Below are 288,358 nucleotides of genomic sequence, written 5' to 3'. Positions count from 1 at the left end.
TCCCGCCAACGATAACGGCGAATCCGCCACGGAGACCGCCGTTATTGTGTACCGGACCGCGCACACTAAAGATCGATACCTCGGTTGTGGCAGCAGCTGCTGCCGTTACCGAGATATCAATCTTTAAAAATAGGACGTACATCGTCGTGCGCAGGTCTGGAAGTGGTTAAAGCCTTTTTCAATATGATTCTACAAGCTTGGCACACCTATTTTTGGACAGTTTCTCCCATTCTTCTTTGCAGGACCTCTCAAGCTCCATCAGGTTGGAATGTTGGTGCACAGCCATTTTCAGATCTCTCCAGAGATGTTCAATCGGTTTAAAGTCTGGCCTCTGGCTGGGCCACTCAAGGACATTCAGAGTTGTCCTGTAGCCACTTATTTGTTGTCTGTGTGCTTGGTTTCGTTGTCCTGTGGGAAGATGAACGTTCACCTCAGTCTGAGGTCAAGATTGCTCTGCAGCAGGTTTTCATCAAGGATGTCTCTGTACATTGCATTCATATTTCCCTTGATCCTGACTTGACTCCCAGTTCCCGCCGCTGAAAAACATCCCCACAGCATGATGCTGCCACCACCGTGCTTCACTGTAGGGATGCTATTGGCCAAGTGATGAGTGGTGCCTGGTTTCCTCCAGACATGACGCTTGGCATTCAGGCCAAAAAATTCAGTCCTTGTTTCTTCCGACTAGAGAATCGTTTCTCGTGGTCTGAGAGTCCTTCAGGTGTCTTTTGGCAAACTGCAGGCAGGCTATCATGTGCCTATTACTGAGGAGTGGCTTCTGTCTGGCCACTCTACCATACAGGCCTGATTGGAGTGCTGCAGAGATGGTTGTTCTTCTGGAAGGTTCTCCTCTCTCCACAGAGAAATGCTGGAGCGCTGTCAGAGTGACCATCGGCTTCTTGGTCACCTCCCTGACCAAGGTCCTTCTCCCCCGATTGCTCAGTTTGGCCGGGCGGCCTGCTCTAGAAGAAGTCTTGGTGGTTACTAACTTCCATTTACGGATGATGGAGGCCACTGTGCTCATTGGGACCTTCAATGCTGCAGAAATGTTTCTGTACCCTTTGCCAGATCTGTGCCTCAATACAATCCTGTCTCTGAGGTCTACAGACAATTTCTTGGACTTCATGGCTTGGTTTGTGCTCTGACTTGCACTGTTAACTGACCTAGTATAGACAGGTGTGTGCCTTACCAAATCAAGTTCAATCAACTGAATTTACCACAGGTGGACTCCCAAGTTGTAGAAACATCTAAAGCCAGGGGTCTTCAAACTCTGGTTCTCCAGTTGTTCAGGAACTACAATTCCCATCATGCCTAGTCATGTCTGTAAATGTCAGAGTTTTACTTTGTATGGGGCATGTAGTTCCGCAACAGCTGGAGGGCCATAGTTTGGAGATCCCTAATCTAAAGAATGATTAGTGGAAACAGGAAGCTCAATTTTGAGTGTCATGGCAAAGGCTGTGTGAATACTTATGTACATGCAATATTTTTTTTTAATAAGTTTGCAAAGAAACGTATTTTGTGTTGTTGTTATGGGGTATTGTTTTGTAGAATTTTGTGGAAAATAATGAATTTAATCCATTTTGTAATAAGGCTGTAATATAACAAAATGTGGAATAAGTGAAGCACTGTGAATATTTTATGGATGTACTGTGCATACATTGAGTTGCATGGTTTAGTGTAGATGTAGTTACAGACATAGAGCAGGATAATAATTTATACAAATGTTTCCATTGTTTATTTCTGTACTTGCATGTCAAACAGATTACATCTTTTCATTATTTGTATTGATTGAGTTTTATGCTGTATTTTATAAAATGTGCAGACCATAACTGATATGGAGACTTTTTGAGGAAAAAAAGAAAAAAAAATGCTGTTTTTTTACCTTTTTTATAGGTTGCAAAATATCCACTTAAGCCCCGGACCATTTTGCAGCTAAATGCCCAGGCCAGGTTTTGCGATTCGGCACTGCGTCGCTTTAACAGACAATTGCGCGGTCGTGCGACGTGGCTCCCAAACAAAATTGGCGTATTGTTTTCCCCACAAATAGAGCTTTCTTTTGGTGGTATTTGATCACCTCTGCGGTTTTTATTTTTTGCGCTATAAACAAAAATAGAGCGACAATTTTGAAAAAAATGCAATATTTTTTACTTTTTGCTATAATAAATATCCCCCAAAAACATATATAAAATGTTTTTTTTTCCTCAGTTTAGGCCGATACGTACTCTTCTACCTATTTTTGGTAAAAAAAAAAAATCGCAATAAGCGTTTATCGATTGGTTTGCGCAAAATTTATAGCGTTTACAAAATAGGGGATAGTTTTATTGCATTTTTATTAATTTTTTTTTTTTTTTACTACTATTGGCAGCGATCAGCGATTTTTTTCGTGACTGCGACATTATGGCGGACACTTCGGACAATTTTGACACATTTTTGGGACCATTGTCATTTTCACAGCAAAAAATGCATTTAAATTGCATTGTTTATTGTGAAAATGACAGTTGCAGTTTGGGAGTTAACCACAGGGGGCGCTGTAGGGGTTAGTGTTCACTTAGTGTGTGTTTACAACTGTAGGGGGGTGTGGCTGTAGGACTGACGTCATCGATCGAGTCTCCCTTATAAAAGGGATCACTCTATCGATACGCCGCCACAGTGAAGCACGGGAAAGCCGTGTTTACATACGGCTCTCCCCGTGCTTCAGCCTCGGGGAGCGTTCGCGACGGAGCGGCTATAAACGAATAGCCGCGCCGTCGTCCCGGATCGCTCCCCGAGGGAACCCGCCCGCCGCACGCAGCGGGGGGGGGGGACCCCCCACCCGCTAGAAGGCAAGGACGTATATATACGTCCATCTGCCTGTCCGTGCCATTCTGCGGACGTAAATAGTCGTGCGGCGGGCGTTAAGGGGATATAAAACACAACAAAGGAGATGCACAAATCGCTTGTTTGTGTTAGAATTTTAATACATGTTCCATGGTAGGCTTTAACCGCTTCTGGGCCGACATAAAGCATAATGTTGCTGGCGAGGAACCTCTTGTTGATCCAAGTGATCGCGGCCATGTGATCTGTCAGCGGCTGCGTCCACCGGACACAGACGATCACTGTACTGGCCCGCTGCTGGTACCATGGGACCACTGTAACCAATCACAGCAGGGCACATGACAGCTGTATACAATAGATGGAATCCATTGTATAAAATTGTTTTGCTAGCTGTGATTGGTCAGTGTGATCATGTGGTAAACTGGGCCAGTCACAGCCCATCCATGTGATTTGGCTCTGACCAATCACAGCTAATCACAACAAAAGAAACTGAACAAATCAATTTAATTCAGTAAAATGTTTGCATATAGCAATGTGATGCACTGCTATATGCAAACATAATGTGTAACAAAAAATAAATACTGATCTCTTCCCCTGAGTAGTACAATGTTACTATGTTTTATTTTAGTTTTTCGTACTGTGACCAGTTAGTGTCCCTGACCTGTTATATGATGACACTGCACTGGTAACAGTATGTAAAAAAATAAAACAAAACCCTTTTTTTCATTTCTAAATGTTCCTAATTTTTTTTAACCACTTAAGACACCCGGACCATTAGGCAGCTAAAGGACCCGGCCACTTTTTGCGATTCGGCACTGCGTCGCTTTAACTGACAATTGCGCGGTCGTGCGACGTGGCGCCCAAACAAAATTGGCGTCCTTTTTTTCCCACAAATAGAGCTTTCTTTTGGTGGTATTTGATCACCTCTGCGGTTTTTATTTTTTGCGCTATAAACAAAAATAGAGCCACAATTTTGAAAAAAAATCTATATTTTTTACTATAATAAATACCCCCAAAAAAGATATAAAAAAAAATATTTTTTCCTTAATTTAGGCCGATACGTATTCTTCTACCTATTTTTGGTTTTAAAAAAACGCAATAAGCGTTTATCTATTGGTTTGCGCAAAATTTATAGCGTTTACAAAATAGGGGATAGTTTTATGGCATTTTTATTATTATTATTTATTTATTTTTTTACTACTAATGGCGGCGATCAGCGAATTTTTTTTTTCATGACTGCGGCATTATGGCAGACACATCGAAAAATGTTGACACATTTTTGGGACCAAAAAGTGCTATAAAAATGCATTGTTTACTGTGAAAATGACAATTACAGTTTAGGAATTAACCACTAGGGGGCGCTGTAGGGGATATGTGTGACCTCATATGTGTTTCTAACTGTAGGGGGGGTGGGGCTGGACGTGTGACGTCACTGATCGCCTTTCCCTATATCCGGGAACAGACGATCAGTGACATTGCCACTGTGAAGAATGGGAATAGGTGTGTTTACACACACCTCTCCCTGTTCTTCAGCTCCTGTGACCGATCGCGGGACACCGGCGGCGATCGGGTCCCGCAGGCACGGTCACGGAGCTTCGGTCGCGGGCGACCCACGGCTGGGCACTTAGAGGACGTACAGGTACGCCAACGTAAATGTGCAGGAGGCGGTCCTTAAGTGGTTAATTTTCCAAAATCTTATGACAAAAAAATGACTTGCCATGCCTTTTACTAAATACCTTGGACTGTCTACTTTGCAAAAAGGGGTTAGTTGGGGGGATATCTGTACTGTCCTGACATTTTTGGGCCTCAAGAAATAAGATATGCCGTCAGTACATCAGGATTGATCAATTTTCAGATATATACCATAGTTTGTGGACTTTCCTACAGACTAAATAATATACACTGATTTGTGGGGGGGGGGGGGGGGGTTTCACCAGAGAAACGTGGCAGTAAACATTCTGGCCTAAAATTATGAAGATCAATTATTTGCAAAATGTTATAACTGAAGCAAAGAAGCATTTTTTGTTATTTTTTTTTTTAGCAAAAAATAAAAACCCAGTGGTGATTAAATACCACCAAAAGAAAGCTCTATTTGTGAAAACAAAATGATAAAAATGTAGTTTGGGTACAGTATTGCGTGACCGCGCAATTGTCATTCAAAGTACAACAGCTGAAAATTGGCCTGGGCAGGAAGGGGGTAAAAGTGCCTGGTATTGAGTTGGTAACCTACTGTGGTTATTAGAATTGTCATGTAAGTTCACAGAATACAACATGTAGTAGTTGGCCACATTGATCTGGACTGTTGGGAACACACTCCAGCAGTTTTCTGCACATAGCTCTGCATCCCAATGTAACTGGGAAAGCCACCCAGATGAATAGGGAAACAAGTTCAGTATAACTAGAACCTGCCTTGAAAAAGTATTTACACCCCTTGAAATGTTCCATTCTTTGTCTTGTTGCAACCAAAAATGTAAATGTATTTTTTTTGGGATTTTATGTGATATACCAACACAAAGTGGCACATAATTGTGAAGTGGAAGGAAAGTGATGAATGGTTTTCATTTTTTTTTTTACAAATAAATCTCTGAAAAGTGTGATGTGCATTTGTTTTCCGCCCCCCTGAGTCAATACTTTGTAGAAGCATCTTTCTCTGCAATTACAGCTGCAAGTCTTTTTGGGCATATCTCTACCAGCTTTGCACATTTGGAGAGTGACATTTTTGCCCATTCTTCTTTGCAAAATATCTCAAGCTCTCAGCAATTTTCAAGTCTTGCCACAGATTCTCAACTGGATTTAGAATGGCATAGTCAAAGTCTAGACCTAACACATGAGTATGCTTTGATCTAAACCAGGGGTCTCCAAACTACGGCCCGCGGGCCACATCCGGCCCGCCAGGCCATTTCTTCCGGCCCGCAGCTTGAATCCTATCCACCTGTTAGCTGTGGAACCTGCGCTGCATATTCGCCCCAGGCAATAGGCAGCGCAGGTCCCGCAATCCCTTCCGGCGTCTCACTGTGTTGTTGGCTGCTGGGACCACGGCATCCCAGCAGCCAATGAGGTGTAGTGCAGACCCGTAGCCGCCTCCCTGCTCCCGCCTCCCGCCTCGCTGTTAACCAGTAACGAGTGTGTAATACAAGCGGGGCGGGAGTCGGGAGGTGCAGCAGGTCTGCAAAGCCAGTGATGGAGACGCGCTGGACACATGCAAGGAGGGGGGCTGATACACTTGTGTGGGGGTGGGTTAAATGGCTCTGATGGGGACACAAATGTGGGGGGGGGGGCTGAATCTTATGGGGACACAAATGTGGGGGGGGGGGGGGTTGATAACTCTTATAGGGACACAAATATGTGGGGGCTGATGACTCTGATGGGGACACTCTGGGGGGGGGGGGGGTTGTAGACTGATGGGGACACACATTTTGGGGGGCTGATGAGACTCTGATAGGGACACAAATGTGGGGGGGGGGGCTGATGACTCTGATGGGGACATACATGTGGGGGGGGGGTGATGACTCTGATGGGGACACAAATATCTGTGGGGTCTGATGGGGACACAAATGTGGGGGTGCTGGTGGCTCTTATGGGGACACAAACATGTGAGGAGGGGGTCTGATGGCTCTAATGGTGACACAAATATGCGGAAGGGGAGGTGATGGCTCTGAAGGGGACACAAATATGCAGGTGGGGGTGGGCTGTGATGGGGACACAAATGTGCAGGGAGACTCGGATGAATGATGGGGGGGCTCTAATGGGGACACCAATTTGTGGGGATAGCCTGATGAGTGATGGGGACACAGATGGATGGGGACACAGATGATGGGGACAAAGATGAATGGGAAGACTGATGGGGACACAGATGGATGGGGAAACAGACTGATGGGGACACAGATGGATGGGGACACAGATGGGGAGACTGATGGGGACACAGATGGATGGGGACACAGATGGGTGGGGACACAGATGTATGAGGACACAGATGGATGGGGACACAGATGGATGGGGACACAGATGGATGGGGACACAGATGGATGGGGACACAGATGGATGGGGACACAGATGGATGGGGACACAGATGGATGGGGACACAGATGAATGGGGACACAGATGAATGGGGACACAGATGAATGGGGACACAGATGAATGGGGACACAGATGAATGGGGACACAGATGAATGGGGAGACTGATGGGGACACAGATGGATGGGGACACAGATGATGGGGACACAGATGAATGGGGACACAGATGGGGACACAGATGGGGACACAGATGGGGACACAGATGGGGACACTGATGGATGGGGACACTGATGGATGGGGACACAGATGGATGGGGACACAGATGATGGGGACACAGATGAATGGGGAGACTGATGGGGACACAGATGAATGGGGACACAGATGAATGGGGAGACTGATGGGGACACAGATGAATGGGGACACAGATGAATGGGGAGACTGATGGGGACACAGATGGATGGGGAGACTGATGGGGACACAGATGGATGGGGAGACTGATGGGGACACAGATGGATGGGGAGACTGATGGGGACACAGATTAATGGGGAGACTGATGGGGACACAGATGGATGGGGACACAGATGGATGGGGACACAGATGATGGGGACACAGATGAATGGGGAGACTGATGGGGACACAGATGGGGACACAGATGGGGAGACTGATGGGGACACAGATGGATGGGGACACAGATGGATGGGGACACAGATGATGGGGACACAGATGATGGGGACACAGATGAATGGGGAGACTGATGGGGACACAGATGATGGGGACACAGATGAATGGGGAGACTGATGGGGACACAGATGGGGACACAGATGGGGAGACTGATGGGGACACAGATGGATGGGGACACAGATGGATGGGGACACAGATGATGGGGACACAGATGAATGGGGAGACTGATGGGGACACAGATGATGGGGACACAGATGAATGGGGAGATGGATGGGGAGACTGATGGGGACACAGATGGATGGGGAGACTGATGGGGACACAGATGGATGGGGACACAGATGGGGAGGATGATGGGGACACAGATGAATGGGGAGACTGATGGGGACACAGATTAATGGGAACACAGATGATGGGGACACAGATGAATGGGGAGACTGATGGGGACACAGATGGATGGGGACACAGATGGATGGTGACACAGATGAATGGGGACATGAATGGGGACACAGATGGATGGGGACACAGATGGATGGGGACACAGATGGATGGGGACACAGATGGATGGGGACACAGATGGATGGGGACACAGATGGATGGGGACACAGATGGGTGGGGACACAGATGGGTGGGGACACAGATGGATGGGGACACAGATGGGGAGACTGATGGGGACACAGATGGATGGGGACACAGATGGATGGGGACACAGATGGATGGGGACACAGATGAATGGGGAGACTGATGGGGACACAGATGGATGGGGAGACTGATGGGGACACAGATGGATGGGGACACAGATGGATGGGGACACAGATGAATGGGGAGACTGATGGGGACACAGATGGGTGGGGACACAGATGGGGAGACTGATGGGGACACAGATGGATGGGGACACAGATGATGGGGACACAGATGAATGGGGAGACTGATGGGGACACAGATGGATGGGGACACAGATGGGGAGACTGATGGGGACACAGATGGATGGGGACACAGATGATGGGGACACAGATGAATGGGGAGACTGATGGGGACACAGATGGGTGGGGACACAGATGGGGAGACTGATGGGGACACAGATGGATGGGGACACAGATGGATGGGGACACAGATGGATGGGGACACAGATGGATGGGGACACAGATGAATGGGGAGACTGATGGGGACACAGATGGATGGGGACACAGATGATGGGGACACAGATGAATGGGGAGATGGATGGGGACACAGATGGGGAGACTGATGGGGACACAGATGGGTGGGGACACAGATGGGGAGACTGATGGGGACACAGATGGATGGGGACACAGATGATGGGGACACAGATGGATGGGGACACAGATGGATGGGGACACAGATGATGGGGACACAGATGAATGGGGAGACTGATGGGGACACAGATGGATGGGGACACAGATGATGGGGACACAGATGAATGGGGATACAGATGAATGGGGAGATGGATGGGGACACAGATGGGGTGACTGATGGGGACACAGATGGATGGGGACACAGATGGGGACACAGATGATGGGGACACAGATGAATGGGGATACAGATGAATGGGGAGATGGATGGGGACACAGATGGGGAGACTGATGGGGACACAGATGGATGGGGACACAGATGGGGAGACTGATGGGGACACAGATGATGGGGACACAGATGGGTGGGGACACAGATGGGTGGGGACACAGATGTACTGATGGGGACACAGATGGATGGGGACACAGATGGGGAGACTGATGGGGACACAGATGATGGGGACACAGATGAATGGGGATACAGATGAATGGGGAGATGGATGGGGACACAGATGGGGAGACTGATGGGGACACAGATGGATGGGGACACAGATGGGGAGACTGATGGGGACACAGATGGATGGGGACACAGATGGGTGGGGACACAGATGGGTGGGGACACAGATGTATGGGGACACAGATGTATGGGGACACAGATGATGGGGACACAGATGAATGGGGAGACTGATGGGGACACAGATGGATGGGGACACAGATGGATGGGGACACAGATGGATGGGGACACAGATGAATGGGGAGACTGATGGGGACACAGATGTATGGGGACACAGATGATGGGGACACAGATGAATGGGGAGACTGATGGGGACACAGATGTATGGGGACACAGATGTATGGGGACATGGGTGTAAAGCCTCATGCACGCTGGAAGTTTAGCCCTGCTGCATGATGCTCCAGCGTTTAGGTGCCAGCAAAGAATATAGGAGCACCATCCAGTCCTGCTGTCAGCAGTAAGTCAAATTCTATTCTATTCTTGTTCTACTGTGGATTTATTTATAAATAATTTTTCCGGCCCGCGAATATGTGTAAAATATAGAATGTGGCCCTCGAAGTAAAAAGTTTGGAGACCCCTGATCTAAACCATTTCATTGTAGCTCTATGTTTAGGGTCATTGTCCTGCTGTAAGGTATACATCCCTTCCAGTCTCTAAAGTCTTTTGCAGACGCTAACAGGTTTTCTTCTAAGATTGCCCTGTATTTGGCTAAATCCATCTTCCCATCAACTCTAACCAGCTTCCCTGTCCCGGCTGAAGAAAATCATACCCTCAACCTGATGCTGCCACCACCATGTTTCACGGTGGGGATGGTGTGTTCAGGGTGATGTGCAGTGTTTTCAGCCACACGTGGCGTATTTGCTTTTAGGCCAAAAAGTTCAATTTTAGTCTCATCTGACCAGAGTACCTTCTTTCACATGTTTGGTGTCCCCCACATTGCTTCTCGCAAACTGCAAACAGCACTTCTTATGGCTTTCTTTCAACAATTGCTTTCTTGTTGCCACTCTTTCATAAAGGCCAGATTTGTGGAGAGCACAACTAATAGTTGTCCTGTGGACAGATTCTCTCTCCTGAGCTGTGGATCTCTGCAGCTCCTCCAGAGTTACCATGGGCCTCTTGGCTGCTCTGATTAATGCTCTCTTTGCCCAGACTGCCAGTTTAGGTGGATGGACATGTCTTGGTAGGTTTGCAGTTGTGCCATACTCTTCGGATGATGGATTGAACAGTGCTCTGTGAGATGTTTGAAGCTTGGAATATTTTTTTTTTTATAACCTAACCCTGCTTTAAACTTCTCCACCACTTTATCCCTGACCTGTCTGGTGTGTTCCTTGGCCTTCATAATGAGGTTTGTTCACTAAGTTTCTCTAAGGCTGGGTTCACACTACGGTTTTCCCGTCCGTCAGCCGCATACGATTTCAGTATTGAAAACGTACGGGCCCGGACGGGAAAACGTATAGATAGAGAATGCATTGCAAATCGTATGCACTCAGATGCATCCGGGTGCGTACGATTTGCTGGCAAAACGTTTTTTTAAACGTCCGCAAAACCGTGTTCAACCACGGTTTTGCGGTCGTTTTTAAAACAGTATGGCAAACGCATACGTTTTCCTTTAACATTAATGTTAATGGAAAACGCACATGTGTGCGGTTCCATACGTTCCCGTCCGTTTCAGCCGCATACGGTTTTCCATATAAATCGTATGCGGCTGACGGACGGGAAAACTGTAGTGTGAACCCAGCCTAACAAATCTCTTTGCAGAACAGCTGTATTTATACTGAGATTAAATTACACAAATGTGGACTCTATTTACTAATTGGGTGACTTCTGAAGGCAACTGGTTCCCCTAGATTTTAGTTAGGGGGCTGAATACAAATGCATTTCACAATTATGTGCCACTTTGTGTTGGTCTATCACATAAAATCCCAATAAAATATATTTACGTTTTGGTTGCAATATGACAAAATGTGGAACTTTTTAAGGGGTATGAATACTTTTTCAAGGCACTGTATGTGACTAACTACTACTAGCTATACAACTACCTGGACAAGTGAAAACTTTCACAGATACAACAATAGTAAATACCAGTAAATTGCACTTTTTTGGCCTCCCTGTTGAAATGTGGAATTTCATCTCTTTGTGTTACAGAGCAACATTCAGCAAGTCTTCCAGAAGATTCACATGTTATTAAAAGAAGAATTCATTAGTGAGGATTTACAGATCATTGCTTGTCCTTCAATGGAGCAGGTACAGTGGTTTTCATGCAGGGACAGTACAACATGTTCTGGATATTTAAAGTAATACTAAGCACACGCTGTTTACTTTACATTGTCCCTCCTACCTTTGTATATGGCTTCAGACCGGCTTCTGTCAAACAGTCCTGCTGGTAAACCAACATTCGATCAGCACCTGAGTGTATTGTGGGGGGTGGGAATCACACATCTTTATGTTCATGCTGGGATCTGTCCGTTTTTCTTTTCATTCAACCCACTGAGTGAATGAAAAAGCAATTGAATGTGTATACCTAGCTTAACTACTTGCCGACCAGCCGCCGTCATTCTACGGCGGCAGGTCGGCTCTCCTGGGCGAGAGCCCGTAATATAACGTCGGCTCTTTGAGCGGCCACTAGGGGCGCGTGCGCGCCGCCGGAGGCTCGCTCCCGCGCCCCCCGCTCGCTCCCGACTCCCGTGCGTGTGCCCGGCGGGCTCGATCGCCGCCGGGCACCCGCGATTGCTCGTTACAGAGCGGGGACCGGGAGCTGTGTGTGTAAACACACAGCTCTCGGTCCTGTCAGCGGGGGAAATGCTGATCTGTTCATACAATGTATGAACAGAGGATCAGTGTTTCCCCTAGTGAGGCCACCCCCCCCCCCCCACAGTAAGAACACACCCAGGGACATACTTAACCTCTTCCCCGCCCCCTAGTGTTAACCCCTTCACTGCCAGTGGCATTTTTATAGTAATCCAATGCATTTTTATAGCACTGATCGCTATAAAAATGCCAATAGTCCCAAAAATGTGTCCGAAGTGTCCGCCATAATGTCGCAGTAACGAAAAAAAATCGCTGATCACCGCCATTAGTAGTAAAAAAAATATAATCATAAAAATGCCATAAAAATACCTCCTATTTTTGTAAACGCTATAACTTTTGCGCAAACCAATCAATAAACGCTTATTGCGATTTTTTTTTTAACGAAAAATATGTAGAAGAATATGTATCGGCCTAAACTGAGGAAAAAATGTTTTTTTATATATTTTTGGGGGATATTTATTACAGCAAAAAGTAAAAAATATTATTTTTTTCAAAATTGTCGCTCTATTTTTGTTTATAGCGCAAAAAATAAAAACCGCAGAGGTGATCAAATACCACCAAAAGAAAGCTCTATTTGTGGGGAAAAAAGGATGTCAATTTTGTTTGGGAGCCACGTCGCTCGACCGCGCAATTGTCAGTTAAAGCGGCGCAGTCCCGAATCGCAAAAAGTGCTCTGGTCTTTGGGCAGCAATATGGTCCGGGGGTTAAGTGGTTAAGGGTGAATGCGTGTGATTATGCCTGCATTCATAAAACACCCGAAAAACACTTCACTGGCTACACCTCAATTATTATGAATGAGCTGGGCTGCATTGTGCGTAGCACAGCGGCGCATAACCGAGAACAGATCTAGAGAGCCGACTTCTGTTACACAGTGCCTTGAAAAAGTATTCATACCCCTTGAAATTTTCCACATTTTGTCATGTGGCAACCAAAAATGCAAATGTATTTTATTGGGATTTTATGTGATAGACCAACACAAAGTGGCACATAATTGTGTAGTGGAAGGAAAACGATGAATGGTTTTCAACTTTCTGAAAAGTGTGGTGTTCATTTGTATTCAGCCCCCTTTACTCTGATACCCCGAACTAAAATCTAGTGGAACCAATTGCCTTCAGAAGTCATCTGTGTCTCATTTAACCACTTAAGGACCGCCTCATGTAAATATACGTCAGCAGAATGGCACGGACAGGCACATGCACGTACCTGTACGTCCTCTGCTTGACGTGGGTCGGGGGTCCGATCGGGACCCCCCCCCCCCCCCGGTACATGCGGCGGTCGGTAAGCCTCGGGGAGCGATCCGGGACGACGACGCGGCTATTCGTTTATAGCCGCCCCGTGGCGATCGCTCCCCGGAGTTGAAAAACAGGGAGAGCCGTATGTAAACACAGCTTCCCCGTGCTTCATTATGGCGGCGCATCGATCGAGTGATCCCTTTTATTAGGGAGACTCGATCGATGATGTCAGTCCTACAGCCACACCCCCTACAGTTGTAAACACACACAAAGTGAACCCTAAATATTACAGCGCCCCCTGTGTTTAACACCCAAACTGCAACTGTCATTTTCACAATAAAGAATGCAATTTAAATGCATTTTTTGCTGTGAAAATTACAATGGTCCCAAAAATGTGTCAAAATTGTCCGAAGTGTCCGCCATAATGTCGCAGTCACGAAAAAAATCGCTGATTGCCGCCATTAGTAGTAAAAAAATAAAAATGCAATAAAACTATCCCCTATTTTGTAAACGCTATAAATTTTGCGCAAACCAACCGATAAACGATTATTGCGTTTTTTTTTTTTTTACCAAAAATAGGTAGAAGAATACGTATCGGCCTAAACTGAGGGAAAAAAAATGTTATATGTTTTTGGGGGATATTTATTATAGCAAAAAGTTAAAAATATTGAATTTTTTTCAAAATTGTCGCTTTATTTTTGTTTATAGCGCAAAAAATAAAAACCGCAGAGGTGATCAAATACCACCAAAAGAAAGCTCTATTTGTGGGGAAAAAAGGACGCCAATTTTGTTTGGGAGCCACGTCGCACGACCGCGCAATTGTCTGTTAAAGCGACGCAGTCCCGAACTGTAAAAACCCCTTGAGTCTTTAGGCAGCATATTGGTCCGGGGCTTAAGTGGTTAATCTAATTATAAATACAGCTGTTCTGTGAAGCCCTCAAGGTATTTTAAAGAACTTCAATGAACAAACGGCATCATGAAGGCCAAGGAACACGCCAGACAGGTCAGAGATAAAATTGTGGAGAAGTTTAAAGCAGGGTTGGGTTATAAAAAGAAAAAAATATCCCAAGCTTTGAACATCTCACAGAGCACTGTTCAATCCATCATTGGAAAACGGAAAGAAATTTATGTTGAGCAGTAGAAAACTACATGGCTGGGTAAAGAAAAGAACAATCCTCTGTTCTCAATAGAGCTTCTTTCTGCAAATGTGCACATAGACAGTTGAAGCAGAGATATGAATGACCGTTGTAGACGGGACATTGTTTGGTTTCCCTTTCTCGTAGCTTTTGTAAGTCACCCCTCAGGTTAATGGATGCAGTTGAATGGATGCGTGTTCTTGGGTGGTGAACGTAAGATTTATAATTGGCAATTTAGGAGTCAATGGACCAATTATTATACCAACTCCAAAATTCAAATTTTTGCATTCTTACATCTTCAATAATGTCTTCCTTGAGATAAACTTTACTGTTTTGTGTCTGCACACCATCCACTGCACACATCTGAAGGAGAATGGTTCAGTGTTACCATAGCAACCTACAGCTTTCTATCCATACACAGAGAAACTACCACAACAGCATCTTCTTATGAATGCCTCCTGGATTTATAAAAGAGATGTGTGCACTCATGCATGCAATGCATTAGCCCATATAAAATGTACACTATGTATGAGAGCATAAATAAAATAAATGTGCACACACAACACTTTTGAAAGTATAAACACATTATGGGTTTACTGGGGAAAAAAAAACTGTTGCGTTTGTATTGAACTTGCATCAGTGATTTACTAATCCCTCCTTTTTCATTTTAGGTAAATCTGTTGCTGTCAATGTCAAAATAGCAGAAGATTGCTAAACTTTCCCCCTGCATCTGGGAGTTCCAGGGAGGAATAAGGTGGGAATACAGAACTGATACTCTGCAGCATACCGCAGGCCATTGCGTAGATGTATAAGGAGAGAGATGAGCCTGCATACCACCAAAGCCGTTTTCCACTCCCTGGAAAGCTTTTTTTCGGTCTTGTTGGAATTGTGTTCTTGAAAGACAACTTTCTGTCACAACTGACGTTTCAAATGTCCAATCTGCACACAACCTCATGTTGCATATTTAGGATGATCCGTAGCCCATTCTCTTGGCTTAGAGGTCCCTTTCAATGAGAAGTATCAGGCTGCATATTCACTTGAAGGAATTGTTGACCATTATTGACAATAACTGGTTTATAGAAGCTTATTTATGAAGAGTAAAATGCACTAGAAACTCTGGATCCCGAGCAGATGATATGTACATTTAGTTGGGGAGGTTAGGAATTTGAGATTTAAATTATTTGAGTCGCTGTGTAATGTTTCAGTGGTAAAGAGCTTGCAGTCTGAACTGCATGTATTTGCCAGCTGTCAGCATTTGAAATCTAGTAAGGTTGAGCTGCATTGAGCCAGAGAAATTGTCACTTCACCAATGCAGGGCAATGCCTGTATGAAGCCAGAAACTGAAAGGTCTTCTATTTTATAGTGTATGTCCTGTATAAAAGGTACTGGGGAATTCATTTAACACTTTTCTGATGGTATGGCCCTTTTAGAATGGCCTCCGTCAGATTAAAAAATGCTTGCGCCAGTTTTGGTAGCTTTATCGAAATGTGCAGCAGATTCGGGTAGTTCCTAATAGCACCACTTCCACAAAGTGTGCCCTATGGCTGCACTGAATAAAAATAAATACATGGCTCCAGTTCATAGAGAACGGAACTGGAGGTTTCATTATCCATAAAACTCTTTATGAATTCCCCTGCTAGAGATGGCACTATAGATTAGAGAATAACATCACTCTTCCTCCCTGACATCAGTCATTACAGTAGAAATCGGCAGACTTTGGGCCCGTGTGTACAGCTGCCTGTCCGACTAAAGCTGGTCGTGAGAATGAGCATGCTTGAATTCCAGCAGTTGACCGCCATCCGATCAGAGTTGACCGATGTGTTCTGGTGGATGGGTGGTCACCCTGTCAAAGCCCAATAGCACAGCAGAGCAGATCACTGTACTAACATTGTTTGTGTTATTACAGTGATATGTCAGGTTTATTTTTTTTCAGCCTGCTTGGTGTGTACCAGGTTTAACAGTTGAGATAAGATATTGGCTACACAGGGAGGGCATTGTTCTTGAGGTGTTGGGCGACTCATTTACCTTATTGTGAGAAGAAGCAGTAAAGCAGACGCACTGTGATGCAAAGCAAGAAACCAAGCCTGCATATGTCCTAAGCATTCGGTGTAAATATTAACTAGCTTAATAATTTTATTTACATTAATCTGACTTCTTTTCTCATGTATAACTAAAAAAGAAAATGCACAACATTCTCTTTAACTGAAGATTAACAAGGGCATACATGGATTAACTTGTACACATGAGATTTTCTACCTTTTGAATGCGATAGATCCTGGGTGCTCAACCTGTTGCCCTCCATCTATTGCAGAACTATAAGTCCCATGAGGCATTGTAAGGCTGATACAAGCATGACTCGCAGAGGCATGATGGGAATTGTAGTTTCTCAACAGGTTGAACACCCATGCCATACATGGTAAATGGTTATTAAGCTCAGTAGCAGTTTGGTGTGAGGTAATCTTTGTATTTAAGATCAATGCAAACAGTTGTCAATAATCCAGATATACACACATTGGACATGGCGCTATGTGCGGCCTTCTGTACCCTGAGCAATGCACTGATTACCATCTGAACAGATTTTTACCTAGCTTCTCTTGGGACACAGGCGCCTTCAGCATTTGGTTGGATACAACATATCTGGTATATAGTGAATGCAGATTTATATGGTATGGTAAAATGTCTGATATGATGATTGGATCTACTTGTGTACATGCTCATTGCTAATGTTTGAATTGAGACATTATGGACTGGCTTGTGCAGCCATATCTCATATCTAGCAGGCAGATTTATATTTGTATGTTTAGATTAAGCTGGCCATAGATTGAATCTCGGCCAGTTCTGCATGGATATCCAAGGTTCAATCAGTCTATGGGCAGGCTGGTTGTACTGAAGTCGATCCATCGGGCGACTTCGGTAAAACCAGCCTGTTGGATTTTTTGCGTGTGATCAGTGCCAGTGGCTTTAACAGCCAGCAGTGATCATTGTGGTGGTCCGGCAGAGAAGGGCTTCCTAGCATCAGAACACAATAGTGCTTCGGGAGGGCTTCCCCCATCAACACTGACTGTGTTGATGGGGTAATCAAGCAATTTTCTTGCCATCCAACCCTGGTGGAAGAAAAGATAATTGTATAATCTAGGGCTTTCCTTGGACCGTATAAATGAATATTGACACAGAATAATTGTTCATGCTGCTTACAATATCAAGTCAAGTTTTTTTCATTAGGACATTTTATCTAGGTCATGGTGAATTGTTCATGCTGATGCAATAGTTGTGTGCATACACTCCTTTAGAGCACAATTATTTTCTAATTGGGTGCAACAAACAGTTAAAAACCATTTATCCTACAGTTGGCTATAGGTCATATGTCTGTCTCCTGAACAATCTTTTGAGCAACTTTAACAGAGACTTGCAAGCAAATAGCATTAGCGATAGGATGAGCGGGCATATGGATGTGAGCTTAACGATTGCCTACACATGCAAATGGTACCATCCAATCTATATATTGTGCAGCGAACAGAGTATGTAGTCTGCTGGAGCTGCTAAACTGGGAATATCTCTTTTCCGTTTAGCATAGCTCAGTGCATTATAGGCGAGACTTGTCTAGGGAGCATGGAGATAAGTGTAATGCATTTACAGTGAGTGCAGAAAACCAATATATAACACAAGGGGTCCCTGGAGATTTTGCCACTCAGATTATTGAAGTACATTTTAATTAAGACTGCAGAATAGTGTGACTTTTTTTTCCAGTTAGTGCGTTAACCAAGAATGTCACAAGGAAAATGGCATAAGCATTACCATAAAACTGCAGTTTGCCAAAATGACCTTTAACTAGAAATATCTTACCAGATGAACATATTATTCATCTTACAATTACATTTGTGATTAAATTCTATCTGGAATTCATCCCTTCTTGTGTTACCTGGATAAAACAAGTTGTTTGCAGATGTTCTAATATACCATCATGGAAAGTATATACTGTATTTTGTCGCATTTTTAAGATGCTGCTTCTAAAACCAGTATTTTAAATTTGTCATTAACGGCAGTTGTAGTCATTGATTATGGGGGCCTCACACATAAATCCCAATTACCATGGGAGTCAATTTGAAGTTCCATCTTATAATTTTGTTATTTATAAAATCACCCACTGCTCTTTCTTCACTGGAGATTGCAGTGTTTGTGACTGGCATTTACTTGGTCTAGCAACCCAAGCAAAACCTAATGCCCCGTACACACGATTAGAATTTCCGATGGAAAAAGCCAGACAGACTTTTTCCATTCGAAATTTTCGACCATGTGTATGCCCCATCGGAGTAATTCCATCGGAATGTTCTATTTTACTCCGATGGAATTCCGATGTGAATTAGGTCGGACAAAGGTCCGATTGTGTGTACGGGGCATAACAGTAATTTCTCAACATCCGCCAAGTCAATGAAAGCAGCCCTGATTTATTATCTTCTCTAGGCTGTCTGAAACCCATAGCAACCAATCAGACTAGAGCAGAAAAACGACGTTGGTTGGCTTTTTAGCTGATATGGTTACAGCACATTACATATTGAACTCTTCCTTTATTAAATGAAGACCACTGTGCTATGCACTGGTTGCTCGGAAAGATTCTGATGCAGTAGATATCAAAATAATTTGGCATTCAGAGGGTAGATGTCACAAAATGTTAAGTTATTTTACGGGGCTATGCATCCATTGTAGTTGGAAAAAAAAACATGGGGCGTCACTGGTGGAACCTTCAAACTGTCCACAGTGACTCTTTGAGGGGTACGAAATGTCTGAAAAGGTTCAAGTACTATTGGGAAATGGGAGTGGCTCATTTTCTAAGCAGTATGAAAGGTGGTGGCCTGCCAGACACTTGAGGTGAGGAGTTCCCACTTGTAAAAGTACTTTGTATATATCTCTATGAAACACTAAATGTTTTCTCTCAGAAAAATCAGATTTCACTATTCTTATGCTCAGTGATCTTTAATCATGTATTTCTTGTGAGGAGTTTTTGTGAATGAAGATCTTTAGTCCATAAAGGTCGTGCACTTTGGGTCCTTTTCCTCTGGCATTGCTCTATTAATTTTAGTGTTTTTTTTTTTAGTTTTTTTTTTTTTTTTGCTAGTTGAACAAAGCTCAGCTGAAAGTAAAGGTGGTCAGATATGACAAGGTTACAATCATCAGATCTACGACCACCTTCATACCCCACTAGATACTCTTGGCCAACAGATCTCTGGGTCAAGCTTCATTTTCTAGGTTGGATACATTTGGCCAAGTGACATTTTCTCTTAACATAGTTTGGCACCCTGATTGTATTATAAACATACATGCGTAGGTAATCCAAGTGTGCCTGTTTATATCATGTAAAAAAAAAAATCTTCTTGAGGTCAGATCATCCCTAGGTATTCAACCATCCTCTCGTGTCTGTGGCCAGCTTTAGGTTTCTTGAGATATATGTGCAATTTCTCAGGCATGGTAGGAGGCTCAAGTCTTCCTGTATTGGGTTGAATAGTGTGCATGCTGCTCATCACCTAGAATAAAAGGATAGGTAAATACTGTGTCGCCACCAATAATACCTGGAAATAGGTGCTTGGTTAATGAGAGGGTAGATTTTGGGCTTTTGTAAAGCCTTTGTTGCAGATAAAACGGCGTCTTTGAAGATCTAGTAAATATGCAGCTGTCCTGGCATTATTTTAGATATATCTGAAATACTTTTTTACAGTAACAGCAGATGGGCATGTCTGAAATAAGCTAGGCAGTGTTTGGAGAAGACGCAATATGCACTATTAATGAACTCTTCTAGGATTGACAGTGTCACAGACTGCAGATAGAGCAGAAAATGGCCAGCACCTTGGCATAATCCTTAGTGTGTGTGCAGCATAAATGATTCCTGTTTTTGTTATTTGACCGAGCCTCCAGTTGTAATATTGTACCCAGTGCCTTGTATTATATGTATATTTACCTTCTTTTATAATGTGTTTTTTTCATAACTTAAACAGATTACTGTACATATATAAATTGTTTTAATGCCATGTACAGGAAAATTGTAGTTATATTGAGAGATATTTAAAATTGGGGAACAGTATTTCTTTTTGTCATTTGTAAAGCACACTGAGAAACAAAAAAGTAATGCTATGAAATGTAACAAATTGTTCCTCTGTGTACAGTTTAATAGGGATTAGATAAAAATGTAAATACAAATCCATATATTTAAATTGGCTGAAATAACTTTGTTTTAGTAACTTTTTAAATAAAGAGTTTGGCTCCTATGTTAAGTCAGCATGTTTTTGTTCTGCATTATGGCGTTATTGCTGGATAATACAGTTGCACCACTTGCTGCACACAAATCTTGAACGCAAACTAGAGCAGTTTGCATGCTAATCTTGTCTTCCATTCACACGTCATTCTCACAATCATTGAGATTGCTAATATTAAGACCTGTGTTCATAGCAGCCAATCGCACTTCAGCTATTCCTTACCTAATGCATCTTAGAAAATGAAAGGGAGATTCTCACTGCTTGTTATATTCCGGGGGTGTAACTAGAGCCTTCTTCCAGTGCAAGAAGCCATGAAGGGCTCCCCTGACCTCTAGTCCTGGGGCACTTCCCACTGATCCTGGGCTCCTTTGCAACCATCACAGGTCCTTTTATTATGGTTCTGCATTGGGACCCCTTCCTGCGGGTTTGGATAGGGTAGCCAGCCACCTTTTCTTCAAGCCAAACCCGAAGACTTTAGAGGCTCACGGCAATTTTTTTTGTAGAGTATATACTATACTTATATTTTGTTATAGGAAATATAGAGTAGAGGGGTGGGACTTTATAGGTGCAATTAGTACAAGGACATACCAAATTGAATAAAATCGCAATTTATTAAAGTTACAAGGGTAAATAAAAACAATATTATACAATACATGAACATAATATTGTTTTTATGTACCCTTGTAACTTTAATAATGGTTGGTGTTTGGCTGAAGCCATTATCAATCAACTATGTTTTTAAATCATAATGGCAACAGAAAATTACCCAAATTACCCTGATCAAAAGTTTACATACCCTGGTGATTTTGGTCAACCCCACAAGTTGACACACAGGGGTTTAAATGGCTATTCAGGCTGGATTAACACATGTGTGGTGCGAATTCCAGCTCTGTTTTCTCTGCAAAGCGAAAAAAACAGCTGTTCAGCAGTTCCTCTCCATTGTAGGTGAGGACCAGCTGAGCAGGGAGAGGGGAGGTGTAGTAAAGAGGGTGGATAGAATGCCTGTTCACAACGGAACACATCTGCGAATCAGATGCGTTCCTATAGAAGAATATGTGCCTTCAATTTGCACCGCACTGCCTAGAAAATGCACACGTTTGAGTGCGAATGCAACGCATATATGTGAACCAGATGCATTCAAACTAATAGATTTTAAAGTGTTATCAGAATTGGATACGGTGTAAGCCGCATCCAATTCGCATAGATGTGAACCCAGCCTCATCTGTGATCTGTTTGCTTGTAATTAGTGTGTGTGTGTGTGTGTGTGTGTGTGTGTGTGTGTGTGTGTGTATATAAAAGGGTCAATGAGTTTCTGGACTCCTGACAGACCCTTGCATCTTTCATCCAGTGCTGCACTGACGTTTCTGTATTCTGAGTCATGGGGAAAGCAAAATAATTGTCAAAGGATCTGCGGGAAAAGGTAGTTGAACTGTATAAAACAGGAAAGGGATCTAAAAAGATATCCAAGGAATTGAGAATGCCAATCAGCAGTGTTCAAACTCTAATCATGACACAACCATCAACCCATCCCACCATGCCAGGGTGCTAGGTCTAATCCTGAAATCTGAACTCTACTTTTAGCCCTACATCCAATCACTTTCCAAAGTTTGCTGCCTCAACATCCGCAACATTTCCAAAATATGCCCCTTCCTAACCAATGACTGCAAAGCTCTTAATCCACTCTAATTTACTCACTCCATCTCTCGCCTCAACTACTGCAACTCGCTCCACATTGCCCTACCTTTACATAGGTTACCTCCCCCCCTTCGGTCCATCATAAATGCTGCTGCCAGACTCATCTATCTTTCCAACCGTTCAGCATCTGCCACCACTCTTTGCCAATCCCTCCATTGGCTGCCACTGTCTTAATTTTAAATAAATTCAAAATGCTAACCACTTACAAAGCCATCCAAAACTCAGCCCCCAACTACATAACCAACCTCATCTCAAAATACCAAACAAACCGTTCTTTGTTCCTTCCAAGACCATTTGCTTTCTTAACCCAAGCCTCTCCCTTCCTATGGAATTTCCTACCCCAATCTGTCCGACTATCTCTTACTCTGTCCACTTTTTTAGATCTCTGAAAACTTTTTTTTTTAGAGAAGGCTATCCAGCCTTCACCTAACAACTGTACTTTTATTTTTTCCATTCCATCAGCTTATTCCCCACAGTTATAACCTTTTGTATCACTTGTTGGAAAGTGCCAGGCAACAGCCCCAACACCATTGTGTGGGAGTGAAGTTAATGACCAGCATTGATTTATTGCAGTGAGGAACATGAGAGATAAGTTCACTCCACCGATTGACCCTGATATGATCAAGGGGTGAATCCGACACTGCGATCTTAAATAGGGTTAGACTTTGTTAGCAAGTTTTTTTCTTGTTGACATTTTATTATGGACATTTTCATTGAGAGAAAGTATACAAACATTCAGATGGGATATTTTTATTGCGTATGTAGGTAAAGGCAAAATTATATGCAAAAATATGAACATAAACAATAAAGAACAAAAATAACTGGACGACAAAAAAGACTGGACCAGAGGAGCTCTGCTAGTCTCTGAGAGATGCCAAATATGCCTCCAGTCCACCCGAACACCCCTGATGGGAACAAGCTGAACAGGTGGGGGCATATCTGTCAGGTTTCACTACAACTTTGTCCAAAAATTTAGGATGTAAGAGGCATGTTTGTACGGAAATAAATGAAAACCCTCGTAAATCAATTGCCTAAGGGAACAATCGTATGAACAATCTCTCCCTCGATAAGGGTGAGTCAAGGAAAAAGGGTTTATAGGGGTGTACCACTACCCATCCTTATGTATCATACCAGAATGTTCAAGTAACGATCGATAACGTGAGGTAAATTGCTAAGTGTTCAACCCCAATAACAGGTTATAACTTGGAAGCTGAAAGGATATTCCAAATGGAGGAGGTCTTTGTTTTACATTGTTGGCAAGTTTTATTCAAAATTACATTACAATTTTTAGGACAGACTGGTTTATCCATTTCAGTTCACTTTTGTATTTGTCATAATTGGATTTTCCGACAACAAATTATGGCTAGCATGCTTTAAAATTTTCCGACAACAAATGTGTGTTGTTGGATTATCCGATCGTGTGTACAGAAGTCCTTCGAGAAAAAAATCCAAAGTACAAACACGCATGTTCGGAAGCAATGCTAACCATAACACAACATTAGCAGACGTTGCCCAACGGGTGGCGCTAAAGAGCTGAAAAATCAAGTTCTGTGTATATGGGACCGACAATTCTTTGCCATTTGTATACAAGACAAGTTCATGGCCACCGCCTTTCGGACAAAAGTCCTGCGCTTTTGTCTGTGAAAAATCGGATCGTGTGTCTGAGGCTTAACCTGCATACTTCTACAATCTGTGAGTGCCAACAAGGGTTTTGCCACCAAGTACTAAGTCATGTTTTGCAAAGGGGTCAAATACTTATTTCACTCATTAAAATGCAAATCAATTGATAACTTTTTTGCAATTGTTTTTTTTCTGGATTTTTTTGGTTGTTATTCTGTCTCTCAGTGTTAAAATAAACCTACAATTAAAATTTTAGACTGATCATTTCTTTGTGAATGCGCAAGTGTACAAAATCGGCTGGGGATCAAATACTTTTTTCGGAAGAAGGTGGAAGTTCTGTATATAAAACAATGAGATTTGGTAATGGTGACTTTGCCCTAATAATTCATTTGAACGAAGTGCGAGTTTTACTGATGGGTGCACTTTACATGTTCTTACATCGTTGTGCAGTTTATCAGAAGCCATTCAAATAGTTTATTGATTTTTAAATATCGCCAGTTTCATGAGATCACCACAAGTCCATTTCTGCCTCTTTACTGTTATATTTCTATACTGCATTTAGCTTTTACTATCCAGATGTTTGAATGCAAATTTACATTTATATTAAGTAGTTTAGCAATAGGTCCATGTAAGCTCATTAAAACCTTGCACTGTTACCATCTGTAGATTTCCCTGGACTTATTTTTCTTGTAGATACCATGGAGATGCCTAGCACTCGCATCTGATTTACAGTGATAAACTATACCACCAAGAATTACAAGAAATCGCAGCAACATTAAATGCCAGAACTGCTAAAATATTGTTTAAATTTAAATGTTTATTGCTTTTGTTTTTAGCTTTTGCTCCAGTGACATACACCATACTGTTTCTCAACTGGTGCTTTTTTTTAAAAGGTTTGTTTTTTATTTTCTAAATAGGTTCATTTAAGCTAGTGCATTGTTGGTTCACTAAACTTTTCCTTCCATTTCCCTTCTAAATGTTTTTTTTCTTTGTCTGAATTTCTCACTTTCTGTTCCTCTTCAGTAAGCTGTTCTGGCTGGCTGACCACCGCTCGGATGATGGGGGCAAGTTTACTGAGGAGAAACAGGAAGTGAGAAATTCAGACAAAGAAAAAAAACATTTAGAAGGGAAATCGAAGGAAAGGGTAAGTGAACCAACAATGCATTAGCTTAAATGAGCCTATTTAGAAAATAAAAAACAAACCTTTACAACCCCTTTAATTAGGGCTGTTACTGATCCAAATTTTTGTGTTTGATTAATCGATATTTTTTTTTTAAATCGATTAATCAACTAATTTCGATTAATTATAACGCACATACAGATCCAACTACTTTTAGCTGATCTCCTTGCAGGCGGATTCCCAGTGCAGCTACCAACCACTGGAAAATGGATAGCAGGATACAAAAAACACACAAAGGCAGCGCTCGATGGGAACAGAATTAAAACTTTTATAGTCTTCAAGTAGGTAACATAATAAATATTGCACTGGAGATAAAATCGATGCAGCTACATAAACTGTAAAAATGGTGCGAGTAATACCAAACGGTAGCAAAATCAGTCATAAAAACATGTAGCTAAGTATGATACTGGTATAAAAATGTGTACAATGATACCACTGCTGAATCCAGATGAGGAGAGGTTAACATCAGTCCGTTGGCATGTAGATGTCCCATGAAGGGAACTATCGCAACTCCCAGTGGATGGTTGTAGAATCCCAGGTTGATAGAGGGAAGTGTAACAGCCCTTGCGTGTGGCAGATAGTAAGGTCCCGCCGGCATGCAGATATGAAGGCACAGCAAAGGAGCCCTTCAGATGGACACGGCAAGCCCCGCCGGTGTCCGTGATGTCACCGGATCTCCGATGGAACTCCCTGAAGGCCCGGAAGCCGGCGGAAAGGTGAGTACCAATCAAAAAAAATTTTGATCGATCAAAAAAATTTAAGATTAATCGATGAATTAATAGTTCATTTCCACAGCCCTACCTGTAATCCTTGTTCTCTTCCCAAGTTTGCTCTCTATCTTGTCTCCCTGATATGGGAATGAAAATTTTCATTTAAGTAGGGACTGTTCACTAAAGCCAGCCATAGAGCCGTCCCTGCCGGGAGAACACGCAGTGATTATTGCTAGCAGCTAAAGCCCCTGACCATAATCAAATGAGAAATCCGACAGGCTCATTGTACCGATTGATCAATCAACTTGGGTACAATCGGCCTGCCCATACATGGTTCGAATCTCGGCTGGTCCCTGCTGAATCGGCCGGCATTCGAATTGTCTATGGGCCAGTTTTAAGTAAATGTTCACTGAGCTTAGTAAAGAAGGTGATTACAATAATATTCAAGAAAGAAAAAGGGATCTTTTCTAGCACATGATTGGATAATTGACATCAGGAAGATAAAAACAAGTCTATGTTGCCACCATCCCTAGTTTTATATAACACACAATTGTTTAACCTCTGACATGGGACTTTAAAGGCAACAAATCAAATTAATTAAAGGTTAAAATATAACTTTTTTTTTTTTTTTTTTAAAGGAATCCCAAAAGGATTTCTATAGATAAAATATATCAGAATATCATCCAAAACATACAAAAAGTGTTAAGAGCGGTATATATAGGTGGGTTAACACCATTACATATGCATCAGTAAACATGGTGGTATTCCCAGTTGCTGGTTTCACAACCCCTGCATTCATATAACTTTGACTTCAAGGTTTATTCAGCCAATGGGTCTCCAACACATTTTTTTTCCCCCACAACATTCTCTTCCTCAGGGACATGATACCTCTCTGTAGAGTACACATAATGATTTAAAATTGTATTTGTGAAGTACACGTTCTTTATTATGTTTCTTTGTACACAGACGTCCCCCTGTTACACTTTTGGGTCTGCTATCTCCTGGGTGAGGCCCTTAGATAAAAAGTGTAGGGGTTAAATTCTATCATGGGTTTCCCTCTTACCTTTTATCCTTGGCTACAAAGACTTGTTTATTTTGCCCTGTGTTTCATCTTAAAGCAGTGTTCCACCCAAAAATGGAACTTCCGCTTTTCGGAACCCCCCCCCCCTCCGGTGTCACATTTGGCTCCTTTCAGGTGGGAGGGGGGTGCAGATACCTGTATAATACAGGTATTTGTCACTTCACTTCCCATCCCCCCCACTGCCTTCTGGAAAAGACACTGGTCCCAGGAGATGGCGGGGACCACTGGGAACGTGCCGCACTACTCGTGCATGCATAGTAGGGAACCGGGCAGTGAAGCCACAAGGCTTCACTTCCTGACTCTCTCACAGAGGATGGCGGCAGGGACAGCAGAGAGACGAGCGATTGCTCGTCTTCTGCTGCCGACATCATGGGCGCGCTGGACAGGTAAGCGTCCATTTATTAAAAGTCAGCAGCTGCAGTATTTGTAGCTGCTGGCTTTTAATTTTTTTTTTTTTCACGGGACCTCCGATTTAAGTACACAGGATGAGATAGGTATTATTTATTTTCCAACAATAAGGAGTACATGTTTGGATGACCTATTTCCTTTATAATAAGGGGAAGATCCCATATTCATTATCATTATCAAATCATAAAATACACTTATTAGAATGCATTGCATTATATATGAGATAAAAAATAATTTGCACTAAACGTTTCCATCAGACGGTTTCCTTTAGCTGTCTGGCTGCTATGCTATTCTTGAATTTATAAGTTTCTTTATAACGTTTCACAATTACTTAAGTAGCACTCTTCAGCCTAAAAATATCATTCATCATTATATTAAACAATGATTTAACCCTTCAAAAAGTGTCCGGCACACAGTCCCAAATGTTTGAACAACTGTGGACACCAATGAATACCAAGTTTGGCAATCCATGGCGATGCCCTCCCTACTTAGCTTGTCTGATGCAGGAGAGCATGAGTACCATGTGCCAGCGGCACTCATTTGGTTGGTTACCTTTAAAGTCCCATGTCAGAGGTAAACGATTGTGTGTTATGGCAAAGCTTAAGCTGGCCATGGGCCAATCAAAATTCATCTTGTATAGCAGTGTGTGGCTGTCTCAGACATGCTGGAAAACTTTTGTTGGCTGCAGTTACTGATCAGCGTAATCTGACAGCGGTGGGTCCCGCTGTCAGAATGCAATGCCCTGGTGGAGTGGAGGGGGGATTCCTCCGTCGTCCTCCTTTGTGTGGATGGAGGAATATTTGTTTTGTTTTTTTGTATCTATGTCCAACTTTACCCTTTGTAATAACATTTCCTTTTGGTAATTAAACCTTATAATCATTTTTTTTTTTTTTTAAATACAGCTACCCAAAATACCTATTTTGACCTAGTATCAGCCTCTTGTGTACTGCATGTACATGTGCTGACAAGGAACATACTGACAAGGGGAGTGAGCAGTGGGATGAGCTTATCAGTTTGCTGCTGCTCCTCTCCCTTGCCGCTGTCTGACTACAGGCTGTTACAATGAAAAGTCAGGGCACCAGCCAGACTTTGTGATTTGGCATGAATGTTTTAATCACGGGACTGCATAAAAAAATAACACATACTTAGGAGCAAGTACAATAGCTTCTAAATATACCTTTTAACTATGTATTTAGTAGAGCTGCATGATTCTGGCTAAAATGAATCACAATTTTTTTTTGCTTAGACGATAGATCACGATTCTCTCACAATTCTCGCGGCGTAACATCATCTTTAATTCACATTATTAAAACCCAAAAAAATAGGGCTAACTTCACGGTTTCGTTTTTTTTTTTTTTATTCATTGAAGTGTATTTTTGCATTTGAAAGACCGCTGGGCAAATAAAGTGTGACATAAAATATTGCTGCAATTTCCATTTTATTCCCTAGGGTCTCTGCTAAAATATATATAATGTTTGGGGGTTCCAAGTAATTTTCTAGCAAAAAAAATTATTTTAACTTAAAGGGGTTGTAAAGGTAAAAAATGTTTTCCCTAAACAGCTTCCTTTACCTTAGTGCAGTCCTCCTTCACTTACCTCATCCTTAGATTTTGTTTTTAAATGTCCTTATTTCTTCTGAAAAACCTCACTTCCTGTTCTTCTGTCTGTAACTCCACACAGTAATATAAGGCTTTCTCCCTGGTGTGGAGAAAGCCTCTCGAGGGGGTGAGTGGGCGAGCAGGAGTGAAGTGTTGCATTACTGTGTGTAGTTACTGCACTAAGGTAAAGGAAGCTATTTAGGGGAATTTTTTTTTACCTTTACAACCCCTTTAAGAAATAAGTGTCAGAAAAAGATTTGGACTTTAAGTGGTAAAACTTCCTGCATTTACACACAGAAGTTTGATCTAAGAAGGAAGCGTTAGTTACAATGTTTCATGTTGTTAAAAACTTGGCAGACTGCCAGGGATTTTTTCTTTACACACACAGAAGTTTATCCCTTTGATCTAAGAAGGGCAGAGGCGACTCTAAGCTTTGTGAGGCCTTAAAGTGGTTGTAAAGGATTTTTTTTTCCCTAAATAGCTTCCTTTACCTTAGTGCACCCTTCCATTTTGCTCCTCCTCCTCCTCCTCCTTCACTTACCTCCTCCTCCTCCTCCTCCTCCTTCACTTACCTCATCCTTCCATTTTGCTTTTAACCACTTGAGCCCCGGGTCATTGTAAAATGATGGCTTCACGGTGGCTCTGAAAATCCAACAGGACGTCATATGACGTCCTGGATTCCTCCGGCCCCCGAGATGCCGATGCGCGTGCCTGGCGGTCGCGATGTCCGCCAGGTACCCGCGATCGGTAATGACAGAGCAGGGACGTGGAGCTCTGTGTGTAAACACAGAGCTCCACGTCCTGTCAGGGGAGAGAGGAGACCGATCTGTGTCCCTTGTACATAGGGACACAGCATCGGTCACCTCCCCCAGTCACCCCCCTCCCCCCACAGTTAGAACACCAATACAGGTACACAGTTAACCCCTTCAATGCCAGTCACATTTATACAGTAATTGGTGCATATTTATACCACCGATCGCTGTATAAATGTGAATGGCGCCAAAAATGTGTCAAAAGTGTCCGATACGTCCGCCATAATGTCGCAGTCCCAATAAAAAGATCGCAGATCGCCGCCATTACTAGTAAAAAAAGAAAAAGAAAAAAAATAATAATAATAATTCTGTCCCATATTTTGTAAGCGCTTATTGCGATTTCTTTATCGTACATCACGGGACACAGAGCGGCATTCATTACTATATGGGTTATATGGAGTACCTTCAGGTGTAGACACTGGCAATCTCAAACAGGAAATGCCCCTCCCTATATAACCCCCTCCCATAGGAGGAGTACCTCAGTTTTTCCGCCAGTGTCTTAGGTGTTAGTCATGGTTTAGCTTGCCTCCACATCCTTGGGATTAGGTGAGCTAACCGGTTCTGTCCAAAAAAGCCTCAGCGCTAAAGTGGTCAGTAACCGGACCCCAAACCCTTGGGGTATAGCCCATAATGCTTTTCTTTTTAGAGAGCTGGACCCTGGGCCCAGAACTTAGAAACCTTTGGGTGCCTAATGTTTCTGTTGCCAGAGTGCTATATGGGCCCAGGACAGTGGATCCTTCATAGGAACCCAGGGCCTGAAGGTCTAGACATCCCCACCGAGATGGGGGAAGATTGGGCCTCTTGCTTGGCAAAGTCCTGCGGCATGGAGCAGGTAAGTGAGGGGAAAACTTGCGGAACTTGGTTCTTAGCAGGTTTTTTCTGGGGGGTCACAGGGGACATGCCTAAAGTTATGCACTGCATCTGGCAAACTAGTCACATATCATAAAGATAGGATGGCTCTATATGTATTATTCCCCATAAGATGTGACCTCCCTTGTAGTGTTGGAAAAGCATTGAGTGGGGCCTGTGTTATATAAAAATATATGTGTGTGTCAGAGAGCTGTGCTTACCTGCAAGCCTCCAGGCGATGCTCCATTCAGTCTTCCTCCTCACGGCCTGCAAAGCAGGCAAAACGCTGACCTCCTCATGGCTGCAGTTTGCTGGAGCAGAGAGGTCCCTTCTTCCCAACCCCACCCCCCCCCTGTCGGGAGGGGCATTTCCTGTTTGAGATTGCTGGGGGGGAAGGGCGGGTCAGTGGCTTAAGGAAGGGGCGGCCCTTCCTTGTTTGTTCCATATAGCTCATTCAATACTTTGGAACTGAGGAGGAAAGACCAGAACGGCAAGCACGGGGCGCCGAGGACACACAGTGGCCAGAAAGAATATTGCAGTCTTCAGAAAGACTGTTTTCAAGCCTAGGAATAGGCTGTTTCTTTTCCATCTCATAGTTTTTCTTGCAATACTACTCAGGGGGACAGAATGTTTTTTTTTCTTTCCTAGATTTGAAAAAAAAAAAAAAAAAAAAAGATTTTTTTTTGAAAAAAAAAAAAAAAAAGAGAAGTGTCATCTAGGGGAGAGGAAGCATTTTTTATCCCCCAAACAGGTGTTTGGGCATTTAACTATTTATAAGTCCCAGGTACCAATAAGTAGCAGGTGTACCTCGGTATTGTACCATGGCATCAAAAAACAAGGGTACAAGAGGTGGGGATTCCCCCAGAGAGTCTGAGGTCTCGGACAATGCTATGCCGCTGCTTTCCCCACAGGGAGCCTTGGGGCCATCGGGATCTGGGGCTGGAGCTGACGCGGGTCAGTCCAACCCTAAGATGGTCACGGAGGAGGTATTACTCACCTCTTTAAAAGAGATGCAGAAAAGCATGGGTAAAATGATAGCCGCAGCTATGCGGGGCAGTAAGCGGAATAGATCTCCGTCGCCCGAGCGCGGACCCTCAGAAGAGGAGGTCCTTTCCTCAGGGGAATTGGACGACCTCTTGGACAAGGACCAAGTAGGTTCAGGGATCGAAGATCCGGATACAGAGGAGTCTGGGGCAGTCTCCCTGAGGGAGAGCTGGTGGATTCAAGGATTGTCGGACTTGGTCCATAGGGCATTCAACTTGCCAGTACCAGATCTCCAGGTATCGACGGTTTCAGCTTTGGGTTCACTGAGGGCGCCTCAAAGCAATGCTGTGTTTCCGATCCATCCTCTATTAGAGGGAGTTTTGTTCCAAGATTGGAACAAGCCAGATAAGATCTTCTTACCACCTAAGAAGTTCTCTGTCCTATATCCTATGGAAGAAAAATTTTCCAAAAGATGGGCTACTCCTGCAGTGGACGCAGCCATCTCATGTGTTAACAAATCGTTAACATGCCCTGTAGAAAACATACAGGTGTTCAAGGATCCAGTTGATAAGCGCTTGGAAGCACTACTTAAGAACTCCTTCACTACTGCAGGGGCAGTAGTACAGCCAGCTGTGGCTGCGATTGGGGTCGCTCAAGCATTATCGGATCAATTTAAGCAGATGCTTAAACTTATTCCTGCCCAGCAGGCAGAAGAATTTTCGGATGTCCCTAAGGCCATATGTTTTACGGTAGACGCAATCAAGGATTCTATCCAGCAAGCGTCACGTTTATCGTTATCCCTTATCCATATGAGAAGACTCTTATGGTTAAAAAGCTGGGAGGCTGAGCCCCCATGCAAGAAGCTCCTGGTAGGGTTCCCCTTCCATGGAGGACGACTCTTCGGAGAAGACCTAGATAAATACATTCAGACCATTTCAAACGGCAAGAGTACTCTCTTGCCAACTAAGAAGAAGGTTCAGGGGCCTGCGTTTAAACGACAGTATTCCCCTGGGCAGGGGCCCTCTAATGCCAAGCAGTATCGACGGCCTCCTGCAAAAGCAAACTTCGGCTTCAACAGCAAATCACAAGGACAGGCTGTTAGAGGCAAAAGGCAGTGGTTTCGCAAACCAGCAAAACCAGGCCCCAAGCCAACCTTATGAAGGGGCGCCCCCACCCACGAAGGTGGGGGGAAGGCTGCGACTCTTTTCAGAGATTTGGGAAGCCAGCATTCCCGACGAGTGGGTACGGTCTTCCGTGGCCACAGGCTACAAATTAGATTTCCTAAGGTTTCCTCCTCCTCATTTCCAGGAGTCGAGGATTCCAAACGATCCGCCTCGGATTCCGGCCAGCCTGGAACAGGGGCTGGGTTTCTACTCCAACCTATTCATCATCCCCAATGGAGATGTCAGGCCAATTTTGGACCTAAAGATGGTAAATGCATATCTAAAGATCCGCTCATTTCGGATGGAATCCGTGCGGTCAGCAGCTGCCACACTCCAGAAGGACGACTTCATGGCGTCCATAGACATAAAGGATGCCTACCTTCATGTTCCAATTTATCAGCCACATCAAAGATATCTACGCTTCATGGTGGCTTCGCGTCACTTCCAATTCGTGGCGCTTCCCTTCGGGTTGGCTACGGCCCCCCGGGTGTTCACGAAGGTCCTAGCTCCGATCCTAGCCAAGCTAAGGATCCAAGGGGTCACGATCCTAGCATACCTGGACGACCTCCTAGTCATAGACCACTCGTCTCCCGGCTTGGAGCGAGCAGTGGCCCTCACGGTCCAATACCTCGAGAGGTTCGGCTGGGTCCTAAATCGAGAAAAGTCAGCTTTCCAGCCCACAAGGCAGTTGGAATATCTCGGCATGAGATTAGACACAGAACAACAAGGAGTGTTCCTACCTCTGAGGAAGGTAAAAGCCATCAAGGAATTAATCCTACTGGTTCTAAGCAAGAAAGAACCGACTATTCGCCTATGTATGAGGTTACTAGGCAAGATGGTGGCCACATTCGAGGCGGTACCATACGCCCAGAGCCACACTCGCATCCTACAGGCAGCCATCCTGTCAGCATGGAGCAGAAGGCCACAGGCCTTGGATATCCCGTTGCCGCTCTCATCAAGAGTCCGACAAAGTCTGTGTTGGTGGTTAGACCCTCAGAATCTACTGAAAGGGAAGTCTTTCAGCCCAGTGGCTTGGAAGATAGTGACCACAGACGCCAGCCTGACGGGCTGGGGAGCAATTTTGGATGGTTGCACTCGCCAAGGTACTTGGGCAAAGCCAGAGAAGCAGTTGCCCATCAACATCTTGGAGCTCAGAGCTGCTCGACTAGCCCTCAGGGCTTGGACGTCAAAATTGCAGGGGTTCCCGGTGAGAATTCAATCAGACAATGCCACGGCCGTGGCATACATAAATCACCAAGGGGGAACCAGGAGTCAAGCCGCTCAGAGAGAGGTGAGCTTGATTCTCCTATGGGCAGAGGCTCATGTGCCCTGCATATCGGCAATATTCATTCCAGGAGTGGACAACTTTCAGGCGGACTTCTTAAGCCGCCAGACTCTATGGCCGGGGGAATGGTCTCTGCATCCACAAGTCTTTCAAGCACTCTGCCAAAGATGGGGAGTGCCGGACGTGGATATCAGGGCATCGAGACTCAACAAGAAACTAGACAGGTTCATATCCCGCTCAAGGGATCCGATGGCCTGCGGAACCGATGCGTTGGTTTGCCCTTGGCATCAGTTCAAACTTCTTTATGCGTTTCCCCCGCTCCAGTTACTACCCCGCCTGCTGCGCAGGATCCGGGTGGAGCACATACCAGTCATCCTGGTAGCTCCAGCATGGCCCAGAAGGGCATGGTACTCACTAATCTTAAGGATGGTAGTGGGAGACCCTTGGACTCTTCCTCTACGGCCAGACCTGCTATCGCAAGGTCCGATCCTCCACCCTGCCTTACGGCATCTAAATTTGACGGCCTGGAAGCTGAATCCCTGATTCTCAGGGGTAGAGGTCTGTCTCAGAAAGTAATCTCTACCCTAATCAGAGCCAGGAAACCGGTCTCTAGGGTGATTTATTACAGGGTCTGGAAGGCCTATGTAGGCTGGTGTGAGTCCAAGCGATGGCTTTCTCGCAAATTTACCATCGATAGAGTATTACGTTTTCTCCAGCTAGGAGTGGATAAAGGATTGGCATTAAGCACAATCAAAGGACAGATTTCTGCTCTGTCAGTGTGGTTTCAGCGGCCGCTGGCCACCCACTCGCTGGTTAAGACCTTCCTTCAAGGGGTCTTACGTATTAGACCTCCAGTTAAATCCCCGCTTTGTCCGTGGGATTTAAATCTTGTTCTGTCAAGTTTACAGAAACAACCGTTTGAGCCGTTGGCTGATATTCCTTTGGTTCTACTGACAAGGAAGTTAGTATTTTTGGTTGCCATAGTTTCCGCAAGAAGAGTTTCGGAGCTGGCAGCCTTATCCTGTAAGGAACCATATCTTGTTTTTCATAAGGACAGGGTCGTTCTCCGCCCTCATCCTTCCTTCCTTCCGAAGGTCATATCCAGTTTTCATTTGAACCAGGATTTGGTATTACCATCCTTCTTCCCTAAACCTACTTCCAGAAAGGAAGGGTTGCTGCATACCTTGGATATCGTCAGGGCCATGAAGGCCTATCTTAAAGCTACAAAGAAGATCCGGAAAACAGATGTGCTGTTCATTCTACCGGATGGGCCCAAGAAGGGGCAGGCAGCTGCAAAGTCCACCATTTCTAGGTGGATTAAGCAATTAATCACTCAGGCCTACGGCTTGAAAGGGTTGCCTCCTCCAGTATCATTAAAGGCTCATTCTACTAGAGCCATGGGCGCCTCCTGGGCAGCACACCACCAGATCTCTATGGCTCAAGTTTGCAAGGCGGCAACCTGGTCTTCTGTCCACACGTTTACAAAATTCTACAAGTTGGACGTAAGAAGGAATACTGATACTGCCTTCGGGCAGGCAGTGCTGCAGGCTGCAGTTTGAGACCCTCGGATTCCGGGGGCTCCTCTTTTTTGAGTTAAATTTAAAATTTAAAAATTATTTTTCTCAACTAAGTTGGATTTATTATGATTTGAGTATATCTCTAAATTAAATCCTTTTGTCTTGGAGATGTTCTCCCTCCCCTCATTGTAAGCATTGCTTTGGGACATCCCATATAGTAATGAATGCCGCTCTGTGTCCCGTGATGTACGATAAAGAAAAAGAGATTTTTAATACAGCTTACCTGTAAAATCTTTTTCTTGGAGTACATCACGGGACACAGAGCTCCCACCCCTCTTTTTTGAGGACCATTTTGGGAGGCATACTGCTTGCTACAAAACTGAGGTACTCCTCCTATGGGAGGGGGTTATATAGGGAGGGGCATTTCCTGTTTGAGATTGCCAGTGTCTACACCTGAAGGTACTCCATATAACCCATATAGTAATGAATGCCGCTCTGTGTCCCGTGATGTACTCCAAGAAAAAGATTTTACAGGTAAGCTGTATTAAAAATCTCTTTTTTTTTTTTACCAAAAATATGTAGAAGAATACGTATCGACCTAAACTGAGAAAATTTAAAAAAAAAAAATAATAATTGGGCTATTTATTATAGCAACAAGTAAAAAATATTGATTTTTTTTTCAAAATTGTTGCTTTTTTTGTTTATAGCGCAAAAAATAAAAACCGCAGAGGTGATCAAATACCACCAAAAGAAAGCTCTATTTGTGGGGGAAAAAAGGGCGTCAAAAAAAGGGCGCCCACTAACACACAGCTCCTTTCTCTATCTGAAAAGTAGAGAGTGTCCTGACACTCCTGCTTGCCCCCTCCCCCCTCAAGAGGCTTTCTCCACACCAGGGAGAAAGCCTCGCATTACGGTGTGTAGATACAGACAGTAGAACAGGAAGTGAGGATTTCTCAGAAGAAATAATGACATTTAAAAGCAAAATCGAAGGATGAGGTGATTAGGAATCATTACTTAATTGATGATAAACTCAGGGGTAAACATTTCTGCCGGATGAATGCAATCTATGAACAGAATAAAAACAGACCACATGCTCACCTTCCAATGTTTCAACGGCCAAGAGAATGGCTGCCGTATGAGCAGCTGCCTTTATTTTTAGCATACAAGCACAAAATGCATTTTCATTGGTTCACAATTAAACAGAAACACCCACCAATCCTCAATACCACCCACTGATTACTCCCATTCAGTCTCTTTTTACACTATTCAAAGTTCCTCTGAGTGTGTAGAAGGGGAAGTCAAAGTCCATATTTGGGCATGCTGCCCACATCATCCAGTGTAGAAAAAAGTTCATTCAGCTCTGCACATTTTCCTTCCAAGCGGTCTGAGTGAGAAGGAGGGGGATGGGAAGGCTTTTCCTGTTACAACTGAGGAATCCAGGAGGGAGGGTTACATCTGTTTTTAATAACATATCTTTGTATGGTCAACCTTAAGTTCCAAGATGTACTTATAACTTTAAAACACCTATCTCTTCATTTCATTCCTGATATGACAAAATCTTCATCAAGGAAAATAAGCAGTACACTAAAGAAATATTACCGAAATACACTTTAATATTTCTAATCATAACATAAAATTTTCATTTTAGTTTCACGTCTATCACAGCCCCCCCTTGAAATGAATATTTTATCAGTTCATTCTCTTTGTTATTTCTTAACAGACAAGGACGGTAATGGAGGACATGGTCAATATAACAAAACATTATCATAACCAATATAAACAGAAACAAAATTGTTATACCTATTTGAGTACAAATGTGTTATCACCCAAAATATTGTCCGCAGGTGACATTCTAAATGCCCCCGCTTGTTCACCTAATATCCTGTATAAGGCCATAATTTTATACAAAGTCATTTGTGAAGTGGCCTCTAGGTGTTCAGTAATATACTGGAATGCATCCTTGTTTATAGTTAACAAACCTCTATTGACCATAGCAACCAGAATTTATCCAATCTACATTTACATTACTAAGTTAAATTTCATAAAAGCATCCGTTCCCACCAAATTACTATATTTCCCTTCATTAGCATTTTAATTTTATATTGGGCTCTGTCCTAAGTATTTTATTTCCTAAAGAAACTTTATTTATTACACTAGTTTTCAGGACTGATCATGCAGCATGAATATTCTTGTCGCATGTCTGTTTAAACAAACATAGCAGCCTTCAGCATAAACGAACATACAGAAGTTTCATTGTTCCCCTACATGGATCCAAATATAAGAGATCAATTATCCTTCCATTAATACATTCGTCAATCTGAAGCCTAGAAAGTGACATTTTAATCCATAAATCATCATCTGCATCATCTATCCATTGTATTTTTATTTTTAAACTATTTTAACTGACTTTCTTAAGCTATGCAGATTAACACCATTATCATTCTCTTTAAAATGACACCCTCAAAGTAAGGTATTCTTCAAACCAAATGGTTCAAAAACCCACAGTTTAGTAACATATGAGAGAAAGAAAGAATGAGAGAGAAAGAAAGAAAGAAAGAGCAAAAGAAAGAGAGAGAGAGAGAGAGAGAAAAAGAAAGAAAGGAAAAGAAAGAGAAAAATAATACTTTATTAATAAGGGCTTTCTTTCAGATCTTCTAATGATTGTGTACAAATTACCTTTTATTATTAAAGAAAGATTTACCCTCATAATACGCTTCCATAGTTTACTTAACATAAACTCTGATATTTAATTATTTTTCCCTTCAAACTAGGCAAAGTTGAGGATGTTTACACTGTGTGTCTGATTTCAACGCTAGCACTGATACAGTGTGTCAGACCATGTAATCTGATCTCCAGCATCTTCTTAGGGAAAATCACTTAAACAAGCTCTTAAGAGGAAACATCTGTTCCCCCCCCCATGCTTGGAGCAGATTGTACAAGTTTTAGACCATATACAATCCAATCGAATTGCATCGTTTTTCTCATTTTTAACTCTTTTTCAAAAATTTTAAAACATATTTGGTTTGTACATCTGCCAAAAATCATGTACATCACATTATGCAACGACATTTCCCAACTATAATAACGAAAAAAAGATCGCTTAGAGGACAAATCTCATGAAATCCACTGACCAGTCCCTGCGCATGAACCGACCATTGTTTTCTTTCGATAATGTCACTCATAATTACTCACAATCTATATTTTATCAGAAATGTCATTTTATAATAACTTTTAACACTTGTTTATTTTTTAATTTTATTTTTACAATTTTTATAATAATATTTTTTTATAAAGTTTTTAGATTGAACATAACTTTCGTACTTTAATATTTTTCCTGGGGAACCTTATAATAAACCAAACCCAAGTTTAGAATCTGTTGTAAACATTGCTCAAACCTCAACTTATTAATTCTTACAACCAGATCTGTAGGATTTCAGTTAAACATAAAATACCATGTTGTTTACCATTTACTGAATTGTATACAATTCTTCACACAATCTCAATCAACAATTTTCCCATTAAACCTTTGTTCTAATCCCATGCATGTTTTGACATGTCATAATACATTTTCAGTTGTTTGGGTAAACATATTCATAAACATTTACAGGCAGAATTAAACTTAATTATCTCATTAGAGAACTTCTTTACACTCTGACATTATTTAACTAATTACCCCATGTAACCGGCACCCCCCTTTGAGATATTCCAACCCACAAACCCCAGTGGTCACAATCCCATGTATTTGAAACAAGATATATAATTTCATTCAGATTTGGGCGGCACAATCCATAATATCACTCATCTTCCAGAGAATATTTTCGAAGGAACCTCTTAATCATCACCCAGGGGATATTGGTAATTATCGGTACCTACATCAGGAATGCGAGAAAAAAAACTCGTACACGAATATTAGTTACCTATTTTCAAAAGCGGTCACATAATCATAGCTCATAACAATCTAATCTAGAGACTGTCTCAAACAAGATTTCAGAAAGGGATAATGTATTGAATGCTCCCCCCTTGGGGCCACTTACCCACTTAACCCTGAGGATGGCATGGCACAGCATGTGGAATAAAACCATTTAAATGTACTATGTAAAATGTTCTACTGTTCCAATGTGATACCCAGAATCTCCTCATCCCTCATTTGTGACTTGTGAACACAGCTTCTGTAGTCATGAACGCCAGGATTTACACACTCTCTCTACCGCTTTTGGGCACCCCATGAGGTCAAGGCATTGAGGTCGGAGCACACAGGACAGCATATGAGTGGATTCTACCTTCAGGTAGGTCTGCCACTCCCATCTACATCATTCTCCTCCCTTACGTGTCTGTCCAGCGAAGTGGCATTGTAGTTACCCCCCCCTGGACAGACTAAGGAGGGCATGAAGAAGAAGGCCCGTGGGCCGGAGGGCACAGAATCCAGTATGGGCAGCGGGCAGGAGGCGACACCATCTGCGTTCAGAATGAGGCAAAGCCTTCAGCAGGGAAGAGCATCCGGGCAGGCCCATGCTTCCTCCAGCCGGGCATACAGTTGGGCAGAACGTGAGGGGAAAGAAGGGGCACGGCCTCAAGCAGTCGGGCGGGGCCCATGCTTCCAGCAGGCATCGTGGGCAGAACATGAGGGAAACGAAAAGACAATAACAGGCCCTGGGTATCACATTACAACAACCAAACTGGCAAAAAGCCCTCTATGTATCAAGTCAAAATACAGTGCATGGCATCGTCAGTGTAAGTGTAAGTGGGCAACCCAGATGGGACAGGTCCCCACAGAACACGCATTCAATCTATCCGATTAAAAGGATAAAAAAACGGGACGAAATAATTCACCTAAATTAATTCTCTGTAGAAGATTTTAACTGTAAAATAAAGACTTAACAATTGCTTATTATGTGCATCAAATGTCTGTTCCATATTTTTTAAACCTCAGGAGAAATATCCCATTATTTACTGATTACCGTTTATTAATTGCGACAAAGCAACTGAAATCGTAGACTCTAACGGACATAGACAGTGCAATATCCCAAGTCAACCTTTTGTTAAAAAAAAACTCTGTGTTACAAAAAAAACTGTCTCCTAGGTTGTCGTCCTTGGGGGGGGGGAGAGAGGGGGGCTATCCTCCAACTTGCAAATGTGGCAGAGCTCACGGCGGGCAGGATGCGGGGGTCCGGACCTCCCACATTCCTCACACACCCAGTTCTATCCCCCCACCAGGGAGGGGGCAGGAGTATATATTATATCAGGGAGGCATCCCAGAAGTATATAAAAAAAAACCAGCAAAAATAACAATAAGCCCCATTGTACACATAGATTCGGATATAAAAATAGTCTGCGTTATCCCAAAAACCTCAAAGTTCTGTGAATCAAAAAGATACATCAGCAGCTGCTGAGAACACCAGACCCATGTGTTTTTTTTTTTTTTTTAAACAAAAAACTATTTTACTATGTTTTTCTGAAATCAATAAAGGCAAGTTACCGTTATCTATCAAAGAAACAAACACAAAAAACTGTCAGCTACACTCTCGGCTGTTATCACACAGCCAGCTTACTCTGCAAATGAGGGGGGGAGGGTAGGGGCCATGACTGCCTGCGTTACTCCAGCAGAGAAATCTGAAACTCCAAAAAAAAAAAAGTCTGCTGATAGAACTCCACACAGCCTGGAGAGGGGAGGGGGGGGGAAGGGAAAAAGGTAAACAAATTGGCTGCAGAGCGTGTGTGCTCGTCTCCCATTTAAAGTGGGCTGCTAACAGCCCTCAGAACAAGAATGCATGTAAAAAAAAACGCACGGACAGACAATAAAACAACACAAAACACACAAAATACACGGCTCTTTCAGCCCCTAATTCTTAACCCCTAACCCCAAAAATGTAACCCCAATTTAGCTTAATCCCATAAAGTTTAACCACTAACCCCAAAAATGTAAAACCCTCAGTGCCCCCCCAAAAGAAGGCAAAACGAACCCCAATCTTCTAATTTCGACTAGAGAGATTTGGTACACATATGGCACAAGCCATATGCATAGCAAACCCATAAAGATCCAACTTCCTTAGTGGCTATCTTTATTCCGTTTTGACTAAAGAGATTTGGTACACATATGGCACAAGCCATATGTATAGCAAACCCATAAAGATCCAACTTCCTTAGTGGCTATCTTTATTCCGTTTCGACTACCCAAGCCACCACCTTGAACTAACTTCAGTCAAGGAAAAACTCAGTCCGCTCGTCTTAGCGACTATCGAACCCCCAAATCCTCTTCTTTCAGACCAGACATATTGACATGTGCATACTACCTCACTTAGCCCGGGACAGACATGCACACATAAACATCTCCACCCCAAGACACGCTTACCATGCGTCACCGGCTCAGGACCCCTGAAAGAAAAATACTGTCCGCCACCGCCTACAGACATAGACCCCTGAAACAGTCACATTCAAACTAACACAACACTGAAACATAAAAACACAGATATCAAAGACATAAAACAGACACAAACGTCAAACCGGCAGAAAAAGAACGATGGGTTAAATATTTTTGCTCAAGAAATCTTTTCCCCCCATCTTTGATTGGGTAAGGCGCAGCACGACCAAAAGAATGAAGTGCGTCTGCACGGAAGTAGATCGCTGCAAAAAAAAACGCAGCCATGGAGGTGATCAGTCACCATCCGTACAGACGTACCCCACCACATCCCGGGGTGCTGCATCTTCCCAATAGAGCAAAACAAACGTTGGGCGGCCAACTGATTAGGAATCATTACTTAATTGATGATAAACTCAGGGGTAAACATTTCTGCCGGATGAATGCAATCTATGAACAGAATAAAAACAGACCACATGCTCACCTTCCAATGTTTCAACGGCCAAGAGAATGGCTGCCGTATGAGCAGCTGCCTTTATTTTTAGCATACAAGCACAAAATGCATTTTCATTGGTTCACAATTAAACAGAAACACCCACCAATCCTCAATACCACCCACTGATTACTCCCATTCAGTCTCTTTTTACACTATTCAAAGTTCCTCTGAGTGTGTAGAAGGGGAAGTCAAAGTCCATATTTGGGCATGCTGCCCACATCATCCAGTGTAGAAAAAAGTTCATTCAGCTCTGCACATTTTCCTTCCAAGCGGTCTGAGTGAGAAGGAGTGGGATGGGAAGGCTTTTCCTGTTACAACTGAGGAATCCAGGAGGGAGGGTTACATCTGTTTTTAATAACATATCTTTGTATGGTCAACCTTAGGTTCCAAGATGTAATTATAACTTTAAAACACATATCTCTTCATTTCATTCCTGATATGACAAAATCTTCATCAAGGAAAATAAGCAGTACACTAAAGAAATATTACCGAAATACACTTCAATATTTCTAATCATAACATAAAATTTTCATTTTAGTTTCACGTCTATCACAGCGGTAAGTGAAGGAGGACTGCACTAAGGTAAAGGAAGCTATTTAGGGAAAACATTTTTTTCCTTTACAACCCCTTTTAAGCAAAACTTAGACATGGAGGCCCCAAAATTCAAGCAAATAAAAATGGCTGCAGAAAGATGCACGGATCTAGCACACAGTGATTGAGCAGAGGCAAATTAGGTGGCCGCGGGGCCCCATGTGAGTGCAAGGCCTTAGGCGACCGCCTAATTTTCCTAATTAAAGAGCCACCTCTGAAGAAGGGAGATCACGTTTTTTTTAACGATTAATAGCTCTAGTGTTTAGCTGCTTGCCTGGATCTCCCCTTTAAAGTTAATCGTTTGGCTTAGTACACAACAGACAATACAATTAGCTAAATTCCAAGTTGATGTTGCTTATGAATTGTGGTAAGATAAGTGTTTACCATGACAATTATGAGAATGATCACTCGGTGAACTTTAAAGCAATGATGAAATGTGATTGGAAATACAAAACTAAGCAATCTGTTTCCTGTTTGGTTATTGCGTTCTACATTCCATTGCCTTTTCGTCTGCCTTTCTTGGTTTCTAGCACATTACATTCAGTTTTCAGCAATGGCGTCCTGTGAGGCTTTTTCTTCACTGTGGTCACATTTTGTTGTATTGATTGATTTTTTTGCTTTTCAACAGAATCTGACAGTTTGTTAGCAAGTCCAGTAATATAGTCAAGTGACTTCTGCAGCTGCTTTACATACTCTTGCATTGTCTTTATAGTGCTATGGGAACTGTGTGCGATCCTTAATAAGTCTCTGATGTTATTCAAAAGAATGCTGATTTGAAGATGTTTTGAACAGAGGTAGCACTTGGCGTCAGCAGTCCTTGACATCAGCTGGGAGAGACTGTCAGGGTCTTTTAACTGCAAGAGGAAGAATAAAAACACAATGGCAATGTATGTGAAACTGTAGCGGCTGGAAATGTTCTTGAATTGTTGGTTTTATATATCCATCTCAGCTTATCAGCCATAAGGGCCCATTCCCACTATGGCAGCACATTAGCATGCATATTGTTAAAGCAGTCTGTTTATTTGAATAGGATGGCTATTCACAATAATGGACCAAAAATTGCACCTGCAGCATTTTTGTTAATGCAATGCAATGCACAGTATTGTGTTATTGTGCATTGTAGTGCACTGCAAAGCATATATATATGTTGTTGAAGTGCATTGTGCACCATTCATATTAATAACTCTGTCATAGTTAAAGATAACAATACATACAACCTAGGCATTTTTTTGGGGCAATATTTTCTTGCAAAAGTTATTTTTAATGTAATCTTTAGACAAAAATAATAATAAAAAAATATGTTTATGAGACAGTACAGGACGCAGGCATAGATTCATAGATCATGGGTTATGTGCCGCTGCTTCTAGGTGTTTGGACATTGACAAAATCTTAGCTGGGGTTCACCCCTAGTGTCCCCATAGAACTCAGTGAAGTGCCAGTTTTTTTGCTAGTGTCTTTAAAGTGTTACTAAACCCACAAAAGTAAAATCAGTCTGTATATGCAGTTATACTCACTGTGGAACCTAAGGGGTTAATCCTCTGCATTGTGTAAAAAGGCTGTTTGATTCTGTCTTCTCTGATCCTCCCCTTCCTCCATGGTCCCCGATCTATCTCCTGATAGTACAGAGTTTTGGGGGCACTCTGCACATGCTCAGTATGGTGTGTATTACTGGAGAGTATTTTTCTCTTTTTTTGGGAGGGTGCATGTGATTGCCACAGGGCAGATCAACACTGTCCAGACAGTGGGGTCAGGGGTCATTCAGCCTCATAGCACAGTCAGAGGTGAATGAAAACTCCTCCCACAAATGATAACCAGACACTGATAGAAGTCACAATACTGCTGATGAGAAAATTTATTTAGCAGTTTTTATTTAATAAAATATTTTCATTTCCATGGTCTGTGTACTGTGGGAGACCAGATATAGTGAATGCAGGGTCCTGGGTTTAGTAACACTTTAAGTGATGGACACCTTCTCCATTTGTATAAAATTTTGGTACGATCTTTTTACCAGATTTAAGTACTTCCTTCAATGAACACTTCTAATACCGTGTTTCCCCGAAAATAAGACCTAGCATTATTTTGCAGGAGAGCTGCAATATAAGCCCTACCCCTAATATAAGCCCTAGTTTAAAATCTTGTAAAATCCAATAATCCGCTCTATTTCTGGAGTATATAATGTACAATGTGTGCGTTTCTGTAATATAATTGTGCCAAATACCTTCGGTACGCCCCCCCCCCCTGCAGTGCTCAGAGTGGGGAAGAGAGCTCCGGCGGGTCACAGAAGTACTGAGTGGCGCTATAACAAAAGGTATTTGGCACATTTATATGACCGAAACACACACATTGTTCAATATATACTACTGTAATATAGTGGATTATTGGATATTACAAGTAGTTCACACTGGGGGATTCCTGACAGGGAGGGAGGGGGTAGGCGGGGGGTGGAAGACAGCACATTAGATGGCAAGACCTAGCCCGAAAATAAGCCCTACTGTGTCTTTTGTTGCCAAAATTCATATAAGACCCAGGCTTATTTTCGGAGAAACACAGTAACTGTTTACTTACGGCCTTTCAAGTTTCTCTCAAGTTACAAGTGGTTCCCTCGGTTCGGAGCAAGGTCTAACACTGTCACTGCACAGACCCCAAAACTACAGCTCCCTTACAGGCACACTGCATGCGACTTGTTTGATTAAGACGGAATTCACAGCCACCATGTCTGACCTCCAAGCTTGATGCGACCTCGGCTCCCCCAACAGAATTGCCACTGTGACACAAACCAAATGTGACACAAACCAAATAGCATGTGGATTTTCTGCCAGACGCCTTGAAATTCCTCTCTTCCACCATTTAAGGAAGTTCTTTTATTTACCCTCTTGCCATATGCTGGTTACTGTTGATTTATTGATCAAAGCAATGTGCAATGTTAGTGCGAATGCAGACACACAGGGAGATTTACTAAAACTGGTGCACACAGAATCCATTGAAGCTGTGCATAATAACCAATCCGCTTCTATGTCTTTCACATGTGCGGACCGTTTTTTATCATCAGTTGATCCGTTTTTCATCAGTTGTCATCCATTTTTCATCCGTTTATATCCGTTTTTCATCTGTTTTTCATCCGTTTTTTCATCCGTTTTTTTTTTTGTTAGAACTTTATTTTTATTACATATTTTGATGAAAAACGGATGTTAGCGGATCGGATGTTAAACGGATCGTTCGCTAACATCCGTTTTTCATCCGTTCCGTTTTTTTGACGGAAGAAAAATAGGGTTTTCTTCCGTTCAAAAAAACGGAGCTTAACGGAGACGGATGTTAACGGACGTTGGCGGATGCTCATCCGCTAATGTACGCTATCCCATTGGAAAGCACTGCAGTCCGTAAACGGACGTATGAAAAAACGGACGAACGGTCCACACGTGTGAAAGGACCCTTATTGTCAAAGCTTAATTGAACAAGCTGAAGATAGAGGCTGATTGGCTACGATTGACAGCTGCACCAGGTTCTGTGTGCACCGGTTTTAGTGAATCCCCCCTACAGTGTTCTGGTCTGTGCACCTGCTTCTGTGTGCCTGTCCTATTTTGACACGTGGCTGTGGCTGTGTCCGTGCACCCTCGTTCGCATCCGATTCCATTAAGCTTATTGTTAAAGCTTTAATTGAACAAGGTGTAGTTAGAGGCTGATTTGCTACAATTCACAGCCTGCATGCAGCTCGGGGTGGATGCAGGCATTAAATCAAAAATGAATATATGGTGCTGTACTCCAAAATAAAGTGCTAACATGAACAGTAAAGTGCTAAGTGTATGAGGTCATGAACATACAAATATGTGTGCAAATAATCATAAATTTCATACATAAGATAACTGCATAAAAAATATAAAACAATCCACTGTGCAAGAAAAATATACAAAATTCATACATTAAACTTCATTCTGTGAATCTACATATAATAAAGTGCAAATATTGAAAAACTTAAAATTTATTTAAAGTTCGAAAGTGAATAGTGTTTTCAGAGAAAAGTGCTGGTGATTCAGGTGCTAAGTTTAATGATGAGGTACCCTAATGAAGTCACGTGATCGTGACGACACGTGTTGGAATACAAGGACACCGGACGTGAAGTTTTTCCGCGAGCTTGCGCCTTGTTTTTGTTTTACCTAGTTTTTACTGTATGAATTTTGTATATTTTTCTTGCACTGTAAATTTTTAATATTTTTTTATGCAGTAATTTTATGTATGAAATTTATGATTATTTGCACACATATTTGTATGTTCATACATAAGATAACTGCATAAAAAATATAAAACAATCCACTGTGCAAGAAAAATATACAAAATTCATACATTAAACTTCATTCTGTGAATCTACATATAATAAAGTGCAAATATTGAAAAACTTAAAATTTATTTAAAGTTCGAAAGTGAATAGTGTTTTCAGAGAAAAGTGCTGGTGATTCAGGTGCTAAGTTTAATGATGAGGTACCCTAATGAAGTCACGTGATCGTGACGACACGTGTTGGAATACAAGGACACCGGACGTGAAGTTTTTCCGCGAGCTTGCGCCTTGTTTTTGTTTTACCTAGTTTTTACTGTATGAATTTTGTATATTTTTCTTGCACTGTAAATTTTTAATATTTTTTTATGCAGTAATTTTATGTATGAAATTTATAATTATTTGCACACATATTTGTATGTTCATGACCTCATACAGTTAGCACTTTACTGGTCATGATAGCACTTTATTTTTGAGTGCAGCACCATATATTGGTTTATTTTATCATTTTTGGGTGGCGTTTGTCCCGGTCGGTGTTTGCTGCAACCAAATATTACATACTGTTTAGCTCAGGTAGCGAGGGAATATCCATTGTTTTATTCATAAAAAAAATGCCCATGTAAGTCAAGTCAGGTGTCAGCGCCTGTCTGAATGAGGCCTTATTAAATGGTTGGCCAAATTTGGAGAGGTTATCCCTCTTGATAGATTTGAAGCCTTGTTTTTCTATAGACACTGGCCCAGATTCAGGTAGATCCGCGCAATATTTGCGTGGGCAAAGGGCAAAGATTTTTCTCTGCGCCCACGCAAATATTTCGATTTGCCCGCGATTCACGGAGCAGTAGCTCCGTAAATTGCGCGGGCGCTATGCTAATTAGCCCTGCGTAAGGGCGCCTAATGTAAATGATCCCACCGGGGGCGGGAATCATTTAAATTAGGCGCGCTCCCGCGCCGAGCGAACAGCGCATGCTCCGTCGGGAAACTTTCCCGACGTGCATTGCGGCAAATGACGTCGCAAGGACGTCATTTGCTTCTAAGTGAACGTGAATGGCGTCCATCGCCATTCACGAATCACTTACGTAAACGACGTGAAATTTAAATTTCACGAGCGGGAAGGGCGGCTATACTTTAGCATTGGCTGCTCCTACTGTGAGAAGGAGCAGCCTTACGCTAAAGTCGCCGTACGGAAACTCCGTACCTTGCGTGCGCAGGGCCCGCGCAACTTTTGTGAATCGGTGGTAGTATGCAATTTGCATACTATACGCCGATCACAATGGCCGCGCCCCCTAGCGGCCAACGCAAGAATGCAGCCTGAGATATGAAGGCATAAGGAGGCTTATGTCTGTCATATCCTAGGCTGCAGTCCGCGTAGCGATGTTCCTGAATCAGGGGCATTCGCTACGCGGGAGCAAAACAGCTATTGCGCCGCGCAACCTATGGTTGCGCGGGCGCAATAGCTTCTTGAAACTGGGCCACAGAATTTAGCAATACATAGCTGTCCTAATAGTGGACCAGGCCATTCTTGTGCCTAATGCTGACACTACCATCTCTATTGAGGGTACACATCCTTTAAAGACTCGGTGGATAAGCACTTGGAGACTCTTTTAAAAACCTCCTTTGCTAACAAGACTGCTGTCACTTTAGCGATTTCACAAACTATAGCTAACTGGGGTGGAGAAATTCAGAGCTCAGATGGGGAGATTGCGATACTAATGTCAGATCGTGGGTACAGCGGCTCCGCCCGGAATTGTCAGTTTTTTTTTCCATTCAACCTGCTGGCTTGAATGGAAAAAAAAACGATTACCCGGCTTGAAGTGGAAGTTCATGCAAAATCTAAAATTTCTGCATCTATAGACACCAGGGATCTAACACTAACCTCTCTATCCCTGTAAAGAAAAGATGAGTATACATACCTTTTTGGAAGCTGATCTGACCTCCTCTGACCCAATCCCATGCTGAGCTGTCAGCCGGGTGCAGAGGAGACGGAGGACAACGGAAGCCCCATAGTAACTCTATGGGTGACGCAACTTCCCATTCATTTCACGGCCGTTGTCGTCCTTGTCCTCTGCAGAGCTTCCGTGCTGCAGATCGGGTCAGATTGGCTTCCAAAAAGGTATGTATTCTCATCTTTTATTTACAGGGATAAAGAGGTTAGTGTTAGATCCCTGGGGCCAGATTCACAAAGAATTGCCCTGGCGCAGCGTATCAGAGATACGCTACTCCGCCGTATCTTACCTGGCGGAATTTCGAATCCAGGAATATTTTGTGCCGTAAGTTACGGCGGCGTTGTATATTTCTCGGCGCGGATTTCAAATTGGGCGAGTAGGGGGCGTGATTCATTTAAATGAAGCGCGTCCCCGCGCCGATTGAAATGCGCATGCTCCGTTTCGACATTTCCCGCCATGCTTTGCGCGAAATGACGTTGCACCAACGTAATTTTTTGAACGTAGACGTGAGTTACGTCCTTTCCTATTCACGGACGACTTACGCAAAAAAAAATTCTAAATTTGACGCGGGAACGATGGCCATACTTTAACATGGCAAGTCTATCTATACGCCACGAAAAATAGCAGCTTTAACTATACGCCGGGAAAAGCCGACTAGCGACGACGTAAGAGAATGCGACAGCCGCGCGTACCTTCGTGGATCGACGGAAAAAGCTAATTAGCATACCCGACGCGGAAAACGACGCAAACTCTACCCAGCGGGCGCCGAAGTATTGCACCTACGATCCGAAGGCGTACGCCTGTCGGGTCGAAGCCAGAAGCCGTCGTATCTTGGTTTGAGGATTCAAACTAAAGATACAACGCGGCAAATTTGAAAGTACGCCGGCGTATCAGTAGATACGCCGGCGTACTCTCACTGTGAATCTGGCCCCTGGTGTCTATAGATGCAGGGATTTTAGATTTTGCATGGAATTCCACTTTGAGTTTTCTTTTTTATTCAAGCTAAGAACATTTTTAGTAAATACAGAAATATCTGTTAATCATGGCAGAAATGGAGTGTCCTTGTTGCTTTCTGTAAACTACCAATTGCCTTGCCTGCCCCCCACCATGTAATGGAGATAAAGCGATACAAATACGTTTGTAGTCCATATCAGACGAACAGCCTAGGGTGACAATTATGGCTCTCTAAACAGATAACATAGCCATTCAAAGACAAAAAAAAATGTGTTGTTCTGCCTGCTCTCTCCCTGCCTCCAAATTGTTTCTCTGCATTGTTACACCCTCCCCACAGAAGACTAAAAAGTGCCTGTGCAAAGGGTACATTACAGTACACAGGCATTTTCCAATATTTTCAGTGTTTTAGGAAACCCACCCTAAATAATGCCATGTAATCGTTGCTAAAATGCATGCAGGTAGAGAAGAAGTGGCTGCAAAAAGGCAGACGGAACCCAGCATTACTTAGATGTACCAAAGAATGATAAAAAAAAAAAGTGAAAATAGTAATTTATTTTTTAAAAACAGTTTATCAAATGCAGTGCTTCAGCAAACTATAGGACATTCAGGTTGGGTTTACTTATAGCTTAATGGCCAATGATTTTGAAAATACTAACATTTTTGGATTAGCAGGGCAACCAGGGAACTAGGCATTTTCAGGAGGAGAGAAGTCGCAATACAGGTTTCTACAAATACTCTCACAAAGTAGTCTCTGTGGCCCAGATTCTCAAAGGGCTTACGACGGCGCAGCGCCATGTACACCGTCGTAAGTCCTAATCTGGGCCGTCGTATCTATGCGACTGATTCTTAGAATCAGTTACGCATAGATATCCATTAGATCCGACAGGCGTAAGTCTCTTACGCCGTCGGATCTTAAATGCAATTTTTTTTGTCTGCTAAGTGGCGCTTCCGTGGTTTTCCCCGTCGAGTATGCAAATTAGCTAGATACGCGAATTCCTGAACGTACGCGCGGCCGACGCAGTAAAGTTACGATGTTTACGTTAGGCTTGTCCCGGCGTAAAGTTGCCCCTGGGTATATGAGGCGCAACCAATGTTAAGTATGGCCATCGTTCCCGCGTCGAAATTTGAAAAGTTACGTCGTTTGCGTAAGTCGTCTGTGAATGGGGCTGGACGCCATCACGTCGAAACCAATGACGTCCTTGCGACGTCATTTGGAGCAATGCACCCTGGGATATTTTACGGACGGCGCATTCGCAGTTCGTTCGGTGCGGGAACGCGCTTAATTTAAATGCTACACGCCCCCTACCCGCCGAATTTGAATTCCGCTGGGTGATTTACGTTACGCCGCCGCAACTTTACACGCAAGTGCTTTGTGAATAAAGCACTTGCCTGAAAAACTTGCAGCGGCATAACGTAAATCAGATACGTTACGCCCGCCCAGTTTTACGCCGATCTACGAGAATCTGGGCCTGTGTCTTTAAACCGACTCCACAATATACTCAACACAAAATGTTGTTTTTACATACCATGAGTTTAGACCCAACGTTGAATGTTACTTTCTGCTTCTCTCTTGTGTATGTCAAAAAAATACGATCCTGGGTTAACATTTTGACTTCAATGTTGGAATTGAGCTTTAAGGTGATTGGCTGAAAAGGAGGAGCGTGCACGTGCTGACTGGAATCCCACCATGCCCACTGTTTCTGCTGTGTCCCATTTTCATCCAAATATAAGCCTCCACATGGATCCAGCACAACCCTTTCATGTAAAGATCACAAATTAATAAAACACAGTAATAAAAATGAAATATTCACAACGTTGGTGCAGTGAAAAACAGAAATCTGCAACAACACATTGTCATTAAAATTGCTAAGTGTACAAAAGGCAGTTATTTCCCATTTCACGTTGTGGTTTCATTGTGAATTCAAGTGGGTTTATCAGACAATCAAAATGACAGCTACCCAAGAAGATTGCAGCACCAAGTATACTAAAATTGATTATTTACGAAAGTATGAAATAAGTATATGATAAAGACAACTTTAATTTCTGTTTAAACCACATGGAACTCACCTGTCAGCAACCTTAGGCTCTGTCCAATTGGTAAAGCTTGAATAGAGGTGTGATGGTGGATCATGTGAGCTTTCAGTGCCGTCACTCTTTGAATGACAATTGCGTGGTCATGCAACACTGTACCTATTTTTTTATTTTTATTTTTCACACAAATAGTGTTTTCTTTTGGTGGTATTTAATCACCACTGTGTTTTTTATTTTTTGCTAAATAAACGAAAAAAGACCGAAGATTTTGAAAAAATAAATAAAACCTTTTAATACTTTGTTTAAAATTTTGCAAGTCGGTATTTTTTCTCCTTCACTGATGTGAGCTGATGAGGCTGCACTGATGGGCATTGATGAGACGACACTGATTGGCACTGATAGGTGGCGCTGATAGGTGACACTGATGAGGAGGCACTAATGGGCACCGATTGGCAGCACTAGTGGGTACAGATTGGCAGTACTGGTGGGCACTGTTGGGACAGGACTGATAATCAGTGCCCTGATTTTACCCCCCCCCCCCCCCCGCTAGCATCCGAGAAAGGGTATAGCCACACTATCCCATTGATTTCAATGGGCAGCAGCGGTGGAGGAGCAGTATACACACTGCTCCAAAGATGCGGCTAGCAGGACTTGTTTTACCGTCCTGCTAGCGCACCGCTCTAGTGTGAAAACCCTCAATGCTTTCACACTGGGGACAATGGAGCAGCTTTTTAAAAGCTGATTTTTAATGCTATAGCGCCTGCAATACGCCCTCAGTGTGAAAGGGGTCTGAGATTTAATATCTCAGATATGATGTGGGTTAAATGAGAGTTTGTTTGATTAAAGGTGAAAGCCTTAACATAATAACATTTATTGGAGTATAGTTGAAAGCATCTATCTAATACACAAACATCTATCTATATTCTTACACCAAAGGAGGAAATAGTAGGTTAAAACAGCGTTGTATCCTGGCCTAGGCCGACAAGGCCCAGGCCTAGGGAAGCACTTTGCAGGGGGGCAGCACGGAAAGAGTCCCCGCCGGCTTGCGATACACTGTTAGTGTAGTGGCAGTCTTATGGGGTGGACTCAACTGAGAGGCAAATTAGTCTAGCGTCCCCATAAAGTGGTATACGGGCGTCAGACATTCCGCAACTGTGTGTGTGGGGGGGGGGTGCCGCTTCTAGTTTTGACTGTCCTATCATCCTGGACCACAACCCTTCCTCACTGTGCTATATGTTTTCTGCTGCACCATTGGCATGGTTATATCTTCTTAGTCCTCTCCATAAAATTATCAGAAATTTGTGCCCCCTCCCAGGGCCTCAGAACTAACTAGTAATATGAAAATGTCAGGGTGGGTCTTAAACAGGAAGAGGTGTGGCCTTGATAGGAAGGGGTGGGTCATATTTAAATTAGGGGGTGCACAAGTTTAGTCAGGCCTAGGGCAGCACAAAACCTAAGTATACTACTGGGTTAAAATACAAGAATACAGAGTATGTTCATCAAACTACAAGGGGGCGTGTTTTATGTTAATGAGGGGTGACCTGACGTGATTGACCTACATATCCCAGTATCCCATATCCCACATATCCCATATCGCACGGTCCTATTGGTTTTGACGTGGACGTAAATTACACCCAGCCCTATTCACGGACGACTTGCGCAAACGACGTAAAATTTTCAAATTTCGATGCGGGAACGACAGCCATACTTAACATTACTATTCCAGCTATTTGATGGAATAACTTTAGGCCTGAAAATGCCTTACGTTAATGGCGTATCTTTACTGCGTCGGGCAAGCGTACGTTTGTGGATCGGCTTATCTACTCATTTACATATTCTAGGCCGACCGCAATAGAAGTGCCACCTAGCGGTCAGCCTAAAAAGTACACTTTAGGATACGACGGTGTAAGACACTTACGCCACTCGTATCTGAGCCTAATTTAAGTGTATCTGGTTACCAGAATACGCTTAAATTTGCGTTGGCGCAGATTCAGGCTGCATTCACACCTGAGCGTTTTGTCGCCTGAAGCGCGACGCCCCAAAACGCTAGAGGGGAAAAAATACATTATTCTCTATGGAGATGGTTCACATCTCCACTACAAAACGTCTGTTGCCGAACGCCTGAAGCCCAAACAAGTTCTGGACCCTTTTTTGTCGCTCGAATTTGGGCGTTTGGGCGTTTTACATTGGTGACCCTAGACCGGTAAAAAATCTCGGTAAAAAGCGCAGTGTTTTGTCGCGGCAAATCGCGGTAAAAACTGCCGCAAAACGCTACGCTCAGGTGTGAATGCAGCCTCAGACTTCTGAATCTAGCTATATGACTCCATCTACTCTAAGGTGACCAGATTTTTAAAATGAAATCCGGGGACATATTTTTTCTTTACTAGTAATGGCAACAATCTGCGACTCGCTGCCCGTCGCCGCCCCTCACAGCCTCTCAAGTCTTATGCCGCGTACACACGATCATTTTTCGGGTTGTAAAAAACAACGTTTTTTAAAAATGTAATTTAAAACAATCGTGTGTGGGCTTCAGAGCATTTTTCAAGTTCTGAAAACCGTCAAAAAAAAATTCGAACATGCTCTATTTTTTCATGACGTTTTAAACTATGTAGTTTTTCGGGTTGTAAAAAATGATCGTGTGTGGGCTTTAACGACGTGAAAAACCTGTGCATGCTCAGAAGGAAGTTATGAGACGGGAGCGCTCGTTCTGGTAAAACTACCGTTCGTAATGGAGTAAGCACATTCAGCATGCTGTAACAGACAGAAAAGCGCAAATCGTCTTTTACTAACACAAAATCAGCTAAAGCAGCCCAAAGGGTGGCGTCATCCGCATGGAACTTCCCCTTTATAGTGCCGTCGTACGTGTTGTACGTCACCGCGCTTTGCTAGAGCATTTTTTTTTCACTATCGTGTGTAGGCAACGTCGTTTTAATGATGAAGTTGAAAAAAAAAATGTTTTTTTCTAGAGGCTGAAAAACGTATTTTTTTTACAACCCGAAAAATGATCGTGTGTACGCGGCATTACTCTTCAGGCCCCGGCTACTACTGGATAGGGAGGGGAGGAAGATCACTCTGCCAGGGAAGGCAAGGAGATAGGCAGGTGAATGGCCAGGATTTGAGCCAAGGCAGAAGAAACTGAAGAAATATTCCCTCCGCTCCGACCAGCACATGATCATCAGAAAGGGGCACAGATAATGGGAAAACAACCCCCCTATGCTAGTAGGCACGGCGGAGCGGGGGTGTGTAATTAGATTTTTTTTATTTTAATTCTGCCCCTGCCCCTTATTAAATCCAATCTGGGGACAAAACCAGGGACAGACTTGGTTCGGGAACAGTGTCCTTAATCAGGGGACTGTCCCCTGAAACTGGGGATGTCTGGTCACCCTAATCTACTCTGTCTGTGATTCCCAGTAATATAGGGCCATCCTGATTGGTAAGCCCTCTCCTCCCTCTGGGCGTATCTCCTCCAAGATTAGACAATTTCCTCTCAATTTAATTTAGCCTAGCTCAGCCCCTCAATAGCACCTCCTCTCGTGGGTTAATGAGTTTAGTGATAATTAGTTTGAAGAGTTGTTCCTTCATGAACAAATGAAAGAAATATTCTCAGCATATCGAACACCCTTTGAAATGGATAAATGGTTGGTTAACAAGGACTACAAGGCCTTTATCTAGCTAATGAATTCAGCCCCACCAAGTCTACACACTCAGACGGTATCTCTTCCTTGCATTTGAATATTACGATAGGTAAATAGCGGAGCGTCTCCCATAGCACATCCTCACCCAACATTCTTGCATTGTCAAAGGGGAACTGTTAAATGGATTACATCTTCTCAGGCAAAGCCTGTCATATACTTACATGTAGCCAAGTTAACCCCTTAATGAAACAATATTACATACACACTAATCTTATTTCTTATTCTAAACTATATATATATATATATATATATATATATATATATATATATATATATATACAAATATTCCCGGTTGCTAATGGAGATTACTCCTCATAAGGCAACACCATAGTCCTTTTTTAGAGCAGCAAAGGACATGTCACCATAACAACAGAAGTAGCAATGTCATCACTACAGAGGCCTGGTCTTTTCCTGTGGGGTCACCATAGCAACAGACAGAAGTAGCGTCCTCATCACAGAGGCCTGACATTTTCTAGACAAGTCACCATAGCAACAGGGAGTAGTAGTGTCATCGCTACAGAGGCCTGAGTTTTTCTAGAGGGGTCACCATAGCAACAGTGGCATCATCATAGAGTACCGACCTTTGCTAGACATGTCACCATAGTAACAGGGAGTAGCTGTGTCATCACTACCAAGCTCTTTTTTTATTGCTTCTGATCAATCATAGAGTATTGCCGCTGTGTAAATATGCTGATATGGGATTCCTTTTGTATTGATTGTAGTGATCTGTATTGTAATTGTATTATTGGGAAGAAATGTGTGACTGATCTGGTAGATCCAGCCATGTCCTTGTTGTAGCAATTCTTAACCCGCATGAAAACTAAACACTAAAAAAGAAAGTGACGGTAATAAGTGATCGTCAACCAAAATATTCCCCAGATGAAGACACGTGGCGGTGTCGTAACGCGTTGGGATTGGCCGTGGACAGACGTACACCTGGAGTGACGTAAGCAGGCGCTTCACACCTGTCATTGCACTTTACATTTATGATTGATGTAAGCGCAGGTTTTTCTGGAAAAAAACGACCCCCTGCTTTTTACCTACTACACCATTGGAGGCTCTCTGTTTTCTCTCCCCCCCCCCGTCCCTGGAACGGAGTGTTTATTAGGGAATATCGAGGAGGTGTTTGTCAGCATCACAGAGAGCAGGCTGTGGACAGCTGGAGAGGCCAGAGAAGCACCAGGGAAGTGTGATAGGTGGGAAGGTTCTATTACTGCAAGGAGGTGGAGGATGCAAGGAGATCTTTGATGCTGTAAGACCCTAGTCTTTGAGGTGAGAGTTCTGGGAGCCCTTTTATGGATAAGATCACATCTCTCCTTGCCATCCAGATACATATTGTACAGTGGACACGTAGCCCTCATTTCTGTTTATCTTGGCAGTTTACTGTAAATTTCCTCACCTAGTGGACACTTAGCATGTGTTTCACCTTTATATGTTTTTCCACATATATATATTTATCTATTTCACTTGAATTAATCATTTTTGAATATTTTGGTTGACGATCACTTATTACCGTCACTTTCTTTTTTAGTGTTTAGTTTTTGCGCAAAACCCCTCCTTTTGATATTTTTGCACTTGTGTATGGTTAACACTACTAGGTTTTGCTGCATTTACGTTTTTGTTTTGGTTTTATATTATCACCAGCTCATAGTAGCGCGAAGGACACTTTATATCTTAACCCGCATGCCCTTATGCACACTATGGGACATTTTGGCTTTGCACATATTTGCACCAAAAGCAAGTGCTTAGAGTACATTTCTGGAGCTTGATGCAGAAGAATTCCATTGAGCAGCTCAACCCAGGGGGCTACTGGTGCCCATGAAAGTCCTTAAACCTTTGAAATGGTTTATTGATGTTCTGGCTATATATATGAACTATGTTGCAATGTAGAGTATAAGTCCAACCTAATCTTTATGTGGCGGGAAAGAGTTAGAATATCTTACATATTTTTATTGTAGTGTCCCCATAGGGAGATTTACCCTTATTTTCTGTCCTTCTGGCAATGTTGCCACTGGGGTAGGAAGTAAAAGAAAACACCCCAACAGGGACAGAGAAAAAAAATAAAAACCCAACAGAAGTTCTGGGCTAGCTTGCACTAGTGCGGCTCTATGAAGAGCTATCCACATCAGGATTGCTCCTGAGAGAGCATTTGACAGGAAATAAGGAGGCATTGTCTTGCCTCCTCACCACCTGTTTTAAAGTGGTTTTAAACCCTTTACAACTGCTTTAACCTACAGGTAAGCCTAGATTAAGCCTTACCTGTAGGTACTTGAAATATCTCCCAGACCTGCACGGTCTAGGAGATATTTGCAAATCGCTGTATGGTGATTTCTTCTACGCATACGCTAGGATTAGAAAGGGCACGCTATGCCGTTCCTATCTCGGCTCATGCCGTTAAAAGCGGCTCCCGCGCGCATGCAACTCCGGCCAGTCAAAAAGCCAGAGTTCGCGGCCCCGGAAGGAAGAGGGGTGAAGAATGGACGCTTGCTACTAGCGAGGAGGACGGGCTTCTCCTGCAGGTAAGTGTCACATAATGGGCTACTATGCGAAGCAAAGAGGAAGTAACATCCATCAGGGTTTTCTTCCTCCTTAACCACTTAGTGGAATCACTTAGTGGAATCAGTGGATTCTTGCTGCTGAGATGACAGGTGCATGCGAATAGTAGCAGTCACTCAGCCTGCACACACCAAGCATTTAACTGTGGTTAGGGGCAGATCTCCAAGTCAGATGTGTGCAGGCTCAGACTAGAGTTGCCACCTCATTCCTTTAAACCCCGAACACATATTAATTACACAGGTTCTGTGGGTATTTAAGGTGGTTATTAATCTCACTTGGTGCCTTACCTGCATTAAAATAGCCTCAGAACCCGTGTAATTCATATGTGTTCGGGTTTAAAAGGGATGAGGTGGCAAGCCTAGCTCAGACACACGACCCTAACCGCAGGTACCCGCTTAGTGTGTGGCTACATGTAAACAGCAATGGCTTTCAATACTTTATACAGGCTAAGCAGCGGCTGTTATTTGCATGCACCCATCATTTCACGCACCTGGCCATCCAAATTATGTAAAAGGAAATGTGATTCATCAGATCAGGCCACCTAACTCCATTGAACTGTGGTCCAGTTCTGATGCTCATTGTAGTTGCCTTTGGCTATGGACATGGGTCAGCATGGGGACTCTGACAGGCTGCTGCTATCAGCCCCATACACAACAAACTGCTATACCCATGTTTGACCATTCTTCCAGAAGTGCATTTATGAGGTCAGGCACTGTTGTGGACGAGAAGACCTGGCTCGCAGTTTTCGCTCTAATGCATCCCAAAGGTGTTATATCGGGTTGAGGTCAGGACTCGATCCCAAACTTGCTCATCCATGTCTTTATGGACCTTGGTTTGTGAACTGGTCCAAATCATTTGGTGGAGGGGGGATTATGGTCTAGAGCTGTTTTTCAGGGGTTGTGCTTGGCCCCTTAGTTCCAGTGAAGGGGCTTTTTAAGGCATCAGCATACCAAGAGACATTTTGGACAATTTCATGCTCCCAACTTTGTGGGAACAGTTTGGGGATGGCCCCTTCCTGTTCCAACATGACTATGCACCAGTGCACAAAGCAAGGTCCATAAAGACATTAATGAGCAAGTTTGGGGTGGAGGAACTTGACTGGCCTGCATAGAGTCCTGACCACAACCTGATAGAACACCTTTGGGATGAATTAGAGTGGAGACTGCGAGCCAGGCCTTCTCATACATCAGTGCCTGACCTCACAAATGTGCTTATGGAAGAATGGTCCAACATTCCCATAGACACATGCCTAAACCTTGTGTGCACCCTTCCCAGAAGCGTTGAAGCTGTTATAGCTGGAAAGGGTGGGACAACTCAATATTGAACCTTACAGACTGGGATGCCATTAAAGTTCATGTGCGTGTAAAGGCATGTGTCCAATATTTTTGGTAATATAGTATATATAATATACATATATATTTTTTAGTTTGCAACACACCGTTCATGGTGATGGTGATGTATTTTAGTGAGATGTTGGGTGAACACAATGTATTCCTTTGCAGTGAGGAGTTATCTATATTCAGCACACGGACACATTAATAGTATGCAGCTCTTAAATGGAGGCATCTGATATGGCAGCCACATCATTAGTTATGTGAAAGAGGTTTTCTTATCTAGACAGGGTCAAGCTGAGATAAATATGTTCTGTGGTTCCTATTCCTGGCAGTGTTTACGCAGTACTTGCCATTAGCAAATCTATTAGAAGGATGGCAAATTGGGGGACACCACACAGTTGGTATCACTATATAAATAAATGCAGGCATCCAATTTAACAATGTAATTAGCTTCACTTGAAAGATTCAATTACCTTTAAATTCCCCTCAAGTTGAAAATTCTTAAAATAATGTTGTTCCTATCCCATAGTAAGTTTTCTCATTTCGAGGTTTACATAGACCTGTATTGTCTTATAAACAATAATGATGTCATCACTGAAAATGTGTGGCCATAAAAGAAGATGGAAACATGATGGAGGGTGCTATAAATGGCAGAGGCCCAAATATGCATGTGATTTATAGGGCATGGTTGAATGGCAATTCTGATAGAAAAGTGATGTAGTGATATAAACCTTATATAGAAAGAAATAGGAGTACTCCAGTCAAAATGTCAAATAAAGCCTGGAAATGCATAGGGAGCACAGCACAGTCCTCCCTCTCAGCATTCCAATGTTTTCTGCAGGCATTACTATTGTACACTAGCCACCAAATTGGTTTATATTCTGGTGATCTGAGAACCTCCACTGGTTCCCTCTGAAGAGAGATCCTAAAACAAGCAAGCTAAAGCACTAATTCACACAAGGGCTGCCTGTGGCATGCACCTAAAGCAGAACTCCTGAATATACTCATCTCCGCCTTCCAGCAATGTGGCAGTTACATCCCTTTCTGGCTGCTGTCCTCTTCTCCCTAGGTGCCGGGTTTTTGGCCTCTTGATTGGCTGGTGGGGGATGACATCATCTCATGCCTGCACACGGGAGTCAGTCATTCCGGCACAATGCACCTTGAGCTGTGCAGCTCAGTATACCTTCAATGGAAAACTGCGAGCAGGCAGGGCAAGAGTGTATTACTGCACAAGAGACATAGCATCTCTCTTCTGCAGTAAAGAGCTGCCTGCTAGCAGTTTTTGACAAGTCAGGTTTAGTTCCATTTAAACATATGCACAGTAAATCGCACTCTAATGTGCACTACCTAGCCTAGCGCACCATAACAGTCCACAAATTGCACCTACCGCATTTTTGCTAGCTCACTGCAGTGCATTAATACAAGCTGCAGGACACAGCAGCGTAGGTGTGTTGTGAATGGCACTCTAGTGAACCATTGCACATAAGTGGTGTGAATGAGCCCTATAGGCCCCTTTTTCTTTCTCACGCATAGAAAGCCCCACAAATAAGCTTACTATGGTATCTATTTAAAACTGAATGCATAATTATTCATATTCAGGTAAGGAACCACATTAATTTCATACTTTCTTAAAGTGGTTGTAAACCTTCCTGTTTTTTCACCTTAAAGGGGTTGTAAAGGTTTGTTTTTTTATTTTCTAAATGGGTTCCTTTAAGCTAGTGCATTGTTGGTTCACTAACCTTTTCCTTCGATTTTCCGTCTAAATGTTTTTTTTCTTTGTTTTCTTTGTCTGAATTTCTCACTTCCTGTTCCTCCTCAGTAAGCTGTTCTGGCTGACTAACCCCCAGCCAGAACAGCTCAGATGATGGGGGCAAGCTTACTGAGGAGAAACAGGAAGTGAGAAATTCAGGCAAAGAAATAAAACATTTAGAAGGGAAATTGAATGAAAAGGTAAGTGAACCAACAATGCACTAGCTTAAAGGAACCTATTTAGAAAATAAAAAACAAACTTTTACAAACCCTTTAATGCATCCTATGCATTTAGGTGGGAAAAAATCTGATAATTACAAGCCCCCCAGCCCCCCCCCCATTTTACTTACTTGAGCCCTCGGAAATCCCGTGTCGAGAACGCGCTGGATCTCGGCCAGGTCTTCTTGGCTCTTCATTGGATAGATTGATAGCATGTATCCCATTCACACTGCAACACAGCCCAAAGCTGTGCCGCAGTGTACTGCAATAAATTGTAGGCATGCTGAATTTTTTTGCAGCGCACCGCACAGAATCGCATGACACTGTATAGCACCATAAATGAAGTGTACATTTTTTACACTTCAAATAAAGATTGTCCAAAACAACAAAAATGAAGAGCCATAAGATGAGCTTAATTGTGCTCCACACTACCCCCTAGTGCAGACAAGAGTGGACAGCTTCCGGACAGATAAAGTGCTCTGGTAGCTGTCTGCTCTAGTATGAACCCAGCCTAAACTCCGTAGCCAGTGGTTACGTGTGTAGCGCCCCCTTACTTTTCAGTACGGGCACTACGCTAGATAAGTGGGAATGGGAGGATTAATTTACTCCCATTCACAGTTTATGAAGATTTAGGCTGTTGCCAATTTTCAGAATTTGTCCTGTGGGTCAGTCTGCGCTCCAGGGGTGCGTTATCACCCCCGGGCGGCAGCTGGCGCTAGAGGGGTTCTGACAGACCCACCTTCTCCTAGCAGACAATCAGAGGAGTTCTTCCCTCGTTGGGCATGCTGGGAGGGGGATAAATCTGGGCAACCGCCTTTTGGCCGCTCTGTTCTGTGCGGGACCCGAGTTCCAGGTGCGGTACCCACATTCAGGGTGCGCGCATCAATGGGCCCTGCCACCGTGGCCTGCTTTACTGGGATCATGCACCATGCGGAGCCTCATCCTAATCAAGAGAGGGGCCCTAGCGACTGGCTGGGTCCCAACCTTCTGCTGAGAGGATCCTAGACCGGGAGCTGTCTGATGGGGGATTGGCTCGGGAGAACCTAGAATCAGAGGTTGTCCAGGAGGCCTAGACGAAACCATCGGGAAACCGGTCACCACACTGCATGACAGGTATGCTCAAGCTGTCAGTGGGTGACACTATCTGAACTGACTGGGAGGATTCACTCAATCTAATTTCACAAATCTCAAATTGTCAAGCCTGTGGCAGAGGCCTGTTCCTCCCAGTGATTATTAAGTGGCGCTCCGGCTGCCAGGCCTGTGATAGACGCCTATCCGGGGGCACTTTACCCACCCTGATTGTGGTGGCGACGAATTGGGTTACATTATTGCTGAGAGCAGGCTTGCTCTCTTTCATATCCAAGGCCTGATACTAAAGTTTCTCTGCGCTCATCAACTTTCTCTGTTGTGTGTCACGTTGATGTTGGCCATGTTGGGCCTTGGAATAAAGCATTGAAAACTCAATTGACGTCTGGACACTTGCTCTTTATTCACACTCACAGCTATCACCCCTAGACCAAGTCAAGAAGGTAACTTAAATAGGCCGATCCCTTCGGGGAATCCCTTCGGGGGTGAGCGCTACACGTGTATAGGTGTGCACGTGTCTTCTATAATACTCTGTATGGCCAAAAATACACTGCATCTGTGGCTCATGTATTCCCCAATGACAACCATATTTTACTCTGCTGTAAATTACAGCCACATACAAGACCTCTTAACTAAAGTAACTGAAAAACACCAGTAATGCACACATGTTATGTAATGTGAATATCCTTATTGACCAGAAAACTCTATCTTTTAAATAAGATGCAAAACAGTATAGTTCTTTGGTTCTTTTTTCATGTGTTGACATTGAAGACAAGCACAAGTGCATACACTGCCATGGTAGTAATCCTGGGATTGGGAGCTCTGCTTGTCAGAAAGGTGAATTGATAGTATCAATTGGTAAAGATTTGGCTTTTCTCCCAGGCTTCCATTAGGCACTTGGTATATTTTGAAAGGAGCAGTAATAGCAATTTCAAAATTACTTTGACCAGTCCTTGCACATGCAGTAAAGCACACAACTGACATAGAGTTTTATGTATATAGGCTTGTTGCATTTGTGTATCACTTCTTAAGATGTGTAAAGGAATCCCATAGGCAAACAGTGAAGACATTAAAAGAAGTAGATTTAATGCTAGGTACACACTAGGGCCCAGATTCACAAAGGACTTACGACGGCGTATCTCCAGATACGCCATCGTAAGTCCGAATGTGAGGCGTCGTATCTCTGCGCCTGATTCAAAGAATCACATACGCCAGAATTTATCTAAGATACGACGGACGTAAGTCTCTTACGCAGTCGTATCTTAGGTGCATATTTACTCGGCCGCTAGGGGCGCTTCCGTATATTTCAGCATTGAATATGCAAATGAGCTAGATACGCCGATTCACGAACGTACTTGCGCCCGGCGTATTAAAATACGCTGTTTCCGTAAGGCGTACAACCGGCGTAACTTTACCCCTCATAAAGCAGGGGTAAGTCATGTTAAGGTATGGACTGTCCAAAACGTCTGCGTAAGTCGTCCGTGAATGGGGATGGGCGTAGGTTACTTTCACGTCGACTAAACATTGAGCCGGCGTAACTTAGGGAGAACATTTGACGTGATACTGAGCATGCGTGCGCCGTTCGTTAGGCAGGCGCGTCATTTACGTGGGGTCACGATTCATTTCCATACAACATGCCCCCTACCAGCCTACTTTGAATTAGGCAGGCTTACGCCGGCCCATTTACGCTAGGCCGCCGTAACTTAGGGCGCAAGTTCTTTGTGAATACGGTACTCGCCTCTCTAAGTTACGGCGGCGTAGCGTATAGGAGATACGCTACGCCCGCCTAAACTTAAGCCATTGTATCTGAATCTGGCCCCAGAAGTTTTTTTTTTCCGTTCAACTCAGTGGCTAAAGGAAAAAACCTGAAAGGTCGCTGTACTAAGAGATGTTAGTGCAGCAATCTCCCTTGCTGTGCCTTTGTGTTCTTACAGGGGGACTGCCATTGGCTGCTAGCGCTGATCAGATGCTGGTTTTCCAACATGCCCTTTTGACAGAAGCTGGTTGTTAGGCCAGTTTCTGTCCGACAGGCTGCTGTACACACTGGTCGAATGTTGGCCGGTTTCTGTTGTACGCGCCTTAAAAGTACATGCCGATAAGCTTGAAATCCCTACATAAGAAGATTTTGGGATTGACTGACTAATTTTTTAAGTTGCTCTTTGCTAACTATAAATGATTGTGCTTCAAAGTTTTTATCATGTTTAGTAAACTGTTGATTAAATTCACTTTCGGTAAGGTCCACTCATTTATTATTCTTGATTCTCAGACATCTGCAATGTGTTGAATTTTGCCTTGGTCTTCACAGATCATGCATTTAGGCTGGATTCATGCTTTAGCGATCTGTTACGCAAAAGCATCTTAAAACCTAACTCCAAGTTTTATTCCACTTTAAATTGTTCTTTTTGACCAAGATGGCTCCTAATGAACTATTTAGTTTACTGAAACTGGCCATACCCGTATAGGAAATGGTTGGAAATTGCAAGAAAAATCAGTCAGTAGACCACTAGTTTGATTTTTCGTATGGTTAATGTGCTTACTGCAACAGTTTGGTTTCAAGATCAAAAATGAAAGAATGAACATGTTGTAAAAAATGTTTTTTTGAACAAATGATTTTCTAATTGTTTGTAGGTCGATAATTTGAAAAAAGCTTAAATAAAATTTGCAGGCACAGTACAGTATGAGCAGTATTTGAAATAAATCGGAAACAATTATGTTTAATATTGAAAATTATTGGAAAATGTTAAAATCCGCTGGAACATTTCCAAAAGAATGATTGGGCCCCTAAATTTTGGATCAAACTTTAATTCATTTTCCTACCCCAGTTCCTATGTTTTCATGCATAGGACGTGGAAGCAAGGCTAAGCTGATGAGTGATGAGTCAAAATGTGAAATATTTGGCTGTAGCAAGAGAGGAGGAGTTTTTTCGTGAAGGGTTGAAGAGCGGTACAATAATGAGTGTCTGCAGGCAACAGTGAAGCATGGTGGAGGTTCCTTGCAATTTGGGACTGAATTTCAGTAAATGGAGTTTCAGATTTGGTCAGAATCAGTGGTGCCCTTGATGCTGAGAAATACAGGCAGATATTAATCCATCATGCCATACCATCAGGGAGGCGTGTGATTGGTCCTAAATGTATTCTATAGCAGGACAACGACCCCAAACATACAGCCAATGTCATTAAGAACTATCTTCAGCGTAAAGAAGAACAAAGGTCCCCACAGAGCCCTGGTCTCAACATCATCAAGTCTGTCTGGGATTATATGAGGAGACAGAAGGATTGAGGCAGCCTACATCCATAGAAGAGCTGTGGTTAGTTCTCCAAGATGTTTGGAACAACCTACCTGCCGAGTTCTCTCAGAAACTACAAGTGTACCTAGAAGAATTGATGCTGTTTTGAAAGTAAAGGTTGGTCACATCCAATATCAATTTGATTTGGATATCTCTTCTGTTCATTTACTTACAATGTTGTTAATGAATAAAAATAAACTATTAACACTTCTATTTCTGAAAGCATTCTTAATTTACAGTGATTTTTTCACACCTGCCTAAAACGACTATATACTTTATATTGTCTCCTCTGCTCCTGACCCGGTAGTGATGTAATCTCCGAGCCCTCAAGCCCTACGCGTTCTCAGCAATCCAGACCAAGCTGTCAGTGCTGGAATCCACCCGCATGAACCACCAGCTGGACTACAGAGATGCAGGCACAGTGAGGCCCCGTACACATGTCCGAGGAACTCGACGTGCCAAACACATCGAGTTCCTCGTCGAGTTCAGTGTTGAAGCCGCAGAGGATCTCGGTGGGCCGACTTTCCTCATTGAACAACGAGGAAATAGAGAACATGTTCTCTATTTGGCCCGACGAGTTCCTCGTCGGCTTCCTCGCTGAAAAGTGTACACACGACCGAGTTTCTGGGTAGGATCCAGCTCCGATCGAGTTTCTGGCTGAATTCTGCAGAGAAACTCGGTCGTGTGTACGGGGCCTCAGACTTTCCCTGGTTGCCACAGAGCAAGACTTTCATGTGTTACAATGTTTTTTTTTCTTTTATTCCATTGTGAGTTGCTAACTTTTATTATTAAAGTGTTCTTTTAAATACTACACTTAGAAGCGCTGTTCTCTTCCTCCCCTTCTGTTCACAGAGTTTCCTTCTAGCTCTATAGCCGTGGTCAAAAGTTTAGAGAATGACACAAATATTAATTTCTACTACAATTGATTTAGCTGCAGGTTTAGGGCACCACCAGTGCAGAGTTTGCTCAGGAATGGCAGCAGGCAGGTGTGAGTACATCTACTGGCACAATGAGGTGAAGACTTTTGGAGAATGGCTCGGTGTCAAGAAGAGCAGCAAAAAAGCAATTTTTCTCCAGGAAGAGAATCAGGGACAGACTGATATTCTGCAAAAGGTACAGGGATTGGACTGCTGAGGACTGGGGTAAAGTAATTTTCTCTTATAAATCCAATTGTTTGGGGCATCCAGAAATAAACCTTTTCCGAAGAGGAAAAGGTGAGCACTACCATCAGTCCTGGGTCATGCCAACAGAAAAGCATCCTGAGACCATTCATGTGTGGGGTTGCTTCTCAGCCAAGGGAGTGGGCTCACTCACAATTTTGCCTAAGAACACATAAATAAAGAATGGTACAAAAACATTCTCTGAGTGCAACTTCTCCCAACCATCCAAGAACAGTTTGGTGAGGAACAATGGCTTTTCCAGCATGATGGAGCACCTTGCCATAAGGCAAAAGTGATAACTAAGTGGCTTGGGGGAAAAAACACTGACATTTTGGGTCCATGGCCAGGAAACTCCCCAGACCCTAATCTCATTGAGAACAAGAGGCGGGTGAACAAAACCAAACCCCACCAATTCTGACAAACTCCAAGCAGTGATTTTGCAAGAATAGGCTGCCATCAGTCAGGATGTGGCCCAGAAGTTGATTGACAGAATGCAAGGGCGAATTGCAGAGGTCTTGAAAAAGAATGGTCACCGCTGCAAATATTGACTCTTTGCATAAACTTAATGTAATTGCCAATAAAAACCTTTGACACTTATGAAATGCTTGTAATTTTACTTCAGTATGCCATAGTAATATCTGACTAAAAGATCTAAAAACACTGAGGCAGCAGACTTTTTTTTTTAATTATATCTGTGTTATTCTCAAAACTTTTGGCCACAGCTGTGTATTGTTCCATATCTATGTATACTAGATACAGTGGTGGCCAGTGGTATGTTCTACAGGTCACCTTTTTTAAGTAAAATTACATTTTGAGTTAGGCTGTAAGGCAGCTTAGTCTGTCATTAGCTGCCATTGCCCCACTGCGAATCAAAAACACATACAATCATTTTTTAAGCAATTTAGTGCACAATCCATGTGCATACCTCCCAACTTTATGAGATGGGAATGAGGGACACCTATCAGCAAAAGTATTCAGGCATAGGACACACCCCTTTTTACGCCCCCTTAAAGGAGAATTGTACACAAAAAAAGATTGGTTAAACCCACAAGTGCTTTTTTTACCACTACTATTCCTTTATATTGGCTTTTGGAATTTACAAATGCAGCAATTTAGAAATCAGATGAAAGATTTAGGGCTGGAAAACACCTTTTGATAGATAACAAGTGCATTTTATATACAACTCTATAGATCAGATCAAAATGAGGGACAAATGAGGAGGAAAGTGGGACAGAGGGACATTGCTCCAAATCAGGGACAGTCCCTCAAAATCAGGGACAGTTGGGAGCTATGCATGTGCATCAGGGTGCACTGCATTACAGTGCATTGTGTTCTTCTGTACATTGAGGGGAATTTCTCAAAACTAGCGCAGACAGAATCAGAAGCAGCTGTGCATTGAAAATGAAAGATGGAAGTTGATTAGTTGCCATGCACATCTGTTCCAGATTGTGGCTGCTCCACAAACCTCATACTGGCCATAGTAGCAGCAGAGCCAGGAAATCAAAGGTCAATAGAACATAATGAAATGTCACTTTGTTGGCACATCGGCACCACTATGATCCTACCACACACCAGCGGCTGTGTTCTAGAGCAGCCACTGGTATGAATGGCCTCTTAAATTGTTTAACCCTATAGGAGTGGCTTCTGACATACTGTACATGCTTCCACAAATGCAGTCATTTTAATCACTTAAAACTGCACTCGGGTAAAAGCTATATGTCCCAGCACAGTTTTAAAATGTCACTGGGGTATAGAGGTTCCAACGGGTCCTGGTCAGCTTAGGCATTGAAACCTCACTAAGCCCTGAAGCTAAACTGATGAGCTCATGAGCTTTCAATCCTGTTACAGACCACATTGTGTCTGCATAGGATAAGTTAGGTCACAAGCGACACCATGGCACTTTCTGTCAGTACCATGGTTAGGGCAAAGCTAAAGCAGTCTGTCCACCCTCTTTATGCAATAGATCACTGCAATAATGATTTATTTCTGGCTGACAGTGGCCAGCAATAAATCATTATTAAAAATGATCTGTTGCTCCATTTGCTATAGATATCGATAAATGTAAAAATTCTGTAAAAAAAAATCTGAATTACATTTGCGTTTACAGTGTTAAATGCTCATGTAGGTAAACACGTTATTAGGGATTTTAGCCTGTGAAAATGTGAGTTCTCCCCAACCTGACTTCACCTTATCTGAATGTTGTCCTAAATATTTACACCAATTTTTTTTCTCTGTGTGTTACAAAGTAGCATTAAGCCTCCATTAATGCTTGAGCATTTTTTTTGCTTGTTTCCCTACACATGACAATGCAGAATCCCATTCTTTCAAATTGTCCCTGTTCGCACATATACATTTAGTTGCCATATGCTCTATGCCTTATGCTCAAAATAGTAAATGAGTTTTATTTTGGGTGTATTCGGGTGTTTTTGATCTTATGCCGCGTACACACGATCATTTTGCGGCATGAGAAAAAAACGACGCTTCTGAAAAACGCCCCCAAAAAAATTCGAACATGCGCCATTTTTTAACGTTGTTTTAAAAAATGTTGTTTTTCGGGTTGTGAAAAATGATTGTGTGTGGGCTAAAACAAAGTTTTAAACCCACGCATGCTCAGAAGCAAGTTATGAGACGGGAGCGCTCGTTCAGGTAAAACTACCGTTCATAATGGAGTAAGCACATTCATCACGCTGTAACAGACAGAAAAGCGCGAATCGTCTTTTACTAACACGGAATCAGCTAAAGCAGCCCAAAGGCGAATAGAACTTCCCCTTTAGAGTGCCGTCGTACGTGTTGTACGTCACCGCGCTTTTTTCATAATTTTTTAAAAACGATGGTGTGTGGGCAACGTCGTTTTTAATGATGAAGTTGGAAAAACTTTGTTTTTTGGACATGCTAAAAAACAACGTTTTTTTTCATGCCAAAAAATTATCGTGTGTACGCGGCATTAGACTTCAATAGGAATGCCTGTAAACTTGCACTGATGTCAGTTTATTTTTCTATGTTTGAGTGTATTGCCTAACGTTTATGACCAGGTTGTCTGGTGTTTTTTTTGTATGTTTTTCTGTTTGTTGGTTTTTTTTAAAGTGGAGGTTCACCCAAAAACTTTTTTTTAACATTAGATTGAGGCTCGTTTTGTCAAGGGGAATCGGGTGTTTTTTTACAAACGAAGCAGTACTTAACCATTTTAGAGATGCATCTTCTCCGCTGCTTCCGGGTATGGGCTGCGGGACTGGGCGTTCCTACTTGATTGACAGGCTTCCGACGGTCGCATACATCGCGTCAAGATTTTCCGAAAGTAGCTGAACGTCGGTGCGCAGGCACCGTATAGAGCCGCACCGACGTTCGGCTTCTTTCGGCTACTCGTGACGCGATGTATGCGACCGTCGGAAGCCTGTCAATCAAATAGGAACGCCCAGTCCCGAAGACCATACCCGGAAGCGGCGGACAAGATCGCTCTCTAAAACGGTAAGTACTGCTTCGATTTAAAAAAAAACTACCCGATTCCCCTTGACAAAATGAGCATCAATCTAATGTTAAAACATTTTTTTGGGGTGAACTCCCGCTTTAAACCTAATAAAAATATCTTTAAAAAAAAAAAAAAGAATACCTGTAAACACACATGCATGCCCGTCTATGGCTGAAGAGTTCTTAACCTCCTATAAAATAGTTGTTCTCCCTCCAATGTCTAGTAAAAGATAATGTGAGACGCTGCTAAAAAATGTATTAAATGTTGCCAGGGCCTGCATTCCCTGCCTGTGGAAACAACAATCCCCTCTTACAGTGTCCCAATGGTTTGCCTGGGTGAATGACATTGGACAAATTGAACATCAGGGACAAAAAAGAGGTACACAATACATACTGGTTCTACTGGGACTTGTTCCCGTTTTTCTGATGAATACTTATCATACTTCTGATCTAGGAACCTTTCTCAATGAGGGTACAACCTTTCTGACACTACAAAAAGAGGAATCAGCACCACAAAAATGACTTTACAATTGTGGACTTCAATTTAGAATGCTACCGCTTAATTCTAGTGAATTGCTAGTAAATAGTAAAGATAAATACAATTGCAGCACAAGTCTATGAAGACTCAACAATTGTATAGACAATTCCAAACTAATATATATTTTTTCTAAAAAAATATATGGACTTCTTATGGTTCTTAAATTATCAGCACCTCCCTAGCACACTCTGCCACTATTTCATATATAAAAATCAACATAAATTATTAATCATATGCAAAAAAAAAAAAGAGCAACTGCAAATACTGGGCCATATTCTCAAAGAATTTACGCTGGCGTATCAGCAGATACGCCGACGTAAGTCCGATTCTAAGGCCATCCTATGTTTAAGTGTATTCTCAAACTGAGATACACTTAAACATGCCTAAGATACGACGGCCTGCGCTGTTGCATCTTAGGCTGCAATATCTACGCTGACCGCTAGGTGGCGTTTCCTTTGCGGTCAGCGTAGAATATGCAAATGACTAGTCACGCCGATTCTCTAACGTACGCTTGCCCGTCGTAGTGATTTTACGTCGTTTCCGTAAGCGATACGCGGCGTAAAGATAAACATGCCCCCTAGGTGGCGTACTCAATGTTAAGTATGGCCGTCGTTCCCGCGTCGAAATTTGAAAATTTAACGTCGTTTGCGTAAGTCGTCCGTGAATGGCGATGGACGCCATTTACGTTACCGTCAAAACAAATGACGTCCGTGAGACGTCATTTAGCGCAATGCACGTCGGGTAATTTACCCGACTGAGCATGCGCATTACGATCGGCGCGGGAGCGCGCCTAATTTAAATGATCCACGCCCCCTACCAGGATCATTTGAATTAGGAGTGCTTGTGCGGGTGGACTTTACGCTACGCCGCCGCAAGTTTACAGGTAAGTGGTTTGGGAATCAGGCACTTGCCAGTTAAACTTGCGGCGGAGTAACGTTAAGGACATACGTTACGCCGCCAGAGATCTCTAAGAATATGGCCCTCTGTATATAAAAGTGTCTTTATAAAGTGCAAGTGCTAATTCAATTAGTGTATGTCCGTGATGGTACAATATTCAATGTGATGCAAGCAAAACTCTCTTTGCCATAAACAATACCAATTAAATCCTACAAAAAACAGTTTTGGACCTGCAACATCTTCACCAGCACAGTGCACTGCAAAGCAGGTGAGTTGAGGTGCCATTCACAATGAATCACCACAGTACACGAACACGTGTAACATGCATTTCCGGAGTGCCATGGTTTGCATGGGCTCTGAAGTCAAGTCTAAAAGTCAACACCAGAAGTTGCCCACTATTATGTTTATTGGCCAAAGCTCCACCCTGTTCCAATGGCAATGCCATTACTGACTTACTGCACTGTGTAATGGCAGTTACCAGGATTTATCCACAAAGTCAGGGAAAATCAGACCCCAGCTACAAAGTGAATCAAAATTGAGAGAGTGCCACAGAAGAATCTTTCCTAGTTATTACATGTAATATCAGATATATTGTGATGCCTTTTCATTGGTACATTTAAAAGTGTCAGGCCTCGTACACACGACCGAGGAACTCGACGGGCGAAACACATAGTTTTGCTTGTCGAGTTCCTTGTTAGGCTGTTGTGGATCTCAGCGAGCCTAATTTCTCCATTGCCGTTGAGGAAAAAGAAGACATGCTCTCTTTTTGGCGCGACGAGATCCTCGACAGTTTCCTCGTCGAAAAGTGTACACACGACCGGTTTCCTCGGCAAAAAAAAAAAAAAAAACAGCAAGTTTCTTGCTGGTTTTTGCCGAGAAACTCGGTCGTGTGTACGAGGCTTAAGGAAGGGTATAGGCTCCCTTTAAATGTCCTAGTAAGTAGACCCAGCAGTGTCTATCTGCTGTCTCCTGTGTTACCTAGAGCTGCCTTTAAGCATTATTCAGTAATTCTCTATACTGTAACCATAGCCACAGAAGCCCACACTAGGAGCATAATATACAAAGAATAAATCATGACCCTAAGGCTCAACAGTCTGTCTGGCTACACAACAGCAAGAACCATTATGAATAATTAGGATCTAATTAGAATTACACTGGCATGCTTACAGTAATGAGTATGTAAATAGGCTACAATGAATTCATATTTAGTTACCGTACTCACTCTTGCCATTTTGGTGCTAAGCTTATTAGCATGATGCTGTTTGTTCTAGCATAGATTTTGATAGTAGAATTGCCTTCAAGATAAAAACTGAAAAGTCAGAGGGCTCTTTATAATTAATGAGCCTGCAAGCTAGCCTGTATTACACTCTCACCCATACTTGGGGATATGGGATGGAGGCTATACAACAACGAATTAGGTGACATAAGACCACAGTCCTACCTAGAAGCCCTAAATCTGACTGAGCTAGAATTTCTAACATTCATTTTTGTAAACTCATTGAACTTTTAAACATGATATATTTAACCACTTCAATACCAGGCACTTACCCCCCTTCCTGCCCAAGCCAATTTTCAGCTTTCAGCGCTGTCGCTGTTTAAATGACAATTGCGCAGTCATGCTACACTGTACCCAAACACTATTCTCTGATGGGCACTGATACGGCGGCACTGACGGGCACTGATAGGTGGCACTGATGGGTGGCACTGATATACAGCGCTGATGGGCAGTGATAGGTGGCACTGATGGGCACTCATGGGTGGCACTGATAGGCAACACTGATGGGCACTGAAAGCCTGCACTGATGGGTACCTATGGTTGCCATTGATAGGCGGCACTGCTGGGCACTGATGGGCATTGATAGGCGGCACTGCTAGGCACTGATGGGAACTGATATGTGGTACTGATGGGCACTGATACGTGGCACTGATAGATGGCACTGATAGGCATCACTGATGGCACTGGCACTGGCAGGCATTGCTGATGGGCACCGATTGCCATCTGCCTGTGCACTGATTGCCATCCCCTGGTGGTCCAGGGTGTTATACCTTTGTGGACATCCATGGTGGTCTGGCGGCATCCCTGGTGGTCCTGGGCGGGCATCCATGGGGGGGCTGCGCTGATAAACAATCAGCACTAACCCACCTGTTAGGAGAGCCACTGATTGGCTCTCCTCTACTCGCATCTGTCAGACATGAGTGAGGAAAAGCCAATCAACGGCTCTTCCTGTTTACATTGTGATCATCCATAATTGGACACGGCTGATCACATGGTAAAGAGCCTCCATCAGAGGCTCTTTATCGAGATCGGTGTAGCAGTTTGTCAGACGGACACGCCGCAACAACAATCGCAGCGATGTGCGTGCGCTGGCAGTTATCCTGCTGGACATCTTATGACGCCCAGTCAGGATAACAGAACCACCACCCTGCCTTCATTCTGTTATAGGCTGGGCGGAAAGTGGTTAAAGAGTCCACCAAATGGAATAAGCAGATAAATAAACTTGCTTGTTGCAACTTTTTTGGTGTATACTTACAAGTACTGTTTTTCCACTTCCTGGTTGAGCAAAGCACTGGTGATGTTAACAGGACCTTACAGCTGCATTATGTGAAGTTCCTGTCACATGTTCCAGGAGGCAGACCCAGAGTTCCAGGAAGATGGATTAATCTGCCCTTAGTGAAAATGGCAATTGTGATAAGAATGGGAAGGACAAGAAAAAAAAAGGTATGCAAAGCATAAAAAGCTTGCGATTATCTATAAGTATATGTTAGTAGCATGTCATTACTAAACATTTCTAAAGGTGACGTTTTTCAAGTTTTATGAAAAGAGAGAAAAAGCCCAACTCCAGACTCGCAAGGTCCCCCTCCTATTTGCATTTTTTCGCGTAAGTCGTCCGTGAATCGGGATGGACGCAAGTCACGTCTAAGTTTAAAAAATGACGTCCTTGCGACGTCATTTCGCGCAATGCACGGCGGGAAATTTAGAAACGGAGCATGCGCAGTTTATTCGGCGCAGGGACTCGCTTCATTTAAATGATACACGCCCCCTAATCGCCGATTTGAATTCCGCCGCTAGAAATACACTACGCCGCCGTAACTTACGGCGCAAAATCTTTGAGGATTCGAAAGAACGCCAGGTAAGGTACGGCGGCGTAGCGTATCTCTCTACGCCGATCTATTTCTATGTGGATCTGGCCCATCATTTTTTGGGTGTAGTCGGTCAAGTGGAATTACATGCCTTCCTCACTTTATTCTTCCTTCGCGTTGGGTGGATCTTAAATTTTGCAGAGGGCAGCACCACATAATGATATGGCTCCCCTCTCTGCAGCATTCTCCTATATGTCACGAACAGAAGGCATAATCTTGACTTCCCGGGCTCACAAGAATTTGGTAGAATGAAACTGGGCGACAGAAGAGGTGAGAATAGCAGCTAGAATTACTTTTATTTTTACCGGCTTTTAGAAAATCTATTTGTATCTTATTTGCCCAAACTGAAATTGGGCTTTAAGTTTTAAATGCATATGATAGAAGTAAATTAGTGTGGTGATTGCTGCTATAAAGCACTGGTGTATTTTCCTAAAACTATCGGGTTCAAATATTAAATCACTATAAATCAAAACATGAATTTTAAAAGATTATTTATTTGTGCTGCCTGAAGAGAGAATCTTCTTTAATGACCATCCTTCACACACAAAGAACAATCAATTTGTTAACGGCATATCTGTAAAAAGAGTGTGAGCCATCAGCTTTCTCTTTCATCTTCAGACAGGTTATTACTTTTCTATTTTATATAAGGCGTTTCATCTTAGACTATCTTTAATCTGTATATCACGTGTCAATCAACCCAGCTTTTTTTAAAACATATTGATACACAGCACTTTTCATGAACAATACTGGCTTATATTGAACTTTTCTAATTATATTCATTATTTAGAGTGTTCCTACGCCGGCCTATCCAAGCATGGATTGGGTCTTGGATCTCGCTAAGTAAAAACTAATTGAATTTTGGTTTATTTCATTAAAATGTAATTTAGAAAACACAGAAGCAGAGCCCGCAATTAGGTAATGCTATATTGAAAATTGATGATATCTGTTTGTATTCTTCATTTAACTATGGCAATTGGAAGATTAACTTTGTGTTAGAAACTCATGTTGCTTGTCTTTCTGATTAAAACAAGAGATCCTGAAGATGATGTAACCTTTTTCCTGAAATCAGTTTTCTAAATGTGGCCAGATTCTCACTGATCCTTCAGAATATCTATACACTTTGCACACGTCTTTTAAAAAAAAAACTAGATTCACTACAACTATTCACTAAGGCCCCTTTCACACTGAGGAGTTTTTCAGGCGGTTTAGCACTAAAAATAGCACCTAAATAACGCCTGAAAAACTCCTGCCCAGCATTCTCAATGTGAAAGCCGATGACTTTCACACTGAGGCGATGCACTGGTGGGAAAGCAGCAACTTTGGAGCGCTGAGAGGAGCAGTGTGTATACCGCTCCTTCACCGCACCTTCCCATTTAAAACAATGGGAAACCGCGGTAATACCGCCCGCAATGCGCCTCTGCAGAGGCACATTGTGGGCGGTATTAACCCTTTTCCGGCCGCTAGCGGGGGTTAATACCGCACCTCTAGTGGCCGAATCCCGCTTCAATTCCGACGGTATATCGCCGCTATTTTTAGCAGCGCTATACCACCACCGCATTTCCCACCCCAGTGTAAAAGGGATCTAACTCAGGTCAACTACTTAGGGTATATTACCCAACCTTTACATGCATTCTCTTCAAATTTGGAGTGTAAGATCTTTTAGGGTCTCATTGCAAGTGAAATATGAAATTGTTATGGTCCCTTTATGTCCTACTCATTTTTATAGTAGCAGTTGTAGATATTATGCAGTTTATAAATGTCACAATTACGTTGTTTTAGCAGACCTTCCAACTCAGAATGAACTTCATCTCTTCTATTTTCTTCCCCTCCCTCTTACACAACCACAGTTAGTTTTTCTAAGTTTGTTCAAATAAAATACCTACTTTTTTAATTTTATTTTAAAATGGTGGTGCAGCCTGCCACTTCCTGATTTCTTGTCCAGGCGAGGATGATGCAGTGATCAGCCACCTGCATTCCAGGAGACAGTGTTTCAGTAAGAGATTAAATATAGTGAGATTTAAAAACTGGGCAACATTCGGGTACTTGCCACCTGGCAGAGAGATGTGCAGCATGTCTGCGCATGTGCGAGATTACATAGCGTGTCATCTGGGGACCAGCTGTAAAAATCAGGAAGTAACAGCTGTCTCCTAATGACAGGAGGTGCAAGATGGTGGAGTGGAAGCGAGAAATAGAAGGAGAACTTCGGGTACAGGGAAGACTATGCTGGACTACTTGGATTTGTAAATATGTTGGGGCAGATCCACAAAGCGAGTACGCCGGCGTATCTACTGATACGCCGGCGTACTTTCAAATTTTCTGCGTCGTATCTTTGTTTTGAATCCTCAAAACAAGATACGACGGCATCTGGGTTAGATCCGACAGGCGTACGTCTTGGTACGCCTTCGGATCTAAGATGCAATTCTTCGGCGTCCGCTGGGTGGCGTTCCCGTCGTAATTCGCGTTGAGTATGCAAATTAGCTATTTCCGACGATCCACGAACGTACGAGCGGCCGTCGCATTCTTTTACGTCGTCTCTAGTCGGCTTTTTCCGGCGTATAGTTAAAGCTGCTGTTTGGTGGTGTATAGTTAAACCTGCTATGTTAAGTATGGCCGTCGTTCCAGCGTTTGAAAAAAAAAAAAATTGTTTGCGTAAGTCGTCCGTGAATCGGGATGGACGTAATTTACGTCCACGTCAAGACAATGACGTCCTTGCAGCGTCATTTAGCGCAATGCACAGCGGGAAATTTAGGGACGGCGCATGCGCAGTTCGTTCGCCGCGGGGACGCGCTTTATTTAAATGAAACACGCCCCCTACTCGCCGATTTGAATTAGGCGCTGTTACGCCGCGAGAGATACACTACGCCGCCGCCACTTACGGCGCAAATTCTTCCAGGATTCAAACCAAAAAAAGTAAGTTACGGCGGTGTAGCGTATCTCAGATACGCTGCGCCGGGGCAGATCTTCGTGAATCTGCCCCGTTGTCTTTTCAAATCATACAAGGACACCTATTAGAGAGGCCACATTTAGCTTTAGGTAGAGTGAAGTTCATCTTAAGGAGAAAGTGTATAATATTTACTAACTGTAGATAAAACAACTCAAGCTGAGCCACGAAGAAGAGCCTTGATCTTAATTCTCCAACTTTAAGCACAAAGTACAATAACGTTTGAATGGGCATGTTTTAAATCTCTGATGAACATTACAGTGCATCTAAGACACTACTGTATGTTTTCTAACAAGCTCTCTTTTGTTCTATAGCAACGTAGCACTTATATAGAGTTTTAAATGTCTAATTTGTATTCTCGTTTCATTGTGAATGAACACTCAGGAATAGTAGATGTCAAGTTAGATTTATTCTCCTTGTGCCATGTGGAATTCGATTAAGTGCAATTGGCACTTAGTGCCTCTGGGACAAATCTCAAGACATGGAAAAGCATTGCAGTTTTACTTCAGAAATGCCTTTTTTTCCAAGTTAGTAATTCATATGATTTTTATCTCCTTTTGCTTATTTGTTGTTATTCAGAAAACAGTTCATATGCATTTGAAAGTCACAGATCATAAGAAGAAAAAAAAGGTTTTATTTATGATAATGCCCGCATTGGAAGTATACTCCAGAGAGAATTAACCAGGTTTTGCAAAAATCCAATTTTCACTCTGGTAATAAGTAGTACAACAAGCATCATGGCAATTCACATTGTTAAAGTCTTTAAATCTCACAGAATGTTGTGATTCCATCAGATTATTCATGTCTAGTATTGGACTTTACTGGATCATTGAGCCATTTATATCTAGGTGACTATGCATGTAATGTATATAGAGTATTATATATATTATATTATATGTATGTACAATCAATCACTGAGGGAGGTACTGAGCTTGAGTTTTTTATGGTTTAAACAAAATAAAAGTCAGTGGCCCTTGAGGAAGGTGATCGGCACTCCACTGGAACATCACGTGGTCAATAACACTAGCGCACACTATTAATAATCCAGGTCAATGTCTTTTTCAGTAATCCTCAATGTCTTTTTCAGTAATAGACTGCCTTTATTCATTTTGCTCACAGCTCGTTGTTCCTGATACGTATTTTAGTTAGCCCTGCTTTTAAATATAAAGATATTAGATATCACAGATAAGTTCCATGTTATATGGATCATCATACCCCCAATATTCCAAAAATAAAAATATAGATACATTTATGTTGTACTTAAAGTAGAGGTTCACCCAAAAACAAATTTTTTAACATTACATTCAGCCGAGTTGTCCTAATGATCGGCTGTTTTTTTTTTTTTTTTCCCCGTACATACCGTATTTTCACCGTAGCTTCCGGGTATGTCTTCTGCGAGAATTGGGCGTTTCTATCTGATTGACAGGCTTCCAACCGTCGCATACTACGCGTCACGAGTTGCCGAAAGAAGCCGAACGTCGGTGCGCAGGCACCGTATAGAGCCGCACCGACGTTCGGCTTCTTTCGGCAACTCGTGATGCGCTGTATGCGACGGTCGGAAGCCTGTCAATCAGATAGGAACGCCCAGTCCCGCAGAAGACATACCTGGAAGCGGCGGTGAAATACGGTATGTACGGGGGGAAAAAAAAACAGCCGATTGTCATTAGGACAACTCGGCTGAATGTAATGTTAAAAATATATTTTTAGGTGAACCCCCGCTTTAATTCAGCCAGCCATAAAAAATACAAAACATGTGATGGAAATTCAACTGCTTCTGGTTCATTCATGCCTACATAGTTTGAAAATTAAGAGATTTAGAAAATGTTAAGAACCAGTAACGCTTTACATATTTTTTTTTTTACGGTTTTAAATAAACTGTAAACCCTAATCAGAAATAACGGATTTTGAGAAATGATCCAATTGCCTTCATGTATCATAGAAAATAAGTGTTATTTGGCAAGATATACCTCTTGCAGATTTGATAAATGTCATCACAAAAAATATTTTATTGATATATATATATATATATATATATACACAGGCATACCCCACTTTTATGTACACAATGGGGTTTATTTACTAAAGCGCAAAATCAGGCTCACTTCTGCATAAAAAAACAATGAGCTTCCAGGTTTTATTACCAGGCTTAATTGTACAAGCTGGGGTTAGAAGCTCATTAGCCTCTATGCAGAAGTGAGCCTGATTTTTCACTCTCCAGCTTTAGTAAATAAACCCCATTGTGTACTTAAAAGTTGTGTATGCCTGTATATAGAAATACAGTTATGCTTAAAAGTTTACACAGTGTTCAAACTCTAATCAAGAAGTGGAAAATGAGGGGTTCTGTAGAAAACAATCCACGATCCGGTAGACCAACTAGGATTTCAACCACAACTGCCAAGAAAATAGTTCGGGATGCAAAGAAAAACCCACAAATAACTTCAGGTGAAATACAGGACTCTCTGAAAACGTGGTGTGGCTGTTTCAGGATGCACAATAAGGAGACACTTGAAGAAAGATGGGCTGCATGGTCGAGTCGCCAGAAGAAAGACATTACTACGCAAATGCCACAAAGTATCCCGCTTACAATATGCCAAACAGCACAGAGACAAGCCTCAAACCTTCTGGCACAAAGTCATTTGGAGTGATGAGACCAAAATTTTGCTTTTTGCTCACAACCATAAACGCTACATTTGGAGAGGAGTCAACAAGGCCAATGATGAAAGGTACACTATTCCTACTGTGAAATACGGAGGTGGATCGCTGATGTTTGGGGGACGTGTGAGCTACAAAGGCACAGGAAATTGGGTCAAAATTTAAGGCAAGATGAATGCAGTATGTTATCAAAAAATACTGGAGAAACATTTGCATTCATCAGCCAGGAAGCTGCGCATGGGACATTCCAACATGACAATGATCCAAAACACAAAGTCGACCTGTCATTGGCTACAGCAGAATAAAGTGAAGGTTCTGGAGTGACCATCTCAGTCTCCTGACCTCAATATCATTGAGCCACTCTGGGGAGATCTCAAATGTGAAGTTCATGCAAAACAGCCCCATAATTTACAGGAACTGGAGGCTTTTTGGGCAGCTTTACCATCTGAGAAGATACAAATAGCACAAAAGATTTTAAGCTGTCATTGATTTTAAAGGGGGCAAGAATTGGGGTATGTAAACTTTTGATCAGGGTAATTTGGGTAGTTTCTGTTGTCATTTCTAAGCTACAGTGTTCATTGTCAAACATCAATGGACTCTGGCAGCCATGTTCCTCCTCTCCTAGACCTATTACATTTGTGCTTCCCCACAACAGGTAACACCCACTTTCCACCGTCCCGTCCCCTGGACCGAAGACACATATGACTATTAATTAATTCCTAAAGCTACATGTTGATGGCACGCTGTCCCCACTTCCCCTGGACTAATTAATACATTCTCTGTACCCCCATATTCCTGCAGTGAGGAAACTACCATAGACCCACCTCTTTACTGACATATGCCCCCAATAAAATATCCGTCAATGGAAATAGACAAACTACTCTCACTGGATGCAGACAGGCATCATATATGACATAATGCACATGGAATACCCTGTAACCAGGCACAACCACCTTTCTCCATACATGGTCAGGCTGGAATCTACTTTGAAACTTGGAGCCATTTAAATATGTGATCTCTATGTGATTTTCTATACTATAAAAATGAAAACAAATATTCACCCCAAAAAAGCCATGCCCCAATCAGAAGATACCCACATTACCCTTCCCCAGTCTGATGACACTGAAATTATCCCTCTGCTGTCTCATGGGAGTTACATGTAAAATGCAAAAATTACAATAACTATTTGACAGTCTTTAAAATGCTACTTTGTCTCCTTTTTAAATATTTTTTTTTTTTTATCAATGATTTATGATTGAAAATATGGTAATTTAATTACAAAATAATAATATGGTATATTGTCATTGTAATTGCCTGTGTTTCAGGGCAATATAAAGCCCCTTGTATTAAAAGTTTCACTACATCCTGATTGCTAATACAGTAAAACCTTGGATTGAGAGTAACTTGGTTTGAAAGTGTTTTGCAAGACAAGCTAATTTTGTTTATGTCTTGATATACAAGTAACGTCACAATACAACTGAGTGTAAATAGAGAAGAGAGGTGCCTCTAAGTGTAGCAATATCGTTACATTTAATGGAGGTACAACCAGGGCTGTCTTAATGAGAGGGCACACCTGGGCACTGCCCAGGGGGCCCAGCTGCATGGGGGGTCCCTGCACTTTGCCCAAAGCAGCTGGTCCTTGAGCCCACGCTGCCCCGAAATTGGGGGCCCCATGATGGCAGTAAAAGTGATAGATACAAAGGGGAGGCAGTCTGCCTCCTACCTACGTAATGTCTGTTTACCTGCACTGTCATCATTGTAGGGGCCCCAGAGCATTACTTTGCCCTGGGGCCCATGACGCTATTAAGATGGCCCTGGGTACAACATTTAACAACTCACGTGATTGATGATTAAAAGAGGCACATCTAAGTTTGCTGGCATCTGGGGTAAAGCTGTCCACATAGATAGACCGCTCCTTGAGCCAGCGGTGCGGAGCCGGCGGTGCGGAGCATGTTCTATGTGGACAGCTTTACCATGTAAATGTTGTACCTTCATTAAATGTAACCATATTTCTACACTAATGCTTTGTACACACGATCAGAATTTCCGATGAAAAAAGTCAGACTTGTTACCTTCTTAGTTTAGAAGTAGAACATGTTTTATTTTTTTCCGATGGAAATCCTATCGGAAATTCCGATCATCTGTGTGGAACTCCAACAGAGAAAAAAACATGCATGCTCAGAACCAAGTCGACGCATGCTCAAAAGCATTGAACTTAATTTTTCTCGGCTTGACGAAGTGTTTTACATCACCGCATTTTGGACGGTCAGAATTTGGTCAGGGTGTATGCAAGACAGCTTGAATGGAATGTCTACGGAAAATTCCATCGGATTTTATCCCATCGGAAATTCCAATCGTGTGTACAGGGCATTAGAAGGCGCCTCTCTCCTCTTTTATATTCTATAGCTCCTGCTGGATTTTGCTTTTATTCCCCTTGTGAAGGCTTCCATTTATGGATGGACATTTTACAGTTCCACAACCTATCACATTGCTATAATCTTTTTACATGGACTATAAACGGAAGGACTTATGAATAAATGGTTGTGGAACGAATCATCTGAGTTTCCATTGTTTCTTATGGGGAAATTCACTTTGACATACGAGTGCTTTGGATTACAAGCATGTTTTTGGAACAAATTATGCTCACAGTCCAAGGTTTTACTATACTTTGGCAAATCTTTGTTATTACATTTTGTGTTGCTTTTTAAATGATTCCAGTCACTCTAGTTTGATTTAATGCTTTTCATCTTTCCTTCAGTTCTTTACTTCAAGATTGTTTTTTTAAATTTATCATTCTTCTTTTTACTTACCAAAGGCTCCCGTTCAGATGGTAGCAGGCTGCGTGACCATTACTCATAAAAACAGCTTGTATTTGTGGTTTGTGCTTCATATCTTTCATGACGATGAAGGTTAATTGGGCGGATTTTGAGCGGGCAATCAAGATACCAATATTTCCTGATGGATAGCTGATTTATAGTTAAGGACAAGAGATTATTGTAATAACTCAAGAAATTCTAGGTGAAAAACATGTTACTGAGCATATTAAGAGACCATAACACATGATAAAGCTCCTGAGGAATCTCAGATGAACCTGATATAAATATCAGAAATATGTGTATCATTTAACCATATCAAATATTAAAAAAGCATCCGTTATTATGTCATTATGTCATGTACTGGGTTTTTATGTTTGTATTGGATTTGCCAGCATGAAAGGAGATGACCATGGTAAAATAAACTCCTAGGTTACCAAACGTTAAAGCCCAACTGAAGTCCAAAAAATAGAAATACATAATTTTTTCCTCGGCTCTGTGTAAAGACATGGTGAGGAGTTTGGCTGCTACTCATCTATGCCATACAGTACTGGGGAAGAGAAGTAAGTACATTTCCTCTGAAAGAAAAATCTTGTTAAAGTAAAAGTCATAATATACATAGATACTCACAATCCGATATGTATCTATTATTTGAAGATCTCTATCAAACCGATCAAAAGTGGGATGTTGATTATTGGATGTTGATAATCTAGACAACAATTACTGGGGTTGGGGGCTGTACAGTCTGTGAATTTGTGCAATGTTCATAACTATTGTAGACTATAAAAAAAGATATATTGCTTAAAAATGTATAATATAAAGGGATACAAGATTATAAAGAGCAAAAAAAAAAAGTGTGAGACTGTAGGTGGGTTTTAAAATAAATGTAGTATGTCATTGAATCTCTTTTTTTGTGATGTCATTGTTGCAAATGAGTGTGCATAAGTAATAAAAAGCTTAGGTGACCCAATCCACATTTTGTCATGTTACAACCAAAAACAGAAATATGTTTTATTGGGATTTTATGTGATCGAGCATATCCCTGTAATAGACAAACACAAAGTGGCTCATAATTGTTAAGTGGAAGGGAAATTATAAATGGTTTTCACATTTTTTTGCAAATAAAAATTTGAAAAGTGTGAATCAATACTTTTTAGAACCACCTTTCGCTGCAAGTCTTTTTGGGGATGTCTCTACGAGCTTTACACATCTAGAGTCACATTTTTGCCCTTTCTTCTTTGCAAAATAGGTCAAGCTCTGTCAAATTGGACGGAGAGTGTCTGGGGAGCATCTGGAAACAGCAAAGTCTTGCCACAGAGTCTCAATTGGATTTAGGTCTGGACTTTGACTGGGCCATTCTAACACAAGAATATGCTTCGATCTAAACTATTCAATCTAAACCATTCCATTGTAGCTCTGGCTGTATGTTTAGGGTCATTGTCCTGCTGGAGGGTCAACCTCTACCCCAGTATCAAGTTTTTTTCAGACTCTAACAGGTTTTCTTCTAAGATTTCTCTGTATTTGGCGCCATCCATCTTCCCATCAACTCCGACCAGCTTCCCTGTTCCTGCTGAAGAAAAGCATCCCCACAACATGATGCTGCCACCACCATGTTTCACTGAGATGGTGTGTTCAGGGTGATGAGCAGTGTTAGTTTTCCGCCAAATATAGCATTTTGCTTTAAGGCCAAAAAATTTATTTTTGGTCTCATTTGACCAGAGCACTTTCTTCCACGTGTTTGCTGTGTTACCCACATGGCTTCTTGTAAACTGCAAACGGGACTCCTTATGGCTTTTTTTCAACAATAGCTTTCTGCTTGTCACTCTTCCAAAAAGGCCAGATTTGTGGGTCGCGCGCGACAAATAGTTGTCCTATGGACAGATTCTCCCACCTGAGCTGTGGATCTCTGCAGCTCCTTCAGAGTTACCATGGCCCTTTTTGCTGCTTCTCTGATTAATGCTCTCCTTGCCCGACCTGTCAGTTTAGGTGGACAGCCATGTCTTAGTAAGTTTTCAGTTATACCATACTCTTTCCACTTTTGGATGATGGATTGAACAGTACTCCATGAGATGTTCAAAGCTTGGGATATTTATTTATAACCTAACCCTGCTTTAAACTTCCCCACAACTGTATCCCAGTATTTTGTGCACCTAAAAAAAGGACTGTCTCTACTATATATGATAAGAGGTCAAATATTGTAGTATATCGTTGCACAGAGTCACTTTATTGATATAAGTTTTGTCACTAGGGCACTTTAAACATTGGTTATCTTATTTTTTTTAAATATTTGAGTACATGATTTATAGTGATTTGTGATTGCATAGCGGGAAAGAGTAATTTATTATGGTTATCACTTTACATTATTAAGACAGCGCAGCACTTTCTCTTTTCATTTTTATTTTCTTCTACACGGTCATATGGAACGTGATTAGTGCAAGCGGCTATCTAGAAGTTGGTATATGTTTTTGGACCCCGCAAGATTATTGTTTAGGCCATACCGTTACATACCAGGGGTGGTGGTCTCACCTCCAACCCAATGAAGATTATGGTGGACTTTGCAATCTTCCACTCTATATGGGAAACCAAACCCATTTGACCCGCCTGCTGAGAGCTTCTTTCAGTATCTAAATCTCCTTTCTTTACCCACTGCAGCCATAGACGATTTGAATGCATATATTTCGGAGGAGGAAATTGCCTGAGTTATTAAGCTGCTAAAGCCCTCCAAGGTCCCTGGCCCCAGTACCGATCCTGACCTCCCTGGGGCCCTAAGCAAAATGACATGGCACATTAAAAATGAGAAGCGGGGGGTGCTGATGACAGTGACATATCACATTAAAGAAAGTTGAGAAGCGGGGGGAGGGGGTGTTCTGCTGTCGGAAATGACATCTTACATTAAATTGAGAAGCGGGGGGTGCTGACTTCTTACCTCTTCTCCCATGCAGCCAGCGAGTTGAGAAGCGGGGTGAGGTGGCGAAAATGACTTCTCAGCAGGCGGGGCCTCTAGTAATTTGGGGGGCCCTTCGCAGCTTTGCAAGGCCCTAAGCGCCTTGCATAGTGAGCCTATAGGGCGGATCGGCCCTGCCTGGCTCAGATGGGTTTTCAGGCATTTACTACAATAAATTTGCCTCCCCATCTTGCTGCATATTTTAACTCCTTAAAACAGAGTTCTCAGCCTTCCCCCAAATTCCTCAAAGTTTTTATTACTATGATTCCTAAAACATCAGATGAGGCCACTGTGCAGATGGATGCATTCAGACACATCTGTTTGTTGAACGTGGATCCAAAGATTATGGGGAAGGTTCTGAGCACTTGTGTCAACAAATATCTTCAAAGCCTCATACACAGAGACCAGGTGGGCTTGTCTCAGGCTGGCAGGTGGGGGGCAACATCCGCAAGGTTATACATCTCATCCACATCTTACATCAACGTAAGACACCAGGCTTTTTATTGCCCCTCGACATATACAAAGTGTTTGATTCGATCTCTTGGGACTTGCATTTACACGTGGGGTTTTGGAGGTAACTTCCAGGCTTGGATTAAAGTCCTATACTCGTCACCCACAGCTTCCCTTAAGTATGCCAGGTTTTTTCCTTGCCTTTCCCGATTTTCCAAGGTACAAGGCAGGGTTGTCCACTGTCCCCAGCACTTTTTATTCTTGCGCTGGAGCCACTGGCCATGACCCTCATTTACAACCCTGACATTTACAGCATTCTTTTACGCAGGCAACCATTATAAGACAAATGTATGTGGACAACGCCCTCCTGGTCCTCAGCAATCCTATTATTACTCTTCATAATTTTTCAGCCATCTCGGGTAGACATGGGCACACTGAAATATTTTGTTTCGGAATTTAGTTTTCGTCAGAAAAATACATTTATTTAGTTACTCCCGAAATTAGTTTTTATTTATTTAGTTTTGTTAAAAAATGCATTCGTCAGAAAATCCAAATTAATTAAGGTCGAATTTGTCATTGAAGGCTTATGGTGTCTGTCTAAGAAGATTCGACGGAGCAGCTAAACTGTACGACGCCGCAGTTGTACATTTCCGGTCAAATGTTCCGCCTACAAGCTATAGTAGAATTCTGATGTTGTATGACACTAGTAATAATAATATTTATAAATTATTATTACTAGTCAACCAATATTCAATTTTTTCTATAGCCTATGGGCCAAGCATTTGTAAATGTACGATCGCAGCGTCGTGCAGTTTAGCTGCTTGTCGAATCTTCTTAGAACTTTCGACAGACACCATAGGCCTTCAATGACAGATTCGACATTTGTATGTTTTTCGCTGCTTCGTCGAATCTTCATCGTTCATGTTGAATGGTCTACCCCAACACTGTCTCTATAGTGTCGAATCTTTCCTCTCTATGTAGAATTATCTTGGACTAATAGAGTTAAGGTTAGGGACATTCGACCACAGGTTCGATAGACACAGATTCCTATTGTCAGCGTCATGTCAAATCTCCTATCTATATCAAACTGTTGTATCAACGGAAAAAAAAAAAGCATTTTTTTATGTCGGATCTTTCGGATTTCGCATTCTGCGCGTTCGTTTTCGTTTGTTAAAATACCCGAAATTCGGACGAAAATGCATTCGGACGAAAACGAATGCACATGTCTAATCTTGGCCCTTCATATAAATCTCACCAAAACTACAGCGCTGAACAATACTCTTCCTGACGATCTGGCCACGCATCTATAGGCACAATTCCTTTATCATTGGGCACCCCACTCCAGGGATGTGCGGTGAGGTCAGTGGCTGGTAAGGCACTGGCTAGTATCAGAGCCAGATACACACAGGTTTCATACGCCGTGATCGTTAGAGCGAGAGCAATAATTCTAGCACTAGACCTCCTCTGTAACTTTAAACATAAAGGGGCAGATCCACAAAGAAAGTACGCCGGCGTATCTAGTGATACGCCAGCGTACTTTCAAATTTCCTGCGTCGTATATTTGTTTTGAATCCTCAAAACAAGATACGACGGCATCTGGGTTAGATCCGACAGGCGTACGTCTTCGTACGCCTTCGGATCTTAGATGCAATTCTTCAGCGTCCGCTGGGTGGCGTTCCCGTCGTATTCCGCGTTGAGTATGCAAATTAGTTATTTCCGACGATCCACGAACGTACGAGCGGCTGTCGCATTCCTTTACATCGTTTCTAGTCGGCTTTTTTCGGCGTATAGTTAAAGCTGCTATCTGGTGGCGTACGCAATGTTAAGTATGGCCGTCGTTCCCGCGTCTAATTTAAAATTTTTTATTTTGTTTGCGTAAGTCGTCCGTGAATGGGGCTGGACGTAATTTACGTCCACGTCAAAACCAATGACGTCCTTGCGACATCATTTAGCGCAATTCACGGCGGAAAATTTAGGGACGGCGCATGTGCAGTTCGTTCGGCGCGGGGACGCGCTTCATTTAAATGAAACACGCCCCCTACTCGCCACATTTGAATTCCGCGCCGTTACGCCGCGAGAGATACACTACGCCGCCGTAACTTACGGCGCAAATTCTTTCTGGATTCAAACCAAAGCCGGGTAAGTTACGGCGGCGTAGCGTATCTCAGATACGCTGCGCGGGTGCAGATCTATGTGGATCTGCCCCGTAACCTGTAAAAAAATTAAAGCGTCACCTATGGAGATGTATAAGTACTGAAGTTTGGCACCATTCCACAAGTGTGCACAATTTTAAAGTTTGACATGTTAGGTATCTATTTACTCGGTGTAACATCATCTTTTACATTTTCCAAAAAAATCATGCTAATGTTAGTGTTTTTTTTTTATTCATGAAACTATTCCCCCCCCCCCCCCCCCAAAAAAAATGCTTTTAAAAAAAATTGCTGCGCAAATACCATGTGATATAAAAAGTTGCAATGACCACCATTTTATTCCATAGGGTGTCTGCTAAAACAATATATATAATGTTTGGGGATTCTGAGTCATTTTCAAGCAAATAAATTATGATTTTTACATGTAGGGGAGAAGTGTCAGAATTGCCCTGAGTGGCAAGGGGTTAATTACCATAAGTAAGTAATATACAAATAATTATTATATATATTTTTTAAGGTAATTTACTATATTTTCAAAATCAGTTCTCAAGCAGGTGGCTTAACGGACAAATTACTGAAGTTTGAAGTTAGAACTTCCAACCAGTAATTTCACAGTAAATAGATAAATAATACATTTATCATGTTATAACAAATAGCATATAAGTATATGATTTAGCTTGAATATAACAGTACCTTTTCAACAGAATCAGTTTTTTCCCTCTCAACTGTGTGAGAAAAACATGGGATTGGGGGTAAATCTTAGGCCCCGTACACACAGAATTCTGCCAGAAACTCGATCGGAGCTGAATTCTGCCGAGAAACCCGGCCGTGTGTACACTTTCGGCCGAGGAAGCCGACGAGTTCCTCGTCGAGCCAAATAGAGAACATGTTCTCTATTTCCTCATTGTTCAATGAGGAAAGTTGGCTCGCCGAGATCCTCGGCGGCTTCACACAGAACTCGACGAGCAAAACGATTAGTTTTGCCCGTCGAGTTCCTCGGATGTGTGTACGGGGCCTTATACGCATAAAAACATGTTTTTTCCTTGTAGTTAAGAGGGCTGGGCTGGAAGGGAACATTTGTCTATTAGACACATGCCCCTTCTATGACACTGCAGTGAGAGGTGTGCCTCCACTGCAGAATTTTTATTGGACAGCTGGGACCAATGGAACTTTACCATTGGTCCAAGACTCCAAGCTGTTCATTGAGCTCAGTGCCTCTGACAAGAAGTGAGGAGAGGCACTGTGAGCTCAACCCCTCATGCCGCGAACACACGATCGGTCCATCCGATGAGAACGGACCGATGGATGGTTCTCATCGGTTAACCAATGAAGCTGACTGATGGTCCGTCACGCCTACACACCATCGGTTAAAAAAACGATCGTGTCAGAACTCGGTGACGTAAAACACAACGAAGTGCTGAAAAAAACGAAGTTCAATGCTTCCAAGCATGCGTCGACTTGATGGTTGTGCCTAGTAACGATCGTTTTTTTCCCATCGGTTAGGAATCCATCGGTTAAATTTAAAACAAGTTGACTTTTTTTTAATCGATGGTTAAATAACCAATGGCGCCCACACACAAACGGTTTTGACCGATGAAAATGGTCCATCAGACCATTCTCATCGGTTTAACCGATCGTGTGTACGCGGCATCAGTCTGCTGCAAACAGAGTGTGTCAGCTTGTATTAAAAGTGACCGCTCTGTATTTAGCTTCTGACAGGCTGCGCAAGGAGCGTCATAGCTCTGGAACCATAGCTCGCAGGAGCCCCAGTGGTGGGTTAGGACTTAGGCTACATACTCTGTGACCCCAGGTTGCCGAGCTAGCACCCTCGAAGCTCGATTTTATTTTTTATATGTTCATGACAGGCTCCATCTAAACTATTTTGGATGAAGCTCTCAATGACACACAAGTGTGATGATTACCGCAGGTGTAGTCTACTGACACTGGAGGAAATGTCTTCAGGGGTCTGTGCATTGCACCTGTGAACCTCTGATAAAAAATAATAAATGCACATTTTTTAGCTGCAAATATATGTGCATTTTTTTTTATGTGCATTTATTTATTTGGAAAAGGTGGACTTAGCCTTTAAGTTATAAGCTAGTTAAGGGGATGTAACATCTGTTTTCTGTAATGTATATAACAGGGTAGTGCTCAATAGGGTTGCCACCTGTCAGGTATTCACCTGGACAGTTCGGGGTTTGAATCATTTGTCCGGGTTTCAGGTGGACTGGGCTGTGGCTCCCCATGTAACCAAGATAGTCACACACAAATCTGTTGCCATCTGGCAATTTCGGCATTACTGGGATGCAGGGTGATGATGTCAGCAAAAGCAATTTGCCCACAATCACTGTTCGCTGCAGCGTGCTATACGCACCACAATACTATTCTTCTTGGTGCACCCAAAGGTGTCCCAGCCTGCTAAAGTGTTTGGGTTTGGCTTGAAGAAAAGATGGCAACCCTAGTGCTTAAATATCCGGAAGTCTCATACCAGAGCTACTGGGGGGATACCGTAAATTCTAAAGTTCATTGGTACCAAGTACTAAAATACAGGACTTTTTGGTACAACTGAGAAAACAGATTTCTTCATAGATTTTTCTGTGCAAATAAAATAATTGTGTATCCTCTGGCTTTGTTTAAAAAAGAGAAAATGCGCCAACCTAAGTGCAGTAAGTAGGTATTTAATTCAAGCAATTTGCACAGTAAAAATGGCTACTCACAAAACCAGTATAAATACAGGCATGTAATGGAAGAGACGGCTGGTCCGATGTCACAACTTGTAGTCAGCAATGCAACAGGCTGGTCTCTTATCCTGGTCCCCCGGGTGATGTAAATGAAGGTCTAAGATGTTCGGGAGCCTTTGGGGAACCCCACAGAGAACAGGAGCCGTGGATGCTGTACCAGAAGCGGCGTGCGTTCCAGCGTGGAACGCAGCGTATCGCCGTATAACCGGAAGTGACGTAGGGGCTTCGGACGGCCAATGGGATGACGCGTTTCTCAGCCTCCGCTGGTTCATCAGATCTTCCGGTTATACGGCGATACGCTGCGTTCCACGCTGGAACGCACGCCGCTTCTGGTACAGCATCCACGGCTCCTGTTCTCTGTGGGGTTCCCCAAAGGCTCCCGAACATCTTAGACCTTCATTTACATCACCCGGGGGACCAGGATAAGAGACCAGCCTGTTGCATTGCTGACTACAAGTTGTGACATCGGACCAGCCGTCTCTTCCATTACATGCCTGTATTTATACTGGTTTTGTGAGTAGCCATTTTTACTGTGCAAATTGCTTGAATTAAATACCTACTTACTGCACTTAGGTTGGCGCATTTTCTCTTTTTTAAACATATCTTTCAGAGTTTGCTTCTACCTCCGGATTTTGCTGCCACTATTGTGCTATTGGACTTAAATTGGATTATTGATCCATTGACTTATTTTATTCATTTATTATGTTCCAATTTTTGTTATTGACATGGACCATATGATATATGTACTTTTTTATTATTGACTGTGCTCTCCTGGTTTTTGCGCCATCAATCTATACATATTATCCTCTGGCTTTGCCTTTGAGTTACAGACAGTTAACAGGGAGGTCAACAGAGTTTTAAAGAAAATCCGTAAAGGTCGTTATTTAAACCCCAGACCTGGAAAAAGTAGGTTTCAGGACACTTGTTAGGGCTCTTTCACACGGAACGGATCCGTGATGATCCACCCCGCGAACCTCCGCTGATCCGCGCTGAGCCGGCGGATGGCAGGGCGGTCCCCACACACTGTGCAGGGACCGCCCTGTCAGATCTCCGCTCTCCCCTATGGGGGGATCGAATGAACACGGACTGTCATGTTCACCCTATCCGATCTGCAGACGGATGGAAAAATAAGGTTTTCCGCCGTCTGCAGAATTAGAGGATTGTGGACCCGGATGAGATCAGGGGTCAGCGGATCTTCATCCGCTGACACCCGCAATCTCATAGGGATCAATGTATGTCCCTTTTTCATCCGTAAATGGTCTGCCCGCGTAAAAGAGCCCTAATTTAGGTTCTTGACTCATCAAGTAGCGAAATGAAAAGAAAACAGACTGCCATGGTGCATTCAACAAACAAGTCAGCAGCAGCTCCTATATTTCACACAGGCTCCTTAAGCACACTATTGTGTGAATTCATACAAAATAATATTTTAAAAGGCACTTCTAACAACCAGGGACAGGCCCTGTTATCTCTGCATGGGTTTTTAAAGATAACATACATCTAAAATGATAAGTTATTACTAGGCTAATGCTCTTTGAGTCACTTCCTAATGATAATTATACACAAGAGCACAGAAAACTACTATACTGTACTGCTGTGCTGTTTCCATTAGTGCCTTACAATATATCTTGGTAAGTGCAAGTGTGTGTGGGCGTGCACTAAATGAAATGGGCATTCGTGTAGTAATTCAACTGAAAACAAACATTCTCAGGCCCCTAAGTGTCTCTATATCATTTTACAACAGTAACATCGGAGAGTACATTATGCTGTATAAGGATTTTCCTGCAACAAAAAATGGCTGCCCATAAATACCCGATTACATATATCTTGTGCATTTCTAGTCTTCATTTACATCTTTCTTGCCTACTACAAAACTGAACTCAAGGCACACAATGAAACCTAACAGGTAATAGCCGTTTTGTGCCACTGCTGAATATTCATTTATTTTTTAAATGTGTATGTCTAAATACATGATTTTAACCACTTCAGCCCAGGAAGGTTTTACCCAGGGCCGATCCACCCTATAGGCTCACTATGCAAGCCGCTTAGGGCCCCCGCAAAGCTGCAGAGGGCTACCCAAATTACTAGAGGCCCCGCCTGGTGAGAAGTCATTTTTGGCCCCTCACCCCGCTTCTCAACTCGCTGGCTGCATGGGAGAAGAGGTAAGAAGTCAGCAGCCCCGCCTTCTCACTTTAATGTAAGATGTCAGTTCCGATAGCAGAACACCCCCTCCCCCTGCTTCTCAACTTTAATATTTAATGTCACATGTCACTGTCGGCAGTGCCCCCCCCCCCCCCCCCACTTCTCAACTTTAATGTGACATGTCATTTTGCTTAGGGCCCCAGGGAGGTCAGGATCGGCACTGGTTTTACCCCCTTAATGACCAGGCCATTTTTTTGCAATACGGCACGGCAGCATTTTAACTAACAATTGCACGTCGTGTGACCCTTGTCGTGTGACTCTGTACCCAAATAAAATTGATGTCTTTTTTTTCCACCAATAGAGCTTTCTTTTGGTGGTATTTAATCACCTCTGTGCTGTAAATGTGTTGCCCTATAAACAAAACAAGATCAACAATTTTGAAAAAAATATATATTTTTTACTTTCTGCTATAATATATATCCAAAAAAAACATTTAAAAAATAAAAATTCTTTATCAATATATTCCTCTACATATTTTTGGTAAAAAAAAATCCCAATAAGTGTATATTGATTGGTTTGCGCAAAAGTTATAGCGTCTTCAAACTTTGGAATAGATTTATGGACTTTTAATTTTTGTAATTGTTTTTACTGGTAATGGCAGCAATCAGCGATTTTTAGCAGGACTGCGACATTACGGCGAACAAATCTGACACTAAGTGACACTTTTTGGGGACCAGTGACACCAATACAGTGATCAGCGCTAAAAAAAATGCACTGTTACTGTATAAATGACACTGGCAGGGAAGGGATTAACATCAGGGGAGAACAAAGGGTTAAGTGTGTCCACTGGGAGTGTTTTCTAAGAACCCTTTCACACTGAGGTGCTTTGCAGGCGATATACCGCTAAAAATAGCGCCTGCAAAGCGCCCTGAAAGAGCCGCTCCTCACACTCCAGTGTGAAAGCCAGAGGGCTTTCACACTGGAGCGGTGCGCTGGCAGGACGCTAAAAAGCGGCGCTTTGCAGGTGGTTTTAACCGTTTTTCGACCACTAGCGGTGGTTAAAAGCCCCCCCGCTAGCGGCCGAATAGCGGCACGAAATTGATGGTAAAACGCCACTAAAAATAGCTGTGCTTTACCGCCGACGCACCCACCGCCCCAGTGTGAAAGTGGCCTAACTGTGCAGGGGATGGACTGATAGGAAGAACACAGAGATCTGTGTACAGAACATCTCTGTGTACTTCCCTGTCAGAATGGGTATCTGCCTTGTTTACATATCACAGGGGGGGGGCAGCGGACATCGGGTCTGCCAGACCCGCTAATTGGCTTTTGCTCTGTTCAGGGGGTGCGCCCATAGTATTTATTGCACAAAATCACATACAGGTATGTTGTTTCATGCAATAGAGTTACCCTGCGGCAGTATATATGCGGTGGGCGGTCTTTAAGTGATTAATTACCATAAATTGGTTCTGATTATTCTTTGTGTAGCACCCTCCTGTGCACATAGTGTGAAAATGTTAGGTAAATTTAATTAAGCCTTAGGCCTCGTACACACGACCGAGGAACTCGACGGGCGAAACACATCGTTTTCCTCGTCGAGTTCCTTGTTAGGCTGTCGAGGAACTCGACAAGGCAAGTTTCTCCATTCCCATCGAGGAAAAAGAAGACATGCTCTCTTTTTGGCTCGACGGGATCCTCAACAGATTCCTCGTCGAAAAATGTACACACTTTCCATCTCGTTGTATGGGACATTAGGTTTGTTACCAGGGTGTGTGATACGGGTCTCTTTGTGTCGTTTTGTATTATCGTTTTTCCATCACCTTGTTTGTCTACTGTACGATGTAACCATCTAAAGAAATTCTCGTTATATGCTGGATTTTATGCCAATAAAACTTTTTGTAAAAGAAAAATGTACACACGACCGGTTTCCTCGGCAAAAATGGAGATAGAAGCCTGAATATTTATGGGAGCTCTACCAATTCCTGGGTAAGGATGGCCCAGAAGGTGGAGAGTTGGCCCATATTTGCTCAGGAGCCTGGCCATGTGGAGAGATAATCCAGGATCCAGAGGCCTGGAGGGGACCTCTGTGCTGGGCTCTGCCTCTAGGCAGAGGGTGCCAGAGAGAGAGACAGAGAGATGGTGTGTGGAGAAAAAGAGGAAGGAAGCTGAGAGGAACCCTCATCTTGACTGATTGAGACACTCTGGCAAGCAAGTGGGACCTGAACAGCAGGAGACCTGAGCAGAAGTCAACATCTATGCTGCAGAACATTAATGCCGCGTACACATGATCGGAATTTCCGACAAGAAAAGTTCAATGTGAGCTTTTGGTCGGAAATTATGACTATGTGTAGGCACCATCTGACTTTTTCGGTCGGAATTTATGACAGCAAAAATTTGAGAGCTGGTTCTCAAATTTTCCGACGGGAAAAGTTCTTGTCGGAAATTCCGATCGCCTGTATGCAATTCCGACTTGCAAAAAAAACACACATGCTCGTAATCATTGAACTTACACAATATAGTGTATGTACAAAAATTAGATTATCTACCATTAATTATTTTAAATAAAACAATACACAAAATTACGAAAATCGGTAACCTGCAAAAAGTTTTAGAACTGCCCCATTCATGAATAGGTAGAAGTTTGTAAGTATCATATAGTCAGTACAATATGAGAACAACATATAATGGCCTTATAATTGCTGGATACAGAACTTGCCCAGTTCCGTCAGTAAAGAGAATGAGGAAACTTGACCCAGAATTGTAACATTCACTGACAATCTTCTCAGGCATCTGTTTAAAAGAAACAATGAATTACTATAATTATTAAACAAGATCATCACTTTATCTTTTATTTATATTGTGCCATTCTAAAAAGCAATAGAAAATGATACATAAGACATATTGAATTTTCATATGCTGTATTAAATCCTCAGGGGAAGAATACTCATATACTGCAATTCCTGGTAATAAAGGTTGTCTGCATTCTGCTGCCAAGAATGGACATGCCATATATCTTCACTTGTTGCCTCATTACACAGTAATACTTGCACAATTTATTGTCCTCTATTTTCAGCACAAAGAGTACCAATAATAATGATGCTCGCTATTATATAGGACATCTATAATTTCACCTCATAAGCAACTTGAAAAAATCTAGAAAAAGGCTATCAGAAATGTTCTGATAATGTTTAGTTGACAATTTCTATGTTACAAATTAAGGTGGACTACCCCTTACTGGAAAGCAGCATTTAAAACAAAGAAGATAATATATTTACTCCCCTGACTTTCGCAGTGTAGAGGGTGACTTTATTCTTTTGCCTACATGACCCCAGGGAATGGTGAATATTTCAATTCTCGCAAAAAAAGACACTGCAACACAGTTTTCCCCAGATCTTGAGGGAATGATGTCACCCATTCTACATGCTGTAATTTGAAGTTGAAGGGAAGCAGGCAGGGGTGTCATTAGGGCGGGGCTTGGGGGGCTGGAGCCCCGAATGGGTCCCCGAAAAGCCCGGAATCTATGGAATGCTGCATTCCATTGTTACCTCCGAGCATCGGGAGTCGGGACCGATCTGGTGCGGCTGAAAGTGGCTGAGTGTCGCTGGTGCCGAGTGTGGCCAAGTGTGACCGAGTGCCATAGCAGGTCCCGCCTTCTGGAGCCTGCAGCACCAATGCCGGGATCGCGGGATGTGTGATGTCCATCAAAGGCACTGCAGGCTCCACAAGGCGGGAATTACAATGCGGCCACCGCCGTGCCACATCGCCTCTCCTCTTCTCCTCAGCTCCTCTCTGACGGTGTGAGTGTGACTGACAGTGCCTGCTGTGACCGCACACCACGGCTGAGGCTGAGCTGAGGTAGGTCAGTGTGTGTTGAGCTATTATCGATCTTTTTTTAAGTGATATTACTTGTAAAAGCTCTTCATATAGGTTCATCTTCGTCTGTTTCTGGAAAATTCATAAATATTACTTTAACTAGTAATTGTGACATTCCTTACCTAAGGAAGAAGTAAAAATGTCTATAAACTGTATGATTATTGTGGCTATGGCTTTTATTGTATAGACCTTATTTATCATTTTTGCTGAGCAAAAATATATTAGACTGCGATGTAGTGGAGAGTCTTATATTTTGAACATGTGTCAGTACATGCTGTCTTTTTCTGCCGTCCCGTGGCCGCATCCCTGTGCGCATGCTCAGAATCACGTCGGAACTACTCCCAGCCCTATTCATGTACTACGTAAACAACGTAAAATACGACGGCTGTGTTCCCTGGTCCATACCTTAGCATGAGTTGCGCCTCATATATGGGGAATAACTTTACGCCGGACGTAAGACTTATGCAAACCGCATATATTATGCGCCGGGCGCAAGTACGTTCGTGAATCGGCGTATCTCCCTCATTTGCATATGTGCATAGAAAATCAATGGGAGCGGCAAATGCGCCCAGCGTAAATATGCGCCCACGATACGACCACGTAGGCAAGTTACATCGGTCGTAGGAAGCCTATTTTTAGGCGTATCTCAGATTGTGGGCACGGCGCACAGATACGACGGCGCATAGTTACACTTACGCGGCGTATCTCGAGATACGTTGGCGCAAATGCTTTGTGAATCCGGGCCCATATGTCTAGATTTGTCTAGCACTAGTTTAGCATGTCAGTTGTATGTAGCTATAAAATACAAAATCACTAAGCACAGCCACCATATACAAGGTATACTCTCTAATAGACATGTGCATTCCTTTTTGTCCGAATGCATTTTCATCCGAATTTTGGGTATTTTCATTATCGTTTTAACAAACAAAAACGAACGCACAGAATCTAAAATCCGAAAGATCCGACATAAAAAAATGCTTTTTTTTTTGTTTTCGTTTCTACAACAGTTCGATATAGATAGGACATTAGACATGATGCTGACAATAGCAATCTGTGTCTATCAAACTTGTGGTCGAATGTGCCTAACCTAACTCTATTAGTCCAAGATTATTCTACATAGAGAGGAAAGATTTAACATTATAGAGACAGTGTTGGGGTAGACCATTCGACATGAACGACGAACATTCGACGAAGCAGCCAAAAACATACAAACGTTGAATCTGTCATTGAAGGCTTATGTTGTCTGTCAAAAGTTCTAAGAAGATTCGACAAGCAGCTAAACTGTACGACGCCGCAATTGTACATTTACGGTCAAATGCTCAGCCCATAGGCTACAGAAAAATTTGAATGTTGGTTGACTAGTAATAATAATTTATAGATATAATTATTACTAGTGTCATACAACATTAGAATTCTTCTATAGCTTGTAGACGGAACATTCAACCGGAAATGTACGATTGTGGTGTTGTACAGTTTAGCTGCTCCGACAAATTTTCCTAGAACATTCGACAGACACCATAAGCCTTTAATGACAGATTTGACCTTAATTAACTCGGATTTTCGGACAAATGCATTTTTTAACAAAACAAAATACATAAAAACGAATTTCGGGAGGAACTAAATTAATGTATTTTTCGGACGAAAACGAAAATCCGAAACTAAATATTTCAGTGTGTACATGTCTACTCTCTAAGGCCCCGTACACACGGTCGGACCGAACCGATGAAAATGAACCGAAGTTCAGTTTCATCGGACCAAACCGACCGCGTGTATAGGCCATCGGTCTGTTTTCCTTCGGTCCAAAATTTTAAAACATGCTTCAAAACCGAACCGATGGACCGCTGCCCCATCGGACCAAACCAATGGTTAGTACAGAAAAGCATCGGTTCAAAACCCGCGCATTCTCAGAATCAAGTCGACGCATGCTTGGAAGCATTGAACTTCATTTTATTCAGCACGTCGTGTGTTTGACGTCACCGCGTTCTGACCCGATCGGATTTTGGACTGACGGTGTGTACACATATCAGGCCATACGGCCACTTCAGAGGTGAACCGATGAAAACGGTCCGACGGACCAGTCACATTGGTTTGGTCCGACCGTGTGTACAAGGCCTAAGCGTTTGTGTAGGCGTTCAATGGAGACTTCCACAATCAGAACTATACAGGTAAATAACTGATTTCCAATCAAACCAAATGCTTGTATTTGTTAGACCATGGCGGGGACATTATATTCAATTTGGGGGCATGGACTGATGTGACTGGTTCAATCTTTTCTATATGGAGCTGTAAATTCCATTTGAAGGTGCAATATAAGTATTAATACCAAATCAAGGATTTATATGTTTGAGTTGTGTTCCACCACTTTGCAGTTTAGTGAATGAAGGAGAATATGGCAAAAGCGTGTTGATAGCCATCAGTGGAAATGATAAAATTGAGAGACCAGTTGATCTTATTTTTTAACTCTCTGAGATGTGACCCTTGTGTCAACTCCAATCATAAAACAAGATTGCTATCTTTTATCCAATTTCGCAGATCTTTTGTTCGAATGGAAAATGTGTGAATCTAATAATTTGTGAAAAGACCTCGGAAGGAAGGGCAAAGAATGTGACTACTGAATGAGATAATCTACACCATCTTCACACTGGGGATAATCGCATAGTGACACCTTACAGCAGGCAGCCCAGAAGACACGGACCTGTGTGTGTCTTATTTAATGTAGAGGGTTAAAGCTTAAAATAGGATCCGCAGGAACAATGTATTAGAGGGGAATGAAGGTGGTATAGATTTGTAGTCATATTGTTCTACATGCTATGTTGCAAATATTTTTTTAAATTCTATGTCATTTGTTTTGGAAACAACATGTTCTATTTTTGTCAATGTAATGTAAGCTGCATGTGAATTCCATCTCTTCCTATGTTAATCTTATATATTAGTGGGTTGACTTGACAAACCAGACAACCTCAAATTAATGGGTTAATAAAGCTGAAACAATTTCTAGTTTTTAACAGAAGTCGTTTTGTACCTATTGCATTAAATTTCCCAAATTTCCTATGGGATCACTAAGATGGAAATTGAGAAAACCCAGTGGGGGCACAGACAGTAACTTTCTTCTACTGTAGAGTGGAAGAATAGCGAGAATCTTTTCTGTGTTTTTATAGCTGTGTTTGTTCTCTTTACCGTGACCTCCTAACTTCAAGTGAGGGTCACAAGCACAGTAACAGCCACATAAGACACAGAGTAGGTGGCAAGATATATAGTATAGTATAGCATAGTATAGTATAGTGTGTGTGTGTGTATATATATATATATATGTATATATATATATATATTTATATAGATCTATCTATCTATCTATCTATCTATCTATCTATCTATCTATCTATCTATCTATCTATCTATCTCTATCTATCTATATATATATATTCACACACACATCCACTACATTGCCAAAAGTATTGGAACGCCTGCCTTTACATGTACATGAACTTTAATGTCATCCCAATCTTAGTCTGTAGTGTTCAATATTGAGTTGGCCCACCCTTTGCAGCTATAACAGCTTCAACTCTTCTGAAAAGGCTGTCCACAAGGTTAAGGAGTGTGTCTTTGGGAATGTTTGTCTATTCATCCAGAAGCACATTTTAAAGGTTAGGTACTGATGTTGGACAAGAAGGCCTGGCTTGCAGTCTCCACTCTAATTCATCCCAAAGGTGTTCTATCAGGTTGAGGTGACTCTGTGAAGGCCAGTCAAGTTCCTCCACCCCAAACTCGCTCATCTATATCTTTATGGACTTTGCTTTGTGCACTGGTCCAAATCATTTCATGGAGGGGGGATTATGGTGTGGGGTTGTTTTTCAGGGGTTGGGCTTGGCCCTTTAGATCCAGTGAAGGGATCTCCTTAAGCCTCGTACACACGACCGAGTTTCTCTGCAAAAACCAGCAAGAAATTTGCTGGGAGATATTTTTTTGCTGAGGAAACCGGTCGTGTGTACATTTTCGTCGAGGAAACTGTCGAGAAACTCGATGAGCCAAAAAGAGAGCATGTTCTCTATTTCCTTGACGGGAATGAAGAAAATTGGCTTTGTCGACAGCCTAACAAGGAACTCGACGATGAAAACTATGTGTTTCGCCCGTCGAGTTTCTCGGTCGTGTGTACGAGGCTTAAGGTGTCAGCATACCAAAACATCTTGGACAATTTCATGCTCCCAACTTTGTGGGAAAAGTTTGGGGATGGCCCCTTCCTGTTCCAACATGACTGTGTACCAGTGCACAAAGCAAGGTCCATAAAGACATGGATGAGCAAGTTTGTTGTGGAGGAAATTGACTGGCCAGCACAGAGTTTTGACCTCAAGCCGATAGAACACCTTTGGGATGAATTAGAGTGGAGAATGCAAGCCAGGCCTTCTCGCACAACATCAGTGCCTGACTTCACAAATGCACTTCTGGAAGAATGGTCAAACATTCCCATACACACTCCTAAACCTTGTGGACAGCCTTCCCAGAAGAGTTGAAGCTGTTATTGCTGCAAACGTTGGCCAAATCAAAATTAAACCTTACAAACTAAGACTGGGATGCCATCAAGGTTCATGAGCGTGTGAAGGTAGGCGTCCTACATTTTTTGACAATAAAGTGTGTATGTGTATATATATATATATATATATATATATATATATATATATATATATATATATCGCTCTCTCTCTCGCTCTCTCTCTCTCTCTATATATATATATATATATATATATATATATATATATATATATATATATATATTTTTAAATAGATAGATATATTAGAAGATACTGTATATAAGCTTAATTTGAGAATGATAAGACATAACACCAGTGTTATAAAAGAGCTGATATATAGGCCAAATGGAATGCCATGGGGGTGCTTAAATCTATTTCTTCCAGATAAATACCTTGTATAGAAGTAAATAGAAGATAAATAAAGATACTAAACACATTGCAGAAATGTATAATGCAGTGTCAGAGGGTTTATTCAGTTGACTTCACAAGGGCTCAGTAAATCTTTGTCGGTTGAGTTGCAATCTCAGATAAGACCCATCCTGGCTCAATGACACAAACCTGAGCTTGACATTTCTTTATTACAGTGTCAGGCCAGCCATCCAAGTCATTACTCAGCTCATTCACACTGGCGAATCAGTCGTCATTTTACTCTCTAGAGGGATATATTAGCTGGATGTCATTGTTCGGTTCAGTGCCAACACTGTCAATTGTTTGGAAGGTTTGGGGTATTATAACCATGTGACATGCTGTGAGTACAGGAAGCCATGGAGATTTGAAACATTGTTAGAAAAAATAACAGTGCCTTTTCATAGAAACGGAAACGAATTAGCATAAAAAATCAGCCTGGGTGTTAATTAGTCCACAGATACACTGTTCATCTGCTTTATCAATGATTAAGACTATATTAAAGAGTGAACACTTTAAAAGACTAGAGCACACCTGAATGACAATCCTTAAAATGGCGAGATCCCCAAGAAAAAAGATTGCAATAGCAAATAGAGCTCACTAGCTACAGTCCTTTAAAAATATATAAAAAATATGAATGCTATATGCTAAGAAAAAGTACAAACCATTTTGTAACGTGATAAACAGCAGGGTTTCAGACCTCATTCTTTGTTCTCACCTCTCAGTGTTCTTTATCAAGTTTAGACACACAGATAATAACCACAACTACAGCTTCATTATAAAGCCAATTAATCGTCACATATCGTGACCTGATAAAGAAACTTCACACTTCTGTATGATTAAAATACAACTAAAGTCTTAAATACCAAATCCAATTACCCTCTCTGACTTAGCCAAGTTCTCCTTTGTTTGTGTCCCACATGCTCCCTATGCCAGACGCCAGACACAACAGCTTTTTTTTTTTACACACGATCATTTTTCAGCATACTTACCTGGCAGGGGAGACACCATGATCATGAAGGTGGTTCTCCCAGGGCGAGGCTCGGCTATTGCACACTCTAGGCCATGCTGATCGAGGTTGTCTTCCCTGCCGCTTCTCGGCCTTTTGGCTAGGACTGGGTGTGGTATCTGTCCTCATCAGTTGTCAGCGGAGCGCTGAAGCACCTCCTACATGGGGAGGGTGGATGCAATCCAATGACGTCATTGCGCCTGGAAGGATGGTTTCAGCAGGGACTACGCTGTGCTGCCCGATAGAATACTGGGGGCCGACCCATGGTTGAGTCTGAGCCATCTGGAAGGGTGCTCCTGGTGAGGATGGGTGCTGTGCTTGGTCTTGGTCTTTTTGCCGAGTTCTAGTCTGGCCTTCTGGCTGGATGGTGTAAGTGCTATCTCTGTCAGCGATCCGGTTGGAGGAGCTGGTAATGCCCTGGGATATGACGGGGTAGGACCATGCAAATCCGCTGGGTTGGCTGGCAGGGGTGGAGGGCTGCACTAGTCGGTCGGGGGGTCGGATATGGAACGAAAAGCCTATGGTGCATGTGCCCCTGGAGTGGCAGTCCAGGGGTATCTGAAGATCACTGTGTGTGAGGGACACATTGATTGAAGGATACCACGGTCACTGCACCAGATACACGCTTTTTTTAGCACCTGCCTCCTGGGCCGGGCCTTTTGGCTAGGACCGGAGGAATTTTTTATTCCTGGCCGGAGGGCCTGGTCATTGTTTCACCACAATGGCCACTTCTTTCACTCTCCTCTCCACTATCCCTTCCCCCACTTTATTTTATTTAAGCCTGTGTTTGTCACTTTTTTGTCTTTTTTTGTTGTGCACGTTTTGTCTCACTGTGTGATTAGTAGGGTGCGGGTCCTCGGGCCAGCCCTGAACGTCTTGGGAGTGGGTGGACATGGCCTTCTGGCTTAGTTCGCCTGCTCTCATGGGGTCTCCCTTCGGGGGAGCCCCACCTAGTACTGGGAGGGTTCTGTTTCGGCAGTCCCTCCGAGGAAGTTGGGTCCGTGTCGGCTTCGGTTGCTCGGACCACAGTACCTCAGTCCCCGTCTGGAGCCTAACGCCCCGGGGGATCAGGGTTTGGGTCCCTCTTCACAGGAGGACCACTTGACGTTGCACCCGTCTGCACGTTTTTGTGAACACTCTTTATGTGTGTGCACATTTTTTCTGCACCGGGTGAAGTTTTTTGGGTGTGTTCACACGCCATAGGCTTTTCAAAAAAAAAAAAAAAATTTTTCAGCATGAAAAAAAACGTTGTTTTTCAGCATGTCCAAAAAACAAAGTTTTCCCAACTTCATCATTAAAACAACGTTGCCTACACACCATCGTTTTAAAAAAATGATCTAGAAAAGTGCGGTGACGTACAACACGTACGACGGCACTATAAAGGGGAAGTTCCATTCGCCTTTGGGCTGCTTTAGCTGATTCCGTGTTAGTAAAAGACGATTCGCGCTTTTCTGTCTGGTACAGCGTGATGAATGTGCTTACTCCATTATGAACGGTAGTTTTACCAGAACGAGCGCTCCCATCTCATAACTTGCTTCTGAGCATGCGTGGGTTTTTTTACGTTGTTTTAGTGCACACACGATCATTTTTTACAACCCGAAAAACGACATAGTTTAAAACGACGGTAAAAAATGCAGAATGTTCGAATTTTTTTTTTTTTTTTCGTTTTTCAGAACCTGAAAAATGATGTGTAGTCCACACACGATCATTTTAAATTACGTTTTTTTCATGCCGAAAAATTATCAACAGGGCAGTGCTGTCTATTCAGAAAGCTACAGGTTACACTTAAAAAAATCACTCCAGAGGCATAACTAGAACCTTCAGGGCCCCATTGCAAGAAAACATGAAGGGCCCCCCTGACCTCTAGTCCCGAGGTCCTTTTCTCACAGGGCAGGGTCCTTTATTATGGTACCGGACTCCTTCCTGTCATCTTGGGTAGGTTTTCCTCAATTTAAACTGAATGCCGCGTACACACCATCACTTTATGTGATGGAAAAAAACTACATTTTCTGTGAAGTAAAAAACGACGTTTTTGAAACTTCAATTTTCAAAAACGACGTTGCCTACACACCATCGTTTTTTCACAATGCTCTAGCAAAGCGAGGTTACGTTCACCACTTTTTTCCATTGAAGCTAGCTTCATAACTAGCTTCTGGGCATGCGTGGGTTTAAAAACGTTGTTTTAAACATCGTTTTTTGCTACACACGGTCAATTTCTGTGAAACAAAAACCGATGTTTTGAAAACGACACAAAAAATTGAAGCATGCTTAAAAAAATTTTTGTCATTTTTCACAAGACATAAAACGACGTTTTCCCCCACACATGGTCATTTAAATTTACGTTTTTAAAAATGTAGTTTTTTTTCATCACATAAAGTGATGGTGTGTATGCGGCAGAAGACTTTAGCAGCGCACAGCAAAATATTTTCTGTAGTATACACTATACTTATATTTTGTGATTGAATACCAATTCTAATTGTATATATTTATTTAATCACAAGAGTCCCCCCCTTACATCAGAGTTTACAGAGTTCCCTCTTTACATCTGAATCCAGAGTTCTGCTTTACATCTGAATCTCCAGTTTTTCCCATTTACGTCTGAATCCAGAGTTCTCCTTTATAGCTAAACTTGCATAGTTCCATTACACTTTAGACTCTGATATAACGGAGAACTCTGGGGCCTTTGATTTAAGGAAGAACAGTGAAAACTCTGATGTAAGTGGAAACACTGCAGACTCTGGTGTAAAGGGTAACTCTGATAAGAGGGGGTCCCTGGTAACCAGAGCCCCCACTTACATCATCGGTCCCAGCATTCCCCTTTAATTGACGGTTCTCAGAGCCCCTGTTACTGCAGAGTCTGCACTTCACCCACCATAGATGGAAGCACGGGCTGACTGCACATTTCCTCCACTAGATAATTTCAGGCTCCTGGGCTTTCCCACGGGCTTTCCCCCCCAGACACACACAGGAGGAAGCAAATTCAGTTCTCTCTCTCCTCTCCCATTTGTGTGAGGAGAAGGGGCGGGGGGCGGGCTGTTAGTGCTGGCTCTGGGCAGTGTGAGAGAGACTATGGAGCCACATTCCGAGATTTTTGTCCCCCCACACAGTGACAGAACTCCAGGGACCGGTCGCAATTGCAACTCTTGTGACCCTGGTAGTTCTGACACTGAGCTACTCCTGCAACATTTTTTGATCCCACTATAATGTAAACAGGTATGTAGGCACTGGCAGGTAGTGGTAATGCTACCCTGACTAAGAAGGCTGGAATTAACTGATTCCTGTGTTTTTTCTTGGTTTATCTGACCCTGCCAGTTTTGTGTGCTATAAAATGGACAGAGGCCTGGACCCTCGGGGGATTCAGCTCGGGTTCAGTTCGGCTAAGTTCTGGTCTGGTCAGTTATGGCTTACTAAGGGACCCTTACTTGTCGTCGTTGCCGGAGTCTGGATTTCCAGTGTCATGCCGAGGTCGGAGTTCAGTACCATCCATGGACTCAACCAGTTATGGACTTTTTCCTATGCAACTATGCTGGCAGAACAACAAGCTTGAGTTAGGGACTAGGGGTGTTAGGGAAAAGACTGCACTTTATTTCTGCCTGTTGTCTGTATATGTCATCATGGGAATTTATTCCAGTAAAAAGTTTGAAACTTTACCTTTGCCTGGTCTGAATTTACTCAAGGGGTGTAATGCAAGAAACTGGCACATATAGTCTACAACTCAGGTCACTATAAAAATTGGGGTATGATGAAGATAACGGTACAAGAGTTAATGCAGTGTGAAGATACAGTAGTTATCAAGGGAACAAAGGTTTCTCTAGTAGCCTGTTGAAAGCATGAACATGTGACAGATGAGATAGCCTCTTGCAGTGAGGAAGATGTAGTTGGCACTCCTTCAGCAGTGATCCATCTCCCATCCTGTGTAGGTACATAAGAGAAAGAGTTAAGGAGTGCACGCATGGAGTCCGCTAGGTGCACAGCAGGATCCCATACTGTTATTGGGAGTGAGGTAGCAGTGATACGCTGGACAGGAGAGGGCAAGGGCTCTGCTTGTCCCTCCTAGATGCACAAGTGCCTGTGTTGATGTACAGTAACACCAGAAGAGTTTATTAGCGTACAGTTGTCTGTTCCAGTAAAGGTACTCCATGTGTAAGGCAGTGACCCTATCCTAAGTGCCTAGTATAGCCCAGAAGAACCTACTGTGGGGTAGGCCTTTCATGTGACCCTTGCTTGGCACCCAATGAGGAGGAAAACATAGAGGACGTGGTGATCAACCACCCCACCTACATTACAGGCACAGCTTACATTTGAGTGGCAACTTTTTTCTAAATTCAGTAGCAGTGCAGTATTATTGCCACACAATCAGAAGAAGTTGCATGAGGTGGACATCACTGGCAGGATGTACAGGTATTTGTGAGATGCACACGTGAATTAAGTCCTGTAGTACATATTTTTTAGTGGGAGGCCATGGTTCTACTTTATGTTAACTATTCAAAAATTAATTGATATAAGACTGTACTAATAATATTGAGCTTTTCCTTGTCACATGATGGTATTATTTTAAATGATCGTCCATTATGCTGTTACTTTTTACACATGCAGATTCTCATTCTCATGCTGCTTTCTCACTGGTTAGATTTTCAATCCCTTTGTGAATTGTTTTCATAGATGAAGATCTATTACATGATATTCAATGATTGGTGGAGTTTTAGAAATTATTAGAATACAGGATTAATATTTATAGCTCCAACAGTTTGCATAGCGCTTTACAACATGAGGGCAGGCAATATTGATACAACACAATTCAATATAGGGAAGTGACGTAGGACATAGTACGCGTTACCAGGTTCCGCTGCCGACGTACGTTTCATATGGTTACGTTTTCAATTCAATATAGGAGGAATCAGAGGGCTCTGCTTGTTAGAGCTTACAATCTAAAAGGGAGGGCTAAGTGATAAGGGTAAGAAGGATTTTCAGGGATGGCCTAAAAGTGGACAGAGTAGGAGACAGTCGGATAGATTGGGGTAGGGAGTTCCATTGGATTATAGATTCTCAGTAGAAGTCCTGGAGGTGAGAATGGGAGGAGGTGACAAAAGAACTAGAGAGCAGAAGGTCTTGGGAGGACCGAAGACAACGATGGGTAAAGTGAACTTTGTGCAACTTCAGACTGATAGCAAGAAACACCTGACCAATCTTTTAATCTCTACCCAGTCTGTCCGTGACAAACCCTTTGGCTGTTATTCTAGTTTCTTTGTAAAAAAAGAGACCCACTCTATTGTATATCTCTTTATAAATAGTTATTAAAAACATACCTGAACTGTGTACCTAAAATAATGACACCTTAGCCCATAAATAAAGATTTATATGATTTTTTTTAAAGTAAGAGTGCTAAAACGTTGTCAATCTTTTTAAAGAGCAAACTTCTTAAATGTCATGGAAAAATAGTTTCAGCAATTTGAGGGTCAATCTGTTACAGGAATCTATCGCTTTTACAAGTATATTCGAGGCTATGCAATAGAAGACGAAAACGTAGCTATGTAAAAATCCCTGGTGGTCTATAATCAAATTTATATTGTCCTGAGATCCCGTGTTTGTATTTTGTTTCTTTCTTGTATTTATCATCTCAGGTTTTTCCCTGACCAATGCAGTCCTGGTTTATGTGACTTTGTCTGGAGTTAATGATCTGATCTTAATTACTCTACCTGTAAGAGGGGTTTCCCTTTAGCGTATAGGCATGTTTTGTCTGGATGTGTGAAGTCAGGGGGAGTTGGAGATGTTCTGGGTCCCAACCTGTGTACAACACATGCAGTCATGGGACTAGTGTAGAGTGAGAGAATGCCCCCCCTCTGGAGAAAGGGATGCATTTGGCAAATGAAACGTAAATTAAGGAAACCCTGCAATGCACCACTAAGGGAAAGGCGAGAATGTGCACATCCAAAGAGAAACTTGATTATATACAGGTAAATCTGATTGACCAGAAGTAGGTGGTGGTTAGGAAAAGTGGTCATCCTCCTGGTGGTGTGAGTATAGTTCCCCTGAGTATGTCATGCCCTAGATGGCCTGGGCCCCCATGTACCATGGGTCTCAGATGTTCAGTTAGATCAGGGGCCTTTAAACTTTCTAAACAAAGGGTCAGTTTACTGTTCTTCAGACTTTGAGGGGACTGAACTGAGCAAGCGTGAAGAAAAATTGGGAATAAACAATACTTCATTATTGGTATTAGTGGGAGGCACAGTACCCCAATGGTGGTATTAGGGGAAGGAATAGTGCCACATCAGAGGTTTTCTGTCTATTAATGGGTCCCCTCACCTCCTCAGTCCATGATATACATTCAGTGAGGAGATGATGTGCTGTAACCTCTAGCAACCAATCAGTAAGCAGTAATGATGTGTAGTAACCTCTAGCAACCAACCAACAAGTGAACAGTATTGATGTACAGTAATCTCTAGCAACCGATCAACAAGCATAAATCATGTGCTGTAACTTCTAGCAACTAATCAGTAAGCCGTAGTGTGTACTGTAACCTCTAGAAACTAATAAGTGAGCCGTAATGTGTGCTGTAACCTCTAGCAACCAGTCAGTGAGCGGTAATGATACACTGTAACCTCTGGCAACCAATCGCAATCGCTGCCTGATCTGATTCAGTAAACGGATTTTGAGTCTAGCTGCTATTTATTGTATGCCTCAAAGCAAGTGGAGAGCGAAACTGCATGGATGGCCCCCCCCCCCCCCCAAGAACTTTTTTGCCCAGGATCCCATCAATATTAAAGACGGCCTTGATCAGGTACAGGGAAGCAAATGCAATGGTTTATTTTCATAGTGCTACTTGTTACATTACAACAACAGTTCTTTTTTTGGAAATGGATGTTTAAAAATGTAAAATGTATATATATAAAATACACCTGCCTTATCTATTAATTTCTTTGAAAGGCGATGGCTCTCCCTTTCCACATTCTATGGTGACTAGCAAGTTTGCATGGAGAAATTTCACCTGTAACTAACTGATATGCCCTGCGAGTGACATTTTAATTGAAAGAGCATCTCTGAGGAATTTGTAGTCTAGTCTTGTTTATGCAACTGTCTGAGGAAGGAACTGCCTCGGGCAACACAGAGTAACTAGCCATATATTCAAACTTTTATTCTCTGTAAGTTTGGGGGCAGATTTAAAAATAATTATTTGCTATGAATTGTCTGACTTCTCCCCTCTGAAAGTCCAGGTAAAAACTGCGAATGGGGTGACGATAGAATACCAGCTTAATATTCCTAAAAGAAAACCTGCACTCTGATGGCTGCCATTTCTAACTTGTCTCTAAAAATGCTAGTTGCATGGCTAATTGGCTATCATCCTGATCCAATGACTTTAAGGCTGCTAACAAATAAGTATGCAAAAGTTCTGACTTCACTGACTTTCTGCTTGTTCTGGGGCAGTAATATGTATTTGTCCAAGATCACCATCTCCTTCATTGTTTCCCATTGACCTTATACGACTGTCTGTCAGTGAAGCGCTGACTCACCTGCTATCTAAGAGGCTGCATTCACACCTGAGCATTTTCAGCTCGTAGAACACTCGTAAAACGCCAGAAAAAAACGCCCAACAAGCAAAATACCATTTATTTCAATGGCACCTGTTCACATCTGAGCATTTTGTCACCTTAAAGTGGATGTAAACCCACCATTTTTTTTTTTGTGTCACAATGTAGAGTATAAGATTTCTTATCATCTGTGCCCAGTCTTGCCACAGAGAGTTAATCCAGCTCTGAGCAATCCTCTTTTATTGTTCAGTGAAAATTAACAGACTTCCAGATAAAACCCTGTCTAAATAAAAAGTCCTTTCCTCTCTCCTTGCTTCGAGTGACAAGTTATTTACATATCTAGCTTGGACATGTTTATCATATGTTATGTTTATCATAATATGAGGTGATTCACAGTTCATTGTATATTAACAGGATGTGTTATAAGGGGGAGGGGTGGATTTCTCACTTTTTATACTGTGGATCACCTCAGATGATAGGAAATCTTATACACTACATTGTGACATTAAAATAAATAAAAAATAATTGGGTTTACATCCACTTTAAACAAAACGCCTGAAAATCAAAAAAGTGCATGAGATAATTTTTTAGACAGATTACAGGTGTTTTTCTGCTTTTTACGTTGGTGAACTTTTTACCTGTACAAAATCGTGGCAAAAAAACGCAACAAAACTCCTGCCTGAAAACAAAACCCCCCTAGGAAATGAAATGAATAATGGGACTAATTTCTACAGATGCATGGGGAGGCTCTATTATTTCTTGACAGCCATAGTTGTTTTTTTTTGGTGTTGAGGGGAAGGGAGGAGGTTTTTGTTGTTTGTTTGTTTTGTGGTGTGTGTTGGTGGATAGGTCATGGAAATAGCGGCAGGAATTGAGGAAGATAAGTTTGAGATTCAAAGTAGTATTAAGTATAAAGAATTGGTTATAGATGGAGGAAGGGAGGAAACAATGTATCAGGAAGTAGAAGCCAATTATGATTTTTTTTTGGAATAGTAAATAGAGGGGATTGAGATACTATAATATGTGATGTAACAAGTGGACGAATAGGTTAATAGGTCTCAACCTAAGATGTTTAAGGCTGAAGGGGGGAGTTATATCTCTCCGTAGCTTTTTCCTTTTTTCCCCTTGCATTTGTTCGCTATCTCTATGAGGATATGTCCTATATATGTTTTTTTTTAATATGGAATGTATTTTGTAAGTATGATTTTTCCGTTGTATTCTTTCTCTTGTTTTTTGTTTGTTTTGTCTTAAATAAATACAATTATTAATTGATTCAGGCGTGAATGCAGCCTTATGCCGTGTACACACGATCGGACATTTCGTCAACAAAACCGTGGATTTTTTTTCCGACGGATGATGGCTCAAACTTGTCTTGCATACACACAGTCACACAAATGTTGACGGAAATTTTGAACGGCAGGAACGTGGTGACGTACAACACGTATGACGTGCCACGAAAAATTAAGTTCAATAGGCAGTGCGGCTCTTCTACTTGATTCCAAGCATGCGTGGATTTTTGTGCGTCGTAATTGGCTACACACGATCGGAATTTCCGACAAGAACTTTTGTTGTCGGAAAAATTGAGAACCAGCTCTCAAACATTTGTTGACGGAAATTTCGACAGCAAATGTCTGATGGAACATACACACGGTCGGATTTTCCGACAACAAGCTCACATCGAACATTTGTTGTCGGAAATTCCGACCGTGTGTACGTGGCATTAGAGTGTGATTTTGGCTGTTAGAAGACATAAATTAACCTCTCTAGTGCAAGGGACATATGAAAGAAAGAAAATAACAACCGTTCAGCAGATGGGCTGTGTTATCTGAGTCCATTTAAATGCACAATTTCTATGTAAGAAAAGTCACATCAGTGCTACAATTAAAGTTTATGAACATATTTTTAAATTGCTAAAGTATTTTGTGTGCAGAAACTTTATTTTCCCTGGGGGAACCACTCTTGTTCTCTTACTTATGCTGTGTTGTGGCATTGAAGACCCAATATGTAACTAGAGCAAAAGCAGACCAGGTATGGGTTCAGTCAGTGAGTAATTGTGACCTATTGACACTTAAGGTACATTTTTTGTAAAGATTTTCATTATTTATGTACAAAAATAAATGTTCTAAAAAGAAAAAAGTATTTGCTCTCTAAATACGGCGTATGGATAGTTCACATTTACCATCCCAGCATGCTAGAGGCTGCTGGCTCAAGGTTTTCTGCAGTGATTTATTATTAAGGTATGCTGTGAATAGCCTGAATTGCCCATGTAATTTTATCTCCTGCTGTTCTGGTCTAATTGTAACAAACATATAGCTGAATAAGTCAAAGGAGGGATACCTAATAACCTTTTAGCTTGCTGACTGCTTTCACCTATTGCATGTCATTGTTCTTTAACCACTTCCTGTGCAGGCCATTTTTCTGTGCTGTGATAGTTTGAGTGACAATTACTCCTTTATGTAACACTATAACCAAATAATTGAGATTGGTGAGATTTAATAACGACAGTTTTTTCTTCTTTTTTTTGTTTTACTTTTTACTATATAAAGGAAAGACAGACAGAAAAAAAACGAAAAATTGTATCATACTTACCAGTAATTTTCCTTTCCTGGTGCCTATCCATGGCAGCATACTTGTGATAGAGCTCCGCCTCAACTCCTCCTTCAGGGCTAGTGAATAGAATAAATTAAAGGCATAGCCCCTCCCCCAACATTCTCCGTAATATAGAATACCGAGGGTGGGAGCGTATGCTGCCATGGATAGGCACCAGGAAAGGAAAATTACTGGTAAGTATGATACAATTTTCCGTTTTCCTGGTGCCTCCATGGCAGCATACTTGTGATAAATAACTAGCTGATATGGGTGGGATAATGCTTAACAATAAACGTCTAATTTGAAGAAGACATAGCAGCCTGAACTGCCCTTCTTCCAAACTCAACAGTCGTGAGAGCTCCTATACCAATACGGTAGTGTCTGAGGAACGTATGGTGAGAAGACCAGGTGGCGGCCCTGCACACCGTCTTCAACAAAACATTAGCCCTTGCTGCCCAGGAAGCCGAGACTGCCCTTGTAGAATGAGCATTTACTCAGGATGAAGAATATTCTTTACCCTGTAAGCCTTCTGGATTAACTTTACAACCCAAGATGCCAGAGTTCTGATGGAAGCTTCTTTGCCCCTGTATTTACTGAACAGTACAATGAAAAGTCTCTCAGAGTTTTTGAAGGGGTCATGGCTGCTAGGTAGGCCCTGAGCACTCTGGATACATCCAGCTCACGACAAGACTCTGAACCTGTGTCTGTAAACACTGGTAGTGCCCAGGTTCCAACAGGTGGCTTGGAGTAGCATCCTTAGGTGTGAACCCTTGAAGGGGCGAAGTTCCACCCTGTTCGGGAAGAAGGAGATGTGGCCGTCACCCATCCCTAAGGTGTGAAGTTCCGAGATCCTTCTGCCAGATGTAATGGCTAGCAGGAAAGCCGTCTTTAGTGTCAGGTTCCATCTTGCTACTTGTTCCACTGGAGCAAAGGGATGGTCAGATAGAATTTCAAGGACCAGGGACAATCCCACTTAGGAAATGATCGTCTGACAGGTGTCGCCGAATCTTCAATACTCCTCTGAGGAAAGTGACTACCAAGAGATCCTCCACCCATCTCTTACTTGTTGCGGCAGAGACTGCTTCTACCTGCACTTTGAGGGAGCTCAGACCAAGCCCCAGATCAAGTCCTGTCTGAATGAAACCTAAAATATTGGACGTAGAGGGAAGGATTGGATCAAATCCATTTCCGGTAGCAGATGACAAGAACTTGTCCCAGATTTTTGATTATATGGCATTAGCTGCCGTTTTTTCTGGCTTTTAGAAGGGTTGTTATGACCCCTGGGGAACACCCTAGGGACTCGAACCCTCGCCTCTCAACCTCCAGACTCGAAGATTCAACTTCTGGAGGGTTTGGATGAACTAGACTGCCCTGCGACAGAAGTTGAGGGACAGGAGGGATCCTGATTGGAGAGCTCACACTGAGGCGCATGGCTAGAGGGAACCAGGGTCTCTTCAGCCAATACGGAAGTACTGCCACCACCTGGACTGACTCCCTGAGGAGCCTCAGGAGGAATTTGAATATTAATGGCCTGGGAGGAAAGGCATATGCTGTGGTGAACCTTCAGGGGCATGACAGGGCATCCACTGCCTCGGCTTGTGGATGCTGCATTCGAGAGAAGAATCTGTCCAGCTTGGTATTCTTTGGGGAGACGAACAGGTCTACCTGAGGGGGATCCCACATGCTGGCAATCTGATGGAAGACGAGGGGGTGGAAAGCCCATTCGTTGTTGTCCAGGAAGATTCTGGGCGTGTCTGCTTCCGTGTTCAACCTGCCCGGCAGATACATTGCTCTGGGGTCCAGGAGGTTCTTCTCTGCCCAGAGTGTGATCAGCATCACCACCTTGAGGAATGACCTGCTGCGAGTGCCTCCTTGCTTCTGCAGATAAGTGACAGCTGCCATGTTGTCTAGATGTAGAAGTATTCTCTGGCCTCTGATTTGGGACGCCAAAGTTAGTGCTAAGAAGGCTGTCCTCATCTCCAAGATGTTGGATACCACTCCCTGGGTAGAACATGACCATCTACCCTGTATTCTGGTTTCCCCGGAATGGGCTCCCCAGCCCTGTCCGCTTGCATCGGACATAATTGTGATCCAAGGATGGGGGACCAGGTGACTAGGTTTGGAGAGGTTTTCTGAAACTGTCCACCAGTGAAGATTCCTGTGCATTACTCCCGTCAGCAGTATCGTCTGGGATAGTCGTCGTTTCTTCCACTGCGCCAAGAAACCTGTCTGGAACTACCTTAAGTGCCAATGGGCCCAAGGAACCATGGGTATACAAGGAGACACTGTGCAAATGAGGCTCAGACATTGTGAAGCTGTCAGATACGGGCTCCGGATGACCTTGATCATTCTCTGGGTGACAATCCTTGCCTTTGGCGGTGGTAATGACACTGTCCCCTCCTGAGTGTTGAACATTGCACCCAGGTAGATTATCTGCTGTGTGGGTGCTAGTTGACTCCTTTCGGAATTTATTAGCCACCCTAGCTCTTTTAGGGACTGTAGAAGAATTTCCCGGTGACATACCAACTGATCCGGATTGCTTGCTAGGAGTAGTGGAATATCCTCAAGCCCCTTTCCCGCAGGGGAACCAAAGCGGATATTAGTATCTTGGTGAACACCCTGGGAGAGGTGCACAGACCGAAAGGCAGGGCTTGAAACTGTAGGTGGGTCCATCCCACTGCAAATCTCAGACATTTTTGAAATGCAGATAGAATTAGAACGTGTAGGTACGCATCCTGCAGAAATCATCCAATCTTATGTCTGGACTGCCTGAATAATCCTTTGCAGGGACTCCATTTTGAAGCTTTTTGGGGCAGATATACCGGCTGAGCCTCTGAAGGCCTGTCACAGGCCTCCACCCACCTATCCTCTTTGGGACCAGAAATAGGGTGGAGTAGACGCCTGCGAAGCGCTCTGCCAAGGGAACCAGAACAGCCGCCCCCTGAGGCTGAAGTGACATTAGGAAGTTTTACAGAGCTTGAGCCCTTGGCGGAGAGGATGGAATCTGTTCCTTTGAAAGAATCCCGAGGTGGGGGATGAGAGAAATTCCAAAGGTGCCCCCATTGAACTGTAGACAGAACCCAGGGGTCCTGACAGCATGTGGTCCAGACTGGGACAAAGAACTTTAGCCTGGCTCCCACCGGGAGTGCCTGGGCTACTCTGGCGTCAAAAAGACTGCTTCTGCTCCTGTGGAGCCGGAAAGGTCCTTCATCTTCCTGTTCAAAAGAATGTCTGAGTACCTTTCCAAGGTCTTTTGTTGTCTCTGGGCTGTCTTGACTGCCTAAATCTATTGGATTTGTCTGGCGAAATCTAGAGGACCTGCCTCTGAATCTTCGCATCCTTCTGTCCTGGGGAAGCACACCGGATTTCCCTCCTGACAGCCTGGAGATAGCTTTAACCGTTTTGTCTCTGAATAGTGCTTTTCCACTGAATGGGATTTTGCACCAATTTTGTTTGGAGAATAAGTCAGCCAGCCAATCTTCCAGCCAGAAGACCCTCTTCACCATTACTGAATGCAACATGGATCTTGCAGAGCATCTGATCGTGTCAATGGCCGCCACCCTGACAAAGTCTGCTGACAATCTAAGTTCTTCCAAGGCTTTAATTATATCCTCCTTGGGGACATCCTGACGCAAAGCCGTCTCAATATTATATGTCCAAGATCTTATGGCATTTGATACCGATGTGAGGGCGATAGCTGGCTTACATGCTGCTCCCGCGGCTAAATAGCTCCTCTTCAGCTCCAGGTTGGTTCGCATGCCTAGAAGGTCTTTTGAAGGAAGCGGAATCCTCCATTGGTAAAGCACGCTCTTTTTTTTTTTTTACGAGTCGCACCACCGATGCGTCTACCACTGGCATAGATTCTGTTAATGGGTATAGTTTATTGAACCAGCCCCATGAAAGTTTTCTATCAGTCTTTGCCCATTCATTCTGAATGACCTGGCTAATGTCGCCTCAACAAGAAGAGAACCTGCCTCCCTTTTAGGATGGGAAGGAACTCGTAGACTCTTGGGGAGGCTCTTCTGCGTCTTTTCAGGTGACTGCAGTTTTGACTGCCTGGAAGAACAGCCTTACCAAGGAGAGACTGAAGCCAGAAGGTTGACTCCTCTGAAGAGTCTACAGGTGGTGAATCTCTAGCTGGTCAGCCTGACAGTGGCAGAGGTGTACTGACTGCTGCAGGACCAGGGAGATTAGGTTCTGTATCCTGAACCTGGGACAACTGCTGAAGTGGTTGAGCGGGGACCCAAGTCGCAAGCTCGGAGAAGGAGTCCTTCATTGTTCACTTGAGCAGGTCAACAGCGTGCTGATTTTCTAGCTCGCAGCCGGACTCATAGTCCATAAAACAGTCCTTACAGACCACTCTGTCTGGTAGTGGTGTGGCCCCACCTGTCCAGCATTTCTTCTTTGTATAGGTCCTAGGAGAGTGGGAAGGATCTTGTCCTCTGGATCTTGATCTCTCTGATCTATGACGTGAAGAATGAGACCTGCGGTCTGATCTGTCGTCATCACGTTGTCTTGAAGATTTTCTGGACCTCTTGGAGTGGGCAGGGCCACGGTGTAAGGAACTCACATTAGACAGTGAGCGCACTTTTTTTCTTTTTTTCAATACTCACATATAGTTGGTCACATACCTAATAGGGGTGCGAGGATCTTTGTTTGCAAGATAAATGACTAATTGCGAAGTTAGGCAAAAGGATCAGCTGCGGAAATTTAGTAAGAAAGGGAAAAAAAAAAAAAAAGGAACTATGGAGTTTTTTTGTTTTTTTTTTAAATAACATACATTTATTTTAATTATTTTATCTAGCACCATTTTTTTTGTTTTTTTTTGAGAATAAACACAAAAAGGTAGCTACCACAGAGCAGCATCAGTGAAACCTAGCAGGGCACAGCTGAGGAGACTCTGACAGCTAACCCTGAATCTGAACTTAACTAGGCTCAGGTGGATGGGCTAATAATCCCATAAACCACCATTGCAAAGTGACTCTGGAAGAAAAAGGGCAAATCTGGCCCCTCTTCCAGAATCCAAGATGGCCGCAGTGATGTCGAGTGATATACAAAACAAAGCAAAACAAAAACTGTAGCCCACCTCTGATTTCGGGGGAAACAATCAACAACTGCAAGCCTGTCAGGATAAAAGGCACCTGCCCCATCAAACTGACCGGACTTAAAGGGAGCATCACAAAAAATAAAACAACAAGCACACCCTTTTTTTTTTTTTTTTTAAAAGGAGACCTAACAGGCAAGTTAAAGGAAGGAAGGGATGGGAGAGGGGAGAGACAAAAAAATAATAATATATGCCTAAAAATAAAATGGAAACCACCAGCCTGGAAAGATGTGAGCTGATCCTTTTGCGACTCCACTGCATTCATCATGGATGCGATAGCAGACTTCGTTCCTAAGCGGAAACTCTGCGAAATGACCCCAACAGATCCACAGAGGGGTCTCCCAGACTTATTAGCGCTAAGAGCGGCCCAAGAACAGGGACTGCGCACGGGAAAGGCTAAACCCGGCGGACGCTGCCGACTGCAGAGGTATGGACATACATCTACTCTTCACCAGCACAAGAAGGTATGAGGGAAAAAAGGAGAATGTTGGGGGAGGGGCTATGCCTTTAATTTATTCTATTCACTAGCCCTGAAGGAGGAGTTGAGGCGGAGCTCTATCACAAGTATGCTGCCATGGAGGCACCAGGAAAAACCAAACTGTTTCTACTAATTACTAGTATAATATATTTCCCCCCCAAAAATGCCAGAAGAGTACATAAACCCCCAAAATGACTCAATTTTGAAAAGCGAAAACCCCGGGGTGTAATAATTTTTTGCCACTATTTTTGGAACTTAAAGCAGTATTAAACCCAAAACCAAAAATGTTTGATATTGCAGCTTACCAATCATTAGATGTGATGGTTGCACCAGTTTTCTTTGGCTTTTCCCCTCTGTTTTCACCTGGTGATCTGGCCAGTAACACATGTTAACTTATTATTGAGACACTACTCTGGATGAAAGAGGCACAGCAGACAGTAGCATTGACATTTTGGGGGGGTAGTGTTAAATGTATTAGCAGATTTAGAATCACTAACAAATGAAATCCTAGCTTCAGCTCACACTTTATATGCCGCAAACATTTTTTCCCTTTTTGGATAAAGCATTTGGACAAATAAATAAAAGGTGATCTTTTTAATCACCCAGCCAGTATTAAAGTGGAGTTCCACACAAAAATTGAACTTCCGCTTTTCAGAACCCTCCCCCCTCCGGTGTCACATTTGGCACCTTTCAGGGGGAGGGGGGTGCAGATACCTGTCTAAGACAGGTATTTGCACCCACTTCCGGGCATAGACTCCAGTGGGAGTCACGCCAATTCGCCCCCGCTGTCTCCTGGGAAACACACTGGTCCCAGGAGAGAGCGGGGACTAGTGAGGGCGTGCCACGCTACTCGCGCATGCGCATTAGGGAACCGGGCAGTGAAGCCGCAACGCTTCACTTCCTGATTGCCTCACTGAGGATGGCGGCGGGGCAGCCGAGACACATCGCGGGTGCACTGGACAGGTAAGTGTCCACTTTTTTAAAAGTCGGCAGCTGCAGTATTTGTAGCTGCTGGCTTTTAAAAAAAAAGAAAAATCCGGGGGGACCTCCACTTTAAGTGATTTGTCTGATCCATGTAAATTAATACATTTTGCTGGAGAGCTGGAGATTTTCGAATAACAGCAGACTTATGCTGCGTACACACGATTCGGCTTTTTACCCGGCCAAATTACATCGGAATTCCATCTGAGAAAAAAAGAACATGTTCTATATCTAAACTCCGATGGAATTCATCGGAATTTCCGATGAAAAAACTCAGATGGGGCTACACACGATCGGAATATCCGATGAAAAAAGTCCATCTGACCTTTCCATCAGAAATTCCGATCGTGTGTATGCGACATTAATGTCTGGATTACCAGATGAAAATATAAGAAAGAAAGAATAAAAAGGGAAACTTAAGCCTAGTACACAGAGGCCGAATGGCGAGTGACATAGTGCACACGAAAAAATGTATTACCCAATTATTTGGTAAAATATAAAAGATGAGGTTGCCACAAGTAAATAGATTTCAAACATGTCAAACTTTAAATTGCTCACAAACATGAAATAGCAACAAACTTTAGTGGCCCAAATTGTCCATAGGCAATGCTTTAAAAGAACTTACAGGTGTAGCCACTAGCCAGTAGCTGGCTAGCGTTGCCTGCATATTCAGGAGATGCTCTGCAGTGTTACCACAGTGAGAATGTGTCCTTCTAGTGCCTAGCCCAGACTCTATGTCATCATATCCTGAAATCAGGGTGAATGAGAACTAAGAAGGGAGCAAAGCATCTTGGGACATGTAGCCCAAGGAGTCAAGTTCTATATTCAGTTGGACTGATGGCCTACAAATCCCAGTCGGCTGGGGAAGTAGAACAGAATGCTGGGAGAGGTAATAAAAAGCCTGTGTGGGGACAGAATTGCTCTCTTGGGACAACGGCCTGGATCTGCAAGCACTGACTCTGTGTTAGACTGGGCTGCGGCCGAGTTAATGCTTGCATTGTTAGACTGTGCAACAGGGAGGAAGAGAGACATTGTGAGCGGGTGCGGGAGCATCCACTGCCAGCCACTTCTGGTCATTCAGCAGCAACCTGAAGGCTGCTCTTATCATATCCATGCCATATTCAGCTGGGGCAGTGGTGCAGTGCAACATGAGGTAGAGAGCCATCCCTTGGGTCAGGTTTGGCTGAGGTCTGTTGTGGAGCCTCCCATACCCCTTTTGACGCCAAAGGTCACTGGGCCTGGTGAGCGGGCACTTCTTCATATAACTAAGGACACTGTATGCAGACACTGTAGTCTTGTTTCTCTGACTAAACCTATAGGAGAACTTTGCACTAACAATACTATTTACTGAGCAGCGACAGTGTTCACCCTGCTTGCCAGGACACCACAAGCATACCTTACATCACCCTGCTTTTTAGGACACTTCAAGCAGATCATTAAAGAGCTAGCTCAAGACTCAAGGCCTTTCTTTTCCATCATTTTGGCGGTTTATCCACTCTTCTGTAATTTTTTGGGGGGATATATTTCTGATAGACTACAACATAACATAATTGGTGCCATAAGGACCTTCATCAAGGACTCTATCTACTAAAAAGTATGGGTCTAAAGACATAAGGGTCATCATAACATTTGTACTCAGGGCCGACGCTACCATTAGGCAAACTAGGTAGTCGCCTAGGGCGCACTACCACCTAGGGCGCAGCCATGGCCTCTGTCCCGGTGAAGCACAAGGCTTGTTCTGACCTCTCCTTGCTCTCTTCTCTTAGTCGCTGTGAGTCCCATTCAGTGTCGGCTGTCCCCAGAAAAAAAATGCTGCAGGTGCCACCAGTCCCCTGATGTTTCCCTCCTCACTCCTCACTCCTCACTGTAATACCTGACAGCCCCAGGACGCTTTTGCTCAACCTGTCTCTCTGGTGCGGCCTGTGTCCTGCAGAGGGGCCGGGATGGGGCTTGTGGAGATTATGGGAGCATTGGAAAAGGTGCAGTGGCTATTAGCTGACCTCCCGGCAGGGGACACCAAAGAGTGGCTGGGTGGCGCTGGCGGGGACTCCTAATCAATTCTACCCTGGGATAACTCTGGAGTCTACAATATTTATTTTGATGGCCCTTGATTTGATGGTTTTCGCGCTGTTGATCTGTTATAATTTGGAGAATATTACCATTTGGTAAGGGAATTGACACACTTGATATCAAGGTGGTTTAGGACTTTTGCACATGGATTTTCACTTATTTTGTAAGTGGAATTGAATATTTGATTTTTGAAGCTTACCCTTTTATCATGCACAGGTTTAAATGATTTGTTCTGTGACACTTTACCACGTATTTTGATGCATATTGTGTATGAAGTATTTTATTTGAGTTATGATTATATACGACTTATTACGGAATTATTGATGTATTAGTTTTGCACACTTTTTGAGTAGTTATTTCTAGACTGGCATGATAACCAGAAATCTAGCATTTTCCTGGAGAGATCTCTAGTGGCAACCACCATATGTCTCTTATGACATTACGATTTTTGAGTAGTTATTTCTAGACTGGCATGATAACCAGAAATCTAGCATTTTCCTGGAGAGATCTCTAGTGGCAACCACCATATGTCTCGTATGATATTCAGATTTAATTAAGATATAATTGACAAGGCAGGTGAAAAAGTCAGGCGATGGGTATGAAGGTTATATACATTGCCTGTGCTGCGCTATATTTTATCAGAGGAGTTAAAGACACATTGCCACCTTGGCCATCAAGGGCAAATTGACAGTGTCAACCCCTCCCCTTGTCACAGAGGGGTTGATTTACTAAAACTGGAGAGTGCAAAATCTGGTGCAACTGTGCATGGTAGCCAAACAACGTCTAACTTCAGCTTGTGAATTTAGGCTTTGACAATAAAATCTGGGAGCTGACTGGTTTAATTTCATTGCATTCTCCACTTTAAGTAAATCAACCCCAGAGTGTCTGCTGGTGTTGAACAATAGAGGAAGTAGTGATGTCACTTGCATGGCAGTTCTCAGAACTAGCGACTGGCTGCTGAGCCTGGACACCATCACATGGGAGGAAGTCACAAGTGGGGTCAAGGGTTTATTGGCAAGGTGAGCCTAAGAGGGGACCCTTTACAAAGACACTGCTACTTTGCCCTGAATGTGCAAGGCTGCAACGTTTCTTTAAATTGAATTGCAATAAGCAGGTCACACTGAGGTACTAAAAGCTTATGATGGATACCAGTAAATGCAAAATACGTTTGTTACAAGAGATTTATTGTCATAATCCAGGGACATTAAAGGATCAAATCTCTGCAAGGTCAAGTAGACATTTAATCTCCTGCTGTGATATATCTTTACAATTATGCTATTAAAATTAAATGAATATATTAATTAAATTTGAAAGTGTTTTGAAATGTACAAGTCTTGGCTATTAATATTACCATCACATTGGTTTTAAAAATGTAGCATATTTTTTTGAATCAAAGTAAATCCAAGGTTAAGAATGCCTATTTCATTACATTGTTAACTACATATAAGAAGATAATTTCCTACTGAATACATTAACAGGTCAAATCGATAAAGGGAGCAGTAACACTAATTGCATTATTAATAATAATGTTGCATGTTCACAGTACTTTGTGCTAGAACGCTTTAAAGCAATCGCGAAAACAATTAAAATGATTCAAATTATATGTACAGTAATAGGTTTAACAAAATTGAAAGGCACCAACAGGATACTAAAAATGTGGAAATATACTGGAGAGGGCTTCCTTGGGTAGCATTTTTGCAATATATTTTGTTTTAAAACCTGCCAAGTGATCAACATTGTTTAAACTGGATGAGGATTAAAAGGCAACCCAGGTCGTACCTTTGTTTATCCTTCAGAGCACATTGGGAACCCCAAACCTAGACTGCTAAATATGTAAATTATTCGGTATGTCCCTCTCCCCCTTGGCTCCCTCAATGCAATATCTTATTTCCAATAACTTTGCAGCTCAGCTTCTGTGTGTTGGGTATAAGGTTCCTGTATGGGGCTTTACCATTTAAATAAAAAATGGAGGAAATACTATCTGCTAATATCAGGGACACTTTTCTATTTGTGCCTTGATTAATATAATTATTGATTGGAAGCAGTCTAATTAGCCTGGAGCCTAGAACTGTAGTGCTCTACCAAGTTGTGTGGAAAAGTCTAGAAACATTTGAGCTGCAATAGCCACAGCCAAAATAAAGACATTGGGGCAGATCCACAGAGAGAGTACGCCGGCGTATCTACTGATACGCCGGCGTACTTTCAAATTTCCTGCGTCGTATCTTTAGTTTGAATCCTCAAACCAAGATACGACGGCATCTGGGTTAGATCCGACAGGCGTACGGCTTCTTACGTCTTCGGATCGTAGATGCAATACTTCGGCGTCCGCTGGGTGGAGTTCGCGTCGTTTTCCGCGTTGGGTATGCAAATGAGCTATTTCCGACGATCCACGAACGTATGCGCGGCCGTCGCATTCTCTTACGTCGTCTCTAGTCGGCTTTTTCCGGCGTATAGTTAAAGCTGTTTTTTTGCGGCGTATAGTTAGACTTGCCATGTTAAGTATGGCCGTCGTTCCCGCGTGTCATTTGAAAATTTTTTTTTTTTGCTTTTTTTTTGCGTAAGTCGTCCGTGAATCGTAATGTAAGTAACTCACGTCTATGTTAAAAAAAATGACGTCCTAGCGACGTCATTTAGCACAATGCACGGCGGGAAATTTCGGGACGATGCATGCGCAGTTCATTCGGCGCGGGGACGCGCTTCATTTAAATGAAACACGCCCCCTAATCGTCGATTTGAATGCCGCCACCAGAGATAGACTACGCCGCCGTAACTTACGGCGCGAAATCTTCCTGGATTCGAACTAAAGCCAGGTAAGGTACGGCGGCGTAGCGTATCTCTGATACGCTGCGCGGGTGCAGATCGCTGTGGATCTGCCCCATTGTGACATTTACTATGTGTATTTTTTAAAGATGAACTCTGAACAACAAAAATTAAATAAATAAATAAAAAGATTAAAAAAGATGAACTCTGAACGGCTTACAAACAATTACGTGTGGGTGCCTCTGTATATTAAGGATTTAACTAATGCATGTTTAATCTTGGGGGATGTAATAGACTGCAACACAAATCAAAGTAATTTTAGTACTAACAATGGGACTCTGGCTTGAAATGAAAAATCATGTTGTTTTACTAATGTTATATAAGTACACTTTATATTAATCAGCGATGGTGGTAATATTATGTATGTGTAGTATGCTTTTGGATGAATAGTGAATTATGACAAATGGGGAATGGAAGGCATATATTGTATATCCCCAAATCATTTCACCTTCAATGGATTTATTTATATATTGTGTACTTAATGTTAGTACATTGCTTACACTAGCAGAAGCAAACACTGAAGTCTCACCATGTATCTGGGGAAGAACATTTTCTAATAAGCTCTCCTATTAAATATTTTATATAGCTCAGTGGCTTCTGGAAACCCTTCCAGCAGGATAGCATTAAGAAGCACTCATAAAATAAAGTAGATATACTATGCATGCATTCTTCAAGCACCATAGAAGGCATCCGTACTAAAAATATTTTTTCAGAGCAGTTTATTTTCTGGATCTCTCTTTGATCCACACATTAAAAATGAAAAACTCTGGTCACCAGGGAATGAGCCAGTCTAAGTCAGATATTTACTGTCGTCTGACCTTAGGGACGTATAAAATGTGTCACTATGACCCAATCTGTTTGATTTACCATAAGTATGAAGGTTGTGAACAAGCACAAGAATTCATATTTTATGTAGTCTGTTAAAATATTCCTCTACCTATAGTAGAGAAATCTTTTTTATTGTCTCATTCTACTGTGATTCTGACACTGGGGGCTATATGAAGTGTCATAAAATTCGGTAAGGCAGAAAAGGAAAACATTGCTCCCAAACAACTAGTACATCCGTCACAACTAAGTGTGGAGGGTGGCATGTGAAATAACCTTCTATAGTTCACTCAGATGCTCTTTATGACACTCTAGCCATTGATACACTGTGTCACCGACAATAATGCTGGTGGGAACTAGAAAAGTTTTTTTCCTGCAGGCTGAAACAGCTTGACATTTTCCCCAACTTTTATCAAAAACTTGTGGAGCTCAGCAAAGCTACCAGTTTGATGTGCACCAAAGACTGGAGAATGCCAACAAATAGCAGCTTTCACACGATTTCTTTGGCTAATTCAGTGTCAGTGTGCAGGCTGACCTCTTTTCAATCTCTTTATTAACCACTTCAGCCCCGGACCATTTTGTTAGTCAAAGACCAGGCCACTTTTTGCGATTCGGCACTGCGGCGCTTTAACTGACAGTTGCACGGTCGTACGACGTGGCTCCCAAACAAAATTGATGTCCTTTTTTTCCCCACAAATAGAGCTTCATTTTTCTATAATTGGATCACCTCTGCGGTTTTTATTTTTTGTGCTATAAACAAAAGTAGAGCGACAATTTTGAAAAAAATTCAATATTTTTTCCTTAGTTTAAGCCTATACGTATTCTTCTACATATTTTTGGTAAAAAAAATCGCAATAAGCGTATATATTGATTGGTTTGTGCAAAAGTTATAGGGCCAGATTCACAGAGGAGATACGACGGCGTATCTCCTGATACACCGTCGTATCTCCTGTCGTATCTATGCGGCTGATTCATAGAATCAGTTCTGCATAGATAGCCCTAAGATCCGACAGGTGTAATAGACTTAGGCCCCATACACACCATAGAATCTATCCGCAGATAAATCCCATCAAATGGGTTTCTGCGGATAGATTCTATGGTGTGTACACTCCGTCGGATATTTATCCGCGGAGAAATCTCCCCTGGGATGGATTTCCAGCAGATGGATATTTGCTGACATGCTCAACAAATCCATCTGCTGGAATCCATTCCAACGGATGGATCCGCTCGTCTGTACAGACTTACCGGATCCATTCGTCCAAAGGGATTCCCCGCACGCGTCGTAATGATTTGACGCATGCGTGGAATTCCTTATATGACAGCGTCGCGCCCGTCGCCGCGTCATAATAGCGGCGACGGCGAGACACGTCATCGGCAGAGGATTTCAGCGCGGATTTCAATGCGATGGTGTGTACACGCCATCGCATAGAAATCTTCTGAAATCCTCGAGAGGATTTATCCGCGGATACGGTCCGCTGGACCGTATCTGCGGATAAATCCTCTTGTGTGTATGGGGCCTTACACCGTCGGATCTTAGGATGCAATACTTCGGCCGCCGCTGGGGGGAGTTTGCGTCGTATTCCAGCGTCCGGTATGCAAATTAGCAGTTACGGCGATCCACAAAGGTTTTTCCCATCGTTACGTCGTCGCTAGTAATTCTTTCACTTCGCAAAGTTAGGCCTCCTTTAACATGGCTTAATTTTAGTCGAGCCATGTTAAAGTATGGCCGTCGTTCCCGGGTCGAATTTCAAATTATTTTTGTTTTGGCGTAAGACGTCCGGGAATACAAATGGACGCTACGCACGTCGCCGTTCTAAAAAATTACGTCACATCGCGCAAAGCACGGCGGGAATTTCAAAACTGAGCATGCGCAGTACGTCCGGCGTGGGAGCGCGCCTAATTTAAATGGTACACGCCCCATTTGAATTGGGCGGGCTTGCGCCGGACGTGTTTACGATACACCGCCACAAGTTTACAGGTAAGTGCTTTGTGGATCAGGCACTTACACTGAAAACTTGCGGCGGTGTAACGTAAACGGGTTACGTTACACGGCCGCAAATATTCGTGAATCTGGCCCATAGTGTCTACAAAATAGCGGATAGAATTATGGCATTATTATTTTTTTTTTACTAGTAATTGCGGCGATCTGCGATTTTTATCATGACTGCAACTTTATGGCGGACACATCGGACACTTTTGACACATTTTTGGGACCATTGTAATTTTTACAGCGAACAGTGCTATAAAAATGAACTGATTACAGTGAAAATGATACTGGCAGTGAAGGGGTTAACCACTAGGTGGCGCTGAAGGGGTTAAGTGTGCCTAGGGAGTGCTTCTAATGTGGGGGGTTGGGCTGTGTGTGACACTACAGTGATCACAGCCTTCAATTACAGGAAGCTGTGTACACTGTCCTGTCACTAGTAAGACTGGGGAAATGCTTGATTACATAAGCATTTCCCCCTTCTTCTTCACCGTGACACGATCGCGAGTATGCGCGAGACCCGCGGTCGATGCCACGGAGCTTGCGGTGGCACGCGTCCACAATTCCACGATCTTAAAGGGGACGTATATATACGTTCTTTTGCCTGCCCGTGCCATGCTGCAGACGTATATCTGCGTGCGGAGGGGTGCCAAGCGGTTAAAAGGAATGTATAGTGGTATTTGTATATATTTTTTTCTTTAAAAAATTGCAATGATTTTGTTTACTTTTAGTCATGTAAATATGACGTTTTTCATATTAAAGCGGGATTCCGGGCATAATTTTTTATTTTTTTTGCAAGCTAAAATGAATCCCATTAAATAGTCCCTAAAACATATTAATAGCTCCCCAATCATTCCAGAAATCATTGCAAACACTTGCCTTATATCCTCCAGCTCATGTTGTGGCCGTATCCATCATATGTGTAGGCATGTGAAGCCCAGTTCTTTTTTCTTCCTGGTTTTCAGGGAGAGGTGCAAAATGGGAGATTTTTAGGCACAGTAATGCCCAGAGAGACTCCTGGGAAATGAGTGTCATCATTTCCCAGGAGGCAATGGGGTCTTAGGAAAGGAAGTTGAACCACCTAGGACCAGGAACTGGGCAGATTACAAATTATGCCTAGTAACAGCCAGATAGAAGTGAGTAAGACATTTTTTTTTTTTTTACATTAAAGGCAAGCTGTTGATAGAAAGTTCATTTTTAGGGTGGAACTCCGCTTTAATATTCTAAATTCTCATTTTGAGCTGTAGACTTACATTTTGTAGACTGTCTGATTTGTTTTTAAATACAAAAAATGCTATTGTTAACATACATCAATAGCTCAAGCTGATATTTACACTTTATTTTGTTTATTATATTGCCTTTATCCCAAAATGAACAACATTGTTTAAAAGGTGTTAGCTGGAGTTTGGCTTCAATCTACTTTTGTATTTAAATCTGTTAGTACATCTAACACTCCCCTCTCCCCAGACTGTCCAAAAGTGTTTCTGTTGCTCCTTCATCCAGAGTGGAGGCACTCTAATACAGAAGGTGTATTACTGGTCAGATCGCCATGTGAAAATAGAAGGAAAAAAAAACCTTGAAAAAAAAAAAAAAACATGAATGCAGACACCACATCTAATGATTGGTAAGCTGCAGATTGAAAAACACTAAAATCAAAATAACAAATGTCAAAGATTTTGTAGCTAAGTGATTGGTTTCTTCTTTTGCTAGTGTATCTAAAATCAAAACTTTTTTGTTTTTATTTTTGGATAGAATAGGAACAGTTAGAACCCCTGTCAATTTTTTACTGCCTTCTGCGCCCCTACGGGGGACCAGAAGTAAGTCAATATTGATAATTTAGCTTTTTTCATCAAAAAATCTTTCAATGAGGACAGTTTTTCAAATGACAACTACTAAGAGGGTATTTCCCTCACTTTGGGGAAATTTCCTTCATTTCTTTTTCAGTTTACAAGACAGAAAGTGAAAGGAAATCCCCCCAATGGGATGGAGATGGCAAACAAATCTGAAGTGGATTTTAATCCTTTCCTACTCTCCCTTAAATAAAATAAAAACAGTTTGGGGATTTAGATACACTTTAAATGCCTCCCGCCCATGTTTTTGTAAAATGATGGGCGGGCGGGCGGCAACTCTATTTTTCCGGGAGGATGTCATATGATGTTCTTCCTAGAATGGGCCGTGCTCCGGCATGATCTGTCACCCACTGTGTCTATCGAACAGTTGATCAGTGTACTGGCCCACTCACTGCCACTCACGTGACCACTGTAAAACCAATAACAGGAAATCACATTCATTCATTGTAAACAATTAGTGTTGCTACCTGTAATTGGCCACAGTGATCACATGGTACAGACAGGGCCAATCGCAACCCATCTGTACCATGTGATTAACTGTGGCCAATTACAGCTAATCACAACAATAGATAGTGTCTATACACGGTCATTCAGTCAAAATATTTGCTTATAGCAGTGAAACTCACTGCTATGAGCAAACATAGTATATAAATAAAAAAATCATGATCAATTCCCCAGAGTGGTACAGTGTTACCATGGTAACACTTTATTGGTCTGGTCACAGTATGTAAATATTATATCTATAAAAAAAAGAAAAGAAAAAAATTAAAAACATTTTTTTTTTAACATTCTGTTACCAGTCAGTGTCCCTGGTCACCGCTACCCCTATATTATGGTACTGCACTGGTGATAGTATGTAAAAAATGTGTTTCTTACTTTTCCAAAACTGTGACCAAATAAAATTACAACTTCAAAAAATGTGCAATGCCTCTTACTAAATACCTAAGACTGTCTACTTACCAAAAAGGTCATTTGGGGGATATTTGTAAAGTCCTGGTGTTTTTGGGTCTCAGTACATCAGGATTGATTGATTTTCAGATATACAGTATCTCACAAAAGTTAGTACATCCCTCGCATTTTTGTAAATATTTTATTATATCTTTTAATGTGACAACACTGAAGAAATGACACTGTGCTACAATGTAAAGTAGTGAGTGTACAGCTTGTATAACAGTGTACATTTGCTGTCCCCTCAAAATAACTCAACACACAGCCATTAATGTCTAAACCGCTGACAACAAAAGTGAGTACACCCCTAAGTGAAAATGTCCAAATGTCACCCAAAGTGTCAATATTTTGAGTGGCCACAATTATTTTTCAGCACTACCTTAACCCTCTTAGGCATGGAGTTCACCAGAGCTTCACAGGTTGCCACTGGAGTCCTCTTCCACTCCTTCATGACAACATCACAGATCTGGTGGATGTTAGAGACCTTGCGCTCCTCCGCCTTCCGTTTGAGGATGCCCCACAGATGCTCAATAGGGTTTAGGTCTGGAGACATGCTTGGCCAGTCCATTACCTTTACCCTCAGCTTCTTTAGCAAGGCAGTGGTCATCCTGGAGGTGTGTTTGGGGTCTCTATCATGTCGGAATACTTCCCTGTGGCCCAGTCTCCAAAGGGAGGGGATCATGCGCTGATTCAGTATGTCACAGTACATGTTGGCATTCATGGTTCCCTCAATGAACTGTAGCTCCCCAGTGCCGGCAGCACTCAGGCAGCCCCAGACCATGACACTCCCACCACCATGCTTCACTGTAGGCAAGACACACTTGTCTTGGTACTCCTCATCTGGTTGCCATGCAGTGTGTGGCGTATGGTATGAGCACTAACAGGCTGACCAGCCCACCCCTTCAACCTCTGCAGCAATGCTGGCAGCACTCATACGTTTATTTTCAAAAGAAAACCTCTGGATAAGATGCTGAGCATGTGCATTCAACTTCTTTGGTCGACCATGGCGAGGCCTGTTCTGAGTGGAACCTTTCCTGTTAAACTGCTGTATGACACCATGCTGCTGCTCAGTTTCTGGGTCTTGGCAATATTCTTATAGCCTATGACGTCTTTATGTAGAGCAACAATTCATTTTTTTCAGATCATCAGAGAGTTCCTTGCCACAAGGTGCCATGCTGAACTCCAGTGGCCAGTATGGGAGAGTGAGAGCGAGAGGTGCCATGTTGAACTTCGTGACCAGTATAAGAGAGTGAGAGTGATAATACCAAATTTAACACACCTGCTCCCCATTCCCACCTAAGACCTTGTAACACCAACGAATCACATGACACTGGGAGGGAAAATGGCTAATTGGGCCCAATTTGGACATTTTCACTTGGGGGTGTACTCACTTTTGTTGCCAGCGGTTTAGACATTAATGGCTGTTTGTTGAGTTATTTTGAGGGGACAGCAAATTGACACTGTTATACAAGCTGTCATTTATTCAGTGTTGTCACATGAAAAGATAGAATAAAATATTTTACAAAAATGTGAGGGGTTTACTCACTTTTGTGAGATCCTGTATATACCATAGTTTGTGAACTCCATAACTTTCCTACAGGCCAACTAATAAAAAACAATTTGGGTTATTTTCATCAAAGAAATGTAGCAGAATACAGTTCTGCCTAAATTTATGAAGAAAGATTATTTATTTGCACATTTTGTTAACAGAAACAAAGAAAAAAGCTTATTTTTTCAAAATTTTGGGTCAATTTTCATTTAGCAAAAAAAAAAAAAAAAAACCTGTGGTGATTAAATACCACCAAAGAAATCTCTATTTGTGGTGATCAATTACCCCCAAAGAACACTGTATTTGTGTGAATTTTTTTTATAAAAATGTCATATGGGTACAGTGTTGCATGACCGCGCAATTGCCATTCAAAGTACGAGAGCCCTGAAAGCTGAAAATTGGCCTGGGCAGGAAGGGGGTGAAATAACCATGTATTGAAGTGGTTAAAGAAAGTAATGAGGTTTAATGAGGAATAGCTGAAGCCTCGTACACACGACCGAGGAACTCGACGGGCGAAACACATTGTTTTCCTCGTCGAGTTCCTTGTTAGGCTGTCGAGGAACTCGACAAGGCAAGTTTCTCCATTCCCGTCGAGGAAATAGAGAACATGCTCTCTTTTTGGCTTGTCAAGTTTCTCGACAGTTTCCTCAACGAAAATGTACACACGACCGGTTTCCTCGGCAAAAAAATATTTCCCAGCAAGTTTCTTGCTGTTTTTTGCCGAGAAACTCGGTCGTGTGTACGAGGCTTAAGAGCAGCAAGTAAGATATGTGAGGCTATTGTAACTTACTTTTATTGTTCCGCTGTCCTGTACTTGATGAAAAAAATCATCAATGTTGGGAACCATATGAAAATCTGGTTCAGCTGACTGCATATATGTAATACCGTCATTGGCGGATTCCAGTGAAAAGGTAATTTTTTCTGTAACAAACAGAGCTGAAATAAGAATAAAAAACAAGGATTACCATTACAGAAAATGTAGACTTCCAACCAAACAAACATTATGCACTTAAATGTACAAACATATTTGTTGTACGTTTCTATTGTTTTTCATAAGATCTACTCAAGCCCTCGATAAGTGAATATGTTCCTGTAGCAAACTCAACAACCAGACTAATTAGCCATTTATATGCATCATGAATTCTAGGATTCATGGGAATATCAGCATTTCAGTATCTACATAAAGTATTTGTTTCTCCTATTGGAACTCAGAATCATTAAATGGTATACAGTATGCACAGCACCAGCTAGTGTCAGAGAGGGTCACAACTCTAGGGTAGCATGGGATACCAATTTATGCTTGCCAATCTACTTGCAGTATAAGAGCACAGAAAGTAGCAAAGCCACTTGTGAATTCTGCATGCTTGTATTTTTCTGCACCTCAGGAACTGTGAGAACTTTGTAGATCCCAAAAAAAGTAATGCCCCGTACACACATCCGGTTTTCCATCTGAAAAACTCAGATGAGAGCCTTTGGCCGGGAATCCCGACCGTGTGTATGCTCCATCTGACTTTTTCCTACTGGAAAACTGGCGGGAAAAAAAGAGAGCAGGATCTTTTTTTTCCCCAACAGGAAAAAATCCTAGCGGAAAAACTGTTCGTCTGTATGGAATTCCGACGGGAAAAAAATGCTCGGAAACAATTTGGCGCATGCTCGGAAGCATTGAACTTCTTTTTCTCGCCTCGTCGTAGTGTTGTACGTCACTGCGTTCTTAACGCTCGAATGTTCAGAGAACTTTTGTGTGTCCGTGTGTATGCAAGGCAGGCTTGGGAGGAATTCCATCTGGAAAACAATCTTTTTTTCCTGACGGGAAAACCGCTCGTGTGTACGGGGCATAAGGGCTTGTTTAGGCTTGCATTTTGGGGGTGGAAAAACCAGGTTGTTGCGCTGCACTTTAACCAATCCCCAACTTCCCACCTCAAGTTTCAATGGCAGCCAGACAGGGGTATGTCCATGCAGTGGTTGTGATGCTTTGCTTAAAAAATTATACCCCATCGCATTCGGAAAGCAGTATGGCAGCTAAATGCGACCCACTTAAGCAAATATGGCTGTGCCCCAGTGGTGCAATATTACAAAATACACTATACTACCAAAAGTATTGGGACACCTGCCTTTACACACATGAACTTTAATGGCATCCCAGTCTTTGTCTGTAGGGTTCAGTATTGAGTTGGCCCACCCTTTCCAGCTATAACAGCTTCAACTCTTCTGGGAAGGCTGTCCACAAGGTTTAGGAGTGTGTCTATGGGAATGTTTGACCATTCTTCCAGAAGCACATTTGTTAGGTCAGGCACGGATGTGAACGAAAAGGCCTGTCTCCCAGTCTCTGCTCCAATTCATCCTAAGGGTGTAATATCAGGTTGAGGTCAGGACTTTGTGCAGTCCAGTCAAGTTCCTCCACCCCAAACTCACTCATCCACGTCTTTATGGACCTTGCTTTGTGCAGTCATGTTGGAACAGGAAGGGGCCGTCCCCAAACTGTTCCCACAAAGTTGGGAGCATGAAATTGTTCAAAATGTCTTAGTATGCTGACACCTTAAGGATTTCCTTCACTGGAACTAAGGGGCCAAGCTTAAACCCTTTGAAAAAAAAACCACACCATAATCCTCGTCCACCAAATGATTTGGATCAGTGAACAAAGCAAGGTCCATAAAGACATGGATGAGTGAGTTTGGGGAGGAGGAACTGGACTGGCCTCAACCCAATACAACACATTTGAGATGAATCTGTGTGAAGACTGTGAGCCAGGCCTTCTTGTCCACATCAGTGCCTGACCTCACAAATGTACTTCTGGAAGAATGGTCAAACATTCCCATAGACACACTCCTAAACCTTGTGGACAGCCTTCCCAGAAGAGTTGAAGCTGTTATAGCTGCAAAGGATGGGCCAACTCAATATTGAACATTACAGACTAAGGCCTCGTACACACGACCGAGGAACTCGTCGTAAATGAAACATTGTTTTCCTTGACGAGTTCCTTGTTAGGCTTGTGGAGAAACTTGACAAGCTTTCTTTGCGTACACACTGTCAACCAAATCTCCTCGTTCTCAAACGCAGTGATGTACAACACATACAACGGCAGGGGAAATTCGATTTCACTGGCACAACCCTTGGGGCTGCTTTTGTTAATCTCATGTTACTGCGTGTTAAGTAAAAGTTTGGTAAGAAACAATTTGCACTTTTCAGACTGTTACAGCGTGACAAATGTGTTATCTCCATTACAAACGCTTCTTTTACTGAAGGTGCGCTCCCGTCTCATACTTTATTCTGAGCATGCATGAGTTTCTTAGCATACACACGAACGTGTTTCTCGTCGAAAACCAGCCCGACGAGGAACACGAGGAAATTGAGACTCCCGTTGAGGAAAAAGAGAACTTGTTCTCTTTTTTTCTCGTTGAGTTCCTCGACAGTTTCCTTGATGCAAAACATACACACGACCGTTTTCCTCGGCAAAAAAGCTCTGCCACCAAGTTTCTTGATGGATTCTGTCGAGGAAAACGGTCGTGTGTACGAGGCCTAAGACTGGGATGCCATTAAAGGTCCTGTGCATGTAAAGGCAAGCGTCCCAATACTTTTGGTAATATAGTGTAGGTGATCTGTCACCTGCTCACCGCCTGTCAGGCGCCTCTTAAAAGTGATCCACTTTCATTCAAAGTGATTTTCAGAGGTACGACAATAACATCAGCATGCTTATACATAGCCTGGGTATCTTTGTGCACAAAGGGGGTTGTTTTTTCTGTAAAACTGCAATTGAATTTAAAGGGCTCAGTGTGGATATAAGTACTGCTTTTTCAAATTCCTTTTTAATAAAACGCAGTTTTAGTAATTAAATACCATAGTGTAACAACATGGGCAGGATTTGAGACTAGACACCATAAGATAATTGCTGTAACTCCCGCTTTGTAGCTCCCACTGTCTCCTTTGAGTATAATAATTTTTTTATAAAGAATTCTCATAAAGACCAATGAAAGTCTCAGAAATAATGGTTTCTTCTCTTTTTGATCTGAAACATTCATACTCTTTTGAATTAAAATCCATATATCTGTGCAGAATCCAGAACCTGAGATGGCCTGAAAATTTGCTAAAACTGCTCTACTACCAAAGATCTGATTTATTGTCCTTAAACTGAGATTTATTAGAATAATTCCTCAACTCACCATGTGACCCTTCTTTGTTGGAATATGGTCGTTTTCTGTCAATAAAAAATGGCTATTTCTCTAGGTATAATGATATCTGTAGCTTTTTTCCTCAAACTGCCTTCATATGTGGCAATTTATTTTGTGTTGAGGAAAACCGTGTTCTCTAAATAATACAATGCTCGCTGGGATGAGAAAAATTAAGAAAACAGCCTTGCTTCCTCTAAAACTGCACCTTCTATTCAAAGGGCCCCAAGTACAGTATATATTTCTTTTTTCTATACCTAAAACCAGAGCTTTTTTCCTCAGAAAATAGGTGCAGGAACTCAACCACGACCCGTTCAGATTTCACAAACAGTAGAAGGGTCTTAAAGGGGCATTAAATACCAGAATTGCATTACATACAGAGTGCAGAGTTCAGGGGGGTTACACACAGAGTGCAGAGCTGTCACCTGCAAACACAGAAACCAGACTTCTGTGTTTACAAGTGATTGTGGTGAGCAGGCACCAAAGGGTCTGAGCCAGAGGTGGTGGAACTGAGTTCCCCCAAGTTCCCCCTGAAAAAAAGCCCTGCCTAAAACGTATTCCCAAATCTCATTGCATATTATATCAGTAAAATTAACACTATGTAATACCGCTGACCCATTTAGTGGCTATTAAAGAGGAACTGTAGTTTGCTCACATAGTTTGTAATAAAAACATCTTTGCCATTCTGAAGCTTCCCTCCAACTGCTTTGTATATTATTTTATATATACTGTGATTCTGTACTTGCCAAAAATGGCTGCAGAAATCTCCCTCCACTAAGTCTGGCTGCATCCATTTTAACCGTGGGCAGCTGAAGCTGCTGCTTGTTCACTTCCTGGATATACACAGACACACGCCTCCAGCTCTGCAGCTCTCATTAGCCCTCTTATGACTCATCCCCCCTCCCTTCCTTGCAAACTCACAAGAGTGGGAGAGAGAGAGAGAGAGAGAGAGAGAGAGAGAGAGAGAGAGCTGTGCATGTTGTCATAAGCCTAGGCTAATGACCAGACAAGAAACAGGAAGTGGGCTGTATTAAGGTATTTAGTGGCAGTATGCAAAGTTAAAACAACAAGGGAGATTCAATAGATATAAAGATGAAAAAATGAATAAAGGTCCACTTTAACGTTTTAATTAACAGCACTTACATCCATATGAAATCAAGTGATTTGATAGAGATGTTATATAATCCTTTGTATTCACTTTCTCCAGCCTTGAAGAAGTAAAACAGACAAAATAATCAATAAAAAGGAAATTATGTACATAAATAGATAAAGTACATTTTTACAATGTCTGTTTCTTTTAATTTAGGAATAAACTGTAGCAAAAGCAGATTAAGTAAGCCGAATGCCACGAGAGCAGTACTACATAGGTCCTTAAAGGGGTTGAAAAAGGTCGTTTTTTATTTTCTAAATTGGTTCCTTTAAGCTAGTGCATTGTTGGTTCACTTACCTTTTCCTTCGATTTCCCTTCTAAATGTTTTTTTTCTTTGTTTGAATTTCTCACTTCCTGTTTCTCCTCAGTAAGCTTTCCACCATCATCCGAGTGGTGGAAAGTCATTTAGAACACCTTACTGAGGAGGAACAGGAAGTGAGAAATTCAGACAAAGAAAAAAAAACATTTAGAAGGGAAATTGAAGGAAAAGGTAAGTGAACCAACAATGCACTAGCTTAAAGTAACCTATTTAGAAATTAAAAAACAAACCTTTACAACCCCTTTAAGGCCTCATGCACACTGGGTGTGTTTATGGCTTCAGATTTTTTATTTATTTTTTCCTGCCGCTAAACTCCACTGCATGTTATCCTATGTGTTTTTAGCAGCGTTTTGTGGCAGGAGATTTTAGTGGCAGAAAAAAAAAACACTGCCAGCGTGTTCTGGAGCAGCAGCATTTTGGCAGAAAAAATGCTGACAGCTCCAACACTCTCCTAAACTCTGCTTTGCCCAGCGTTTCTTTTTTCTAAGCAAAGGCCGCCAGCATCCTTAGCAACCAGTGAATAGCTGGTTGTTAAGGAGCGGGCGGCAAGCCGGCTGTGACATCCTTAACAACAGAAAAGTCATCAGCTGTCAGAGGGGTTCCCCACTGACAGCTGAACGTAAAAAAAATTATTGACGGAAATAATTTGGTGTAAAAAACACCAAAATATTTTTTTTTTTAAATAAATATGGCGTCCCCCTCAAAATCCATACTTGGTTCTTATACAACCATGCAGCCTGGCAGGCTAGGAAACGGGGGAGACCAGCTTGTGCCCCCCCTAAACTATACCAGGCAACATGGGGGGGTGCTTTTCCCCCCAAAAACCCCTGGTTCCCATGTTGATGAGGATAAGGGGACCTTTCCCCACAACCTTGGCCTGGTGGTTGTGGGGGTTGGGGGGATTGGCTTATTGGAATCCGGAAGCCCCTTTAACAATGGGACTTCCAGATCCCAGGTCCCCTTCATGTGTCAAAAAGTAAATAACTATACACACAGTCCTTTATAAAAAAGCCAAAAACAATGTCTCTCAATTTAGATCCATTGTCAATCAAGATGAATGCCGGGTTGCTGACCTTTAAAAAAAAAAAAAAGCCTGCACCCGCCAAAGGCTACCACCATTTGACAGCTCCGCCACCCAGGGCAAGCTGGGTCGAAGATGTCACGGGGGAGAGGCTGCCCGTGATGTCACTGGGTGGTAGTCTTTGTCGGGTGCAGACCCCTTTTTTCTTTTGGGTTGGTGGCTGGCGATGTGGGGATGATTGCAGTGAAGTTCTTCAAGTCTATGTCTGTTATGTGAAGAAAAAAAAAATCACTGCTACTCCCGAACAGCCTAGGTGAATAAACAATAAGGCTAGGTTCACACATATGCAAATTGGATGCGTTTTGAACCAGATCCAATTCCCATGACATGTGAAAGAACATTGCTTTCTATTGTTCCTGTACATAAATGTGCGTTGCACCCGGGTTGGGGATTCAGTGCGAATTGAAAATTAGTCCTGTCAGTTTTCTGAGCAATGCGGTCCGTTTCAGGTGTGAATTCAGGCCCACTGACTTCTATGGGAACGCTTCTGAATCGCACATGTCATTCAGTTGTGAACAGGATAAAATCCTAAGCTGATTCTGATGTAAACCTGACCTTATACTGATGCAATCCTGACTAAAAACTGACCTGAAATGCAGAAAAAATACTTTGCCAATTAGCTGTGAAAACTGAGCTTCAATTCGCACCACGCATGTGTAAACCCAGCCTAAGGAGCAGCCTCAGCCTACATGTCTCCATCACACCACACACCCTAATGCATTTTGCCCTGGCCACCAGGGCTTAGTCATGTCGCCTCATTCTCTAAGACACAGGGATATACTTTCACCTTTGCTTTGAGCAATGCCAAAAGCTATATACCAGGACACTATGTCTGTTATGTGGTTCCAAAAAAAGAGGGACACCAATGGTTTCAGTGGGTTAGTAGGGGACTCTGGCCCTGTACACACAGCCGGGAATCCCGTCAGGAAAAAAACATTGGTTTTCCTGACGGAGTTCCTGGCAAGCTTGCCGTGCATACAGATGGCCATTCAAAAGAACAGCCATTATTTTGAATTGCAAGAACGAGATGCCGTCGTGCCATCTTGCTACACCCCACACTAAACTTGTATGCTACCGCGCATGCGTCAAACTCTTATCGAGCATGCGCGGGTTTACCTGGGACAGGTAAGCATACAGACGACCGGTTTTCTCAGCAGGAAACACTCTGCCGGGAAACGTGATGATAAAATAGAGAGCAGGGTTCTCCATTTTGCCCATCGGGATTCTCGGCTGTTTTCCTGTCGGGAAAACTGCTAAGGAGCATACACACAGCGTGCCCAAATGCTCTCCTGGCAGTTTTCCTGCCGGGAAAACCGATCATATGTACGAGGCTTCAGAGTTGGCATCAGACACCAACCATAAAAGGGCATTGTAACGTTATTTGGAGGGTTCTTTTACCATACAACAAGAAACAGTTACTGCAGGTAGGATAATGGGGAAGGAGGTGGGGGGGGATGTAATTAATTTTGGTGCAACTCATTAGGGTGCAATGGTCTTTCATGACACTCAGGCCTCGTACACACGACCGAGTTTCTCGGCAAAAACCAGCAAGAAACTTGCTGCGAGATATTTTTTTGCCGAGGAAATCAGTCGTGTGTACATTTCCGTCGAGGAAACTGTCGAGAAACTCGACGAGCCAAAAAGAGAGCAAGTTCTCTATTTCCTTGACGGGAATAGAGAAAATTGGCTTGTCGAGTTTCTCGACGGCTTCACAAGGAACTCGACGAGGAAACGATGTTTCGCCCGTCGAGTTTCTCGTGTGTACGAGGCCTTACTCTGGCTTGATTACCTAGACAAGCTTGGCAAAACATGTGCATTTATTATCAACAAAATCCAGGTATGCAGTAACACAGACTTAACTGTCAACTCAGTAAATTCCAAAATCAATCTATTAAATATTTATTCCCATCCGGCTGCCACTCAGAAAAGCCTGAGAAATTCAAGATTATCTTCAATTATGTATACCAGAACTACACTTATACTGCAGTTCTATTACAAAGGAGTGAACTATAATACAGTATCCATGTTCTCTTGTACTACTTACTCTTCTCTTAGAGTGTTCAGGGCTTTAATATCTTCAGAACTGTGAAGAGTTGTAGGTGGAGAGTCATCACTGTGTTTTTCTTCAAATTCTCTTTCTTTAACTTCATTTTTATCTTCAGCTTCCTTTGTTAAAATCTCAATTTTTCCATCAGTTTCCTCCGGTGTATGGGTCTTGATGGTATCCATAATCATAAATTGAAATAGTTTCTGGCTTTTCACACAACAAAATAGCTAGTGGCAAAAATATATACAGTTTATGTTTATAATAACAATTTAAAATTTACATTACAGCAGCAGACAAAGTATAATGTGTCCCTCTCCAGACACAGCAGCTGTCACGATAACTTCGAGGAAATAATCACATCAACATGATACTGAATTGATATCGTTTCTGGTTTTCCACTCAACAAAATAGCCGGGGGCACAAAAAGAAACAACACACAATAATGATTATGTTTAGGACAATGGCAAAATGAGTCCCTCTCCAGAAACAGCAGCCTAGAGAACATCAAGCAAATAATCACATGAATAAAACTCCCCCTGTAAAATTACTGATCCATCCAGAGAATCTCTTGTGTCACCTAGGCAGTCATTAGATACAGTAGAGGAATAAGAGACAAATCTAAGTAAACAGCTCAGACACAGGGAAAAATTGTTCTATGTACTTAGTACACAGTTTGCAATAAGATTATTGAGAACATTTGTTAAAGCGGTGTTCTGCCCAAAAAAATAAATAAATAAAAACAGCAGCTACAAATACTGCAGCTGCTGGCTTTTAATAAATGAACACTTACCTGACCTGGAGTCCAGCAATGTCGCCACCCGGAGCTGATGTTTACATCAGCTGTCGGGTGCTGCCGCCACCATTGCGGGTACTCGGCAGTGTAGCCTTTTGGCTTCACGCCGGAAACCCTACTGTGCATGCACGAGGCCCGCCCCTATCCCCTCCTGGCCAGGGGAGGGAGGAGTGATCCCAGCGCTGACGTCAGGGGCCGCTGCCCGGACTCCCAGAAGTGGGAAAGGATACCTGTCCCCCACCCCCCAAAGGTGTCAATTGTGGCACCGGGGGGGGGGGGGGGTATTCGATGAGCAGAAGTTCTACTTTTGGGTGGAACTCCGCTTTAACTAATCCTAATCACATACACTATAGTGTCAAAAGTCTTAGGCTTTACATGCACATGAACCTTAATGGCATCCCAGTCTTAGTCCGTAGGGTTCAATATTGAACTGGCCCACCCTTTGCAGCTATAGCAGCTTCAACTCTTCTGGGAATGCTGTCCACAAGGTTTAGGAGTTTGTCTATGGGAATGTTTGACCATTCTTCCAGAAGCGCATTTGTGAGGTCAGGCACTGATGTGGACAAGAAGGACTGGCTCACAGTCTCCACTCTAATTAATCACAAAGGTGTTCTATCGGTTTGAGGTCACCACTCTGTGCAGACCAGTCAAGTTCCTCCACCCCAAACTCGCTCATCCATGTCCTTATGGTCCTTGCTTTGTGTGGTGGTCCAAATCATTTGGTGGAGGGGGGATTATGATGTGGGGTTGTTTTTCAGGTGTTGGGCTTGACCCCTTAGAGAAGGGAACTCTTAAGGCGTCAGCATACCTAGACATTTTGGACAATTTCATGCTCCAAATCTTGTGGGAACATTTTGGGGATGGCCCCTTCCTGTTCCAACATTCCAGCAAGGTCCATAAAGACTTGAAAGAGCGAGTTTGGGGTGGAGGAACTTGACTGGCCTGCACAGAGTCCTGACCTCAACCCAACAGAACACCCTTGGGGTAAATTAGGCAAGGCCTTCTAGTCCAACAACAGTGCCTGACCTCACAAATGTGTTTCTGGAAGAATGGTCAAACATTCCCATAGACACACTCCTAAACCTTGTGGACAGCCTTCCCAGAAGAGTTGAAGCTGTCATAGCTGCAAAGGGTGGGCCAACTCAATATTGAACCCTATGGACGAAGACTGGGATGCCATTAAAGTTCATGTGTGTGTAAAGGTAGATGTCCCAATACGTTTGATAATATAGTATATGTAGCATGATGGAGAGTTTTTCTTCTCATATGTCTTTTGTCAGCTGCAACCTTTTGGAAAATTATAGTTTGATCCAACAAGTAGCAAATAGCAACGGTTCTAGACTGTATATTGAAAACTACTATAATGTAATTTTAGAGCACCAACAACCCATTTAAATAATTTATGGTTTACAGATTTCCAGTCCTCCAACGGATGAATGTGGATGAATTCAGGAAAAATGAATTGGTGTGTTGCCCCTTCTCCTCTTTAGCACATGATAGTTTCCCCGGTATGGACCAGAAGGAAAGTTTTACTTCCATGATGCAGCTGGGGTTTCTTATATTTAAAAAAAGCTATCTTGTCAATCAGCATAGAGTAATGATAGATGACAAAAATACATACAGCATTTTTAAGAAAGTCTCCATTTTACCTGCTCCCTCCTTATATGCATGGGACACTTATGCTGCGTACACGATCATTTTTCAGCATGAAAAAAAAACTTTGTTTTTCAGCATGTTTAAAAAACGACGTTTTCCAACGTTATCATTAAAATGACGTTGCCCACACACCATCGGTTTTTAAAAATGATCTAGCAAAGCGCGGTGACATACAACACATACAACGGCACTATAAAGAGGAAGTTCCATTCGCCTTTGGGCTGCTTTAGCTGATTCCGTGTTAGTAAAGGACGATTTGCGCTTTTTTGTCTGTTACAGCGTGATGAATGTGCTTACTCCATTATGAACGGTAGTTTTACCAGAACGAGCGCTCCCATCTCATAACTTGCTTCTGAGCATGCGCAGATTTTTAACATTGTTTTAGCCCACACACGATCATTTTTTACAACCCGAAAAACGACATTGTTTAAAATAACGTAAAAAAATGCAGCATGTTCGAATTTTTTTTTGTCGTTTTTCAGAACCTGAAAAATTATGTAAAGCCCCCACACGATCATTTAAAATATTTTTTTTAAAAAACAACGTTTTTTTAATGCCTAAAAATGATCGTGTGTACGCGGCATTAGGCCTCACGTGCACGGGTATAAAAAAGGCTGCTTTTACAGGTGTACAGCATATTGTGTTATGCCTCTAAATCCAGTTCTATGTTAGCATATGAGGCCATGCACAACAGGCTTTTAGATCTGTATTTTAAGAGCAGCATTTAGAGACATTACAAAAAATGCACCAAAGCTGCGTTCAGATAGGTGCTTATAAGCATAATTTACATGTTTGAATGCATATAAACATGCGCGTATGAGCGTAAGTATTTCCAATGGCCAGAATAAATGAATATTCTAACCAGTAGAATGCTGTTAGGCTCAACTCTATACATACATAAAAACACACCCATATGCAAAATTAGAGGAATTTTTCTGCCAAGTTCTGGAAGAAAAATTCCAGCGTATTTGCAACATAAATTCATATGTCCATGTGTATGGGGCATTAATGTTCTTGGGTGACAATGCTCACTGTTTTGTGACTTTTTTTTGTAAACTGACCAAGTCCTTTAATGGTCATATTGCAAAGTGAGTTGCCTTGTGGGTTGTCTATTCCTTATACACAAGTCTAAATACCACAGCCCAAACTAGAATAGGTTAGTCTTGTAACAGAGCTGCCATTAGGCATGCGTCTGTCTAATTACCTGGCCATGCTGTATGAAAAACAGGGGGGCTCCTTGGCGAAACAGCCTCTTTAGTTAAAGCGGAGTTCCGGCCACAATTTCACGTTTTATATATAAATACCCCTGTAATACACAAGCTTAATGTATTCTAGTAAAGTTAGTCTGTAAACTAAGGTCCGTTTTGTTAGGTTGTTACAGCATTTAGACACTTTATAAAATAGAAATTGACTGGGGCCATCTTAAGTGTGGGCATCATGAAGCCAGACTGTATGACTTCCTGGATTTCAGCCTTGCAGATCTCGCACATGCTCAGTGCTGCACAAGCAGTGTAATAGGTTTCAGATCAGGTTTCAGATCAGGTTTCAGCACCTGTACTGTCCAAGTCACATGATTCTTCGAGACTGGGGAGTGCACAGACTCCTGGAAAGTTACACCCAATACATTCCCAGGAGTCTGTGCGGTGTAGGTTAGGAAGCTTAAGCACCTAGGTGCAGGAAGTGGGAAGATTAACTATTCTGCCTAGCAACAACACTTTGAAGGCATCTAAAAAAAAAAAAAAATTCTTAAAGGACTAATGACATTTTTTTAAAACTACTGATGTAATGTTATATTTATGGGTGGAACTCCACTTTAAGTATTCTTGTCATATTTTCTTTACCCTTATCTGTATCTGTTATTATCTTTAATAAATGTTGTACTTTTAAGTATTTGTGTGATCTCGCTTTGCAAATATGGAACACAACTCCAAAAAACGTGACAAAACACTCACTTACTGTATATATGAATACTGTATCAATGGACAAGGAGCATTAATAAAAAGTAGTATAGAGATCCGCTCTTAGTCAAAGAGAGAAGGCTGCAGCCCCCGCTAAAAAAGCTTCCAAGATTAGCTCTAAAAGTTATAAAAAGTGTCTCCGACGGTGTAGTACCAAAAAAACGTATTTATTAAAAATCAGCAGTTTATAGTATATAGTATATATACAGTATATATATATATATATATATATATATATATATATATATATATATATATATATATATATATAGTACAAAACACCAGATCCCAGACTGGCTAATATAATATGTCAAAATAAAATTATATGGCACAGTCCAAAGCAAGTCTGGGGAACACAGCATGCAGGACAAGGAGGACATTGTCACTCTAAGCCAGGAATCCTCAAACTATGGCCCTCCAGCTGTTGTAGAACTACACATCCCATGAGGCATTGTAACACACTGACATTCACAGACATGACTAGGCATTAAGGGAATTGTAGTTGCTGAACAACTGAAGGGCCGTAGTTTGAAGACCCATGCTCTAAGAGGTTCTACTAAATTAAACTAGAAACAGCTCCCCTCTCCTCATTTTCATACCATAGGGGAGGGGTTCTGTTGTCCTGAGAGTGAAACCAATTACAGTATAACTGATAAGATTGCAGCATAAGCAAGGAGCAGAACAAGAAGAAAAAAATCTCAGCCCTGACTCGTATAATCACATAATATAATTTTCTTCTTGTTCTGCGATTATATAGAGTCAGGGAGAACTCCTAACCCGACCTGCACCCTCAGTGGAATACACTGAATGGGGGACATAGATGCTGGAATGGGGACCCTTAAAATTAATGGCCTGGATGGAGTTAGCCTGAGGTTGCGATCACCTATCATTCATGGGCTTGTATGGTGTGTGGTGGCTGAGATTTTTTTTCTTTTTGTTCTGCAATTATATGGAGTCAGGGAGGACTCCTAGGCTGACCTGCACCCTCAGTGGAATACACTGAATGGGGGACATATATGCTGGAATGGAGACCCTAAAGTCAGCTTAGGTTCATGGACAAGGAGCATCAATTGACAAGTTATCAATTGACGAGATTTATGGCAGGAACAACATGTCTTTTTTGCCCTTATTGAACAGATAACAAAATGCCTTAAATCATATAGTTAACCTACTAAAATGAACTAAATAAGAAATGTTTGTTGTTAGGATTTACATACAAAAAGAAAAAGTTTGTTTTAGTGAGTTGGCTAGATATAATTTGAACCCCTTTGATAGGCTATTGTTTTGATGAGAAAAACAAATCAATAAAATTCCTGCTTAACACCAATCCCAATAACCGTGCCTGCTGCCTGACATTAACACACATTTTGATCTCATCTCACGGATAGTGAACTTGAGTGAAACCTGTGATGAGAGGAACATGAAGCTTGTCCTTGCAGATATCTACAGTAATTCTAAAACTGCTAGTTGTGGGCTGCATACTGATCCTCTTGCATTATTACTTTGATTACTTGATCAGATAAGGATTTATGTTTTCTCTTTGACTTTTCTGATCGGAATAATTGCTCCAAGTTTGTGACTTGGGAAGCCTTAAAGTCAAAGGGGCAGATTCACAGAGCAAGTACGCCGGCGTATCTACTGATACGCCGGCGTACTTTCAAATTTCCCGTGTCGTATCTTTAGTTTGAATCCTCAAACCAAGATACGACGGCATCTGGGTAAGATCCGACAGACGTACGGCTTCGTACGCCTTCGGATCGCAGATGCAATGCTTCGGCATCCGCTGGGTGGAGTTTGCGTCGTTTTCCGCGTCGGGTATGCAAATGAGCTTTTTCCGACGATCCACGAATGTATGCGCGGTCGTCGCATTCTCTTATGGCGTCTGTAGTCGGCTTTTTCCGGCGTATAGTTAAAGCTGCTATTTTGTGGCGTATAGATAGACTTGCCATGTTAAAGTATGGCCGTCGTTCCCGCGTCGAAATTTTTTTTTTTTTCTTTGCGTAAGTCGTCCGTGAATAGGGATGGACGTAAGTCACGTCTAAGGCCCCATACACACGAGAGGATCGATCGGCTGAAATTGATCCGCGGATCGGTTTCAGCGGATAGATCCGCTGGTGTGTACGATCCAGCGGATATTTATCCGCGGATATATTTCGGACCGACCGATTTCCAGCGGATAAAAATTTCTTAGCATGCTAAGAAATCTATCCGCTGGAATCGGCTCCAGCGGATCGATCCGGTGGTCTGTACAGACTCACCGTATCGATCCGTCCGAACCCATCCCTCCCATGCGTCGTAATGATTCGACGCATGCATGGATATCCTTATATGACATCGTCGCGCACGTCGCCGCGTCATCATCGCGGCGACAGCGTGACACGTCACCGCGGACGGAATTCCGCGGGGATTTTGATCTCCCGGTTAGTACAACCGTTTCCGCGGATAAATCCTCTTGTGTGTACCCGGCATGAGTTAAAAAAATGACGTCGTTGCGACGTCATTTAGCGCAATGCATGGCGGGAAATTTAGGAACGACGCATGCGCATTTCATTTGGCGCGGGGACGCGCTTCATTTAAATAAAACCCGCCCCCAACCCACCTAATTTCAAATACGCCGCCAGAAAAACACTACGCCGCCGTAACTTACGGCGCAAATTCTTCCTGGATTCAAATTTAAGCCAGGTAAGATACGGCGGCGTAGCGTATCTCTGATACGCTGCGCCTGTCCAATTGTATGTGAATCTGCCCCAAAGAGTCAGCATTACAACCAGTGAACTATAAGCAGCAAAACAATGGAAGCTCCAATATTTCTTTTATGATGGAATTATTGTAACCTGGCATAGTCTGACCACCTGTAGCCATTTTTGTTGACTATGACATGTCTAAACACAAATGGCTGTCCTAAGTGACTGTTCATGTTTGGAATATGGTGGAGAATTCCAGCACTGCCTTATCTAACCGGTCCAATTATTCATCTAATAAACCATGCCTCAGGCTTTGGCTTTTGCGCTACTGTAGCTCACAGTGCTAGCTTGTTGTCTGACCTAACTAATAAGGACAATTTCAGATAGTCCCCATCTATGGACACCTTGATGGATATAATTGAGGTACCCATAAATGTAAGAGGGTAGTTGAAAGATTCCTCCAGCATGAATCATTCTGTAGAACAATCACAGCATAAATGTGTACAATCGCACCAGGAAAGCATGTACTTTTTATGCCCTGTGCAAAAAATCCAAGCACCAGGTTTATTTCAGGGGAACAATAATGTCAGTCAGCTGCAGTCAACCATTCTGATTGATTTTTGCTCCAAGATTGGTTAAGATTGGTTAAATCAGCATTTTTGCACAGAAGAGGAATAGCCCGTAGGCATATGATAGTTTTTAGCTAAATGGGGTGACAATTATTTTATGCCTTGGGTACCTTCAGTGCAACCTCCACTAATGATTGTCAAATGCAGTATACACCAAGAGGTATATGATGACAGCATCTTTAAATAACCAATAATAAATTATAAATACAGATTTAATATAAAGACAAACACTACCAAATTAAAACGACAAAGGATTGTAAAAGTTTAGTTCATAAATACACAAACTGTTGACATGAATTGAAATAAATTAACTATGCTTATTTTGCATTGAAAGTAAATACATTTATTGCAATAAGAAAAATATTACATTTCCAGCATTCAGACTTATTCAGTAAGGCAAAGGTCAATGTGCAAAGACCAGTAAGCAACCAATCAAAAATCTTTTTAGTGATCTTGCTTAAGTATATTGAAATATGATTGATTACTACAGGTTACTGCACTTTATACACTGTAGATGATTTACTAGGAGTAGTGCATCAATTTGTAAAAATTATTTTCACTTACTTTAATGAATGAGGTGAAACTAGAAGAAAATCCCTTTGCAAAAAATATCCAATAGTGTGCAAGAAAAAATAAAAAAAACAATGTTTTGCTTGCACATGATTGCATGATTGAAGTCAGCACACCTTCCCCTTCATTAGGTAAGTGAAAATTAATTTTTCAAAGTGATAATGCACTACTACTTCAATAAATTAATCCTATTGTTTTTTTCTCTTTTCATTGATGTATTAAATAAAGCCTGTTTATCAGTCCCTGTATTGTAGGAGAAACAAGATAAAGATGTCTAATGTCACTAACCTCAAAGTAGTTTATATAAATGCACTCACATGAAATCCTTTGCTGCTTACCCAACCAATTTATTTTTTTAAAACAGTATTCTTTAGTGTTAAATGAATGTACAGAGCACAGCTGTCAGAATCAGTAAAAAACACTAGACTTTTACCATGCCAGAAGGTTCGGAAATTACTTGCTCTACTGATGGAAAAGGCTTCTTGGGCTTCAGGCAGAAGTCACAACTCACAAGATCTTCACTGACTTCTCTTAGGGGATATTCTTCAACACTTAAGGTAATCTAAAGAGAAAATATAGACGTAGTTTAGATACAACAGCAAAAGACAACATATAGAATAATTCAATATGTTTTCTATATTCGGATATATGTTCGGACTATAATTTACATACGTAAGACATTAAAATAGCAATAATACATTTTATGACAGCAATTTATATACCTCTGTGAGGGCAGTACAATCTCCAGGAGGTTCGAAATCACATTGAGGTGTGCCCAGCATCAGTTCTCACACCACGTACAGTGATTTCAAAATACTCTGTTAATTACTATTCTTCAATTTCAAAATGTATAAAGTCTTTGGAAAGCTCTACAGGATTGGTTGGCATGCTAACAATATTCTGGTAGGCAAATATAATATTATTGTCTAATTAAATGTGCTTATTATGCAGTAGCTGGTAGCCAATTCTAGAACCTTCAGGCTTAAGATACATTCAATTTAAAGTAAGTCATTTTGTAAACAGATTTCTAAAAAGAACACCTAAATGACAACACTATTGGGGGTCATGTAAATAGCCTTTTAATACCTCGTACACATGACCGGTTTTCCCGTTGGGAAAACTGCCATGAGAGCTTTTGGCCGGGAAAACCGGCTGTGTGTATGCTTGGATTTTAAGGGGAACTCCGCGCCAAAATAAAAAAAAATGGCGTGGGGTCCCCCCAAAAATGCATACCAGACCCTTTATCTGAGCACGCAACCTGGCAGGCCGCAGGAAAAGAGGGAGGGACGAGAGAGCACCCCCTCCTGAACCGTACCATGCCACATGCCCTCAACATGGGGAGGATGCTTTGGGGGACCCCCAAAGCCCCTTGTCCCCATGTTGATGGGGACAAGGGCCTCATCCCCACGACCCTTGCCCAGTGGTTGTGGGGGTCTGCGGGCAGGGGACTTATCGGAATTTGGAAGCCCCTTTAACAAAGGGGACCCCCATATCCCGGCCCCCCTGTATGTGAATTGATAAGGTGTACATTGTACCCCTATCATTTCACAAAAACAATTGTTAAAAAACACACAGACACAGCTTTATAAGTTCTTTATTAAAAAGACAAAAAAAGATTCCAGCGATGTCTCGATCTCCACTCCAGCGATGGAATCCAAATTTTGGTATCCAGCGATGGGTGATCTCCACACTCCAGCGATGATGTCCAGCGAGGAATACGCACATGATGCTGACTCCACCCTGGGAATGACTGCGGTGCCAGCCTGACAGCTCTTATGTAGCTGAGGGTGGGGCCACCAGTCAAGTGACCCCGCCCCCTCTGACGCAAGGGGAAACGCTGGGCTTTCCCAGTGATGTGGATTGGTGGTTCCGTTGCATCAGAGGGTGGCGGGGTCACCCATCCACGTCACTGGGAAAGCCTGGCGTGTCCCCTTTGCTTCAGAGGGGGGGGTAGGGTCACGTGAGGGGTGGCCCTGCCCTCAGCTACATAAGAGCTATCAGGCTGGCGCTGCGGTCATTCCCGGTCTCCGGTGGAGTCAGCATTGTGTGCGTGTTCCTCGCTGGACATCATCACTGGAGCGTGGAGATCACCCATCGCTGGATACCGAAAATGGATTCCATCGCTGAAGTGGAGATCAAGACATCGCTGGAATCTTTTTTTTCTTTAATTTTTTTTTATCTTTAATAAAGGACCTATAAAGCTGTGTCTCTTTTTTTTCGTGAAATGATAGGGATATTATTGGGATTCCTTCTCTCCTGCATATGAGCTAACATTGGAAGCATCACCAGGAACACAAGGGGACAAGGTATCGGCAGATTGCCGCACAGTGGCATACACTGTGAACGCTTTTTACCCCTAGAGGGGGTGGAGGATCTGGTAAATGCGGGCCATATAAGAGCACAGCTGGAGGGGTCACTGTGTGAAATACGCTAACAGAACTGCACTTGGCACAAGGCACTTTTGAAACTCAGCACTTTGACACAGAGATCACAGTTATTCACCCATTGTATATGGACTTTTATATACAGTATTAACACTTGTGCACAATTGGATTTTGTATGTCATTTATTATTAATATTTTAATTGTTATTTATATAATATCACTTTTATTACACGTATCACAGGATTGTATATTTAATATTTTTACTTATTTTTTTCACCAATATTTATGTTTTTATTAACGTAGCGCCATTTCTACTCCCTCCTTTACTCATCCATTATTCTACTTAGGTGGAATAAACACGTAGAGGCAGCTGCTTTATTAAATCCCCTGCTGGGCATCAAATCCCACATATATATATAATTTCCTCATTGGAATACATATTTTTCCACTGGCAATATATTTGTGGTTTCTATTACGCGGATTCATTCACTACCTCTCACAATGTAGCCCTTATCAATTCACATAGGGGGGGCCGGGATCTTGGGGTCCTCTTTGTTAAAGGGGGCTTCCAGATCGCGATAAACCCCCTGCCCGCAGACCCCAACAACCACCGGGCAAGGGTTGTGGGGATGAGGCCCTTGTCCCCATCAACATGGGGACAAGGTGCTTTGGGGGACCCCCAAAGCATCCTCCTCATTTTTTTTCATTTCGGCGCAGAGTTCCCCTTACAATCCATACCAGACCTGGATTTTTTTTGGGGAAGCCCACGTTATTTTTTTTATTATGCGGAGTAATCCTTAATATCCATACCAGACCTGAAGTGCCTGATATGGAATTTGGGGGGACCCCCACACATTTTTTTTTTTATTTTGGTTCCCTGCACAAAATGTCATTTTTTAAGGAAAAAAAAAGTAATTTAAAACTACTCCTGCTATTAATGAATTGTCGGGTCCCGGCAATACAGATAAAAGTCATTAAAAAAATGGAAATTACTTTTCTCTGTATTGCCGAGACTGACAATTCATGGATAGTTTTTAATTACTTTTTTCCTTTGAAATCACACTTTGTGCAGGGACAATTCCTAACACGGGAAACATGCGCTAATTTACATGCATACTTTATACACCCCCCAGGTGTGACATTTAAAAGAATATTTAACTTTTATTGTTTCACTTTAAGCATTATTAAAATCACTGCTCCCGAAAAAACTGACGTTTTTAAAACTTTTTTTTGCATTGATACATGTCCCCTGGGCCAGGACCCAGGTCCTCAAACACTTTTTAGGATAATAACTTGAAAATTGATCTTTAAAATTAGCACTTTAGAATTCTCCCATAGACTTTTACAGGGTGTTCCAGTGGCTTTTCGAAATTGCCGCGAACACCCCAAATTGTTCGCTGTTCGCCAATGTTCGAGTCAAACTCATGTTTGACTCAAATTCGAAGCTCATCCCTAATGAAGAGGATTAACCCCTTAGGTTCCACAGTGAGTATAACAAGCATGCTTTACTGCATATACAGACTGATTTTACTGTTGTGTATTTAGTAACACTTTAATAGTTTAGTGCTTTACCTCTGCTGATCCTGGATGCTCACCATCTTCTGAATCTACAGTCTTACTTTCTAAAGGGGTTTCAATAGTCACGGAATCTGCAAAAAAGAAAGGTTGACAACAATAGGTGGGCTGTCTACGTTTTTTACAGGCACATTTTATGTTTGCAGATCTTTACTTTAAAAGCAACAGCATAATGCTTTAGTAATATATTTAAATATTTTAATGTTTGTATCTACTTGATGACTATATTAGAATAGAAACCTAGATTGTGATATCACTCATCTTCTATTACTATAAACATCCTCCTGATTTCTGGAACTGTAGAACCATCTCTGGAATATTATCAGTATAAATCTGATCCCCTCTTTAATTTTCCCCAAAAGTAAAGAATTAAGCCCAATTAGTTACTATAAGCAACACATACAGTATGTTTATTTTTTTTTTTTTTTTAACATATATTAAAACAATAGAGAAGCAAAAACAAAATATCACATTCACCACAGGAAAGAGAACAGTAATAATAATAATGATAATACAATTAATAATGTATAAATAGTGATATGTCTAGTATTCTGTTAAGACCTTTCAGATAAAGAACGTTCAAATGTTTAGCCCAGAATGCTTCTCATCACCTTCATGTTGTGGTCTAGATATACATTTCACTTCCACTGGCTTGACCGAGTGTTTGGACCCAATTCCTAATTACTTGCATCATTTACACTATGCGTTAAAGACCAATGGGCACTCAATGCAATAAAAAACCTAAGTACTGTTACTTTTAAAGAAGCCCTAGAATGGGGTATTGACCACTTCAATACCGGGCATTTTCACCCCCTTCCTGCCCAGGCCAATTTTCAGCTTTCAGCACTGTCATGCTTTGAATGACAATTGCACGGTCGTGCGATGTGGCTCCCAAACAAAATTGTCCTTTTTTCCCCAAAAAATATAGCTTTCTTTTGGTGGTATTTGATCATCTCTGCAGTTTCTATTTTTTGCGCTATAAACAAAAAAGGACTGACAATTTGGAAAAAAAAACACAATATTTTTTCCTTTTTGCGATAATAAATATCCCAATAAAATGTTTTTTCTCAGTTTAGGCCGATATGTATTTTTCTACATATGACACTATTTTGGGACCATTCACATTTATACAGCGAACAGTGCTATAATTATGTACTGATTACTGTATAAATGTGACTGGCAGGGAAGGGGTTAACACTAGGGGGCGATCAAGAGGTTAAATATGTTCCCTAGGGAGTGATTCTAACTCAGGGGGTAGGTGACCGATTAGGGTGTCCCTATTTACAAGGGACACACCATCCGTCTCCTCTCCCTGACAGGATGTGGATCTCTGTGTTTACACACAGAGATCCATGTCCCTGACTCTGTAACTGCCGATCGTGATCACCTGGCGGACATCGTGGCCACCAGGCACGCGCATCGACACCGGCGTGACGTGGCGGGCGTGTGCCCCCTGTCGGCTGGGAGGCTCGAGGACGTCATATGACGTCCACGCAGGATGGCAGAACCACCTGCTGGACGTCATATGACAATTGCCAGTATTGAAATGGTTAATACTTGTATCAGAATGTTATAAATCGGAACTGTACATTATAGCAAGCTTTATTTCTTTATTTCTCTACTTGTACTCTGTGCAATATATTTAAAGGACCAATATCTTCTCTATTATGGTATCTCTTTAATAATAGGGTCTATTATTATTCCTGGACAAATAACTTATCTTAAAACAATTTCAAATGTGTGCTGTGCAACCTCTGTACTTAAAATGTTATGTATGCTGACTTGCTGTGCTCAATATGTCTCCTCAAAAACACCCAAACCTAGTTTTTTTTTGGCCTAATCAGAAACAATGGGCCAGATTCACAAAAGAGATACGACGGCGTATCTCCTGATACGCCGTCGTATCTCTGTGTTAGGGCCGTCCTAACTATGCGACTGATTCATAGAATCAGTTACGCATAGCTAGCCCTAAGATCCGACAGGTGTAATTGAATTACACTGTCGGATCTTAAGGATGCAATTCTAGGCCGGCCGCTAGGTAGCGAGGCCATTGCGGTCGGCGTAGAATATGCAAATGAATACTTATGGCGATCCCCGAACGTCCGAGCTGCCCGTCGATCTAACTGTACGTTGTTTCCGTAGAGTTACGCCGCATAAAATTAGGACTACCTCCTAGGTGTCCTAAGCCATGTTAAGTATGGCCGTCGTTCCCGCGTCGAAATTTTAAAAACAACGTTGTTTGCGTAAGTCGTCCGTGAATGGCGCTGGACGCCATTTACGTTAACGTCAAAACAAATGACGTCCGTGCGACGTCATTTAGCGCAATGCACGTCGGGTAATTTACCCGACGGAGCATGCGCAGTATGTTCGGCGCGGGAACGCGCCTAATTTAAATGGTGCCCGCCCCATTTGAATTGGGCGGGCTTGCGCCGAGCGCATTTACGATACACCGCCGCAAGTTTACAGGTAAGAGTTCTGAGAATCAGGCACTTACGCTGTAAACCTGTGGCGGTGTAACGTAAATCACATACGTTACGCTGCCCAGGAGCAACGTAATTCTATGTGAATCTGGCCCAATATTCTTAATTCAGGTGACCTAACTCTTTTGGTATTGCCCTGCTGATTGATTCTGCAACAAATCTAGTATTATCTAGAATTTAATTACATTCTGTAGGTGTCACAAATCAATTTGAACAGATGGGACCATCTACAACCCTGTAGGTTGAGAAAACGGCAAGCCACACAATCAGTATATAAATACCTAGGGAGGTGCACACTAATAGGTATTGTTTACTAAGTGTGCAATACAAAAAAACAATTTCCCCAGCACCAGTCCTGCTAGGCATCTAACTTCTAACAAATACAGTGGTCTCCCTCTTATGTATTTGTAAATATATAGGAACGCTGTTTGCTGTTTTATTTTTTTTATTTTTTTGGTATACATGAGAAACAGGTTTAATAAATCAACATTTCTATATAGCAGGTCTTTGACCTGTGGTACTTTGTTTTAGTTGCACCCTACTGACCATGAGAAGCCTTTAGCTGTACCGTGCATGTCTTGATCCATTGTGTGTTATTTTAGTATTGGGGAAAACTGGGTAAACTTAAAACTGGCCATAGATGGATAGAATATTTAACAAAAAGTCTTAGGAAAATTGGTCCGAAAAATATCAGAACATTAAAATGTTGTTCAAAAGATTTAATTTGCATTTAACATTTGATTTCGGAATGAAGGAACTTTACCGAATTAAAACCAAACACAGTTAGAAATTATTGTAGAGAAAAGGGAGGCTTGTGGTGGACCATACTGGCATCATATGTGCAACTGATAAACAGCCGATATTATAATTAAAAGATTTTTATTACAAAAATAGAAACATTCCATAACATTTACAATAAAATATTAGTTGTGACAACCATGAATCAACTTATCGTTGGCACATATTACCAACGATATATACAAAGTACCAATAATTGCGCAGTATGTGTAAACTCTACATGTCTCGCGGTTACTTGATGTCCGCTTCCTCAGGAGTCATACATAGGCGCATAATTTGTTGAAAGGTATGTACAAGGAATATGTCACGAAACTAAAAATAAACAAATAAACATTAATATCTTTATCTATACATTGTGAAAAATATATTGTTACAGTTCTATAGAAAAAAGTGCTGGTATATAACCATCACTAAAAGAACATCTCACAGTGGATGCTGTGTCAGGTAAGTGGCCAAGAGCCCGAACCATAAATGGTGAGATGTTCTTTTAGTGATGGTTATATACCGGCAGATGGTTGCACTTTTTTCTATAGAACTGTAACAATATACTTTCCACAATGTATATATAAAGATATTAATGTTTATTTGTTTATATTTAGTTTCGTGACATATTCCTTGTACATACCTTTCAACAAATTATGCGCCTATGTATGACTCCTGAGGAAGCGGACATCAAGTAACCGCGAAACATGAGACATGTAGAGTTTACATATACTGCGCAAGTATTGGTACTTTGTATATACCGTTGGTAATATGTGCCGATAAGTTGATTCATGGTTGTCACAACTGATATTTTATTGTAAATGTTATGGATTGTTTCTATTTTTGTAATAAAAACCTTTTAATTATAATATCGGCTGTTTATCAGTTGCACATATGATGCCATTATAGTCCACCACATACCTCCCTTTTCTCTACAATAATTTAATGGGACAAAGGCATCACTTTATAATATTGAAATGCACTTTACTATACTACAGTTAGAAATTAACAAATTTGAGATTTTTTTTCATCCTGCTCCTTTGAATTTTCTCAGAAAACTGAACAAATTGTTTTTAGAACATTCTTTTCATAGGAATTTTGGTTTAAAATTCTAACCATCTATGGCCAACTTAAGTAGACCTCCGTTTAATTTTTGCTGTATACTGTATGCCCCAATAGTAGTACTACCATAGATTAGAGAAACAATGCACCGATGCAAGTCTTCCGGACATGACATGCTTGCAAATGTTTTCATGTTTTTTTATTATGAATAAACAAAATATTGCCTGAAGAGACATTGATTATGTAACAGACAATCAAATGGACAGTGACAGTATATATAGTGCACAATGCAGTGTATACAGTGTGACAAAGTAACTGTATATATAATTATTTGTATTATCTTTATTTGTGTACAAATAGAAAGGCATTACATATAATAGATAGAACATGTACATATATAACAGCAAACCAAAAGGTTTGATTAGGGGATTCTCCTACCACGCAAGTAAAAATATACCATCCTCTCCACAGTTCCTCCTTCAGGTCACTGCACCCTGTACCACCTTGAGTAAAATCTATAGCAAGCCTTCTGTGTTTTAGAAGTGATGGAGGAGAATTTAGGGTTGTCCCGATACCACTTTTTTAGGACCAAGTACAAGTACCGATACTTTTTTTCAAGTAGTCGCCGATACCGAATACCGATACTTTTTTTAAATGTGTCCCCAAATGCAGCCATGTCCCCCACATATGCAGCCATGTCCCTCTAGCCATGTCCCCCACATATGCAGCCATGTCCCTCTAGCCATGTCCCTCACATATGCAGCCATGTCCCTCTAGCCATGTCCCTCACATATGCAGCCATGTCCCTCACATATGCAGCAATGTCCCTCTAGCCATGTCCCTCACATATGCAGCAATGTCCCTCTAGCCATGTCCCTCACATATGCAGCAATGTCCCTCTAGCCATGTCCCTCACATATGCAGCAATGTCCCTCTAGCCATGTCCCTCACATATGCAGCCATGTCCCTCTAGCCATGTCCCTCACATATGCAGCCATGTCCCTCACATATGCAGCAATGTCCCTCTAGCCATGTCCCTCACATATGCAGCAATGTCCCTCTAGCCATGTCCCTCGATGCGGCGGCGCGATGCGGCGGCAGCGGCGGGGGGGGAAAGGTGGGGGAAAGTATTCTATTTAGGTATCGGGGGTATTTGCGCGAGTACGAGTACTCCCGCAAATACTCGGTATCGGTCCCGATACCGATACTGGTATCGGTATCTGGACAACCCTAGAGGAGATGTTAGCTAATCTAGTGATTTTGGTGTTCTGACTTTCTGTCAGGCTGAACCCCAAGTCCCTCTTCCGCTCTCTGAGGAAGTATGGGTCAGTCTGCGATTCCAAGCTTAGAAGCAGTTTATTTGCTGATAAGAGGGCCTTAAAATCTGAATTTTACATTAAACACATTTTTCAAAATCTGTCAGCATTTCTACTGTCTTTCAGTTATGTCCCAAACTGTAAATGAAATGCTGCAACTGCATATACTTTAACTCCAGATATCCATTGGTCATGAGCCCTTTTGAATGGTGTAGGAGGTTCAGTGCATTATTCACTTTCAGCTTGCCACAGTGCACTTTCCCCATTCTCCCAAAGAATTATTTTGCACCAAGCTAAACTAAGGAAACACCCCTAAGCCCTCATGTACATTGATATATTAAAGTACTCATATGTGTAGCACCCTCTAGTGTACTATGGCTGTTAGTGTAGGTTTTGTAGTTGTTAGTGTAGGAAAATTTGCCATGGCTGAGCGCCAGGCCTGGGTTGAGTCTGCATCAGGGCTGAGTGACTCAGGGAGGTTGGATGGCTCAGCAAGCAGGATCCCTGATAACTTCCCCTAGTCTCTAGAACCTTGGAGAAGCTTCCAGAAGTAGAGGGTGGAGTCTAGGAGGAGCTGCCTTAAGTATTGATGAGGGCCCCAGCCAATCCCCAGCAAATAGGCTGGCAGGGGCAGGTACCTCATAAATACTCATGCGTCAAGCCAGCAGGGGCAGTCAGGTGGAAGATGGAGTAGGAGTGCTGAGGAGGCTGTTTATGGCTCTTGAAGATGCCCCCTAGTCTGTGAGGGGAGGTGACCTCGTCCTGGGGCTCGGGTGCTGGATGGACTCTGTACAAAACAGGGAAGAAATCCTTCCTGGAGGCATGGGAGCAAGAAGAGGACAGCAGGAGCAAGCCAACACTTCGAGAAGTTCTTTAGAGGAGTCAGCCAGGTGGGCTGGTGAGTAAATGTCAGTCTGGGAGGACTGTGAAGTAGCAGGAGGGCTAGTGAAATGGACAGATGCAGCCAAGCTGGCTGGCAGTGCATGAAAAGGTGGTGCTGGGATCAGTAGCCACAAGGCTGTAAGCTGGACACTAATTTTTTCTATTATATATTACAAAGGCTAACATGCAAAGACATTTAGAGTCCGAAAATAAAGCCAGATGTCCCCAGTAGCAGTGTCAAAAACGTCCATAAGGTCTAAAGGGTAAATAAAAGCAAAACCTTTTTTTCATTTTGAAAATAGTAAGTATAATCCCTATCAGTTTTGTTTTTTTTGCCATCAGTGTCCAATTGGGGAGATTTTTCCTTCACCTCATGCCCCATAGCCAAAACAGGAAGTGAGAGGTAATCCCTCCAAACTGAGGGAATCTCGGTATATCACAAAGGTCACCAGAATTGGTGTCCCCATTGGAAGATTTTCTTTCTATTACTGTTCTGTAATATAATTTGTGATTTTCTTTCATTTTCACTTTCGATATTAGTGGTAAACAGGACAAATAGAGGGAAGGGAGCACAAACAGCAATAAAAACTGTCAGGTGTTCTAATCCCTCTCCACTCTAACCAAAACTAAACAAAGTTACACTTTGATTAAAGGATACATAATAGAAACAGTGGTAGCGTTTTAACCTTTCCCTTAAAAGACCATAAAATAAAAAACTTAATTTAGTCGGAATGCATTTTCTAACATATTGCTAGAACTGAACTAGTTTATAGACATAACTCTAAAATTTGACATATAAAAGGAGTATTACTGTGAAATTGAATTGGAGTTCTATTGTACGGCCTTTGTAGTGTTGGCGTTCTTGAAGCTATGGGTCCAGGGACAAATATTTCTACTGCAGACTTCGCATTAAAAGAAAAGCAACTTTTGTTGAAGTGCTCAGGAACACAGCTTGTGTTTCTTTACTGTTAGCAGCACAATATTCAATGTTTTAATAGCTTGAGGTGCTTTAACAACAAGATGTGCTTTGAGAAAAATACCTAGTGTGTCTGTGAAAGAATAATGAATTGAAAAGAAAGCCTTATGAAAACAGAAGAATACAAGCTGTAATTAACATTTAAGCATGTACGCTGAAGAAAATGCGAGAACCAACATAATTTAATAAAAGATTTGTATGCACAAAAGAGTGAATCAAATTGTTCTATTTGCCGGATAAGTCCTGTATGAAGTGCACTAAATCAGAAGCAAATCACATTTCTTATACGGTTACAATAGTGTTGTCTGTAGTATTATGAATATTCTCATTCATATTTAATAAAAAAACGCAACTTTGATGTGTATTATCATTTTGCTTTGCACGCTTCTGCCCTTTAGCAATGAAGCCACTTAATTACAGCCCATCTCTCTCCCTCTGCTTCTAAGGTACATTAAGGTCTTCTTAGATACAGTGATGATTCCTTTTTTGTTCTTTGTCACATCCAACCACTCACTACATGTTGTGCGCCAGTTGTGCCAATGCTGGTATCACCACAATTAAAACATCCTCTCCTTCCTGGAAGTGATTACTAAACAAGAAGAAATGGTGATGCCACATGTTTAAATGGTGTGGGGTCTGGTTTGGAGCGGAGGGCGCAGCCCTGAAGTCCTGGGAGGAAAGACTGGCTAAGATGAGACAGAAGTTTGGACTTTGGAGCAACAGAGAACTTACCATCGAAGGAAAAACACTGGTACTCCGCAGCGAGATTCTCCCTGTGTTGCAGTACCTCGCCCAGGCCCCCCCCCCCCCCCCCGGGTCAACACCTGCAAGGCCATCACCAGGGCGGCGTTTCACTTCATCTGGGGCTCCAAAATGGACAGAGTAAAGCGGACTGTTATGTTCAAGGAACCTCTCAAGGGCGGTAAGGGCGTGCCTGACATTGCCACATTACTGAGGGTGTTCTTTGCCTGTAACTGCATCCGCAGGACTTTGGTTGACAGAACTGTGGACTCTGGCGGTAACTCCATGTCCCGTTTTTTCCTCCTGCCTCTTTGGAAGTCTCTTGGATGGGACAAATGGGACAGTTCCGTCCCCTACAACTGGGACACTCCATGGTATTACTTGGATACTTTCAAGTTCATCAAGGAGCTGGGGCTGCATGGAGTTAAGCCCGACTTGTGGAAGCCAAAAACTATCTACAAGTTGATCAGAGCATCGGACATCTTGGAGTCCGATGGAGTCGCAAAAACTGGCTGGATCCTTTAGCTGCCTAAAGGTCTGGGTCTTAAGTGGTTAACCACTTAAGACCCTGACCAAAATGCAGCTAAAGGACCTTGCCCCTTTTTGCGATTCGGCACTGCGTCGCTTTAACTGACAATTGCGCGGTCTGCGACGTGGCTCCCAAACAAAATTGGCGTCCCTTTTTCCCCACAAATAGAGCTTTCTTTTGGTGATATTTGATCACCTCTGCGGTTTTTATTTTTTGCGCTATAAACAAAAATAGAGCGACAATTTGAAAAAAATTCAATATTCTTTACTTTTTGCTATAATAAATATCCCCCAAAAATATATATATAAAAAAAAAATGTTTTCCTCAGCTTAGGCCGATACGTATTCTTCTACCTATTTTTGGTAAAAAAAAATCGCAATAAGCGTTTACGGTTTGTTTGTGCAAAATGTATAGCGTTTACAAAATAGGGGATAGTTTTATTGGATTTTTATAAAAAAAAAATTTTTTACTACTAATGGCGGCGATCAGCGATTTTTTTTGTGACTGCGACATTATGGCGGACACTTCAGACAATTTTGACACATTTTTGGGACCATTGTCATTTTCACAGCAAAAAATTATTAATGGAGTTAACCATTAGGGGGCTCTGTTGGGGTTATGTGTTCCCTGAAGTGTGTTTACAACTGTAGGGGGGTGTGGCTGTAGGAGTGACGTCATCGATTGTGTCCCCCTATAAAAGGGATGACACGATCGATGCAGCCGCCACAGTGAAGAACGGGGAAGCCGTGTTTACACACGGCTCTCCCCATTCTTCAGCTCCGGGGACCGATCGCGGGCCTCCAGCGGCGATCGGGTCCGCGGGTCCCAGTCACGGAGCTTCAGACCGGGTCGCGGCCACGCCCGCGACCCACGGCTGGGTACTAGTACAGGACGTACCTGTACGTACATGTGCCCAGCCGTGCCATTCTGCTGACGTATATGTGCAGGAGGCGGTCCTTAAATGGTTAATGATGCTTAAAGTAAAAAAAAAAAAAAATTCCTTTAAATATCCTACCTGCTGGGTGTCTATAGTATGCCTGTGAGGTGGCACGTGTTTAGAACTGTCCCTGGACAAAATGAGATTACTATAAGAAAAAAGTAATTTATAACTGCTTGCGGCTTTAATGTAATGTCTGGTTCCTGCAATATGGATGAAAATCATTGAGAAAAATAGCATGAGTTTCCCCCCACTCCCCCCAGGTCATTACAAGCCCCTTTGGCCCTATATACTTTGAACAGCATTATACAGGCGGTGAAAACAAGACAGGCACTGTAGGTTTGTTGTTAAGTAGAATGTTTGTAATTTTGAACTGGTACTTTTTTAAAGTGTAGCTCCAGCCAAAAAAACTATTTTTAAGCTTTTCTGAAAACATAGAGAAGGGTTATCACCCCTGTAAACATTTGTTTTGCTGTCTGTGTGCATCTGTTCAGAAGATTGCAATTCACTTTCTGTCCCAATGACAAATGATGTTTTGAAAATTTGGGTTTTTTAGTGAAACAAGGATTGGTGATAAAGCATCAGTGGACAGGAGACACCTCTTACAGAAGAGAATTTCCCTTCCTAGGGGTAGATTTCCTCTCACTTCCTGTTGTCTCCTTCCGTTTGCAAGTATGAGTCATTTGTAAGTTGGATGTTTGAAAGTAGGGGCCTGCCATATATACTCTGCAGAAATTTGGGCCCTAGGTGTTGGTATTGCCACAACACTGTAAGCCCTCACAGTTAGTCTTGGTGGGCGCTGAAACGCCCTGCTGTGTGAACTATTATATCAAGAATTGTAATTACATGCCATTGTTGAACAGTGATAGAAAAATTGGGCCTTCGATGCTGGCGCTGGTGCCACAACTCTGTAAGCCCTCACAGTTACTCTTGGTGGTCACAGGAATGGGCCCTGCTGTGAAATATTAGATCAAGAATTGTAATTACATGCCCCTGTTGAACAGGGGCTGAAAAATTGGGCCTTTGTTGGTGGTGGTGCTGGTGCCACAACACTGCAACCCCTCACAGAAACTGTAGTTGGAGCGCAGGAATGAGCCCGCTGCAAAGTATTGCATCAAAAATTGTAATTACACGCCCCTGTTAAACAGGGGCAGAAAAATTGGGCCTTAGCCACTGGTGGCGGTGCCCAGAAACAAAAATGTTCTTACAGGCTATCAGCATGATCATTGAGGAGGAAAAGGATAGTCACTCAGAAAGCATAACAGTATAGTCACTCAGCATAGGCAGTCTTGAAGGGATCTGACATTTAAAAAAAAAAATATTCAGTTACATCAGCCTGATCCAAGCCTGATTCATTTTTATGAAGGTCAGTCGATCGACCGAGTCGTTGGAGAGGCGCACCCTGTGATCAGTTACAAAGCCTCCAGCAGCACTGAATGTGCGTTCTCAAAGAACGCTGGATGCAGGACAGGCCAGTAGCTCAATTGCGTACTGTGCAAGCTCTGGCCAGTAATCCATCCTCAAGACCCAGTAAGACAGAGGATTTTCGGTGGGAAAGGTGTCCAAGTCTGATCTTGCCCCTAGGTATTCCCGCACCATGTAAAACAGACGCTGGCGATGGTTGCTAGAACCGGTCATACCTTGGGCCTGCGGCCACCTTCTCCAACGCTCCTCCTGTGACTGACCGAAGCCTCAGCAACACGTTGTCCAGGACCTGGATTTTGTAACCCCCCAGTCTCTGGGAAGGCTTTGCACAGACCTTTCTGCAAGGCCTCCCGAAGATGTTTCATCTTCTGCTCCCTCTGCGCCGGCAAGATAAGGTCTGCAACCTTATTCTTGTAACATGGATCAAGGAGAGTTGCCAGCCAGTAATGATCCCTCTCCTTGATGGCACGAATACGCGGATCCTTCTGCAGGCTTTACAGGATCAGCAGTTTGCACCTAAAGCTACTACAGAGGACACGGGCAGTACACACCAAGTAGCTTTAGGTGCAAACTGCAGAGGACAAAGGCAGTACACACACTACATAGCTTTAGGTGCAAACTGCAGAGGACACAGGCAGTACACACCAAGTCGCTTTAGGTGCAAACTAAGAGGGCCTGTCATGGCTCTATACATGCATATAGGCGTATAAAAGGACCTGCCATGGCTCTATACATGTATCCAGGAGTATAAAGGGACCTGTGAATTGCCGGCGGCCACAATGTCTTTTGCGCAAACTAATCAATGTACGCTAATTGTGTTGTTTTTTTTGTACCAAAAATATGTAGAAGAATACATATTGGCCTAAACTGAAGAAAATAGTTTATTTTTCTAAATTTTGGGGATATTTATTATAGCAAAAAGTAAAAAAGCTAGCACAATCACCTGCCTGCCAGTAAATTAGGAATAGCTGATCTAGCTAAACCATACAGTGTATAAATATATGGGATGCATATATATCCTCTACACACTGTGGGCCAGATTCACAAAGAGATACGACGGTGTATCTACAGATACACCATCGTATCTCTGATGTAAACTGGTCCTATCTATGCGCCTGATTCATAGAATCAGATACGCATGGATAGGGCTAGATCCGACAGTGTTACACTGTGTTACACTGTCGGATCTATTTTTAAATTTAAAAATGGCGCCGGTGGCGTTCCCGCTGATTTACAAGAAATAATATGTAAATCAGCGAGATACGCAAATTCACGAACGTACGCGGACCCGACGCAGTCTTCTTACGACGTTTCCGTAGCGTACTTACCCTTTCTTTTATCAGGCGCAGCCAATGTTAAGTATAGCCGGCGTTCCCGTGTCGAATTTGAATTTTTTAACGTCGTTTGCGTAAGTCGTTCTCGAATACGGACGGACGTCGTTTACGTAAGCGTCGCAACCACTGACGCCCTAGCGACGTCAGTGGGAGCAATGCACGCCGGGAAATTTCGCGGACGGCGTCTGCGCATTTAAATCGGCGCGGGAACGCGCCTGATTTAAATATGACACTCCCCTAGCCGCGGAATTTGAATTCCGCTGGGGGATTTAGGATCCGCCGTCGCAAGTTTGGAGGTAAGTGGTTTGTGAATTAGCCACTTGCCTCCTAAACTTGCGGGAGCGGATCTTAATTCACGTAGATCGAGCGGATCTATAGATCCGCTGAGCTACGTGAATCTGGCCCTGGAACTTTAACTGACTAGCCTGCCTGCTCTATCTACCTAGAAACAATTACACTGTCTCTCTCTTTCTCTGTCTGTCTTTAACCACCGCCGCAACACACTACACAAGGCCGACCTGCAGGCGGCCTTTTATAGTGTGGGGCGTGTACTAAACCCCCTGAGCCATAATTGGCCAAAGCCACTCTGGCTTTGGCCAATTATGGCTCTCCGTTTTTTGTGCGCTGTGATTGGCCAAGCATGCGGGTCATAGTGCATGCTTGGCCAATCATCAGCCAGCAATGCACTGCGATGCCGCAGTGAATTATGGGCCGTGACGCGCCACTCGAATTTGGCGCGAATGGCCCGTAACGTTCATATTTCGATGAACATACGATGTTCGAGTCAACATGGGTTCGACTCGAACCTTGAAGCAGATGAGCTACAGTAGCATAAGTCCACACCAGGTGCCACTCCTGTCAGCTCAGAACAGTAAATCTAGGCAACAATTCGCACAGGTTTACCTAAATTGGACAATAGAAGATTGAAAAAACTTTGCCTGGTCTGATGAGTCTCGATTTTAGTTGCGACATTCAGACAATAGGCTCAGAATTTGGTATAAACAACATCCTGCCTTGTATCAACGGTTCATGCTGGTGGTCTAATGGTGTGGTGATATTTTCTTGGCACACTTTGGGTCGCTTAGTTACAATTGAGCATTGTTTAAATCCTACCTAGTATTGTTGCTGACCATGTCCATGCCAACACTGATGTGGATGCAAGGATTATTAGTACTATTTTTGTTATATAAGAATATATGGCGGGTGACATTAAAGTTCCCCGTCTGTGTGAGCGTGGCCAGCTGTCACTGCCGTGATTGAGCCGCGCACACACACACAAACACAGGGCACTTAGCGGGTGGTGTGAGCGTGTGATCAGAGGGGGATCCTCCCTCCCCACCCCTGTCCTCCCCTCCCCTTTCTCACTCCTCCCTTGTAACTTACCCACATCCCCTTCCCTGCCATCCATCGGGGTGGGGGGGGGGGGAGAAATCAGAATAAGGAAGACGGAGCCCGGGAGTGAAGACAAGTCTCACAGATTGCGGCTCCTCTGATCTGCCTGGCAGAATAGAGCTTTGTGTCCTCCTCTTCCTCCCATTGCCTGGAGTTGTTCTTTTTCTTTTCCCTACTCCACCCCTGCACTCACTGCTGCCCCGAGGCCTGGCCTCAGTGGCCTTGTCGGGAATCCGGCCCTGTGTCCATCCCTTTATGACTACAGTGTATCCACCTTCTGATGGCTCCTTCCAGCAGGATAATGCACCACGCAGGGCCGGCCCTATGATGGGACCGGGTGGTACCATGGGTACCAGGCAGCACTTTTAGGGGGCAGCATACTGATGCCCTGCAGCCCGTTCCGCCACCCAAATAAAATTGATGTCCTTTTTTTCCCACAAATAGAGCTTTATTTTGGTGATATTTGATCACCGCTGCGGTTTTTATTTTTTGTGCTATAAATATATATATTTTTTACTTTTTGCTATAATAAATATCCCCAAAATTTAGAAAAATAAACTATTTTCTTCAGTTTAGGCCAATATGTATTCTTCTACATATTTTTGGTACAAAAAAAACAACACAATTAGCGTACATTGATTAGTTTGCGCAAAAGACATTGTGGCCGCCGGCAATTCACAGGTCCCTTTATACTCCTGGATACATGTATAGAGCCATGGCAGGTCCTTTTATACGCCTATATGCATGTATAGAGCCATGACAGGCCCTCTTTATACATCTATAGAGCCATGACAGGCCCTCGTTATACTCCTTTATACATGTATAGAGCCATGACAGGTCCTCTTTATACCCCTATATACATTTATAGAGCCATGGCAGGTCCTCTTTATATTCCTTTACATGTAAAGAGTCTCGACAGGTCCTCTATATACATGTATAGAGCCATGACAGGTCCTCTTTATACATCTATAGAGCCATGACAGGCCCTCGTTATACTCCTTTATACATGTATAGAGCCATGTCAAGTACTCTTTATAGTCCTATATACATTTGTAGAGCCATGACAGGTCCTCTTGACATTCCTTTACATGTAAAGAGTAATGACAGGTCCTCTTTATACTCTTTTATACATGTATAGAGCCATGACGGGTCCCCTTTAGTTATCATGATATAAAATAACGAATGTGGGGGCCTTTTGGTTGGCGTGTTTTTTTTTCTGGGGGGGCAGCATTTCATTCTTGGTCCCAGGCAGCATCATGTCTTCGGCCGGCACTGGCACCATGTCACAAAGCTTAAGAGATCTCAAACTGGTTTCTTGAACATGACAATGAGATCACTTTACTCCAATGACCTCCACAGTCACCAGGTCTTAATCCAATAGAGCACTTTTGGCATGTGGTAGAACGGAAGATTTGCATCATGGTTGCAGCCGACAACCAACCTGATACTAGCAAGGTGTACCTAATGAAGTGGCTGTACACAGGCAGTACACACCAAGTAGCTTTAGGTGCAAACTAAGAGGGCCTGTCATGGCTCTATACATGCATATAGGCGTATAAAAGGACCTGCCATGGCTCTATACATGTATCCAGGAGTATAAAGGGACCTGTGAATTGCCGGCGGCCACAATGTCTTTTGCGCAAACTAATCAATGTACGCTAATTGTGTTGTTTTTTTTGTACCAAAAATATGTAGAAGAATACATATTGGCCTAAACTGAAGAAAATAGTTTATTTTTCTAAATTTTGGGGATATTTATTATAGCAAAAAGTAAAAAAGCTAGCACAATCACCTGCCTGCCAGTAAATTAGGAATAGCTGATCTAGCTAAACCATACAGTGTATAAATATATGGGATGCATATATATCCTCTACACACTGTGGGCCAGATTCACAAAGAGATACTACGGTGTATCTACAGATACACCATCGTATCTCTGATGTAAACTGGTCCTATCTATGCGCCTGATTCATAGAATCAGATACGCATAGATAGGGCTAGATCCGACAGTGTTACACTGTGTTACACTGTCGGATCTATTTTTAAATTTAAAAATGGCGCCGGGGGCGTTCCCACTGATTTACAAGAAATAATATGTAAATCAGCGAGATACGCAAATTCACGAACGTACGCGGACCCGACGCAGTCTTCTTACGACGTTTCCGTAGCGTACTTACCCTTTCTTTTATCAGGCGCAGCCAATGTTAAGTATAGCCGGCGTTCCCGCGTCGAATTTGAATTTTTTAACGTCGTTTGCATAAGTCGTTCTCGAATACGGACGGACGTCGTTTACGTAAGCGTCGCAACCACTGACGCCCTAGCGACGTCAGTGGGAGCAATGCACGCCGGGAAATTTCGCGGACGGCGCCTGCGCATTTAAATCGGCGCGGGAACGCGCCTGATTTAAATATGACACTCCCCTAGCCGCGGAATTTGAATTCCGCTGGGGGATTTAGGATCCGCCGTCGCAAGTTTGGAGGTAAGTGGTTTGTGAATTAGCCACTTGCCTCCTAAACTTGCGGGAGCGGATCTTAATTCACGTAGATCGAGCGGATCTATAGATCCGCTGAGCTACGTGAATCTGGCCCTGGAACTTTAACTGACTAGCCTGCCTGCTCTATCTACCTAGAAACAATTACACTGTCTCTCTCTTTCTCTGTCTGTCTTTAACCACCGCCGCAACACACTACACAAGGCCGACCTGCAGGCGGCCTTTTATAGTGTGGGGCGTGTACTAAACCCCCTGAGCCATAATTGGCCAAAGCCACTCTGGCTTTGGCCAATTATGGCTCTCCGTTTTTTGTGCGCTGTGATTGGCCAAGCATGCGGGTCATAGTGCATGCTTGGCCAATCATCAGCCAGCAATGCACTGCGATGCCGCAGTGAATTATGGGCCGTGACGCGCCACTCGAATTTGGCGCGAATGGCCCGTAACGTTCGTATTTCGATGAACATACGATGTTCGAGTCAACATGCGTTCGACTCGAACCTTGAAGCAGATGAGCTACAGTAGCATAAGTCCACACCAGGTGCCACTCCCGTCAGCTCAGAACAGTAAATCTAGGCAACAATTCGCACAGGTTTACCTAAATTGGACAATAGAAGATTGAAAAAACTTTGCCTGGTCTGATGAGTCTCGATTTTAGTTGCGACATTCAGACAATAGGCTCAGAATTTGGTATAAACAACATCCTGCCTTGTATCAACGGATCATGCTGGTGGTCTAATGGTGTGGTGATATTTTCTTGGCACACTTTGGGTCGCTTAGTTACAATTGAGCATTGTTTAACCACTTGACCACCGCCCCATGTCAAAAAGACGTCCTGTTTTTAAAGTTGAATATCTCGATAACGGCAGCAGCTGCTGCCACAACCGAGATATTCATCTTTTCAGGGGGCGGTGGTGTACACGATAACGGCGGTCTCCGCGGCGGATTCGCCGCGAGATCGCCGTTATTGGTGGCGGGAGAGGGGCCCCCCCCTCCCGCCGCTCTCCCGCGCCCTCCGCCGCTTACCGGAGCCGTCGGTAGCGGCGGAGGAGATCCGATGTGTCCGGCAGCTGAGCGGGGACGGGACTGAAGGAGAAATCTCCTTCACCCGTCCTCATAGCTCTGCTGGGCGGAAGTGACGTCAAAACGTCAGTCCCGCCCAGCCTCTTAAAGAAACATTTTTTTTTTTGTCATTTGAAAAAATGACATTTTTTTTTTTTGCATTTAAGTCTAAATATGAGATCTGAGGTCTTTTTGACCCCAGATCTCATATTTAAGAGGACCTGTCATGCTTTTTTCTATTACAAGGGATGTTTACATTCCTTGTAATAGGAATAAAAGTGATCAATTTTTATTTTTTTTTCAGTGTAAAAAATTATAAAAATAAATAAAAATAAATAAGAAAACAAAAAAAAAAATGTTTTAAAGCGCCCCATCCCGACGAGCTCGCGTGCAGAAGCAAACGCATACGCGAGTAGCGCCCGCATATGAAAACGGTATTCAAACCACACAAGTGAGGTATCGCCGCGATCGTTAGAGCGAGAGCAATAATTCTAGCCCTAGACCTACTCTGCAACTCAAAAAATGCAACCTGTAGAATTTTTTAAACGTCGCCTATCGAGATTTTTAAGGGTAAAAGTTTGACGCCATGCCACGAGCGGGCGCAATTTTTAAGCGTGACATGTTGGGTATCATTTTACTCGGCGTAACATTATCTTTCACAATATATAAAAAAATTGGGCAAAATGTATTGTTGTCTTATTTTTTAATTCAAAAAAGTGATTTTTATCCAAAAAAAGTGCGCTTGTAAGACCGCTGCGCAAATACGGTGTGACAAAAAGTATTGCAATGACCGCCATTTTATTCCCTAGGATGTCTGCTAAAATAAAATATATAATGTTTGGGGGTTCTGATTAATTTTCTAGCAAAAAAATTGTGATTTTCACATGAAGGAGAGAAGTGCCAGAATAGGCCTGGTGGTCAAGTGGTTAAATCCTACCTAGTATTGTTGCTGACCATGTCCATGCCAACACTGATGTGGATGCAAGGATTATTAGTACTATTTTTGTTATATAAGAATATATGGCGGGTGACATTAAAGTTCCCCGTCTGTGTGAGCGTGGCCAGCTGTCACTGCCGTGATTGAGCCGTGCACACACACACAAACACAGGGCACTTAGCGGGTGGTGTGAGCGTGTGATCAGAGGGGGATCCTCCCTCCCCACCCCTGTCCTCCCCTCCCCTTTCTCACTCCTCCCTTGTAACTTACCCACATCCCCTTCCCTGCCATCCATCGGGGTGGGGGGGGGGGGGAGAGAAATCAGAATAAGGAAGACGGAGCCCGGGAGTGAAGACAAGTCTCACAGATTGCGGCTCCTCTGATCTGCCTGGCAGAATAGAGCTTTGTGTCCTCCTCTTCCTCCCATTGCCTGGAGTTGTTCTTTTTCTTTTCCCTACACCACCCCTGCACTCACTGCTGCCCCGAGGCCTGGCCTCAGTGGCCTTGTCGGGAATCCGGCCCTGTGTCCATCCCTTTATGACTACAGTGTATCCACCTTCTGATGGCTCCTTCCAGCAGGATAATGCACCACGCAGGGCCAGCCCTATGATGGGACCGGGTGGTACCATGGGTACCAGGCAGCACTTTTAGGGGGGCAGCATACTGATGCCCTCCAGCCCGTTTCTGCCACCCAAATAAAATTGATGTCCTTTTTTTCCCACAAATAGAGCTTTCTTTTGGTGATATTTGATCACCTCTGCGGTTTTTATTTTTTGTGCTATAAATATATATATTTTTTACTTTTTGCTATAATAAATATCCCCAAAATTTAGAAAAATAAACTATTTTCTTCAGTTTAGGCCAATATGTATTCTTCTACATATTTTTGGTACAAAAAAAAACAACACAATTAGCGTACATTGATTAGTTTGCGCAAAAGACATTGTGGCCGCCGGCAATTCACAGGTCCCTTTATACTCCTGGATACATGTATAGAGCCATGGCAGGTCCTTTTATACGCCTATATGCATGTATAGAGCCATGACAGGCCCTCTTTATACATCGATAGAGCCATGACAGGCCCTCGTTATACTCCTTTATACATGTATAGAGCCATGACAGGTCCTCTTTATACTCCTATATACATTTATAGAGCCATGGCAGGTCCTCTTTATATTCCTTTACATGTAAAGAGTCTCGACAGGTCCTCTATATACATGTATAGAGCCATGACAGGTCCTCTTTATACATCTATAGAGCCATGACAGGCCCTTGTTTTACTCCTTTATACATGTATAGAGCCATGTCAAGTACTCTTTATAGTCCTATATACATTTGTAGAGCCATGACAGGTCCTCTTGACATTCCTTTACATGTAAAGAGTAATGACAGGTCCTCTTTATACTCCTTTATACATGTATAGAGCCATGACGGGTCCCCTTTAGTTATCATGATATAAAATAATGAATGTGGGGGCCTTTTGGTTGGCGTGTTTTTTTTTCTGGGGGGGCAGCATTTCATTCTTGGTCCCAGGCAGCATCATGTCTTGGGCCGGCACTGGCACCATGTCACAAAGCTTAAGAGATCTCAAACTGGTTTCTTGAACATGACAATGAGATCACTTTACTCCAATGACCTCCACAGTCACCAGGTCTTAATCCAATAGAGCACTTTTGGGATGTGGTAGAACGGAAGATTTGCATCATGGTTGCAGCCGACAACCAACCTGATACTAGCAAGGTGTACCTAATGAAGTGGCTGGTGTGTGTGTGTGTGTGTGTATCTATCTATATATATATATATATATATATATATATATATATATATATATATATATATATATATATATATATATATAGATAGATAGATAGATAGATAGATAGATAGATAGATACACACTCACACACACAAGTACAGTTGTGCTCATACGTTTACATACCCTGGCATATTTTATGATTTATTGCCCATTTTTCAGAGAATTTGAATAACACAAAAACATTTTTTTCACTCATGGTTAGTGTTTGGCTGAAGCCATTTATTATCAATCAACTGTGTTTACTCTTTTTAAATCATAATGACAACAGAAACTACCCAAATGACCCCGATCAAAAGTTTACATACCCTGGTGATTTTGGCCTAATAACATGCACACAAGTTGACACAAAGGGGTTTGAATGGCTTTTAAAGGTAACCATCCTCACCTGTGATATGTTTTCTTGTAATTAGTGTGTGTGTGTATAAAAGGTCAATGAGTTTCTGGACTCCTGACAGACCCTTGCATTTTTCATCCAGTGCTGCACTGACATTTCTGGATTCTGAGTCATGGAAAAATAATTATCAAAAGGATCTGTAGGAAAAGGTAGTTAAACTGTATAAAACAGGAAAGGGATATAAAAAGAAGTCCAAGGAATTTAGAATGCCGATCAGCAGTGTTCAAACTCTAATCAAGAAGTGGAAAATGAGGGGTTCTGTTGAACCAAACCACAGTCCGGTAGACCGACTAAAATTTCAGCCACAACTGCCAGGAAAATTGTTCAGGATGCAGAGAAAGACCCACAAATAACTTCAGGTGGAATAAAGGACTCTCTGAAAACATGTGGTGTGGCTGTTTCAAGATGCACAATAAGGAGGCATGTGAAGAAAGGTGGGCTGCATGATCGAGTCGCCAGAAGAAAGCCATTACTACACAAATGCCACAAAGTATCCTGCTTACAATATGCCAAACAGCACAGAGACAAGACTCAAACCTTCTGGCACAAAGTCATTTGGAGTGATGAGGCCAAAATTTAGCTTTTTGCCCACAATCATAAACACCACATTTGAAGAGGAGTCAACAAGGCCTATGATGAAAGGTACATCATTCCCACGGTGAAACACGGAGGTGGATTGCTGATGTTTTGGGGATGTGTGAGCTACAAAGGCACAGGAAATGTTGTCAAAATTAATTGCAAGATGAATGCAGTATGTTATCAAAAAATACTGGAGGAACATTTGCAGGAAGCTGCGCATGGGACGTACTTGGACATTCCAACATGACAATGATCCAAAACACAAGGCCAAGTCGACCCGTCATTGGCTACAGCGGAATAAATTGAAGGTTCTGGAGTGGCCATCTCAGTCTCCTGACCTCAATGTCATTGAGTCACTCTGGGGAGATCTCAAACGAGCAGTTCATGCAAGACACCCTAAGAATTTACAGGAACTGGAGGCTTTTTACCAAGAGGAATGGACAGCTTTACCATCTGAGAAACACAAGCTTTGATCAAACCCTTTTTTTCATATAACCAAAGATCTACTTGTTTCTAGCGGTTTTTCACAGAAATAAACAGCATCATATTCACAACACATCGATAAATACATGTGGCAGGTCTTAGGGGGCAGTATATTTCACAAGCAGGTACCCAACTACAATACTACCACTATACTAAACTTATGGCAGGGCTCAAGAGCTAAGATGGATTTTGCATCATTAACAGATAAAAGAAGAGAGCCACATAAAGATATGCAAAATCAGACATTTAATGAAAGTACATAATGGATCATCAGTGATGTACTGAACAATTTCCGAGAAAGTGCTTAATGTTATTGTAGCACTGCACTGGAATTCAAATCTGGCTGAGTTAAACATTAGTCTACCATGGACAAGGTCAATGTGAAGGGCTGTATGATAAATACACAGAATAGGTGAGAAAGCAGCTGTATAATAAAATATATATCTTTCTATGGGTTAAAGTGCCAGTACAATTTAAAACAGGGGGAAAAATGTATATGCCTATCACAAGGCCCATCTTTAGTTTGCACTATACCTATTTACTGTTTGGTTGTGAGAGATTGTCTAAATTTAGGCAGGCCATAGACGGTGAAAATTTCTTTATGGCACAATTCCTGGGGGAAGTCATTCCCGTTCGAAGAAGACAGTGATAAGCATTGGCTATAGCAGCCGCTTGCGATAATCGCATGCGAATCCGGCAGGCTAGTTGTACCCAAGATCATCTTGGTACATTCAGCCTGCCCAATAATGGTTCGAATATCAGGTGGTTCCTGCTGGCTTCAGCGTCACATCAAACGGATCAACCAATGTTCAAAATAAATTGTTAGTGGTAATTAAACAGAATTCCAGCCAAACGTTTTTTTTTTTTTTTTGAGATTTAGATTGCGATAGGGTTAAAAAACAATGCAAAAAGGTCATACATTGATATGCCTAAATTCCTCTGTGACCTAAAGTGAAACCAAATTTAGTTATCCATAAAGTCAACATATACTGTCATAATTTAGAACAGTGAGGCTGTAATATATAAATCTAGATGTATTTGGCCCACTGTATATACATAACTCCCAATGGTCCCTAAATTTGTCCCTAATTTTGAGAGACTGTCCTACTTTTAAAAACAGGTCCCTCCTTCCTTCTCAGCTGTCCATTTTGTGATAAACTACTAAAAGTGTTTTTCTGCACTAAATCTTTCATCTAACCTCTAAATTACATTTTCCAATCTAAATTGAATCTAAAATTGTTATGAAAAACCAATATGAAGCAAATGTTGCATGGAAAAGTATATAATATGTGTGTTGGTGCCAGGAGGCAAAAACCAGTGGAGAAAATTTCAAAAATCTGAATATACTGAAAACATAAGTCTGGAAATTATAAATGTTTATAGAAGGAAAAAATACTATTTGCAGCTTACAGGGTGTACATTACAAACACTAGAGCACAGTGGTTAGCACTTCCACTTGGCAGTACCAGAGTACTACCTGCCTGGAGTTTTCATGTTCTCCCTGTGGCTGCGTGGGTTTCCTCTGGGTACTCCAGATTCCTCCCACACTCCAAAGACATGCTGGTTGACCAATTGACCAAAAAACACACAAATTAATCACCTGCGCTGTGTAGTGTGCCTCTACAGTATAGAGCCGTGAGCTCTTTGCTTTGATGCTTAGTGATGAATAATAAACTTCCCGCTGCCATCAACAGACTGGGGAATCCAAAGCACTGTTATGCCTCGTACACACGACCAGTTTTCCCGTCTGGAAAACTGCCATGACAGCTTTTGGCCGGGAAAACTGGCCGTGTGTATGCTCCAATGGCAGTTTTCTCAATGGGAAAAATTAAAACATGTTCTCTTTTTTCCTGCCGCGATTCCCGGCGGCTCCTATGGGTAAAACACTGTGGGGGAGCATACACAGGGCTGGGTTTCCCGGCCAAAGCTCTCATGGCAGTTTTCCTGCCAGGAAAACCAGCCGGGTGTAGGGGGAAAAAGCTGCCGAGCAGGTTCTCGGCTTTCCCCTCAGGTTTCCCAGCGGTAAAAAGTCAGCCTGGAAACCCGTACGTGTGTACGAGGCTTAACATGAAAAGAAACAGAAGGTGCGTGGAACTAGCGCATTACTAGCGCATTATCCTAAGGCCCCGTACACACGATAGAATCTATCCGCAGATAAATCCCATCGAATGGGTTTCTGCGGATAGATTCTATGGTGTGTACACTCCGGCGGATATTTATTTATTTCCGAATTCCAGCAGATAAATATTTGTCGACATGCACAGAATATCTATCTGCTGGAATCGGATCCCACGGATGGATCCGCTCGTCTGTACAGACTCACCGGATCCATCCGTCCAAAGGGATTCCCCGCACGCGTCGTAATGATTTGACGCATGCGTGGAATTCCTTATATGACAGCGTCGCGCCCGTCGCCGCGTCATAATAGCTGGACCGTATCTGCGGATAAATCCTCTCGTGTGTATGGGGCCTTAAACAAAAATAGGTATCATACTCACAAACAAAGACTAAAAGCATTAAGTCTTATTGGTCCTCCACATGAATCTGTGAAACTGTCCACATCACATGGGACTACCTCGGTGGAGGCATAGGCTGGTTAACGTGTTTCGAGCAATTCCTCTTCCTCAGAGCCTCTAACTAGTTTCTGAATGTATGAATGTAAGTTAGGGACCTTAGATTGTAACCTTCTTAAGGAAAGGGACTGAAGTGAATGTATAATATATATATATGTAAAGCGCTGTGTAAATTGTCTGCACTATACTGTATAAGTACCTGTAAGAATAATATTTTTTTTTAGAATTCGAATAAAACAAAGGATGATTAGAGGCTTGGAGTGAAGTGATCCTCTGTGAGGGGAAAGGAAGACCTGAAGAAGAATACATGGATTTGAGGGTCTGCCTGACTAGGGGGAGGAAGTAGTTCAAGAGAGAGTGAAAAGTTCAGTGTGTGGAGGTCTTACCTGATTGGAGCTTGAAGGAAAAAGAAGCAAGAAGGAAGGGTTGATCCTGTAAAGATTCATATGGCTTCATTACAGAATGTGCAGCCGGAAAGGGAAATGATTATTGGGATAAACAACAGCCATTTAGGCAATAGGGAAGAAAGGATTGTCCCAACAGCTTAGCAGGTTTATGAGATTTTTTGGGGAGGCCCTATGGAATTGACAAATTTTTACAACAATTAGGGGGAATAGGACTTCTAATTGGTTGTTGGAGGTTCCCTGGTGCAAATTAGGAGCATGTGAGTCTTGTAACATCTTTGAGCCAGTAAGTACAAGGGAGATACCAGTTTAAATAGTGTGTTTAACCCTTTCACGCCGAGCGTACGCATATATGCGTCCTCGGCTTTCAGGGGTTGTACCGGGATGATGCCTGCAGCCGCAGGCATCATCCCGGTACCGTTGTTTAGAGCGGGCGATCGGCTTTCCAAACATAACAACCGATGCGGCTAAAAGCCGCTCGGTTGTTATGCCGGAGGAGCGGGAGGGGACATCCCCCCCCTCCCGCCGCCTCTCGCCGCTCTGACCGGGCCTCCCGTCCCACCGGGAGACCCGATCCACGATCCGGCGCCTCCAGCGTCTCGGCGCGCTCTGAAACAAAGCCGTAAACGGCTTTGATTCAGTGTGCGCATTGAAACCACGGAAGCGGCGTCATGACGTCACTTCCGGGTTTCTCGGCTGCCAATGGCGCCGGATTTAAAAAAGTACACAGTATTCAGAATCGCCGTTTTCGGCGATCTGAATACTTTGAAGTGCAAAGGAGGGCTCGGAGGTCTTTTAGACCCCGATCCCTCCATAAAGAGTACCTGTCACGACCTATTGCTGTCACAAGGGATGTTTACATTCCTTGTGACAGCAATAAAAGTGATCAAAATGTAAAAAAAAAAAAAAAAAAAATGTAATATTAGAAAAAAAAAAAAATAAATAAGAAAACAAAAATTTTTTTTTTTAAAGCGCCCCCCTCCCCGCGAGCTTGCGCAGCAAAGAAAGCGCATACGGAAGTCGCGCCCGCATATGAAAACGGTGTTCAAATAACACATGTGAGGTATCGCCGCGATCGTAAGAGCGAGAGCAATAATTATAGCACTAGGCCTACTCTGTAACTCTAACCTGGTAACCGTAAAAAAAGTTTAAAGCGTCGCCTATGGAGATTTTTAGTTACCGTAGTTTGTCGCCATTCCACGAGTGCGTGCAATTATAAAGCGTGTCATGCTTGGTATCTATTTACTCGGCATAACATCATCTTTCACATTATGCAAAAAAATTGGGCTAATTTTACTTTTTCATTTTTTTAAAATTCATGAAAGTAAATTTTTCCCAAAAAGTTGTGTTTAAAACACCGCCGCACAAATACCGTATGACATAAAATATTGCAACAATCGCCATTTTATTCTCTAGATTCTCTGCTAAAAATATATATATAATGTTTGGGGGTTCTAAGTAATTTTCTAGCCAAAAATATGGATTTTAACTTGTAAACACCAAATGTCATACATAGGCATAGGCATGAAAGGGTTAAAGACCACCTAAAGACCCCCTTTGTTGTAACATTGTCAACACTGTGTATGGTTTATTATTGTTTAATTTATAAATAAAAAGGCTGCTATGGTCATTGAAAACCCGTGTTATGCACTCTGTGTCATTGTTTGAAGGTAAAAGAAAGGATCGGTGATCAATGAATCCTATAGTCAAGTGGGAAAAGGTGAGCACTACAAAGTAACTTGTACAGTATGTGCATATTTCAGCATGAGCTGTTCAGCTTTATGAACAGGCTTATTTTTAGCAAAGCACATAAACTAGTCTGGCAAGCAAAAAAAAAAAAAGGAACCCACAGTTCATCTGCTGCTCAAAAATAAAAATACAAAATATTAATATGCAATATTTCATATTTACCTGATAAGAAAAAAAAAAGTTTGATTTAAATTGCATAAATCTGCAAAATCTCAGTTGAATCTCTCTTCATTTAAATTGATTCTCTTATTTCTGTGTATGACCAAAGGATATTTTAGAAATTATACAACTGTGCTGTGACTCAGAGTACTATATATGCATAGCATTGGGTCAGATACCTTTAAGTCCTTCTTTGCTTCCTTGGAGGCTAAGGATTGAGTCTGCAAACGTTAAGCATTATGGAAGCGCTTATAAAAAGAGCAAAGCAGCCACAGGGAGCAGATAAAGCCCAAGAAATCTAGATCAAGAAAATGTCTTCAGGTTGTTTGGGTCAACTGAACAAGCCTTCTGGTTGCAGTGGAACACAGGGGGAAGCCAAGTATAGGTTAAGCCTTGTAACACTGTCAAGATCCCAGAAGTTGAACTTATCAGCCTTCCTGCACTGCACTTCGGAGGCTTTCAGAAATATTTCAGTCATGTTTTTGTAGGCAGAATCCCATCCTCTTGAAAAAAACAACTATCATTTCCTAAAACATTGTAGAAAACTAGCTGTGTTTTGCTACACTTACAGATAATAGGGCAAAACACTTTTAAAGAGCATCTACTTCATAGAAGAAAGCAGAGCCAGCACCAAATATAGATGCACAGATGCATAATTCACTATTGAAAAATAAAATAAATAACCCGCTTCTTTTAAGTCTGATTGCCAAAGGGGTTTTCATCTCCATTTGCTCATAGAGAAAATTGTGCATGATTCGGTTGAGCTGTGTGTGATGCAGATAGTGAATAAATAGGGCAATGTCTGAATGACGATACCACAAATTGAACCGGACGAAAAGGGTGAAGTGATGGGATAGTTGCTCATGAATGCAAAATAATCACTGCATCATCTTCATGATATACAAAATAGAATACATAATATATGAAAGCAGTAAAAATAAGACAAGTCACTGAATAAATGAAAAACAAGCTTTTCTCATTTCTAATCTGTATTCTATTCTGTTTAAAATAAGCAAAATGTGTGCAGCTTAGTGATCTATCATTACCTTGAAAATCTTATTTAAATTTGGAAATTCACTGCAAGTGTGAACAGTAATGCAGGTGATAGTCACCGGTGTGCTGCACTGCCATTCTTTTAAATTGCACACTGGTGTACCTCTACAACGCAAATGCGCTACAATGTGTAGCAGTGCACTACAATGTACCATGTTGTGTGTGGTGCATGCACTGTAGAAAATAATGGAGCCCACACTATTTTTTGGTGTGTTTTGGGGCATTGCAGCCTAGTGATTAGGATTGGGCTGCCTAATGCCTCAGTGAAAAAAATCACATATGTTGAGTTCAGTGGAGAGTGAATGGGCCCTCAGAGAACATGCACAAAAACTGGTAAACTGGTGCACTGAATACATGCAAACATACCGTGAATTTTTTTCATAAGTTGACAATACAAACTTTGAAAAAGCTTACAAAAACCTTCTACTTGCCTCAATGATGGGACAAATGATCTCATGCAAATTTTTAACAATGGCTTGAAGTATATTTTTAGCCAAAACATTTTTTTAGAGTTGTGGATGGAGTAGGGGAAGGTTTTGTCCTTGTCATGTTTTAATTTCTTATATTGTGGAGGGGTCGTGGAGTGCTGAACCTATAGGCACAATTCTAGTCCTGGTTGGATGCATTTTAATGGTGTGTATAATCACCCAAGGTGCTCTAATCGTACAGGAACCTCAGAAAGGAGAAGAGTAAAAGAGGAGAGAACCAGTCTAGCCCAGTTCCAAATAATTGTATTATTCATTGCATTCAGTAAAAGCACAACCACAGAGTTTCCAGAAGTCCCCCTTCATCAGGGCTACAGACACATGCATCAAGAATAAGTATGTTCAGCACACAGTTGCATGTTCGAAAAGTATGATGATCAGTAGAAAAGTAATATAACCCATAACTATTTCAAATGATATAACTTGTGAGGTACAAATGAGAAATTATAAGGGGTGTTCAAGGATCGCCAAACTGAATCTAGAGTACATATCACAGCCAAATTAAAAATATAATAGTTTATTTCAAAGATATCATAAAAACATCCAAACATGGATTACATTTAATACAACTTCAATAGATAGAAATTTCCATACAAGTTTAATTGTTAATGGCTATTGTTTGTTTTTTGTTTATTCCCCTCCACGTCTATAGTAACATTTTTGAAACTATATAACTTGCCACCTAGCCAACCATCAGCAAAAAATTAACGGTCATTATTACATCTAGAATAATAAAAATAAACAGTAGTGGTTGTAAGATTGACTGGATGATGGTATGTGTGTGTATGATTGTATGTATATTTTATTAATGTTAATCAATTTTATGTAAATAGTATGTATTTATGTATAATTGAATTTGATGCTGTCTACTGTATATTATCATTTTGATTGCAGATGGCCAAGATGATTATACTGTATACATGTCTTAAGCTGGCCATTAGGGATGAACTTCAAGTTCGAGTCGAACTCATGTTCGACTCGAACATTGCCTCACATTAGAACCTGTGAACAGACCAAAAGTTTGTGTGAACTTTAGAACCCTGTTAAAGTCTATGGGACTTGAACGTTTGAAATCTAAAGTGCTAATTTTAAAGGCTAATATGCAAGTTATTGTCCTAAAAAGTGTTTGGGGACCTGGGTCCTACCCCAGGGGACATGTGTCAATGAAAAAAAAAAGTTTTAAAAACGTCTGTTTTTTTCGGGAGCAGTGATTTTAATAATGCTTAGAGTGAAACAATAAAAGTAAAATATTCCTTTAAATTTCGTACCTGGGGGGGGGGGGTGTATAGTATGCTTGTGAAGTAGCGCTTGTTTCCCGTGCTTAGAACTGTCCCTGCACAAAGTGTCACTTCTGAAGGGAAAAAAAAGTCATTTAAAATCACTTGCGGCCAGTGTTGTAAGTAACAGCGTTTAAATAAACGCCGTTACCTAACGATGCCCCTTTTGAGGGTAACGAGTAATCTACCTGATTACTCTTCCCCTCACGGTAACGCCGTTCCCATTACTTGGGCGACGTTATCGCAATTACATTTACCGCCACTAGATGGCAGCAGAGTGTCCATCGACGTCACAGACACTCCCGCCCGCGATCCCAGCATTGGCCAGTGTGCTGTCATGATGGACATCACAGTGGACCAATGAATGCGATTCGCGGCTGGGACGTGATTACGCGTCACGTCATGCACGGCTGGCCCCTTCAAAACGGGAGACAAAGCGCGCCAAGCGTGACGTCACGCACAGGCGCAGCAGCCAGACTGGAGTCTTTGAAGAGGAGGTGGACCGTGGCGCCGGCTGCCAGCCAGCCAGGCAGCGTGACTCCAGTCTAATAATTAGTGTAAAAAAATACATATGTATATAATATCACCAATGTGCTCAAACAAAGTGTGATCCAATACGCTATATGCAATCCCAAAAAATATATATAATAAATGCGTGAACAATTAAAATTGTGAACAATTAAAAAGTCCAATTATTCCAAGTTCCAAAGTTCTAAACTGGAACTTGGAATAATTGGACTTTTTAATTGTTCACAATTTTAATTGTTCACGCATTTATTATATATATTTTTTGGGATTGCATATAGCGTATTTTCCTGCGGCCTACCAGGTTGCGTGCTCGGATAAAGGGTCTGGTGTAGATTTTTGGGGGGAACTCCACACCATTTATTTTTACGTTTGGGGTGGAATTCCCCTTAAAATCCATACCAGACCTGGTAATTGAATTTGGGGGGACCCCCATGCATTTTTTTTTATGAATGACTTTTCTCTGTATTGCCGGGAGCCGACAATTCATTATAGCGGCAAGTGATTTTAAATGACTTTTTTTTTCCTTCAGAAATTAGACTTTGTGCAGGGACAGTTCTAAGCACAGGAAACAACAGCTACTTCACTTTTATTGTTTCACTTTGAGCATTATTAAAATCACTGCTCCCGAAAAAAACGTCCATTTTTAGCATTGATACATGTCCCCTGGGGTAGGACCCAGGTCCCCAAACACTTTTTAGGACAATAACTTGCATATTAGCCTTTAATATTAGCACTTTAGATTTCAAACGTTCGAGTCCCATAGACTTTAACAGGGTTCTAAAGTTCACACAAACTTTTGGTCTGTTCGCAGGTTCTGGTGCGAACCGAACAGGGGGGTGTTCGGCTCATCCCTACTGGCCATATGTGGATTAAAATTCATCTGGTTCAGTAGGTACTTTTGATCCAGGTGTGGCCACTGTAGTTGAACAGAATTGATCTATTGATTGATTTCTGTTCAGCCACCCTTTTGGTGTATTCTTGCTTGATCAGTGCCGCACGCAAAATATTGCAGCGCTGATCTGTGTACTTTGATGGGAGCGAGTCTTCTTGCTGTCAGAATACACAAAAACAGCGGGGAGGATTCCCCCATCCACCTGAAATGTGTGGATGGGGAATTCGGGTCAGTTTTTTTTGTTCATCCATGTGGTTGAACAAAAAAACACTGACCCATGCCTGGCCAGCTTTTCTTTTCCTTGTAGCCTAATGGAATGTGATGCCTGGAACCTTTAAAACATGTTGAGCACTAACGAATAATAAAAGGAATCTGAACACAAATCAGTGGACTGGAGCTCTCAACCTTTACTTCTAGGTTTTATTGCTGTTTGTATCTCCTTTGGGTAGTTGTAACCTCACTATTTGTCCTATTTGTAAGAGAGAAAATAAGAGAGATCCAACATTTTACAGGTCTTGTTGGCACAGAACACTGTCACTGAACAATGGTGACACTTGTTATGTGCACCTTTTAGAGTTGGGCTTTCTCTGCATTTTTGGGAGGTTTTGACTTCCTGATGTATCACTGAGGGAAGAAAGTGAAGGAAAACATCTCCCTGATGGAGACACAAAATATGTGTGAAGTTTTAGCCCTTCTGACTCTATTACAGACACAAAGAAAATGGCTTTGGGGGGCGTGGCCTGGCACCCGAGCGAGATGGCAGCATAGTAGAGGAGCTCCGCCGTCCAGACCCTAAGAAGTGCTATTAATCGGCTAAATCCTTCGATTCCCAGCTGCCACAATGGCAGGTAGGAACCAAGCAACGACCCGCTCACAGCTGGATTCCTCCACACAGCTTAGCAAAACTATCCCGGCGATGTTTCGCACGATCGCGCCGGACACGCAGGCCGCATCTCAAGCCGCGGACTTGAGTTTGGAGCTCTCCCCGTCTTCTCCCACCGCCTCATCGGGACCGCCGCAAGGTATGGCCCACCCGCACACACCGCGCCCTCTATGCATGGCGGACCTTCAGCAGGTAGCATCGGACATTAAAAGCGCTATGATTGCCGCGATCGTCGACCTAAAGGGGGAGATTAGATTGATCGCAACGCGGGTGGAACACGTGGAGACGGCCGCCATGACACACGGCGCGGCCATACAACAGGTACAGAGAGCCTCCACTTCTCATGCCCAACACCTCATGGACATGCATAGGCATCTTGAGGACTTAGATAATAGAGGCCGCAGGCGGAACATACGTGTCCGGGGGATCCCGGAATCGGTGGAGGGTCCCCAACGTATACAACAAGCAGTATGGGCAATTTTCAATACTTTACTGGGCAGACCACCTGATTCCCCAGTAGAAATGGAGAGATGTCACAGGGCGCTCCGACCCAAAGGCAGGGACACAGACCCACCCAGAGACGTAGTATGTTGCCTGGTCAATTTTGTGCAAAAAGAGGACATATTACGCCTAGCTCGCAATCAAGCTAACCTGGAATATGAGGGAGCTCGTATTCAGCTATACCAAGATTTATCAGCTATTACATTGCAGCACAGAAGAGACCTCCGCCCCTTGCTACAACTCTTACGTGACAGACACATACTATATAAGTGGAAGTTTCCGTTTTGTCTTCAAGCCACAGCGGGGAACAGAACCGCATCGCTGAGAACACCTGCAGACCTGCAACAGTTTTGTGACACACTGGGCATCCCTGTTGCCAACGTTCCTGATTGGTACGGCTCGTTCTCCCAACCTGAACCTTGGATCCCCACCAGGATGGATGACACCCCAAGATCACAGAGGAGCAGGCAGAGAAGACGCAGGCCTTCTGAGACTTCCCCACATAGAGCCCGAGGAGACATGGAAACAGAAGAGAGCCCCCGGGCGTCGCCGTCCTCGGTACGACGGCGGACGGAGAACTGAGTTTATTCCGTAGACTGTGGTAAGCTGATCCCATTTCATGACACATATTCTCCCCCCACCTATGCACACTTGGATATTGTCGAACACCAACCGGACACATGGTCACCCCAGACTTGTTTTGTTTTGAACTCCCGTTTACTCCGGAGCTTTGTAACCTGAAGATAGGACTTCGATAACTGCCTATGCTGACAGGCGCAAGTTTTGGGGAGTGATTGACAAACCCACCCCGTGCTCGGGGGTATTGACTGGTTGATCTGGTGTGTATACCCCGAATCTATTCTTCCCCCTTTCACACGTGTAGCAGAGCCCAGTGTCTGGAAGGTAAGCCAATACCTTCCGTGCTCATGACCCCTCCTTGTTGCAATGCGAGTTCACCTAGACACTGAGAACACATGCTTAGTGGGGGAAGGATGTACGACTGACCTATGTCCTGACACCACCTTCTCGCCTCCTGGAGGAACCTCCTCGCTTTTGGACACACATTGCACACCTCCCTCACAAGTAAATGGTTGGGGTTCATAAATGTACCTTAAAGCTATACTGTAATGTCTGATGATTCGTGTGGGAGTATTCTGGATTCCCTTTCCTCTCCTCCCCCCCTCTCCCCTCACCTCCCCCCTAAGCTCCCATTTTCCCTCCCCCCTCTATCCCTTCTCCATCTCCCCCCCCCCTACTCACCCAACCCACCCTCTCCCCCTCTCTCTCCCCATCCCTTCCTAGGTCTCTGCCCCTAAGGTGACTGTGTCATGATTGTACTACTGAAGTTCCTTTGTTGCTTCTTACAATACTTGGGGAGGAGGATATATGATGTAAGGATCAGTCTATAGTGATTTTACTGTGTTCTAGCTTCATATTGTGACTCTTGGGGGGGGCTTCTGAGGTGCCTCTAGACTTCCGCTTCTGGCGGAGTCGGGGAGACACAGCAGGGGTCCCTGAAACACAACCGTATGTCTGCAGAATGGATAGACTTATGGAGTCCTCCGGGACTGTCTAACTTGATGCATACTGAAGGGGATTTATATCTATGCTATCGCCTCTGCGGAGGCTACCTATGGAAGGTTATACAAACTTAAGTTGCTTTTGTTAATATCTTTTACAGTTGATTTAGGGTTGACAGTGGTTATGTTCTGTGATAACTATGCAGATGTCCCAGGGACAGACTATGCTACCTTGGAGAGTGAGACCCTGGGTCTAGTATTAGCGTACGAACCCCCCCCAACGTGCACAAGGATCACTCTCTTGGGGAAGGGCATTCAGGGGACATACAATATACTTTAAGTTGCTCAGGTTTCTTATATTTTTGAATTCAATTTAAATATCTATCTGTAAGATAGATTTAGCGGGCCATATGAGCGTGGGGGAGGTTGCCGTGGGGAGCCCATCTTCCTTTTAGATGGGTGTTCTCATGGGGCAACCTTCTTACGCTAGTATCCGCTGAAGGGTTTTTTCCTTTTTTTTCTTTTATGGGTCAGGTATGATCCCGTCTGGATCTTGGGGATCTGGACGGCGGGTTTGGTAAGGTAGCTCGGGTACAGGTTTACATTCCCACCTCAAGTGAGGCTGGATCTCCCTTGTTCCCTCCGGAATAGTATTGGGTTCTCTATTCCTTGGATCACCCTATACCCTGTATAGGTAGTTCAGCGGGACTTGGATTACCTCCGGTTTTTTCCCTAGGTCTCTTATTAGGGGTCTTTTTCCCTCTCTTCTCTCCTTCTTGTTTTTTTTTTTTGTTATTACCTCTTCCCCCCCCTTACCCTCGCCGTCTATTTCTTGGAAGACAAGTATAAATTCATCTCTTAAACGCTCATGGCTTCCATAATGCAGTCTACAGTTCCTCTATCGCTTAAGGTTCTATCGGTTAATGCTAAGGGCCTTAACGTTCCTGAGAAACGTTCAAGTTTTCTCGCAGAAGCACATAGACAAAAGGCACAAGTAGTCTTCTTTCAAGAGACGCACTTCAAAACAAACAGTGTTCAGCATCTTACCAACAAACGATATTCTGAGGTCTTTCATGCGACCTGCGCTGATTCCAAGACGAAGGGGGTAGCGATCTTACTAGCAAAGTCACTGGCATTCCGTCTCACTGACCAGATGGTTGACCCGGGGGGCAGATTCATCTTTATTAAAGGGTTGTGGAAAGACAAACCACTGACATTTGCTAACGTATACTGCCCCAACTCCAGACAGGTATCCTTTTTGAAGGATACGCTTGCGAAGCTTACGGCTTTTAAGTCGGGTCTCTTGATTCTCGGAGGAGATTTCAACATGGCTCTTGACCCGACCCTTGACACATCCACAGGAGCCTCGTCCCTCCCCTTTTCAGCTCTGAGGCAAGCGAAATTAGGTCTGGCCTCTTTAGCTCTACATGATACGTGGCGCACCCTGAATCCCAGAGGTAGGGATTACACATTTTTCTCGTCCCCACACCAACGATACTCAAGATTGGATTATCTTTTTCTTTCACAAAAGGATCTTTCGTACCTGCATGACACAACGATTGAGAACCTGGTATTATCGGATCATCATCCGGTCACTCTATCTCTGCGATTCCCTCAAAGAGAACCATTCACAAAGGTTTGGAGACTAGACGCCTCCCTACTTACAGATGTAGCGAATGTGGCTACTCTGAAACAGACAATTGGAGAATACTTCCTACATAACGATACGCCTGATGTGTCGCCCATGACTCAATGGGAAGCACACAAATGTGTGGTGAGAGGTCATCTACTCTCTATGGCGGCAAGACGGAAAAGGGAATATATGGCCCTTATTCAGGAACTTACAGATAAAATTGCAAGGCTTGAAACGCAACACAAAGGCTCCCGAGCTATAGAGGTGGCGGCTGAGCTAGCTGAGACAAGAACGCTGCTGCGGGAAGAACTGTTCAAAAAGGCTCGAAAGCGCATAATGCTATCACAGAAACTATTTTATGAGCACGCAAACAAGCCAGGTAGGCTACTAGCAAGGTTTACGCAAAAACGTGTTTTGGCCTCTACTGTTCATCACCTGAAAGATAAACAGGGTAAGACCCATACCAAAACAGAAGATATTGCTTGTCAATTTCGAGAATACTATAACACGTTATATAACATTGGGGAGAAGGAGAAAGGCATGGGTTCATTAGCTACTAGGGAGTTCCTGATAAAAGACTTTCTGAGCAAGTATTGTCCCCAAGCACTGTCTGCGGAGGATCGACAATTATTAGAATCACCGTTGTCATCTGAAGAATGGGTAGAAGCCCTGAAAGCCACCAAACCGGGCAAGAGCCCGGGCCCGGATGGCCTAACAGCACAATATTACAAGTGCTTCTCTGAACTTCTAGCACCGGGCTTCCTTAAAGCCTTTAATTCCTTAAAGACCTCCCCTGCCAATTCCAACACGTTGTTGGAAGCGTATATACCGCAGTTATACCTAAAGAGGGCAAAGACCCCTCAGACGTAGCGAACTACAGGCCGATCTCGCTCCTAAACGTCGACGTGAAAATCTTCTCGAAAATCTTGGCGACTCGATTGGCCTTTTACGTTCCAGCGTGGGTAGGTCTGGACCAGGTGGGCTTTGTCCCTGGCAGGGAAGCCAGGGACAACACCATAAAGGCCATTAATTTGCATCATTGGCTTACCTCCACAGGCAGTGAGGGATTCTTTTTATCATTGGATGCGGAGAAGGCCTTTGACCGGGTGGCCTGGGATTACATGCACTCGGTTCTCGAAGCTCTGGGTCTTGGGACCAGATTGAGGGCCTTTGTTGGAGCTCTTTACGCAAACCCACGAGCTAGGGTCCGGGTCAATGGTCACCTGTCAGAGGCCTTCTCCATCCACAACGGCACCAGACAAGGATGCCCCCTCTCTCCTATACTATACCTCCTCATGCTGGAACCCTTACTTCGCTGCATTCGGGCACATCCCGACATAACAGGGGTTAAACTACCCCAAAAAGAGTATAAGCTAGCGGCCTTTGCCGATGACATATTGCTTTTCCTTTCCTCCCCTCTGATATCCTTACCTAATTTACTACAAGTCTTTGAACAGTTTCGTTTCATATCGCACTTGAAAATTAACTATTCCAAGTCGTTTGCTCTAAACGTATCTCTCTCCCCATCGCTAGTTCTCCGCTGTCAGGAAAATTTCCCTTTCCGCTGGAAATCTGATGACATCACATACTTAGGTATTCGGCTCCCGGGTAAACTTTCAGAACTTTACGAGAAGAATTTTGCGACCGAACTAAAGTCTATACAACAAGATTTGGTGCAATGGAATTCTCCCGTAGTCTCCTGGTTCGGACGAGCCGCCATTTTGAAAATGACGGTTCTCCCCCGTATGTTGTATAAACTCCAGACAATTCCGATCACGCTCCCGCCCTTTTTCTTTACCACATTCAAAAGTCTATGTGGGAAGTTCCTCTGGGGATCCAAAGCGCCCAGGATTAGCTGGACGAAACTTGTATTACCCAAAGCAGAAGGAGGCATCGGTCTCCCGGATTTGCAGAGATATTACTGGGCCACACACCTGACCCGTGTGGTAGATTGGCGGATTCACACGCGTTGTAAGGACTGGGTACGATTGGAAAATCAGATAACAGGAACGCAACTCGGAAACATGCCTTGGATATCCAAGAGACATTGGATGCCTGATGTCATGTCCCATCCGATCGTAGGGGCAACCTTATTGGCACATACGAGGGCGTGTAATAAATTTGAGGTCTCGCAGACAGAATGTAGACTAACCCCTATTAGGGACAATCCGGACTTCATCCCGGGACGAGAGGATAGCTTCTTGAAGGCTGAATGGCCACACGTGGATATGCTGGCCAAGCATTTTTTCTCAGGAGATAGGTTTTTATCCTTGAAAGAACTTGAGAAGAGGTCTCTCACAAAGAAGTTTCCCTTATATGCATATCTCCAACTGAGACACTATCTAGATACTCCAAAGTTCAGGGGTGGTCTTACGAAACCGCCCACAGTGCTGGAATCGCTGTGCTCTAGTAAGTCGCCTCAGAGACACGTGATCTCGATGCTCTATGCATCCATGTTTAGGGAACCCCTTGCATGTATCCAGGCAGAACAGGCCTCATGGGAAGCCCGGCTGGGCAGACCAGTTGTGAGGGCAGAATGGGAGAAGATCAATTGGTTTATCTTCAAAGGCTCACTAAATGTGGGCATTCAGGAAAATGGATACAAGCTTAGGACGCGATGGTATAGGACACCTGACATCGTACATAAATTTTCTCCCTCAATAACGGATAAATGCTGGAGATGTGGACGGGCCTTAGGCACTTTCCTCCATATTTGGTGGGAATGCTCCCTGATTCAACCATTTTGGCAAAAAGTTCATGACGTGACGACAGCAGTTTCTTCGCTCCCCTGGAGTTTTCACCAGCACAATACCTCCTTCATCTTTCAAAAATTAACAAGAAGCGGTATCGCGACTCGATAGCGATACATATGATCAATGCCGCTAGACTGTGTGTTCCTGTACATTGGAGAGCCACAATGCCACCCACTATCAAAGAATGGATGGCACGCATTGACCATACTGCGGCGATGGAGGAATTGATAAGCACTGCACATGACAAGATCTCCAAATATACTTCTATCTGGAATACGTGGTTTGAATTCCGGATCACCACGGAATACCAGATCTTCATACGGAACGCGGGCTAATTGAGAACCCGATGGAGATATCTGACGGATGTCTGGTTTTTGACACTGCCACTCTGTGGCGCGATTGCTGCGCTGTAAACGGTGAGGGTAGTGGACTCCTCCACCTACCTCCTTTTAAAATATATCTTCCAAGAAAAAGGCTTCCCCCCCACTCCCCCCCCCCCTTTTTTTTTTTTTCTTCTTTCTTTTCTCTTTTTTCTTTTCTTATCTTTCCCTCTTTATGTTTCCTTTTTCTTTCTCTTTCTTTTCATTCTCTCTTTCTTATCTTTTGAAGCCGGGCGTGGGCGGTAGATGGGATCCCCGCTAGTCGGCCACCTCCCCCACCCCACTTGAATCAAGAGGATCCGAACGGCAAATATGGGACATATTCCAATAGACAGGGATTCCAGATTGGGTATGGTCTTTAGGTGATCACTGAAGCCCTTTGTATTAGGAACAACTGGAAATGTTACCCCAGAACTACTTTACTGCCCATCTTATTCAGGTGCGAAATAGGGTTGAGATGTTTTCTAAGGCTTCCCTGACTGCTCTCTGATTCATGCATTACATACCTAAAGTGTACCTTTATCCCTCCTGTAAACATCTTGTTATATTTCCTCTTGTGAAGACTTGGCTTTTCATTGTGTTACCTTTTAAGATATGTTTGTACCAATGTATTTACCTGTCTTCCTTTCAATAAAATCTTTATGGATAAAAAAAAAAAAGAAAATGGCTTTGAAGTTAGAATGAACGCAATAATGCCTTCAAATGTTAATGAAATCCAGTATTTTGTGAGACTCTGGTTTCTAAGTGCATGGGCTTAACTACGCTGAATGTATCCTACATCCATACATGATATCACTGAATTGTATAATAATACCCCTTCACAGTTCTGAACCTTGTAGTACTCTGTAGGGCCACCTTATGCTTGTAGGCCTCTATGCAGCAGCACATTGTAGTAGACCATGGGCCTCAAGTACTTGGCCATAATAATTTGCATGCAATATACAGATTATATACATGATTATATGAAATCAAAGTTTACATACTCTTTGCTCTTGATTTTAGGGATGATGCTGCAGACACCGTTGCATTTCGATCTTCTGTCTCTGTAAGTCCTGTGAAAATTAGTAAATGCTTGTTGATACAGTGACAATGAGTGCAGAATTTAGCATTAGTTGCATAGGTGGTGGTTGCTGAAGTGTGCATCATTGCATTGGTGACACAAGCACAGGTACATGTCAGTGCAGTTACAGCAAATGCAGAGTGCATCACATTGCAGTGGCAGCAAGTGCAGATTACTATTAGTGCAGTGGTGGTGAGTGCAGGGTTCTGTCACCATGATACAGTCCCCCAAACCATGCAGTAGTGATTCCATTTTACAGGCCAGGCAGTATCTACTGTGCCTGTGTGGTTGTAGTGCAGCTCCTGGAGGATGTGCAACTATTTGGTTACATGGTCAGCAGGATTGTGGTGATTGACCAGCAGGTTTATTGATCTGTGTCACAAGGTAGGAGATCAGTCTAGGAAGCCATGCTATTTTCCAGGAAACCACTGCCACCATATTTTTACTTTCAAAGATTTTTATTGATTTTACACGAATAAAGGAAAACAAAATTAAACAAAAAGGAAATGCGCGTCATTAAAGCATTTTACAAACATTCGAAAAAGCCAGTAGATCCAAGGACCAGTAGAAACATAGGGTCAGACTTTAGAAGCTAAAGCAACATACCACCAGATAAAACATAGATAAAAAAAAAAATTGGAAAAAAAAAACTAAATCAAAATTCAGTTAAATATAGAATCTGAATCTAGAACCTCGGCAGAATGTCCTAGCACCCCTACTGGGTACTGCCACCATATTTTAACCATTTATCCTCTTTTTTGCTTTCCGTACTTCCAAGGCATCTTACTTAGCACACCAAAAGCCCAAAAAATTATGTATAGCCAATACATTTTTTTTAAGCTTTGGAAAGAATAGGCTAAACCTCCTTTCTCAGAGATGCAATAGGAAGTTAGGGGGAATATAAAGTGAGGCAGTTGCCCCACTTCTACTTCCCGTCCAGCCTATTGTCAAATGGTGGCTGGGCGGGATGCTGTGACGTGATCTGTCACCGACTGTGTCCACTGTACGCAGTTGATGACAGATCATTGTACCGGGCCACTGCTGGTACCATGTGATGTCTGTGATCAATCACAGCAGATCACATTACAATTGTAAACAGTGGATGGTTGGCTTCCTTTCATGCAATTCATTGTGTACAATTGTGTTGCTAGCTGTGATTGGTCAAAGTGATCACATGGTACAGACAGGCTAATCACAGCTCATCTGTACCATATGATTAGCTGTGGCCAATCACAACGGATAACAACAATACACACTGAATAAAATAGTTTTATTCAGTAAAAATGGTTGCTTATAAAAGTGAAATTCACTGGCATAAGCAATCATAATGTGTAAAAAAAAAAATCCTGATCACTTCCCCAGAATAGTACAATGTTACTATGGTAACATGGTAACACTGTATTGCTCTGGTTACAGTGTGTTAAAAATAAATCATAAAAAAATAAAATTTTCACCAATTTTACTGCACTGAAAAAAACATATATTTTTTAAAAATGTCTTAATTTTCCAAAAAATCGTGACAAAAAATTACAACTTCAAAAACTCTCCATGCCTCTTACTAAATACCTTGGACTGTCCTGGCATTTTCAGGCCTCAAGAAATGAGATAGGCCATCAGCACATCAGGAATGATACATTTTCAGATATATGGCTAGATTCAGAGAGATGGCCGCAACTTTGCGGCGGCGTAGCTTAGCGTGTTTAGGCTACGCCGCCATAAGTTAGCAAGGCAAGTACTTGGGGCCTGATTCCCAAAAAAGCTGCCTAACTTAACTTTCAGCAGTTAAGTTACACTGACTTAAAGTTTCTACCTAAGTGCCTGATCCACAAAGCACTTACCTAGAAATTTCAGGCCGTGTAACTTAAGTGCCTCCGTCGCAAGGCGGTCCTCCTCTCCGGGGGGCGTTTAAAATTTAAATGAGGCGCGCTCCCGCGCCGGCCGTACTGCGCATGCGTGTGACGTCATTTTCCCGACGTGCAGCGCGCGAACGTAATTGACGCCGGGCTTTGTGGATTGCGACGGGACACTAAAGTTGCGACGGGTGAAAAAAAATATACGCGCCGGGAAAACAAATAATAATAAAAAAAAAAATGACAGCGTCGCTCAGCATGCATTCCTGAGAGGGAGAACTCCATGCCAATTTTCAAAGAAAAAACCGGCATGGGTTCCCCCCCCCCAGGAGCATACCAGGCCCTTAGGTCTGGTATGGGTTGTAAGGAGACCCCCCCACGCCGAAAAATCGACGTAGGGGGTCCCCCTACAATCCATACCAGACCCGTATCCAAAGCACGCTACCTGGCCGGTCAGGAATGGGAGTGGGGACGAGCGAGCGCCCCCCCCCCCTCCTGAGCCGTGCCAGGCCGCATGCCCTCAACATGGGGGGGTTGGGTGCTCTGGGGCAGGGGGGCGCACTGCGGGCCCCCCCACCCCAGAGCACCCTGTCCCCATGTTGATGAGGACAGGACCTCTTCCCGACAACCCTTGCCGTTGGTTGTCGGGGTCTGCGGGCGGGGGCTTATCGGAATCTGGGAGTCCCCTCAAATAAGGGGGCCCCCAGATACCGGCCCACCACCCTAAGTGAATGGATATGGGGTACATCATACCCCTACCCATTCACCTGGAGGCAAAAAGTTAAAGTTATTAAACACACAACACAAGGGTTTTTAAAATAATTTATTATTCTGCTCCGGAGGCCCCCCCTGTCTTCTTTATTAGCTCTAATACCAGGGGGGGCTTCTTCTTCCACTCTCCGGGGGTCTTCTCCGCTCTCCGGGGGGGGCTTCTTCTTCCGCTCTCCGGGGGGGGGGGCTTCTCCGCTCTCCGGGGGTCTTCTTCTATCTTCTCCCCTCTTCCGCTGTTGACTTGGCGAACCCCGGTTCTTCTGCAGCTGTCCGGTGCCTTCTTCTTCAGCGCTGGCTGCCTGCTATCTTCGTGTGTTAGCTCAATTACTAGCAGGCAGCCAACGCGGTCTTCTGTGACGTCAGGTTCTTCTTCTCCCCTCTTCCGATGTTGACTCGTCGCCTCTTGTCACTGCAATTATGGAAGCGCGCCTTGCATCCCATTTATATAGGCATCACCGTCCCATCATGCTCCGGTAGGTACCCACGTGGTGGGTGCCTACCCACGTGCACCCACCACGTGGGTACCTACCGGAGCATGATGGGACGGTGATGCCTATATAAATGGGATGCAAGGCGCGCTTCCATCATTGCAGTGACAAGAGGCGACGAGTCAACATCGGAAGAGGGGAGAAGAACAGAAGAGAAGAAGGTGACGTCACAGAAGACCGCGATGGCTGCCTGCTAGTAATTGAGCTAACACACGAAGATAGCAGGCAGCCAGCGCTGAAGGAGAAGGCACCGGACAGCTGCGGAAGAACCGGGGTTCGCCGAGTCAACAGCGGAAGAGGGGAGAAGATAGAAGAAGACCCCCGGAGAGCGGAGAAGCCCCCCCCTGGAGAGCGGAAGAAGAAGCCCCCCCCCGGAGAGCGGAGAAGACCCCCGGAGAGTGGAAGAAGAAGCCCCCCCTGGTATTAGAGCTAATAAAGAAGACAGGGGGGGCCTCCGGAGCAGAATAATAAATTATTTTAAAAACCCTTGTGTTGTGTGTTTAATAACTTTAACTTTTTGCCTCCAGGTGAATGGGTAGGGGTACGATGTACCCCATATCCATTCACTTAGGGTGGTTGGCCGGTATCTGGGGGCCCCCTTATTTGAGGGGACTCCCAGATTCCGATAAGCCCCCGCCCGCAGACCCCGACAACCAACGGCAAGGGTTGTCGGGAAGAGGTCCTGTCCTCATCAACATGGGGACAGGGTGCTCTGGGGTGGGGGGGCCCGCAGTGCGCCCCCCTGCCCCAGAGCACCCAACCCCCCCATGTTGAGGGCATGCGGCCTGGCACGGCTCAGGAGGGGGGGGGGGGCGCTCGCTCGTCCCCACTCCCATTCCTGACCGGCCGGGTAGCGTGCTTTGGATACGGGTCTGGTATGGATTGTAGGGGGACCCCCTACGTCGATTTTTCGGCGTGGGGGGGGTCTCCTTACAACCCATACCAGACCTAAGGGCCTGGTATGCTCCTGGGGGGGGAACCCATGCCGGTTTTGAATTTACAAATTGCCGTGGAGTTCTCCCTCGGGAATGCATACCAAATGCCGTCGCTTGAATGGGCCTTTACAAGGTGTGACTAACTTTCCACATTGTAAAACCAGCCCTAGTTTTGCGCAAGCAAATCAGAACTTACGCAGAAATCACAAGGATGAAAAGCTGATGAAAAGTGTTGTGGATCTGCTTAAGTCCTCATTTGCATACTCAAAGCTGCATTTCAATGAGAAATGCCCCCAGTGGCGGATGCGGTACTGCATCCTAAGATCTGACCGTGTAAGTGTCTTACACATGTCAGATTTTCGGCCTAACTTTGGAAAAAGCCTTTTGAGGATCGTTTCCAAAGTTAGGCACAGACTGAACAGCAGTTCCGCCTGCGTATCTCTTTTGGGAATCAGGCCCTTGATTCTCAAAGTACTTGCCTGCTAAGTTACGGCGGCGTAGCCTAAAGCGGGCGGGCGTAAGGGCGCCTAATTCAAATGTGTCTGAGGGGACGTGTTTTAGGATAATGAGGCTTGACCCGACGTGATTGACGTTTTAATTCTAACTGCGCATGCGCCGGGCGCCTACATCTCCAAGTGTGCATTGCGACTAAGTCCGCCGCACGGGCCTATTGATTTTGACGTGGACGTAAACAACGTAAATCCCTATTCACGGACGTCTTACGCAAACGACGTAAAATTTTCGAATTTCGAAGCGGGAACTTCTATTGGATGGAATAACTTTAGGCCTGATAATGCGTTACGGAAACGGCGTAAATGTACTGCGGCAGCCGGGCGTATGTTCGTGAATAGGCGTATCTACTGATTTACATATTCTACGCCGACCGCAATGGAAGCGCCACCTAGCGGCCAGCCTCAATATTGCAACCTAAGATAGGACAGCGCAAGCCGTCGTATCTTAGATATGTTTAAGCGTATCTCTGTTTGAGAATACACTTAAGCATAGGTTGGCGCAGATTCTGAGTTAGGTCGGCGTATCTACTGATACGCCGACCTAACTCTACCAGAATCTAGCTAATACTGCCTATACCATAGTTTATGGACGCATATCTTTCCTACAGTTTAAATATTAAACATTGATTTGGGTTATTTTCACCAAATAAATGTAGCAGAATACAGTTCATGAAGAAAGATTTATTTGCTACATGTTATTACAAAAATGAAGAAAACCTTTTTTTTTTTTAATTTCTGTCTTTTTTGGTTTATTTACAGTAGCACAAAATGAAAAACCCAAGCGGGGGATTATATACCACCAAAAGAAAGCTCTTTTTGTTTGAAACGATAAACATTTCATATGGGTACAGCATTGCATGACCGCGCAAATGTCATTCAGCGCTGAGCGCTGAAAGGATATAGGGATGGTTCTTAATAAAATGCAGCATGGTATTATATTCAATTCCTGTATGTTATGCAGTAAGGAAGAATGCATACCTCAAAGACAGGTTGCAAAAAAAAAAAAAAAAACATATTTAAGAAATTAATTTTTTGCCCTAAACATGAAAGATAAAAGACAAAAATACAAAAACAGTGACAAAATCATTATATATTCCCTTTAAAAAAAACACTTCAAAGAAAATATCAATGATATGAGTTTTTAATAAGGCAAAGAAAAGTGTGAAAAGGATTATAAAGTGTGAAAACCCCATAGTAGCCAATTAACAATAATTTTTCATTATTTCAGTTGAGTGAAACTGATAAAGGTGAAATTTGATTTTGACTGTACACGAACTATACATAGGATGAAAATAACTTTGAATAAAATGTTTTTTTGTACCCTTTATTCTGCAGAAAGGGGCGAGTATTCTAAATCATAGTTACGGTATATCTGTTTATAAATAATACACCACTGACTTGCACAAACAAACAATTTGCTATGTCAATCAGATTTGACAGGGAGTTTTATAAGACTAATTTTTTTTTTTACTTTAAATATCCTTCCCGTAGATTTTTTTAGGTCCACTGATAACATAAATACACCTGTTTTCTCAGAAATACCCTAACTGGAAAAAGTAGCAAAACTAAGTAAACAGGTGTGATTGGTACACAGTAGGCAAGGATAACATCATCATGGACAACCTATCTGGATATATATGGGTCTGTCTCTTGCCGCATATATATATGGGTCTGTCTCTTGTTGGTTATATGAGGGCTGTCTCTTCCTGGTTCTATGTGGACTGTCTCTTGCTTATTATATATGGCACTGTCTTCTGCTGGATATATGGGACTGTCTCTTGCGGGTTATATATGGGACTGTCTTCTGCTGGATATATGGGACTGTCTCTTGCTGGATATATATGGGACTGTCTCTTGCTGGTTCTATGTGGGCTGTCTCTTGCTGGTTATATATTGGACTGTCTCTTGCTGGTTATATATGGGACCGTCTCTTGCTGTTTCTACGTGGGCTGTCTCTTGCTGGATATATATGGAGCTGTCTTTTCCTGGATATATATGGGGCTGTCTCTTCCTAGATATAAATTGGACTGTCTCTTGGTGGTTATGGTGCTGTCTCTTGCTGGATGTATATGGGGCTGTCTCTTGCTGGTAATATGTGGAGTAATAAAAGAACCAAAGCTCCAAAATGAAAGAAAAAACAGATGATAATAATGAATGTAAAGTGATATCACAAAATTATATCACATAAATATAGCAGCTGCAGTAAGAAATTGGTTGTGCAAATCAATTAACAAATGAAAAATGGGAAAACCACGCTATATGCTATGTTATATATAAACCATGAACCACATTGTGTTATGGGGACCTAAAAGAAAAGGGTCACTAAAAACAGTCCCCAAAAAGTGCTCATGCTCAAACAAACTGGAACAATAACAAAGATTTCAGAGTCCCAAATAAAGTGCTCGTGCTCAAGACAACAATGGAGGATTCCGTACTTCTGAAGTGCTCAGACAGGGTGCCCCCACATAGATGTAAACTCACCCCTCAGAGTGGACCAACTATCTCTAGTATGGTAAAATGTGTTTGTGGGGCAGCCCCTGTAGATTTTCTCTAGACTGGCAATTCCTGAGATAAATACTCCTCATTTGGATGGATGTAATAAGAAAAACTTCATTGCGCAGTAACGTTTAAAAATGTATTCCATAAATAAAATCATAATATTCAACTCACATGCAAGGGTGCCTGTATCCTGGCACCCAGTGTGAACAGCAGGTAAAATTATCGGTGAAATCTGCCCATAAGGGATGATGGACTGCTGCCGCGGTTGTGGCTCGATTTCCGGGATGGATGTCTGGGCAGAAGTGTGTTACGATGACGCGAATCAACCTTGACATGTTTCAGCCTATTAAATTGGCCATCATCAGGAAGTTGAAGAAGAAATATGTGGAGTGTCTCTTGCTGGTTATATATGTGGGCTGACTTTTGCTAGATATATATGGGGCTGCCTCTTGCTGGATATATATGTGGGGCTGCCTCTTGCTGGATATATATGTGGGGTGCCCTCTTGCTGGTTCTATGTGGGTTATCTCTTGCTGGTTATATATGGGACTGTCTTCTGCTGGATTTATGGGACTGTCTCTTGCTGGATATATATGCGGGCTGACTTTTGCTGGATTTATATGGGGCTGCCTCTTGCTGGATATATATGTGGGGCTGTCTCTTGCTGTTTCTATGTGGGGCTGACTCTTGCTGGATATATATGTGGACTGTCTCTTGCTGTGTATGTGCACTGTCTCTTGCTGCATATGTGGACTGTCTCTTGCTGCATATGTGGACTGTTTCTTGCTGCATTTGTGGACTGTCTTGCTGCATATATGTGGACTGTCTCTTGCTGTATATATGTGGACCGTCTCCTGCTGTATATGGGGATATCTGGAAGTTCCTCTGAGATTACTTTGGTAAGCACTGGATATTTCTAATGTTTGGAAAAAATTCCATACAAAAACATAGCTCCCAACTGTCTCTGATTTTGAGGTACTGTCCCTGATTTGGAACAATATCCCTCTGTCCCTCTTTCTTCCTCATTTGTCCCTCATTTTGGTCTGATCTATGTAGTTGTATATAAAATGCATGTTCCCTATTTGCTAAAGGGGGCAGTGCTAGATGTGTAGGAGTGAAGACAAGGGGTGGTCCTAGGGGTGGTTCTAGGGGCTGGATAGGAAGCAGAGACATGCGTGACCTTGGGGAGAGGGGTGAGTTTCTGCACCTTCTCTCTGAGAAAAAAGCCCTGTCTAAAGGCATGGGGAATCTTGTGAAAATTGATAGAAAGATAAATACCGCATATTCTCAGAAAATACTGGCAGATAATTTGCATTCTTCTGCACGAAAGCTATGCTTGGGACGCTTCTGGCTTTCGAGCAGGACAATAACCCTAAGCACAAGGCCAAGTTGACCCTCCAGTGGTTACAACAGAAAAAGGTGAACGTTTTGGAGTGGTCATCACAGTCTTCTCACCTTAAAGCGGGAGTTCACCCGAAAAACAATTTTTAACATTAGATTGAGGCTCATTTTGTCAAGGGGAATCTGGTGTTTTTTTTTAAATCAAAGCAGTACTTACCGTTTTAGAGATAGATCTTCTCCGCCGCTTCCGGGTATGGTCTTCGGGACTGGGCTTTCCTATTTGATTGACAGGCTTCCGACGGTCGCATACATCGCGTCACGAGTAGCCGAAAGAAGCCGAACGTCGGTGCGGCTCTATACGACGCCTGCGCACCGACGTTCGGCTACTTTCGGAAAATCGTGACGCAATGTATGCGACAGTCGGAAGCCTGTCAATCAAATAGGAACGCCCAGTCCCGCAGCCCATACCCGGAAGCGGCGGAGAAGATCTATCTCTAAAACGGTAAGTACTGCTTCGATTTAAAAAAAAAACACCCGATTCCCCTTGACAAAATCAGCCTCAATCTAATGTTAAAAATTAAGTTTTGGGGTGAACCTCCACTTTAATATCATCAAGCCACTCTGGGGAGATCTCAAACGTGTGGTTCATGCAAGAAAACCAACATTTTTGCATGACCTGCATATTGCCAAGACAAATGGGCAGCTATACCATCTGCAAGAATTTGGGCCTCATAGACGACTAATACAAAAAACTGCACGCTTTCATTGATGCTAAAGTAATGAGGACTAAGGGTATGCAGATTTTTGAACAGGGGTCATTTCATGTGGGCTTTCTCCTGCTGGATATACAGTATATGAGTCTGTCTCTTGCTGGATATATATTGGACTGTCTCTTGCTGGTTATAAATGGGACTGACTCTTGCTGGAAATATATAGGTCTGTCTCTTGCTGGTTATAAATGGGACTGTCACTTGCTGGTTATACTGTAAATGGGACTGTCTATTGCTGGATATATATGGGGCTGTCTCTTGCTGGATATGAGTGCTGTCTCTTGCTGGATATATGAGTGCTGTCTCTTGCTGGATATATATGTGGGCTGTCTCTTGCTGGATATATATGAGTCTGTCTCTTGCTGGTTATATGTGGGTTGTATCTTGCTGGTTATATATGGGCTGTCTCTTTCTGGATATATATGGGACTGTCTCTTACTGGTTATACTGTATATGGGCTGTCTCTTGCTGGATATACATCGGGCTGTCTCTTGCTGAATATACATGGGCTGTCTCTTGCTGGATATGTGTGGGCTGTCTCTTGCTGGATATGTGTGGGCTGTCTCTTGCTGGATATATATTGGCCTGTCTCTTGCTGGTAATGTAATAGTATTATTTCTGCGCTACCAAGTGTGGATAAAGAGATGGACAGTAAAACTGCTGCAAGCACCGAAAGGGTCAGATCATACCCAGGGGCAGAAAAAATTAAGTCGGGGTTTGGTGCTGCGCGGTTCCCAATGGATGTTAGTGCCACTCGGCTAAATATAAATCAATATAGGGGTGATCTCACAATCTCAACAATGCAATACTCCCACTGAATAAATGTCAGCGGGCTAAAGAAATTAGAAAAAACTCCTGCCATAGACTACAGTATATAATATACTAAATAAACAATATTATACAAATTAATATATAAAGTGCAATGTGCATAAATACGTGTGCACTAGGCGCATCTGAGGCAATGCTACCCAGTCAGTGCATAAACAACAAATAATGTGCAAAAGAATCCAAATAATGAGTGCAAAATTCAAAACATACTGTGCAAAATAGATGAATAAATAAATAAATAAATATTTATAAAGTGCTAAGTATCTGTGTAAACAGAGTATGACAATTCTGAAAATAACTAGTGCCAGCTATAAAAAATTAGTCTCAATGGTACAAAAGTGCACTATAGAATCAATCCCACAAGTGCAATATGTAAATAGTCCAAAAAAGTGCAATATGCAATCTATCCAAACAGTGCAACGTATAATCAAGCTGTGAACTAACAGCGATGCATCATTCCATTCATTGTGCAATTCAAATCATCCAGTGTGCAAGTGACAAGAGGTGCTGCAAAGGTCAACGCTTTCTTCGTGCAACGATACACTATAAGTGGCCTCTTACCTTGCGGTAATGAGACAACCGCATATAAATTAAGCCTGGGGTGGCAGTGCTTCCCTTCGGTCCCTGGGCATGTACTTGGTCTTTGTCTCCCAGCGGCAGCGAGAGTGTAAGAAAAAGAGGATCTCCAATAGTATAGAAAATTTTAAACAGGAAATGTATTTGTAACACAGTATGAGGGTACTCACATACAAAAAATAAAAACAATGCCTTTCTCCTACGAGCAGCGAGCTCGTCTGCTGACGTCCAATAGTGTGCCTTTCCTTCCCTACGCGTGACGTCACAACCCACGTGACTTCATCAGGGGATAATGATTATTGCACTCAATATTTGGATTCTTTTGCACATTATTTGATGTTTATGCACTAACTGGGTAGCATTGCCTCAGATGCGCCTAGTGCACACGTATTTATGCACATTACACTTTATATATTTATTCGTATAATATTGTTTATTTAGTATATTATATACTGTAGTCTATGCCAGGAGTGTTTTCTCATTTCTTTAGCCCGCTGACAATTATTCAGTGGGAATATTGCATTGTTGTGAAATTGTGAGATCACCCCTATATTGATTTATATTTAGCTGAGTGGCACTAACATCCAGTGGGAACAGCGTATCACCAAACCCCCACTTTATTGTCTCTTGCTGGATATATATGTGAGCTGTCTCTTGCTGTACATATGGAACTGTTTCTTGCTGAATATCTGGAAGTGTCTCTGAGATTACTTTGGGAAGCACTGGATATTTATAATTTTTTGTACATTTTACTTCTTTGCTTTTTATTAACAAACGCCATTCAAAAATACCTTATAGGAGTGGAGACACGGGGTGGTCCTAGGGGTGGTTCTAGAGGGTGGATAAGGGGCGGAGACATGTATTAACCAAGGGAGGGGGTGAGTTTCTACACCTTCTCTCTGAGAAAAAAGCCCTGTCCAAGACCCCTTTCACACTGAGGGCGTTTTGCAGTCGCTATAGCATTAAAAATAGTGCCTGCAAGCCGCCCTTTTAATAGCTGCTTCTCACATTCCAAGGGCTTTCACACTGGAGCGGTGTGCTGGCAGGGCATCAGAAAAAGTCCTGCCAGCAGCTTCTTTGGAGCAGCAGTGAACTTATCGCTGCTAAAGCGCTCCTGCCCATTGAAATCAATGGGCAGCGCTGCGGTACCACCGGCAAAATGCCACTGTAGGGCGGTATTGACCCTTTCTCGGCCGCTAGCGGGGGTTAAAAGCCCCCCGCTAGCGGCCGAAATGTGCCGCAAAACGGATGATAAAATTTTACCGCTATTTTACCGACAACGCTATGGGCGTCACCGGTGTGAAAGGGGTCTAAAGGCACAGGGAATCTAGTGAAAATTGATGGAAAGATAAATACAGCATGGTCTCAGAAAATACTGACAGATAATTTGCATTCTTCTGCAGCTTGGGACGCACTTGGACTTTCGAGCAGGACAATAACCCTAAGAACAAGGCCAAGTTGACCCTCCAGTGGTTACAACAGATGAAGGTGAACGTTTTGGAGTGGTCATCACAGTCTTCTCACCTTAATATCATCAAGCCACTCTTGGGAGATCTCAAATGTGTGGTTCATGCAAGACCATTAAAAACTTTGCATGACCTGGAGGCATTTTGCCAAGACAAATGGGCAGCTATACCACCTGCAAGAATTTGGGCCTCATAGATGACTAAAACAAAAGACTGCACACTTTCATTTATGCTAAAGGGGGCAATACACAGTATTAACAACTAATGCCACGTACACACGGTCGGAATTTCATCGGAAATTACGATCGTGTGTGGGCCCCATCAGACTTTTTTTCCGCCGGTGTTTAGAAATAGAACATGTTTTATTTTTTTCCGATGGAAAAAATCCTATCGGAAATTCCAAACGTCTGTGTGGAACTCCGACGGAGAAAAAAAACACACATGCTCAGAATGAAGTCGACGCATGCTCGGAAGCATTGAACTTTATTTTTCTCAGCTCATCGTAGTGTTTTACATCACCGCGTTTTGGACGGTTGGAATTTGGTCTGACAGTTTGTTTGCAAGACAGCTTGAACGGAATTCCGACAAAAAATTCCATCGGATTTTAGGCCATCGGAAATTCCGATCGTGTGTACGGGGCATTAGGGTATGCAGACTTTTGAGCAGCGGTAATTTCATTAGATTACTTATTGCCATGTTTTGTTTTACGATTGTGCCATGCTGTCATGGCCTATAGTTGAAGATGAATCACATAAGAAATAAAAGAAATGTATTTTGGACTACTCACTCATTTTTTCTTTTAAAAGGCACAAACTATTACCAATTCTCCAAGGGTATGCAAACATTTGAGCACAGCTGTATATGCATAAGCTAGTAACATATGCATAGCACGCAAATGTGTTTTTTCCAAAATTATGGCAAAATCCTGTACCACAGTTCAAACCCTAAGCAACAAAACTAGCTGGATGCATCATATGAATCAGCTCTCATCCACACTCTAAGTTAAGCTTCCATTTTTTGAATCAAGTATGGGTTTCATGGCTACAAAATATCACTTTGAATTCACAAAATACATGTAGTTAGGCTTAAGTGGGCAGTTGGGTATGGTTGACTTCTTCTGCTACACAATCATGTATTTGTATATTCAACCTTAGGATGTTGGATGGATGAAGCCTAGACCTTTTAGTTTGCAAGAGGGAGTCATTTCCTTTAATTGGAGGTTGACAGGTACAGTATCCTGTATCATCATATCAAGGGAATTATGTGGTAGGGACCTTTTAATCACCCGTCCTCTTGGGCTCCCGGCTATATGGAAGCTGTGTTATCCTCCTCTATTGGGTTTATTAGACAGGCTCTATATTTATACCACTGTAACCATATCATATCCTAACCTAACTTGCCACATCATTGTCTTGTATATTTATTTGTAAGTGAAAGACTTTCCAATATAAACATAAGTAGAAAAACAGTAATGGCAGTTCCCATATTCCCCTTTAAAAATTAGAAGACAGAAAAGAACCAAACGTTCATAGATTTTAACTCACCATTTCCACTGATGCCTGGAGAGAGGGCGGACAAGCTCCATTCTGTTTGAGTTTGAACACTATTATATTGACATTTTTCTGTATTTACCATCGGCTTTCTCCCACAGGTTGCCACAGGGACTTTGCTGTATGAATAAGACAAATATTCAAATAACTTGTAAGGTCTATAAATGTTTTTTTTTTTTTTACAAATAAATGTTATCACACAAAATTCACAGAACTACCCTGTATGATTATTATTATACCCAAATTCATATAGCAGCAACAGTTTGTGAAGTGCTTTTAAATAATGAAAGAAGACAGTACATTTACAATATAATACAATTCAAGAGGGTTGGGATATATATATATATATATATATATATATATATATATATATATAGTTAAATATGTGTAATACATTTATAAATAAACCCCAAGACCTTAAAGCCGCGTACACACGATCAGTCCATCCGATGAGAACGGTCTGATGGACTGTTTTCATCGGTTAACCGATGAAGCTGACTGATGGTCTGTCGCGGCTACACACCATCGGTTAAAAAAACGATCGTGTCAGAACGCGGTGACGTAAAACACAACGACGTGCTGAAAAAAACGAAGTTCAATGCTTCCAAGCATGCGTCGACTTGATTCTGAGCATGCCTGGATTTTTAACCGATGGTTGTGCCTACTAACGATCGGTTTTGACCTATCGGTTAGGAATCCATCGGTTAAATTTAAAGCAAGTTGGCTTTTTTTTAACCGATGGTTAAATAACCTATGGGGTCCACACACAATCGGTTTTGACCGATGAAAACGGTCCATTAGACCAGTGTCCTCTGTTTAACCTATCGTGTGTACGAGGCCTAAGAATCATTGCTAAGCTCTCTTTCCTGAAAATGCTAGTTGTCTGGCTGTTATGCAGACGCTGATTTTATAACCAGACACCATGGGCAGATCCACAAAGATCTGCCCCGGCGCAGCGTATCTGAGATACGCTACGCCGCCGTAACTTACTTTTGTTTGCTTCGAATCCAGAAAGAATTTGCGCCGTAAGTTACGGCGGCATAGTCTATCTCTCGCGGCGTAATGGCGCGTAATTCAAATCGACGAGTAGGGGGCGTGTTTCATTTAAATGAAGCGCGTCCCCGCGCCGAACGAAATGCGCATGCGCCGTCCCTAAATTTCCTGCCGTGCATTGCGCTAAATGACGTCGCAAGGACGTCATTGTTTTGACGTGGACGTAAATTCCATCCATCCCGATTCACGGACGACTTACGCAAACATTTTTTTTTTTAAATTATACGTGGGAACGACGGCCATACTTAACATTGCGTACGCCACCAAATAGCAGCTTTAACTATAGGCCGGAAAAAGCCGACTAGAGACAACGTAAAAGAATGCGACGGCCGCTCGTACGTTCGTGGATCGTCGGAAATAGCTAATTTGCATACTCAACGCGGATTACGACGGGAACGCCACCCAGCGCACGCCGAAGAATTGCATCTTAGATCCGAAGGCGTAAGAAAGTGTAAGCCTGTCGGATCTAACCCAGATGCCGTCGTATCTTGTTTTGAGGATTCAAAACAAAGATACGACGCGGGAAATTTGAAAGTACGCCGGCGTATCAGTAGATACGCCGGTGTACTCTCTTTGTGGATCTGCCCCCATGAGTTTTCATTTCTCCCAGACCGAGTTCTCCCGATGTCTCCAGAGGGGTGGCCTGGCATTGCCAATTGATGAAGACAACATTGATGTCCAGGGTCACTCAACCTGGAAGACTGAAGAAAGTTTGTGAGCTCAGGATGTCCCCTTAACTTGGCACCCAGCACTTACATATTGTTGATGCAGTGTGGCACTGATGTCGAATCTTTCACGTTTTACGTTGTTTTACGTCGCTTGCGTAAGTCGTACGTGAATGGGGCTGTGCAGAATTTACGTTCAGGTCAAAACCAATGAGTCTTTGCGGCGTAATTTAGAGCATGCGCACTGGGATACGTCCACGGACGGCGCATGCGCCGTTAGTAAAAAACTTAATTTACATGGGGTCACAATGAATTTACATACAACACGCCCACATCTTCCACATTTGAATTAGGCGGGCTTACGCCGGCCCAGTTACACTACGCCGCCGTAAGTTAGAGCGCAACTTCTTTGTGAATACAGGACCTGCCGCTCTAACTTACGGCGGCGTAGTGTATCTGAGATACGCCCGCCTATAGATAGGCACATTTCTCTGAATCCAGCTATATGCATTTAGAACAGATGCATGTCAGAGCCATGGATAAGGTGCATATTATGTAATGGACGTTCTCTGGCACAATTCCAGAGCAAAAACCATTCTGCCTCTGACCCAAATTTTGAAAGCAAGAAAAAGACAGTCTGCTTGCTTCTGTGTCCAAGCGTAAAGAGGAGGAGCCTTTATTGCTACTATAGCTTTATAGACAAAATTACATCATTCATATGAGCACAACTGATTGGTCAGTCCATATGGCTTTACTTCTTGTGATGTTTATTCTTGGCATGCTGCACACATTTCACAGTCTTTGGTGGCCATCTTTCTTCATTTGATGGAGGGGGCCATGGAAGGAGCTGTTTAGGAGTGCAGTAGAAGGGGCCATCTGTCTTCACTTAATCACTTCCTGAAGGTTTTTTAACTCTATACTCTGTCAGTTCATTTAAGGAAAGTAATATTGTAGTATGTACCCACACATACATATATTTATCAAGAAATAAAAGAAATAAAACAATATAAGAAAGAGAAGCAACATTTGAGTGGTTTTAGTAAAAAAAAGTATCATAAACACAAAATAATAATTTTAGTAACTTCCATCACAATTAGATGATGTAAAATGCTATATCAGTTTAAGCAGATGAAGAATTAAACACATGGGTTTATGAGGTTAAAATGCAATTCTAACATTTTTATTTATTTTTATTTTATTTTAGTTTAGTTTTAGGTACAGCTTTAGAACAGCTAGATCATCTACAAGGTTTTTATTGTTGCCTGTGTACCTGTTTGGGCAAATCATCTACTTTATTTGTCCTGATGACATTTGCCACTCTGTTAGAGAAAGTGATAAAGAGAATTTTCTCTGACTTTGGTTTGTATCTCTGGAGAGGAAGTGAAAGAAAATCCTTCTAATGGGACGCAGAAAAAGGAGAAAGACAGTGTTGAAAATGCGCCTAAATGTTTTAAAAAACGTTTCTTTTGGCATGTCTTTAACGCTGCATTTCTCTGCGTTTTTAAACACATTTTGGCATGCTTAGAAGCGTCCAGGCAAGTCAAGCATTTGGGAGCTCATTCTTTTAATAAGTCAGAATTATTTATTCTGCCCATTGAAATGAATGCTGAAGCACTACATGTGCCTAATGTTTATGCACATCAGGTGTTTTTTTTCTGCCCAAAAACTCTTCTCCTGGTTCTTTTGGTGCATTCAGATTTCTGCCCCTAACAGCCCTTGCCTCTAAACATATAGGGCCAGATTCTCGTAGATCGGCGTATCTTTGTGCGGGCGTAACGTATCCTATTTACGTTATGCCTCCGCAACTTAGACGAGCAAGTGCTGTATTCTCAAAGAACTTGCTCCGTAAGTTGCGGCAGCGTAGCGTAAATAGGCCGGCATAAGCCCGCCTAATTCAAATTTTGAAGAGGTGGGTGTGTGGTATGTAAATTAGCCATGGCCCAACGTGATTGACGTTTTTCACGAACGGCGCATGCGCCATCCGTGGACATATCCCAGTGTGCATTGCTCCAAATTGTTTCGACGTGAACATAAATTACGTCCAGCCCCATTCACAGATGACTTACACAAACTACGTAACTAGCGTATCTAGCTGGTTTACATACTGTATTTCTAGGCGTAAATCAGCGTACACGCACCCTAGCGGCCAGCGTAAATATGCAGTTACGATCCGACCGGCGTAAGAGACTTACGCCGGTCGGATCTAATAGGAATCTATGCGTAACTGATTCTAAGAATCTCTCATTCGGACTTACGACGGCGTACATGGAACTACGCCGTCGTAAGTCCTTTGAGAATCTGGGCCATAGGCTATCGTTGACACATAGGCTCACATACAACAGTGTTTTTAGGGGCAGAAATAAAAAGTAATATGCCTATAGAACAGGCGTTTGTAGGCTGCTAGTGTGCATGAGGCCTAAAGGTTGGACATAGTAATAACCAAATGTTTTTAAAGGACAAATAAAGCTTTAGTCCTGAACAAAATTTAAGTTTCTGAATCAAACTATCTGATTAGCCTGAAAGAATACAGTTTCTTTCTATTATATATCCTCTACTTCCTAACTGTGATTCATTTTTTAAAGTTCTTGCCAAGAATAGAAAAGCCCATACCTTTTCTTTTTTGGTTCAGAATATATTTGTATTTCTTTTTCCTTGCCTGCAAATAAAAACAAATAATAATAAAAAAAAACTTTATTCATTATTTACCAGGATGTAAAATGGTGAAATAGCTACAATGTATAGTTTGTGTTTGTATTCAAGTACTGTAAATAAATCCGACATAAGTCTTGATTGTTTTTTTTTTACTTTAAAATGATAATAAATCCGACTCGATGAGATGAAAGTGGCTTCTTTTCTTTGTCCAATGACAAAGCCTCAGAAACGTGATAAAATCATGTTTTCCAAAGCAGTTGCATCATGTCTGGCAAAACAAACCATCCTGTAGCTGCTGTTAAGACTTTTAAGTAGGATGCCCAGCGCTGCTGCTGGGCAGTACATCCGGTCCTGTTTTACAATAAAATAACATTTAAAATAATTTTAAACTGTCCCCGCTCCTCCGTGCTCATGTGCAATTGTGAATGTGCACGTTGGTCCCGCACACATATGTAAATGCCAACAAACCTGCATTTTGTATCAAGGCAGGGCCAATGGTGGGGTCAAGAGCGGGGTTGAAGGGGGCCCCATCAGGTAGGTTGTACAGGGCCCCATTGTTTTTAACAGCAGCCCTGGGGGTGCCTCCTGTAAATTGGTACAAGTTCCCCACCAAGAGTTCTACTTTTTTTTACTTAAAAAGGGACTGAAGTCTGCTCACATAATTTTAATAAAAACATCTTTACCATTCTGAAGCTTCCTTCCAACCACTTTGCATATTATTTAATATATACTGTGATTCTGTACTTGCCAAATATGCTGCAGAAATCTCCCTCCACCGAGTCCAGCTGCAACCATTTTAACTGTGGGCAGCTGAAGCTGCTGCCTGTTCACTTCCTGGATTTACACAGACACACAGAGGCACACATCCAGCTCTGCAGCCCTGCAGCTCTCATTAGCTCTCTTGTGACTCATCCCCTCCCTTCCTGGCAAGTGAGTGAGAGAGAGAGCTGTGCATAATGTCATAAGCCTAGGCTTTTTTCCAGACAAGAAACAGGAAGTGGGCTGTATAAGGTATTTACTGGCAGAAAAAAAATGTTTTACTATCCAAAGTTAAAACAAGGGCAGAGGATTCAATAGATGGAAAGTAGAAACATATTACTGAAGGTCCGCTTTAATGTGGATAACTAATAAAGTGAAGAAGCAAGTATACATACTGTATATAAACTTTGAAAGGATTATTATCTGTGTGTTTGACTTAGGCAGGATACCCAAGTTATACCCATGATTTTACATTTAAGTAAAATATGGCACTCACCTTCAAGAAAACCTTGCTGCATTAGCCAGATTCAGGTAGACGTGCCTAACTTTAGGCAGGCGTAGCGTATCTCATATACGCTACACCGCGTAAGTTAGAGAGGCAAGTACAGTATTCACAAACAACTTGCGTCCTAAGTTACGGAGGCGTAGTGTAAATGTGCCGGCGTAAGCGCGCCTAATTCGAATGTGGAAGAGGTGGGCGTGTTTTATGTAAATTAAGCATGACCCCACGTAAATGACGTTTTGAACGAACGGCGCATGCGTAACCCAGTGCGCATGCTCCAAATTACGCCGCAAAGACTCATTGGTTTCGACGTGAACGTAAATTACGGCCAGCCCCATTCACGGACGACTTACGCAAACGACGTAAAACGTGAAAAATTCAACGCGGTTCCGACGTCCATACTTAACATTGGCTGCGCCATCTTTTTAGTGGTTTATCTTTACGCCTGAAAACGCCTTACGTAAACGGCGTATCTTTACTGCGACGGGCAAGCGTACGTTCGTGAATAGGCGTATCTTGCTGATTTAAGTATTTTAGGCGTAAATCAGCGTACACGCCCCTAGCGGCCAGCGTAAATAGACAGCTAAGATACGACAGCGCCGGCGGTTGTATCTTAGCAACATTTAAGCGTTTCTCAATTTGAGAATACTCTTAAATATACGACGGTGCAGATTCGGAGTTACGATGGCGTATCTACTGATACGCCGTCGTATCTCTACCTGAATCTGGCTACATGTCTTTATCAGCAAATCAATAAATAATTTCTAGGTTATTTACAGTTAGAAACTAGGGGCCAGATTCACAGAAGAAATAAACGGCAGTAGATACTGGGTACGGCGTATTTTCAAATTTGCCGCGTCGTATCTTAATTTGTGATCCACAAACAAGATGCAACGGCATTTGGCCAAGATCCGACATGCTTACAGCTTCGTACGCCTTCGGATCTTAGGCTGCAATACTTTGGCCGCCACTGGGTGGAGTTTGCGTTGTTTTCCAGCGTCGGGTATGCAAATTAGCTTTTACGGCGATCCACGAAGGTACTCGCGTGAGTTACGTCGTCGCAAGTCGTTTTTTCCCATCGCAAAGTTAAGCCTGCTTTTTCATGGCTTAACTTTAGACCAGTCATGTTAAAGTATGGCCGTCGTTCCCGCTTCGAATTTTAATTATTTTTTTTTGCGTAAGTACGCTACGCACGTCGCCATTCACAAACACGTCAGGGCGCCGTAATTTCGCGCAAAGCACGGCGGGAAATTTCCAAACGGAGCATGCGCAGAACGTTCGGCGCGGGAACGCGCCTAATTTAAATGGTACACGCCCCATTTGAATTAGGCGGCCTTGCGCCGGCCGGCTTTACGCTACGCCGCCGAAAGTTTACACGCAAGTGCTTGGTGAATCAGGCACTTGCGCTGAAAACTTGTGGCGGTGTAACGTAAAGACGATACGTTACGCTGCCTCAAATGTACCTGAATCTGGCCCTAGATATGTAGTGCCACTCTGGTGCACATATTCCTTGCTATTCTGGTGTTAGGGTGTATTTTGGAGAAGCCTGGTTGAAGTAGCCTTTGTCTGATTAAAGAGATATTACTTTATTTTCTTGTTTTTCCTCTGAAAATTAAAGTTGTACTGTATGTGTCACTTTATAGACATAAATAAAAGGAACATTCAACAGGTGCATTAGGGGCCGCCCCCTTGGACTTTTAAGGCAGAAAAAGTAGAGAGTAGGATATGTAAAAGAAAAAGCACAAAGTGCAGACTTTATTAAATGTACAGAAAATGTGTTGTAATTGTGTAAAAACACATTTAAAATATGGAGAATACACCTATGAACCAATCATATACAAGGTATTTATATCAACCCAAAGCTAACAATCAAAATTACTGCCCAAGTCAAACTAAGGTCAGTTGAATAGATTTGTAGCATACATCCCGACATGTTTCGGAAATTCATATTTTCCTTCATGGGGAGGTTTTGTATATGATTGGTTCGTTGGTGTATTCTCCATATTTTAAATGTATTTTGTGTTTTTACACAATTACAACACATTTGTTGTATATTTTGTGCCTTTTCTTTTACATATCCTACTTTCTTTACTTTTTCTTCCTTAAAAGTCCAAGGGGGCGGCCCCTAATGCACCTGTTGCATGTTCCTTTTATTCATGTTTCAAGGATTTTGGCAGTTTAGACACACATCTAGCTCTCATATTTCTCTTTTTCCACTTTATAGACATATGGGTAGATTCAGGTAGGGGGCACGCAAAACTAGGTCGGCGTAGCCTAGCATGTTTACACTACGCCACCTTAAGTAAGAGAGGCAAGTACATGATTCACAAAGTACCTGCCTCCTTACTTAGGGCAGCGTAGTGTAAATGTGGCGGGCGTAAGGGCGCCTAATTCAAATGGGTTGGGGGGGGCATGTTTAGTGGTAATGAGGCTTGACCTCACGTTTTTGACGTTTTTTTGTCACTGCGCATGCGCCGGGCGACTACATTTCCCAGTGTGCATTGCGGTTACGTACGCCACACGGGCCTATTGATTTTGACGTGGACGTAAACTACGTAAATCCCGATTCGCGGACGACTTACGCAAACGACGTTAAAATTTCGAATCTCGCGGCGGGAACGGCGGCCATACTTTAACATTGTTATTCCACCTAATAGGTGGAATAACTTTAGGCCTCCTAAGGCCTTACGGAAACGGCGTAAAACGACTGCGGAGGCCGGGCGTACGTTCGTGAATCGGCGTACAAACGAATTTACATAATCTACGCCGACCGCAATGGAAGCTCCACCTAGCGGGCAATCTGAAAAATTGCAATCTAAGATAGGACGGCGCAAGCCGTCCTATCTTAGATATGTTTAAGCGTATCTCTGTTTGAGCATACACTTAAACATACATCGGCGTAGATTCTGAGTTAGGCCGGCTTATCTACTCATAAGTCGGCCTAACTCTTACTGAATCTACCTAATACAGAGCAATACAGACAGGGCTTGGAAAGAGTTAGATTGCTGATATGACATATCAAGTGACCAGCAGAAACCAAGAATACTTAGTTGCCCTAACAGATAAGCATAAAGATTTGCTGAGGTTAGATCAACAGCATGCAGTGGGCAACCAGACATTTTTCTCCAGAAAACGCAGGTCATGTTTTTGCTAATTTTTTTTGCAGATGGCCACACATTTGATTCAATTATTCCAGCCATTAGAACAGTAGAATGTTACTGATGATGTTGAAGAACACAAACAGATTTTTTAAGGCAGCCTGTTTGGTGAATGGGTCCCCATGTACAGTGTTACCTAGAACCAGGGCTGGACTGGGACAAAAATTTGGCCCTGGACTTCATCCAGACTGGCCCACTTTGACAGGTCTCTCCCACAGCGGGCGGACAATTCCCAGGCCATAGCTGTTGAGTCAGCTGTCTGTCGTCCCCCCTGCTCCTCTGGTCCTCCCCCTGCTTCTTTGTTCCCCCCAGGTGAGCGCTGTGGCAAGGACAGGAGGTGAGCGCTGCGGGAAGGGAGAGACAGAGGAGCGGAGGGTGGCAGCGGTCCGCTGTCACTGAAGCCGGCCCACTGAGCCATCGGCCCACCGGGAAACTCCCAGTAGTCCCAATGGCCAGTCCATCCCTGCCACCCACTGGTAGGCAAACAATATATTTCAAAAGATACAGTAACATACCATCTAAACTGGAATCTTCTGCTGTGTCAGTCCCGCTGTTCTTGAAAGCTTCTTTTGGCTGCAGTATGGGATGAGAGGACAATGCACTTCTCTGTTGTTGCTCAAAGTGTTGGCTTTTTCTGATGTATTCTTCCACTTTCCTCAGATCTCCATCCACATATTCATAATGAAGCTCTAATTTGGTCACATTTTCCACTGTTAGAGTACTGGGACTTGGTGCTTGCCCTTGGTGATGTTCCTTAGATTTGTTATCCATTATGATTTAATTTAGAAGGTATGTGATAACGGTTTTATTTATTTGATTCATCAAACATGTTCATTGTGATAAAGCATTCTGCAAAATGGAAACAAAAATTAGGTTACTATATAAATGCAACGTAAGTATAAATAATCTTTCTTTGATACATTATATACTAGAACTCAGAGTCAGTCACTGTATGGATGAGAAGTGTTCATTGGAATGCAGTCTGCTAATTCAGGAGTAAAGCCTCGTACACATGAAAACTGCCAGGAGAGCATTTGGCCGGGAATCCCGACAGTGTGTATGCTCCCTAGCAGTTTTCCCATCAGGAAAACAGCCGGGAATCCCGACAGGAAAATAGAGAACCTGCTAGCCCTGCTCACACGACCGGAATCCGTCGGGAAAAAAAACGTTGGTTTTCCCGACGGGATTCCTGGCAGTCCCCCCGACGGGATTCCCGGTCGTGTGTACAGGGCTTCAAGGTTCCTATAGACATGAGATTGTCATGTTTGTCTATACAGATTCTGCAAGCTCTAAAGATCTAAAGATGTTCTCCAGCCTACCAATCTCAAAAGAAGTATCATGTAATGAATCTGGAGGTTTACAATGTACCCTATTGGGGATATATTGATTTAAATGGACAATTGGACCCAATGCCGCTTACATAACACATATGTGCAAATTAAGTGTCTGGACAAAATCCAATGGGATGGCCTCCTGATCATGTGACCATTGTAACAGCCAATCACACTGGTCAAGTGACAGGGTATTCCTTCTCAACCCCCAGGCATAATGACCAACTTAAAGGAATGCAGAGGCTGAATTGGCGTTAAATAAAGGTTTTGCTTATTTACACATGGGGATATAAATAGAGGATAAAGGCTAACTAAATGGGAGAGAATGTGTGACTAGTATTGGTGGATGGAAGTAGAGGGACTATTCTCTATGGTAGCACAACTATACTCATCACAAAAAGCCACACACACCAGGGTGCTTTAAACCACGCAATTGGTAAGTCTGAGCACGTTTCATCCTTCAGTCATCATTAAAGAAGACCTCTGCAATAGATCATTATTGTCTTCCATTTCACTTTTATGACATCAGATTTCCAGGCTGAGAAAATTGTACTCCCAGCAGATTGTCAACACTAATAGGTCAGAACTTATGAATATATTTCACTTTTTGTTAGGAAAAAAAGAATTTATATCTAGTTTACAATTGATAATGAGATCTACAGTACTTTACAGACAGGGTTAATTATTGCAAACACAGCTCTCCAGCCCCTTTACAAACAAAGAGAACTAGTTAGGAATTGTCACTGCTGGAGTTATCAGAAAAAAACATCTAAAATGGCAAGCAGCATCTTTCTTTTTTTACCTTTTGCTATGGGAATGAGAATATGTAACAATTATAAAGTAGGCGTTATCCCAATTTGGCTGTAAAAGTGGAAATACACCTTAACCACCTCAGCATTGGAAGGTTTTACCCATTTCCTGGGAGGATAGATATAAACAGTGCTTGCAGAATGTAACTATACAGCTTACTAAAGGTGCAGATAAGTTACATAACCACAATAAAGATATGACCTTTTACAAATAGTGAAAAATACATCAAACACACAATGAACAGATACAGTACCTGCCGCCGAGAATGTGTTTTTAGCACGACAGCATCGCGCTGATTCTCGGCGACAGGGTGCCGACATCTCGCACTCGCTTGAATGGTGACAGCACATTCCAGCAAGCGCGTCATAGAAGCGACGGGAGATCCGACTTGGATTCCCGCCAATTCTACACGTGTGCGGCGTTTGTTATGAATCCTGAGGGGGAGGTCCCCGCCGGATTTTAAATAAAAATCCGGCATGGGTTCCCCCCTCAGGAGCATACCGGGCCCTTAGGTCTGTTATGGGTTGTAAGGAGAGCCCCCCTTACGCCGAAAAAACGGCGTAGGGGGTCCCCCTACAATCCATACCAGACCCGTATCCAAAGCACGCTACCCGGCCGGCCAGGAAAGGAGTGGGGACGAGCGAGCGCCCCCCCCCTCCTGAGCCGTACCAGGCTGCATGCCCTCAACATGGGGGGGTTGGGTGCTCTGGGGCAGGGGGGCGCACTACGGGGCCCCCCCACCCCAGAGCACCCTGTCCCCATGTTGATGAGGACAGGGCCCCTTCCCTTCCCTCATCAACATGGGGACAGGGTGCTCTGGGGTGGGGGGGGCCCCGCAGTGCGCCCCCCTGCCCCAGAGCACCCAACCCCCCCATGTTGAGGGCATGCAGCCTGGTACGGCTCAGGAGGGGGGGGGGCGCTCGCTCGTCCCCACTCCTTTCCTGGCCGGCCGGGTAGCGTGCTTTGGATACGGGTCTGGTATGGATTGTAGGGGGACCCCCTACGCCGTTTTTTTGGCGTAGGGGGGGCTCTCCTTACAACCCATAACAGACCTAAGGGCCCGGTATGCTCCTGAGGGGGGAACCCATGCCGGATTTTTATTTAAAATCCGGCGGGGACTTCCCCCTCAGGATTCATAACAAACGCCGCACACGTGTAGAATTGGCTGGAATCCAAGTCGGATCTCCCATCGCTTCTATGACGGCTTTGTCTCTATCGCGGCAAGCCAGCTCGGCGCTGGCTCCCGCGATGGGGCTCGTAGGTGCTCAATCTCGCCGAGAAAGGGAGCGAGATTGACACAATATCGCGTGCACCTACTGTAAACTGGATATAAAGTGTTAAGTGCTCCAAAAGTGCATGAGTGCTCCAAAAATATTGCTGGTGCTCTAAAAAATATTGCAGTATCGTGTGCCACTGCCCTCTTGTAAGCCCACTCACCAAATTGCATGGACCCACAGCTTTGCAGTCTGGAGCCAAAAGCGCTGTGATCTGTAAGATCTAGTCTAGGACAAATAGATTTCTCAAAAACCTCACACAAACATTGTTCTCATGGGTGTTCAAAGTTGATTGATAGTAATCATATGTGGGAGCCCGAGAAGGAACTGATAGTGAAGTACTGTTTGTAATGTGCATCTTTACCCACTTTCTGACCAGGCAATTTTTTGCAATATGGCACTGTGTTGCTTTAACTGACAATTGCGGGGTCATGAGATGCTGTACCCAAAAAAAAAATGTACCGTATTTATCGGCGTATACCGCGCACTTTTTTGTCCTTAAAATCAGGGCAAAATCGTGGGTGCGCGATATACACCGATACTCGCTTCCCGCGCTGTGTTTGAACCACTGCGCAGACATATACCGAGCGCAGTACACTCGGGTATACTCAGGCAGGCTCAGCTCCGCTTGCGGTCACGTCCTGTGTGTCCTGTACGTCCTTTACGCGAGAGGAGCCGAGCCTGCCCGAGTATACCCGAGTGTACTGCGCTCGGTATATGTCGGCGGAGTGGTTCAAACACAGCGGGATTGGCTGAATAACACAGCGGGGAGGACACCACGATGGCCGCAGAAGGACGCCGGACCGGACAAGGCCGTCGATGGACGCCGGGCACCAAAAACTGTAAGTATATAAAAAAAAAAAAAACAGGAATTTCAGGGCTACATTAGGGGTGCACGCTATACGCCAGTGCGCGTAATAGGGCGATAAATACGGTATGTGCTTTTTTCCCCACAAAAAGCGCTTTATTTGGTGGTATTTGATCACCTCTAAAAAATCTATTTTTTGCGCTTTAAACAAAAAATTACCTTCAATTTGAAAAAAATAAAAACAATATTTTTTACTTTGTGTTATAGTACATATCCCAAAAAAAATATTAAACAATTCTTCATCAATTTAGGCCAATATGTATTCTGCTATATAATATTGGTAAAAAAATCCCAATAAGCGTATATTGATTGGTTTGTGCAAGAGTTATAGCGTCTACAAACTATGGGATAGATTTATGGACTTGTATTTATTTATTTTACTGGTAATGTTGGCGATCTGCGATTTTTGCGGTGGACAAATCTGACCTTAAGGCGGCGTACACATGGTCGAACATGTCCGCTGAAACTGGTCCGCGGACCAGTTTCCGCGGACATGTCCGACCGTGTGTACGGCCTAGCGGACAGGTTTCCAGCGGACAAAAGTTTCTTAGCAAGCTAAGAAACTTGTCCGCTGGAAACATGTCTGTCGGACATGTCCGATGGTTAGTACACCTAATCGGACATATCCGCTGGTTATGACGTGTAACCAGCGTCCCGAAATCCCGTGCATGCGTCTAATTGATTCGACGCATGTGTGGAAGCATTGCACTTCCGTGTTTGAGAACGTCGGTGTCTTCTACGTCACTGTGTTCTCTGTCCGCGGGGATTTTGGTCTGATGGTGTGTACACACATCAGACCAAAAGCTCCCAGGAGACATGTCCGATGAAAACGGTCCGCGGACCGTTTTCATCGAACATGTCTCCTCGTGTGTACGGGGCCTAAGTGACACTTTTTGGAGACCAGTGACACCAATACAGTGATCAGTGCTAAAAAAAAAAACCACTGATCAATGTATAAATGACACTGGCAGGGAAGGGGTTAACACCAGGGGTGATCAAGGGGTTAAATGTATTCCCTGGCAGGTGTTTTCTAACTGTGGGGGGAGTGACTGTGTTTCAGCTTAGGTGAAACACAATCTCTCCTTTCCTCCCTGACAGAGCAGCGGTGTGCTTTGTTTACATCGGCACACCGCTTCTCCGGTTCTCTTCTGAGCGATCGGCGGGTTGCGGTGGCCATCGTGGCCGGAGGATCTGCTGATTGGCTCCTGCTGTGTCCAATCGCAGCAGGTGCGGCGCACGTGCGCCCCCTAAACTGCGTGCACTAATTCACGTACAGGTACGACATTTTGCACAGCCGAGCCGTCCTGCCACAGTAAATGTATGTGGGGCATTTTGGAAGCGGTTAATATAAGGATACCTTCAGTCTGTTCAACCAAGAAGCGAACCTAACACTAAAGTTAATCTTTAAAGCATAAATAAAGGGAAAGCTTTTTGGATAGAGTGGAGAGGTATTAGAGAGACCATTTTATTGCTGCCTGTGCCCTCATACAAATCACCCTCTCTATTTGTCATGTTTACAATTATTATCGAAAGTAAAAGAAAATCCCAAATCTAGGGTTGTCTACAAAACAGTAAGGCCCCGTACACACGACCGGATCTATCCGCTGAAACTGGTCCGACGGACCAGTTTCAGCGGACAGATCCGGTCGTGTGTAGGCCCGACCGGACAATTGTCCGGCGGATCGGACAGTTTCCAGCGGATAAAAAATTCTTAGCCTGCTAAGAAATCTGTCCGCTGGAAACCTGTCCGTCGGACGTGTTCGGTCATCTGTACAGACTCACTGGACACGTCCGACCGACTGCCATCCCTCGCATGCATCGTACTGATTCGACGCATGCATAGAAGCATTGAACTTCCAGGGCCGCGCACATCGTCGCGTCATCGTCGCGGCAACAGCGCGGCCACATCGCGACACGTCACGCGTTTGTTTTCCGCTGGGATTTTGGTCTGATGGTGTGTACAGCCATCAGACCAAGATCCGGCAGTGGACATGTCCGATGGAAACGGTCCGGCGGACTGTTTTCATCGGATAATCCGTCCGTGTGTACGAGGCCTTATAGAGGGAAAATCTTCCAATAGAGACACTAGTTCTGGTGACCCGGGGTGGAAGGATCCCATTACTTAGGGGGGATTTTCTCTCACTTCCCAATGGGGCACAGATGGCAAAAAAAAAAAACTTGACTGGGGTTTTTACCCTTCCTAATGCCCTGTACACACGATCGGACCTTTGTCCGACCAAAGTCACATCAGAATTCCGACGGAATTCCATCAGAGTAAAATAGAACATGTTCTCTATGTAAACTCTGATGGAATCCATCGGAATATCTGATGGAATTACTCCGATGGGGCATACACATGGTCGGAATTTTCGCTGGAAAAAGTCTGTCTGACTTTTTCCATCAGAAATTCCGATCGTGTGTACGGGGCTTTACTCTATCCAAAAGAAAAAAGTTGTATGTAGTTCTACTTTAAATGTAATTCCCTAATCCCTGGCCCTTACACTAAGCTACAGCTTTAAACTACGGTAAATGCTTCGTGTTTTGTGCGCAGCTCTACTAAATCTTCAATCTCGCTGACAACTGAACTGAAAAATACCAGTGCCGATAACTTATGAACTCTACAAAAAGGGTATTAATAAAGCCTTTCCAGCTCAACAACATGTGCCTAATAATCTTTGCTGTCTTTATCAATAATGGCAATTCCTCATATTTTGTTTACTGTTTCACTACATGAAGAGTTGCTTGGAGAAGATGATTTCCTTTTTTATGTGAACATTCATAATTCAGAATAAAAATCACATAAATAAAAATGCAATTTGTAAATCCAAGATGAGCACTGAATAAATTGTATTTTCCACCTTTAAAATCGATGGATTCTCAGAGAACAATTCCAGTGTTGGGTGCTGGCATTAGTCACTGTCACATTTCTACATACTAATGATGGAGACTGCTAGGCTTGCTTTGTATACGGGATCAAGGTACAGCAGGTTTTGGTTGGCAGTAAGAGCAGTCAGACAGATTGTACTGTGCCATGCCAATAGACTTTGACACATTACTTCATTAAAGTGGCAATGATAACTGTAAATATCATCTTGCGACATTATATATCTATATCTATCTATCTATCTATCTATCTATCTATCTATCTATCTATCTATCTATCTATCTATCTATCTATCTATCTATCTATCTATATATCTATCCAGTATATATAGATATATATACATCTATATATATATATATATATATATATATATATATATATATTGTACTTCAGTGGAGACTGCTTGATGCAACTCAGTTGTCAAGATGAGGTTACAAAGATGAGATATTTTTAACCATATGGGGCCAGATCCACGTAGGAGAGCGCATCTTTGTGCGGGCGTAACGTATCCTGATTACGTTACGCCTGCGCAACTTTGACAGGCAAGTGCAGTATTCACAAAGCAAAGTTGCGGTGGCGTAGCGTAAATAGGCCGGCATAAGCCCGCCTAATTCAAATGTGGAAGATGTGGGCGTGTGTTATGTAAATGTATTGTGACCCCACGTAAATTACGCTTTTTACGAACGGCGCATGCGCCGTCCGTGAAAGTATCCCAGCGCGCATGCTCCAAATTAACCCGCAAAAAGCCAATGCTTTCAACGTCAACGTAAATGACGCCCAACCCTATTTGCAAACGACTTACGCAAACGACGTAAAACGTGAAAAATTTGACGCTGTTCCGACGTCCATACCTAACATTGGTACGCCTCATCTACGCCTCATAGAGCAGGGGTAACTTTACACCAGAAAAAGCCTTACGTAAACGGCGTATCTGTACTGCGACGGCCGGGGGGGCGTACGCTCGTGAATAGGCGTATCTAGCTGATTTACATATTTCTAGGCGTAAATCAGCGTACACGCCCCTAGCGGCCAGCGTAAATATGCAGTTAAGATACGACGGCGTAGGAGACATAAGCTGGTCGTATCTTATACAAATTCTGGCGTATCTGATTCTTTGAATCAGGCGCCAAGATACGACGCCTCAGACTCAGAGATACGACGGCGTATCTGGAGATACGCCGTCATATCTCCTACATGGATCTGGCCCATAGAATTCACAACAGAATTGAGATTTAAGCCTAACTTCAGCCAATTAAAAAAAAAGTTTTGGATAGTGTGGAAAGGGATAGAACATTGTTACTGCTTTCTGGGACTTCCTGTCCCAGTGACAACCTGGCATTCTAACAAAGGATGTCAAATAGAAGTTAACCATTTTCTACTATAACCAATGCTAATATTAAAGTGTATGTAAACCATAAAATTTGGCCACTTTTGGTCTGGTCAATACACAATTGAAAAAGTGTTTTTTTAATACCTCTTTGAGAAGTTAAACAAAATTGAAAACCTACTGAACATGGCAGAACTGATAACTTTCTGCTACCTGCCTTTGTGGACTGTTATGAATTCCATTGCTCCCAGCTACCGCTAAAGATTACAGGATAATGCACCCACCACATCTAAGGACTGCTAAGCTGTAATGCATCTAAATTCCTTCTTGAAATCCACAAAACCTGGACATAGCAATAAACTCTGCTAAAGTCTATGAGGGGCAAACCCTAATACAAAATGATGGCCATTTTCAATCATTTATTTTATTGAAAAATGCTATAAACTAAAGGCAGGCCACAAAAACTAGGTAATAACACAGGAAAGGTGTTGATGGGAAATAAAGAATAAGTATTGTATTGTTGCCAGGCAAACAGGTGGGAGCCTTTGGTTGTGGACCCAGCTTCACATAAAGAGGTAGAGGCCTCATACAGTAGCTATACATAGGGAATGTGGAGTTAGTTGCCAGTGAAAGGAAAAGGGAATTTTGTAAGGGGGCAGAACAGCAGAGACGTTGTATTGTGTCCATCTTGTAGAGGACTAGAGGGTATAGCCAAACAAATCTGTGTGACTGCTCTGCCCTACAAGTACATGGCACCGTTATTCCCAGGTCCAGTTCACAGAGGTCTGCAATGAGACTGAACTGCAGCAGAGGGAGAACAAGGTAAGGAGGTAAGCTGTGCATGGCGGGGAAGGGGATGCTGTTTGACTGTACAGTGGGACTGAGGTTCACTAACTACTGCACTCTGTGTCACTGCTGACCCTCTGAACTCTGCTTCATTTACTCTTGCCCCTAAACTCTGCATCACTAACCTTTGACCTCTGAAGGGAGCTGCGGTGGCTCAACGCGATTGGCACTGCGCTGACAAGCCATTCACCTCTGCAGCTAGAGGTTCGGATCCCGGTCTCGGCTTCATGTGAATTGAGTTTGGTGGTCTCAGCCCGGCTCCCGGTGGGTGTGCTATGCAAGGTAAGCCTGTGCTTAGTACGCCCACCCCCCTCCCACAAAAACCACCACACCTACACACGCACTCTAAATTGGGTTAACACACGCACATTGACCACGCGGTCTCTAAAGAGAGGCGAAGGACTAATGGGGCTGGTTGAGCGGGCTAATCCTCTCACTCCCTTATAGGGAGTCCCTCTGCCCCGTTGGGCTTCAAAGCGGAGCAGGTAGGGCGGGCTGTGTGGGAGGACCCCCTCACACACCCGCCATTGCCACCCGGGGCATGGAGAAAGGTGGCAGATTGCCTCTGGGGGAGGCCTGCCTACTCCCAACTCCTGCAGTCCAGCTCCTCTCTCGAGCACACGCACAAAATACAAAAAAAAAAAAAAAAAAAAAAAAAAAAAACCTTTGACCTCTGAACTCAGTAGTAAGTGACACAGTTCAGAGGTCAGTAGTGGCACAGAGGACAGTAGTAAAGGATGCAGTGACGTAGAGGTCAGTAGTGATATAGAGGTAAGTGACATAGAGTTCAGAGATTAATATTAAGTGATGAAAAGTTCAAAGATTAGTAGTGATGCAGAGTTCAAAGGTTAGTAGTTAACCAGAGGTCAGTAGTAAGTGACACAGATTTCAGAGGTTCAGTAGTGATGCAGAGGTCAGGGTTGAGTAGTAAGTCAGTCACTTACTGCTGCCCCCTGAACAGGTATCCCAATGTCTAACGTTGGACCTTGGCCCCTCCAATGTGACTCTGCAGATACTGTGCTGTACATTCCTTATTAAACACAGTCGCATTCTAAACTATGTAAGTCAGCTCAGTACCACATACAAAACTCAAAATGTGAAAACGTTTTAATATTTGTTCTGCCAGTAATAAGCATAAGGAACATTTTAAACATAAATGTCTTCTACAGCAACATGTATAGGTTTACAATTTTTTTTTTAAATTATAAAACTTTGGGAAAATCTTAAATAACTGTGTAGAAATAGGTACTGGCTCATTACATTTGCTGGGTAGTCGCTGATTCCCCCCTCCTCTCAATACTACAGTAATAACAGGAAGATTGGATAGCTAGGTGAGAAGCAATAACGGTCCTGCTTAATAAAAACAGTCTTTTCTCAATCCAACACCTTGCTGGAGAGGAACAGACAAGTCGATTTGAAACATGAAGCCTATTCATCATTTGATCTCAATTACTTTTTTCTCCACCTCTTCTTGGTAAGGCTTACTTCAGATGAAGAGGCTGCTGTAGCTTCTACAATACTGAAATAACAACAAACATCATTAACCTGACAAGAATGTCAGTTAGATGAGTTGATGAACGTTGCGGCAAATGATGCAGAGAGGCTGTTTTCACAAGTCAAGTTCTTTGGGTTATCTTCAACTTGAACAAGAAATTCTTGATAATGATCTTAATTTGTTGCCAATAGAAGAAGAGGGAGCAGGGGAAGGGGCTGAGCCATGCTGTGTGTGTCAATGGACACACACAACCTGCCTTGGGAGTGCGCCAGCCCAAGTGCCCTCACAGCAAACAGCTTGCTATTGGAGCATTCAGGAAAAGGGAGGAGCAGACAGCACCGGGGGGGGGGGGCTTCAGAAGAGGAGGTTAGGTGCTCCTCCTTGCAATCCAGAGTATTCGACTATACCCGCCTTTCCACCCAGCTTCTCCATTTATTGAAGCCATACTATAGCATCTATAAATATAGCATGATCTATGAATGGAGGTGATGGACCTTTCAATCATTTGGCCTTCCTCCATTCAGAGTGCTTTTCGTTAAATGTTTTTGTTTTAACTAGACTAAGGGCTCTTTCACACGTCAGCTCAGTTTTTTAGATCAGTTTTTTCTTCATCAGTTGATCCGTTTTTCCATCAGTTTTTCGTCCGTTTTTCGTCCGTTTTCCGTCAGTTTTTCATCAGTTTTTCCATGCGTTTTTCCATCCGTTTTTTCATCCGTTTTTTTTTTTTTTTTTTGGGGGGCTTTTTACATATTTTGATGAAAAACGGATGTTAGCGGATCGGATGGTAAACGGATCATCCGCTAACGTCCGTTTTTCGTCCGTTCCGTTTTTTTTGACGGAAGAAAAATAGGGTTTGACGGAAAAAAACGGAACTTAACGCAGACGGATGCTAGCGGACGTTAGCGGATGCTCATCCGCTAACGGACGTTAACCCATAGGGAAGCATTGCGGTCCGTTAACGGACGTCCAAAAAACGGACGAACGGAACGGACGCGTGAAAGAGCCCTTAGGCTTTATGTTGCGCTATCTGAATGCGAACATGTAACAAATATAAAGTAGTTGTTATCCCAATTTGGCTGCAAAATTAAAAATACACTTTACTTATTGATAAAATGATTTCCAAATAAAAAAGGTCCATAGTGGAAATGTAAAAACAATGGCCATATGGGGTATACATGCACGAGAGCTGATTAAAAATATAAAAAACAAAAATAGCTGTGCCTAGAGTTGAACTTTAACATATAAATATATGATGCCAAGGACATTATCAGGCATGTACTCATCGGGACCACCGGGAGTTTCCTGGTGGGACGATGGCTTAGTGGGCTGGTTTTTGACAGACAGCTTGTCAAAGTAATGGCTGTACCGCTCATGCAGTCATTAATTTGAGCACCGCTGTACTGCCCAGGGCCGGGCCCAGGTGGCAATTTGAGAGGGGGCGACAATTCAGGGGTGGGCTGGGCTTCAGTGTTCAGGGCAGATTCTCTGCTGCTACCGTAGCTGCAGGCTTCTTACTGTTGCCGGCCCACCCACCACCTGTAGCACAGAGCCAACAGGCTTTTAGAGCACTTTCTTTGGCTACTGTGATGGGTGACTGATAGGTCACGGTCACGCTGGTGGGTGGGAACAGAAGTCCTTGGTCGGCCACTGCCGTTCCATCCTCCGGATCATCCCTGGACTGGTGTCAGAGTGTGGGTAGCGGGTGACAGCCAGTTCGGTGCAGCTGCCCTAGAAGAGAGGATCCACACACTGCTCCATCCAGCATGCCTGCCTGGGCAAGCTTGTGACACTCACCGCTTCTCCCGTCCCTTTCTCCCTGCCCATGTGCTGCATCCATGAATAGGAGGAGGGGTGGCAAGATTAATGAAAGCACTCAACAGCCACATTAAAGCCGCTGACTGTGAGCCCTCCCTGGACCCCCCTCTCTGCCCCCTCTCTCTCCCTGCCCCCTCCCCCTCTCTCTCACTATCCCACCACACCCCCCATCCCTCTCTCTCCCCCCTGTCCCCCTCTCTCTATCCCTGTCAACCCTCCCCTCTCTCTCTCCCTGCCCCATCCCTCCTCTCTGCCCCCTGACAGTGGCAAGTGGCACGCTGCATCTGGTGGCAGAAGACAGTGGCAAGTGACAAGTAGCATCTGGTGGCAGGAGACAGTGGCAAGTGGCAAGCGGCATCTGGTGGCAGGAGACAGTGGCAAGTGACACGCTGCATCTTGTGGCGTGGCAATGGTGGCAAGTGATACGCTGCATCTTGTGGCAGGTGATAGTGGCAAGTGAAACACTGCATCTTGTCGCAAATGACAGGCTCAGGGTTCCCTCTGCATTATGGTGAGTTGAACTATTTTATTGTATATTACAATGTAGTAATATAAATAATGTCATTTGATCATCCTGACACCATACTAAGCATGGTGTCAGAATGATTTCAGTGCTAACACCAGCCATTCACCCAACAAATTGCTGTAAACCCTGAGACTACATTCACCCCCACCGGTCCTTGGCAAAATTGTCCCTGAATGTCAGTTTGGAAATGTGGTCACCCTACTGTGGCAATTTTCCTCCAGCTCGCTCTGATGCCCCATACAAAGACCGCACTGCTTCCCTTAGCTCCATCCCAAACACAATCCCTTTCCATGTCTATATCCATATCTATACGGTGCGTGAGTTTATATACTGTTTTTGTGTGTGTTTGCAAAATTAAAGTGGGCCCGTCTGGATGAAGTCCCAGTCCAGCCCTGGACATTATCAATGTTAGCCCTCAAGCTTTTCTAATACTGGCTTACTTTACTATTTTTTCTATCAATGTTTTAAAGTAAAAACTATGGAATCCACATTAGCACAGTGTTTATGTGGCACAATGGTATTGCATTTACAGATCTAGGGTCTAGGATTTTCAATGGACGCTATTTGCTTGCAGTTGGTATGCTTTTCCTATCCTTTTCTTTCTTCAGTCCATTTAACAAACAGGCACACATTTGCTACGGTATTACAATGCAAAGCACATCACAAGATCACATGATTCAAACTCATTGCCGTCTTGTTAGTGGATATATTGAACTACAGATTTCTGACGGACACAAAGGAATATCAAATGCTACATTATTATGAAGATTGTGTAGTAATATCTTATTGATTTAGATGTTCATAGGAAAATGGCAAGGCATCAGGTGCTCTGTATATACAAAACATCTAGTAAAAGACTGATTGATGTACTTCAAAGTAATGAATCAATCTTCGTATCTTTCCAAATATCGAGGATGCATTCATGATATAAAACAAACCAGGAGTTTGCTTATATATCACCCAACATTTCTGTGAAGCAAATCTCACTTTATTCAAGGAACAAGTTCATGTAAAGAAAAAAAATGGCTTTTTCCAAGTGAAGCACTGCTAGTCATGCAGCAAGTAACATGGTATTAAATATAATAGATGTACCACCTAATTTTGGGGGCAGAACCTACAATAGTAACAGATACAAACTGTAGTACTGCACTTTAAAAATTGCATATATATATATATTGCTACTTTTTAGCCGGCGCTGCTTTAAATTTAAAGGGTAGTCTGAGAGTTAGTTGACTCAGACTGTATGATATTTCACTAAATTTGGGCCTCTGTTCCAGCCATGGCTGTACTGTGAGTGACCACTATTGTTGTTTGGGGTGCCGTTACCACCCCAGGAAAAGGGTGGCAGCAGTCGAGTCAAGGTGTTTTGGGTGTTTCCCTCGGCAGGCAATCAGTGGGAGTGGATCGTCCCGCTGTGCATGCTGGGGAGGAGTACTTAAGGGGCAGACGCCATTGGTCCGGGGTCGTCGATCCTGGGTCTGTCGTCCCACCACCCCCCTGTGTGTGGCCCTACTGGCCGGGGGTGCGTGTTCAAGTGTTCCTGGCTCTGGGACCACGTTGGTCTGGAGTTGTGATCTACCAAGTAGGCCCGGTAGTCAGACTGGGTCTACGTTGCAGAGTGGTCCTGTGCTGTCCATCCTGGAGGGAGGAAACCACTTGATGAAGAACCTATCTTGGAGAGCACTGAGCACGAGTCTGGTATCTCAGGAGAGGCCTTGAACTTCATCGAAGGATGTACCTTTGCTGAAGGGCTGAATGATGGTCGTCTGTCAGTTCTAAGTTCACAAGAAGTTGATCGGGAGAGATCCGGGTGCTGAATCCTGTGTTGAGAGGATTTTGTACCGAACATGTCTCCATTTTGAGAAGGTCTGTGGCAGAGACTTTAGCCATTTCGGCTGCTAGGCTAGTGAGAGAGGCCTATCCGGGTGCGCAATACCCCCTCTGGCTAGAGTGGCGACGAAAGCTGTGTTGCTGGAAGCAGGAGTGTTTCCGGACAGAAGTTGTACACCTGAACCTATTACCTTTTACCCTTCCACCTCTTCAACTATTTATTTTATTATTTTACTTTGAAGCTCAGAAAAAAAAAAAAAAAAAAATAAGTATAAGTGTGGACATTGAACTTTTTCTCAGCTCTCATCTGATACCCTAGAAGGCGAGGACATAGAGGTAACCTGCCGCCCAAAACAATCCAGCAGCTCCTCCGGGGGTAGTGCTCTCCACTTTATTAAAAAGCAAGGCATTGGGGAAGCAGGTAACTACCAAAGGCATGCTTACACATGTAGCACTACCCCCAGAGGATCTGCTGAGTAATTTTGGGTACCTCTATTTTCTCGATGTCCAGGGTGAAAAGAGAGTCCAAAGAATTTTAATGTCCACACAATGCACTTCTTTTCCTGGGATTGATTTGCAGAACTTTAGTTGAAAAGAAGTAAAGGAGTGGAAGGGTAGGTAGGTTCAGGTGCATAATCACAAATAGGAAACACTCCTGCTTCCAGCATACAGTTCTCGTCGCCACTCTAGCCAGAGTGGGTATTGCTCACCCGCATAGGTCCTCCCCTGGCTTCCTTCATCAAGTGGCTAGTGGTTTATGATACATAGTGGTTTAGCAAGCTAAAGATACAGTAATGCCCTGTAAACACGAGGGGAATTTCCATCTGAAAAAAGTTGGATGGTTTTTCCAACGGAATTCCGCTCAAGCTTGGCTTGCAAACACACGGTCACACAAAAGTTCTCTGAATTTTCGAACGTTAGGAACACGATGACGTATAACACCACGACAAGGCGAGAACAAGAAGTTCAATGCTTCAGAACATGTGTCTAATTGTTTCCGAGCATGCTGAAATCCATACAGTCGAACGGATTTTCCGATAGGAAGTTTTTCAGTTGGAAAAATTGAGAACCTGCTCTCTATCTAAGTCCGTCGGAAATTCCGATGGAAAAAGACCGATGGGGCATACACACGGTCGGAATATCTGACTTTTGAAATCGGAAATTCCGACTAGGGTTTACATCCACTTAAATGGTCCTTTAGTTCTGGGAATCTGTAGCTTGGTGTGTTAGCTATTGGTACCTGATTTTTCTTGTAAGATTGCTATACACAAATGGGTCTTTATAACACATGAAACACACAGCTATTCCATCACTGTATAAGGCCTCGTACACATGACCGAGAAACTCGACGGGCGAAACACATCGTTCCTTGTGAAGCCGTCGAGAAGCTCGACAAGCTCATTTTCTCCATTCCCGTCAAGGAAATAGAGAACATGCTTTCTTTTTGGCTCGTCGAGTTTCTCGACAGTTTCCTCGACGAAAATGTTCACACGACTGGTTTCCTCGGCAAAAAAATATCTCCCAGCAAGTTTCTTGCTGGTTTTTGCCGAGAAACTCGGTCGTGTGTACGAGGCCTAAGACTTTCTCTTGATATAGAAAAAGTGACACAGTACAGTAGACATCAGTTGTCTTCATTTCCACATGTAAATGAAGCAGCAAGGCTGGAGATGCTTATAATTGCCATGGCTCTCATGAGGATTTTTTTTCTCAAGTTTGGCTGCTTTAAAAAGAAATGTGATGAATTAAACTGATTGATGAATAAATGCCAATATAAAGATGTCCTATGAGAGCGTTTTAATTGAGAGCACGGAAATATGATGGATCCCCTGAAGACGTTACTAGGCGGATCGAAGAAGGTTATGGAAATGAGTTTGATAAAATACATTCTACCAAATTATCTTTATGATTTCTCATTTAAATAGTATCCTAATAACACATAGACTAAGCCAGTGGGTATGAGGATTATAAAATGAACACGCTTAAAAGATTATAATGCTTTGCAGGTTGCTCGATATTTTCCCCATGACTGTGTTCTTCCATGCATCAGTAACCCCTTTAATTCTCAGTGGCAATCACAGCTGATGTGTTTGTTGGCATCAGCAGAACTGCCTTCATTTATCAAAGTGCAGGTTACGTTTAGGGCAACCTCTTGAAGGCAAAATGTAATCTGGTATTTTCTAAAGAGCGTAGTCACCATTCTAAATGATAAAAGGTGAATTTCCTGAAATGTTTATGTTGTTTACTTCATGTCTGGTATTTTGTGAAGAATGTCTCCTTCTCCTACAACTGTAAAGAATCAAAGATAAATGTCCTGAAATGTTTATCTTGTTTGCAAAATTTTCAGGAACATAATCTCACACCTAAAAATGATTTATAGGGTGCTGTCCAGGTTTATCAAAATGTCCCAGCTCGGAAATCTTTTCTATCGCAACGCAAATGTTTCTTCCAACCACAATGTTATATTGCTGGCAAGATTTGTTCTTCAGGGAGGCTGTATTTCAATCCTTCCATTACTGCATAGCGGCACACTTGTCAGCCTAAGTAGATCAAAGTGGATGTGATTTAGTAAAATTCACATTTAGTTTAATTAGTATAATTCCTATATATTAAAATGGTAGCACTAAAGAAGGATATCATATAGTGCAATCATTTTTTTTTACAGTATATTTCTATATTATTATACATCCAGTTTTTTTCAATGGATGTCAAGCCCAAATCATTTTCTTTACTTTTACATAGAGTGGGAAAGGTTAGAGCACCCGTCATCTTAGTACTGTTATCCAAAGCTCTGATTATGGTTCTAATTTTGGATAGAGTGAGGAAGGATTTCTATTCCTGTTGGGTTTTTACTGCTATCTGGAGATCTATTAGACCTCATACACATGAATATCTGTAAACCCTTGCAACGGGTCATTGTTTCTTGTATGGGATGCATATGTGTTCCATGCATCCACATGCAGGCAGTCCCATTCATGTCTATTGGGATGCAGCGGCTAAACAGACATAGCAGTTGGTCCCAATTAGATAATCATACAGGTGCGTGTCCTCGAATGCAGACTGTGCAAATTCTGACCAGTGGCTATGTCCATGAATCTGCTGCATCCCAAAAGACATGACTGGGACTGCCTGCATGTGGATACATTAGAATACCTGTGCATCACGATGGCCCTTCCTACAGGTATATGTATAGGTACGACTGTGTGAATGAGGCCTTAGAGAGGTATACCCTCTCCTCCTGTCCTGCTGACATTTTACCAGAGATGAAGTAAGACGAACTCCCCAGCGGGACGAGCCTGATCTCAATAAATAGCCGATGACGTGGCTCTTTGCCAATGTGATCGGCTGTGTCCAATCACAGCCGGTCACATGTAAACAAGGAATTGCCAGTGACACAATCAGTGTTTATTAGTGACACCATCAGTGTTCATCAGTGACACCCATCAGTGTTCATCAGTGACACCAATCAGTGCCCATTAGTGATGCCAGTCAGTGCTGCCTTTCAGGACCCATCAGTGCTTGCTCATCAGTGCCCACCAGTGCTGTCAATCAGTAAACACCAGTGCTGCCAATCAGTGACCACCAGTGCCGCCAATCAGTGCCCATCAGTGCCACCTATCAGTGCCCATTAGTGCCACCTATCAGTGACCATTAGTGCCATCTATCAGTGCCCATCAGTGTGGCATATTAGTGCCTCCTTATCAGTGGCCTGGGAGAAAGGGGGTAAAAGTGGCCAGTAGTTAAAGGGGTGGTTCCCCTAAAAATAAACTTTTAACATTGCATTTCCCACAAAAAAAAAAAAAAATAGAATCGGCTGGTTTTATTAAAAAAAAACGTCCGTAAGTACCGTTTGCTATATGCGTTCTCACCGCCACTTCCGGGTACGATGGTGGGGATGGGCGTTCCTAATTGATGGACAGGCATCGACGTTCGGCTTTTTTCGGCATCTCGTGACGCGATGTATGCGTCGGTCGGATGCCTGTCCATCAATTAGGAACGCCCATCCCCACCATCGTACCCGGAAGTGGCGGTGAGAACGCATATAGCAAACGGTACTTACGGACTTTTTTTTTAATAAAACCAGCCGATTCTAATTGTCATTAATGTGGGAAATGCAATGTTAAAAGTTTATTTTTAGGGGAACCTCCACTTTAAGTGGTTAAGTGGTTAAAGTGGTTAAAGTGGTAGTAAACTCTGTTCTACCACTTGTACCTACAAGCAAGCCTATAGTAAGGCTTACCTGTTGGTACTGTGAATATCTCCTAAATTTGCACGGTTTAGGAGATATTCAGAGTGCATGCAGCCGGTGATATCACCGGCACATGCATTCTAATGGTCCGGCATACAGTGCATTTCCAGCCAACAGGAGGCACTCCCTAATAATTTTCACGTGTTTTCCAGACAAACCTTATCTGCTTTGCTTATATCACTCGGTACCTCAAGCATCACACACCTGGCAAGGTAAAAAAATATATATTCCCTTCCCCCATTTTTCTACAACAGGCTCTTTAGATCATAGGTGTACGCACTGGGAGTGCTGGTTGTGCCTAGGCTCCCCTGCTGAGCATGTCTGTAGCCAGTCGTGCTGCATAACTAAACCAGGGAGAGGAGGTGAGCGGCGCTGAAACTGGTCCACTGAGCCATCAGCCCACCGGGAAACTCCTGGTAATCCTGATGGCCAGTACATGCCTGATGGTTACAATAAACACATGTGTATGATAATATGCACATAAACATCACCCATTTGTGTCATTACACGCTGAGTTTTGAGGGTAAACACCCGGGCCGAGGGTGTAACACAGTGTATATATCCCTATCTACCTCATGTCCACTGCTCTGCTGACTGACACTATTTACTGCTCTACTGACAACAACCTCTGCCCTACTGATACCGTCAATGTTTTAATACATGTTAAAATGCTTGCTGTCTCAGCTTGACTGTGCTGTGAGCCCATTCTGCTGTGCTGTGGTTTTCCTCCAACCCCGCTGCTGCTGCTGGCAGCAGTGGAGTCAAGGTTTGGGTGCTCTTCCCAGCAGCCAATCACAAGGGTTTGTCCTCGCTGTGCATGCTGGGGAGGGGTATTATGGGACAGACGCCATTGTTCTGGGTCCTTCTTCGTCTAGTGTGGCATCCACCCCTAGGGTGGTCACATCACAGCGCCCCGGCGTTATGGCCTACCTGACCGGGGCGTGCGTGCCACGCAGTGTTCCTGGTTCTGGGTCCATGCTGGCCCGGAGCATCTGAACCAGCAATGGGGATCCAGTGAGCAACTGGGTTCCCTCTTTTGAAGATCCCAAGCTGTGTGCTGTTCGGTAGGGAGTCGGTCTAAAGAGCATCATTGAGAGGCTGGTGGTCCAATAGGGCTTGGATGAAACCACCGGGGATCACAGGAAGTCGGACACTGCGGGACTAATCACCTGTCAGTCGGTACCTAAGCGAAAGTGGAAGGAGATCCAGATGTAACTCAAGCAAGGAGGCATATCTCGGAGAATTCTACCCAGAGGGGACCTGTGGCAGAGGTATCTTCTGAGGCTCACTGAGAGGGGTCTGTGGCAGAGACTTTTTCCCAAGTTCAAGTTCACCAAGGAGGGTCTGTGGCAGAGACTTATTCCTATGATTGTCCGAGTGATGCTCTGGCTGCCAGGTCAGTAAGAGAGGCCTGTCCGGGTACACTAAACCCACTCCGGCGGGAGTGGTGAAGAGAAGTGTTACGTTTGGGAGCAGGACTGTTTCCTATCATTACACCTAAATCTGCTATTCTCCTTTCTTCTTCAACTTTACTTTCCTCACCGCAAGTTTATTGTTTTTACCCGGCTGGGTAATAAAGAGCACAGCAAAAGAGAACCTGTTGTGGACATTCCTTTTCTTCTGTTTATGCACATACGCATCACTCGTCCCTAGAGAATTTGGAGGAGCCACGAGGTAACACGCCGCCCAAAAATCCAGGAGCTCCAATGGGGGTAATGCTACATACATACACATATATATATATATATATATATATATATATATATATATATATACACACACACACACACACACACACATTGTATATACAGTATATATTTTATATATATATATATATATATATATATATATATATATATATATATATACACCGTATTTATCGGCGTATACCGCGCATTTTTTTGCCCTGAAAATCAGGGCAAAATCGTGGGTGCGCGATATACGCCGATACCGGCTTCCCGCGCTGTGTTTTAACCACTGCGCTGGCATATACCGAGCGCAGTACACTCGGGTATAGTCGGGCAGGCTCGGCTCCTCTCGCGGTCACGTCCTGTGCGTCCTGTACGTCCTTTGCGTGAGAGGAGCTGAGCCTGCCCGACTATACCTGAGTGTACTGCGCTCGGAATATGTCGGCGCAGTGGTTCAAACACAGCGCGGGAAGCGGGGATCGAGCGGGGATCGAGCGGGGAGGACACCACGATGGCCGCAAAAGAAGGACGCCGGACAGGACGAGGCCTCCGATGGACGACAGGCAGGACGCGATGGACGACGGGCAAGACACTGACGAGGGGCATCCAAACTGTAAGTATTTTTTTTCCAGGAATTTTCCTTCAAGTTCGGGGGTGCGCGCTATACGCCGGGGCGCGTTATAGCAAGATAAATACGGTATACATATACACACACAATATATAAATAAATATATATATATATATATATATATATACTATATATATATGTATATAGATAGATATTAACAGACACACACACGGATGTGTATTTGAGCTTTGGTGTACACACCCTAATGCTATAGGCAGTGCACGCCTATGTTTGTGATAGAAAGTAGGCCACGTTTGCTGTGCTTTTTAAAAAACATGTAATACTCTGTGAAAAAATAGCAATATTGTTGTTATCATTTTATATACTGTATTTATTGGCGTATAACACTCACTTTTTTACCCTGAAAAAAGAGGGTAAACTGTACCTGCGTGTTATACGCAGGTTGCTGTGGAAAGTTGTTCTCCTGAAACTTCCCTCTTAAAGTTAGGGTGCGTGTTATAAATATGGTACATGCTTTAAACATCCATTTAAACATTTTATATGTGGAAAAGAGTATTATAAAACTGACCCACAGCCATTGTCATTTTCCTTTAACTGTTTATGCAAAAATATTGACAAAAAAATACCCCAGTAATTAAATTCTCCTACATAAAGTAGCACAATTAAAGGAATGCCTGGGAGAGATCTTTAATGTACTGTATACCATCCCAGATTATGCATGTAGTTCTAAAGTGTAAATCAAGCCAAACTTTTTTTTTATTAAAGCTGTTTAAGGGTTAGAATCTTGTAAGGATTTTACTGCTATCCAGGGCTCTAATCGTGAGAGTTTCCCCGTATTCTATCTTGCTGGCAGATGTTTTACAACAGAGTAAATCTGCAACCGAGGCACAGACAGAAATAAAAATCTCACAGGTGTTCTAGCTTTCCTCTGCTCTACTATAAAATATGTTTAATCCAAAATAAAGCTGCTTAGAAAAGGAAAAAAATATTCTTACCTTATACCCAGCCTCTGCCCATGACACCTAAGTCAAGATGCAATAATCATGCAACCCCAAAAGACAACGTTTCCAACATACAATTTTTTGATAAAAGAATGTAAAGTTATTGTGAACTTACTGAACAGTTTTTGACAGATCTGAAGCCCTTGTGACAGCATTTTATTTACAACAAACTCTCCCCAAGTTCAGGAAAAATTAATAACCTAAAACTGTATGTAGCAGGTGTCTAGTTTCTCCCGCGACCTCGCCAAGCTGGCCGCCACGAGGTGCACAGGCTTTAGAGCCTAAGGCTGCATTCACACCTGAGCGTAGATCGTTCGGTCGTTTTTTCGGGCGTTTTTTTTCTACGTTTTTTTGCGCGTATTCATGCTTATTTGCGCGTTTGCATACAGCGTCGTCAGACGTTTTTGTACTTCAATGTTTTTTATTTTAGCCAATAGGAAAAATTATCATGTTTTCATCGTTTTTTTTTTTTTTTTTTTTACAGAATTTTCAGTATTTTTTCTTTTATAGTGCAAAAAATAAAAAACCCAACAGTGATTAAATAACACCAAAGGAAAGCTCTATTTGTGTGGAAAAAAAGGACAAAAATGTCATATGGGTACAGTGTTGTATGACTAATTGTCATTCAAAATGTGAGAGCACCGAAAAGCTGAAAATTGATCTGGTTAGGAAGGGGGTTTAAGTGCCCAGTGGTCAAGTGGTTAATACCACAACATGAGCTGCTTTTGAGTAGAGAGATCAGATTATGATACAGATTATGATACAAAGCTATGAAAACACACACATATTGCTTCCCGACATTAACCTTGGGCACGTGGGTGATTTTTGCTAATAAGATCATTACCCCATAATGAATTGTGATTGCTGCACATGCAGATGCACGTAGTAGTAATTGATTGTACAAATTTGGAACATTGTGCTACTATTAGCTGTTTGGCTGCAGCCGCTGACTGATATAATATTTGGCATGCAAATCTTAGCCTTTGGACGGTATAACAGTAAAGCTGCCACCTTTTGAAAACCATTTCTCCACTCTTACCTGCTCCCATCTCCTGGCACACTCTGCCTATTTTCAAGATGGCCGCTGAACAATGTTTGAGCAAACTGAATATGGCCACTGGGGCAGTGCTTCCCCTAAATTAACATGGCCGCTGCATGAGAGCTGCCCACTTCAAATGCTCAGAATGATACATGCATACCTCCCAATGTTTCAAAAATTCACTGCGGGACATTCTTTACATTTGTCACTGACGTTGTTGACGGGGGGGGGGGGCGGGGGAGGTTGCCACGGGTCGGATCGGATTTGAGTTGTTGAGCGCGGGGGGGTGTTGACACGGGTCGGATCGGATTCGAGTAGTTGAGCGGGGGGGGGTTGCCGTGGGTCGGATCGGATTGAAGTTGTTGAGGGGGGGGGTGGTTTGGGGTTTGGGGAGGTGGGTCGGATGTTGTCTCCCATCACACCGGATATTTAGCAGGGGTGCCACAGATCGGGTGCCGCTGATCACTCATCTTTGCATGTCTCCCCTCAGACCCCATGCTCCTCCGTCTTGAACAGCTTCCTGTGCGGGAAAATTAAGCCATTCGGGGGACTGCGGGAGGATGCAGCCTGTGCGGGAAGTTCCCGCAGAATCCGTGCTGGTTGGGAGGTATGTACATGCACTCTCTGGAATGTAATTACTAGTTTTTCCTTCTGAAGTGACTGCTGGAATACGCACCTATTAGATTGAAAGTGTAGCACACTTCTACTGAGAAAAACTCCAAAGAATGAGAAAACAGGCAGTTCTTGGAAATATCACATTGCATGGTTCTATTCACTTCTTGGGAGGCAGGCTGCAAAACTCCAGACAAGAAGGAATATAGCCATGGCATCACTGCTGTATGTGCATAGCTCCCAACTGTCCCTGATTTCGTGGGACTGTCCCTGATTTGGAGCAATGTCCCTCTGTCCCTCTTTCCTCCTCATTTTGGTCAAGTAGGTGGGGTACTACCACACGTATGCTGCTGTGCTGGTGTCAGGAAAACTGCTTTTACAAACAATACATGCAACAGTAACATTCAAGTGATTAAATTGGATCATTTTATTGCTACAGCAATATCATAATTTATAAAAGTACACCATGATTATGATTACTTATTATGGTATGGTTGTCTTTGTACATTAATCTCACTTATTTTATATATTATTTAAAAAGAGTTGGCAAATTAAAGGGTTTTATGTGTTGGTTAAGACAGGCCTCGACAAAATCCAGACACCAGATCGCAATTGCGACAAGAAATTGTAACCTGGCGCCTGGGGAAGCTTAGGGCTGCAGAAGGCCGCAAAGCCGCGGCCTCAATTACCGGCCGGCGCGGGTCGTGATTGCGGCGGGCCCGCGCCCGTTGGTTATTGAGGCCGTGCCTTTGCGGCCTTCACAGAAGGAAGCTGAGGTGCTCAGAAGGAATCTAGGAGTGGCCAGCTTGTGGTGACCTTTGGCATTACAGGTTACATTACAAGTAGCAAAAAACAGCAGTCCTAATGTGTTTTTTCACTGCCATCTCCTTCCCTCTAATTAGAACCCCCAAACATTATATATATTTTTTATTCTAACACCCTAGAGAATAAAATGGCGGTCGTTGCAATACTTTCTGTCACACCGTATTTGCGCAGCCGTCTTACAAGCGTACTTTTTTTGGAAAAAAATACACTTTTTTTTAATTAAAAAAATAAGACAACAGTAAAGTTAGCCCAATTTTTTTTTATATTGTGAAAGATAATGTTACGTCGAGTAAATTGCTTGTGGAATGGCGACACACTTTTACCCTTTAAAATCTCCATAGGCGACGTTTAAAAAATTCTACAGGTTGCATGTTTTGAGTTACAGAGAAGGTCTAGGGCTAGAATTATTGCTCTCACTCTACCAATCACGGCGATACCTCACATGTGAGGTTTGAATACCGTTTACATATGCGGGCGCTACTCACGTATGCGTTTGCTTCTGCGTGCGAGCTTGACGGGACGGTGTGCGTTTTTTGGCTGCTAACTTTTTTAGCTGGCTCCTAGATTCCAAGCAAATTTGTCAAACCCTGGTTTAAGAGTGAGGCTGGACCCAGGTTTTTTTTCAGATGTTGTTTGGCAGAACTCAGTTTCACCACCTTGGGCTCTAGCCTTCTGTTCCCCGCTCAACACTGTATTTTCTAAACATAAAAGCATCCCCCCTCCCTCTCTCCCCCCTCTCTCTCTCCCCCACCAGGTGGAGCTCCAACAGGAGGCATTGGGGTTTACAGATGAAGGGGTGCATCTAAAATAGGAAGGGGTGGGGCAAATTTAGAAGGGTGGTGCCCGATTTTAGTCTTGGCTAGGGTAGCACAAAACCAAAATACACAATTGGGGAGCATACCATTGTAGGGGGCACCCTCTGCGATTCTCATCTGTTGCTTGGTGCTGATGCCCCTGCTCAATGTGTTGCTGCAATTGGTGGAGCTGCCTAGAATGGGGGAGGTACTAGAGCCGGGCCAATACAACAACAAAGATATGCCACCTGGAAGATGATAGTGCTTTTAAGGAAAGGGGGGATGTGTGTGCAGATTTCAGAGCTAAGGAGGGGGGAAGTGAGATGTGGATAAGGGTTGCAGAGTGGGATGCAAAATAAAGAGCAGTGGAAGAGGCACTCCTGAACGCTGCACTCTGTATGCAGTGCACGCCTGAACTTTACACTCTGTATGTAGGGGACTCCTGAACTCTGCACATGGTGTATAGAGCACTTCTGAACCCTGCACTCTGTGTATAACACACTTCTGAACCTCTGTATGTAGCATGTTCCTGGTATATAATGCCCCTTTAAGAACTTCCCACCCTTAGTGCAATTTGGCCAAACCAACAATTTGATGTGCCATTCTACCACTCTCCCCCTGGAGGGGGGGTAGTTAAGTTTCTGCACCTATTTTCTGAGAAAAAAAGGCCTGTTGGGACCTATTTAGATATTCTTATAGGTGTTAAATGTGCAGTTCCCTGCAGCAAGCGTATCTACTGTGTGAGGACTGTCTCAAATGAAACAACACCATAGAACACAACATAACCTGGAAAGACCACAATTTCTGAAAATGATGATTAACCTCCCTAGCAGTATTACCAAGTGTGGCTCTGGGTTAATTTTCATTACCAAAAGTGGTAACCCCCGAGCCACACTCGGGATTGCATTGCAGTATCCTGGTACAGGATACTTACCCTGTCCCCAGGATCCTGCGATGTCCTCCCGGTGTGTCCTCCGCCAGATCCTCCTTCCGATGTATTACTGTTGCGGGGTCTGTTCCCTGCGAGTGTCACGATGCATGGGGGCGGAGCCCGGTGGCAAACTCAAAAAAGTACAAAACACATAACACACGTTACATCTGTACATTACATTATTGTATCAAATCATTTCACATCAGTTTTGTCCCTAGTGCTTTTTCCAGTGCCCTGCCTGCACGTTTATATTACAGTATATATACTGTTCTTTCTGCCTGGAAACTTGAGAAAGTCCATGGCATCCAAAAAGCGTCCCTCTACATCAAAAGCAGATTTAGACCAGCTAGAAAACAGCGATGGTGAATTAGAATCACTTGCAGAATTAAAGAGGTTGTAAAGGTTTGCCTTTTATTTTCTAAATTGGTTCCTTCAAGCTAGTGCATTGTTGGTTCACTTACCTTTTCCTTCAATTTCCCTTCTAAATGTTTTTTTTCTTTGTCTGAGTTTCTCACTTCCTGTTTCTTCTCAGTAAGCTTTCCACCATCATCTGAACGGTGGAAAGTCATTTAGAACAGCTTACTGAACACCTTACTGAGGAGGAACAGGAAGTGATACATTCAGACAAAGAAAACAAAGAAAAAAAACATTTAGAAGGGAAATTGAAGGAAAAGGTAAGTGAACCAACAATGCACTAGCTTAAAGTAACCTATTTAGAAAATAAAAAACAAACCTTTACAACCCCTTTAAGTGATAGTGATTTGTTGCGAAATTCGTCATTGACACTGAAAGACATTCAGACACTGAAAGTAACAACATCTACAATTTTGCGACTGAGCAATTTTTTTTGTTTTTGTTTTGATTACATTATTGAATAAAATTATTATATTATTATTTTTTATAATTATTTATAGTTATTTATAATATTATAATTTATGATTTTGTGTTTCAAACTTTATCATACACAGGTTGTCTACTAGACTCTTGTTTAGACAGATTTAAGTGGGTTATTCCTAAGAATTACAGGCCTACAATATAAAACGCCAAATTTCCATGCAAAACAATGTACCGCATTGACATTCAAAAATCAGACATAATCATACTGCCAGGGAAGTTAATGAAAAATTCAATATCATTCTAATGGACAAGCGACAATCATCTGGTAGGATTTGGAACCTGTCAATTGAATACTAGCAGTATTCCATGGGCAAAGAATCCTTCCTTCCTATTCTTTAGTCTCTCTTTTCTTTCCATTAGTAATAAAGTTGTTGATAACCTAGCAGGGGCGGCCCGTCCATTAGATGCACCGCCACCCCCTATATGCATAATGGATAGATTCATGCGCTGCAGCCGCTCCCTATTCATGATTCCGGCCTCTTTCAGGTCACCGGGCATATGAATTACAGTGGCCAGCCATAGGCTTTAATAGGCTTCAAAAAGGGGGGACTCGGGGCACAGAGCATTGCGTCTGGAGCCCACCCAGGTGTGTTGCGTCCTGGCCAATTGGGAAGCAGGTATGAAACCTGTTTCCCGACTAGCAATCCTATTGGACGCTTAGCGCCGGGAGGAGGCTAGAGGAGACACTGCAGAAGCTGCTCCAGGAGTAGTGTCACCCCCCAGAAAAAAACACAAGCCACCACTGTAACCTAGATGTTAATTTCCATATGCATCAAACGTGGGTTTAGCAAATACATTTACTGGGACATCCCCACTGTGTTGCTAGGCTTGGATCTGTGTGCTTATATTCAAAGCATGTTTTTAAAAGGTAATTACACTTTGGCTTAAAAAAAAAAAAAAAAGAAAAGAAAAGAAACAGCACCATTACATATTCAACTGCTATACAAGCCACTTTGTAATTTAAGGTTATTAAATTGATCTCTCCATCTCAGTCTGGAGTGATTTTATGGATGGTTTAAAACTGAAAAAAAAAAAAAATTCTGTTAATTACTTGTAGACATGGCAACAATGGGGCTTCTGTAACATGGAGAATTTTCTTTTGCTAATTTGTTTGCCATCTCTAAATCAAGACTTCCTTAGAAACTTCTTGTTCATTTTAACATGGAGAGATTTGTTTCTTTTCTCATTTCCTCAACAAAAATGGAGTTACACTTTAAATGTCAGTCTCCTACTGTTCCCCATTAATATTCTTGCTGAGCACTTCCATTTCCCTGGCGATAAAAATGCTGGGGAAAGTGATTGATGCAGTCTGTGTGTCACTCAGATTTCTGTCAGATAGTGCTTAAAGGATTACTGCAGTTTCATCAAAAAGTGCAGAGTTCCAATAGTTCAACAATGCATTGCGAATAGGTGAATGTGACCCTGAGCACTGTTGGGTAGAAACCCATCTTCAAGCTACCCTGGTAAAATGAGTCCTCTACAACAGTGGTCATCAACCCTGTACTCAGGGCCCACTAACAGGCCAGGTTTGCAAGATAACTGAACTACATCACAGATGATATCATTTGCTGCTCAGCAATTGCAGTATTCTATTCTGCATCCCAAGGTCATACATAAAACCTGGCCTGTTAGGCCGCGTACACACCATCGGTCCATCCGATGAGAATGGTCTGATGGACCGCTTTCATCGGTCCAAACCGATCGTGTGTGGGCCCCATCAGTTAGTTTAACCTTCGGTCAAAAAAATGAGAACTTGCTTTAAAATTCAACCGATGGACTGATAACCGATAGGTCAAAACTGATCGTTAGTATGCAAAAGCATCGGTTAAAAACCCGCACATGCTCAGAATCAAGTCGACGCATGCTTGGAAGCATTGAACTTTGTTTTTTTCAGCACGTCGTTGTGTTTTACGTCACCGCGTTCTGACACGATCGTTTTTTTAACTGATGGTGTGTAGGCACATCAGACCATCGGTCAGCTTCATCAGTTAACCGATGAGAACGGTCCTTCGAACCGTTCTCATTGGATGGACCGATCGTGTGTATGCGGCCTTAGTGGACCCTGAGGGTTGATGACCACTGCTCTACAGTGTTTGTCTTGGCTCTGACCTCCATGCCGGAAGGGGGATAAAGAAATGGTGCACAGTCTTGTTGGAATGGCCAATGTTTACTATATACTATTGCAGGGACTATGCATCTCTACTTCATGCACCCTTTGTAGGGAACCACTACTTCTGTACAAATGAAAAACCATAAACATAAGCCATTGTGGTTATCCTTATTGTGGAAGTATCTTGTGAGACAAGTTACAACATAGAAAACAAATCTGCAAGACGTTTCCTTATACTGGTACACACATGCTGGAAAAGTGAAGCTCCATTTTTCATCTCTTTTGGAATCATCTAGATTTTTCTCTTATAGGGAGAAAAGAACATACAAAGCTTTCAACCTGAAGAAGAATCAAATACTGGGTATCTGTGAGAGCCATACTGAAACATTGCTGCTGTAGGTACAGTTATATTGCACAATAATACCAGGCTGTGCTGGCTAGACTGTAGGGTTGTAATGTGTAGTTTGTATCAGTTGGGGTTATAGGGTTTTGAATATCTTAATTAACCACAATACGGCCAAGCACACTAACCTAGGCAAACCAAGCAACAGTATTCTGTTATGAGGTGGTGCTCCTACATAGAATATACCTTCTCCCCATCGGTAATGTCTTCTTTTCATTATATGGGGTGGTATCTTAAGGCCTCTGTGGCCCACTCCTAAGAAAAAAATGAAAACTGTATCCTTTTGACTATTTACCGCATTTGCCGGTGTATAAGGCGACCGGGCGTATAAGACGACCCCCTAATTTTACAATTTTTTAAAGATTTTTTGCCAGTATTCACCGTATAAGACGACCCCCCTTCAGAGGCTTCCGACGCTTCATATTTCTACCTTCTGGAGCAGGGGTCAAGTCCTGGGGAAAAAAGTGTGGGAACTCCCACCCAAGATCCACTCCCCCACCAAAAAAAAAAAGTATACGATCATATGCATAATTACTATGCTGTTTTTTGTTTTTTTTTCGATCCACTGTACCGTCCCAGGATAACTCACGGCAGACCTCTGCAAAGTCTCCTGGGAACAATGACAAAAGCTCCCAGGAGACATTGCGGCATCGAGGAAGTGACGGAATACCCGCACACTACCCGATGAATCCATATACAGGAAGCGGCCAGTAACATAAAGGATTACTAAGGTTCGCCTGCCCCTGACAGTGACTCGAGCTGGGCATCGCTGCTTAGTGATGGATTGGCTCGGGCGGCTCGGCTGCTCTAGTCCTGCAAAGGGAACTCCGTTCCCACGCGTTCACACAGGACTTGAGCCCTGTTCTGGAGTCATATTCTTCGTCATTCTTGCTGGAGCTGGAGCCAATCACGGTGAGCGATGTATTCTATTAATGAATACAAAGCCTGCTTGGATTGGCAGAGGCTGTAACATCATCAGCCCACGCCTCTCTGACTCTCAAAGCCAATCCGAGCAGGCTACTGTATGTAGCCAGCTCGGATTGGCAGAGGTTGTTACTCCAATCCGAGCAGGCTGTGTATTCATTTGAATACATCGCACACCGGGATTGGCTAAGCGGTATATACTGTATGTAGCCGAAGCTACATAGAGTATTACCGCACATCCAGCAGGCATGCGAGCAGCTGACCCGGCGTATAAGACGAGCACTGCTTTTTGGCCAGTTTTTTTAAGTGTAAAAGGTAGTCTTATACGCCAGAAAATACAGTATTAGTATTTGTTTTGCATGCACCTTCATCCCCACTGTCAGGCCTGTGTTCCTTTGGAACAGACCAACCCCACCATCCTTAGCGGTTTATGCTTTATTGAAATGGTTAATGTAGAAGCATAGACAAGATTAACAAATGTAAAAAAATGACTGATAAGTGTTCTACAAGGGTAAGATATAACACTAACCAGTTAAGTCATCCAAAATGTAGATTGTTTTTCTCCTCCTGTACCATGTGAGACAGCTAACCACTATGCTGATATTAGTACCACATACGACTTAATACCAATATATCAAGATTTTCTCTGACTGTGAATTCTAAAACCACTATACCAGTAGAGCTGCAGAATTAATTGTTAAAAAATCGTGATCTCGATTCAACCCCCCTGACGATCTCCAATGCAGAGTTTGCAGATTCTTTTGTATAACAAGTGGAGAGACTTTATCTGCTCACTCAGCTGTCAAAAGAAAATATCCAGGCAGTCTGCCAAGTTTTTAACAGGAAACATTATAACTTATGCTTCCTTCTTAGATCAAAGGGATAAACTTCTGTGTGTGTAAAGAAACAATACAGCAGTCTGTCAAGTTTGTAACAACATGAAACATTGTAACAAACTTCCTTCTTAGAGCAAACTTATGTGTGTAAATGCAGGAAGTTTAACAACTTAAAGTCCAAATCTTTTTCTGACACTTGTTTCTTAAATTAAAATCAAAATGTTTTGCTAGAAAATGACTTGGAACCCCCAAACATTATATATATTTTAGCAGAGACCCTAGGGAATAAAATGGCAATTGCTGCAATATTTTATGTCACACTGTATTTGCCCAGCGTTCTTTCAATGCAATTTTTTGGGAAAAATACACTTCAATGAATAAAAAATGAAAAAAAAAACTGTAAAGTTAGCCCAATTTTTTGTTTTAATGTGAAAGATTATGTTAAGCCGTGAGAATCGTGATCTATCTTCTAAGCAAAAAACCATGATTCTCATTTTAGCCAGAATCGTGCAGCTCTATATACCAGGGCTCAAAATTTCAAGTCCTGAGCTACTAGCCAGGCTTCAATGGTTACTCGCCACCAGTTGACCTACCATCCCCTACCCAGCCCCGCCCCTAATTCTGCCCATAATCACGCCCTCTAAAATTATCTCATGAAATGTGAGACTGCCATGGGGCCACAGTGAAGAAACAGGAAGTGGGCTGTATAAGGTATTTTCTGGCAGAAAATAAATGTTTTACTATCCAAAGGTAAAACAACAAAGATAGGAGTTTTAATAGATGGACAGTTGAAAAAATTACTGAAGGTCCGCTTTAAGAAGATTAATATATGAAACATATCTATTTATCAAAAATACAAACACACACACATACATATAAGTCAGGGAATCAGATCCCCCATTTTCTCCTTGGTGTGTTCTTTGGCATGTTCTCCATGTTAGACTTGGTGAGGAAATAAGATCCTTCAAGTCTACTACTAGTTAATTTACTCACCCAACTATTAGAAAGAATAGGTACACCAGTTCCTTTTTTTATTAGTGACACAGTCCAAGAGTCACAGGACAGAATTAATTTATATATAGACACATCGTGACATATCTTCAAGACTAAAAATACTGGTCTCCAGTGGGACATTACTTTTTTGAACTAAGTGACACTATTAAATGCATAAATCAGATGCCTGAGAGGACAGGAAAGGAGATCTTTCTGCAAAATGCAGTAGAATTGCCGGACTCTGCAACCTTTGACATTAAAAAGACCTTCTGACTCTTATAATTTTATTAGTGATCATAAGCCTACCACACGTTTATTTAGTTTCAAGGGTCTCTACACTTCAGTTCTACCAAAAGCCTGATATGGATTCCTGGCAGTGCCATTTTGTATGCTCTGAAGCTCCAATATTACAACAACAAGTTGAAATAGACCGCTGCCAGATTGCAGTTTATGTTGGTCCTCAAAACCCACACAGTGTCTTATTGTACACACTACACCAGATTGTTAGCTGATGCACTGCAGTGTGTGTGTATATATATATATATATATATATATATATATATATATATATATATATATATATATATATATATATATATATATATATATACTACAATATATCTCAAACATAATTAAACAACAGTACATGGATCATGGATGTACATGGATCTGCTAGATTTTAAGTTTACGTCATATGGGTGCTTTTAAAGCACGTTATCTTTTTAAATTAATATCAAGATTGTTTTCAAACTTTTTTACTCTATTTGTTAAAGTGGCCAGGGGGATCCTGGCTAATGACGTTCTTCATATGGTCATCATGGTTCATGACCATATTCAGACAATTGCGCGTTAAGCATCATTTACTATCACGATAACCGGATTTACAATCCACCCGATTTATTGACATTCAGCAGCCAGTCAGGTTGTCGTCATTTGCAGTGAGAGACAATTGTTGGCATTGGTTGTCATCTTGGGTTGATTTACTAAAACCGGAGAGTGCAAAATCCTGTGTAGCTATGCATTGAAACCAATCAGCTTCCAGTTTTTTTTTTTTGGTGAAAGCTTAATTGAACAAGCTGATTGGCTACCATGCACAGCTGCACCAGATTTTGCACATTCCAGTTTTAGTAAATCAACGCCATTGTGTCAGCAGGTCATCATTCATTGTGATTGCTGGATCTACAACACTGGATGACATGATTGATGATGGATTTACACCATGTAACATTTTTTTTAAATAAAATACAATGCTGTCAATGAGTTTATTTACATAATGTATTTTTTGGGGGTGAATGAGTAAGGAGGGCTACTAAGTACCCCTTACTCACATAGGGTAGAGGCATCCTTATCAGGGGTCAAGTCCTGGGGAAAAAAGTGTGGGAACTCCCACCCAAGATCCACCTCCCCACAAAAAAAAAAGAGATACGCTCATATGCATACCGTATTTATCGGCGTATACCGTGCACTTTTTTGCCCTGAAAATCAGGGCAAAATCGTGGGTGCGCGATAAAAGGCGATACTAGCGCCAAGTTTTGAATACTGCGCCGACATATACCGAGCGCAGTACACTCGGGTATAGTCGGGCAGTCTCTGCTCCTTCCGCACTCACGTCCTGGACGTACAGCATTGCCGACAATACACGAGTGTACTGCGCTCTGTATATGTCGGCGCAGTATTCAAACTCGGCGCGGGAAACGAGCGGGGAGGACGCGAGGACGCCGCGAGGATGCCGCAGAAGGACGCCGGACCCACCGAAGAGGACACCCGACCCGCCGAAGAGGACACCCGACCCGCCGAAGAGGACACCCGACCCGCCGAAGACGGACGCCGGACCCGCCGAAGAGGACACCCGAAGCCGCAGAAGGACGCCGGACCCGACGAGGCCGCCGATGGATGCCGCGCAAGACACCAAAACTGTAAGTACAAAAAAAACTTTTTTTCCACAGGATTGGGGGCCACTTTAGGGGTGCGCGGTATATGCGGGAGCGCGTTATACCGCGATAAATACGGTAATTACTAAACCGCATGTTTAGCAAGTTCTTTCTAAATCCTGCGATAAATCGTGGCAGACCTCCGCAATGTCTCTTGGGAACAATGACAAAAGCTCCCAGGAGACATTGCGGCATCGAGAAAGTGACGGAATACCTGCACACTACCCGATGAATCCATATACAGGAAGCGCCCAGTAACATAAAGGATTACTAAGGTTCGCCTGCCCCTGACAGTGACTCGAGCTGGGCATTTCCGCTTAGTGAAGGATTGGCTCGGGCGGCTCGGCTGCTCTAGTCCTGCAAAGGGAACTGCGTTCCTGCTGTGAAAAAAGTGCAGGGACTCCGTTCCTACGCGTTCCTGCAGGACTTGAGCCCCGATCCTTATTCTGAAGACAGCTTCTATATTCCAAGTAATCCCCCTGCATCTGCTGCAAAAAAAAAGCTGGAATAGCAGACATGGATCAAGATCTCTCCAATAGCACACAAGCACACCATAAAGCAGATTCAACAAACTAGACGCCTACTGATGTCACAGCGGATATTGATTTTTACTGGCCAAAACAAAAAACACATTACAATGTAATAAAATCATGCATCATGAGCCTTAAAAAACATTAAAATCACAGGAAAATTCTGAGTCAAAGGTGTGAACCTAGCCTAATCTAGAACACATACATTGTTTCTTGGGGGGGAAATAGGGGTGACCCTGCATTCACAGGAACCCAGGCAATTGACTGAGAGCATCAATGATCAATGAAGTTAAAGACACTAAAAATAAACTTGGCATGCATTCTCATTTAGGTCATATCTGTTCATGTTCTTATTCATACATTATTTGCTTCTTTTGTATTCTGTTTAATCCTAGAGGATTTGCAAGCAGCATTGCTAGCTGTGATTAACCCTTGATCTGGAGACGGGAATATTCTTTTCACTCAGCAGGACAAGGTTTAACTACGTCTTTTACAAAGGAGAGCTAGATGCTTTTTATGTATTGAGCTCTAGCTATATTAGCTGAAAATTCCAGCATGGCTTAACAGCTCAGGTTGTTTTCTTCTGGATAGATGTGAACATGGATTGCTGCACCATTTTATTCATAGTTACAGCTGAGGTTTATTCTAGCTTAATCTGATGCCATACGTCACTAGAGACGGCATGAAAGGCTGGTATTTTTGGCCACTTGCCTTTAAGGCTGGGTTCACACTAGTGCGAATTGGATGAGGGTTTTCCGCATAGAAGGAGATTGTGACTGGCTCCCTATGAAGCGGTTCACACATCTCTGCAGCGGCTCCGGTGCGAATTGCACAGGAGTCCTGTGCCTCTTCTGTTCTGTTTCAAGTCCATAATTAGCCCAAAATTCTGGCTGAAATCAGACCTGAAACAGTGAATGGAGACACATTGGAATCCTGCTGTGAGCCGCTGCGTTCCCAACCCAGCCTAAAGGCTAACTACACCTTTACACAACGTGTTACACCTATATTTAACAGAGAAAGCCCCTCCTCCCGAGAGAAAAAAAAAACATGTCAATGAAGACTTATGGGATGTATGACAGCATTCTGACCTAGGCCAGAAACCAGGAAACAACTGAAGAATACTGTATGTAAAAAAAAGAAAGAAAAAAAAGTTTAAAACAAGAAAATATAATATACCTTAACCGCTTAACGACCGCCGCATGTACATATACGTCGGCAAAATGGCACGGGCAGGCAGAACGACGTGCCCGCACGTCGCTGCCTTTCCGCGGGTCGGGGGTCCGATCGGGACCCCCCCGGTACATGCGGCGGTCGCTAAGCCTCAGGGAGCGATCCGGGACGAGGGCGCGGCTATTCGTTTCTAGCCGCCCCCTCGCGATCGTTCCCCGGAGCTGAAGAACGGGAAGAGCCGTATGTAAACACGGCTTCCCCGTGCTTCACTGTGGCGGCTGCATCGATCGTGTCATCCCTTTTATAGGGAGACACGATCGATGACATCAGACCTACAGCCACACCCCCCTACAGTTGTAAACACACACTAGGTGAAGCATAACTCCTTCAGCGCCCCCTGTGGTTAACTCCCAAACTGCAACTGTCATTTTCACAATAAAGAATGCAATTTAAATGCATTTTTTGCTGTGAAAATGACAATGGTCCCAAAAATGTGTCAAAATTGTCCGAAGTGTCCGCCATAATGTCGCAGTCACGAAAAAAATCGCTGATCGCCACCAATTAGTATTAAGAAAATAAAAATGCAATAAAACTATCCCCTATTTTGTAAACGCTATAAATTTTGCGCAAACCAACCGATAAACGCTTATTGCAATTTTTTTTCCAAAAATAGGTAGAAGAATACGTATCGGCCTAAACTGAGGGAAAAAAAATGTTATATATGTTTTTGGGGGATATTTATTATAGCAAAAAGTCAAAAATATTGATTTTTTTTCAAAAAATTGTCGCTCTATTTTTGTTTATAGCGCAAAAAATAAAAACCGCAGAGGTGATCAAATACCACCAAAAGAAAGCTCTATTTGTGGGAAAAAAAGGACGTCAATTTTGTTTGGGAGCCACATCGCACGACCACGCAATTGTCTGTTAAAGCAACGCAGTGCCGAATCGCAAAACCTGGCCTGGGCATTTAGCTGCCTAAAGGTCCGGGGCTTAAGTGGTTAATATCGGTTAACTAATGCTATCAGCTTAAAGATTTAAAAAAGTTACTGTTGGTTGAGAAAGTTTAGTTCCTCTTTAACCTTTGTAGATGATCTCACCAAAACTAAAATTCCGATTGCAGGGGGATATCTTATATCTTAGTGCAGACTAATGGGAAAATTAGCCACACAAGCAGGAAATTACATTTCTGGGGGAAATCTGTATACCAACGAATTGTCCCCTGGTTGGCATATTTCACTTAACGTTACAGAAAATTACAGCAGCTGATTGAAACGTAAAATGTAATTTTAATAACAATAAATTACAATATGTTAAGCCTTCTTGATTTATTTTTTTCTATGTACTGGGCCGTTGTCTGCCTTTTATAAGGTCTACTGTATACCACCTGTTTTTCACTTATAATTTGAAAAACGAATAAAAATTTATTATAAAAAAAATGCAACATGGCTTGTGTGGCAGTTGTACATAATACATTATTATTTTTTTATTTGCTATATTTTTTCAGAAAAGTGGAGTTACCATTTATGCAGAGAAAGATCATATGTATCAGAAGCATAATAACAGTGAAATAGTACAGCAAACAATCAGATTTTGATTTTTACCAATAGTAATTGTAGTATTCTTTTATTGCATTTCTCCTTGTGTCTCACAGATAAACACCGATCAGCCATAACATTATGACCACTGACAGGTAAAGTAAATAACATGTTTTCCCTGAAGTTGATGCATTGAAAGCGGAAAAAAAAATGGGCAAGCATAAGATTTTGAGCAAATTTGACAAGGGCCAAATTGAAATGGCTAGACAATAACCGGATCAGAGAAACTTTAAAACTGCAGTTTTTGTAGGATGTTCCTGGTCTGCAGGCATCAGGACCTACCAAAATGAGTCCAAGGATAGAAAACCGGTAAACTGGCGACATGTCATGGGCGGTCAAGGCTCACTGATGCACGTGGGGAGCAAATGCTGGAGCTAATGTAGCTCAAATTGCTAAAAACATTAATGCTGGTCCTGATAGAAATATGTCATAACACACAGTGCATTGCAATTTGTGCTGTATGGGGCTGTGCAGTCACAGATTAGTCTTGGTGCCCAGGCTGACCCGTATCCACAGCCAAAAGCATCTTCAATAGGCATGCAAGCATCTTAACCGGACCACAGAGCAATAAAATAAGGTGTCCTGGTTTGATGAATCATGAATTATTTGACATCATGTAAATGGCCGGGTGGATGTGTATTGTTTACCTACGGAACAGATGGCATCAGGATGCACTATATGAAGAAGGCAAGCTGGCAGAGGCAGAGGCAGCTACCACAGCATACCTTTAGAGGTCTAGTGGCGCCCATGCCATGATGGGTCAGGGCTGATTTAAAGGCAAAAGGGTGAACTACTCAATATTAGGCAGGTGGTCAGGGCCGGATTAAGGGGCTATTGGAGCTGCAGCTCCAGGCCCCTTCCTTAAGATATGCCCAGCCCAGTGCTGTGAGTGAGTCAACAATGCTGCCCAGCCCTGCTCTGTGTGCAGTTTACACACAATTGATGTGTAACTCACTCATAGTGGCATTGATATGCAAATTGTTAGAGCGTACATAGGTATGTCAAACTCCTGAAGCCCTGGCCCACCATCATCTTTGCTGAATGCTGCCGACACTGGGATGGTACAACAAACCCTGCCTGCCACAGTCACTGAGCCTGCTATCTATCAGCCTGTACTGCAAAGGTGAGCAGATGAAGGGGGGCTGGGATGTAAATTTGAGCAGGGGCACATGGATTTAAGCAGAGATGAGGGGGTGCAGAGGTTAGCAGGGGGATTTAGAATGTACATGTGTGCTGAGGGGAGGTCGAAAAAGATGCAGAGAGGCAGGGAAGGGTCTTTCATAGTAAATACCCCTGTTACATGGTTAGTAAGTGTAAGGCTCATTTCACATCATGCAGATATGACAGAGCACGCACATTCCCATGCATTGCGTGTAGAGCAGCAAGGCTTTGAAATCGTGTGACTTCATCTGAAACCGCAGGATTCAAAGCCGCCTGTCAGTGCGAACTTCGGGTGCAACTTTAAAGACGTCTCTAGATGTCTATTGAAGTCAGACCCGAAATCGGCAAAAGTAGTGCATATGTATTGCCGGCATTGGCACCGCTCCAATCGGTGCAACGCTGATTTTGCGGCTGATTGGAGCGATGCCATTGCTGGCAATAGGCTCCAACTTGTCATGCGTTTTGACCTGTCAAATTGCATGAAGATGCGCTGCACAATGTGAACGAGGGCTCCACCCACAGTTCGCCATGGTGCACTATACGTGCCACATTACTTCCCTACTAATATTACCCAAAGGCACCTTCTCTCTCTCGCCCCCTCTCACCCTTCTTTCTCTCACTCCTCTCTCTCTCTCACCTCCCCATCTCCCTCTCTCCCACCCCCCCCCCAATTTAATATTTTTTTTAACAAAGATTTTTGCATTTTAATTTTTTGTTTTTTGAATTGCATTTTCATTTTATTTATATCCATTAAAAAAGGCCCACCAAAATCCTCAGCACCATGCCCATGATGCTCTATGACCACCCGCAGGGCCAGTTTAAATTAAAGATGGGCTCAGGCGTGTTTGAAATCCCACGTGCCCGATCCCACCAGGAAGCCAACACTGCACACAACTAATCACAGACAGTGAGACATTTCCCGATCTGTGCAGTTGCGGATTGGGAAATGTGTCACTGCCTGTGATAAGTGCAGTGTCGGCATTCCTGGCGGGATCGGGCACGTGGGATTTTGAACCTGCCCAAGCCCATCTCTAGTCATAATGTTACGGCTGATTGCAAATTTAAAAAACAGCGATAAGCCTCATACACGGTTTGATTGTTGGCAGGGGATTGTTTGTTGGCAGAAGGTTGTGCTAAATTCTTACCGTTAGTACACTCCTTTAGACAATTGTTTTCCAATTTTTGGCCAACAATAGGCTAGTGCATTTTTTGCGGACAACAGCTCCACGTCTGATTTTTTATGGTCAGTACACAAAACTGTCACACAAAAGTCGAAAGTACAAACACGCATGCTCAGAATCAATGCTCAAACACAAAATTAGCAGAAGGGGCCCAAAGGGTGCTACTCAAGAGCTGAAATTCCTCGTAGTACGTCATGTTTGTGGCGCGACAATTGTGTAACCTTAGTATGCAAGACAAGATCCTGGCACAAAAATCAGACGCTCGGTTGGCCAACAATCGTACCGCATGTACCAGGCTTAACAGTGTAGAAAAAAAACGACATGAAACAGTAAACATAGGGCTGGATTCAGATACAATGGTGTATCTATCTGCCCGGCGTAACGTATCTCAGATACATTACGCCGCCGTAATTTAGGGCGCAAGTTCTGTATTCAAAAACAACTTGCGCCCTTAGTTACGGCGGCGTAACGTATTTGGTCCGGCGTAAGCCCGCCTAATTCAAATTTGGATTATGTGGGCGTGTTTTATGTATATTAACTGTGACCATGTGCCGTTCGTGAAAAAATCCCAGTGCGCATGCTCGAAATTCCGCCGCAAATCGTCATTGCTTTCGACGTGAACGTAAATTACGTCCAGCCCTATTCGCGAACGACTTACGCAAACAACGTAAAATTTTCAAATTTTGTCTCGGGAACGACGGCCATACTTAACATCGGTGCGCCGCATATACGCCTCATATAGCAGGGGTAACTTTACGCCGGGAAAAGCCTAACGTAAACGGCGTAAATGTACTGCGTCGGCCGGGCGTACGTTCGTGAATTTGCGTATTTATCTGATTTACATATTCTAGGCGTAAATCAGCATACACGCCCCTAGCGGCCAGCGTAAATATGCAGTTAAGATCCGACGGCGTAAGAGACTTACGCCGGTCGGATCTAACAGAAATCTATGTGTAACTGATTCTATGAATCAGGCGCATAGATACGACCGGCCATACTCAGAGATACGCCGTCGTATGTCCGTTGTGAATCTACCCCAGCGTCTGACAATAAAGTTTAAACATTCACAGTACAAACAGGATAAAATGTATCGGTTATAAAAGTATCTAATATACTGAAAACACAGGCAAAACACAAACTTTAACAACACATAAGCCGTAAAAATAATTTCTTACCTGTTCTGCGTTTTGTAATTGCTGGAAAGGATGTTTGGCAAGTTTTATGCTTGCTGCTAGTTTAATGACAAAGTACGTGCAAAGTCAAAGTGGATGCATCCACAATCGATGGCGGTGATTAAAAAGGAACAGCAGGGGACTAGAGGTGATCAAAGACTGAAGTTTAATCAAGGCTCTCAACAACTTTTTTTTTTCCTTAACTAAAGTTCTCCTTTAAATGTCTCTGAAATCAGTGCTCACAAAAAGAAGGCTGGAAAAGGCTGCGAGCAACACTGCTGATAAACAAATACGCCGCTTCCACATTACTGATTCTATCATTAAGCTACAAGTGGTCTGATTTAATGTGTGCTTCTGCTGGAAGGAGAACAGTAAATCACTGCACCTGACCCAGTTCTCTGCAGGCCTGAAGTGTTCTGGAACCCCCCCTCCCTCTCTGTCTGTGGAAGTTGTTGCCTTGTCTATTGTCTCCGCTTGTCCTCACCTCCTGTCTTGTGTTGTATGTTCTGTCTCTAAGGCAACAGTCACTCATGTTAGATTGCAATGTCTTTGTATAGTCGAGCTGTCTGTCTTTCGAGAAGCTTGGCAAATGGTTTTACTTTTTTTTTTTATATCCCACAGCTTGGATTCACAAATATGCAATGCCATTTAGTGAAACTGATTTTATTTGTAATTCTTTTCTGAAGTAATAAAGTCATTAACTCCTAACCTATCCTTCATTTGGAATTAAAGGGGTTGTAAAGGTTTGTTTTTTATTTTCCAAATAGGTTCCTTTAAAGCGGTTGTAAACCCGCATATAATTTTTTTTTTTTTTTTACACCTGCAAGGAAAAAGCCATAATGAGCTAGTATGCACCGCATATTAGCTCATTATGAAATACTTACCTCGGAACGAGGTAGGGAATTTACCTGGTCCACGCCGAGCCAAGCGCGTCTTCCGGGTATCGCCGCTCCAGCGATGTGATTGGCTGGAGCGGTGATGACGTCACTCCTGCGCATGTGCGCGGGAGATTTCCTTTCCGGCATGGGTCGGCGGTAGGGTTGCCAACTCATCCCTTTAAAACAGAACACATATTAATTACACAGGTTCTGAGGCCAATTTAATGCAAATAAGGCACCAAGTGAGTTTAATTACCTCCTTAATCAGCCACAGAACCTGTGTAATTAATATGTGTTCTGTTTTAAAGGGATGAGTTGGCAACCCTAGTCGGCGGGGCCGGCCCTTCAGCCGAGGATCCCCCCTGCGCATGCGCCGCTGCAATCAGCGGCGCATTGCGAGGGGAATATCTCCTAAACCGTACAGGTTTAGGAGATATTCTTTATACCTACAGGTAAGCCGTATTATAGGCTTACCTGTAGGCAAAAGTCAAAAAAGTGGGTTTACAACCACTTTAAGCTAGTGCATTGTTGGTTCACTTACCCTTTCCTTCTATTTCCCTTCTAAATGTTGTCTGAATTTCTCACTTCCTGTTCCTCCTCAGTAAACTTGCCCTCATCATCCAAGCTATTCTGGCTGGGGGTTAGTCAGTGTGCTCACCCCCTCCCTTGGGACTACATCCCTGCGGTGAGACGCTGTGTTCACAGCGTCTCCTCACTGGGATGTAGTCCCAAGGAAGGGGGCGATTACGCTCACTAACCCCCAGCCAGAACGGCTCGGATGATGGGGCCAAGCTTACTGAGGAGGAACAGGAAGTGAGAAATTCAGACAGAAAAAAAAACATTTAGAAGGGAAATCGAAGGAAACGGTTAGTGAACCAACAATGCACTAGCTAAAGGAACCTATTTAGAAAATAAAAAACAAACCTTTACAACCCCTTTAAATCCCTCTTTCCTTGATAGTTGTCCCTCATTTTGAACAGATGTAAAGGACTATTAAAAATGCAACACTTAAAGCAGAAGTACAGCCAAAGCTCATGGTTGTGATGTGTATAACAGGGGGGCAGTTTTTTCTGCACTCACATGACACGTTTTCAGCTGACAGCGGGCTAAAGAATATGGTCCCGATTCACCCAGGAGCCTGGACCCCCACCTGGTTCAGCCTGAGAGCCTGAGCCTGCCACTCCTGCCCCTTCCACAGACCAGGACTCCAGTGAGCGTGGGGGGTTTGCAAACCTCCCAACTTTTTGAGATGGGAATAAGGGACACCGATCAGCAAAAGTATGCAGGCATAGGACACACCCCTTGCCACACCCCCTTAAAGGATAATTGCACAAAAAAAGTTTTTTTTTACCACTACTATTTCTTCATATTGGCTTTTGTAATTTACAAATGCAGCAATTTAGAAATCAGATGAAAGGTCTATCACTGAGAACACTTTTTGATAGATACAAATTGAATTTTATCTGCACGTATATAGATCAGACCAAAATGAGGGACAAATTAGGAGGAATGAGGGACAGAGGGACTTTTTTTCAAATCAGGGAGGGACAGTTGGGAGCTATAGGTTTGCATACCTCCCAACAATTTAAGATGGGAATGAGGGACACCTACTAGCAAACGTATGTAGGCATAGGACACGCCCCCTGTCACACCCCCTTAAAGGAGAATTAATAAAAAAAAGGTTTATCAATTCCACAAGGGCTTTTTTTTTTTTTACCGCTACTATTCCTTTATATTGGCTTTCAAAATTTACAAATGCAGCAATTTAGAATTTGGATGAAAGGTTTAGCACTGGGAAACACTTTTTGAAAGATAAAAAGTACATTTTTTATACAACTTTATAGATCAGACCAAAATGAGGAGGGAAAAGAGACAGGAAAGGACATTGCTCCAAATCAGGGACAGTCCTTCAAAATAAGGGATAGTTGGGAGCTATGGGTTTGGGGGGACGAGCAGACAGCAGTGACTGACAGTCACCAACTCTCTGCTCTCATGAGAACTGAGCAATCAGCGGTGTTTGATCACTCAGTCCTCAGTCTTATGGCCAGTACACACGATCAAAAAATCGGACAAAAAATACTGCTCTCGATGCGATCGTACAATAATCAAATCGTTAATACAGAGCTTTTGAGAGCCAATCACAACTCATCCAATATTAATTGATCAGACATGCACGACAATTTTCTCGTACGATACTAGATCGTACAATTTTCATTTAATCGGTACAGTTGTTGTCCGAATATACAAATACACTACAACACATGACATCACTTCTGACTTTTTATTCTGTTGTACGAGAATTTTCTTAACTTTAGTAAACTCTTCAGGTTTGATTTACGACTAGCATGCAAAAATAAAATGGATGTTCTGAAGTTTGATTTTCGGATTTCATGTACATGGGGTATTAGAGCTATCAAGGAACAGAGCACCAGACCTAGGTAAGTATGATTTAAAAAAATACAAAATTAAGGCTGAGCAGACCAGAGAAGAGCGATCAGTGGTGTAGAGCGGGCAGTGGGGGTGTAGATCAATGCTGCAGCCATCTAGGTGCGTATGTATGTATTTGGGTTTCCCATACTTCTCCTTTAACCACTTGACCACCAGAAGGTTTTACCCCCTTCATGACCAAATAATTTTTTGCTACCTTAGCTGGAAATTGCCTGCTCATTCAACACTGTACATGTATGAAAATATATCCTTGTTTTTCCCACATATAGAGCTTTCTTTTGGTGGTATTTGATCACCACTGTGTTTTTAAAAAAAAATCATAAACAAAAAAAGACCGAACATTTTGAAAAAAAAACAATATTTTCTACTTTCTGTTATAAAACATATGCAATAAAAAAAAAATGGGCCCGATTCACAGAGATCGGCGTATCTCTGTGCGGGCGTAGCACATCTCATATGCGCTACGCTGACGTAACATAGAGAGGCAAGTACAGTATTCACAAAGCACTTGCTCCCTAAGTTACGGCGGTGTAACGTAAATCGGCCGGGGTAAGCCCGCCTAATTCAAAGTAGGCTGGTAGTGGGCGTGTTGTATTATAATGAATCGTGACCCCATGTAAATGAAGCGCCGTACGAACGGCTTATGCTCAGAATCATGTTGAATTTACGCCCTAAGATACGACGGCTCAATGGCAACGACGTGAATGTAACCTACGCCCAGCCCCATTCACGTACGACTTACGTAAACAACGTAAAAATCGACGGCTGTTCCGACGTCCATACCTTAACATGACTTACCCCTGCTTTATGAGGGGTAAACTTACGCCACACATAAGCCTTACATAAACGGCGTAGCTTAATACGACGGGCGCAAGTACGTTCGTGAATCGGCGTATGTAGGTCATTTGCATATTCGACGCGTAAATCGACGGAAGCGCCCCTTGCGGCCAGCGTAAATATGCACCCAAGATACGACGGCGTACTAAGACTTACGTTGGTCGGAAGAAGTCATATTTCAGGCGTATCTAGTATTGTGAATAAGGCGCATAGATACAACAGCGCATCTCTACACTTACGCTGCGTATCTGTAGATACGCCAGCGTAAGTGTTTTCTGAATCTGGCCCAATGTCTTTATAAATTTGGGCCGAAATGTATTCTGCTACATGTCTTTGGTAGAAAGAAATCCCATTAGGTGTACAATATAGTAATTGGTGTGAAAGTTATAGCGTCTACAAACTATGATACAGTATATACAGTGTTTTACAAAAGTGAGTACATGCCTAACATTTTTGTAAATATTTTATTATACATCATGTGACAACACTGAAGAAATAACACTTTGCTACACTTCAAAGTAGTGAGTGTACAGCTTGTATAACAGTGAAAATTCAACAATTGTCTGACATTCAGCCAAGGTGTACAGCACTTTGAAATGGGCATAATGGAAAACCGTCATCCAATCAGTGCTGGCAGCCATCGCTGATTGGTTTGTTCTGCTTGGGGGGAGGGGTAGTGTCAGTTGCCCTGTCAGACCACAACATCTCAGCACAGGGAGATTGCTGTACTAACATCACATAGTACAACGAGTTCCTTATTTTTTAATTTGTTTTAGCCCACTGGGTTGAAAAAAAAAAAGCCTGTGTGTACCAAGCATAAGTCTGTTGTTTTTTAACAGAACAAGCTGTCCTGCAGCTTATATTCACTTGTGTGAAATCTTTATCCCTACAGGAAAAAAAAAAAAAATGTTTGTTGTAACTGCTTCGTGTTAGCTGGAGTTTGGTTTAAATTTGTTTTGTGTATTTAAATCTGCTAGTACATCTAACACTCCCCTCCCCTCTCCTCAGATTGACAATGCTGCTGTCCAAAGTTGTCTCTGTTGCTCCTTCATCCAGAGTGGAGGTACTTTAATACAGTAGTTGTGGTACTGGCCACAGTGGCCAGATCCCAAGGTGAAAACAGAGGGAAAGTGCTTAGAAAACAAATGCAGCCACCATATCCAATGATTGGTAAACTGTCATATGTTACATTTCTGGTTTTGGGTTTAATAGCGCTTTAATTTATTCTTGCAATTTTTTTTACCTTTAACTAGTAGCCGACCAGCCACCGTCATTATACGGCGGCAGGTCGGCTCTCCTGGGCGAGAGCCCGTAGCTATACGTCCTATCGTATAGCCGCCACTAGGGGGCGCGTGCGCGCCGCCGGAGGCGCGCGCGTGCGCTCCCCGCTCGCCCCCGACTCCCGTGCGTGTGCCCGGCGGGCGCGATCGCCGCCGGGCACACGCGATCGCTCGGTACAGAGCGGGGAACGGGAGCTGTGTGTGTAAACACACAGCTCTCGTTCCTGTCAGCAGGGGAAATGCTGATTTTCTGTTCATACAATGTATGAACAGAAAATCAGTGTTTCCCCTAGTGAGGCCACCCCCCCCCCCACAGTAAGAACACACCCAGGCATACTTAACCCCTTCCCCGCCCCCTAGTGTTAACCCCTTCACTGCCAGTGGCATTTTTATAGTAATCTAATGCATTTTTATAGCACTGATCGCTATAAAAATGCCAATGGTCCCAAAAATGTGTCAAAAATGTCCGAAGTGTCCGCCATAATGTCGCAATACCGAAAAAAAAATCGCTGATCGCCGCCATTACTAGTAAAAAAAATATTAATAAAAATGCCATAAAAATACCCCCTATTTTGTAAACGCTATAACTTTTGCGCAAACCAATCAATAAACGCTTATTGCGATTTTTTTTACGAAAAATATGTAGAAGAATACGTATCGGCCTAAACTGAGGAAAAAAAATGTTTTTTTATATATTTTTGGGGGATATTTATTACAGCAAAAAGTAAAAAATATTCATTTTTTTCAAAATTGTCGCTCTATTTTTGTTTATAGCGCAAAAAATAAAAAACGCAGAGGTGATCAAATACCACCAAAAGAAAGCTCTATTTGTGGGAAAAAAAGGACGCCAATTTTGTTTGGGAGCCACGTCGCACGACCGCGCAATTGTCTGTTAAAGCGACGCAGTCCCGAATCGCAAAAAGTACTCTGGTCTTTAGGCAGCAATATGTTCCGGGGGGTAAGTGGTTAAGCAGGTCTATTTTCACGTGGAAGAGCCCTACTGCGGTTACATTGCTTGTTTCCTTTCCTTTCCAGCTCTGCTATAGTCATGGTCCATAAAGGATGAGTTGCCTTCCCCTGTGTTGGAGAGCTAGAAAAGTGTGCTTTTATGATCGCTAATTAAAATAACAGGAGAAAGCAACTTGAAGTGAGTTTTTCCTTTGCCCAAGTTAAAGTTGTCAATGAAACTTCCCCCTTCTTAGCAGCATATACTCCCCTTTCCCTGCTTCCATGCCATTTAATTCAGCCATTGGGACTTTGGAGTGAATGTTCTGTGTTAGCTCCAAACTGACTTGTAGGAACTTACACAGGGCTTTGTAGCCTCCTTAGTATCCCAATGTAACAGTGATAAGCCTATCAAAAGGTCCAGTGCTGTCACATGGGAGAAGGTGAGTGAGTCGCATGCTCAACCATATCTGTAAGGGACTAAGTGAAATGGTAGGGAGTGAAGAATAGGTGAGCATATACACTCACCAGCCACTTTATTAAGTACACCTGTTCAATTGCTTAGTAACACAAATTGCTAATCAGCCAATCACATGACAGCAACTCAATGCGTTTAGGCATCTAGATGCGATGAAGACAACTTACTGAAGTTCAAACCGAGCATCAGAATAGGGAAGAAAGGGGATTTAAGTGACTTTGAACGTGGCATGGTTGTTGGTGCTAGACAGGCTGGTCTGAGTATTTCAAAAACTGACGATCTACTGGGTTTTCCATGCACAACCACCTCTAGGGTTTACAGAGAATGGCCCAAAAAAATAAAAAATATCCAGTGAGCGGCAGTTTTGTGGACGAAAATGTCTTATTGATGTCAGAGGTCAGAGGAGAATGGGCAGACTGGTTTGAGATGATAGAAAGGCAGCAGTAACTCAAATAACCACTCGTTACAACCAAGGTATGCAGAATACCATCTCTGAATGCAAAACACATCGAACATTGAAGCAAATGGGCTGCAGCAACAGAAGACCACACCAGGTGCCACTTTTGACAGCTAAGAATAGGAAACTGATGCTACAATTCACACAGGCTCACCAAAATTGAACAATAGAAGATTGGAAAAACATTGCCTGGTCTGATAAGTCTTAATTTAAATTGCAACATTCAGATGGTAGGGTCAGAATTTGGTGAAAACAACATGAAAGCATGGATCCAATCTTCCTTGTACCAACGGTTCCGGCTGGTGGTAGGGGTATAATGGTGTGGGGTAGGGGATATTTTCTTGGTACACTTTGGGCCCCTTAGTACCAATTGAGCATCATTTAAATGCCACAGCCTGCCTGAGTATTATTGCTGACCATGTCCATCCCTTTATGACTACAGTGTACCCATCTTACATAGTTACATATAGTTACATTGTAGGCGAGGTTAAAAAAGTCACAAGTCCATGAGATTTGTATCATGGATATGCAGGCAACAAATCTGCAGCAACTGCTTGATACTATCATGTCAACATGGACCAAAATCTCTGAGGAATGTTTCCAACACCTTGTTGAATCTATACGAAGAATTAGGGCAGATCTGAAGGCAAAAGGAGGTCAAACCAGCAAGACATACCTAATAAATTGGCAGGTGAGTGTAAGTAACCCTATTACTTTGGCCTGAATGGAAAGAAGAGTTACTTTACAAATCAGCTGGAATTTTCTTATCTATAGATTATCGATCAGCTTTTTCTCTATTTCTATCACTGTATGTTTCATCATATGGCTATTGGATCATCTCGCAAATAGATAAATCAATGAATAACAATACATAGCAAAGGAACCAAGGTAAAGGAGTGAGGAGTGATCTGGAGAAGGTCAGAAAGCAAGCATCAGCCACAGCTACCTTCCTGGAACCCCCAAATGTGCTACAGTTTATTTATTTTATTTATTACTTATATAGCTCCATTGGCCCAGATTCAAGAAGCACTTGTGCGGGAGCAAGTGTGATTTGCGCCGCGCAAGTACTGATTTGCTCCCAGGCAAATTTGCGGCTGATTCTGTAAACCAGCTAAGCCTGAAATTCTGCCTTTTTCCCGCGCACGCAGCCTCGCTGCTCCGGAGCAATTCTTGCGCAATTTTGCGCAGGGTGTAACTTGCGCAAACATGTTATTCCCTCAGCTAATATGCAAATTAGGTACTGCCGATGATTCTGAAACATGCGCGTGTGAGGCGCATCTTGCGCTGGAAGCGCGCAAGCTTTTTTCCCCGGGCAAACTTGCTCCTTCTAAAAGCAGGGGCAAGTTAGCAACAGATAGGCACATGTCAGCTGCAGGAGCGCGCAACTTCAGCAGCACCTAGACAGACGAGCTGAACAAGCAGAGCACCCACATTTTCGGGACCTCACATCTGTGCACCAACATGCCAGGGGCAGCTATGGTTCTTGATATTCTATTGACTGAGCCGACTCGTAGGAGGGCACGGGAGAGGATTTACAGAGGGCGCTACAACCTTTTTGATATGAGTGATAATGAGGTGTATCGCATGTTTCGCTTCAGCCCTGAAGTCATCCTTGAGTTGTTAACAATCCTGCAGGATGACATCAGCAGCCCGACCCATCGGGGACAGGCATTGCAGCCACTGGTGAAGGTAGTGGCAACCCTTCATTTTTTGGCAAGTGGCTCATTTCAGCGCACAGGTGGAATGGTGGCGGGGATGTCCCAATCCAGCATGAGCAGGTGTGTGCACCAAGTGATCCCTGCAATACTCAGACGCATAGGCACACAATTTATCAAACCAACCACGGCTGACCTGCGGCAGAAGGCAATCAGTGATTTTTATGAAATAGCCAGATTCCCACACACTGTGGGTGCAATAGATTGTACCCATGTGGCACTACGCCCCCCCCCGGCACCTCGAGCATATCTACTGCAACAGGAAGCATTGGCATTCGATAAATGTGCAGGTGATTGTGGATGCACATGGCCTCATATGGCATGTCCGTGCCAAACACCCAGGGTCAAGCCATGACAGTTTTATTTACCGACACAGCCCCATCCCAACCGAGTTTGACCAGAACATGTATGGAGACAGCTGGCTGATTGGTGAGTGACATGGGTGTCAGGTATGACTGCCCCCCCCATGATGCAGACATCACAAGGGGCACATGCACGACTAACATCCTCCTGTCTTTTCCCTTCCAGGTGACGCAGCATATGCCCTGGGACCTCACATGATGACCCCATTTCGTAACCCTCAAACACCAGGAGAGGAAAGATTTAACAAAGCCCATGCACGTACCCGTGCGGTGGTGGAGCGCACATTTGGCATCCTTAAATCTCGATTCAGATGTCTGGATAAATCAGGGGGGACCCTGTTGTATTCACCCAACTTTGTGTGCCAAATCATCGGGGCATGTTGTATTCTCCACAATTTTGCTGAGAGAAGGGGCATGCACATTGAGCTACGCAATGACCTTACCCCAGAACCACGCAATCCCCCCCCCCCCCCCACAATAAACACTACCGGATCTTCTGAGGGAAGAGCAATCCGGAATGGTCTTGTGGAACGTCTCTTTGCACATTAAACACACCCTGATCTTGTCACAAGTATAATGCATGTATGCATACCACTGTGGTCCCTAGCACACACACGACACATGCACCCCAAATTGGATTAGACCCAACAATACCACATGGTATTAGGGAGCAGCAACGCCGCGTCAAGGCTCCAATTATGTTGCTGTCCATTCATACACCTTTCACATGGCAGAGGGTGACACCCCTTTTCCAGCAGGACTGCCCCCCCCCCCCCCATTCACACACCAGTTACACTGTAGTATACACTCCTCACCGTGTGTAGGGACTACAAATAAATATAAAAGCTCATATTCTGAGCATATAATAAACAAAAATAGCTCATATTCTGAGCATATAATAAACAAAAATAGCTCATATTCTGAGCATATAATAAACAAAAATAGCTCATATTCTGAGCATATAATAATTTGTCTAATTAGATTAATTTTTTTTTTCTTCTTTGGGCCAAGGGTGCCCCGGCTCCGGCTCCTCAATCTCCGTGGTGCGGAGGAGGCATGGGGTGGGGATGAAGGGGGGGGAGGAGTATCAACCCCTACTTCCAGACTCCTCGCAGGTGGTGGCTGCATGCCCTCCATGGCGTTGGCCAGGCGGGCGAGGATGGTGTTGGTCTGGCCCAACATCCGCATTTGGCGGGTGGTGGTGTTCCGCTGATGACGGCGGGTAACTCTCCCCTCCTCCCGCACAGCAGCGGTGTTGGCCTGCACAGCAGCGGTGTTGGCCTCCACCGCAGCTGCCATCCTGCTGACCTCAGCGGTTAATAAAGCGGGGGCGTTCTGCTGAGCCACCAAGCAGGTGACCATGGCCTTGGAGTTGCCACTTAGTTCATCCAGGCTCCGTGAGACATGTTTGTCCCGGTCTGCATGCAGGGTGAGGGCATGCTGCACAGAGGTGGAGGTGGATGCCATGCTGTCCGCCATACGTCTAACATCTCCCACCATGGCCCCTATATGGCGGCTCTGCAGGGCCTGCTCCTCCAGCAGACCCTGACGGAGGCTGGAGGGTATATCCCTGGTTTTGGACAGAGCCTTCCTGGGAGGAGAGGCTCGGGCACGGACAGAGGGAGAAGGGGAGTGGTCCACAATGGAGGGGCTTGCCCTGGAGGGGGATGACGTGCTGGCCGGGGGGGGTGGTGGGTTGATCAGGGATGGTGGTATCCTCCTGGAGGGAGCCAGAGTCCTCCTGGATGAGGAAAAAGGAATCCTCCTCCAAAACCACTTCCTCCACCATACTTGTCCCCGGTAGGATCTCCTCCTGTACCAGCATTGCCATAATGTCCATGGGGCCTGACTGGACCCCTGGCTCAGGTATGGATGGCGTGGGTCGCCCCGCAGCCGAAGACGGCCCAGCTTCATCATCCTCATCACCACCTGTGGATGACACCAAAAAAAAAAATGTTGCTGGTGCAACACACTTCTCACATGTTCACTTCTACCCCCAAATATGTTCACTTCTACCCCCTCCCATGATGCACAGCAGATATGAAAAAAAATAATAGTTCCATGTTCACTTGTGGAGTGGAGTCGTACCCTGCAAGTCCCTCCACCTGCTCCTGCACTAGACTTTGGGCAATAATCTCCTCCTCCTGATTTAGTCGTATCTTACATCGTGGTCCACCTCCCGTGCCACCGGTATGTTTGCGGATAAGAGCCAGTTTCTCCCGGACCCTGCGCCTCATGTCATTAAGTTTTTTCTGGATGTCATCCCAGGAACGCTCTTGATTACCCAGGGCATTGATGTCCAGGGTTATGGCTTCATAGATAGCCCTCCTTTGGGCAACGGTGGTGTTTGCCCGCTGGGCACCATATAGGACTTCTTTATGGAGCAGGAGTGCAGCAATTAGGATGTCCATCTCCGCAGCCACGAAGTTGGCCTTTCTTTTTTTAGTTCCTTTGGGAGGTGCCATCTCTTCAAAATGGGCTAAATTACCTTGCTCAGGGGGGGGTTGGAAAAAGCAGGATGAAATTCAGCAAAGAACCTGCGCAAGTCTGCTCCTATTTATTTGCTCAGTGCAAGCAGCTGAGCAGGATTTGCCCTGAAAGTATGATAGGCGCAGTTTGACGCATGCGCAGACGGAAGCGCCATAACTGCGCATGCGCGCGCCCGACGCAAACCTCTGCTGAGCCGAAAAATGCTCATTTACATAGGGGCACACCCACTTTCACTTGCGCGGCCTTGCGCCCTCAGCTTTGCCTTAAACAGGAGCAAATTAACTGAACAAACGATTCCTGAATCAGGTGGCAATTTGGCTAAATTGCCCCAGCGCAGAGAAATTCAGCTGAGCAGCTCATGTGTAAGTAATGGGCAAATCTACCTGAATCTGGGCCACTATTTATGCAGCACTTACACATATAGTTTTACCTGGATTATACTCTACATCACAGGTGTCAATTACAAGGCCCACGGGCCAAATCCGGCTCTCCAGACCATTTCATGTGGCCCTCGCACCTTTCCTGCAGCTGCAGGAGAGCTAAAGCCTTCCTCTGGTCTTCCTCCAGACCCTTACTTTCTGCTTTCAAGCAATGCATCCACCTTCTTCCCAGCAGCAGCATAAGGAAAGGGGGTGCACTGTGATGTAAGGGAGAGTGGGAGACTCAACTTCTGATGGTGGGGTGGCTCTTGACATCCAATGTAAGGGGAGGGGATGCGCTTGACATCTAATCTTATGCCGCATACACACCATCACTTTATGTGATGAAAAAAAACGACATTTTCTGTGAAGTAAAAAACGAAGTTTTTGAAACTTCAATTTTCAAAGACGAAATTGCCTACACACCATCGTTTTTCTCACAATGTTCTAGCAAAGCAAGGTTACGTTCACCACGTTTTTCCATTGAAGCTCGCTTCATAACTAGCTTCTGGGCATGCGCGGGTGTAAAAACGTCGTTTTAAACAACGTTTTTTGCTACACACGGTCAATTTCTGTGAAGTAAAAAACGACGTTTTGAAAAACGACACATAAAATTGAAGCATGCTTCAATTTTTTTTTGTCGTTTTTCAGAAGACATAAAACAACGTTTTCCCCCACAGACGGTCATTAAAAGTGACGTTTTTAAAAACAGCGCTTTTTTTCATCACATAAAGTGATGGTGTGTACGCGGCATAACAGATACAACTGGCCCTTTTGAGGGCAATCATAATGCTTGCTGATGTGGCCCACAATGAAATTGAGTTTGACACCCCTGCTCTACATAGTAGAGGCCAGCAGAAGTTGTTGCACTTGTTAAAGCGGAGTTCCACACAAAAGTAGAACTTCCACTTATTTGTCTCCTCCCCCCCTCTCTGATGCCACATTTGGCACCTTTCAGGGAAAGGGGGGAACAGGGACCTGTTTTTGACAGGTCCTCTTCCCCACTTTCAGAGATGGTGCAGCGGCGCTATCTCTCAGAAGTTTGGCCCCCCTCCTCCTTCCTCCACCCGCCAATTACAAAGCACAGCACGCATGTGTAGTAGGAAACCGGCTGTGAAGTCGAAAGGCTTCACTGCCGGGTTCCCTGACCAGGAATGGCGGCTGCACCCAACAGCCGGTCGGCTGGGGTGCAGAACATCTTGGGCTCCCTGGACAGGTAAGTGTCCATATGTTAAAAGTCAACAGCTACAGTATTTTTAGTTGCTGACTTTCAATTTTACATAGGGTTGGGGTGCGGACCTCCGCTTTAAAATATAGAAATCAAAATAATACATAATTTAGTAATGCATCAAGCATACAATACACACGAAAGCTGTAGTTTAAACAGGATTTCACTGGCAAATGCTTCCTCTACGAAATTCGAAATATCTTAAAATGTAATCTGTTATCATGGCAGCTGCAGATCTCTATGAGCCATGCTACAGGGGGTCCATTAAACACTGAACACGCTGGCTGACTGATCTCAGTAAAAGTTTATGTAGTGAGACAAATTCTGTTAATTGATTTTTTATACAGGATTCTGAGTTCTATGAGCCTTAGAAAAACAGATTTTCAATTTAATAAAAAGCACTGGTGTAAAAGGGTGTTATGCCTGGAATCAAAAAATGCTTGCAATATTTCTCCTACAATTTCCATATTTGGATTTTTTTCAACAAGAATAGTGTATAACTAAGTATGAATGGGTTCTTTAATGTCAGCCTATTGATACATGTGATATACCGTAAGATCTGTTGAAGCATCTATATGTATAAAATGTATATTTATATATTATTAAATGGGAAGTATGGCCAAAGCTTATTAGGTCATACCTTTCATTTGGGTAACAAAAGTTCATTATTTGTGCTCTCCTGTGACCCAGGATCAGCCTACAGTGGGATAAAGCCTGCTGTCAGCTGACATCCCAATAAGCTGGCTCAGCCTCTCAGTGTGCTGTTATCCCCCGTATACACAAGCGGTTTTCCCGTCGGAAAAAAAACTTATGGTTTTCCCGACGGAATTCCTCTCAAGCCTGCCTTGCATTCACACAGTCACACAAAAATTCGGTGAACTTTTGACTGCCAAGAACGCGGTGACGTAAAAGACTACGACAAGCCAAGAAAATTAAGTTCAATGCTTCTAAGCATGGGTCAAATTGTTTCCGAGCATGTGTTGGAATTTTGCGCGTCTGGATTTGTACACACGATCAGAAATTCCAAACAGTTTTTTTCCTGACGGGAAAAAATAGATACTGCTCCCTATCTTTTTCCAGCAGTTTTCCTGTTGGAAAAAGTCAAAGCATACACACGGTCAGGATTCCCGACCAAAAGTTCTCATCAGACTTTTTCCAACAGGAAAACCGATCGTGTGTACGGGGCATTAGAGCCTAAGCCAGCCTCTCCCTGAGCACTGGAGGGGTAGAGAGCCAGTGACTGATGCTCAGAGTGGACCCGAGAACAAAGCAAACAGTGGTGTAGAGCTGGTAGTGGGGGTGTAGATCAATGCTGCAGTCATCCAGATGAGTATGTATGTTATTATTTGGGTTTCCCATACTTCTTCTTTAACCACTTGACCAAAATTATATATATATATAATGGGAATTTAGAAGCTTTAGACGCTATACTGTAATGACGGCGATCAGCGACTTATTGTGTGTTATGGTGTGACTGTGATAGTGTGGTGGGCAATATGGTGCTAACAGACACTGGCTGGGAGGGTCACTAACTGACTAACTAACCTTGCTAGTGACACTAATACAGTGATCAGTGATAATACTATACACTTACGACACTGGCTGGGAAAGGGTTAACATCAAGGGGCAATCATCAAGGGGTTAATTGTGTGCTTATGTGTAACGGGGGGGTGCACACTATGAGAAAATCGGAAGAAAAATTGCATACGAGGCATGATTGTTTGATTTTCGTATAGTGTGTACACAACTTTTGACATCCGATTCAGACTTTGCAAGCTAAAAAATCCACAATTTTTCAGGTACATGAACAGAATAAACAATTTACGTTTAATGTGTACCGTTTTCATGTGATTTTCACACAAAATATCAGAAACAAAAGTTTGCGCATGATCAGAAACAATAATAAAAAAAAAAAGCCTTTGTCGTACGAGAATTTTCATACATTATTTTCTTCTTCGGTTCCGACTTGCTGTGAAACAGTGAGAAAATCAGAAGATCGTTCGCCTGATTTTCTCATATTGTATACCAGCCTTTATGTGTATGATGTGTGCTGCTTTTATTTATTGGTCTGGTCTGGTCTGGAAGTTCCATTCGCCTTTGGGCTGCTTTAGCTGATTCTGTGTTAGTAAAAGACGATTCGCGTTTTTCTGTCTGTTACAGCGTAATGAATGTGCTTACTCCATTATGAACGGTAGTTTTACGAGCGCTCCCGTCTCATAACTTGCTTCTGAGCATGCGCAGGTTTTTTACGTCGTTTTAGCCCACACACGATCATTTTTTACAACCCGAAAAACGACATTGTTTAAAACAACGTTAAAAATGCAGCATGTTCGAATTATTTTTTGGTCGTTTTTCAGAACCTGAAAAATTATATCATGATCATTTTAAATTACGTTTTTGAAAAACAACGTTCTTTTCATGCCGAAAAATGATCGTGTGTACGCGGCATAAGAGCGGCAAGGATGTGGAACTCCCTTCCACAGGCGTTGGTTTCAGCGGGGATCATCAATAGTTTCAAAAAACTATTAGTTAGGCACCTGAATGACCACAACATACTGGGATATACAATGTAATACTCACATGTAATCACACACTTAGGTTGAACTTTATGGACTGTCTTTTTTTTAACCTCACCTACTATGTAACTATATAGCAACCAAACCTAAAAAAGAGCAAATGTAGTTTCCTAGGGTAATTAATTACTATGGTCAATTAATGCTCCACCCATTATGTTTGTACTATGTAATATGTTTAATTTTTTTCCAGTGGAAATATATGGCAGAACAAGGAGATTTCTTCAAGATGTAGGTCCTTACATGACCGCTGCAAGAAGGAACTCCATGAAGAGAGGTCTGCAGAGAGAAGAGGAGCACCTTCAACACATCATAGGCCTAACCCGCATGCAGAGGCATTGTTGTTTTTGAGGCGCACCACTGAGATGCGATCGTAAATTTATTTTGTGTTTTTTTGCATCCAAGAAGCTTCAGATATTGTCTAATGTTACCTTATTATTTGCTCTGTCTCTGGATAATGTTGCTCGCTGCTATCTTCTCCAGTAGTAATTATTTTAGCACAGTATTCCTACAATCACTTTTTATCCGGAAAGGAATCTGACATATTTTTTGAATGTGCCCTCAGCTGTTGCTAGAGGGTAATTCTGTAGTTTACACTTGACAGGTTTCTAATAAAAAAAATTTAAACACTGAAACAACTATATAGTTTGTGGAGAAATTATCTATGAATCTTTAGGCTCAAAGTTGTATGCTAGTGTAGCGCTACCCCCTCAGGAGCCGCTGGTTGTTGGGATTTGGCGTATTAAGTTACCTCAGTGTTGTCTAGGGGTGTAGCTGAAGAATAAATTAGTGAGCGAATGTCCAGTCAATGAAGGAAGGTTTTCTAATGCTTTATTTCAGGCCCAACATAGCCAACATCAACATGGAGTAGGAAGGAAAAGGTTGATAAAGCGATAGAGAACTTTGCGGTATCAGGCCTGGATATGAACAAGAGCAATCCTGCTCTCAGTAGCACAGTAGTAATAATAACAGTTCGTCGCCACTCTAGCCAGAGTGGGTGAAGTGCCCCCGGACAGACTTCTGCCACAAGCCTGGCAGCCGAAGTGTCACTTTATGTTGCTGGGAGGAACAGGCCTGGCTCTAGGGCCTCTGCCACAGGCCTACTACTTGAATGAGCTAAACAGATGAATTGAGCGAATCCTCCCAGTAGATTAAGCATAGGTCACCGGATGACAGTAACGTGTACCTGTCAGCATCCCGGTCACCAGATCCCCGATGGTTCGTTCAAGCCCTATTGGACAACCTGCCTCCGGGTTCTCCTTAAGCCGACCCCCCATCGAAGCGGCACCTAGCCTGGATCTTCTTAGTAAAGCGGGTGCCCCAACGAGTCACTGGGGTCCCTCTCAGCAACGAGCATGGAGCTCCACGTAGAATACAACCCCGGCCTGGAAGGCCATCGCCAGGGTCCATTGGATGCGCACACCCTGAAGGTGGGTGCCGCACCTGGAACCCGCGAAACACACCACAAAATGGCGTTCGCCCCAGATATACCCTCCCCCAGCATGCCCTGCGAGGGGAAAAACTCCTCTAATTGGCTGCTGGGCAAAAGTAGCTCTGACAGAACCCCTCCAGCGCCACCTGTAGCCCAGGGGTGGGAACAGCACCCCTGGAGCGCAGACTGACCCACAGGATAGTTCAGGAATGACAGCAGCCTATTTTAGCAAATTATGAATGGGAGCAAAATAACTCTCCCATTCCCCACTAACTTTAGCGTAGTGCCCATACTGAAAGTAAGGGGGCGCTACACTAGTATTTTTACCTAGAACTGTCTCAAGCGTTCCTGCAAGAGCAAGGCGTGCAAGTATATCATCAGACAATGGAATCTAAGCTGAATTGAACCAAGAAACAAATGCAGAGCCAGTTTCTCCTGATGAAAATCAACCACCCACTCAAGCACCTGTGGTATGTTTCTTTCAAAATGTCACAATTGTCATGCCACAACCTCCTCCTGCAAACAACTTATTGCTGATACCTTCAAAAATTGCAGCTGGTGTTGGTGCAGTGAAATATTTGTAGAAAAGCATAATCTGTATTCTTATTCTATTTACAGGCAAATATGGATAGGAGAGTCCAGTTAAGTTCCACCACCCATCAAACTCACCGTAATCAGCAAGAGTCCCCATTTGAAGAATATTTTGATCAACTACTTGATGAATTGAAAGACCATTCTCAAACCTCTGCCTCAAACCATTCTCAAACCCTGATGTGATGTTTTGCAGAATGTTACTGTCTGTAATCAGGGAAGTTCCTCTTGATAAGCGTTCTGAAGTCAAGGGTGATATATTTAGCACTACCCCGAAGGAGCTGCTTAAAGGAACACTATGGCCCCGTACACACGACCAAACATGTATGCTGAAACTGGTCCGCGTGCCAGTTTCAGCATACATGTTTGGTCGTGTGTAGGCGCGAGCGGGCCGAATTCCAGCAAACATTTGCCCGCCGGGCCTTTTCCCAGCGGGCAAATATTCCTGGACGTGTTTTAAAACCGTCCGCTGGAAGGCGACGACGCGGACACGCCCCGCGTATTGCTTACGCGCGGACTTCTGTACGATGGTTAGTACAACCATCGTACAGAAGCCCTCTGGCAGGCATGTACGGTGAAAACGGTCCGGCGGACCGCTTTTACCGTACATGTTTGCTCGTGTGTACCGGGCCTAAAGGTTTGTTTTTTATTAGATCAATTGATTGCTGTAAGCTAGAGCATTTAAATATCACTTACCTCGTTTTTCCTTTTGACCTCCGAAATACAGTAATCCAGGTTTGAAAATGCCATTTCCTGTCACTCCTCTTCTTGCTTTCCACCAGCATCTGAGCCGTTTTGCATGGTGGAAAGCAGAATGTGCTCACCCCCTCCCTATGACTACAGCCCTGCGTGAAGATGCTCTCTTATCCCTCACAGGCATGGAGGCTAAGCCTAATGGGAACTGTAGTTCCCATTAGGCCGTGATGTAGCAAGAATGAATGCGCACCACAAACCAGGAAGTCAGTGAGAATAACGATTCAGGAGTGCTGGAGGTGAATAAAACAGCTCGATTTCAACAGGTATCAAACTAGTTATAATGCAAAACATTACTTTTTACTTTATCAGCTACTGTCAGACTTTAATTTAAGAGGAAAATATTTTTGTCTTTACAACCCCTTTAAGTTTGTTCTGTCCTTTACTCTGTCTCTCAACCCTAATAACAGCCTCAGCCCCCTCTGGCACACCCCTGGTGTCACTACATGCAATTTAATGACTCATCTTCAAATGGGGCATAATAGCAGAATGTTGGACACACTTTGAAGTTTGTGCGTTTCAGAACCCAAGTAGTTAAAAAAAAAATTCAAGCAATACATGTGGCCACTGTAAGCCCAGTATGTACCATCCAGTACACACAGTACTATGCAGTAGTTGGTAGTCCACTAAATGGATAAAGTAAAGTTGTGGAAGATTTCTGATAATTATCAATGATTCCAAGGTCGGTCACGATCTACACTCCTGTAATTCAGAACAAGTCATGCATGCATACATTTTTTTGTGTGTATAGAAATTATTGACAATTTCTCCAGTAAGAAACAACGATGTTGTATTACCAACATTTTTTTTGCAATATCATATATACTTGAAACCAGGGCTTTTTTTCAGGGGGAACATGGGGGAACTCAGTTCCACCACCTCTGGCTCAGACCTTTTGGTGCCTGCTCACCACAATCACTTGTAAACACAGAAGTCTGGTTTCTGTGTTTACAAGTGACAGCTCTGCACTCTGTGTGTAACCCCCCCTAAACTCTGCACTCTGTATGTAATGCAATCCTGGTATTTAATGCCCCTTTAAGACCCTTCTACTGTTTGTGAAATCTGAACGGGTCGTGGTTGAGTTCCTGCACCTATTTTCTGAGAAAAAAAGCTCTGCTTGAAACCAAAAAATTTTCTCACCATTCCAAAGGAAACATTTTATTATTTAAATTTTTTACATGCAAGCATCAAGGTTTTGACATAAGGTCTTCTTTCTTTGGTTAACAAGTTTGTTAAGAGGTTACATAAAGTTAACCTAAAAATAAATACAATATAATTAGACAAAGGTGTTGACTTAATTATTTTTTATCCAAAATGTTATAACTGGTATATTATCTATAGATGTGTAACAAAAAGTAAACATGTTTAAAATGGTAAAATGGCACATGAAGAGAAAGGTCACATGGATTATGGAACAGGAAAAGAGAATTAGTTCCATGTTGGATAGATCTACTCAGTTCCATGAAGTTTGGGAACCTTGGTTGAAATACATGGGGATCTCCTATGCCTTGAGAATATAATTGTAGCTGTTGCTTCAGATTGATGTACACTATTGGCAAGCGGGCTATCTATCTATTTCTCTTGATCTTCGTATTTCTTTCTTCCACTCTCCTTTCTTTCCTTCATTCTTCCTTTTTCTTTCTTCTCATTTTTACTTCTTTCTTCTTTTATTTATTTTTATTTTTTATTTATTTTTTTCTCCATGAGGGTGATACCCTAAGGCCTCGTACACACGACCGGATCCGTCCGCTGAAACTGGTCCGACGGACCAGTTTCAGCGGACAGATCCGGTCGTGTGTAGGCCCGACCGGACAATTGTCGGGCGGATCGGACAGTTTCCAGCGGACAAATGTTTCTTAGCATGCTAAGAAATCTGTCCGCTGGAACCATGTCCGTCGGACATGTTCGGTCATCTGTACAGACTCACCGGACATGTCCGACCGACCCCCATCCCTCGCATGCGTCGTACTGAATCGACGCATGCGTGGAAGCTTTGAACTTCCAGGGCCGCCCACGTCGCCGTGTCATCGGCGCGGCGATGGCGCGGCCACGTCCCCGCGTATTGTTTACGCGCGGATTTCTGTCTGATGGTGTGTACAACCATCAGACAGAAATCCGGCAGCGGACGCAGCGGACATGTCCGCTGAAAACGGTCCGGCGGACCGTTTTCAGCGGACAGATCCGCTGGTGTGTACGAGGCCTTAGTTTATTGTGTTCTCCGTGCATTTTACTTTAGGGGGATATGTTTATATAAACATATTTATAAAATTCCCTCTTATTATTTGGGAATTTAAGTTGTTTGAAGATTTCATAATGCATCTTCTGATACCAGTTTGATCCGATTTTATTTTTTTAAGGGAGGTTGGAATGAAGGAATTGATCCGCTTCTTAGACACAGAATGATCCCATTAGGGGTGTCGAAGGGGGGGAGATTTTCTAGTAATCTATCCTTTATGTAGATCCATATATTTGATCTGGTATGTGCATTGTATTATATAATAATTCGGATAATATTAAGAGGTTTATGGATTCCTTGATATATGGGGTAATCTTTTTTGAAGAAGAAATGGAAAGACATCTGAAGTATTATTTTAGATGTTTTTTTATTCTTTTTACTTATTTGTATTTCCTTTCTCATTTGTATGATACTATACCTATAGACGTGATGAATGACGAGTGGAGAAAGTAAAAAATAAATATTCGATATAAAATGTATTTTACGGCTTATATTTATATATGTCTCTGATGTATCTCCCGCTATTTTTATTTTATTGTATTTTCTTCTTGTATTGAAAATAAACTTAAACTTGAATGAAAAAAAAAAATGGTAAAATGGTAAAGCAGTGGTAATAACATGGGAAAACTCATAAAAAAATATTAGATAAAGTTATTTTGACACAGAACCTGTCCTTCATCGGAAAGAAAGTAGTTCGAAAATTGTTTACGTTTTTGGAGCGCTTGATTAATGGGATGAGTACTAGTCTGATGATCTTGTGGTTCATTTGAGATAAATTCTTAAGATTCACTGGACACATTCTCCATTATCCTCAAAAAAGTTATTTTGTGCACAGCACGCCAAAACTATGTTGACTGCATGCTCAACCTCCAGGTGCATTGATGTTAACAAAACATGCTATTTTGATGTAGAGATTCCAAAAGCACAGTTCACCATTTTGTGTGCTCTACTCTACTAATCAACAAAAATGGGTTTCCAGTAATCAGAGTCATGCCTCTTGTAGGGCCTGAGGAGGTTGGTGGATAAAGCTTAATCTATCCAAAGCTGAACTTATAATTTTTCCTCCCCCATGTGCCTCTTCCCCTTATCTCTCTGTCAAAATTTATGGCACTACTATCAGCCCATCCCCACACGCCAAGGTCCTAGGAGTAGTCCTGGACTCTGAACTCTCCTTTAAGCCTCACGTTCAATCACTGTTCAAATCTTGCCGCCTCAACCTCCGCAACATCTCCAAAATACACCCCTTTCTAACCAATGGCACAAAAAAACTCTTAATTCACTCCCTGATCATCTCTCACCTTGATTACTGCAACTCCCTCCTCATTGGCTTACCTCTGCATATTCTATCCCCCCTTCAGTCCATCATGAATGCTGCTACCAGACTCATCCACCTTACGCTCTGTCTCTGCTACTCCTCTCTGTCAATCCCTCCACTGGCTTCCGCTCACCCAACAAATTATATTCAAAATACTAACAACTACCTACAAAGCCATCCACAACTCTGCCCCCAGCTACATCACTGACCTAGTCTCTAAATACCAACCTAATCATTCTCTTCGTTTTTCTCAAGACCTCCTGCTTTCTAGCTCTCTCATCACCTGCTCCCATGCTCGTCTCCAGGACTTTTCTAGAGCCTCTCCAAGCCTATGGAACTCCTTACCCCAATCTGTCCGTCTATCTCCTTCTCTATTAGCTTTTAGAGGATCCCTAAAAACCCTCCTCTTCAGAGAAGCCTATTCTACCCACACCTAACAACTGTATTTTCATTTTGCCCATCTGATCATCCCCCACAGCTACTACCCTTTGTTTCACTTGACCCTCCCTTCTAGACTGTAAGCTCTAATGAGCCGGGCCCTCTGAATTGTATTGTGACTGTACTGTCTTCCCTGATGTTGTAAAGCGCTGCACAAACTGTTGACGCTATATAAATCCTGTATAATAATAATAATAATAATAATAATAATAATAATAAAGCAAATGCCTCATCTGCTGCTACTACTACTAGAGGCCGAAGCGGCAGGTAGAGGCCTTGATCGTGGCATGTCAAATTCCCCATGTTGGAAATGCTGACCCATCACAGAATTATGAAATATTCTAGAATGTCCAGAACATTCATAGGCCCCAACATCCAACGCTGTAAATTTCATACTGTCATCACGGAGTCCCAGCAGAACGATTGAGATTTTTTTTTGTAGTTGTGGAAGTGGGAACCAGAATCAGGAGGCTTGATGAGATGGACATGTTTACCATCTAATGCCTCAATGCAATTTGGGAAGTTTTCCCAAAACCCATCAGCTATTTCTTCCCACACACCGTATGTTGGTTTTGGCATTACTGAGTTTTTCAGTTCTTCCCGCAGAAAGAGACAAGTATCATGCACAATTGTTGACACAGTTGAGATTCCTATTAAAACTTGATGGTGTAGAGTGGTGAAACTCTCACCAGTGGCAAGGTATCTGCAATACAAAATTGAAACAAAATTGAGAAAAAATTTAAATCGGAAGAACATTTTTAAGCATCTGTTCAACATATCGAAAACCTACCTTAAATTCACTCACAGTCGTTCTTCCGCACTAATGCTTCATCTCATGTTGATATGCATTCGGCTCAGACCTCTTACAAGGTCTATTAACTTATCAAAGGTTGCCAATGACTGTCACAACTCTGATGAACGGGAGTGAACCACAACTGCAGTTAGCAAAGATTTCAATGCACTTCTCTATGTGAGAATTCAGTATTGGACCCCAGGCTTCACTCCAATCAAAGAACAGGAGTTTGGGGGTTCTATACATCATCTCTCTCTCACATAAAGTAATGTGTTGAGCTACTAAGGGTGGACATATTACAATATGCGACCAAACCCTAGCGATAAAAGAATACAATACACGTGAAGATTCCAATGCACAACTGTATGCAAGTGATTATCAGTACTGGACCCCAGGCGTCACTACAATCAGAGAACAGAAGTTTGGTTGTTCTCTACATCATATCACTTAAACATAAAGTAGTGCATTATGTCACTAAGGTTGTAGGTATGAAATACCTTCAACCCTTAGCATAGAAACGTTAGGGCAAATATGTTCAGTAACTTAGGGCATAGGCCCATAAACAAGTAACAACTTATGTCAAGCACGTAGTAAATAAGAATTATGATAGCAACTAGTAATTGCGTAAGAGAGGCATATATAGCTCAGCTTATTAACCGCTTAACAACCACTGCATGTATATGTACATCCACAGAATGGCACGTACAGGCATATGGGCGTACATGTACGTCCCAGCCTTTCCGCGGGTCGGGGGTCCAATCGGGACCCCCCCGCTAGATGCGGCGGTCGGAAATCGTCGGGGAGCGATCCGGGACGAGGGCGCGGCTATTCGTTTCTAGCCACCCCCTCGTGATCGCTCCCCGGAGCTGTAAACACGGCTTCCCTGTGCTTCACTGTGGCGGCTGCATCGATCGTGTCATCCCTTTTATAGGGAAGACACAATCGATGACGTCAGACCTACAGCCACACCCCCCTACAGTTGTAAACACACACTAGGTGAAGCATAACTCCTTCAGCGCCCCCTGTGGTTAACTCCCAAACTGCAACTGTCATTTTCACAATAAACAATGCAATTTAAATGCATTTTTTGCTGTGAAAATGACAATGGTCCCAAAAATGTGTCAAAATTGTCCAAAGTGTTCGCCATAATGTCGCAGTCATGAAAAAAATCGCTGATCGCCGCCATTAGTAGTAAAAAAAAAAAATGCATAAAACTATCCCCTATAAATTTTGCGCAAACCAATCGATAAACGCTTATTGCAATTTTTTTTACCAAAAATAGGTAGAAGAATACGTATCGGCCTAAACTGAGGAAATTTTTTTTATATATGTTTTTGGGGGATATTTATTATAGCAAAAAGTAAAAAATATTGAATTTTTTTCAAAATTGTTGCTCTATTTTTGTTTATAGCGCAAAAAATAAAAACCGCAGAGGTGATCAAATACCACCAAAAGAAAGCTCTATTTGTGGGGAAAAAAGGACGCCAATTTTGTTTGGGAGCCACGTCGCACGACCGCGCAATTGTCAGTTAAAGCAAAGCAGTGCCGAATCGCAAAAACTGGCCTGGGCATTTAGCTGCCTAAAGGTCCGGGGCTTAACCGGTTAAAGAGTATATGTTCATTTAAGATGTTCCACAGCAAACAGCCAAGGCACAACAGTCAGTCCCAAGTAGTAAGATGATAGCTACCAAGCCAACGTTAAATATAGAAATTGTTTAGCAGCAGTATGTGTAGCAGATCTTCTTAAAGCACTACAAGTAAAACAATTGCTACTTATCCGTTTGCAGGGCTTGAGACAAGGGGTTCCGTAGTGTAGGGTGTCAGCAAGGAAGTCCTCTTAGGGTGTCAGCAGCAATGGTAGCCTGGACGTGATAACATAGTAGCTAGATGGCCATGGAGTTCCTGGTGGGGTTGAAGTGTAGTGTGGGGAGCGATGGCACCGGAGTTTGTAGCGTGGCCGAGCTACGGCTGACAATAATAGAAACGGTGTGCGTAATACACGCCGTTCTGTTTATAGTTGAGCGGCATGTGTGCTGAATGCAGAGCTGATTGCATTCAGCACTTCTGCATTCCAGGCTGGAACGCACGCGGCGCCGGGCCATGACGTTATTGCGTGGTCGCCACGCTGCGTTCCAGCGTGGAACGCATTACGGCGCCAGGCGCCGATTACAATGGCATCCTAGTAAAATTGTAGAACTTGTCTTGGTGAGTACACATTTCTCCAAACATGAGTGCAAAGTAGCCAATAGATGGATGCTGGGAAGTCAAAGGATGTACCCAGTAGAGATAACGTCTCCTCCGCTGAATCATATTCTCCTCTTTTTCATCCTCATAAGCAGCAAAATTAGCATTGCAATCAGATTGCTTTTATAATGCATATTTAATGACCACACTTCAACAAAGGTCGAAGTCCTCTCACTGAACAAAAAAAAAAAGGCACTGAACAAAGACACATGAAAATGGGTGGTCAGAAATGCATTATGGGTAGTCAAGGGACCAAAACAAACTGACATAGTTGCTATGGAAATGGCAAGAATGTTCCACCTCAGCTTAAAGCAGCCACATGTAAACGCAAGTAATTGTTGTTTATCACAATATACAACCGCAAGTGGTCGATATGTTTGGAGTCCTGAAATTTCAAAATAACAAAATATGCTTTTACCAGCGGCAGGACAGCCGCCCATGTGAAAGACGCTTTAGGCTCTCTTATGACATAAATTGTAGCAATGTGTAAAATACAAGGAGCAACTATAGCTGCAACAAACATAAATCTAATACCCCCGCGGGAGTTTTCTGGTGCACTTTATACAAATTTTTTTTTTTAATTTTTGGTCCAAGTGGATAGCCCACACAGTGGATGGTTTTATAAGGCAGCCAATTCATTTGAATTGCATGAAAATAGGTGTATGCAGCATTTTCAGCAGCACAGAGTGCTGCAATTCATGTTAGTGTGCTACCACATGTTGCATCTCACTGCAGCGCAAGTGCATTGTCAAGGGTATAATGCATATTACCGTGCTTTCCAGTAAAGCATGCATTAATGCTTAATAGTATGAACAGGGCCTAAGGCATGAAATACTACATGTTGACATGTGTGCAATAAAGTATGGCCCAGATTCACGAACGACTTACGCCGACGTATCTTCTTATACGCCGCGTAAGTTCTAGGATGCGCCGTATTCATAAAACCAGATACGCCTGAATTCTGTCTCCTACGCAGTCGTATCTTGGGTGCATATTTACGCTGGCCGCTAGAGGCGCTTCCATTGATTTACGCGTCGAATATGTAAATGACCTAGATACGCAGATTCACGAACCTACTTGCGCCCGTCGCAGTAAGCTACGCCGTTTACGTAAGGCGTACGTCCGGCGTAAAGTTATCCCTCATAAAGCAGGGGTAAGTCATGTTAGGGTATGGACGTCGGAACAGTCGTCGGATTTTATTTACCTGGCAGGGGAGACACCATGATCGTGAAGGTGGTTCTCCCAGGGCGAGGCACGGCTATTGCACACTCTAGGCCGTGCTGATCGTGGTTGTCTTCCCTGCCGCTTCTCGGCCTTTTGGCTGGGACTGGGTGTGGTATCTGTCCTTATCAGTTGTCAGCGGAGCGCTGAAGCACCTCCTACATGGGAGGGTGGATGCAATCCAATGACGTCATTGCACCTGGAAGGATGGTTTCAGCAGGGACTACGCTGTGCTGCCCGACAGAATACTGGGGGCCGTCCCATGGTTGAGTCTGAGCCATCTGGAAGGGTGCTCCTGGTGAGGATGGGTGCTGTGCTTGGTCTTGGTCTTTTTGCCGAGTTCTAGTCTGGCCTTCTGGCTGGCTGGTGTAAGTGCTATCTCTGTCAGCGATCCGGTAGGAGGAGCTGGTAATGCCCTGGGATATGACGGGGTAGGACCATGCAAATCCGCAGGGTTGGCTGGCAGGGGTGGAGGGCTGCACTGGCCGGTCGGGGGGTCGGATATGGAACGAAAAGCCTATGGTGCATGTGCCCCTGGAGTGGCAGTCCAGGGGTATCTGAAGATCACTGTGTGTGAGGGACACATTGATTTAAGATACCACGGTCACTGCACCAGATACACGCTTTTTTTTAGCACCTGCCTCCTGGGCCGGGCCTTTTGGCTAGGACCGGAGGAATTTTTTATTTCACCACAATGGCCACTTCTTTCACTCTCCTCTCCACTATCCCTTCCCCCACTTTATTTTATTTAAGCCTGTGTTTGTCACTTTTTTGTCTTTTTTTTGTTGTGCACGTTTTGTCACTGTGTGATTAGTAGGGTGCGGGTCCTCGGGCCAGCCCTGAACGTCTTGGGAGTGGGTGGACATGGCCTTCTGGCTTAGTTCGCCTGCTCTCATGGGGTCTCCCTTCGGGGGAGCCCCACCTAGTACTGGGAGGGTTCTGTTTCGGCAGTCCCTCCGAGGAAGTTGGGTCCGTGTCGGCTTCGGTTGCTCGGACCACAGTACCTCAGTCCCCGTCTGGAGCCTAACGCCCCGGGGGATCAGGGTTTGGGTCCCTCTTCACAGGAGGACCATTTGACGTTGCACCCGTCTGCACATTTTTGTGAACACTCTTTATGTGTGTGCACATTTTTTCTGCACCGGGTGGAGTTTTTTGGGTGTGTTCACACGCCATAGGCTTTAAAAAAAAAAAAAAAAAAAAAAAGTCGTCGGATTTTACGTTGTTTGCGTAAGTTGTACGTGAATGAGGCTGTGCATAGGTTACGTTCATGTCGTACGCATTGAGCCGTCGTATCTTAGGGAGTATATGCGACGTGATTCTGAGCATGCGCCGTTCGTTTGGCCATTCATTTACATGTGGTCACGGTTAATTTTAATACAACACGCCCACTACCTTCCAAATTTGAATTAGGCGGGCTTACGCCGGCCCATTTACGCTACACCGCCATAACTTAGGGAGCAAGTGCTTTGTGAATACTGGCTTTGCCTCTCTAAGTTACGTCGGCGTAGCGCATATGAGATGCGCTACGCCCGCAGAAACATAATACACCGAGCTACCTGAATCTGGCCCAAAGTATATATAAACCCTTACTTTAAAAACAGCCCATTTAATGTAAAATAGAAATAAAAGGCAAAACATTTGTGCATATATAAAGAAAACAATATAAATACTTTTTTTTATAAGTTCTCAGCTGCATAAGGAGCTTAGAGAGTTCGGGGTAAAGAAACAGAAATACTCTGATCTTCCCAGCGAATGGTTGTGCGGGGGGGGGGGGGGGGGGGTGTCAGCACATGTCTTTGCCATTGAAGGACAGGTAGCCTGAAAACTGACCATGCTGGGATGTATGTGCTCTCATGCCTAATGTGGTCAACTTGAAATAGAAAAGCAGAGGGACTGAAATGATCACCGGGTATTTCACTCAAAGGAAGCAATACATAGAAAACAGGATACTTTTTAACACAAGCATGGTACAACAGACACATATCAGAAATATGAAATGTTGGGGTAACATATTCTTTAATGCATTGCATCAGGCTGCAGAGGTATGGTAGAGGGCTTTGGAAAACAACAAATGTCACAGCAGAATGTATGAGTATCTTTGCTGGTAATCACGTTGTTTCTATTGATTGTAATAACAGTCTATGAAAAGTAAAATATTTGTAAGCATTGGTAGTGAACAGATTGGCAATTTGTGGAAAATGTGATATTGAATATTTTATACACAAAACTCTTTAGACTGTATTGTTTTTCTGAAGGTATTGATTTTCAGAAGGCTGCAGTAACACCGAAATGTTAGTGTTTCATTCCGTCCATTACATCAAGCACTATTGCTAAGAGATCAAGAGCCAAACAGAAAATTAGGCACTTAAAAGAACACTAGAACATTTATCACTTTTGGCTGTGTAGCAAATATGAAAAACTTTGGAATAGATATATGAGTGCACTGCTGACCATTCACATGCAGGATATTATCTGAACCCTATAAAGAAATAGCACTAGTTAAAGTGGCACAGAGGAGTGATTGCTGATAAAGCAGTCAGTACAATATCCTTAGAGCTTGTTCACATATGTTGATTATGAAGAATGAAGCAATGATTATTAATGGGCCTATAGTATTTATGACATGTTTTTTACTTGCTTTTGAAGCACGAAAAAAAAGAATCAATAATGCTTGTGTAGCGGGTGCTAATCCAGGTGCTGTCACCCCCACTGCGCTGCTGCCGCCAGACACAGGCAGCGGCGCTGATACTGCTGACAGGCTGGGAAGAGACACAGAGCATGTGACAGCCCCCCTTTCTTCCCTGTGCTGCTTGCAGGGACATCAGCCCACTCTGCTCCCTCCCCTGCTTCCTCATTGTCAGGAGAAGAGAGCCAATACAGAAAAAGGACTAATGGAGTAGAGCATCTTGGCACATGTAGTCCCGAAGACAGGCAGCCCCATATCAATCCCTGGTGGCAGACTACATACCCCAGCAAGCCCAGAGGAGGACACCAAGAGGCAGCCTGAGAGCAAGGAGATAAGACCATGAGGCATGGGGAGTGGACGCAGGAGAAAGGAGGTCCTATTCCAGGATGGTGTTACCACTTTTCCGCCAGCAGATCCATGGTTGGACGCAGACCCTAAGCACCTTATCGGCTGTGTGGGTGCCTGCACCAACATCGCTGGGCCTCCCGGTGGCCAACCTGAAAGAACCTGTTTCAGGACATCTTTCTATCTGGCCTTCTTGTCACAGGATTGGTAAGCGGGCACTTGCCCATCTTCTTATACCAAAGGACACTGCATGCAGACACTGTTAGTTTCGCATCCAGAAAGGTTGAGGGGCTGCAGGGTACTTGCCTCATACAGAGAAACTCGATTTTCAGTTTCCACAGAGGTTGATGAAACCTTGTTTGGGACCCGGAGTCTAGAGACTTCATAGATACTTGGGAGGGATGAAGTCTCCAAACTTGGGTTAAAGTTTTGTGGACAACAAGCACATTGATTGGGCAGGGCTTTTGTTAGAGACATGGCTATGGTTCAGGAACCCCCCCTGGCTGAAAAAGGAGACTGTTTTGAGGAGAAAGACAAGACCCTGAGGATTGAGGCCCGAGCAGCATGTGTAAGCTAGGAGGCTGATGAACAGTTGTTCTGTGGCAGAGAAATGCAGAAAAATCCCTGTGAAAGAAACCCATGCAATGTCTTGAACTTTGTTTTATTAAAAGTGGACTAGAAAAAAACACTAACAGAAGACTTAATGCTGTACTATTTAAAGAGGGTTCTCACAGTGCCGGTACCTGCCATATCATTAGCAACCAGAGATTTCCACTGGCCCCATTAATTTACTGCCTGGGAGTCCCTGGCAATATAAACTAGAAACAAATAAGGCGTGGAGATTTCCTCCCATAATTCATGCCAGGGCATTCAAGTCTGGTATGAATTTTAATCAGGGCTCCACTCAAAAATAAAGCAAAGGAAGCATGAATTCCCCCTC

At 43.0% G+C, this 288,358-nt stretch overlaps 3 protein-coding genes and 2 non-coding genes across 6 annotated transcripts in view; 3 read left to right on the top strand and 2 right to left on the bottom strand.

The window, feature by feature from the left end:
• The window catches only part of COG3 (component of oligomeric golgi complex 3), a 133,272-nt gene extending 116,829 nt beyond the window's left edge, over positions 1-16,443 (top strand). For both annotated transcript variants that reach the window (XM_040341274.1, XM_040341273.1), the window contains exons 22-23: positions 11,470-11,568; positions 15,172-16,443. In XM_040341274.1, coding sequence (XP_040197208.1) covers positions 11,470-11,568; positions 15,172-15,201 — 129 coding nt within the window. In that variant the 3' untranslated portion in view covers positions 15,202-16,443. The remainder of the gene's footprint in view (positions 1-11,469; positions 11,569-15,171) is intronic.
• Positions 16,444-43,259: 26,816 nt separating this feature from the next.
• ERICH6B (glutamate rich 6B) lies at positions 43,260-97,022 on the bottom strand. Its single transcript, XM_040341272.1, has 4 exons — positions 96,944-97,022; positions 83,813-83,968; positions 51,779-52,007; positions 43,260-43,942 (listed from the first exon to the last, which is right to left on the bottom strand). Exons 2-4 carry the CDS (start codon positions 83,899-83,901, stop codon positions 43,577-43,579), a joined length of 684 nt encoding a protein of 227 aa, XP_040197206.1. The 5' UTR covers positions 83,902-83,968; positions 96,944-97,022; the 3' UTR covers positions 43,260-43,576.
• A 7,002-nt stretch (positions 97,023-104,024) lies between these two features.
• On the top strand, positions 104,025-104,183 carry LOC120929858. Its single transcript, XR_005747526.1, has one exon. It is a non-coding gene; the product is annotated as a U1 spliceosomal RNA (small nuclear RNA).
• Positions 104,184-116,877: 12,694 nt separating this feature from the next.
• LOC120928243 lies at positions 116,878-257,790 on the bottom strand. The gene is made up of 11 exons (XM_040339351.1): positions 257,258-257,790; positions 216,136-216,469; positions 211,160-211,205; positions 206,826-206,950; positions 193,169-193,237; positions 153,780-153,856; positions 150,257-150,385; positions 141,531-141,760; positions 138,080-138,144; positions 133,564-133,709; positions 116,878-117,111 (listed from the first exon to the last, which is right to left on the bottom strand). The coding sequence occupies exons 2-11, from the start codon at positions 216,389-216,391 to the stop codon at positions 116,878-116,880; spliced, it is 1,377 nt and encodes a 458-aa protein (XP_040195285.1). The 5' UTR covers positions 216,392-216,469; positions 257,258-257,790.
• A 26,572-nt stretch (positions 257,791-284,362) lies between these two features.
• On the top strand, positions 284,363-284,521 carry LOC120929892. Its single transcript, XR_005747549.1, has one exon. It is a non-coding gene; the product is annotated as a U1 spliceosomal RNA (small nuclear RNA).
• The last annotated feature ends 3,837 nt before the right edge of the window (positions 284,522-288,358 follow it).

The sequence above is a fragment of the Rana temporaria genome, chromosome 2, assembly GCF_905171775.1.
Source record: "Rana temporaria chromosome 2, aRanTem1.1, whole genome shotgun sequence".
Classification (NCBI taxonomy): Eukaryota; Metazoa; Chordata; class Amphibia; order Anura; family Ranidae; genus Rana; species Rana temporaria.
Note: the sequence above shows the minus strand (reverse complement) of the source record. Positions and strands in the feature narration are given on the sequence as shown.

Coding starts and splice junctions, on each gene's coding strand:
- LOC120928243 (XM_040339351.1), bottom strand. CDS start 216,391: ATGGATAACAAATCTAAGGAACATCACCAAGGGCAAGCACCAAGTCCC. Junction 193,238..206,825: donor TCCAGGCATCAGTGGAAATG/GTGAGTTAAAAT, acceptor TAATTTTCACAG/GACTTACAGAGACAGAAGAT. Junction 150,386..153,779: donor AGCATCCAGGATCAGCAGAG/GTAAAGCACTAA, acceptor TTTTCTCTTTAG/ATTACCTTAAGTGTTGAAGA.
- ERICH6B (XM_040341272.1), bottom strand. CDS start 83,901: ATGAAAGATATGAAGCACAAACCACAAATACAAGCTGTTTTTATGAGT. Junction 52,008..83,812: donor CATCTGAACGGGAGCCTTTG/GTAAGTAAAAAG, acceptor TTTACATGAAAG/GGTTGTGCTGGATCCATGTG. Junction 43,943..51,778: donor ACGTTGGGTCTAAACTCATG/GTATGTAAAAAC, acceptor TTCCTCTTGCAG/TTAAAAGACCCTGACAGTCT.